At 41.0% G+C, this 277,979-nt stretch overlaps 8 protein-coding genes and 1 long non-coding RNA gene across 22 annotated transcripts; 3 read left to right on the top strand and 6 right to left on the bottom strand.

The window, feature by feature from the left end:
• Positions 1–34,401: 34,401 nt before the first annotated feature.
• Positions 34,402–132,521, bottom strand: GUCY2C (guanylate cyclase 2C). 7 transcript variants are annotated; one of them, XM_061417757.1, is made up of 28 exons: positions 132,432–132,513; positions 108,976–109,082; positions 95,340–95,452; positions 93,626–93,690; positions 90,309–90,521; positions 88,729–88,850; positions 85,783–85,879; positions 82,610–82,727; positions 80,483–80,618; positions 76,043–76,128; positions 74,601–74,712; positions 68,447–68,570; positions 67,305–67,410; positions 63,598–63,660; positions 62,923–62,994; positions 62,357–62,461; positions 59,628–59,714; positions 58,365–58,497; positions 55,305–55,442; positions 53,864–53,952; positions 49,768–49,859; positions 45,396–45,554; positions 43,499–43,691; positions 41,425–41,599; positions 39,037–39,135; positions 38,187–38,281; positions 36,588–36,664; positions 34,402–35,066 (listed from the first exon to the last, which is right to left on the bottom strand). In XM_061417757.1, the coding sequence occupies exons 4-28, from the start codon at positions 93,676–93,678 to the stop codon at positions 34,892–34,894; spliced, it is 2,919 nt and encodes a 972-aa protein (XP_061273741.1). In that variant the 5' UTR covers positions 93,679–93,690; positions 95,340–95,452; positions 108,976–109,082; positions 132,432–132,513; the 3' UTR covers positions 34,402–34,891. The 7 variants fall into 7 exon arrangements, with proteins under 7 accessions (XP_061273741.1, XP_061273740.1, XP_061273742.1 ...); XM_061417756.1 differs by lacking the exon at positions 132,432–132,513 and adding an exon at positions 121,883–122,691; XM_061417758.1 differs by lacking the exon at positions 108,976–109,082 and having other exon boundaries at positions 132,432–132,521.
• A 539-nt stretch (positions 132,522–133,060) lies between these two features.
• Positions 133,061–133,738, bottom strand: LOC133248068 (histone H4). The gene has a single exon (XM_061417773.1). The coding sequence runs from the start codon at positions 133,461–133,463 to the stop codon at positions 133,152–133,154; it is 312 nt and encodes a 103-aa protein (XP_061273757.1). The 5' UTR covers positions 133,464–133,738; the 3' UTR covers positions 133,061–133,151.
• Positions 133,739–135,330: 1,592 nt separating this feature from the next.
• Positions 135,331–136,055, top strand: LOC133248067 (histone H2A.J). The gene has a single exon (XM_061417772.1). It carries the CDS (start codon positions 135,489–135,491, stop codon positions 135,876–135,878), a length of 390 nt encoding a protein of 129 aa, XP_061273756.1. The 5' UTR covers positions 135,331–135,488; the 3' UTR covers positions 135,879–136,055.
• A 9,698-nt stretch (positions 136,056–145,753) lies between these two features.
• LOC133248069 (uncharacterized) lies at positions 145,754–154,273 on the top strand. Its single transcript, XR_009736607.1, has 2 exons — positions 145,754–152,969; positions 153,362–154,273. It is a non-coding gene; the product is annotated as an uncharacterized LOC133248069 (long non-coding RNA).
• WBP11 (WW domain binding protein 11) lies at positions 154,081–169,263 on the bottom strand. 4 transcript variants are annotated; one of them, XM_061417761.1, is made up of 13 exons: positions 169,117–169,263; positions 168,360–168,506; positions 167,064–167,178; positions 166,520–166,551; positions 165,761–165,854; positions 162,431–162,627; positions 161,405–161,538; positions 160,993–161,192; positions 160,203–160,394; positions 158,047–158,151; positions 157,355–157,642; positions 156,244–156,426; positions 154,081–155,099 (listed from the first exon to the last, which is right to left on the bottom strand). In XM_061417761.1, exons 3-13 carry the CDS (start codon positions 167,125–167,127, stop codon positions 154,666–154,668), a joined length of 1,923 nt encoding a protein of 640 aa, XP_061273745.1. In that variant the 5' UTR covers positions 167,128–167,178; positions 168,360–168,506; positions 169,117–169,263; the 3' UTR covers positions 154,081–154,665. The 4 variants fall into 4 exon arrangements, with proteins under 4 accessions (XP_061273745.1, XP_061273747.1, XP_061273746.1 ...); XM_061417763.1 differs by having other exon boundaries at positions 169,111–169,257; XM_061417762.1 differs by lacking the exon at positions 168,360–168,506 and having other exon boundaries at positions 169,111–169,263.
• A 19-nt stretch (positions 169,264–169,282) lies between these two features.
• C5H12orf60 (chromosome 5 C12orf60 homolog) lies at positions 169,283–186,839 on the top strand. Of its 3 annotated transcripts, XM_061417768.1 has the most exons (3): positions 169,374–170,343; positions 174,581–174,656; positions 185,912–186,839. In XM_061417768.1, exon 3 carries the CDS (start codon positions 185,936–185,938, stop codon positions 186,650–186,652), a length of 717 nt encoding a protein of 238 aa, XP_061273752.1. In that variant the 5' UTR covers positions 169,374–170,343; positions 174,581–174,656; positions 185,912–185,935; the 3' UTR covers positions 186,653–186,839. The 3 variants fall into 3 exon arrangements, with proteins under 3 accessions (XP_061273753.1, XP_061273752.1, XP_061273751.1); XM_061417769.1 differs by lacking the exons at positions 169,374–170,343; positions 174,581–174,656 and adding an exon at positions 169,283–169,368; XM_061417767.1 differs by lacking the exon at positions 174,581–174,656.
• SMCO3 (single-pass membrane protein with coiled-coil domains 3) lies at positions 172,063–190,393 on the bottom strand. Of its 2 annotated transcripts, none has more exons than XM_061417771.1 (2): positions 190,307–190,393; positions 172,063–173,397 (listed from the first exon to the last, which is right to left on the bottom strand). In XM_061417771.1, the coding sequence occupies exon 2, from the start codon at positions 173,380–173,382 to the stop codon at positions 172,705–172,707; it is 678 nt and encodes a 225-aa protein (XP_061273755.1). In that variant the 5' UTR covers positions 173,383–173,397; positions 190,307–190,393; the 3' UTR covers positions 172,063–172,704. The 2 variants fall into 2 exon arrangements, with proteins under 2 accessions (XP_061273755.1, XP_061273754.1); XM_061417770.1 differs by lacking the exon at positions 190,307–190,393 and adding an exon at positions 181,182–184,435.
• On the bottom strand, positions 186,793–204,132 carry ART4 (ADP-ribosyltransferase 4 (inactive) (Dombrock blood group)). Of its 2 annotated transcripts, none has more exons than XM_061417764.1 (3): positions 203,614–204,132; positions 198,974–199,682; positions 186,793–190,536 (listed from the first exon to the last, which is right to left on the bottom strand). In XM_061417764.1, the coding sequence occupies exons 1-3, from the start codon at positions 203,782–203,784 to the stop codon at positions 190,445–190,447; spliced, it is 972 nt and encodes a 323-aa protein (XP_061273748.1). In that variant the 5' UTR covers positions 203,785–204,132; the 3' UTR covers positions 186,793–190,444. The 2 variants fall into 2 exon arrangements, with proteins under 2 accessions (XP_061273748.1, XP_061273749.1); XM_061417765.1 differs by lacking the exon at positions 186,793–190,536 and adding an exon at positions 191,762–192,665.
• A 39,830-nt stretch (positions 204,133–243,962) lies between these two features.
• On the bottom strand, positions 243,963–247,519 carry MGP (matrix Gla protein). The gene is made up of 4 exons (XM_061417752.1): positions 247,383–247,519; positions 245,873–245,905; positions 244,938–245,013; positions 243,963–244,341 (listed from the first exon to the last, which is right to left on the bottom strand). Exons 1-4 carry the CDS (start codon positions 247,441–247,443, stop codon positions 244,200–244,202), a joined length of 312 nt encoding a protein of 103 aa, XP_061273736.1. The 5' UTR covers positions 247,444–247,519; the 3' UTR covers positions 243,963–244,199.
• Between the last annotated feature and the right edge of the window lie 30,460 nt (positions 247,520–277,979).

Genomic DNA, 277,979 nt, shown 5'->3' with positions numbered 1-277,979 from the left:
CTTCCAATTCAAGGGTCAGGGATTCAATCCCTGGTCAGGGAACTAAGATCCCACATGCAGTGGGGTAACTAAATCCATGTGTCACAACTAGAGAGCTCAGTGCAGCCCCCAAAATAAATAAAACAAAAACAATCTATCATGTAAGGTTCAACTCTAGGTCCAAATCAGATATTTTCAATAAGCATTTTGGAATACCTGGTAAAAAAATAGGTTTATGCTAGATGCTATAAGAGCTCCAATTAGAAAGTTTGTAGCTACTGTTCTGGTTAAGAACTGGTTAAATGGCCTGTCTGGTCAAGGCTACGGTTTTTCCAGTAGTCATGTATGGATGTGAGAGTTGGAGTATAAAGAAAGCTGAGCCCTGAAGAATTGATGCTTTTGAACTGTGGTGTTGGAGAAGACTCTTGAGAGTCCCTTGGACTGCAAGGAGATCCAACCAGTTCATCCTAAAGGAGATCAGTCCTGAGTGTTCATTGGAAGGACTGATGTTTAAGCTGAAACTCCAATATTTTGGCCTCCTGATGCAAAAAACTGACTCATCTGAAAAGACCCTGATGCTGGGAAAGATTGAAGGCAGGAGAAGAAGGGGATGACAGAGGATGAGATGGTTGGATGGCATCACTGAGTCAATGGACATGAGTTTGGGTGAACTCTGGGAGTTGTTGATGCACAAGGAGGCCTGGCGTGCTGCAGTCCATGGGGTCACAAAGAGTCAGACACAACTGAGCTGAACTGAACTGAACTGAAATGCCCCAAGCTCTGAAGAAGAGACTCTACTAAGCCTCTCCAAATAAACAATCAGCTTGGTAAAAGCAATGAGCTTGCTCTTTGATCTCCAAGACTGCTCCCTGGCTCTTCCTCTCAGACACATTGCTTCACTAGCTCCGTATGTATATATTCTGATGCTCTTAAGAGCATGATTCTCTCCCTTTTAAGACATTATATTTTCTATTAAACAACTCTTGTTGACACTAGGGTCTGAAGGTCTAGGGAATGACTTATTTTTACTTTCCTTCTTACCTTTCTTATTCTGGTCAGTGACACATAATGTAACCCATATGGGTATGTTGTTTCTAGAACCAAATCAGATGGTTTTAAATCTTCACTTTGCCACTAACTAGGCAAGTAACTTCATAGCTCCATATCTTTATTTTCTCACCTTTATAGTGGGAATAATAATGCTAGTACCTGCCTCACATGTGTATCATAAGTATCAGAGTGAATAGACTTAAGGTGATTTAACAATACCCATGTGATAGAAGGGGCTTCCCTGGTGTCTCATATAGTAAAGAATCTGCCTGCAATGCAGGAGACTCAGGTTCGATCCCTGGGTCAGGTGATAGAAGATTTCACAAGTGCTCTCTTGATCCAGTTTCTAACTCAGGGCTAAAAACTCTCCATTCATGTGAAAGAATTAGAAGTCTTCAGAGTCAAGTTTCTAGTCTACCTGAATAAACCAACCTGATTCTATATATAACAGTCTTCATTATAGGCTACAGTCCACGGGGTCGCAAAGAGTTGGACACGACTGACTGACTTCACTTTCTTTCATTACAGCTAATGTGATTTTATTTTTAAAAACTTTATTATATTTATCAGTTTGCACTTACTGGAAGTCTACTCAGTTGAATTAATGAAAATTTTGACTTATTCTTAAGAAACATTTCTATATTTTATTATAAACTATAACACGACTTGTACTATTATCAGTTCAGTTCAGGCGCTTAGTCGTGTCCAACTCTTTGTGACCCCATGGACTGCAGCACGCCAGGCCTCCCTGTCCACCACCAGCTCCCAGACTTTACCCAAACTCATGTCCATTGACTCAGTGACGCCATCCAATCATTTCATCCTCTGTCATCCCCTTCTCCTCCTGCCCTCAATCTTTCTCAGCATCAGGGTTTTTTCAAATGAGTCAGCTCTTCACATCAGGTGGCCAAAATATGGAGTTTCAGCTCCAAAATCAGTCCTTCCAACGGACACTCAGGACTGATCTCCTTTAGGATAGACTGGCTGGATCTCCTTGCAGTCAACCCTGGTAAAAAAAGTTTACAATTAGCATAGGTTTGGAAACCTTCTAACAGATACTATATCATTCTGCACATTATTTGAGTGATAAATCCTTAAGGCTTGATTCTGTTTATGCTCCTAATGTTCAGTAAAGTAAAACTGTCTCTAAAATTTAAAAAAAACAAAAAACAAAAAACCATTCACACCTTTTAGAGGCAGTTTTCTAAACCCACACTTCAACTTCTTTCCTTATCAGGTTCTGACACCTCTGGGTTACAGTATTCAGTACCCACTGCCAGAGACCTCAGATATTTAACACCCAGGAATGGCCTCTTCTTCTTCCAGCCCTCAGAAGTATTCAAATTTCCAATCCCTGAGAAGGCACAAAACCTAGCTAACCTCACCCCGTTTGCTATGAAACTACCATTACAGCTCCAGCTTGCTGACCATGCCTCCAGGCAAAAGCTACTGTGCGGTCTTGCGTGGCATCCTTCCCTAGTTTGGAGCTGTAAAAAAAAATTCAGCCTTTCATCCAAGTGTCACTGGCTATGTCCGGCTATCCAAAGAACCTATAATCACGCCTAATATCATGTAATTATGAAATAACCTGGATCATGTTAAGAATTCTGTAACTTTTACCTTTTAAAAAAAGGGCTTTCTACTCCCAATTTATGTAAAGTTTTACGCATGAAAATATTGCAAGACTATTCCTTTTGAGAATTCATGGGGGCTTCCGTGGTGGTCCAGAGGCTAAGACTCCCTGCTCACAGTACATGGGCTGGGGTTCAGTCCCTGGTTGGGGAGCTAGATTCCACACGCCCCAGATAAGAGTTTCCATGCCACAGCTAAAGATTCCAAATGCTGCAACTAGGACAGTACGCACAATTATAAAAGAAAAGAAAAAAAAGAGTTAAAATTATTTAACCTTTCGATTGGAGCTAATCTCAATAAAAAAATCTTTACAGTTTTAGTTTGACTTTATTGTATTCTAATATTGTATTCCAAAATATACTGAAGAAACCAAAATGTCACCCTAAAATATGCCTTTTTTGACATAAAAATTATTTTGAGCTGAAGGCAAGGGACACTGGTTCAATCTCCAGCCTGGAAAGAGGCCAAATGCAGCGGGGGCACTGAGCCCATATGCCACAACTAATGAGCCCGTGCTCTGCAGCCCACAACCACAACTACTGAGCCCATGCACTACAACGACTGAAGCCTTCTCTCTAGAGCCTGGGATCCACAACAAGAGGAGCCACTGCAATGAGAAGCTAATGCACTAAACCAGAGAGGAGTCGCCACTCACCGCAGCTAGAGAAAGTCCATGCACAGCAACAAAGACCCAGCACGGCCCGGGGGAAAAAAGAATAAGCAGTAAATGGATGTATTGAGAGACTAGGGATAGTCTTTCTCAATAGAAGAGAGACAGCAGAGTAGAGAGATCCCAGGTTCACCTTGTCCCATAACCACATCAAAATTATGAGTACATTTGAAGAAAGTGGGGAAAACCACTAGACCATTCAGGTATGACCTAAATCAAATCCCTTATGATTATACAGTGGAAGTGAGAAATAGATTTAAGGGCCTAGATCTGATAGACAGAGTACCTGATGAACTATGGATGGAGGTTCATGACATTGTACAGGAGAAAGGGATCAGACCATCCCCATGGAAAAGAAATGCAAAAAAGCAAAATGGCTGTCTGGGAAGGCCTTACAAATAGCTGTGAAAAGAAGAGAAGTGAAAAGCAAAGGAGAAAAGGAAAGATACAAGCATCTGAATGCAGAGTTTCAAAGAATAGCAAGAAGAGATAAGAAAGCCTTCTTCAGTGATCAATGCAAAGAAATAGAGGAAAACAATAGAATGGGAAAGATTTTCTCTTCAAGAAAATTAGAGATACCAAGGGAACATTTCATGCAAAGATGGGCTCGATAAAGGACAGAAATGGTATGGACCTAACGGAAGCAGAAAATATTAAGAAGAGGTGGCAAGAATACACAGAAGAACTGTACAAAAAAGATCTTCATGACCCAGAGAATCACAGTGGTGTGATCACTCACCTAGAGCCAGACACCCTGGAATGTGAAGTCAAGTGGGCCTTAGGAAGCATCACTATGAAAGGTAGTGGAGGTGATGGAATTCCAGTTGAGCTATTTCAAATCCTGAAAGATGATGCTGTGAAAGTGCTGCACTCAATATGCCAGCAAATTTGGAAAACTCAGCAGTGGCCACAGGACTGGAAAAGGTCAATTTTCATTCCAATATCAAAGAAAGTCAATGCCAAAGAATGTTCAAACTACAGCACAATTGCACTCATCTCAGATGTTAGTAAAGTAATGCTCAAAATTCTCCAAGCCAGGCTTCAGCAATACGTGAACCGTGAACTTCCAGATGTTCAAGCTGGTTTTAGAAAAGGCAGAGGAACCAGAGATCAAATTGCCAACATCTGCTGGATCATGGAAAAAGCAAGAGAGTTTCAGAAAAACATCTATTTCTGCTTTATTGAATATGCCAAAGCCTTTGACTGTGTGCATCACAATAAACTGTGGAAAATTCTGAAAGAGATGGGAATACCAGACCACCTGACCTGCTTCCTGAGAAACCTGTATGCAGGTCAGGAAGCAACAGTTAGAACTGGACATGGAACAACAGACTGGTTCCAAATAGGAAAAGGAGTATGTCAAGGCTGTATATTGTCACCCTGTTTATTTAACTTATATGCATAGTACATCATGAGAAACACTGGGCTTGGAAGAAGCACAAGCTGGAATCAAGATTCCCGGGAGAAACATCAATAACCTCAGATATGCAGATGACGCCACCTTTACGGCAGAAAGTGAAGAGGAACTAAAAAGCCTCTTGATGAAAGTGAAAGAGGAGAGTGAAAAAGTTGGCTTAAAGCTCAACATTCAGAAAACGAAGATCATGGCATCCAGTCCCATCACTTCATGGCAAATAGATGGGGAAACAGTGGAAACAGTGGCTGACTTTATATTTTTTGGCTCCAAAATCACTGCAGATGGTGATTGCAGCCATGAAATTAAGAGACGCTTACTCCTTGGAAGGAAAGTTATGACCAACCTAGATGGCATATTAAAAAGCAGAGATATTACTTTGCCAACAAAGGTCTGTCTAGTCAAGGCTGTGGTTTTTCCAGTGGTCATGTATGCATGTGAGAGTTGGACTGTGAAGAAGGCTTGGCGCCGAAAATTGATGCTTTTGAACTGCGGTGTGAAGAAGACTCTTGAGAGTCCCTTGGACTGCAGGGAGATCCAACCAGTCCATCCTAAAGGAGATCAGTCCTGGGATTTCTTTGGAAGGACTGATGCTGAAGCTGAAACTCCAATACTTTGGCCACCTCATGAGAAGAGCTGACTCATTGGAAAAGACTCTGATGCTGGGAGAGATTGGGGGCAAGAGGAGAAGGGGACGACAGAAGATGAGACGGCTGGATGGCATCACTGACTCGATGGACGTGAGTCTGAGTGAACTCCAGGAGTTGGTGATGGACAGGGAGGCCCGGCGTGCTGCAGTTCATGGAGTCGCAAAGAGTCGGACATGACTGAGCGACTGAACTAAACTTAACTGAACTGAACCAATGCAGGGAAGACAGGTTCAATCCTTGGTTCAAGAAGACCCCCCTTGGATGCAGGACAACTAAGCCTGTGCACCACAACTCTTGAGCCTGTGCTCAGAGCCCGGGATCCACAACTACTGAGCCACGTGCCTAGAGCTTGTGCTCTGCAGCAGGAGAAGCCACTGCAACGAGAAGCCCGTCCATTGCAACTAGAGAGTAGCCCTGCTAGCCGCAACTAGAGAAAAACCTGTGCGGCAATGAAGATACAGAGAAGCCAAAAAAAAAAAAAAAAAACTAAAACAAAGACTGTAATAAGAGACAGACAGCATTGCTGAGGTATCACTGACACACAATAAACTGCACAGACCTAAAGCGTAGAATTTAAAGTGTAAACATGTTTTGACCTATGTCAGTTCCACTCGCACTCTGAGACAGGTGAGACTGAAATCAGCCCTCAGGCAGCCTCCTGAAAAGTATGAGTGTCATCTGTGTGTTTAGGTCTTCTCTTTCTCTCCTCAGGGATAAGCCAGGAGCTGAGTCTTCCTGATTGGGCTGTGCTGAGTCAGGGTTAGGGAATCTGTTGGTGGAGGACATGCTAATTCAGACTTCTGCCTTATTCTCAGCAGCCTCTAGGCTTTGAGAGTACACTGGCTCTCATCAGCGCTCCGAGACAAGCAAGACAGAAGGCTGTCCCTTGGGAAGCCCCCATCTCTTTCTCTCTCTCTCTCCCTCCCCAGGGAGAAGCTAGGATAGGAGGATTTCCATTTGCTCACCCTACACGAAGCCAGGAGGATGATTGATGCCAAATGCCTGCCGGCTTGTACAAGCTGTTGTCTTTGTTCTCTGTGTCTCTAGATCTGGCATCCCCTGCTGTCCAGGCTCAGATTCAGATAAGACAAAAAAAAGGTGCCTTGGGCAGTCTCCAGAACAACCAACATGCTGGTTGTAACATCCATTCCTTTCCTTCCGTCCCCAAGGAGAAGCTGGGAGCTGAGAGTGTCCTCCCAATTCATAAAAAAGAAATAGGAGGGATAAACCAAAACCTCTATCCCAGGGGATAGTCTGGGATGGAGTGTAAAAAATGTAGGAATTGGAGCAAGGTAGAAGGGAAGGGTGGAGAAGGCGATGGCACACCACTCCAGTACTCTTGCCTGGAAAATCCCATGGATGGAGGAGCCTGGAGGGCTGCAGTCCATGGGGTCGCTAAGAGTCGGACACGACTGAGCGACTTCACTTTCACTTTTCACTTTCATGCATTGGAGAAGGAAATGGCAACCCGCTCCAGTGTTCTTTCCTGGAGAATCCCAGGGACAGGGGAGCTTGGTGGGCTGCCGTTTATGGGGTTGCATAGAGTCGGACACGACTGAAGTGACTTAGCAGCAGCAGAAGCAGAAGGGAAGGGACGGCTTTCCTGGTGGTTCAACTGGTAAAGGATCTGCCTGCAATGCAGGAGACCCGGGTTTGATTCCTGGGTAGGGAATATCCCCTGGAAAGGAAATGGCAACCCACTCCAGGATTCTTGCCTGGAAAATCCCATGGACAGAGAGGCTGGTGGGTTACAGTTCATGGGGTCCCAAAGAGTTGGACACGACTGAGTGACTAACCCACACACCAGAAGGGAAGGGAGGCTAGGTGTGACATTTCTCTGGGTATAACATTCTATGCCCTGAACTTTAGAACCATATTAAGGTTTCATCTACTTAGAAAATATATATAATTTACAAACCAGGATTAGGGATGCAGGACAGACTAAAACCGGAATAACAACTAGCAATATAAGCAGTATAACCTACATGTGGATTTGGAATCAGTTTCTTTATTTGAAAATTTAAAATAACAACAGTTTCCTTGAAGCACTGTCTTGAGAATTAAATGAGCTAATGGGTTCATTGATTCAAGGACATGAGTTTGAGCAAACTTCAGGAGGTAGAGAAGGACAGGGAAGCCTGGCATGCTGCTGTCCATGGAGTCGAAAAGAGCTGAATATCACTGAGGAACTGAATAACAACAGTAACAACAAAATGCATATAAAGCTATTTATCATGCTACCTGCCCAGTAAATGTTACCTATTATTATTTTTGTTATTGTAATTATGTTGTCAGAAGGCTAGGTTTTGCAACTAAATATCAAAGTATATATATTCAATATGGAAATAAGTATAAAGTAATACAGCTGTCTTTGACCTTCAAGTTTGGCTAGTGCTTCAGTTATTCACTTACCCATTCATAAAGAAACATATGTATCAGGAACTTTGTTAGACCTTGCTGCTGCTGCTGCTGCTAAGTGGCTTCAGTCGTGTCCGACTCTGCGCAACCCCATAGACAGCAGCCCACCAGGGTCCTCTGTCCCTGGGATTCTCCAGGCAAGAACACTGGAGTGGGTTGCCATTTCCTTCTCCAATGCATGAAAGTGAAAAGTGAAAGGGAAGTCACTCAGTCGTGCCTGACTCTTAGCGACCCCATGGACTGGAGCCTACCAGGCTCCTCCGTCCATGGGATTTTCCAGGCAAGAGTACTGGAGTGGGGTGCCATTGCCTTCTCTGACCTTAGAGATTACAAAGAAGAATAAGGCAAAATCTCTGTTTTCAATGGTCTCACAGTCTTAGGGAAGTTAAGGGATAACCACGTAACTATAATACACTGTGGTAAGTGTAGTGACTGATAAACACAGGGTACTTTGGGAAGTTCCAAGAAGGAAGTATCTAGCTTGGGATGAAGTGAGTCAAAGAAATCTTCCTAGTTGAGGCGAACTTGAGCTAATTCTTAAAATGAATAGCTGGGAGCAGAAGAAAGAGAGGAGGCAGACAGGGGAAAGGTTTTGAAGCTCCTCTGTCTACACAATTCAACTCAAAAGCAAGAGAATTACATGCTTTAATTAATTAAAAAAAAAAAAGGTAGGGCTTCCCTGGTGGCTCAGTGGTAAAGAATGCATCTGCCAATGCAGGAGACACAAGTTCGATTCCTGGCCTGGGAAGACCTCACATGCCACGGAGGAATGAAGTCTATGCACCACAACTATTGAGCCTGTGTGCCTGAGAGCCTGTGCTCTGCACCAAGAGAAGCCCTTGCACAGCAACTAGAGTAGCCCCCACTCTCTGCAACTAGAGAAAAGCCTGAGCGGCAGCGATATCCAGTACAACCAAAAATAAAGAAATAATTAAATTTTTTTAAAATTTAAAATGGACTGTCAGCTACAGCCCATGGGGTCTCAAAGAGTAGGACATGACTGAGTAACTAACAATCTCTTACGGACTGGTTCAATTTAAAAACAGGAGATGAAAATAAAAGTGACAATGCATTCACGTAGAATAAAAATAGGAAAGTCATGCAAACTGAAACACTCGTGTTGTCATGACTGGTACATGTGCTCCATATAGGCAGGCTGAACAGTTGTCTTGAGAGCCTGAAGTCAGAGCAAAAGGAATTAGCTAGAACAGGCAGCTGCTTGGTTGAGAATGTGGGCCTGATTTCCTGTTCTTAATCTATATGATTCACTGGATTTAAAAGTCCTCAGGACTATGGTTATGTGAAAGATGAGCTTGGGAAACAGGGCCAGGTCTCAGACTGATAAGCATCAAATGAGAATGTCTTTTGGAACTGGCACAAATAGTACCTGCTGAGCAAGCATCATGAGCTGAGGTCATGTTAAGACTTCAGGGGAAAGAAATTAGCATGGGAACATACACCTGCCAAATTATTAGCGTAACACTGGCTGTGAAATTGGGGTGTCTCTGAACCTTTGAGAGTTAGATAAACCATATTAACACAAACTCAGAGTATTATGCAAATTGGGCTTCCCAGCTGGTGCATTGGTAAAGAATCCACCTGTCAATGCAGGAGACACAAGAGACATGGGTTCCATCGCTGGGTTGAGAAGATCCCCTAGAGGAAGAAAGGGCAACCCTCTCCATTATTCTTGCCTGGAAAATTCCATGGACAGAGGGGACTGGCAGGCTACAGTCCATGGAATAAAAAAGAGTTGGATACAACTGAGCACTAATGCATGCATGTATTAGGCATATCATCCACTTAAATAAAATAATTGCGTGTACATGCATAGATGCATAAGTATGGATGTGTATATAAAATATTATGAGTGGTTTTCCTACATAAAGAAACCTAGGTGGAAGCATGGGGTATTCTTTATTTTCTTTTCACTTTATCTGTAATTTCAATTTTTTTTAGAATAAAAATGCACTACTTATACAATAAGTATGTTGTATAAGAAAGCTTGAAAAATTAGCATCAGAGAAAAAAGACTGTCTTCTACATTCACTGGAACGACTAAGAGTGGTGCAGCCTGGATGGTGTTAGATGTGAACAGGTTAAGATCGTAGGGAACACTGAGGAGAGTGGCACATAGCGAGGGCCGTGGTGCTGCACAAAAAGGAATTTCTTTTCGGTTTGGACTAAAAAACAGGGAAGGACTATTTTTGGTAGGAGTGTTTTAAATGCCCCTCCCACTGGCACAACTGGCACAAAAATATTTATCTTGCATAAAGAATGCACACATTATTTTTTGAGCACACTCATGTCATTTATGTTCTAGGCTATAAAGCAAGTATCCACAACCTAAAAAAAGTTAATAGTGTATACATCACAATTAAATGAAAACAGAATCAATTAGATAAAGGTAACAAAATACTCCCCCAAACATTTAAAAATTTTAAAAATACACATTTAAGTAATTCAGGGATGACAGAATAAATCATGAGGGAACTTTGACAACACTTAGAACTCATAATACTGAAAATGCTGCTTCTTACCACCTGTGGGATGGGACCTTTTATTATGTGTGTTTCCCTTAGGGAAGCTGTGGGGTGGCGCTTCCAGTGTGCCCTTCAGTCCAGTTCAGTTCAGTCACCCAGTCATGTCCTATTCTTTGCGACTCCATGGACTGCAGCACTCCAGGCTTCCCTGTCCATCACCAACTCCCGGAGTTTACTCAAACTCATGTCCATCGAGTCACTGATGCCATCCAACCATCTCATCCTCTGTCATCCCTGTCTCTTCCTGCCTTCAATCTTTCCCAGCATCAGGGTCTTTTCTAATGAGTCAGTTCTTCACATCAGATGGCCAAAGTATTGGGGCTTCAGCTTCAGCACCAATCCTTCCAATGAATATCCAGGACTGATGTCCTTTAGCATTGACTGGTTGGATCTCCGTGCAGTCCAAGGGACTCTCAAGAGTCTTCTCCAACACCACAGTTCAAAAGTATCAATTCTTTGGCACTCAGCTTTCTTCATGGGGCTTCCCTAACAGCTCAGTTGGTAAAGAATCCGCCTGCAATGCAGGAGACCCCAGTTTGATTCCTGGGTCAGGAAGACCCTCTGGAGACTGGAGGCTACCCACTCCAATATTCTTGGGCTTCCCTTGTCACACAGCTGGTAAAGAATCTGCCTGCAATGCAGGAGACCTGGGTTCGATCCCTGGGTTAGGAAGATCCCCTGGAGAAGGGAAAGGCTACCCACTCCAGTATTCTGACCTGGAGAATTCCATGGACTGTATAGTCTATAGGGTCACAAAGGGTCAGACACGACTGAGGACTTTCACTTTCACTTTCTTTATAGTCCAACTCTCACATGCGTACAAGACTACTGGGAAAACTATAGCTTTGTTGGCAAAGTAATGTCTCTGCTTTTTAATATGCTGTCTGTGTTGGTCATAACTTTTCTTCCAAGGAGCAAGTGTCTTTTAATTCCATGGCTCCAATCACCATCTGCAGTGATTTTGGACCCCAAGAAAATAAAATCTGTCACTGTTATTATTGTTTACCCATCTATTTGCAATGAAGTGATGGGACCAGATGCCATGATCTTAGTTTTCTGAATGTTGAGTTTTAAGCCAACTTTTTCACTCTCCTCTTTCACTTTCATCAAGAGGCTCTTTAGTTCTTCACTTTCTGCCATTAGGGTGGTGTCATCTGCATATCTGAGGTTATTGATGTTTTCCCAGCAATCTTGATTCCAGCTTGTGCTTCATCTAGTCCAGCATTTTGCATGATGTACTCTGCATATAAGTTAAATAAGCAGGGTGACAATATACAGCTTTGACAAACTCCTTTTCCTATTTGGAACCAGTCTGTTGTTCCATGTCCAGTTCTAACTGTTGCTTCCTGACCTGAATACAAATTTCTCATGAGGCAGGTCAGGTGGTCTTGTATTCCCATCTGTTTCAGAATTTTCCACAGTTTGTTGTGATCCACATAGTCAAAGGCTTTGCAATAGTCAATAAAGCAGAAATAGATGTTTTTTCTGGAATTCTCTTGCTTTCCCAGTGATCCAGAGGATGTTGGCAATTTGATCTCTGGTTCCTCTGCCTTTTCTAAAACCAGCTTGAACATCTGGAAGTTCACGGTTCATGTACTGTTGAAGCCTGGCTTGGAGAATTTTGAGCATTACGTTACTAGTGTGTGAGATGAGTGCAATTGTGTGGTAGTTTGAACATTCTTTGGCATTGACTTTCTTTGGGATTAGAATGAAAACTGACCTTTTCCAGTCCTGTGGCCACTGCTGAGTTTTCCAAATTTGCTGGCATATTGAGTTCAGCACTTTCACAGCATCATCTTTCAGGATTTGAAATAGCTCAACTGGAATTCCATCACCTCCACTAGCTTTGTTCATAGTGATGCTTCCTAAGGCCCACTTGACTTCACATTCCAGGATGTCTGGCTTTAGGTCAGTGATCAAACTATTGTGGTTATCTGGATCATGAAGATCTTTTTTGTATAGTTCTTCTGTGTATTCTTGCCACCTCTTCTTAATATCTTCTGCTTGCCCATATTTGTATGAAGATCTCTAGTCTTTCCCATTCTATTGTTTTCCTCTATTTCTTTGCACTGATCACTGAGGAAGGCTTTCTTATCTCTCCTTGCTATTCTTTGGAACTCTGCATTCAAATGGGTATATCTTTCCTTTTCTCCTTTGCCTTTAGCTTCTCTTCTTTTGTTAGCTATTTGTAAGGCCTCCTCAAACAACCATTTTGCCTTTTTCCATTTCTTTTTCTTGGGAATGGTCTTGATCACTGTTTCCTGTACAAGTCACAAACCTCTGTCCATAGTTTCTCAGGCACTCTGTCTATCAGATCTAATCCCTTGAATCTATTTGTCATTTTCACTGATTTAGGTCATACCTGAATGGTCTGGTGGTTTTCCCTACTTTCTTCAATTTAAGTCTGAATTTGGCAAGCATTCAAATTAGGGCACATCAATTTCATTTTCTACAGTATTTACATTTAGTATGAAGTGGAACCTAGTATCTACTGCTTTGCCAAGTTAAAAAATGAATTTTAGAGACTTCCCTGGTCCAGTGGTTAAGATTCCTGTCTTCCACTGCAGGGGCATGGGTTTCATTGCTGGTGGGGGAACTCAGATCCCACAAGCTGTGTGGCATGGCCAAAAAACAAAAATAATTTTAATTTAAGGGCCAATTTACAGATGTTAGTTTGATTTCAGTTAGAAGTTGTATGACAATTAGGTAACTGTTGAAGTTTTTCATGAGGAGTCAGGATGGGGGTGAGTATTCCCTTAGGACTCATTTCTAAAGGAGTATAGAAGCCTAGCTGGAGTGAGTGAGCACGACTGTATCTCAGACATCTTTCAGAATTTTTCAACAGGATTCCTTGAGAAAATCTAGCCCTAAATGGCCAAAGACATCCTTTGTATGTAACGAGTTAATCTCTTTTATGCATGTAGACTAGAGTTAGTTATGTACATCTTTGGGGGAATTAAGAAAATAGTCAAATAATTTTCTGCATCCTGTGATTTAGATGAGGAAGCCAGGCTGTAAAAGGCTGTACAGTGTCACGGTCTTTGTAGATTGGGACCTGGGGATTGGAGTCGATGAGAAGAGGGATGCAGGGGACCCAAGTCTCGAGTGAAACAAGGGTGCTTTATTTGCAGAAACACATGTTTATATATCTTCATACAAGGCAGCTTTAGGCAGTAAAAAAATTGAACAAAAACAAAGCCAAGCAAATAACAATCTTCAAAGGGCCAGAAAGCATTCAATACCCTGCATAAGAAGGGCATAACTGAAAAGGTCACTGAAGGGGGTCACTGAAAGGAATCCAAACAGGTGAGATCTCATGATCTCAGTCCTGACAGCTGCGTGCAGCTCTGCTCGTTCCTGTTTGCCAGGAACTGATAAGGAATAGAGAGTCCTTGAGAAACAGCACACAAAAGAAGAACATATTTGATCCCTTACAGTTGAATGTCCCCTGACAGTGTGGCAGTGGAATAAATCCTGCACTGGACCTTCTGGGCCCTCATACCTGGGGTCAGCCCAGGGGATCCTCATCCTGGTGGAAAGGCAGGCGACCAGGTAGTCAAGGGGAGTTAGGAGGAACGTTTACACCCTGGGCTGATGGAACTCATGCTGGACAGATGTATCTTTGAGCTCATGCTTGAGATATTTCCCTTGTCCTTAAAGCCATCCTGTGTTCTCCTTTAAAATCCTCTCCTTGGCTTTGGAGCCAAGTGAAAATAATCCAGTTGCCTTGGATAAAAAAAGAGGACTCTACAGGACATAGGAAAGAATGATCACTGAACTAAGATCGAAACTGTAGCAAGAAAATAGAAGCTTAGACACAACTCTCAGGGTATGTGTCATTTTAAACATAAGAATCATTAGGAAATTTCTGATCGTGTCACAAACATCAGTTCTAACAACCACCAGCATCACAATCACCTGAGATCCTTATAAAAAACGCAGAGTCCTATGTACACACTGCTATATTTAAAATGGATAATCAAGAACAACCTACTATATAGCATAGGAAACTCTGCTCAGTGTTATGTGGCAGCCTGGATGGAAGGGGAGTTTGAGGGAGAATGGATACATGTGTATGTATGACAAATCCCTTCACTGTTCACAGGAAACTATCACAGCACTGTTTATTGTCTATACCCCAATACAAAATAAAAAGTTTAAAAATACATATATATATTTCAAAAACTTTATAAAATACAGAGTCCTGGTCTCTATGACATCAGAATTTCTACAGCAGGGCTTGGGAATCTGATTAAATATGAAGACTCACTGACTTAAGAAGATTTGTTGGGCACATAGCATTTACTCAATGTGGCTCAGACGGCAAAGAATCTACCCGCAATGTGGGAGACCAGGGTTTGACCCTTGGGTTGGGAAGATCCCCTGGAGAAGGGAATGGTTACCCACTCCAGTACTCTTACCTGGAGAATTCCATGGACAGAGGAGCCTGGCGGGCTACAGTCCATGGGGTCACAAAGAGTGGGACACAACTGACCAACTAACAGTTTCACTTCTACTCCATGTAAGATCTTAATTAGGAAGATCCAAAATGGTTTCCTTTTATATACAGAAGACCTCTGTTATTTGTGGGTTTTGTAGTCACAGTTTAAATGATCAAAGAGAGGTCCTAAGTATGCATGACATGTAGCCGTTAGGAGTTTCCATGAGGCACAAAGCCTACATCAAATGAAATGAGGTCAGCAGATGACCCCAAAGACACAGCCTCATAGCATGAATTTGTGATTCTCTTCACCAGCCTGCATTCTGCAGGAGAAATTATTTGCTAAAATTGAAATTATATTAATAACATTCATAGGTTATATAATATGTTATATTATATAACCTTAGGTTATGTAATATATAATATAACCTAAGGTTGATCATCACTTATTTAACAATGTCTCTCATATAATTTAATATGCCAAATAAGCCTAATTAGTGTAACATCTCTCATTTTATAAGGAGAAAGAATTAATCTTTTGAAATGTTCTCACTTGGGTTTTTCTATGTTTGCAGCCAGGACAAACAATACATATTTCTAGCAGAATTAAACAACTTCATGGACCCAGAGGTATCTTCAAAGAGAGCGAAAAAGTTACTACCTTCTCAAGATCAGAGTCATTCCCAAAGATAGCCAAAAGAAGGAACCAACAGCCTGCCTGTCCCAAGGAAGCAGAAAGTCAAGCCAAGCTATTACTTTAAAGGTAACTGTTTAATAGTCTTTTCAGTGTAGAAAGGCAATTCAGACAGAGGATTGTTAGAATAAGTACTCAAAGGAGCATAGAGGGGAGCAGTAGGAATTATATCAGTCCTAAGATCTTTTGTTTTAGGTACCTTTTATGTCCTTAGTGTTTTCATTCTGGCCTTTTACAATGAATCTTCTAATGAGCTTTTTTGGAATTTTGAAACATTTTGGAGGCTTCTTCCTACCAATTAAAATATGTACCCCTTGTGTTTTAATACACTTCTTAAATAATATTATGCAACTGGAACATTCCTCATAATGGTCACTACTAAGTTCCCTGAGTGCTGGTAGCAGTTTGGCAGGACACTTACCAAATAAGTTCAACCCACATTTCTGTCCAGCCACATCTGGCCACAGATTCATGCAATCCAGACTTCTGTCTGGCAATATTTTGAGGCCCTCTAACCTGATCAGTCCTAAAGGAAATCAACCCCGAATATTCATTGGAAGGACTGATGCTGAAGCTCCAATACTTTGACCACCTGATGTGTAGAGATGACTCATTGGAAAAGACCCTGATGCTGGGGAAGATTGAATACAGGACAAAAAGGGGGCGACAGAGGATGAGATGGTTGGATGGCATCACCAACTAAATGGAGATGCATTTGAGCAAACTCCAGGAGATAGTGAAGGACAGGGAAGCCTGGAGTGCTGCATCCCACAGGGTCCCAAAGAGTTGGACAAACTTAGCGACTGAATCTACTACTGCAGGAAGGAATCCCTCAGAAGAAATGGAGTAGCCATCATGGTCAACAAAAGAGTCCGAAATGCAGTACTTGGATGCAATCTCAAAAACGACAGAATGATCTCTGTTCGTTTCCAAGGCAAACCATTCAATATCACAGTAATCCAAGTCTATGCCCCAACCAGTAACGCTGAAGAAGCTGAAGTTGAACGGTTCTATGAAGACCTACAAGACCTTTTAGAACTAACACCCAAAAAAGATGTCCTTTTCATTATAGGGGACTGGAATGCAAAAGTAGGAAGTCAAGAAACACCTGGAGTAACAGGCAAATTTGGCCTTGGAATACGGAATGAAGCAGGGCAAAGACTAATGGAGTTTTGCCAAGAAAATGCACTGGTCATAGCAAACACCCTTTTCCAACAACACAAGAGAAGGCTCTACACGTGGACATCACCAGATGGTCAACACCAAAATCAGATTGATTATATTCTTTGCACCCAAAGATGGAGAAGCTCTATACAGTCAACAAAAGCAAGACTGGGAGCTGACTGTGGCTCAGATCATGAACTCCTGATTACCAAATTCAGACTTAAATTGAAGAAAGTAGGGAAAACCACTAGACCATTCATGTATGACCTAAATCAAATCCCTTATGATTTTACAGTGGAAGTGAGAAATAGATTTAAGGGACTAGATCTGATAGAGTGCCTGATGAACTATGGGATGAGGTTCATGACATTGTACAGGAAACAGGGATCAAGACCATCCCCATGGAAAAGAAATGCAAAAAAGCAAAATGGCTGTCTGGGAAGGCCTTACAAATAGCTGTGAAAAGAAGAGAAGCAAAAAGCAAAGGAGAAAAGGAAAGATATAAGCATCTGAATGCAGAGTTCCAAAGAATAGCAAGGAGAGATAAGAAAGCCTTCCTCAACGATCAATGCAAAGAAATAGAGGAAAACAATAGAATGGGAAAGACTAGAGATCTCTTCAAGAAAATTAGAGATACCAAGGGAACATTTCATGCAAAGATGGGCTCGATAAAGGACAGAAATGGTATGGACCTAACAGAAGCAAAAGATATCAAGAAGAGGTGGCAAGAATACACAGAAGAACTGTACAAAAAAGATCTTCATGACCCAGATAATCACAATGGTGTGATCACTCACCTAGAGCCAGACATCCTGGAATGTGAAGTCAAGTGGGCCTTAGAGAGCATCACTATGAACAAAGCTAGTGGAAGTGATGGAATTCCAGTTGAGCTATTTTAAATCCTAAAAGATGATGCTGTGAAAGTGCTGCACTCAATATGCCAGCAAATTTGGAAAACTCAGCAGTGGCCACAGGACTGGAAAAGGTCAGTTTTCATTCCAATCCCAAAGAAAGGCAATACCAAAGAATGCTCAAACTACCACACAATTGCACTCATCTCACATGCTAGTAAAGTAATGCTTAAAATTCTCCAAGCCAGGCTTCAGCAATACATGAACCGTGAACTTCCTGATGGGCAAGCTGGTTTTAGAAAAGGCAGAGGAACCAGAGATCAAATTGCCAACATCTGCTGGATCATGGAAAAAGCAAGAGAGTTCCAGAAAAACATCTATTTCTGCTTTATTGACTATGCCAAAGCCTTTGACTGTGTGGATCACAATAAACTGTGGGGAATCCTGAAAGAGATGGGAATACCAGACCACCTGACCTACCTCTTGAGAAATCTGTATGCAGGTCAGGAAGCAACAGTTAGAACTGGACATGGAACAACAGACTGGTTCCAAATTGGAAATACATCAAGGCTATATATTGTCACCCTGCTTATTTAACTTATATGCAGAGTATCATTGAAATGCTGGATTGGAAGAAGCACAAGCTGGAATCAAGATTGCCGGGAGAAATATCAATAACCTCAGATATGCAGATGACACCACCCTTATGGCAGAAAGTGAAGAGGAACTAAAAAGCCTCTTGAAGAAAGTGAAAGTGGAGAGTAAAAAAGTTGGCTTAAAGCTCAACATTCAGAAAACGAAGATCATGGCATCCGGTCCCACCACTTCATGGGAAATAGATGGGGAAACAGTGGAAACAGTGTCAGACTTTATTTTTTTGGGCTCCAAAATCACTGCAGATGGTGACTGCAGCCGTGAAATTAAAAGACGTTTACTCCTTGGAAGGAATGTTATGACCAACCTAGATAGCATATTAAAAAGCAGAGACATTACTTTGGCAACAAAAGTCCATCTAGTCAAGGCTATGGTTTTTCCTGTGGTCATGTATGGATGTGAGAGTTGGACTGTGAAGAAGGCTGACTGCAGAAAAATTGATGCTTTTGAACTGTGGTGTTGGAGAAGACTCTTGAGAGTCCCTTGGACTGCGGGGAGATCCAACCAGTCCATTCTGAAGGAGATCAGCCCTGGGATTTCTTTGGAGGGAATAATGCTGAAGCTGAAACTCCAGTACTTTGGCCACCTCATGTGAAGAGTTGACTCATTGGAAAAGACTCTGATGCTGGGAGGGATTGGGGGCAGGAGGAGAAGGGGACGACAGAGGATGAGATGGCTGGATGGAATCACTGACTCGATGGACGTGAGTCTCAGTGAACTCCAAGAGTTGGTGATGGACAGGGAGGCCTTGTGTGCTGCAATCCATGGGGTCGCAAAGAGTTGGACATGACTGAGCGACTGAACTGACTGAACTGAACTGAGCGACTGAATAACAATGAACCTGATGGTTACCAAGGCAAGTTCTCAAGACACAAAATTTAGATTGCCTTTAGTAAGATTTTGACCACATTTGGTAGATAATTACAGCTTCTAGGACCATAGCTTTTAAGCAGGTGTGCTGGAAGGTGGCATGCTTAACTCTTTGGATTTTTAAGGATTCCATTGTTATTATTATTTTAGAGAAGGTTTTGGGTTTCTCAGGGCCAAAATAATTCCTAAAAGGAATATACTGTTGGATTGGGAACTGTGTGGTGTTTTGCAGGGTACCTCACTGCACTGATAGCTCAGTTGGTAAAGAATCCGCCTGCAATGCAGGAAACCCTGGTTCAATTCCTGGGTTGGGAAGATCCACTGCAGAAAGGATAGGCTACCGTCTCCAGTATTCTTGGGCTTCCCTTGTGGCTCAGCTGGTAAAGAATATGCCTGCAATGTGGAAGACCTAGGTTTGATCCCTGGGTTGGGAAGATCCCCTGGAAAAGGGAAAGGCTACCCACTCTAGTATTCTGGCCTGGAGAATTCCATGGATTGTATAGTCCATGGGGACATGACTGAGCAACTTTGACTTTCACTGCACAGAAGTCTTCTTGAGGTTGTCAGGTAACCGAGTGCTGATCTATCCCCTTTTGTGACCAAACTGTCCTAACACCAGACTCTTGGGTTACATGGTGAATATTCTAACAGCTTTTAAATGCGCTTCCCACACCCACCAATTTTGTGACTTTTCTCTTCTGAGATTCCTAATACCAATAGCCTTTACATAAAATCTATCCACTCAAGGCCTCACACTTGAACCCAGTCCAGTTTAAATCAGACCTAGTCTGAATCCAGACCAAGCCTGGTTTTTAAAAGTCTGACCCAGTCCGACTCTGGTCAATAACCACCCATAGTTCGATGTGGAATCTGGGGATCTGGGGACAAAACCAAGGGCTGGGGTTTCCAATCAAATAAGTAACTATGGAAATCTAAATAGATCAGCAGCTCAGTGCAAAGAGGGCAGAGCTGAGAACCAAGAAGGGACTTACCCATGGGCCTCAGAAATAGTGAGAAAGACAGTGAACTCAGGCAGCTCACAGGGCACCACACCTGTGTCTCTTACTGTCTTCCAAGTTGTCGAAAGTCTTCAGTCCTGATGCTGCCATCACACTGTTAAATAACAAAAATTCAACTGAGTAAATTTAAGGATCAAATCTGCTTTCTTAAACAATTAATGAATTGAGCAGTATCCATCCTTGAAAATAGAAGGGACCTCTTCTAAGGCATAAAAAAGAAAAGACCTTTAAATAGGCAGAAAGAAGGCAGAAAAGGGAAATTATTAGCAAATAATGCATTATTTCAGGCAAGATTATCCTCCGAAAGGGAATGAAAGAGCCTACAGGGCAGATTATCTCAGTGCTGACCAGGTAATTCCGGGTTGACTGGTTGAAGATTCCTCAGGGGTTGGGGCTATAATTAGGATATATACTTAGTTTCACGTTGGTGTACATGGGCTTAGAACAAGTGACTCCACTTTGGGTCTGTTGTTTCTTTTAAAAAAGCAGAGACATCACTATGATGACAAAGGTCAATTTAGTCAAAACTATGGTTTTTCCAGTAGTCATGTACAGATGTGAGAGCTGGATCATGAAGAAGGCTGAGAGCCGAAGAATTAATGTGTTTGAATTGTGGTGCTGGAGAAGACTCTTGAGAGTCCCTTTGAACAGCAAGGAGAGCAAACCAGTCAATCCTAAAGGAAATCAACCCTGAGTGTTCATTGGAAGGACTGATGCTGAAGCTCTAACACTTTGGCCCCTGATGCAAAGAGCTGACTCATAGGAAAAGGCCTTGATACTGGGAAAGATCTCTAGTCTTTCCCATTTTATTCAAATGGGTATATCTTTCCTTTTCTCCTTTGCTTTTCATATTTCTTTTTTTCACAGCTATTTGTAAGGTTTTCTCAGATAGCCATTTGCTTTTTTGCGTTTCTTTTTCTTGGGGATGGTATTGATCCCTGTCTGCTGTACAATGTCATGAACCTCCATCCATAGTTCATCAGGCACTGTGTCGATCAGATCTATCCCTTAAATCTATTTATCACTTCCACTGTATAATCATAAGGGATTTGATTTAGGTCATACCTGAATGGTCTAGTGGTTTTCCCCACTTTCTTCAATTTAAGTCTGAATTTGGCAATAAGGAGTTCATGATCTGAGCCACAGTCAGCTCCTGGTCTTGTTTTTGCTGACTGTATACAGCTTCTCCATCTTTGGCTGCAAAGTCTGATTTCGCTGTTAGCAATCTGGTGATGTCCATGTGTAGAGTCTTCTCTTGTGTTGTTGGAAGAGGGTGTTGGCTAAGAAGACCAGTGTGTTCTCTTGGCAAAACTCTATTAGCCTGTGCCCTGCTTCATTCTGTACTCCAAGGCCAAATTTACCTGTTGATCCAGGTATCTCTTGACTTCCTACTTTTGCATTCCAGTTCCTTATGATGAAAAGGACATCCTTTCTGGGTGTTAGTTCTAGAAGGTCTTGTAAGTCTTCATAGAACCATTCAACTTCAGCTTCTTCAGCATTACTGGTTGGGGCATAGACTTGGATTACTGTGATATTGAATGATTTGCCTTGGAAATGAACAGAGACCATTCTGTCATTTTTGAATAGGAAGGAGAGATAAGAAAGCCTTCCTCAGTGATCAATGCAAAGAAATAGAGGAAAGCAGTAGAATGGGAAAGATTAGAGATCTCTTCAAGAAAATTAGATATACCAAGGGAACATTTGATGCAAAGATGGGATCAATAAAGGACAGAAGTTGTATGGACCTAACAGAAGCAGAATACATTAAGAAGAAGTGGCAAGAATACACAGGAGAACTGTACAAAAGAGATCTTCACGACCCAGATAATCACGATGGTGTGATCACTCACCTAGAGCCACCCTGGAATGTGAAGTCAAGTGGGCCTTAGGAAGCATCACTATGAACAAAGCTAGTGGAGGTGATGGAATTCCAGTTGAGCTATTTCAAATCCTTAAAGATGATGCTGTGAAAGTGCTGCACTCAATATGCCACCAAATTTGGAAAACCCAGCAGTGGCCACAGGACTGGAAAAAGTCACTTATCATTACACTCCCAAAGAAAGGCAATGTGAAAGAATGCTCAAACTACCACACAATTGCACGCATCTCACATGCTAGTAAAGTAATGCTCAAAATTCTCCAAGCCAGTCTTCACCAATATGTGAACCGTGAACTTCCAGATATTCAAACTGGTTTTAGGGAAGGCAGAGGAACCAGAGATCAAATTGCCAACATCCTCTGGATCATTGGGAAAGCAAGAGAATTCCAGACAAAACATCTGTTTCTGCTTTATTGACTATGCCAAAGCCTTTGACTGTGTGGATCACAATAAACTGTGGAAAATTCTGAAATAGATGGGAATACCAGACCACCTGACCTGCCTTTTGAGAAACCTGTATGCAGGTCAGGAAGCAACAGTTAGAACTGGACATGGAACAACAGACTGGTTCCAAATAGGAAAAGGAGTACGTCAAGGCTATATATTGTCACCCTGCTTATTTAACTTATATGCAGAGTACATCATGAGAAACACTGGGCTGGAAGAAGCACAAGCTGGAATCAAGATTGCCGGGAGAAATATCAACAACCTCAGATATGCAGATGACACCACCCTTATGGCAGAAAATGAAGAAGAACTAAAGAGCCTTCTGATGAAAGTCAAAGAGGAGAGTGAGAAAGTTGGCTTAAAGCTCAATATTCAGAAAAGTAAGATCATGGCATCTGGTCCCTTCACTTCATGGGAAATAGATGGGGAAACAGTAGAAACAGTGGCTGACTTTATTATTTTGGGCTCCAAAGCCACTGCAGATGGTGATTAAAGCCATGAAATTAAAAGACACTTACTCCTTGGAAGGAAAGTTATGACCAACCTAGACAACATATTAAAAAGCAGAGACATTACTTTGCCAACAAAGGTCTGTCTAGTCAAGGTTATGGTTTTTCCAGTGGTCATGTATGGATGTGAGAGTTGGACTATAAAGAAAGCTGAGTGCTGAAGAATTGATGCTTTTGAACTATGGCATTGGAGAAGACTCCTGAGAGTCCCTTGGACTGCAAGGAGATGGAATCAGTCCATCCTACAGGAGATTAGTCCTGGGTGTTCATTGGAAGGACTGATGTTGAAGCTAAAACTCCAATACTCTGGCCACCTGATGCGAAGATCTGACTCATTTGAAAAGACCCTGATGCTGGGAAAGATTGAGGGCAGGAGGAGAAGGGGACAACAGAGGATGAGATGGTTGGATGGCATCACTGACTCAATGGACATGAGTTTGGGTAAACTCTGGGAGTTGGTGAGGGACAGGGAAGCCTCGCATGCTACAGTCCCTGGTGTCACAAAGAATCAGATATGACTGAACCACAACAATAAGAACAAAACATAAGTGTTTTCTCAAGTTCTGTGAATTGCCCTAGCAAATTATTGATCCTGAGGAGAGGGCCATGGGAACCTCTGGATTGTAGCCATTTGGTCAGATGTACTGGTGGCCCTCTGGGACTTAAGACTCCATCTGTAGAGAAGGCAGTCTTGTGAGAGTGAACCCTTAACCTGTGGAAAGTGAAAGTGAAGTTGCTCGGTCATGTTTGACCCATTTCAACCCCTATCAGGCTCCTCCATCCATGGAGTTTTCCCGGCAAGGGTACTGGAGTGGGTTGCCATTTCCTGATAAACTCCTTACTTTTAAACTAGCTGGAGCCGACTTTCTTGTCTGTAGCTGAGAAAGGGCCTTCTTACTGGGGAAGACAAAGGTCTGTCTAGTCAAAGCTATGGTGTTTCCAGTAGTCATGTATGGATGTGAGAGTTGGACTATAAAGAAAGCTGAGCGCCGAAGAATTGATGCTTTTGAACTGTGGTGTGGAGAAGACTCTTGAGAGTCCCTTGAACTGCCAGGAGATTAAACCAGTCAATCGTAAAGGAAATCAGTTCTGAATATTCATTGGAAGGACTGATGCTGAAGTTGAAGCTCCAATACTTTGGCCACCTGATGCAAAGAACTGACTCAGTGGAAAAGACCCTGATGTTGGGAAAGATTGAAGGCAGGAGGAGAAGGGGACAGCAGAGGATGAGATCATTGGATGGCATCACTGATTCAATGGACATGAATTTGAGCAAGCTCTGGGAGTTGGTGGTGGACAGGGAAGCCTGGCATACTGCAGTCCATGGGGTTGCAAAGAGTCAGACACGACTGAGCAACTGAACTGAACTAGGGAAGAAGTGTACAAGCAACAAGGCAGAATCAAGACAGGAAACTGTGCTTTTGGAGGAGACGGAGGACCTCACAGAGGGGACTAGGTGGTGGAATGTGGGACTTCTTGTTCCCATGGTAACACTGAGTCCTGTCCCCAACTTGCTGCTTAGGATACATGTTCTTTTCCAAGTGGAACTTGTAAGTTTCCAAGAGCAGCCTTTGTTTTTATCAGTCACCATAGACCTCATGGAGCGGAGCCAAGAGTCAGGATAAAACATGGGTCCTGTACAATCTATTCTATGTGTGTGCTCAGTTGCTTCAGTTGTGTCCAACTCTTTGCAAACCTATGGACTGTAGCTTTCGAGTCCACTCTATTCATGGGATTCTCCAGGCAAGAATACTGAAGTGGGTTGCCATGTCCTTCTCCAGGGGATCTTCTTGACCCAGGGAATGAACCTGCATCTCCTACATTGTCAAGCAGATTCTTTACCCAGTGAGATACTACACTGTATCAACAGACTGTCCACATCTCTTGCTTTATTTAAACAAATGCATCAGTACACAGAATGGTTAAAGTTTAAAGTACTATAAAGATCATCTCCAACTCTCTTTGGGTCACATTAAAACTGAGGTCCAGAGAGGTTAAGAAGATAACTAATATGATTATAGGGTCTTCCCTGGTGGCTCAGATGGTAGAGCGTCTGCCTGCAATATGGGAGGCCCGGGTTCAATCCCTGGGTTGGGAAGATCCCCTGGAGAAGGAAATGGCAACCCACTCCAGTACTCTTGCCTGGAAAATGGATAGAGGAGGACAGAGGAGCCTTGTAGGCTACAGTCCACGAGGTCACAAGGAGTCGAACATGACTGAGCGACTTCACATCACTTCAATATGATTATGGTTCTCTGCTCTTTACAAAGCTTTGTGTCTATAAAAACTTTGGTTCTTGCAGAAGCCCTGTGAGGTTAAGTGACTGGTCCAAAGGCTCTTGAATTAGCCTGTAGCAAAGCTGAGACTGAAATCTGCACTTCAGGGGCTCTGCAGGCCAGTCCTGGCTTGCAATGGCAGCTGAACTGTTGCCACATCTAAACATAGGCTTCTGTGTTTTATAAAAGTATCATTCTGAGATCACATTAAAATGAAACAAAAAAAAATCTTCAATCGCAGAGTGAAAAATACTGCTTTTTGTAATTTTTGTTTCTCCACAGAAAGGATGACTAAGTAATCCAGGATCTCCTTAGAAGTTGCAGAAGGTTCTGGTGCAATTCCCACTCTTACAAAACATCTATTTTATCACAAACCACAAAATCTGATTATTTATTTCAAAAGAAATACAGAACTGGAAGTGATAACTCATGTTTTTTCTAACGAATGTGGACTCTGAGTCATGATCTGTCCAAATATTAGGACACAAACCAAGAGTGTGGCACTGGTTTCTCTGCTGGGAGCTCTATTTCCCTGCGGTCAGATTAAACAATTTGGTGGAATAATCTACACGATGTTAAATTGCAATTAAAGGTGCTAGATAAGATGTGTTTTAACTGGGGTTGCTTTGTGCAATATATGTGTAAACATATGCACAAAGTTTTACATTCTATAAAAATACAGAAAAAAAGATAATGCCATTTTTAGCAAACATGAAAACAGTGTGCTGTTGCTGCAAATACAAAGTGTCCATGAGAATTCTAGGCTGGAAAGTCTTCTATTTCTATAATGGTTAACTTATAATCACTTAATAGAACAAGGTCATTTTCAGAACACATCATCTAACATCTGGTCTACCATCTGCTGGCTGAATAAAAATTCACATGACTCAGGCACACAAGGAGCAATTTCCTACATCATTTCAGTTTTTATTCTTCTCTCAGTTACAAAAACAAAGGCTATATGATCATTTAAAAGACGCTCTTGGAAAGACACTTGAACTTCATTTTGTGCAAAAGCAGGTTCCTGAAAAAAATTGCATGAATTATTTTTTCCCTGTTTTATTGAACCTCATTTCCTTCACATGGGAAATGTCCAAATTTTAAATAAGTTTTATTCTGAATCTTTTAAAAACATAGGAGTTCAAATTTTTATGGAGTACTGTTATTTTTGCATTATTTTAAATTTATTCTTTGTTGAAATAGTTGGTATATAACATTATATGTCACAGGTGTATTATATAGGGATTTATCATTTTTAAAGGTTATACTCCAATTATAGTTATTATAAAATATTAGTTATATCCCCCAAATATATAACTAATAGTTCACATCTCAATCCTTTGCCCCTATGTTGCCCCACGCTGTTATTTATTTTTTTAAATAATCTAATTGAAGAAAGTGGGAGAAACCACTAGACCATTCAGGTATGACCTAAATCAAATCCCTTATGATTACACAGTGGAAGTGAGAAATACATTTAAGGGACTAGATCTGATATACGAGTGCCTGATGAAATACGGACAGAGGTTTGTGATACTGAACAGGAGACAGGGAGTAGGACCATCCCCAAGAAAAAGAAATGCAAAAAGCAAAATGGCTGTCTGAGGAGGCCTTACAAATAGCTAAGAAAAGAAGAGAAGTGAAAAGCAAAGGAGAAAAGGAAACATATACCCATTTGAATGCAGAGTTCTAAAGAATAGCAAGGAGAGATAAGAAAGCCTTCCTCAGTGATCAATGTAAAGAAATACAAGAAAACAGTAGAATGGGAAAGACTAGAGATCTCTTCAAGAAAATTAGAGATACCAAGGGAACATTTCATGCAAAGATGGGCACAATAAAGGACAGAATGGTATGGACCTAACAGAAGCAGAAGATATTAACAAGAGGTGACAAGAATATACAGAAGAACTGTACAAAAAGATCTTCATGACCCAGATAATCACGACAGTGTGATCATTCACCTGGAGCCAGACATCCTGGAATGTGAAGTCAAGTAGGTCTTAGGAACCATCACTATGAACAAAGCCTAGCAGAGGTGATGGAATTCCAGTTGAGCTATTTCAAATCCTGAAAGATGATGCTGTGAAAGTGCTGCACTTAATATGTCAGCAAATTTGGAAAACTCAGCAGTGACCACAGGACTGGAAAAGGTCAGTTTCCATTCCAATTCCAATGCTAAAGAATGCTCAAACTACAGCACAACTGCACTCATCTCACATGCTAGAAAAGTAATGCTCAAAATTCTCCAAGCCAGGCTTCACCAATACGTGAATCATGAACTTCCAGATATTCAAGCTGGTTTTAAAAAAGGCAGAGGAACCAGAGATCAAATTGCCAACAGCCTCTGGATCATCAGGAAAGCAAGAGAGTTCCAGAAAAAAACATCTATTTCTGCTCTATTGACTATGCCAAAGCCTTTGACTGTGTGGATCACAATAAACTGTGGAAAATTCTTCAAAAGATGGGAATACCAGACCACCTGACCTGCCTCTTGAGAAACCTGTATGCAGGTCAGGAAGCAACAGTTAGAACTGGACATGGAACAACAGACTGGTTCCAAATAGGAAAAGGAGTAGTCAAGGCTGTATATTGTCACCCTGCTTATTTAACTTATATGCAGAGTACATCATGAGAAATGCTGGGCTGGAGGAAGCACAAGCTGGAATCAAGATTGCCGGGAGAAATATCAATAACCTCAGATATGCAGATGACACCACCCTTATGGCAGAAAGTGAAGAAGAACTAAAGAGCCTCTTGATGAAAGTCAAAGAGGAGAGTAAAAAAGTTGGCTTAGCTCAACATTCAGAAAACAAAGATCATAGCATCTGGTCCCATCACTTCATGGGAAATAGATGGGGAAACAGTGGAAACAGTGGCTGACTTTATTTTGGGGGCTCCAAAATCACTGCAGATGGTGATTAAAGCCATGAAATTAAAAGATGCTTACTTCTTGGAAGAAAAGTTATGACCAACCTAGACAGTATATTAAAAAGAGGAGACATTACTTTGCCAACAAAGTTCTGCCCAGTCAAGGCTATGGTTTTTCCAGTAGTCATGTACGGATGTGAGAGTTGGACTATAAAGAAAGCTGAGCACCGAAGAATTGATGCTTTTGAACTGTGGTGTTGGAGAAGACTCTTGAGAGTCCCTTGGACTGCAAGGAGATGGAATCAGTCCATCCTAAAGGAGATCAGTCCTGGGTGTTCATTGGAAGGACTGATGTTGAAGCTGAGGCTCCAATATTTTGGCCACCTGATGCGAAGAGCTGCTCATTTGAAAAGACCTTGATGTTAGAAAAGATTGAAGGCAGGAGGAGAAGGGGACAACAGAGGATGAGATTGTTAGATGGCATCACTGACTCAATGGACACGGGTTTGGTTAAACTCCAGGAGTTGGTGATGGACAGGGAGGCCTGGCATGCTGGGGTCGCAAAGAGCTGGACATGACTGAGCAACTGAACTCAACTGAATGGATCTTGCCTGAAAAATTATTAGTCTGGTGTTCCCATAGTCATTTTCTTTTTCCTTCATTTTTCTACATTTCTCAGATTATTCTATAAGGAAGTGTTGTCTCACCTCCAATATTTATTCATATATTTAATTATACCTCCTTTTTATGGAATCATGGGTAATTTTATTATTTATCAGTAATTACCTTCCAGCTGAAACCATTGGGAGTTCTTTCAAGTTGGCTTCTGTGTCATTTTGATATGTTCCATATTTTTTTTTTTTTTTTGCTTATTTTTGAGTACTTACTTCATTACTTTCTGTGAACACAAGATGCTCCAGGTTTCTTTTGTATTTTCCCTTCCCTAGTCTTAAAGTCAATCACTTCTGCAGAGTCCTCAGTCTTTTTGACAATGGTATTTAGAAGCCATGATCTGGACACTAGTTCTGTTCATTGCTATTTGGCTGTCATGACTTCTAATTACTACTAGTGGGTTAGTATATAGACACATGTACATTTATGTCTTTCTATCTATCCTGTTTCAAAGTCCACTTTGATATGAGTATCTGTCCCCAACTTTCTTTTCATTTCCATTTGTATGGAATATATTTTTTTAATCCTTTCAATTTCAGTCTGTATGTATCTTTAGCTGTGAAATGAGTCTCCTATAGGCAGCATACAGATGGGTCCATTTTTTAAAATCCAATTAACCACCTTATGTCTTTTGATTAGAGCATACAGTCTGTTAACATTTAAAATAATTTTTGATAGGAATGCACTTATAGCCATTTTGCTACTTGTTTTCTCATTGTTTTTGCAGTTCTCTGTTTTCCTCTTCTTTTAGTTTCTTCCTTTGTGGTTTGTTGATTCTCTTTAGTGTTGTGCTTGTGTTCACATGTCTATGACAGGTTTTTAATTTGTGGTTCCTGTGGTGTTCATATACATTGAACTATATCTACTAGTTGTAAAATGGTAGGCATTGAAGTTCAAACACATTTTAACAGAGGTACATTTTTAACTCCCTCTCCCCATGTTATGTGTTTTTGGTATCATATTTCACATTTTCATGCTTGTGTGCTCGGTCGCTAAGTCATGTCCTACTCCGTGACCCCATGGACTGCAGTGCTCCAGGGCTTCCCTGTCTATGGAATTTTCCTGGCAAGAATACTGGAGTGTGTTGCCATTTCCTCCTCTAGGATTTTACATTTTCATGTTTATCCCTTATTTCTTGTAGTTATAGTTGATTAAAAATTTTTTTAACCTTCATACTCGCTTATTTAAGTGGTTGATCCCCAGACTCTATTATATACTTGCCTTTACCAGTGGATTTTTCCTTTCCCATAATTTCTTATTTCTTATTGTAGCCTTTTCCTTTTTCACTTAAAGAGGACCCTTTAATGCTTCTTGTGAGGTTGGTTTAGTACTAATGAACTCTTTCAGTTTTTGCTTTTCAGAGAAATTCCTTATCTCTCCTTCAATTCTGAATGACAACCTCAAGTTGTACATTTTCTCTTTTAAAACTTTAAATACGTCATGCCACTCCCTTCTGGCCTGCAAAGTCTCTGCAGAAAAACCAGTTGTTAGCCTTATGGGGCTACCTTACACGTGACTCTTGGTTTTTCTCTTGCTGCCTTTAAAATTCTCTTTAACTTTTGTCATTTTAATTAAGAGATGTCTCTGTATGGGTCTCTTTGGGCTCATTTTGCTTGATGACTCTGTGTTTCCAGTACCTGGAAATCTATGTCCTTCCTCAGGTTGAGAGAGAGTTTTCAGCCACAACTTTATTAAGTACACTTTCTATCTCTTGCTCACTCGTCTCTCCTTCTGGGGCCCCAATATTGCTAATGTTGGTAAGATTGATGTTGTCCTAGAAGTACTGAGGCTGTTCTTATCTATCCTCTTTTTAAATTTGTTTTTCTTTTTGTATTCTGAGTGGATGATTTCCATTATTCAATCTTCTAGGTCACTTATGTGTTCTTCTGTATCAACTAATCTGCTGTTAATTCCTTCCGGTGTATTTTTCATTTTAGCTATTGTATTCTTCAGTAATGACTGGTTCCTTTTTATATTTTCCAGTTTCTTGTCAAAAATTTCACGCTATTCGTCTATTCTTTCCCCAGGTTTCAGTTAGCATTCTTACTACAGATGCTTTGAACTCTTTATCTGGTAACTTATTTATCTCTGCTTCATTTGGGTTTCTTTTTGTTGTTGTTCTTGTTCTTTCATTTTAAACAAATTCCTCTGTCTTCTCAATTTAACTTTCTCTGCCCCATGTAATTAGGTGAAACAGTTACCTGTTATGGTCTTGAAGGCCAGTCTTTGTGTAAAGCATCCTGAGCAGTCTGCGGTGCCCAGTGGTTCTGCTGGGAGAGCTGGATCTGAAGTGAGCATGTCTTCCCCTTGGTGTGCTGGCAGCCTCCACCTCGGTGGGAGGTGAGGCCAGAGCTGGAGTCGCTTAAGCCAGAGCCAGGGACAAACTGGAGCTTCTCCTATGATCAATGGCTGTTATCACTCTGACAGAGGTGGAGATGGGGCCCAAGAGGCTGTAGCAGGAGCCCTGAGGGAGTTGAGTTTCTCCCTGATATGTGATTGTCGTGATGGTGGTTTCTACCTTGGTGTGCATCATAGCCAGGGCCTGAGGCCCTGCTTGGTGCTTCACTTTTGTGCTGGTTTCACCTTTTCCCTGGTACACGTGACTTGGTTAGAGGCTGGATCAGGGTCCGAGGGGCTATTGCCACACTACTCAGCTGGTTTTGCTCTCATTAGTTATGGTGGTCTCCACCACGGAGCTAATTCCACTCCTCCCAAGTGTGGGCAGGGAGGCGCATGCTGACAATGGCTGCCTCAGTCTCCCTCAGAGGCAGAGGCAGGGACCAAGCTGGCTTCATTCCCCTAAGTGTGTGCATGTTCATGGGCAATGGTAGCCTCCACCCTAGTGCGGGTTAGCTCTAAGACCCTCTCTTCCCACTCTGTCTGCTCCTTCTGAGCTTGGAGCTCCCCCAGGTCCCATCCTACCTTTTCCCAGCAGTCCTCTTCTCCAACTGCTTTGGGCTACTCTTCCTTGGTTTAGTCTGATCCCATTTGTTTTTCTTTCAGAACTGACTCATAATTTCTATTTCACTAAGGATATTCTTTCCTGTTTCCCAATTCTTTATATAAAACTTTTCTGTCATTTTGGGGGCATGAAGTGGGAGTGGGCGATTAAAACTTGCACCAAATGTGGCATTATAATCTAGTCTGATTATAATCAGACCAGTATTGATCATTGGAGCTGGATCTCAGTGTATTATTCTCCACATCTAAATTCTCCTTTAGGAGACTGGCTACATAAATTATCTTGGGAAAGTATTAAACTCGCCTCTAATTATCTTCTGGATCTAACTACCAAATTCCAAGAAATATGGAAAATACAACAAATTAAATAAAACCGTGTGTAATCAATCAGCTAAATTCATTAAGGAATTATGTAGGAAAAATGACTCAATTTCAACAAATCAATGTCATAGGAAAAAAGTGTGTACGGGTGAAGCAGTATAGGTTAAGAGACAAGAGGGACATTTCAAGCACATGCAAACATGGGCCTTTTTGGATCCAGCTTTGAACAGACTAATTAAAAAATTTTTTTGAAACAATCAGGGAAATCATTTAATAAATATAAAGCTATTATTAGTTAATATTAAGGAATTATCATTCATTTCATTGGATATGATAAGGGTATTTTAGTTATGTTTTTAAAAATTCATTAAATAAAAAAAAATGCTTATCTGCTAGAACAGGGGTAAGCAAAAAAAAAACGTGTGCTTAGTCACTCAGTCATGTCTGATTCTTTGCAACCCCATGGACTGTAGCCTGCCGGGCTCCTCTGTCCACAGTGATTCTCCAGGCAGGAATACTGGAGTAGGTTACCATACCCTCCTCCAGGGGATCTTCCCAACCAAGGGATCGATACCAGGTCTCCTGCATTGCAGGCGGATTCTTTACTGTCTGAGTCACCAGTAAGGAAGCAAACGATAGCCACAAATAAAAACAAACTTTGATTGGAACACATTCTACCCACTGCCATTGTCTATGGATGCGTTCCTGATATGACAGCAGAGATGAGTAGCTGCGATGGAGACGGGGCAGCTTGCACAACATAAACTATTTACTATCTGGTCCTTTACAGAAACTGGCTAGTAGGGGAGAGGAATAAACAAGTAGTTTGAGATAAACTGATGTATACTACTATATATAAAATAGATAAATGACAAGGATCTATGGCACAGGGAACCATATTCAATATCTTGTAGCAACCTACAATGGCAAAGATCTGAAAAAGAATACATATATATATGATACCTAATCACTTTGCTGTACACCTGAAACTAACACAACATTGTAAATCAACTATACTTCAACTGAAAACATCATGATAGCAACTCCTTGAGGTGGATATTATGAAGGCTGCTTTATTAATGAAACATTAGGGGCTTGGACACATTAATTAATTTATAGCTAGGAAAGAGCAAAGAATTTGCCTGGTACTGTCCTTAGTCACTGTCATCACTGATATGACATATCCACACTGTTAAGTGGACAAGCCAAGGCCACACATCTGTTTAAAGGTCAAGAAATATTTCACGAGCATGTAGAGTCTATAAAAGAGCACGAACACTGGCGCCTTCAGCTGAGCAGCTTTTCATCAATCTCTTCCCTAGTGGCTCAGCTGGTAAAGAATCCACCTGGAATGTAGGAGACCTGGGTTTGATCCCTGGGTTAGGAAGATCCCCTGGAGAAGGGAACAGCTACTCACTCTGGTATTCTGGCTTGGAGAATTCCTTGGACTGTATAGTCCATGGGGTCGCAAAGAGTCTGACATGACTGAGTGGCTTTCACTTCATTTCATGAGCCTAAAAGACTGATTTTCTGGTCGGGCTTAGAGTTGCTAAGTTTGCCTGTTTGTCAAGGTAGATGTTTGGTCTTCACACCCATTTATCACTTTACATTTCTCTCTCCTGTAAAATTCAAGGCTTGGTAGAGACCATACCTATGCCATGTACACTAAGCCCAGCTCCTGGAATAAGAAGAGCAGCTCAAATATGTTTCCTGAATGAATGACCAACAACATCCACATCACAACCTCATCCCTGAGTGTCAAGTCTCCTTGTGCTGGACGCAGAGGCACAAACAGATCATAAAGCTCCAGGCACCAAGAAAGACTCTTGCTGCACATTAAGTGCTCAGCCTGTACACCAGAAGATCATTTATTATTGTTTGAGAGTATGCTTTTCTAGGTGACGGAGAAGATGTAACCTACTTCTTAACCTCTAGAGTGGTTTTCGTGGCAGAGGCCTGGGGAGGCATACTCTGGTTGGAGCAATTGTTTTAGTTGTGAAGGTCAATGCCGGGGTGTGACATGCCTGTTCTTGTCTGTGCTGATATTAGTCTACTCAACCTGGCTCTGTCCTTTTCCAGAGATTTCAAGCGAATGAATCATGCTTGGCTGCCATTAAAAGGGGAACGAGATAACTGCTGGATGTGAGGGGGGATATTTTCAGAGTCTGGAGTAAGGTGTCTTTACAGATAGACAGGATGTGAATTTAGCACCTGAAGAGCCCCTATGGTAGAGAACTAGACACAAAATCCCCCCATGCACACAGGTGATGCTGAATGTCAAGGTTTGGACCTCTGAGCAATAATGCTAGCTTTGCCCTTCTTCAGTGCAGGGGTATTAAGTCAGTTTTTCAACCAGCACAAGGCAATGGCTGGTGCATTCCAGGAAAATGGGTGCAAGAGAGAGAAACACATCCACAGATCCAGGAAATGTTTAACTTTTATTCCTGCCTCATATACAGCATATTGTCTGCCAAAATTAGGAGTTAAATATAATTTAATGGAGATAAAATACTGAAAATATCATTGGGACAATTAAAAAAAATGTTATCATGAATACAGAAAGAAAAAGAGCCAGTAAACAAAGCTGAAACAGGTGAAATAAGAACAAAATCTCTCCAGCTCTGAGATAGTGCATATTCATTTCTCTTCTTTCCCAGGTTGAAGTTCCCTGGAGCAGCTATTGAGATCAGGCCGCAGAGTAGAAGGTAATTATTGCACTGAGAGTGTACGTGATTCACGGAAGCAAGCCTATGTCCCAGACAGGGAAGCCGAGGCTATTGGAGACTGCATCTAAGTCTTCTTCTGCTTTACTGAGGTCTCAGAAAAGCGGAAGCTTCAGGACACTTGTGGTCATTGCCCCAGGTGTGGCCGGACTTAGTCTTGCCTGAGTCCTTAGCTCTTACCGAGGTTTAAAAATGGGTGCTCTCATTGTCTGTGGTGTTCAGCTGCAAATACTCCAGGGTGCCCTTCTTGTAGCTGGCCACCCGGGTTGGTTTTCGGTTCCTTATCCCCAAGGCCTGTCTTTTCTGTAAAGAGCTGGCGATCATGTCAGCGAACTCAGCTTGCAAGCGCTGTTGATTCTCCCTGGAGAGACAGAGTATGGAGGGAAAAGGGAACTTCTCAGCCATTCAAATAGACTAGCCCTCAGCTCCAGAACTGCCTGTTTCGTTCACTGATATCTTGTTGAATGCCTACTCTGTGCTGCACGCAGGAAGTCCAGAGAACACAGAACGACCCTTGGCTTCCACCGATGAGCCTAAAGAACGGTCACCCTTGCTCTGTGTAGTTGTAGGGAAAGCAGAATGTATTTCAAGCAGGAAATTATATTTCGATTTCCAAGTGAGACACCACAATGCGGAATTCAGAGGTGAGGTTAGGTTTACACATACCACTGGAGCGAGAGGAACAGAAGCCAAGAGGGTGCTAAGCCCTAATGTGTGTGCTACGTAGCTTCAGTCGTGTCCGACTCTTTGCGACCCCATGGACAGTAGCCTGCCAGACTCCTCTGTCCATGGGGTTCTCCAGGCAACAATACTGGAGTGGATAGCCATTTCCTACTCCAGGGGATCTTCCTGACCAGGGATCGAACCCGCATCTCTTATGTCTCCTGCACTGGCAGGCAGTGCCACCTGGGAAGGCCACTGAAGTGTCAGTCGCTCTACTAACACTTGGAGAGTTGTGTTCTACTCTTTGCAACCCCATGGACTGTAGCCTGCCAGGGTCCTCTGTCCCTGGAATTCTCCAGGCAAGAATACTGGAGTGGATTGCCATTCCCTTCTCCAGGGTCGCTTTCTGACCCAGGGATCAAACCTGGGTCTCCTGCATTGCAGGCAGATTCTTTACCATCTGAGTCACCAGTCTCCACAAAACTCTGAAACGTGGTCCCACACTTTCCTAGGAATGTGAGTCTTGTCTGGGGAGGGCTCTGAATGAGTGGAGGGTTTTAAGAGATTAGAATGGACCTGGGGTGCTCTTAGTAAGGGGCCAGGTCCCCCCATGCCATACGGATGGTCTGCATTGTTTTGGCATCTCTATGGTGTTGCCATCTGTCTGGGTCCCGCATCCAGGTGTCTGCACAACAGGGTTTCTCTACCACAGCAAAACCCATTCCAATGGCCACATGACTCACTGCAGTGGCCCAAATGCAACTGGAAGACCATTTGAGTCACCTTTAGGGAAACTGAAACCGGTTAATTAGACCTGCAGCCTGTTTTACTCATCTCAGGGAGAACACACTCCGTGTGGAGATCCCAAACCACGGTCCTGGTGCTGGGAGTTCCTGTTTCATCAGGTGACTCAGCAGAGAGCTGAGAGCAGGGGTGGAAATGCACTGGTCTCTTGTCCCTAAGGTGCTCTACTCTTGACCACATGTGCAGGGGGTGAGCCCTAAACTTTCCTCTGGTCTCCTGAGCGAGCCTGAAACACTCCAGCAGCCAGAGAAGGGGGTTTCCAAGCCTTTCAATGTGTGTTGTCTCTCACCTTGGATTCAATGCCTCATTGTCACTGGCAAAGCCCTCCCCAACAGTTAAACCGCCTGCACACAGTATAAGATACAAAGCCAAGACCTCCACTTCCCGGCTCCTCCCCGCCCAGCCAGCAGCTTACGCGGTTGGAGGGGTCGGCAGGTTGTACTCCTGGTCCTTCACCCCGGTCAGCCAGTAGGTGGTCTCAGTTCCTCTCCCCTAGAGAGACAAGAAAGGTGTGGACCGTGGAGGCCAACAAGGCAGTCGGCTCTAACCCACCGTTCTGACAAGTATCAGCTTCCAAGAGACGTTTCCCCTCTGAGTTTGTCATCAGAGCCTATATTTCAATACAGCACCTGTTCCTGGTATCATCTGTGTTATCTCCAGACCAATCTCTATTTCTAAGCATCTTCAAAAAAGTATCTCATCCACCAGACTTTTTTTTTTTCAAACTAGAATTTTCTTTTATTCCCCAGAAGACATTTCCAAATATCACCTTAGCAACAGCATAAAAACTCTAAATGAAGAAGGAAGAAAATTCATTTATGATCCTGCTACTCCAATGAATCCAACTGGTTTCACAGCTGGAAATGTCACATTTTATTCTGGCCGTTTTTGCCACGAAACTTTTGCCACAGTTTCCCCACCTGAAGTGTGTAAATTACAAACACACGTGCCTCATAATAAACACTCACTAACTGACATTTGCTGGGTACATCTGCAGGCTGTAAAATAAATGGCAGCAACAGGAAATTCAGTTTTTGGCTGTAGGTTGTGTTTGAAAAGCAGACTGGATAGTTATATTTTTAAAAACCACTCATTCAAAAAAAATTAGTGATTTGGGGCTGTGTTTGGACTGAAATATTTGAACTTCCCAAGTGGCGCCAATGGTAAAGAACCTGCTTGCCAATGGAGGATATGCAAGAGGCTTGAGTTCAATCCCAGGGTTCAATCCCCGGAAGTAGGAAATGGCAACCCACTCCAGTATTCTTGACTAGAAAACCCCACGGACAGAGGAACCCTGCGGGTTACAGTCATGGGGTTGCAGAGCCAGACACCACTGAGCCCATACGCCTAACCACTTGCACTGTAATAATCCACACACCACTTCTGTTTTGGGGGGAACACTGCAGAGAATGTGTTCACAGAGAATTAAAATAGCCAGCGTGTTGTTCGGACACAACTACCTATAGGAGGCTCTTTCAAGTTGCCGTCAGTGTAAGGGCCAGTGCTGCTATGGCTGGTGGGGGCAGATGGTCTTAGCCGATCACTGGCTTCAGATCTGTTGTGAGTTTGGTCACCTTCAACAGACAGCCTTCGGGCCACCTGGTGGCTCCGAAAGGCGGTTGCTCTAAATGTGTGGGATGGCAAGGCGTGTCTATAACAGGGACTCCCACTCTTCTCTATGCATCACAGTCACTTGATTTAAATACAGATCTCTGATCTATACCCAGAGACAGTTGGACTCAGCAGGTCTGGTGGGGCGTCTATGCTTAACTGCTAAGTCATGTCCAACTCTTTGCAATCCTGTGAACTGTAGCCCGCCAGAGTCCTCTGTCCATGGGATTTTGCAGGCAAGAATACTGGAGTGGGTTGCCATGCCCTCCTCCAGGGGATCTTCCCAACCCAGGAATCGAACCCACGTCTCTTATGTCCCATGCATTGGCAGGCAGGTTCTTTACCACTAGCGCCACCCGGTGGCGCTATTAGGTGGCACTATTAATCTCGATGGGTTCCTTACCTTTAAGTAGGTTTCTCCTCTTACTTCATAGAGAAACTGGCACTCCGTCCTCTTCAGGATGGCTATGGTGGAGCCGCTGACATGGATTCTCAAGGCTGGAAATGCAAAATAGATCAATGAAAACCGTGTCCGTTTTGAATGCTATCATAGGGCCCCGTTTGTTTCCCCTTGAGCCAGAATATTTATTATGGGTGCTCTTGACAGCTTAGATATTGTCATTAAAAAAAAAAAAAAAAAAAAAAAACTTTAGAATAGCATCGGTGAGATGAGAACTATTACCAGACACAGGGAGAGGGTCTGGTACTGGTTTTCAGGGTCCTGAGTAAGGAGGCTCTCTAGATTAAGCCCTGGAGCTTCTCATTCCAGCTCAGAGAGGGGAGCCCCGGGGCCTGGGTTTGGATTTTACTTTGTGGTGCTGAGCTAAAAAGCTGAAATTTGGTTTGGGGTCTCCATGTAAATGGCAACCCACTCCAGTATTCTTGCCTGGAGAATTCCATGGACCAAGGAGCCTGGTGGGCTATAGTCCGTGGGGTTGCAAAGAGTTGGAATAAGCAGCTAACACTTTCTCTTTTACATGGATCTAAGAGTATTCCAGGTAGAGCATGCCTGAATGCACTGCAAACGAACCCAGACTAATAAGAACAGTCAAACTGAGCCATAAAGGAAGAAAAAAATTATGATCAGTAAATGGCAATATGTAGCAAGGACTGGACTGACCCAGGCTCACAGTCAGTCAATGTGAAGAGTCATGCTTCACCTCACTGGCAGTATTATGCATTTTTATCCTACAGTTCCCCTTGGTTGGGAGACAGAATCTTTGTCCTCTACGAAAAGTCCTCTCCTTTCTTACGGAGGCCAGTGGATTCCATCCGAGAGGCTGTGTTGACTGTATCTCCGAACAGGCAATAACGAGGCATCTTGATCCCCACGACTCCAGCAGCGCAGGGACCTGTGAGGGACAGAAAGCAAGAAGGTGGAGGCCACGGAAGTCATAGAGTGGTGTTAAGGTGGGTGAGCCTCTTCTCAAGATCACAACGCTCAATGCCTCATTAGATGGGAGAAGTGGTTTAAGGGGTAAAATGTGAGCTGTGACCTTGGCTCTAACTGAATGTATTTGTTAGGGGATAGCATCATTATCCAAATCACACTTTCAGGAAGTGTTTTGCTCTAGCATAGAAAAGCACATTTTCGAGAAACAAGAAGACATTTTGAGATCAGCATGCAAAGGTGAAAAATGTTCCTTAATACATTACACAGAAGGCTCTCAAGAAGAATGGAGACCATCTCACCACCACCTTGCTGTGCCAGCCACACAGCCCAGAGCTCGGAACCATTGGTGGGCACAGTGCACTTGAAGGCTCAATGGCCCATCTGTTTTATTTTTGGGCTTCCTTGGTAGCTCAGCTGGTAAAGAATCCGCCTGCAATGCAGGAGACCCCCAGTTCGATTTCTGGGTCGAGAAGAACCCCTGAAGAAGGGATAGGCTACCCTCTCCACTATTCTTGGGCTTCGCTGGTGGCTCAGATAGCAAAGAATCTGCCTGCAATGTGGGAGACCTGGGTTTGACCCTGGGTTGGGATGATCCCCTGGAGAAGGGTATGGCAACCCCTCTAGTACTCTTTGCCCGGAGAATCCCCATGGACAGAGGACTCTGGCAAACTGCAGTCCATGAGGTTGCAAAGAGTCCCACATGACTGAGTGACTAAGCATGGCACAGCGCAGCATTTTAGGGATTTGTGGCCTGATGATGGAAGACCCAGATGACAAGGACTTGGAATCTTATTCCCTGTGCTTTTCACGTACCACGTGAATACAGCAGGAAAGGGGAGCCTACAACACAAGGATACCCCAAAAGGCAGAACAAAAGCCAAGGCCAGATGATGCACAGGGGCATATTAGATCGGGAAGAAGGGCTGCTCAAGCAAGTATTTGTGTGGAAAGACTGAATGCAAGGAGTTAAAATTTGTAGAAGTTAAAGATTAACTCAGAAACTGCAAAACCAGGTTTTGTGTAGAGGCAACTACTGATTTTCTGGTTTGTTTATCAGGTTTTGATCTATATGAGTTTCTTTATAGATTTGTCCTTTGAACACTGTGTTTACAGACACTGAAAAAATAGAACATTAAGTTGTACATTGCTTATGTACACTCGAAAAAAAAAATACTGAGTAATGAATCTTCCCTGTTAGACTCAATGCAAAAATACAAAACAGAAACAAACAGAAGCAGCAGCAGCTACTTGATTAGATCTCTGAGGAAGCTAAAATATGACACAGATAAACTTATCTACAAAACATATTCACAGACATAGAGAAAAGACTTGTGGTTACCAGGGGGTAAGGGAGGGAGGGATTGGGAGTTTGAGATTAGCAGATGCAAGCTATTTTATATATATGTATAACCAAATCACTCTGCTGTACACCAGAAACTAACACAATATTGTAAATCAGCTACACTCCAATTTTTTAAAAAAAGTCTCTAAAACTTCTCAATCACATCAGAAAGATAATAAAATCCATTTAAAATACTGTAATATTTTACTGAAAAAAAATTTACAGAAGTCAGAGATGGGGAGAGGGAGGGAATGGGGAAGAGATAAATAGTAAACATGCTGCGCTGTGCTTAGTCGCTCATTTGCGTCCAACTTTGGAGAAGGAAATGGCAACCTGCTCCAGTGTTCTTGCCTGGAGAATCCCAGGGATGGCAGAGCCTGATGAGCTGCCGTCTATGAGGTCGCACAGAGTCGGACACGGCTGAAGTGACTTAGCAGCAGCAGCAGCTTTGCTACCACATAGAATGTAGCCTGCCAGGCTCCTCTGTCCATGGGGATTCTCCAGGCAAGCATACTGGAGTGGGTTGCCATGCCCTCCTCCAGGGGATCTTCCCAACTCAGGGATGGAAGGCAAGTCTCCTGCATTGTAGGCGGATTCTTTACCATCTGAGCCACCAGGGAATAGGGTGACTTAAATAGGAGGTCTGGAGCTTGTTATTTCAGATTGTGGTTGGTGTTTATCATTCCATGAGTGCTGTCGTGACTGTTGTTTCCTAGAACTCTCCAGACACTTATTATAGGTCTAATTATGTCAGGATGTGTAACTGGACCTCGTATTTGGCAGGCGGATTCAAGAGTAAGCCTCATGTGAAAACTGATCTCGTCTGAGGATCCTTCAACCTTTCTAATTTAGTTGGTGTGCAGAGGGACACACGGTTCCCGACTGCTACAGTGCTCAGCTGCGTACCAGAGTGAATTCCAATCCGAATCCATATTGGGAGGCCAGGAAGATGCTCCAGCTCAAAGGTCCCCACGAAGCTGAGGAGGTCCAAGGCCATCTTGGCAATGTCTATTGCATGCCGGTTGCCGTTTCTCTTAGGCAAACCGCTGGCCACCATGTAGGCATCACCAATGGTTTCCACCTGTGGAAGTAGTTTCTCATCAGTGAATCTGTCCCTTCTAAAGGCACCAGAAACTAAACAGAAGCAGTTCATTGCACATCAAATTCAGAAATGTTCGAGAACTCATATGCGCATTGCCCTGCACACTTATGCTGGGACTAGTTCAAGACCAGTACTATGCTAATTTCTTCAGGGTTTTTATAGCTTAGTTAGGATGTGGTGTGTGCATGCTCAGCCATGTACAATTCTCTGTGACCCTATGGACTGTAGCCTGCCAGGCTGTGTGGTTGAAATTTTCCATGAAATTTCCAAGCAAGAATACGGGAGCAGATTGTCATTTCCTTCTCTAGAGGATCTTCCCGACCCAGGGATCAAACCCGCATCACCTGCGTCTCCTGCATGGGCAGGCAGATTCTTTACCACTTCGCCACCTAGAAAGCCATAGCCTAGTTAAAAAGTTGATAAAACAACTATAAAGGATTTTAACTGAGTGAAGTACTTTATAATAATGTAAGTCATGCAGATATGGTGACAATTCTATAGTGTTGAAACAATCTGAATGGCTTTATGGAATTTTAGGAAACCATCTCTAATTACCAGAAAAGTCATGTTTAGCACTTTACTTTTCAAAAACCATTTGATAAAAAAATAATTGTAGGTTCCTCTAAGACATAAAGGGGCTTCCCTGGTGGCTCAGGTGGTAAAAAATCTGCCTGCAAGGCAGAAGACCTGGGTTTGACCCCTGGGTTGGGAAGATCTCCTGGAGAAGGGCATGGAAAGCCACTCCAGTATTCTTGCCTGGAGAGTCCCATGGACAGAGGAGGCTGGTGGATTACAGTCCTGCTGCTGCTGCTGCTAAGTCACTTCAGTCATGTCCGACTCTGTGCAATCCCATAGACAGCAGCCCACCAGGGTCCCCCGTCCCTGGGATTCTCCAGGCAAGAACACTGGAGTGGGTTGCCATTTCCTTCTCCAATGCAGGAAAGTGAAAAGTGAAAGTGAAGTCGCTCAGTCGTGTCCGACTCTGTGCAACCCCATAGACGGCAGCCCACGAAGCTCCTCCATCCATGGGATTTTTCAGGCAAGAGTACTGGAGTGGGGTGCCATTGCCTTCTTCAGGGCTATAGTCCACAGGGTTGCAAAGAGTGGGATATGAGTGAGCGATTTTCGTTTTCACTTCACTAAAGACATAATACACATTCTTGTACCGGATGCTTCTGAACACTTTTCCTGTAATAGGAAGTAGACTTATATTAACATTATTCTTTGATATTCTCCCTTTTAATTTCATTTTCATAATCATATGCATGGTTCAAATGTGTTGGTTAGTTAATTTCTTCTTTCTCAATATCTCTAAAATGCATAATCACTTTCTATTCGACCGGAACTCTTGTTAGTAAGACTTTCTGATCTACACAGGATGAGAATTTCAACTTCTGACCACTCTTACTCTCCCACTTCACTTGTCGCTCAACCACTAATTTACTAACTCTTAAATGACAAAGGAAAAGACCTGAGTAAAGTCAGCTCTCTGAATCTATAGGTTTCACACTGTGGATTCAATGAACCATGATTCAAAAATATTTAAACAAAACTGTCGAAAAGTTCCAAAAAGTAAAACTTGAATTTGCCACAACTCCAGCAACTATTTTACTTAGCCTTTACATTGTATTAGGTATTATAAGTAATCTAGAAATGATTTAAGAGTACATGGGTATGTAGGTTCTATACAAATACTGTATTATTTTACACCAGGGACTTGAGCACCTGGGGATTTGGGGATCCATGACAATCCTGGAAGCATCCTGAGGCAGAGGTGGTAGGGGCAGCGAAGGAGAACTGTAGTAACAGAAACAGCCAATTCTGGCTCTGCTGACCTGGGGCCAAACCATCATTCAGCCAGTTAGGTGGAGCGGTTACCTTGTACACGTCGTGGTGGTCCAGAATGTGGTCAAAGTTCTTGTAGATGTCATTGAGCATGTCCACCACTTCCATGGGGGTACTGTACTTACAGATGGTAGTGAACCCGACAATGTCACTGAAGTAGACAGTGACTTCCTCATAGAGCTCAGGCTCCACGAAGCCTTTCTCCTTCAGAGACTTGACCACCAGCCTGGATGAGGAAGGAAAAAACAGGGCCTTCAATTTCAGTAAATTCCTTCTTCCTCTACGGAAATCTTTGAGACAGTACTAACTGTTCACCAGGAATTCTAGAACTGAGGATTTCCAGTGAGTGGTGTGGCGAGGAACCAAAGACAGCTTGCAAATACCAAGTCTAGGAACATAGCACACACACAGAGCACATGTATGTGGCCTCAGATGAATAGGAGGTTCAGTATTAATTTAATACCTGATTATAACTCTAATAAAGGTGAGTGTTCAGTTGTTCAGTCATGTCTGACTCTACGCGACCCCATGGACTGCAGCCTGCCAGGCTCCTCTGTCCATGGAGTTTTCCAGGCAAGAATACTGGAGTGGGTTGCCATTTCCTCCTCTAGGGGATCTTCCCCACCCAGGGATTGAATCCGGTCTCCCACATTGCAGGTGGATTCTTTACCATCTGAGCCACCAGGGAAGCCTTCCTCCACTAAAGATGGCTCTTATTTTATTTTTAATTAATTTTTACGGGAGCATAGTTGCTTTATTAATAAATATAATATGTTAGCTTCTACTGTATAGCAAAGTGAATAAGCTGTACATATATGTATATCCCCTCCACTTTGGACTTCCTTCCAGTTTAGGTCACCACAGAGCAGTAAATAGAGTTCCCTGTGCTATTCAGTGGATTCTCAGTAGTTACCTATTTTATGTGTGTGTGTACATGTTAGTCGTTAAGTTGTGTCCAACTCTTCTGTGACACAGTGGACTGCAGCCCAACAAGCTCCTCTGTCCATGGGATTTCACAAGGAGGAATACTGGAGTCAGTAGCAATTCCCTTCCCTAGGGGATCTTCCCAGTGCAGGGACCAAACCTGGGTCTCCTGCATTGCAGGCAGATTCTTTACCGTCTGAATCACCAGGGAAGCCCCAGCATCTATTTTATACATCATTGTATCAACAGTGCGAATCTGCCAATCCCAATCTCCCTATTTCTCCCACCCACCCCTTTCCCACTCGCTGTCCATACATTTGTTTTCTATATCTTTGTCTCTCTTTCTGCTTTGCAAATAAGCTCATCTATATCATTTCTTGTAATAGGGCCTCTACTATGAGGCTGAAAGAAGATGGCAAAGAAATTAATGCTTTAATTTTCATTTTTATATGAAGGAGAGACAGTGACTGGCCTAAGGTCTCAGACTCAGTAACAGTGGCCAACAGGTATTGGAACATAGGTGACTCTAACTCTGCCATCCATGCTCCTTCCATGGCGCTGGAAAACAATCTCTGTCTTTTAGCAATTTAGACAGTGCAAACCAGGACAAAGCTTAGGAAGAACGTGCATCTTTAAACACAATGATCTGATGAAGAAAATGCAAAAGGGAACAATCCTATACAAATGTAGAGAAGGGACTTCCCTGGCAGTCCAGTAACTAAGACTCTGCACTCCCAATGCAGGGGACCCAGGTTCGATCCCTGCTCTGGGATGTCTGGATGAACTAGATGTCACATGCCCTAACTAAAATTTCACATGCTGCAAATAAAGATCCCCTGTGCCGCAACTAAGATCCAGCACAGCCAAATAAATACATAAAAATAAATAAAGTAAGAAAAGTACAGAGAAAACCAATGCTAGACAAATATGCTTTGGCTTTCCGCCTTAAGGGCTGAGGCACAACCTGGAGTCCTGTATAGTCACATCCGTAGAAGGACTTCCTTACCTTGGGAGCAACATGAAATTAAGTTGGTCAGCCCTGTCCCTCTCTGCTTTGTACAGCTGTGTCCTTTCCTCCACCAGATGTTCCAGGTTCCGGGAATACAGCTGTAGACGTCGGATCAAGGTATCCATGTAACTTTCATTTTTTTGGTCATGGAAAAGGCTGTAGGTAGAAACAGATAAAGAGCTCTCCATATTATTAAGAAAACATAAATATTTATTAAAGCAATAGGCAGACATTATGAACAGGTAATTAAATAAAGAATAAAAATGGCCAACAAATATGGCAAAAAAATTTAATCTCAGGAAGGATCAAAGAAATAGAAAAGACATTAAAAACAAAGAAAAACAAATGTTAGCACAATGGCAATCAATGTAAGATGGAGGAAAAAATACATTATAGTCTTCCTGGTGGAAATACGGCAAAACGCGTGATAAATCTTAAGAATGCTTATGTGGACCAGCCTCTCAATTCTACTTAGAATTATTCAAAGGAAACTATCACAAATGTGCTGAAAGTGAACTATAAAGAAAGTAGCAGTTATTCCTCACAAACAATCATTTAAAAATTACCCTAAATGTGTAACAAAAAGTAATCAAATTATTATGAAATGATGGACTATCAAATACAAATTAAAATCGCAAAGTACACAGAAAGATACTTCCTTTACATTATTTAAGTGAAAAAAGCCAGTTTATGTAACAGCAAACATTACCATCTCATTTTTAATTTTTGAAAACTGGTCATTACCTGTTGAAAAATAGGTGATGTTTTTACTTTTTTGTTTGCTTACGAGACTGCAAAAGAGACACCGATGTATAGATCAGTCTTATGGACTCTGTGGGAGAGGGAGAGGGTGGGGAGATTTGGGAGAATAGCATTGAAACATGTATAATATCATGTATGAAACGAGTCGCCAGTCCAGGTTCGATGCACGGTACTGGATGCTTGGGGCTGGTGCACTGGGATGACCCAGAGGGAGGGTAGGGGAGGGAAGAGGGAGGAGGGTTCAGGATGGGGAACTCGGGTATACCTGTGGCGGATTCATTTCGATATTTGGCAAAACTAATACAATATTGTAAATTTTAAAAATAAAATAAAATAAAATAAAAAAAAAAAGAATCAACCTGCAATGCAGGACACCCAAGTTTGATTCCTGGGTCAGGAAGATCCCCTGGAGAAGGAAATGGCAACCCACTCTGGTATTCTTGCCTGGAGAATCCCATGGACAGAGGAGCCTGGAGGGCTACAGTCCATGGGGCTGCAGGAATTGGGCACAGCTGAGCGACTAAAGCACCACCACCACCACAGTATTATTAATTAATGTATAGATTTTGTTCAAATTTCAAAAAATTTTATGCTAGTATCCATTATTTGTTTTTATACCTTATTCAAGATTTCACATTGTATTTAGCTGCACTGAGCAGCTTCAGCAGCATGCAACAAATTCTGGTAAATTCTCTCTTGTTTTTATTCTAAGTATTCTCCAATTTTCCTTGTTATACCTTCTTAGAAACACCCATCATTTAAAAGTGGACATTTAATTTCCAAATACATGGGGTTTTTAAAATATCTTTGATTTTAATTTCTCATTTAAATGATTTCTTCTCTGCAATCACTGTGTTTTTTCATTTTTCTGACTTCATTGAGGCTTTCGATGGCTATGTCTCTCTTGGTAAATGCCACATTTGGACTTGAAAATATGTGGGTATCTTCAAGTATCTTTTGATATTGATTTCTAACATAATTTCACAATGATAAGAAAACATACTTTGTATGATTTCAATATTAGATCATGAAAGGAGAAGGCAATGGCACCCCACTCCAGTACCCTTGCCTAGAGAGTCCCATGGATGGAGGAGCCTGGTGGGCTACAGTTCACAGGGTCTCAAAGAGTCGGACACGACTGAGCGACTTCACTTTCACTTTTCACTTTCATGCATTGGAGAAGGAAATGGCAACTCACTCCAGTGTTCTTGCCTGGAGAATCCCAGGAACAGAGGAGCCTGGTGGGCTGCTGTCTATGGGGTCGCACAGAGTCAGACACGACTGAAGCGACTTATCAGCAGCAGCAGCAGACCATGAAATGTTTGCACCTTGTTTTATGTCCCTGGATATGTTCCAGAGACTCCTAGTTTATAGTCTATGGGAACCTGAAAAGAATTTGTATCCTACTGTTGTATGAAAATTGTATAAATCTTAATTGTATTGAATTGGTTCATGGTGCTTTTCAGGTCTACTATATCCTTCTACTTTTCTGTATGTTCATTCTATTAACTTTTGAGAGTTTGACATTGAAACTCCAACTAAAAATCTTAATTTATCTGCTTAAAAAATAATTGTACTATATAGTGGAACTATATGTAACTTTGTTCTGTATTTTCCAAGTCTCCTGTAAATGTGTTATCATACTTTCATAATTTAAAAAAATAAAAAAGAAAGAGAAAAAAATCATACATTTCTGAGTTCTATCACAGACCTGTTACAACTGGAAACTGCTAGCTTTGGGAAGAAGAGAAATTTTTAACAAGGTCCCCAGGAAATTCTCACCAGAAACCATAAAGAAATCTAGCTGGGTAGAAAGAATGAGGGAGCAGGTGGAAAGGATGAAGATGGATAATCTGATTTCATGATGAATTGATTCAATTAAAACAGTTTCCTCAACCTTGGCTGTGTATTTTAATCACCTGAGGAGCTTATTTAAACTCCTGATGACACCCTGCACCCAGATCAATTACATCAGACTCTCTCGGGTAGGACTTCAGCATCACTAGTTTGCAAAAATCCCCAGGTGATTTCAATGTGCAGCCAAGTAGAGAACCACCACATTAAAGGCTAAATACCAGGGGCCTAGTTTTATCTTCATGAGCTCACATTTCATCTGTCACACATACAGTTTCATCTGCTCTTAGTAATAGATCTGGGAAGGAATGAAAAAGGGCAAGATTGAAATCATTTATTATTTCCTGCTCTTTTCCCACATTGGCTGGTTTAGATCAAGCAATCAGTGGCCACACTTTCATTATCTTCACTCTACCCCAGAGGTCCCCAACATTTTTGGCACCAGGGACTGGTTTCATGGAAGATAACTTTTCCATGGACTGGGTGGGGGTGGGGGTGGGGGAGGGTATGGTTTCGAGATGATTCAACAACGGTACATTTACTGTGCACTATATTTCTATTTCGGAGAAGGCAATGGCACCTCTGTCCATGGGAAAATCCCATGGACCGAGGAGCCTGGTGGGCTGCAATCCATGGGGTCTCGAAGAGTTGGGCAGGACTGAGCAACTTCACTTTCACTTTTCATTTTCCTGCATTGGAGAAGGAAATGGCAACCCACTCCAGTGTTCTTGCCTGGAGAATCCCAGGGACGGGGGAGCCTGGTGGGCTGCCGTCTATGGGGTCACCCAGACTCGGACACGACTGAAGCAACTTAGCAACATATTTCTATTTTGTGGCAATCTCAGGATACTCTGCCCTGACTTTAGGGTTAGGGTTCACGCTTCTATGAGAATTGAATGCTGCTGCAGATTTGAAAGGAGGCAGAACTTGGGTGGTAACGTGAGCAAGGAGGAACGGCTGATGAAGCTTTGCTAGCTGCCCCCCAACCCTGCCTCACCTCCTGCTGTGTGGCCTGGTGTGGGGGGTTTGGGACCACTACTCCACCCCATCTTAGTCCTGGGCTTTATTTAGCCTCACTAAGTGTCTGAGTCCTCGACTTAACGAAACTACAGAAAGAGCTAGAAGGAACTGCAGGAATCATCTACAGAAAATTCATTCCAATTTTACGAGCAACAAAATTGGTAACTATAACTAGCTATTATTAGATCCTAGCCTAGAAACTGGATCTCCGAGAGCTATTTTTCTCAGTCTGCATTGTATCTACCTCCAAACATGGGAAATCTAAAATTCAATCTTACTGGGTAACTGTATGTTACTTTTCTCTTGATCCTGAATTATATTCTGATTTAGCCAAAGTTCATGATCTTACGATTTTTAAAACTCTAAGGAACTTGCTGATGTTAAGAATTATCCAGGGGTTTTAAGATCCTCAGGATTCTCCTAGACTTCTAAATCCTAATTACCTGCAGAAGAGTACAGGAACTATATTTTTTTTTAACAGATATGATCAGTCAGAATCTATTTTCTAATCAGGCTCGTTTTGCCCTTGAACACAGCACTTAGCTTTTCAAATTGATTATTTCTCGAAAAAATGGTCTGTTCATCTCCATATCATTTTAATTTTTTGGAGTCAGGTATTATAGTCTGTGATTTTTCATTAGAAAAGGCATTCTCATACTTAGCTACCACTGAATGTCAACTATTATTAGAAAAAACTGAAGTTAGTGGGGAAAAGTAAAAATGTCCGCCATACCCAAATATCTTGGCCAGCGTATTCTCAATTTTCTTGAAATCTGGCCTCTTTTCTGGATCTTCCTCCCAGCAGCTTTTGACAAGTAGATAGACCTGGAAGAAAGAAGAGAGCAAACTGAAGTACCTCAGCAAAAGACAAATGCCATATGGTGTCACTCATATGTGAAGTCTAAAATATGACACAATGAACCTATCTATGAAAGAGGAAGACTCACGGGCTTAGAGGACACAGCTGTGGTTGCCAAAGGAGCAGGGAGAGGGAAGGACTGGGAGTGTGGGGTTGGTAGATGCAAACTATTACCTTTAAAACAGATAAAAACAAGGTCTTATATAGATAGCAGAGGGAACTATAGCCAATCCCCTTGGGATAAACTATAATAGAAAAGAATATGAAAAAGAATGTATAAGTGAGTCACTTTGTTGTACAGCAGAGATTGGCACAAGATTGCAGATCAGCTGTACTTCAAATAAGTAAATAAGAGGTGGATTAGCTTAGAGGGTGGTATCCTATACTATTCTGTTCCGTGATGTAAGCAACTGAAGCAGGGAATATTTTTAAAACATCTCAACTCTAACGAGTATGAAATGGCCCAGTTCCCTGCGGTCATCATTGCCTACACTACTTGGCCACACCCTTTCTTTCCATACTAGGCTAAGGAAAAACGGCAATATTGATTTGGAGGAGGTGGGATGGGAGAGACAAAACGCCTTACAGACATTTGCGGGGTTTGTGCTGGGGACGGGGATAAATAGCTGGGCTTGGTGAGTAGGAGGCGACTCTAAAATGAGAGTGAAGCTCTATGACATTAGTTTTCAACTGTGCCTGACCGTGGGATTGTCTGGGGAGCATTCACAAAATTTCTTAGGACTTCAGGAGCTTCTGAATTAATTGGTTTGTGAAGGGACCTTTTAGGGTTCTCAGATATAGCAAAAAAAAAAAAAAAAAGTTTAACAGGACACCCAGCTAAACTTGAATTTCAGATTTAAAAAATTAATAATTTTCTTAGCACAAGTATGTCCCAGGTATGACATGGGCAGAGGACATTAATGTATGTACGTCTGTAAGTTTCCCAGCTGCAGTAAAGAGAAACGAGGAAGGCGGGTGGTGGGGGTGGGGAGGTGGGGATGGGAGGTGGGAGGATGGGAGGGATGGGAGGGTGTGTGTGGGAGGGATGGGAGGGTGTGTGTGGGAGGGATGGGAGGGTGTGTGTGGGAGGGATGGGAGGGTGTGTGTGGGAGGGATGGGAGGGTGTGTGTGGGGGGGATGGGTACAGAGGAAGAGGGAAAGGACAGGAAGCCCATGGAACCGTCATCTCATTTGATACCGCTTGTTTGCAGCTTTTGTGGAATCAAAAAGCATGCTGAAGACCATTTGCTTTAAGTTTGTTCTTCACTCTGAACACAAACAGGATCACAAATGGTACTAGATGCAGTCCCTGTCTGCATTCTTTTGCTTTACCGAAGAGTCCCCGGGGAAGGAGAGGACCACGGTATAGAACTGTAGTTGTCCGTATTCACCACTAGGTGGTACCCCTGCCTCGGAAAAAGATCCGCCGGCTGACTGTCTTAGAGGAAGGGACAAAAGCGCCGACAAGGGAGCTGATACAGCGAGCATGCGTGCCCAGTTGCTTCAGTCGTGTCCGACTCTGCAATCCCATAGACCGTAGCCCACCAGGCTCCTCGGTCAACAGCACATGCTCTTTAGGCCAAGTCTTGGAGTTTCAGACCTGTATTCTATTGGAACCAGCTACTAGAAGACGGAATCGAATTCCTCATTTCCAATTCCAGAACCATCCAGTCGCACGAGCCAATGGACAAGGAGGCAGCTTTGGTGAAAGCTGTTTTAAACATGAGGATATACTCAGACTAGAAAAGAGGGTTTGAGAGGAGAGATGCTGATGTGCGGAGAGGAATTCCAGGATCCAGAAAAGCAGCAGGAAGGGAAGGGATGAGGAGAAGGCAAGATAGGAGTGGGTGTAGCTCAGAACATCTTGGGGTACAACCTGCCTTTCATGTTGAAAAAACAGAAAGAAATAAAAAAGGCCCGTTCATGCTCAGTAGACTCTGACCATAAACCTCATCTAGCAGGTCACTTGCAAACTGAAACAAAATGTTTTTATCTTTATCCTGCAAGGAACAAAAGTTTTTAAAAATTTCTTTAACAACCATAAATATTTAACATTTACTTACCATATGCTGGATTATAAAAGCTCAGATAAAATTCTAAAGAAAAAATTAGAAAATTTTTCCCCCACAAGCCTTAAAGGCCTTTGTGAGGGATTATAAAACAAGCAAATACAGAACGTCTCCATTTTCTTTGGAGGAAGGATAGAAAGAGTGAATGTACATTTCTTTATTGTTTCTAGATATTGACATATTTATTTTATAATCAGGAGGTAGTTTTATAAGCCTAATAACTGTATCACACAGACATCTGCTCTTCTAGCTCCTAAATACTGAGAACGTGATGTGTGCTGGAGGAGCTCTTTTGTGAGTTGGGAGGATGACAGGCTGATAATGGCTCCCAAGGATGTGTCCCAACCCCTGGAACCAGTGAATGCTACCTTACTTGGAAAAAGTAAGTCTTTAATCACACCTGCAAAAACCTGTCTTTGCAGGTGTGATTAAGGATCTTGCAATGGGAAGATAATTCTGGATTATCCTTTTAAATAAAGTTTTTTTAAAAACCCAAGATTCCTTAGAAAACTGGAAATAGAACTGCCTTATGACCCAGCAATCCCACTGCTGGGCATACACACTGAGGAAACCAGAATTGAAAGAGACACGTGTACCCCAATGTTCATCACAGCACTGTTTATAATAGCCAGGACATGGAAGCAACCTAGATGTCCATCAGCAGATGAATGGATAATAAAGCTGTGGTACATATACACAATGGAGTATTATTCAACCATTAAAAAGAATACATTTGAATCAGTTCTAATGAGGTGGATGAAACTGGAGCCTATTATACAAAGTGAAGTAAGCCAGTAAGAAAAACACCAATACAGTATACTAACGCATATATATGTAATTTAGAAAGATGGTAATGATAACCCTGTATGTGTGACAGCAAAAGAGACACAGATGTATAGAACAGTCTTTTGGACGCTGGGAGAGGATGATTTGGGAGAATGGCATTGAAACATGTATAATATCATATAAGAAATGAATCACCAGTCCAGGTTCGATGCAGGATACAGGATGCTTGGGGCTGGCGCACTGGGATGACCCAGAGGGATGGTACGGGGAGGGAGGTGGGAGGGGGTTCAGGATGGGGAACACGTGTACACCCGTGGTGGATTCATGTTGATGTATGGCAAAACCAATACAATATTGAAAGTAATTAGCCTCCAATTAAAATAAATTTAAATTAAAAAAATAAAAATTCAATTTTATTTTATTTTTTTAAACCTTTTTGGCTACATGGTATGTGGTATCTTAGTTCCCTGAGAAGGGACTGAACCATGCCTCCTGCATTGGAAGTATGTAGTCTTAAACACTGAACCACCAGGGAAGTCCCTGGGCTGAAACTTCAGTACTTTGGCCACCTGATGTGAAGAGCCGGCTCATCGGAAAAGACTCTGATTCTGGGACAGATTGAGGACAAAAGGAGAAGAGCGTGGCAGAGGATGAGATGGTTAGATCGCATCACTGACTCAATGGCCATGAATGAGTTTCAGCAAACTTTGGGAGACAGTAGTGAAGGACAGGGAAGCCTGGAGTCCTGCAGTCCATGGGGTCACAAAGAACTGGACACGACTTAGCAACTAAATGAGAGCAACAGTCACATGTATCCTCATATAGGAGAGAAGTAGAAGGAGATTAGACAGAAATGGAGAATGTGGCCTGGAGGCAGAGATTAGAGTGTTGTGGCCACAAGCCAGGGCATGTCAAGAGCCACCAGAAGCTCCTGGAAGAAGTGAGGAATGGATTCTCCTGTAGAGCCTCTGGAGGAGGCATGGCCTCTGACAACTCATTTCAGACTTTTGGCCTGCAGAACTATAAGTGGATACATTTCCTTGGTGTTCATCCACTGAGTCTGTGCTCCTTTGCTGCTGCAACCCCAAAGAAACTCATGTGGGAGACATACTCACTTCCAGCTCTTTTTCCTCTGCTGTTTCCAGGAACAGATCGGGGCGGAAGGGTTTCACTCCATTGCAATTCTCCACTCTGAAAATCTTCTCTGATGGGACGAGAACCATTCGAATTACAAGAAAGAATGCAGTGTGAAGAAATTTAGGCAGCAGCCTTCAGACTGAATGGGTTCCCGGACCTGGATGGGGAGCTGGTGGGAGTGTGGCAGAGCCTAGGCTAGCACTCAACAAACAGATGTGAATGAATGGATGAGCCACCAGGGGAAGGGGGCTTAGGCCCTCTTACACCCAGAGAGTACTTCAATTAAAGCTACAGACCTTTTAAAACTTAACTCAAAGACCACTGTCTTAGGGAGGTTTCCTCTGACCGAGATGCTAGCCTGTCCTCCCTACACCCTTCAGCTATCTTCATCCTCCATACTGGTAAGAGCTGGTGCACAGTAAGTACTCAGTGAATCGAGAATTGGATAAATGGAATGAAACATTTCCCCCTAACAAGGACCTACTGTATAGCACAGAGAACTCTGCTCAACGTTATGTGGCAGCCTGGATGGGAGGGGAGTCTGGGAGAGAATGGATACATGTATGTGGATGGCTTAGTCACTTCGCTGTCCACCTAAAACTATCACAACATTGTTAATCGGCTATACTCCAATACAAAATACAAAGTTTAAAAAAAGAATAGTCAAGTTTAATATTCCATGGGGAGTCAGTATAATCTCCAAATCTAAATTTAATAATTAAAAAAAGAACAGTCAAGTTTAATATTCCATGGGGAGTCAGTATAATCTCCAAATCAGAATTTAATAATTAAAAAAAGAACAGTCAAGTTTAATATTCCATGGGGAGTCAGTATAATCTCCAAATCAACTTTCTAGAATTTGATAAACTATGCTACCCCCCAACACACACACACACATACATATACACATGAGATGGATAGCATCACGGACTCAATGGACATGAACTTGAGCAAACTCTGGGAGACAGTGGAGGATGGGGAGAGCTCGGCATGCTGCAGTCCACGGGGGTCACAGAGTTAGACACGATAGCGACTGAACAACAGCAACAAACCCCCCAACATACACACAAGAGGACATGTGACAAAACTACTATAGATACTCTCTTAGTAAGACCTCAAGGATGTATGCGGTCCTGTTAGTGATCTAGTTCAGGTGTTAAAGACGCATATCTCTTAACGGAATCAGAGGGAAAGCAGGAAATTTTAAGGCCCAGCTCTTTAACTCAGTATTGCTGAGTGGTGGCGGCTGGCAGTAGGGTGTTGTCCTGTGCTTTTCAGAGCCCTCTGACATTCATACCGTCACTGAATCCCTCCAACCACCCTGTGCAGTGTGGAGCGCGGGAGTGACACTGCTCTCGCTGACAAGGGGACTGAGACGTGGTCACAGAATTCCTGCTGGCTCCCAGAGAAGGTCCTCACCTTTCTGGTCCCGACAGCTGAGCGTGTAGAAGGTTTCTCTTCGCTGGATGATCTCCTGGGCGATGATGCCGTAGCTGTACACGTCTCCTTTCTGCGAAACGCTGGCTACTCGGAGATGCTCTGGGGCCGTCCACAAGTCTGTGTGTTCAGCATTGAGACTTTGACTTTAAGGGGTTGAGTAGCCCAGAGATCCCCGACGCGCTTTTAAGTCCCTCCACCACACTAATGCTGGTGATGGGGGCAGAATACACACTTGCCTTCCAAGCTGACTAGGTAATGCCAGGATCTGGGTGAGGAAACACAGAATGCCTTCCCTAAAACTGCCTGGGTCATAGTCCTGAAAACCCTCAAGGTCTACCTAGAACAGCGCCTAGGGTTCAGGGAGTGCTCAGTAAATATTTGTGGGGTGAATTCAGTAGAATGTAAGAGGCCGAGGATTCAATAGTTTATGGAACATGCAACATAAAACTATGAAAGCCTTTATAAATATTTTAAAATTATATATTTAATGTAATATAAAACATTGTGTGCATGCTCAGTCACTCAGTCATATCTGACTCTTTGTGACACCATGGACTGCTGCCCACCAGGCTCCTCTGTCCATGGGCTCTCCCAGGCAAGAATACTGGCGTGGGTTGCCATTTCCTTGTCCAGGGCATCTTCCTGATCCAGAAATCAAACCCAGGTCTCTTGCATTGCAGGCAGATTCTTTATCACTAAGCCACCTGGGAAGCCCATATAAAACACTGCTGCTGCTGCTGCTGCTGCTGCTAAGTCGCTTCAGTCGTGTCCGACTCTGTGTGACCCCATAGACGGCAGCCCACCAGGCTCCCCCGTCCCTGGGATTCTCCAGGCAAGAACACTGGAGTGGGTTGCCATTTCCTTCTCCAATGCATGAAAGTGAAAAAGTGAAAGTGAAGTCATTCAGTCGTGTCTGACTCTTAGCGACCCCATGGACTGCAGCCCACCAGGCTCCTCCATCCATGGGGTTTTCCAGTCAAGAGTACTGGAGTGGGGTGCCATTGCCTTCTCCATATAAAACACTACATATATATAAATATTTAATAAATATATACTTACAAATTTTATGTAATATAAAACATGTTTCTTTTAGTAAATATAAATGTATTTACTATATATATGTTTGGTGGTGGTGGTTTAGTCCCTAAGTCACGTTTGATCCTTTTGCAACGTAGTGGACTGTAGCCCACCAGGCTCCTCTGTCCATGGGATTCTCCAGCCAAGAATACTGGAGTGGGTAGCCATTCCCTTCTTCAGGGGATCGAACCCCTCCTGCATTGCAGGTGAATTCTTTACTGACTGAGCCACCAGGGGATCGCCATATATGTATAGTTACTAAAAGGAAATAATGGGCTTTCCAGGTAGCTCAGATGGTAACGAATCTGCCTGCAGTGCAGGAGACACGGGCTCAATCCCTGGGTAGGAAAGATCCCCTGGAGAAGTGAATGGCAACCCACAACAGTATTTTTACTAAAAGAAAATAAAGACAGCACACTTAAACAGAGAGACAGTCACTGATAGTTTCCAGATGTGATACAGTAGCAGCCACGAGGTCAGCTATTACACAGATGCGCTTTCTTTGGTTTCTGTGGTATTCTTTTTTAAAAAAAGCATCGGTTTACTCACATTTTGCTAGCATGCAAGCTATTACTAGTGCTTCGCATCAAGTTCATTTCAAGAGTGAAGCACTCCTGTGTCTGGCTCCTACAGCCACTTGGGTTTGGGACCCCCCATTACATATCTTATTTTTAATAATGGGGGCATACAATTAATTATTCTCCAACATCCCTTGGGACTTTTCCAGGATTACCTAGCTCCCTGTAGACTTTTTAAGATTTCTACCTTAAGCAGTTTCAATTAAATAAATCAACAGATTCGTGTGTTTAGGTATAGTGAGATGCTTATGATAAAGCACACTTTCCTCATTTGGCTTTCCATCCAAGTGTTCACTGCCTTTTCAGATTTATGTCTTGTGAATTGATGTGGCTTGTGATTCATTAAAAATGGATCCTAATGGTTGGGCTTGTAGGAGAGGGAAGTAAATTTACTTATGCTAAGATTTCAGGTAACCGACCCCACAGATAGGCTCATATAACTGGATGTTCAGGAGGGTAGGCTGGGATCTGCAAGTCATCTGATTTTGTGTCCTGGTGAATCATTTCACGAAGGGGCTTTGCTCACTCCACGATGAACCTGGGCACACAGCAGGTTCTCAGTAAGCACTAACTGGATTTAGTCCAATGTCTTAGCATCCCTGACATAGCTAAAGAAGTGGGTGCAGGATTGTAATTTTTTGTCTATTATGGAAAACTAAAAGGAGTGCAAAAATAGAATTAGAGGTAGAATTTAGTTTTTGAGGAATTTAGTGGTATTTTGAGGCATATATGAGTCCTAGCCCTCTAAGGCTGTTTAACCCTGAGCTCTAATAAAGGACGGCAAACGTTCAACATGAAAAGCCCTTGATACTTTACAAATAGTTTTTTTTGATCCCCATCACCACTCCTGAAAGGGATAAATAAGAATATATTTTACCGATAAGACTTTTTTCTAAGCATCATCATTTCTTATCATTACCACAGATAAATGAATGATGTCTAGAATTTGGAAAGGGGTCTTCAGTCTTATACTCTATTTTTTTGGGCAATTCTCTTAGCCTCTCTGAACTTTAGTTCTGTCTTCTATAAAAGAGGACAAAATTGAACAATAAGGGGATTTCTGATGTCTCCTATGGCTCTAACTTTCTGTATTTTTCCACACAGTCCTGCCTCCACAAGCCAATAACTCCTTCATGATTTCTCCGTTAAATCAAGGGACACACAGATGAAGGAAACCCACAGAGGAGATCTGTTCAACTTGACAAGCACACGCTGAACACGAGAACGGGGTAATGCTGGGAAATGAGCCAGCTACTGCCTCTTACGGAAGTGTTTTTTCTGGTCAGTATCACCATTTCCTGAACACTTTACATGGACTTTTGCAAAAATTAAAAAAGAAAAGTGTTTAAGTGGAAAACTAGTGAAAATTTCATTCATGACAGACCTTTTCTTGGAGGCAAAATGGAATTGCAGCCAAAATCGGTGATCTTCACCACCATTCTACTGTCCACCACGCAGTTGGTCGATTTCAGACGGCCGTGGACTTCTGTCTTACTGGAGTGCAGATATGACATTCCCTGTAGTTTTTCAGATGACAGGAAAACAAAGAGATATGACACTGCTCAGCTGCTCTGTCCTTTTCAGGAAAGAGATGGCTTGGTGAAATCATTTCGACATGTGGACAGAATCACTGTCGAGTTTTAAATTTAACTCCATTAACTTTATAAAATACTGTTAAAGCCCTAATATTTGCCTAAGTACTGCATACAGTTTTGAAGGTCTAGAGACTCTGGTTAAGTAGCTGCAGACAATATGAAGCAAAGATTGATCCTTTTTTTTTTTTAAAGTGTTTTTGCTTACCACTTATTCAGTCTGTGACCTTGGGTATGTCTCTGGTTCTCTGCTACCTCAATATGAATATGAAAATAATATGAATAATAAGGCTTTGCCTTCCTGAAGGGAGAGGTTAGGTTAGATTATTTCTTAAAATCTAATTGCTTTCAATCTATTTTGAAACAATTTTTCATTCAGTTTTGAAAGAGGAAGTTCTTTTTTGGCTGTTGTGTCTCCCCCTGGCGGCCAGAGGTGGTGGTACTGCAGACACTAGTGTTCAGCCTTGGTCCTGGGAGTGAACTGAGGCAAATAACATATAGTACTACGTTTTCTTCCCCAACTGATTCCGATGCTCTGTGTCTTTCAGATGATTTAAGACTGTATCAGATACCTCACTCCTGGGACTGGTTTTTCTTCATTGTTGAATGGGGCCCTAGTTACTGGTATCCACTTCCTTTTCATAGCATGTCTAGGAAATATACATGTCCAAATCTTTTATTACCTCATGCAAGACGAATGCCTGCCCTTATATTTTCTCTTACATTAAGGTGAAGATTCAGTTATCTTCCCTGAAACTTTATGTGATTTTTTTTTTTTTTTACTTCCAGCAAATCTATGAAAGTGTGTGCCTGCAACTCAGTGTAGAAAGAATTTAATAATAAAAATAATAAGTCAGTATATATATATTGAGTACTTGCTTGTCAGGCCTTATACAAAGCCCATGTGTTGTTTCGTAAAATCTTCCCAAAAACCCCATGACACAGGCACTCTTTCATTATCATTTTACAGATGAAGAAACCGACGCGATAGCTGGCTAGGTCTGTTTTCCAGATTTAACTTTCATAAATATCTTTCGTGTCTGTGGGTCTCTTACCTTAGCAATGTCATACAAGACAGAGATCTTAAACTCCCAGTCCATGAATGTACCATCAGGGTAAGAAATTGTGTCATTTAAAACTTCCTGAGCAGGAGAAAAAGAAAAGGAATATGAGTCGTCTAAAGGATACCACTGTGGAGAGATTCTTACAGGCCAATAATGATCTTCTTTTGTTTTTTATTTTTTAACATTTTGATCACACCCCAAGGCATGTGGGATCTTAGTTGCCCAACCAGGGACTGAACTCATGCCCGCTGTGGTAGAAGCGTGAAGTATTAACTAGTGGGCCACCAGGGAAGTTCCAATAATGATCTTCTAATCATGAATTCTTGGGCTCAGGAACAAGCTGGAACTCCATTCTCCTGGTTTTCTTGAACATATGTTTCTTTTCTCTCTAAGAAACACTGGGTGGTTCTTTATCACAAGGAGATGAGCACGAGATGCCCACAAATCCCAAATCCTGGTTCTTCACCAGATAGTGGTAAAGGAATGAGCAGGTACCTGACAGGAGAGTAGGCTGGTGAGCCTGATTCACAAGTGCCTGGGTTGCAGGCTCTGTATCATCAAAATTACACTAGTGTTTTCCAACAAGGAATTGCTATCAGAAAATCCCTTAGGTAGGATTTCATTTTTACTTAGAAGACCAATTGCATCAATTGGTTTAATAGCTCTAAGTGTTCCGTCCGTTTATTAAGTCCTCTGTCATTAAGACAGAGCTCTTGAATTTCTGTATTAACTATATGACCTAGAGTTTTGAACTCATAGTATTAACATGGTGATGGTTGTATCAAGATGCAGGGTATTTAAACTAAGCTAATTGTTCACAGTAAAACTGTAAGCAGGACCCTAACTGAAAACCTAACAACAGTTTCTCGTCTGGGGAAAAAGCCCAGTTTTAACTTAGGTACTGTACCAGCAATTTCCAAAAAAGGACCCAAAGTCATTGTTGTTTCAGATGAGGTTGCTGCAGCAGTGGGTAACCAGGCAGTTTAAGGGAGGGGAGTTATAAGCAGACAGACTCTTCCCTTAGCACCTGATATATGGTTTTTGTTTATTTGTTTATTATCTCTTCTCCTTATGAAAATGTCCTCTGTGATAATCTTCACTTACTGGTGTATCTAAATATTTTGTCACGTTGAAACCAAACGATTCAGATATGGTCTAGCCCTCATATAGAAAGTATTTCTAATTTTGAGAGACTTGAAATTATTATTATTAGGGATGTGTGTTTGTTTTATTGTATCAGCAGCAATTTAAATGAACATTTTCAGCACCAATTAAAATGATCTTATATAGCCTTTCTTCAAAGACCTTTTGATATGATGCATTAGAGTAATATTTTTTCCATTCATAGAACTAACCATATCTAACTGTATTATGCTTTTCATATATGACTTGGCTTAGAGTTACCTGTATTGCGTTTATAATTTTTCCATTTATATTGATAAATGACATTAGTCTTTAATCACATTTTAGTATCAACTTTATGCTAGCCTTGTTGAATGTTAAATGAATTTAGAAGATGTTCATGTTTTTCTTTAACGTTAGAACAGTGTTTATATAGACAATGAGAATTATTCTTGAAGTTTAGAAAAATTAAACTGAATCTGGTTTTCTTTGTAATGGAAAGTTAATGTCTTCTACCGTTATTGACGTCCTTAAGTTTTTACTTGAGTCAAGTTTTCATAATTATATTGTTTCTGAAAATTTTCCCTTTTTTAGACTTTATAATTTAATAGTCATGATATATTCTTTCATAATTGAAAGCATCTTTTCATAGCTTTATTTTTTATTTTCATTTTATTTTTAGGCTTACTTTAAAGATTTAATTAGAAGTATAAGAGGCTTGTACATTTTGTAGTTTTTAAAAAATAAACAACTCAAGAATGCACTTTAAAATTTTATCAGTTTTATAATAATTGAATTGTGGTTTCCTTTCCTTTAGGCCATAGTTATATTTAGATTAGTTTTTAAAAGAGAGAACAGCATTTAGGGCTATGATTTGTTTCCCTTGAGGATAAATTTGAGTTTATGCCATACATACATTTTTAAATCTACATTTTTTTCCTAATAACCATCCAGTTTTCTCTTAATACAAAAGCAAATATGCAAGTAAAGTAAAATGAATGGAGAGGCAATCACTTTTCCACATTTCCTCATTTGTTCTTTGTTTTTTCAAGTCTACACTCCTGAATATTTTTTAGCTAGTTAGCTCAGTTGGTAAAGAATCCGCCTGCAAAGCAGGAGACCCCAGTTCAATTCCTGGGTCAAGAAGATGCCCTGGAGAAGGGACAGGCTACCCACTCTAGTATTCTTGAGCTTCCCTGGTAGCTCAGCTGGTAAAAAATCCGCCTGCAATGTGAGAGTCCTGGGTTCGATCCCTAGGTTGGGAAGATCCCCTGGAGAAGGGAACAGCTACCGACTCCAGTATTCTGGCCTAGAGAATTCCATGGACAGAGGAGCCTGGCAGGCTACAGTCCACTGGGTCCCAAAGAGTTGGACACAACTGAGTGACTTTCATTTCACTTATAATGATATAATAGGGATAAATGGACAAAATCTGAGTGATCTAGTTTGATAAGCATATGGGCCCATACATTTTTCCTGATAACTCTCTGCTGTTATTATTTCACTGAGTGAGCATTTAAAATTTCTACTACACATTTTTTTTTTTTTTTGCACATGGTTGGCTGGCTAGGAAATTGGAAATGATTCTGGTTTCTTACCCTGAGGGATCCTCTCTCGCAGTACTCAGTCACCCCAAAGATCGTGGAATCAAGCTTCACTGTGCCGTAGAACTTGGTTAGGTTGTAATAGTCAATCTGAAGCAACTAAGACATAACACACTCATTTACAAAGCAGCTCAGCCAGAAAAGAGCACCTGGTTAAAAACTAATAATATACTAATAAAACATGCTGTGTCTCAGATCTCTGGGAAGATATACTACTGCTCTTGATACAATGAAGCATCGGTGCATCTCCTTCTGCACTTGGCATTAATCTGACTTCATGGCCTTTCTTTTGTCAGCAAGAGGACCTGGATACAAACCTTTGACTACTCTCCCATCACATCAGGACCACTTTCTAGGATATGCCAGCATGTTCTGTACCATCAAACATCTTTGACAAAATTTGGGGGGAGGATTTTCAACAAGAAGTATGGTCACTCATTCCTGGTCAGCAGGTTTCTCTGTCAGGACTCCCTAATAACACCTTGCTCCACCAGGGACCTCAATGCTTGGGGAAAACAGAGTAAAGTTATTTCTCACTTAAAGGTCTTAAGTAAGCATACCTTGTTCAATTCTATCTTCTGTTTCTCAGTGAAGTTGCCATCATTGTGCTTGAGATCCTTTAGAATCACTCGCTGCAAAGATCAATTGAATTAAGGAGATAGTGTAGGATGACCGCTGTATGCATGTTATAATCATCTGCTCACATGACTATCTTCCCACTCTACTGTAAGCTCTTGAAAGTGGTAACATTCTTTTACTGCTGCTTATATCCCTGGTGCCTAGTGCCTGGGATGTGGCAGGCTCACATAAGAATGTTTCTTTAAAATAATTAAGTGAAAAAAGGAGGAAGGAAGGCAGGAAAGAAGGGAGGGAAGGAGGAAGGAGGGGAGACACAAAACCCTGCTATGGGATTGTCACATCCCCACCGCAGTGATTCAAAATACAAAACAGGGTTGCCTGGACTGCTCTGAATCTATTCTTTTTCCTTTTCCTTCCTACACTCTCCCCCTCTTAAAAATTTTATTTTTTCTTCAGTATACCCAGGACTTGAGAATATTGTAAGCGGTGAAGCAGAGCCCTGCCCAGCCCTGTTAAAGGCTCTAACAGCACCCCTTGGGTCAGCTCCGGGACCCCGGCCATCACACCGCCGACATCAGAGCTGGGGCCACAACGAGTCAGAAGGCCCAGCACGTATCCCTGATTGGCTCTTCAGAAAAGCAGAGGAGACTAGTCACCTTTTTGTCATATTTGCACTGTCGCAGTCTCTGGATTGTGTCTCGCCTCTTGTCATCATCGATCTGGCACAAGAACAAGCTAATTATTCCAGAGGCTCCACGTCTTGGCTCCCCACCTGCCGGTCAAAGGCTGAGAGAGACTGCCTGTGTCTACTGCAGTTGGTTCACAGCATGCCAGGCAGGCTCAGAAAAACTGTTATAATTGTCCTGTGTCCCCTCTCATGCTCCCCTCCCCCCTCCAACGGTACCTTCCTTCCAAGTATCCACCAGCCGCACATTTAACTCGGTTTTCTCCCCCTTCTTCTCGTAGCCTATTTCAGCCAGAACTTCCTTTGCTTCCTTCCTGCCCAGCCTCCCAGACTATTGGGAACCATTGCCTGTAGCTATGGACAGATGCTCTCAGGGAATCATGTTTGGCATCTGAGTTGTGAACTCATGCCTCAAGGCCCAAGTAGCAGTGCAAGTGAGGACACCTTGCTGGGGCTTAAGGAGGCAGCCACATCAGCTCGGGGTTCAGCCTGGAGTTGCGAGATCAGCTGGTTTGTCAACAGAAGCCAGTCATTTATTTGGCAGTGCTGGGTCTTAGTTGCAGCATGGGGGATCTAGTTCTAGGCGTGGCCTGTGGGATCTAGTTCTCTGGCCAGGTATTGAACCTGGGCCCCCTGTATTGGGAGCTCAGAGTCTTAGCCCCCGGACCATCAGGGAAATCCCAGTAATTAATTTGAAAAGAAGTTAAATATTGACTGAAACACAACACACACACACTTGAGGCTCTTGGTCTGCTACTCGAAAGGCAAAAAAGATTATGAACCATTGCATCTTTCCATTCAATTCTTATAAAAACCTGTGATGTATTTTATTTGTTAAAAGTTACCTCATAGGGACATTTTGAAAATGTGAGTGAAATAAATAATATCCAATTCCATGCATGATGCCTGGCACAGCACAGATTAATAAACATCACTTGTCTCCCCTTCTCCTGTTTCTCATTTTATTTGTGAGGTACAAAGGGTTACATGGCACCATGTGTCACCCGAGAATGTATGGAACCTGAGTATGACTTCTCGTCCAGTGTTCTTTTTACCCTCTCAAGCCTTGATTGTGTCATTTAAACCATTTGAACCTCAGTCCCTTATTTGGGCAATCCTAACTTACAGGGATACTTCGGGATCAAATGAGACCAAGGTGGTGACACTTTCTTACAAGCAAAGGTGTTTTATCCTCAAATGAATCCTCTGCATCTTTATCATTATTTTCTGTCTGCTGCCTTCCCCTCGAACTTTGCTGACATCTCTCCCTCTGGCTGCTTGGTTTGCTGACCCTCTCCATTCTAGCTTGGGATACGTTCTTCATGATCTCGCCCCTGACTCTTGCTTCCTGACCCAGAGCTCGAACCATTGCCTGTCCAGTCACGTGGCATTTTCCCCTCTCCTGACTCTGGTCGATCCCTGTGGGTCTTCTTCCAGTCCTGTCTCATTCTCAGCACTGGTAAACCTCTTCTTACAGCTAATCCCTGGTCGCCTGCTCCCCAGCTGGTCTGTAACTCGGCATAATGATGACTCCCCATGCTCTGAATCACTTCTAACCTTCCTCCTCATGGCAACTTGTCCCAAAGACCTCCTCCTTAGCCAGGTGAGTGGCTAATGATGAATTAACTCATAAAAATTCTGTCATATCCAACAAGGGGTAGATGAGTTATACTCTTAGGAGTATATTTACATTTTAATAAAACACATAGCAACACAATGTTTTAGGCTTAACTCAAAAGAACAAAGTGTAGTACAGGGTTCTAAGGTGGTGGGGGAGGCTTGTGAGGGGTGGAGCCGTGGTGGGACCTGGGCAGAAGTGGGTGGGAGCCCAAACTGGAGTCACACCAGAGACGGGGACCGCTCACTCCTTCTAGAGGTCTCCTCCTCCCTTCCTAGGGTACTGCCATTAAGTCATTCAGGTCGATGAATTCTCTCTTTGAAAATCCAATAATCTTACAATCATTTACAATTACAGTCATAGGTTTTGATGAGAATCAAATGGAAAGATGCAATGTGAAATGTAAATGACTGTAAGATTATTGGATTTTCAAAGAGAGTATTCATTGATTTCTTCCTGACACGTGCCTGAAATAGATCTTTTCTTAATTTTAAAATTTTAAAAAATTAATTATTTTTTTGGTCACACTGCAAAGCATGGGGGAATCTTAGTTTCCTGACCGGGACCCAAACCTGTGCCCACTGCAGTGGAAGTGTGGAGTCCTAACCACTGGACTGCTGGGGAAGTTCCTGGTCTTTGTCAATAGCATTTTTATTTTTGTGGCTCAGGATGTAATAGGAGTGTTACTTTGGTGCATGGACCATTTCTGGAGGAAAGGGAGGCCTAGTCCTCACTCAGCCATGAAGGGATCTGACCCACTAGAGTGCCGTGTGCAGGATTTGGGGTGGGGTGCCCAGAGAGGTGGTGGAAAGGCTCCAAACACAAACCTGACTCATGTGGCAATTTTATTTTTGCTGATTCTAAGGAGGGAGGTGTCTCAAGTCACACTGTCCTGTTGGCTTGGCCCTATTCCAAGGGACCCCGCTCATTCCTTCATGGGGAGGTTCTGGGACTCCACCCCCTAGTTTGCTTTGGTATAAAACCACTGGGATTTCCCTGGTGGTCCAGTAGTTGAGAATCTGCCCTGCCAATGCAGGGAACACGGGTTTGATGCCTGGTCTGGGAGGATCTCACATGCCATGGAGCAACTAAGCCTGGGTGCCCTAACTACTGAGCCTGTGCCTGAGAGCCTGTGCTCTGTAACAAGAGAAGCCACCGCAATGAGAAGCCCGAGCACCGCAACTAGAGGGTAGCCCTCGCTCGCTGCAACTAGAAAAAGCCCGCGAGCAGCAATGAAGACCCAGGGTGGTCAAAAATAAACAAATTAAAATCCGAAAAAAACCCAGAAAAACCTCTGATGGTTAAGTGTTAGTGTCACACTTACAGAGGGTGGGTTCAGACTGTGCCCCATTCTTGAAATTCTAGCCCCGTTGCCTCAAAGAGCTCAGAAACAATGAAACAGGCCCAGGCATCAGGCACATGAGAAATGCTCAGAAGAGCTGGCGGGTTACATCTGCAGTAACCTGATTCCCTAGTGTGTGTGACCGGGCCGCGCTGCTCGACACTTTGTCCTTCATTTTCCTCATCAGCAAAGTTAGGGTGATAAAGTTCATCTCCTGAGGTCCTGGTGAGGAGGAGATAAGTCCACTCAGGTCCTGAATTAACCGCCGCCCATGGGAGGCAGTGTTGCTGGTGGCTGCTGAGCCTTCCTGGCTGAGCGCAAGTGTGGGCAAAGGATTCTTTCTTCAGCAGTGAGAAAGTGAGTCACATGTCCTGAGTGTGAGAGAGTAGTTCCCCAAGGTTTAGGGGAACTCAGATGCCCTACCCATTCCTACATCCCTTCCATGACAAATCCTCCCTGTCTGCACTCCTATTCTGGGTCACATGCAAAAAACGAGTAACACACCATACCACAGCCTCCACCAAAGTGTTCACTGGATCAAGTAGCACCATGAAGAATCAAGGGAAAGGCAGGAAGCTGAGGATTCTAACATCTAGGTCTTGGATTCTGAAACAAATGACCCTGCCTGGCACGTTCTGTACCATGGACCAAAGTCTCCTCAGATCCCTGGGGAGTTGCGCCAGCCCGCGCATTCTTGCCCAGGTCAGGGGCGCCTTACCTTTAGGCTAACGTGGTTGGTCTCGTTGGACTCCAGGGGAAAAATGTCTTCAGGAGGAATGTGGGACCACTTCTTCTGACGAAGCGCGTGTTCTCTCTTGTATTTTCTGTGAAAGGAACACAACCAACCCACAGGCTTTTATGATGCTCTTTTATTATGCCATTCCATTTCTGACCATTAGTTGACATCTACAGCTCTGATGGGGGGGCTTCCCTGATGGCCCAGCAGATAAAGAATCTGCCTGCAATGCAGGAAACATGGGAGACTCAGTTTGATTCCTGGGTTGGGAAGATCCCCTGGAGGAGAACATGCAACCCACTCCAGTATTCTTGCCTGGAAAATCCCACAGCCAGAGGAGCCTGGTGGACTACAGTCCACGGGGTTGCAAAAAGATTCAGTCAGGACTTAACAACACAGCTTCTTCAGCCTGAAAGTATGTAATACTTAACTAAATGCTTAACAACAACAACACTTAAATATTTAACTAAACAATGACAACAATACTTAACTAAATACTTAACTAAACAACAACAACAAAGCCTCTTCAGCCTGAAAGTATATAATAGAGCGACTTTGAAATTTCCCATAATGTATTAATAAAAGAGCAGAAATAGCCATTTCCACCTACAGAATGCCAATTCTATGGTCATTATACAGACTTTATTTCAATTCCCCACAACAGTTCAGATGAGGATACTGAAGCCAAGTAACATGTTTAAGTTGCCAATAACACAGTTAAGATTGCACAACTGGTTAATCTCAGAACTGAGATTTGAGTTCATGTGTCTCAGGAAGACTCCCAAGACTCCCTGGAGGAGGGCATGGCAACCCACTCCAGTATTCCTGCTTGGAGAAACCCATGGACAGAGAAGCCTGGTGGGCTACAGTCCATAGGGACGCAAGGAGTTGGACATGACTCAAGCAACTTAGCACAAACACATGCATGTCTCTGATGGCAAGCTCTAATTCATCCGCTCAGTAGTCGTCTGCCTTAGATAGACTTTTCGATGCAGAATGCCTTTATAATCTTAGCTCTGTCCAGAGACTTCCTGTGAATGTATACTATCAACAGGCATCAGATGCCCCACTCTCACCCACCCCTCCGCCTGAGAGATGAGCACCGCAGGTTAGCCGGCAGGTACCTGAGCACCAGGAGAGCAATGAGAAGCAGCAGGACCACCGTCCCCGCGAGCGTGAAGACGGCAATCATCAGCATTTGAGGGCCTGTGGCAGAAAAGACGGTGAAAACTACGCTAGGAAGGGTCCCTGAAAAGAGAACAAATGCATTTCACAAGATTCTAGTTGTATAAGACAATTTCAGCAAGTGGAAAGGGAGAGAACTTTTAAGATACCTGTTTCTTACAGAAAGACAAATGTCATATGATAACACTTGTATTTGTAATCTAAAAAAGCCAAAATGATACACGGACTTCCCTAGTGACCCACTGGTGAAGTGGAAGACTTCACCTTCCAATGTAGGGGATGTGGGTTTGATCCCTGGTCGGAGAGCTAAGATCCCATATGCCTCGTGGCCAAAACCCAAAACATAAAACTTAAGTAATATATTAAAAAATTCAATAAAGACTTTAAAAATGGTCCACATCAAAATGATCTTGAGAAAAAAAAATTTTTAAATGATACAAATGAACTTATTTACAAAATAGAAACAGACTCACAGACCCAGAAAGCAAACTTACAGTTACCAAAGGGGAAAGGTGGGAGGGAAGGATAAATGAGAATGAACATATACACAATACTATATATAAAACAGATAATCCACAAGGACCTACTGTATAACACAGAGAACTCAATGTTCTGTAATAACCTACATGGGTGAAGAATCTGAAGAAGAATGGATATATGTATATGTACAACTGAATCATTTTACTGCACACCTGAAACTAACACAATATTGTAAATCAACTATATGCCAGTATAAAATAAAAATTAAATTTAGGGGTGGGTTGGGATAGGGTGTGGGAAGGAGGTTCAAGATGGGTAGGACATATATCTACTTATGGCTGATTCACTTTGATGTGTGGCAGGAACCAATACAACACTGTAAAGCAATTATCCGCCAATTAAAAATGAAAAATTTTTTAAAAGTAGGAAAAGTAGGAAGTACTTCAAAAGTAGGAAGTCAAGACATACCTGGAGTAACAGGCAAATTTGGCCTTGGAGTACAAAACGAAGCAAGTCAAAGGCTAACAGAGTTTTGCCAAGAGAATGCACTGGTCATAGCAAACATCCTCTTCCAACAATACAAGAGAAGACTCTACACATGGACATCACCAGATGGTCAATACCAAAATCAGACTGATTATATTCTTTGCAGCCAAAGATGAAGAAGCTCTATACAGTCAGCAAAAACAAGACTGGGAGTGGACTGTGGCTCAGATCATGAACTCTTTATTGTCAAATTCAGACTTAAATTGAAGAAAGTAGGGAAAAACACTAGACCATTCAGCTATGCAAGCTGCGCAGTTAGTCACTCAGTCGTGTCTGACTCTTGCGACCCCATAGAAGGTAGCCTGCCAGGCTCCTCTGTCCATGGGATTCTCCAGGCAAGAATACTGAAGTGGGTTGCCATCTCCTTCTCCAGGGGATCTTCCCGACCCAAGGATCGAACCCAGGTCCCCTGCATTGCAGTCAGACTCTCCAACTGAGCTACCAGGGAAGCCCCCATTCTGGTATGACCTAAATCAAATCCCTTACAATTACACAATGGAAGTGACAAATAGATTCAAGGGATTAGGTCTGAAGGACAGACTGCCTGAAGAACTATGGATGGAGGTTTGTAACATTGTACAGGAGGCAGGGATCAAGACCATCCCCAAGAAAAATAAATGCAAAAAGGCAAAATGGTTGCCTCAGGAGGTCTTACAAATAGCTAAGAAAAGAAGAAAAGCTGAAGGCAAAGGAGAAAAGGAAAGATATACTCATTCGAATGCAGAGTTCCAAAGAATAGCAAGGAGAGATAAGAAAGCCTTCTTCAGTGATCAGTGTAAAGAAATAGAGGAAAACAATAGAATGGGAAAGACTAGAGATCGCTTCAAGAAAATTAGAGATACCAAGGGAACATTTCATGCAAAGATGGGCACAATTAAAGACAGAAATGGTATAGACCTAACAGAAGCAGAAGATTTTAAGAGCTGGCAAGACTACACAGAAGAACTATACAAAAAAGATCTTCATGACCCAGATAACCACGATGGTGTGATCACTCACCTAGAGCCAGACATCCTGGAATGCAAAGTCAAGTGGGCCTTAGGAAGCATCACCATGAACAAAGCTATGGAGGTGATGGAATTCCAGATGAGCTATTTCAAATCCTAAAAGATGATGCTGTGGAAGTGCTGCACTCAATATGCCAGCAAATTTGGAAAACTCAGCAGTGGTCACAGGACTGGAAAAAGTCAGTGTTCATTCCAATCCCAAAGAAAAGTAATGCCAAAGAATGCTCAAACTACCACACAATTGCACTCATCTAATATGCTAGCAAAGTGATGCTAAAAATTCTCCAAGCCAGGCTTCGATAGTACGTTAACTGTGAACTTCCAAGTGTTCAAGCTGGTTTTAGAAAAGGCAGAGGAATCGGAGATCAAATTGCCAACATCTGCTGGATCATCAAAAAAGCAAGAGAACTCCAGAAAAACATCTACTTCTGCTTTACTGACTATGCCAAAGCCTTTAACTGTGTGGATCACAACGAACTGTGGAAAATTCTGAAAGAGATGGGCATACCGGACCACCTGACCTGCCTCCTGAGAAATCTGTATGCAGGTCAAGAAGCAACAGTTAGAACTGGACATGGAACAACAGACTGGTTCCAAATTGGTAAAGGAGTATGTCAAGGCTGTATATTGTCACCCTGCTTATTTAACTTATATGAAGAGTACATATGTGAAATGCCAGGCTGAATTAAATACAAGCTGGAATCAAGATTGAATGGAGAAGTATCAATAACCTCAGATATGCAGATGACACCACTCTCATGCCAGAAAGCGAAGAAGAACTAAAGAGCCTCTTGATAAAAGTGAAAGAGGAGAGTGAAAAAGCTGGCTTAAAACTCAACATTCAGAAAACTAAGATCATGGCATCCAGTCCCATCACTTCCTGGCAAACAGATAGGGAAACAATGGAAACAGTGGCTGACTTGATTTTTGGGGGGCTCCAAAATCACTGCAGATGGTGATTGCACCCATGAAATTAAAAGATGCTTGCTCCTTGGAAGAAAAGCTATGACCAACCTAACAGCATATTAAAAAGCAGAGACATTACTTTGCAACAAAGGTCTGCCTAGTCAAAGCTACGGTTTTTCCAATAGTCATGCATGGATGTAAGAGTTGGACTATAAAGAAAGCCGGGCACTAAAGAATCGATGCTTTTGAACTGTGGTGTTGGAGACAACTCTTGAGAGTCCCTTGGACTGCAAGGAGATCCAACCAGTCCATCCTAAAGGAAATCAGTCCTGAATATTCATTGGAAGGACTGATGCTAAAGCTGAAACTCCAATAATTTGGCCACCTGATGCGAAGAACTCACTCACTTGAAAAGACCCTGATGCTGGGAAAGACTGACAACAGAGGGTGAGATGGTTGGATGGCATCACCGACTTGATGGACATGAGTTTGAGTAAGCTCTGGGAGTTGGTCGTGAACAGGGAATCCTGGCATGCTGCAGTCCATGGGGTCACAAAGAGTCGGACACGACTGAGTGACTGAACTGAACTGATGGAAAAATGAAAATAAATTTTAAAAATTAAATTTAGAAAAGATATCCTTCTTTTTTAATTTCTTCATTGGTAATAGAGATGCTGCATCTTTGTTCTGTGAAGAAAATTGTTTGGAATGTGCCTCCAAAGCGGCATTATTTCAGTTACCCTTATAGTTTATACATTTTTTTCTTATGGGAGGGCTTCACTGGTGGCTCAGATGGTAAAGAATCTGCCTGCAATGCAGGAGACCAGGGTTCGATCCCTGGGTTGGGAAGAACTACTGGAGATGGGAATGGCAACCCACTCTAGCATTCTTGCCTGGAGAATGCCATGGACAGAGGAGCCTGGTGGGCTATAGTCCATGGGGTCGCAAAGAGTTGGAAATGACTGAGCAACTGACACTTTCTTATGGGAATCATCGAATGTTAGAAGATAAAATAGTTTCCAGCACAGAATTTGGATGGGAAGACTATCTGATGTCTTTGAAACTGATATACCTAAGGAGGATTCATAAAGGAAGAAACTGACAACTGGTTTTCAATTCAGAGAACAAATCAGAGGAAAAGTAGGTCAGTGTGGAATGCACAGTAAATGACAGAGTTGCCTGCTGGTCCTTTCCAAGCTCAACCCCGTCATTGAGGGAAGTTAATGGGAAGTGTAAGGAATTTGATTTTTCAGTATGTAGGTGAAGCTGTATAGATGAAGGAGTTTGAGAGATTCACAGAAGAGTAAGTAAATTCAGGAAAATGTGGATTCAACCCAATGAAGCATTGAAGCAGAGTTCTGCATGGGCAGAGGACTAGAATGAGAAGGACAACAATAATAAAACTGTACAAGAAGGTCATTGTTCACACATGCCTCACAGGCTGCCTCTTGAATCCTCTAACTTCCTATTCTATTCAGAAGGCAGAGGGTTCAAGAAGAAGAAATAGGATGGACTCCAAGCAATAGACAGTGTATAAGAAGCTAGACGATAATAGCAATATGGTGAAGAAGACAGGTATTTTTCTTATAGCAAAAATATGAAAGATAGTCAAACTCTAAGGATAAATGTTCAAGGAAGGTGTAGTCTAAAAATAAAACTGTAAAATATTTCGAGAATTTGGCATTTAAAAAATCCATTTGTGTGCACGTGTGTCACAAAGGAGAGACATTGGAGCTACACAGAGAAATGTTATTCTGACACACTGTTGGGCCTTAGAAAAATAATAATAATGAAAATATTTAATGATTTTCAATTTAAAGAATCAACTTACAGGTAAATGACAGAAGGCTTCCTGTGGCTAGCAAATAAATATTATCAGCCCTGACAAATAAAAGAAAAATACAGGAGAATTTGGGAGGTGAGAAGGAGGTAGAAGGAAGGATAGAGACATGAACATCTTCATCTTACAACTTTGGGAAGCAAGAAGCTTTATACATGTTTGATAGAACTCCAAGCTTATGCATATTAATTAAAATTACAAATGTAAAATTATAAACACTAAATGTATTGACAAAAAGACAGAACTATATTGAGAAAAGCTTAGAGAAAAGTATGCCTAATGAAAATGAACTAAATTTTAATTTATCAATACAAGAAATAGGTAACATCTAAATCTCATAAATCAAGAAACACATGCATATAATTTAGAAATATGCAAAAAACTAAGCAGAACGGACAAGACCAGGGATGCACAGAGGCAGGACTAGGTACACTCACTTTCTGTTATGAATATTTCTACTCTCAGATTTTAAAATCATGTGCATGAATTTTTCTACAATAAAAACAAAACGAAAAAAGTCATTTTATTAGTAGTGTTTACACCTTTTTTTTTTTTTTGCATCTTTGAACATAAATATTTGTTCAAATTTAAACTTTTTTCCCTAAAAATTGATTAGTAATGTGGAATTACTTACTATTCATTGCGGAAAGCCTTGGCCAAGCCAGCCGAGGGCAGAGCGTCCTGAGACTGTCGCTCAGGAGACACTTGGCTGGCCTGTCTAGTGATAGTCAGGGTTATACACAGTTGTACTTCAAATTGCACGGATGAAGGTCTGGCCCTGTCAGGGCTTTCATGACATGATGGGACCTCACCTCAGGTAGGTAGGTAACCATCGTTATGACCCAAGCATGTGTGCTCTAAGGCAAAAGGGGAGAATTTAGAGGTCAAGCTCACTGACCACCCCTCAGCCTGATGACATCAAGTATTCCTTGCTTGAAACACACTGAATACATTCCTTGAGTTTCCTGTAGTAAAATGTAAATGGAATAAGACTATTGTCTCTGTGTTCATTCTGCCAATTGCCAAACCTAGTTTTCTATAGGAAAATTTATGTCAAAGGGTGGATAGAACACATATTAAGGATAGGTGTAGCTAAAATAGAATGGAATATTTTCAGTGTTTTATCAGAACTGTAATATCATTCACTGGGCAGAGAAGTAAAGTCCATATTTACAAATCTGGCACATCTTATTCAGACAATAAGTAAAACAAAACAAAACTAAACAAAACCACAAGCTAATTGCATAAACCATAGAATTTACTCTCCTCCAAAAAACAGCTTCAGGGAAAGGAAATTCACGAAGGATCTCTTACCCTGGCCTGGAATATCATTAGGAAGTTTGTGGTTCTTCCAGATGAACGTGGGGCTCTTATCCACAGGGCTAGTCTGGTTCACACGGGTGTCATAGGTCAAAAGAACCTTGTACTGTGTCGGGGCATGAAAGAGAAGAAGGGTGAACAGATAAAGACACTTTAGAATGACTTCTGATGAGATTCACCATCCTTCCCAGTGACATTTGAATTTTTTTAAATTAATTTTTATTGAAGCATAGTTGCTTCACAATGGCGTATTAGTTTCCACTGTACAACACAGTGAATCTGCCATATCTATTTCTCAGTGAAACAAGACAAATGATACACAGCTGGGAACTACTTAGGATCTACTTGGTTCTCATCATGAACACTATTAGGCCAAATAGTTTTCTGTTTTTAATGACCATACATTATGCTTGCCCAATAGACATTCTCTGGGTCTTTAGAGAATTCAAGTCTTTCATTTTACTAATGTGGAAACAGAGGCAAGAAAAATTAAATGGCTAGCTCTAAGTCACATGACAAGGGAGGCACCAGTGTTTTCCACAATATTAAACTGCTATTAAAAATGATGGCTTGAGAAAATACACCATAGTTAAAATTCATTATATTTATACATGTCAAGGGGCTGCTAGAGAATTCTACATTTCTTAAGTTCTATCAATTACATGATTTCTGAATCTCTTCTATCTCTATGCTGTAATGTGCTTTCTTATAAAAAGTCTCTTTTTGAAGCAATGTGACAATAGAAATATTAATATATCCTTAAATTACTGCTGCATATATTGAGTCAGTTTTGTAAGAGACATCTCCAAAATGATCATCCTTCTAAAATTCACCACCACCAAAACATGCTGGACCAAAGTTTTACATTCTCAAAACTACACTCTTAACTTGACAGCAGAATATAAACTAATATTACATAGTAATATAATAATATGTATTATAGTCACACACAATACTATACCAGGTGTATATATAGTGTGTGAATATAAAGCTTAACATTACACGGCTATTTTTATGTGCCTGAAGGATCAAACAATTAATGATTCTCATGAGATTGCAGAGGGAGAGAACAGGGAATGTTTCATTGAAATTTTTAGTTTTGGAAATGAATAAACAATTCTTAGAAAAAAAAAAAAACCACCACCAAAAAGAAAACCTGTAATTTTCTCATTGGTACCCCATCAATAGTCTGGTCTTCATATCAGTGTTTTCTGGGTGCGTATGTTTTATATAGTAAATAGAGTGGATATTCTGAATAAGAAGTTCTACGGGAGAAAATGTTTAAGGAATATGGCCCCAAGAGGGGCATAATTGTAAATCTGAAATTAACTTGTAGATTCTAAATATAACTTCTCCTAGTCCTTCTCTATGACTTGCCTTTCAGGATAACCCTCCTCACCCAGTCACCTAATCCCAAGTTCTTGATAAGAACATACTTTGCTGGTGTCCACAGAGGTGTACAGAAGGTACATGGTATTGTCAATATCCCCACAGGCATCCAGAGTCACAGGACCCACATGCCCTAAGGCAAAATCAGAAACAGTTAGAGACCATCACTGACGTCCTGACTGAAAGACCAGTTACATCCTGACACGGGGCATAAAGCGGATTCCGATTGTTCTATTTTACTGAAAAATTGTTGACCTTAATGATGTAATTAGAAGGCATTGGTTCTTGGCTCTGAGATCGCTGAAGGATATTTCTATGAGAGATGCTATTTAGAGAGAAGGAGAACTCCCTTTCACTGCATTTAGGATGATGACACTAAATGTAATTAGTCAGGAGATTTCTCCTGATGATTCGAGACAAGTTTTTGCTGAGAGTATTAACTAGTGGCACCGTGTTTAAGTCATTGCACAACCTAAAGTAGACTGCCAAAAGGTCAAAATCCGTTCACTATCACTTAGCTGAACATGCTGAGAAAATTAAGTTCTTGGAGCCTCAGTTTTCTCATCTATGAAATTTTAGCCACATAGCATGAGTCTAAGAAATGGTCGGTTAGGTTAAAAAAAAATTACCAAGTATCAACAATTTCACATGGTTCAAAATAAGAGCTAGTATTGTTTACTGTACCAGGCTCTGTGCTAAGTGCCTTATATGCACTGATCATTTTAATCCTCCTAAAACACCACGACACACAAATTGTTATTATCTCCATTTTACTGATGAGAAATCTGAGGTCAGGGATATTATTTAATTGCTCCAGGTTATAGGTACAGCTAGCAGGTGGCTAATTACTACTAATGATCACAGAGGTGCAAGTAAAAAGGTGGGGGCCGCTGTCTTTGCATCTTCTCACCCCCATCCATTGCTGATATGACTGTCCCCCACTGCCGACGTGACTTTCTAGGAATGTAAAGGGTTGGTGCCCTCTCTGTTTCTCTCTTTTCCCCCTGGAGAGCCAGGCCTTGAAGACTGCAACATTCAATCAACTTCATACACGGGGGAAACTAGAAAGTGACTACACATGCCGAGGGGAAGTCAGAGACTCAGAAAACCTGAGAAGACCTCAGGTTTCCATGTCAGGCTGATCCTCAGCAGAGATGGCCTACAACAATAAAAACAAAAAGCAAAACCAAGTAACAGGAAACCCTGAGAAGGAGAAAATTCACCATTCCCCAGATGATTTTCAGGATTACCACATTATTAGATTTGAATGTCCAGTTTTCAACCAAAATTATAAGTCATATGAAGAAACAGGAAAATATGATTTACTCAATAGAAAAAAATAAATAAACCAATGGAAGCTATCCCTGAGAAAGTGATGGTGGGTCTACTAGAAAAAAGGTTTTAAAACAACTACCTTAATGCTCAAATACCTAAAGGAAGACATGGGTAAAGTCAAGGCAGTGATGTATGAACAAAATGGAAATATTAGCAAAAAGATAGAAATCATAAAAAAAATAAATTCTGGAACTGAAAAGTATAGAGGCTAAAATGAAAAATTCAAAGGCATATTTGAGAAGGCAGAAGAATAATTAGTGAACTTGAAGATAAAAAAGAAAGTTAAAGTGTTAGTCACTCAATTGTGTCTGACTCTTTATGACCCCATGGACTATAGCCCAACAGGCTCCTCTGTCCATGGAATTCTCCAGGTTAAAATACTGGAATGGGTAGCCAGTCCTTTCTTTAGGGTTCTTCCCAACCCAGTGACTGAATCCGGGTCTCCCTTATTGTGCACAGCTTCTTTGCTGTCTGAGCCCCAGGGAAGCTGGAACTAGAAGAAAGGACAATGGAAATCACCAAATCTGAAGAAAAGAAATAAAAAAGATTGCAGAAAAGTGAACAGACCTTAAAGGACCTGTGGAATACCACTAAGCAGACCAACACATGCATTGTGGAAGCCCCAGAGGGAGAAGAGAAAGAGAGAGAAAATGGTAGAGAAATAATGGCTGAAAATGTCCCAAATCTGATGAAAGATATGAATATAAACATCCAAGAAGCTCAACAAATGCCAAGTAGAATGAATTTAAAGAAATCCATGCCAAGACACATCATAATCAAATCGTCCACAGCCAAAGACACAGAATTTTGAAAGCAGCAGGGAGAGAAGTAATTGATAACATATAAGGCAATGGCACCCCACTCTAGTACTCTTGCCTGAAAAATCCCATGGGTGGAGGAGTGTGGTAGGCTGCAGTCCACCGGGTTGCGAAGAGTTGGACACGACTGAGCAACTTTACTTTCACTTTTCACTTTCATGCATTGGAGAAGGAAATGGCAACCCACTCCAGTGTTCTTGCCTGGAGAATCCCAGGGACGGGGAGCTGGTGGGCTGCCGTCTATGGGGCTGCACAGAGTCGGACACAACTGAAGCGACTTAGCAGCAGCAGCAGCAGCAAGGGATATTCAGTAAGATTATAAAGCAGATTTCTCACTGTATATTCTGAAGGTTAGAAGGCAGTGGGCTGATATATTCAAAATGCTAAAAGAAAAAAATATCAACTAAGAATCTGTTATTCAACAAAGCTGTCCTTCAGAAGTGAAAGGAGAGTAAGATATTCTGAAATAAATAAAAGCTGAGAGATTTTTACCAACCAATCTTCCCTGCAAGAAATTCTCAAGGGAGTCTAGGAGGTTAAAATGAAAGAACACTAGATGGTACCTTGAAGCCATAGGAAGAAATAAACATTTCAGTAAAGGTAAATCAGCAAGCGATTACAAAAACTAGTATTATTATAAAAACAATGTGTTATTCCACTTTTTCTTTTCTATATTACTTAAGAAATGAATATGTTTAAAAAAATTAGTCTAAAACTTGTATTATTGTAACTTTGATTTGTAACTCTACCTTTTGTTTTTGACAATCTAGGAGACTAATACTTAAAAAATAATTAGTTTACTATTTGGACACAAGGTATAAGGATGTAGTTCTGCAACACCAATGTCTGAGAGGGATGGGAATGGAGCTATTAAAAGAGCAGAGTTTTTGTATTTATTGAGGTTAAGCCAGTATAAATTCAAATTAGAGGGTTATAATTTTAGGATCTAATCCCCATGGTAACCACAAAGAAAACAGCTAAAGAACACACATGAAAAAAATTTAAACATTTCAGTGTAAAGAAATAAATACAAAAGAAGACAGTAATGGATAAAATGGGGATGAAAAAGCTATGCAGTATATAAAAAATAAATAGCAAAATAACAGAATAAATCTCTTTATCATCAAGGAGATTCAACCAGTCCATCCTAAAGGAAATCAGTCCTGAATATTCATTGGAAGGACTGATGTTGAAGCTGAAACTCCAATACTTTGGCCACCTGATACAAAGAGCTGACTCATTTGAAAAGACCCTGATGCTGGGAAAGACTGAAGGTGGGAGGAGAAGGAGACAACAGAGGATGAGACGGTTGGATGGCATCACTGACTCAATGGACATGAGCTTGAGTAAATCCTGGTAGTTGGTGATGGACAGGGAGGCCTGGCGTGCTGCAGTCCATGGGGTCGCAAAGAGTCGGACACAACTGAGTGACTGAACTGATCAGTAATTATTTCAAATGTAAATCGATTAAATTCTCCAACCAAAGATAGAAATTGGAAAATTATGAAAAAGTGATCCAACTATTTGATGTCTATAAAGAGATTCACTTTTGATCCCAAGACACAAATAGTTTGAAAGCAAGAGGATGGAGAAGGATATGCCATGCAAGTATTAACCAAGAGAGCAGAGGTGGATATACTGACATCAGATAAAACTGATCAGACTTTTAATCAAAAAAGTTTATAAGAAACAAAGATTTTCACTGTATATATTAATAAAACACTCAATAGAGCAAAAATATATAAACAAGTACAAACATTTATGTACCTAATAACAGACCAACAAAATATATGAAGCAAAAATTGGCACAAAACTGTTCTACAATAGTGGTGCCAGTGGTCACGAATCTGCCTGTCAATGCAAGAGATGCAGGAGACCCAGGTTTGATCCCTGGGTCGGGAAGAGCCCTCAGAGTAGGCAATGGCAACCCACTCCAGTATTCTTGCCTAGAAAATTCCATGGACAGAGGAGCCTGGTGGGCTACAGTCCATGGGATAGCAAAGAGTTGGACACAACTGACCACACATGCACTGCTTTATACAATAATAGTTGGAGATTTTAACACTCCACTTTCTCCAATGAATAGGATAACAAGATAGAAAATATGTTAAAAAATATAGAGGACTTGAACATAACAAGAAACCAACTAGACATAATGACAAATATAGAACATTCTACCCAACAACTGAACTTTTGCACATTTGTTGGCTCCAGTTAAGTTAAAGGTATTTAACGGTTGACCCATCTATTGCCATACCCTCTCTTTACTGTCTACAGGGCGCATATTTGGAGAAACTGTAAGTAAAGTGTAGTTTGCTCTTAGGCAACTGGTACCTTCAAAAGTGATGTTCCTGAAAGCATGAGCAAATTTAGAGGTGGTAACATCTTCTCCATTTTCAAGAAATATCTTCAGCATATGTCCAAAAAGCAAGACTCCATCCAGGTAGGCAGCAGCAAAATCATTTTTTGCCTAAATTAGAAAGGAAAAATCTTAAAATGAGTTCCAAAAAAAAAAAACAAGATTCTGGTCTTGAACTCCACTCATGTGGAGTCATCCCAACATTGTTGGGGTCAAGCAGGATAACTGGAAAGGTAAAAGAATATTAATGGAACTGCAAGGATGGGATTAAAGGAAATTTTGGAAAAACTTTCCTTGGACCAGGGCTCTTTCTCATCCCCTTATCACAATTCTGTCTTCTCTTGGGATCAATAAACTGTGAACACTGCCTTTAGGGAAGGAACTAAAAGTGGCCGTGCTTCCTCCTTCCCATGATGGTAAAATATTTTATTTCAACCAGGAAGAACAACATACAGCATTTCTCATACACAATTATGAGAATTTTCAATTCTCATAAGGTTTTATATAGAAATAACGTTTTCATTTAAGAATAAAAGAGAACGGCAACAAAAACAACCCCACTGCCTTTGAGTAGCGTGATGCGATAGGAAGAGTTTTGATCGGCTGATACCACTGTATTTGCTTTGGAGAGAGTCCTGGTTGGGTGTGTCTGCCCTGGTGAACATAAGAAGGGGTCGGGACTCCTCTGCCTCTGTGGCAGTTGTGTGGTGGTCTTTACAGAATTGGGCTGGATTGAAAGCTCAGTGCCCCTGAGACCGAATGAGCTCAGACAGTTTGGCCCACCCACCTGTAAAGAATCAGACTTTTGCCTAAGTCTAGCAGCTGTGCAAGTGAAATCTGAACATGACACCCAGAAGTATATTTGTTAGAAAACATGAAAAGGGAAAAAGGAAAACATCTCTCATTGGCTTCAGTGTCTTTTGCTGAAATCATCTTTTCATGAAATGAAAAGCATCAGTTAAGACCCAGCCCCTGAAGGGGTACAGCCCCAAATTTTGTCAGGGTTGCAAAACAGAGGGCTTAGAATTGCCAGTCTAGGCAAAATGGTGATTTTCTCAAAGGTCCCCAACTTTCCTTGCTGCTCTTTGGGCCTCGTCATCCTAAAGTTGTTTGAGGGCTTCGGGACTGACCGCCCCTTACTCCCTCCCTTCTCCAAACCTGCTCTCAACCGTGTGTGAGGCCAGAAAACATCCAGTGACTTTAGCTGCGTTAAAGTGCAGTGACCATCAAAATCCAATGTGGTATTAGAGTCTGGGGTTTTGCATTTAATCAAGACATTAATCATTTAATGTCCAATTGGAGGCTCTTTTTCTGGGACAAATGCTAAACCAGATGGGATGCTGGAATAAAAGAAATAAACCAGGCCTCTCCTGTACAAATTCGGATGATAATCAACCTAATGACAATAAAGGACTGCGTCTTAACCCGGGAATATGTATCTTTAGAGGTAGAGCTCTGATACCAGGGCCAGGGACATGGGGAACTTCATCCATTATACATTGTCTAATATGTACCTCCCCTAAGTTAGCAGGGCTGCTTCTGATCATCCCGCAATGTCGCTTCTGTTTGGATGTTATAGCAGCCTGCAGTGTGGTGCTGGACTACAGCCTAGCACAGTGACATATAGAAAGAGTTTGATTTTTTGCAAATTTATTGATTTATTTTGGGCTGTGCTGGGTGGGTCTTCATTGCTGTGTGTGGGCTTTCTCTAGTTCTGACACGCGGGAGCGACTCTCTAGTGGCTGTGTGTGGGCTTTCCACTGTGGTGGCTTCTGAGCACGGGCTCTAGAATTGCTGGCTCAGCAGCTGTGGTGCACCTGCCTAGCTTCCCTCATGGCATATGGAGTCATCCTGGGGCAGGGACTGAACCCGTGTCTCCTGCACAGGTGGCCAGAGTCTTAACCACTGGACCACCAGGGAAGTCCTGGAGTTTTAATAGCAAGAATCCTGCTATTACACATAATTGGCTCAGTTAACATTTGCTGAGTAAACTGGAACCAGTGGAGGAACAATTTGCTCATTTTAGAATCTGGGTCCTAAATGGAAGAATGGTATCTTACCCCTGCCAGAAGAATAAGAGTATATATGTCTATGAAATTTACCAGTGATAGATTTTTGGAGGAGGAACTATTTGAGACGGAGTTTTCCGGAGGCAGGGTCAAAACAAGAACATTTTTCATGTAGTCAGGGGCTGTGACATTGTCCATGAAGTAGTGGTCACTGGAATAAAAAGCACAAGTTTCTCATGAAAATCAGATTGCTGCAAAAAATGGAAATGGAACTCCTACCGATTCATACATCAGCTTTGAGATAGTTTAAAACATTTTTTTTTCCCCTGCAAAACTTTCTACTTTCCCCAGATAAGTTTATTTTTTTATACACCTGCTGCCTTGAATAGCAGAACTTAGATGCTGTGGTTAACAAACATAAATGGAAATGGAAGATCATAATACAGATACTTGTTTTTTTTATAAAGTTTATATGAATTTTAATATTTTTAAAATAAATATTTTGATAGGTTATTCTGAAATTAAAATAAACATGAAGGATCTAGAATATACTAACAAACAGAGGTTCATTTGTTTCTTTAGCAATTCACTGCAGCTAATTCTTTAAAAAGAAAGAAGATTTTGGGGGAGCCCTGGATATGTAAGCTTGTTTTCAAGGTTTAATGACTCTTGGCTGATACCTGCATTTTCTCTGACACTGTATGCTTCTTAACATTAGCTAACTGGTCCTTGTATTCTCAATTCCTGGGCTTCCCAGTTGGCACTAGTAGTAAAGAAGCCACCTGCCAATGCAGGAGACATAACGCGCTCTTGCAATGTGGGAGACCTGGGTTTGATCCCTGGGTTGTGAAGATCCGCTGGAGAAGGGAAAGGCTACCCACTCCAGTATTCTGGCCTGGAGAATTCCATGGACTGTATAGTCCATGGGGTTGCAAAGAGTTGGACACAACTGAGCGACTTTCACTTTCACGTTTGCTGTTTGGGTTAGAAAGATCCCCTGGAGATCTGGCAACCCACTCCAGTATTCTTGCCTGGAGAATTTCATGAACAGAGGAGCCTGGCAGGCTACAGTCTATGGGGTCATAAAGAGCTGGACACAACTGAAGCAATGCAACAGTACACATCCTCAATTCCTAGACACATCTGGCACATTGAGGACCCTCGATGCTGTATCTATTTATTTTTAAGAAATTTATTTATTCGGCTGTGTTGGGTCTTAGTTGAAGCATGAGGGATCCTCATTGCGTCACATGGATCTCTTGCTGTGAAGCACTGGTTTAGCTGGTCTGAGGCATGTGGGATCTTAGTTCCCAGATCAGAGATCGAACTCGTCTCCCCTGTATTGCAAGGTGGATTCTTAACCACTGGACCACCAGGGAAGTACCTGCTAATCATTTTAATGTTTTAATCTGCAAATAATATAACATACTTGAACTGCTGTTAGCCAGGATGACCATCATTTAATATTCAAATGTAGGTGAATATATCTATGTGCTGAGGACTGTGTTGAAGAGTTTGTTTATATTACCACACCTCATCCTAAAGGACCCTTATAGATATTTTTATTCTCACTTGATAAATGAGAAGACTTAATCTCAAAATGCTAAGTAATACCCAAGAGGCAAACGAACTGAAAGTGTCAGAATTATAATTTGAAATCACAAGTTATGTCTAGTTTCAAATGAATCTCATATGATCTTCCCGAAACACAGCCAGGTGTCCTTAGGGAATAGTGATAAAAGGAGGCCAACACTTTGGCAGTAGATAAGGAGTTTCTAAAAATAAAGTTACACCAAACTGGTTCCACCGAGGCCTCCTTCCAGGAGGCAAAGCAGTCATTGAAAGAGGCTATCAATGTGGTTGCAGGAATAAAGTGTTGATAATTCTGCCCTCTTTTTTGTCTTCTGCAGCTAAAAGGCTCAGCTGACTATATTATCTTCAGAAACTAGATATGCCTGCAGTTCCCATGCTTCATCTTTCTCAACACTGAGACAAGTACATTCAAGGTGTCTGAAATGACTAATCAGATATGATACACTGCGGTAATAGCTTCTGCTCTGAATACAGACAGCAAATGATCAATGATCCAGACAGGTAAGTGAAGTCATATGATTCAGCCGATGGAGCAAGAGACACAAGATATACCAGCAACGCCTTTTTAAAGCTTAATCTGACTCAGATATTACCTTGGCACTTTTTTTTTTTTTAATGGGTTCTCCATAAAACTGTAACTACATTAGAAGATGAGTGGTAAAAAAGCAGGGATGTGATAAAAGATGCTTTCTGTTCTCCAGAATTTTCTCCCCTTAGTGCCAGTGAAGTGCAGGGGAAAATTACCACCCAGTGACTACACTGCAGAGGGCAAAGAATAATCGCGTCAGTCAAATTCACTTAATGGGAACTTCCCTCTTACCAAAGGTGGCTGAAGGAAAATAATCTAGGACCAAAGGCCACTAGCAATCAAAGGCACAGATACAGCCCATGTTCCCAGACATATGACTGGGATATTAGCTGATCTATTGCTGCCTGGGAAAAAGACCTCATGATCAGGCTGGAGACCAGGATCTTTGTTGAATGGGCATGTGGGTTTAATGTTTTGTTTTGTTTTGTTTTTTTAAATAAAACTTTTGTATTTATTTACTTATTTTTTAGTTTTTAAAATTTTATATTGGAGTACAGTTGATTAACAATGTTGCGTTAGCTTCAGGTGTACAGCAGTGATTCAGTTATACATACACATGTATCTGTGCTCAGTCGTGTTAGACTCTTTTGTGATCCCAAGACTGCAGCCCACCAGGCTCCTCTGGCCATGGAATTTTTTCAGACAAGAATACTGGAGTGGGCTGCCATTTCCTCCTCCAGGGGATCTTCCCGACCCAGGAATCGAAACAGTCTCTTGTGTCTCCTGCCTTGGCGGGTGGATTCTTTACCACTGCGCCACCTGGGAAGCCCATACGTGTATCTATTCTTCTTCAAATTCCTTTCCCATGTAGGTTGTCACATAATATTGAGCAGAGTTTCCTGTGCCACACGGTAGAAACCTTTCATATGGTCCTTAGACATGATAGCGATATCAAAGGTATACATCTCTGCTAAGGCTATAATGAATTAAATAAGAATGATAAAGAAGAAATTAAACATTGGTTAAAATATTATCTTTATACTGAATCCCATTTAAGGCTATGAAAAACACGAGAAAAGAGAATATCTTTTGGAAATCCTTATTTTCTTTCTGAAAGGAGAGTTCTTCCAAATATTATACCTACTTGAATAAATCCACTAGAATAATGACGATGTCTTCAGCCACTGCCCGGTTACCCCTGAGGTTTTGGATGGTTTCCGGTCTACCACACATAACAATCACTGCAGGAGACAGAGCAAGACAGAGAGAAAAATATACAATAATCTGTTCCCAAGCAAGAAGGGAACCATGTGATTGAATCTGAAGCCAGTAAGTCTATGCTACATTCATGTTTTAAGATTAACACCAATTCCTCAAATTTATTCCCCCCACCCCGCCACATTTTTTTTTTAATGGAGTCAGAGTAGAGCTGCATGGGATCTTAAAAAGGATCATCTAGTCCAGGCTTCCTTGGTGGTCCAGTGGTGAAGAATCTGTCTGCCAACTCAGGGGACACAGGTTTGATCCCTGCTCTGGGAAGATCCCACATGCTGCAAGGCAACTAAGCCAGAGGGCTACCACCCCTGAGCCAACGCCCCAGAGGCTGCGAGCCACAACTACTGAAGACTAAGTGTCTACAGCCTGCGCTCTGCAATGAAAGGAATCACCGCAATGAGAAGCCTGTGCCCTGCAACTAGGGAGTAGCTCCTGCTTGCCCCAACTAGAGAAAGCCCATGTACAGCAGTAAAGACACAAGACAGCCAAAAAATAAACAAATATTAATACATATAACTTTAAAAAAGAATCATCTAGTCCATTTCCTTAATTTTACTGATCTAAGGAAACTATAGCCAAGACGCCAACGAGATAAAAAAAAAAACTGGTAGACAACAGAAACAGCTCTGATAATCAAGTATTTCTGTCTGTTTAGTGCTTACTCCACTACATAAGGCTGGAGTAGTTACAAAAACTATTTCCATTAATAAATGAAATGCACTACCCACATGTAGGGCTTCCCTGGTGGCTCAGAGGTTAAAGCGTCTGCCTGCAATGTGGGAGACTTGGGTTCGATTCCTGGGTCGGGAAGATCCCCTGGAGAAGGAAATGGCAACCCACTCCAGTATTCTTGCCTGGAGAATCCCATGGATGGAGGAGCTTGGTGGGCTACAGTCCATGGCGTTGCAGAGTCGGACACGACTCTACACTTCACCTTCACTTTCACCCACATATGAAGTTGTTGGAAAATATATAAGTTAGTGTGAGCATTAATAAAATCTTCCTAAGCACCTTTCCTTGGGTTTTGCTTGCAGCTTCTTAACTCAGAACTCAGTGACAGAGTTCCAATCTGACTCTCTAAGCTCTCCAACGCATTGTAACCAGATTTCCAAAATGCATGGCTTGATGCTAAGATGAGTGAGTTGGGAGACACTTCATTAGATCTTTTCCTACACTGTGTTGTCCAGTTGAATTGAAAACATTTTAGGGACATGAATCATTTTATATTTCTTTTTTCCCATGTCTTGTTCAATGTTTTGCAAATGGTAGGTTCTTAATATGGCAAATGCTTGATAATGACAGCAAATGATATTTTGAGGGATACCAGGAAATCCTGCCAAGCAAGAACCTTTCCTGGTAGAAAATTTGACAGTTGATTCCTGATATATCCTTATTTGTAAAAAGAATCCTTAACACATAAGTATTCTGATATATTCTTATTTGTAAAAAGATTTCTGTGGAGGGTGAAACAAATCACTGAATTACTTGGTGAGAATGATTTTATACCATTCACTTTTCATACTTGGTCTATAAATGAGAGATCACTGAGCAAGTGAAATAAAGAGAGAATAAATCCAAGTGAAACAGTCTTGGCCTATCTTATAATTTTGCCTAAGGCTAGATATCAATAAATACGTCCTCTTGGTCACCGGGGAAACAGGATTCAGAATATTTGAGGATTCGTCACAGATTCAACAGTATATTAGATTGTGGCGAACTTTTTTTTTTTAATTTTATTTTTTAACTTTACAATATTGTATTGGTTTTGCCATATATCAACATGAATCTGCCACAGGTATACACGAAGCAGTTTATTGGGACTTCCCTGGTGGTCCAGGGGCTAAGACTCCACGCTCCCAACGCAGGGGCCCTGGGTTTGATCCCTGGTCAGGGAACTAGATCTCAAATGCCACAACTAAGATCTGCTGCTGCTGCTGCTGCTAAGTCGCTTGAATCATGTCCGACTCTGTGTGACCCCATAGACGGCAGCCCATCAGGCTCCCTTGACCCTGGGATTCTCCAGGCAAGAACACTGGAGTGGGTTGCCATTTCCTTCTCCAATGCATGAAAGTGAGAAGTGAAAGTGAAGTCGCTCAGTCGTGTTTGACTCTTAGCGACCCCATGGACTGCAGCCTACCAGGCTCCTCCATCCGTGGGCGTTTCCAGGCAAGAGTACTGGAGTGGGTTGCCATTGCCTTCTCCAACTAAGACCAGGCACAGCCAAATAAATAAATGTATTTTTAAAAAGCAGTTCACTGATAGTGTGGATTGTGATATCATTTTGGTTCATAAAAGCTGGCTTTTAGCCTTATCATTACCTTCAAGAAGCTGATATATTTTAAAATTTTATTTATTTATTTATGGCTGCACTGGGTCTTCCACATGGGCTTTCTCTGGTTGTGGTGCAAGGGCTTCTCATTCTGGCAGCTTCTTTTGTTGCATAGCCCAGGCTCTAAGAAGCGTGGGCTTCAGTAGCTGTGGTGCTTGGGCTTAGCTGCCCCACGGCATGTGGAATCTTCCTGGACCAGGGATCGAACCTGTGTCTCCTGTTTTAGCAGGCAGACCCCCAACTCCTGGACCACAAAGGCAGTCCCATGTTAATATACTACTTTTGCTAATTTCTCCAAGGATAAGGTTTGAATCTGCAAAAGGAACCATATAATGGAGTTGCAAGCAGCTACAGACCTTCCCAAACACACAAAATATACAGTATGATGACAGCTCTGGGGGTACATTTGTCCAAATCACTCATAGGGAGGCGATGGTTGTGAGGAAGTAGCCGGCAAAAAAACGATCTTGCTTCATGTCCTCTTACCATTGCTTTTCCTGTTCTGATCCATTAAGATGTCCTGAAACTCGGTATCTCCTCTCAACATCTCCTTGAAGCCTAGTTTCTGAGAAAAATAGGAAACTCCAGCCTCCAGAGCATTGAGGTACCTAGAACAGAAACAAAGAGAAACTCTAAGCAATCAGCTTAGTTTCTTCATGGCTTTCCATGTCGTTTGCTCACTGCTTACAGATGTCTCCAGGGGACTTGTTCATCTAAAATCCATTGCCTCTGTTAACACAATGGACAATACACATCACGATCCCAAGGGTTAGGATGAATGTTTTAGGAGGAGTATAGGGACAGTTTCAGGGGATCTTTGTGTATTCATACAAACAGGAGGTATTTCCCAGATCCCTTCTAAAGGCTTCTTGCTATTTGCTGAAGGAAGGCTACTCTGTTCTCATCCCATTATCACACAGAAATTGAAACTTTTGAATCTATAGTACAAAAATTCAGAGCTGATAGGAGTAATTTTTCCTCCTGTATGAAACTGACTTCTGTTCAGCCCGAAGTTTCTAAGATGATGCCTTAGCATTGATTCTTACAGTTCTCTAGATGTGTGTTCTCAGGGGTACCCTATTTTAGTCCTCCGAGTGCTTTGGTGGAGAGAGACTTCAGGTTCCTTCAAGTCATTCTTTCTGCCACCTTTGCTGGAGTTGTGTGAGCTCTGTAGTTTCATTTTAGCAACAGTGCCTGATACTCTGTTCTCTCCAACAGTCTGATTCCTCTGAAAAGCTGTGAGAGAAATGATTTCTAACCTGTTGTGTAGGACAGGCAGAATGCATATTCTCTATCATGTCTGATTTCCATGCTCCTTAAACAGAGATCATGGTACTTGTCCTCTTTTCTACAGAGAGTTTACTGTGGGGAATTGATAAAACTAACATGAAAGTACTTTCAAAACTGCAAAGAGTGTCACACATGCAATGTATGTCGATTATATTAATGACATCATGTTTCTTTCGGCCCCTTTGCCTTTACTTCATCAAAGCTGTATTTATTGCTACTTCACTTATGCCATTTGGAAAGAATTATGAAAATATTTAGTCAATGTATTTACCATTACATAGACACACTTTATGTCAATCACACTGAGGCAAGGAAAACAGATCATTGTTAACTAACAGACTCTATAAGAAAAGGCAACTTTTCAAAAATATGTTCAAAAAACATCTATTCAGAGTTCTCAAGACATATAATACACTCTATACAATTCCTTTTTATTATAATGAAACATTAGCTGTTGCTGTTGATTTATTTCTAAGTGAAGTTTCAATTTGACCTGAAGTTAAGGGGTACCTACTTCAGAGAACTGTGTTTAATAGATCTAGTTCAAACAGGAGTAACAAACAGCCTTATCTAAATATATTTATAGCTTAGGAATGAAATCAGTTAAACATAAACTATGTACCAGTTGCATGTAAGAAAGTGGGTTGGTTTCCATTCCCAACGCTGTTACTTCATGGAACGAGCATCTGATAATAACTAGGGGTCTGCTGAGAGTTTATGGTTTCTCTCCATGGTTTATGGCTAAATGTCAGAAGGATATTAATGGTCTTGCTTACCAGAAACAGTCCTCAGTCTCTGTACTATTCTTGAAAACATACGCAGTGTTCCAGGAAAAAGGTTTGAATTGAAATTTGACTTTCCAAAACTCAACCAAAAAGTACATCAGCTTCCGAGCTGGAGACATCATCCTGGTTAAGGTTTCTTTGTAGTCACATGACAATCCAAAACTCCCAGCTGAAATCATGGGATAGTTTAAATCTGTGTCAAGGCTGTGCCAAGAGGTGAGAAATAAACCAATATCAGGATTAACTTAAGTAGCACAAGTAAGATCCTTCTTTAAGCTGTTTCAGCATGTGGGTGGAAATGACAAAAATGAAATAGGGTCATTCAAGCAGGTATTCGACTTACAATAGGTCCCTCTCACACAAGTGAATTTAAAGAATATTTACTGAACATATGCTACATTCTAAGCATACTCTGGAAGTTGTCTTATATATGTGGCTTGGTTTCCAGGTGGTGCTAGTGGTCACCTCCCAATGCAGGAGACATGAGAGACGTAGGTTCCATCCCTGGTCCCTGGAGGAGGGCATGGCAACTCGCTCCAGAATTCTTGCCTGGAGAATCCCATGGATAGAGGAGACTGGTGGGCTACACTCCATAGGCTTGCAAAGAGTCAGATACGACTGAAGCGACTTAGCCTGCACACACGCACTGCCTTCTCTGGGCTTCCCTGGTGGCTCAGATGGTAAAGAATCTATCTGCAATGAGGGAGACTAGGTTCGATCCCTGGGTCAGAAGATCTCCTGGAGGGTGTGGTAACCCACTTCAGAATTCTTGCCTGGAGAATCCTATGGACAGAGGAGGCTGGTGGGCTACAGTTCATAGAAATGCAGAGTCAGACATGACTGAAGTGACAGCATGCACAGGCACTCACACATGTGGCTTGGTTACTTTGATTTATTCTAAGATGAGTTTCATCAGGTTGCCCTAACATCTAGGCTAGGACATATGGACTTTGGGGCATAGGACTAAGAAAAACAGAAAATGGGCCACCACAGCTACTATAAATGTTGTGAAGCCGAAAAGATGTCCCTGAAATTCCCTTCCATGCACTGCTTTATTTTCAGCTCTTATATCCACTTCAGTATTCCTGCCTGGAAAAATCCCATGCACAAAGGAGCCTGGTGGTCCACAGTCCTCAGGGCCCCAAAGAGTTGGACACAACTTAGCAACTGAGCGTGCAGGTGCTTCAGACTACCTTTGAGACAGGCATCACCAGAGGACTTTATGGTTTTCCTTCTCCTGTTCGGCACATGGATCTACTCGTGGTTCCTTAAACATCAAGTCAGTTCAGTTCAGTCACTCAGTCGTGTCCAATTCCTTGGGACCCCATGGACTGCAGCACACCAGGCCTCCCTGTCCATCACCAACTCCCGGAGTTTACCCAGACTCATCTCCATTGAGTTGGTGACGCCCTTCAACCATCTCATCCCCTGTCGTCCCCTTCTCCTCCTGCCCTCAATCTTTCCCAGCATCAGGGTCTTTTCAAATGAGTCAGCTCTTTGCAGCAGGTGGCCAAAGATTTGGAGTTTCAGGTTCAACATCAGTCCTTCCAGTGAACGTTCAGGACTGATCTCCTTTAGGATGGACTGGTTGGATTTCCTTGGAGTCCAAGGGACTCTCAAGAGTCTTCTTCAACACCACAGTTCAAAAGCATCAATTCTTCAGTGCTCAACTTTCTTTATAGTCCAACTCTCACATTCATACATGACTACTGGAAAAACCATAGCCTTAGGAGGCGAAGGGGACGACAGAGGATGAGATGCTGGATGGCATCACTGACTCGATGGATGTGAGTCTGAGTGAACTCCGGGAGTTGGTGATGGACAGGGAGGCCTGGCATGCTGCGATTCATGGGGTCGCAAAGAGTCGGACACGACTGAGCAACTGAACTGAACTGAACTGAACTGAACTGACTAGGTGGACCTTTATTGGCAAAGTAATGTCTCTGCTTTCTAATATGCTGTCTAGCTTGGTCATAGCTTTTCTTCCAAGGAGCAAGCGTCTTTTAATTTCATGGCTGCAGTCATGCCTTAAACATATCAAGCTTTATTTTCTATCAGGGTCTTTACAAATGCCAGAAATGCTGTGCCCCTACCTCTTTGCCTGGTTGATTCTTACTGATCCATCAGGTCCTAGATTAAATCTCTTTATCCATCGGGAGAACTTTCTTTGATACCTGACACCAGGTAATCATTTGACAGAGAATCTGTTTAATCTCTGTCTCCTCCACTAGACTGCAAGCACCATGAAGGTGAGGATCACACCTGGCTCATTCACCTCAGTATCTCTGGGCTGCCAAGTTTGTATGAAGATGTTTAATATGTATTTGAGAAAGGAAAACAACATCCCCTTCCATCTTTGGTGGTCTATTAAAGGTTTTCTTTGTGTAGACAAAGAGTGATCTTGATTCAGGGGGAGATGGAACAGAAAGAAAGGCATGTGGGAGGGATTTTTATTGGGGAAGGGTGATTTGGCAGAACGAAGTATTTTGTGGTGGTGAGAATTACACTGCATGAGACGAACAAGAGGGATGGGGGCGATTTTCCAGAAGCCAGAGAAGTACTTTCCCTCTAAAACATGCTGGAAGATTTTTTCTTCTAAGTTGATATGGGCACTGTGTAAAGTCCTTTAGTATGTTATTCATATAATCCTCAAATAGCACTATGAAATAAGAATCCTACCACTGTTCCTGTTCTTACAGACCTAAGGATGGAACAGCGCCCTGCCAAGGCCCTAGGGTGCTTTCCTTTGTGTTTGTGTCTGGGAATATTTCATTTATTCAATTTTCAAATTATCCAAGTTCATTATCTTCCCTGTATCTTGCCAGGAGTCTAACTTCATCTCTCATGCTAAGTCAGTTCAGTCATGCCTCTTTGCGACCCCATGGACTCTAGGCTCCTCTGCTCATGGGCTTCTCCAGGCAAGAACACTGGAGTGGGTTGCCATGCCCCTCTCCAGGAGATCTTCCCGACCCAGGGATCAAAACCAGGTCTCCTGCACTGCAGGCAGATTCTTTACAGACTGAGCCACCAGGGAAGCTACAACCTCATTTCTACGGTTTTGCTTCTCATACTCAGATGTTAGTAACTGAACTGGAACAGCTACTGTCATTCGCCCCACATTGAACAAAGGCAGTTACCTGGATGAGGGCATGACAGTTATTAGAGAGGCTGCAGAATACAAGGGCCCCAAACTGCTGACTGTATTATCTGAACTAGATTGCTGTTTGATAAATCACTTAAATATTGATGATTTCGTCCTGACTTCAAGTCACAGGGGCGTGAAAACAACAACAAACCAAGCTACTTACTACATTTGGAAGGTGGAATAGGTACACGAGGGCCCCATGAGGACACAGCCCATCTGTTTTTTACTCTGTAGGAGAAAAAAACAAACAAACAACTAATCCCTAAAAATAAAACATGAATCAGTGCACAGGAAAGAAGCGGGCAAGGGGGAGGCATCGAGAAGGCTGGAAAGTGGGCCTTTCTCTCTCATTCTAACATCTCCGGGATGTCTGAGCTGGGAGAGGCTGTGGAAGGAGGCAAGAGAATCCTGCTGAAGGTGTGCTGCCCAAACATGAACCTGGACTCTCTTATCAAGGGGAGGATGTCCAGTGGCTGAAGAGGCACCGGCAGACTGTAACATCAGCAGTGTCTGTAGGCCACATGGTGAACAGACTAGATTTGGAGGGGCTGTGGAGAGAGAGGGCAAGTTCCGGTTTTAGGGGAAGCGACAAGCAGGGCTGCAGAGAACAAACTGCAGTGTAACTGCTTTGAAGTCTACAGATATATTCCACCCTTTCTCAAGGGGCACCCGACTAGGAATATTCCATCGACGGTGTTGGAGAACCAGGTTACATCTTCCTCTGGAGAGGTAGAAAGAGGAGACACACCTTCGCAGAACTGCAAAGTGGAGTGTATTCAACTCCTCTTGCTCACTCCACATCCTCCACGATTTAAAATGGCGACTGTAATGAGCCACGCCTCCTGACATGAGTGTGGCCAATCAGGTTGATTCTATGTTATTGATTAGAGCTTCAGAACCATGCTCTGTGCCCACACTCTGCTTTATGAAGGGCTTTTTCTTAGGTTTCTGTCGTAGAGGGGCATCTCACAGCCTACTTGCCTCCAGAGAGCTTGGAACACTCTTCAGCTCCGTAAAGCTCTGGTTGGGGTTAGGGCTGGGGTTGGGAGGAGCAAGTAGGCAAGGATCTCTCTCTTCCTATTTCTAGATTTTGACATTACAATTACTACTTTAAAGTTAGGTTTCAGATTCTGCTCTTAAACAATCCATCTGTGACCATGTATACGGTGATGACTTGCAATAGGTTTCTGGTGTAGGCTTTTGGGGGCCTCCCCAGTCGCTCAGAAGTAAAGAATTCGCCTGCAAGGCAGGAGCCACATGTTCAATCCCTGGGTTGGGAAGATCCCCTAGAGGAGGACATGGCAACCCAGTCCAGTATTCTTGCCTGGAGAACTCCATGGACAGAGGGGCTTGGCAGGCTACAGCCCATGGGGCCCCAGAGAGTTGGCCATGACTGAGCACACATGTTGGAACATATTTTTGTAATAGGGCACCTCTGGTATTTCTTGAGGGGACACAAAGGCATATCAGTTAATACCAACACTGAAATTTTTTTTAGACTTTTGAAAACAAAATAATCCCCCTCCATACCACTGACTGTGTACAGACAACATAGCTAAGGTGCTCCCTACCTTTCCGGGTTCCTGGAGGGCCCTCTCACTTGGAAAATAGATGGGGAGAGAGTCAGAGCACCCCATCTCCAAATCACTCAGCTGGGTAGCTGGAGGCAACGAGGGAGATGCTGGTGGACAGATGGGATGCTGGCGGACAGGGGAGATGCCGGTGGACAGGGGAGATGCTGTTGGACAGCGGAGAAGCTGGCAGACAGGTGGGATGCTGACAGACAGCTGGGGTGCTGGCGGACAGGTCGGGGAGCCCAGCCACCATCCCCCCAAGGCAGGAGGGTGAAAGCTGACCCCGCAGAGGCAGGCACTCACTGAAATAGTCCTGAGGAGGTCGAGGCCTTCACAGGTACTGCTCCGGCAGTCACTGGACTTATAAATCACACCTTCAGAATAGATGAAGGTAGCATTCACGGTCACATTGAGGCCTGTTATCCAGAATGAGGGAAAAGAGAAGACTAGTGTTATTTCTCAGTAAGTTTATACTGGCTGTGAGATTTATCTTTTGCCAACTGATCTGGTAGTGGGGGGGAGGTGGAATTGTATATCCAGTTTTAAGCCTAGAAATATTTGAGTTCTGAGTTCTTATGTCACTCCCTGTCACTTCTTTCTTATTATTACTTTAATGACTTTAGCATATTGTTTTTATTTTTATTTTGGGGCCATGCTGTGTAGCATGTGGGATCTTAGTACCCTGACCAAGGACCGAACTTACATCCCCTGCAGTGGAAGTGTGGAGTCTTTAACCATGGGACCATCAGGGAGGCCTCCAATAAACACTTTTTAGACAATGGGATGGGGACTTCAAATTAAAGCTTAACTTATAAGCAGTTCCTCAGGTATCGTTTCAACCCTATCCTGCTTGCCATCTGCACACCATACCATGAGATCTCAGTGCTGGGAGGGTGAGGGGGATGTTATAGAATACAGGGTGATCTCAGATGCTTTCTCTCCTATAGAGAGCTTTGAGGATGGGATGGGACCAAAGTGAATCTGGATATGGGCTCTGGAGTCTAGGAAAGGGACCCCCTCAGCAGATGAGAGCATGTGGAGGGTATGGACCAGGGCGGGGGTATGGACCAGGTGGGGGACACATGGAGGGTATGGACCAGGTTGGGGGTATGGACCAGGCGGAGGATATGGACCAGGTGGGGGACATGGACACGTGGAAGGTATGGACCAGGTGAGGGGTATGGACCAGGTTGAGGCCATGGCACATACAACCTTGGAAAGTTGATTTCCTAAGACTGAAGGAATCTTATTTTCAAGTTTTTGACCAAGTCCTGTATATTCTTCCAAACCCACAAAGCTTTCCTAAGTACTTGGGGAAAATATTGCTCTCTTCCACTTGGACATCACCAACATTTGAAATCTTTCTATTGTTCAAGTTAGTCCTTAAGTATATTGTCTTAAATTTTTCCCGAGCATCAGTGCTTAATAAGCTTAGACCATGAATCCATCTTCCCTTCACAAGCTGCATTTCTTGGGTTTACTATGCATGACCATTCATCTGACAAAATGCATCATCAGATGCAGAAATCTGGGCCTCAGTTTACTCTTTCACTTCCCCCTCCTTCAGATCCTCCTCTTACTGAGTCCATGCAAAGGCCTCTCACCATTATTGACTCTATTTTACAAATGAGATGACTGAACTTAGAATCAACAACTTACTCAGTGTCATTCAACTAGTAAATGATGGAGCAGAAGTGCAAATTCGGGTAATATGAGTTCAGAGATCAACATCTGAACAACACACTCTGCTGTTTACTTTATGTGCAGGGTAACTTGTTCTGCTAACAGCAGCAAGAGCGCAGCAGCAACAACATCAACGTCCTTGACAAGAACAACAGTAAGAGTGGCCACAATAAACACAACAGCCATTCAGTGAGTGCACAGTACGGATCAGTCAGTGAATTAAGTGCTTTATGTGAATCTCTTCATTTAATTCACACCATACTCACCGGAGGAAACTATTTACTATGATTTTATAGGTGAAGGAATTGAAGCTCAGAAAATTTAAGTATAACTTGCTCAAGGTCACAGGTTGGATAAAAGGCTGGAACGTGAACCGGCCTCTGTCTGACTCCAAACCTCTACTTCTAACCACAATGTTCCACCACTTTATTTTAATGAGCAAGTTAGTTCATGGTGGGTAAAGCTCTTACAGTGGTGACATGCTACACTCTGTGGAATCAGACAGATACAGATTTGACTCCTACTTCAAACAGACAACTTGTATGACTTCAGCAAAATTATTAAGCCTCTGCTGTGAAACAGTGTCAGCAATGCTGATTGCACAGAGCTGTGGTGAGTAAAAAGATGATATATCTTACCTAGCACCTATGTGTGTGTGCTAAGTCGCTTCAGTCGTGTCTGACTCTTTGAGACCCCATGGACTAGCCCACCAGGCTCCTCTGTCCATGGAATTCTCCAGGCAAGAATACTGGAGTGCGTTGCCGTGCCTTCCTCCAGGGGATCCTCCTGACCCAGGGATCGAACCTGCATCTCTTACATCTCCTGCTTTGGCATACAGGTTCTTTACCACTAGAGCCACTTGGGAAGGCCCACCAAGCACCTGACAGGTACTTAAAAAACAAGAACACCGAGCTCAGGTAGATCAAGAGAAATAGGTCACAAAGAGAGAAAGCTCTGGAAAACGGACACCAATTTGGGTCCTCGGACTTCAAATCAAATGTTCTTTCTACTACACCACACTGCCCATAGAAGGGGGTTTTATTAAATGACCTCCTAGTTACGTTATGGCTCTAGATAAGATCCATCCACTTATATATGAATCTGGACTCAGACAGGGTTGAAGCAATGTATATTGTACAGAAGACAGTTATCACACATACATGATATATGACAACTACTGCTGCTATTGACACAGAATTTTAAATAAAGAAAATTGAGACATTCTCTCCTTAGAGGATGTATCCTCATCCATAAATAACCATTAAGTTGTATGAAACAGTCACTGACTCAGTAATTACACTTATGGCAATCTCTTCTCAAAGCACGGGAGGACGGTGAAACAATGTATGTGAAAATGTTTATTGTTGTGAGTGCTAAGTCGCTTCAGTTGTGTCCAACTGTGTGTGACCTTATGGACTGCAGCCCACCAGGCTCCTCGGTCTGTGGGATTCTCCAACTGGAGTGGGTTGCCATGCCCTCCTCCAGGGGATCTTCCCAAACCAGGGATGGAACCCACGTCTCTTACCTCTCCTGCATCGGCAGGCGGGTTGTTTACCACTGAGCCACCTGGGAAGTTATTGCAGTAGCTTTAAAATAATCATAAGAAACCAAAAAACAATGGAATATCCCACTGTAGGGAATTACCAGATGATCTGGAAAGGTATCTAAGAGATACAGGACATCCATTCATATGATATACGAAGATTAAGCAACTCCAGGAAAGCCACTTGTAGAATAATGTGAAATGAAGGTCAGAAAAGTGTTTCTGTGCTGTAGTGACTCCAACGATGTTCTTAACAACAAAAACTTGGAAGCACATGAAAAGAATCTGGAAATATCCAGGTGACTGGAAATTATCAGGGGTGATGACTTTCTCTTTATCATACATGTTTTACCTAATGTTATAATTTATTTTAAGAATTAAGAGATACACACAACTAGTATAGATAGGATGGATTAATAACATGGTCCTGCCGTATAGCACAAGGAACTATATTCAGTATCCTCTGACAAACCACAATGGAAAAGAATACGAGAAAGAATATATATATATGAACAACTGAATCATTCTGCTGTACACCAGAAATTAATACAACACTGTAAATCAACTATACTTCAATAAAACATAAAAAATAATTTTCCCATCCCCCTAAAACAGCAGTAAAATAAAGGACTGTTACACTGAATTTGGGGCTTCCCTGGTGGCTCAGATAATAAAGAATATGCCTACAATGCAGGAGACCCAGCTTCAGTCCCTGGGTGGGGAAGATCCCCTGGAGAAGGGCATGGAAACCCACTTAAGTATTCTTGCCTGGAGAATCCCCATGGACAGAGGAGCCCGGAAGGCTATCGTCCATGGGGTCACACCAGTCAGACAAACTGAAGGGATTTAGCATGCATACACTGACTTTGCAAATTTATTACATCGACTGCATCTTATAAGAATCACCACCAGAGATGCAGAGAGAGAATAGATGGATTAAAAATCTTCATCAAAGACTGAGCATCTGTAGGAATTTTACTTGATTCATCTTCTTGATAGACAACCCTGTGAAATCTCAAGTCCAGACCAAATTCTGTCTCTGAGATGATGCAGAAGGAAACACAAGGCCCGGACACTCAGTAGTAAATCCAGTTTTATTTGGAGGCATTTCACTGCTGCAAACACCTGGGTCGGACCCATTATTAGAGCAGAGTGTATCATGAGTGAACTCACTGAGGTAGGGCTCAAATCCTTCTTTCTGAAGATCTACTGCCTTGAAAGAGAGAAGGGCCCTTAGAGGAGGTTGGGTGATCAAGCAAAGAACGTGAGGTCTTCACTTAGCAGCCCTCTGGCTGCAGAGGAGGTAACAGGGAGGAGAATTCTATTACCGTATTCTTACCAGCTTCAAGCAGACGCTGGCTCACGATTTTCACTCCCTCCTTCACCACCTCTTCCAAGCTGTCCAGGGACTCTGGGAAGGCCGAGTTGTTCATCATCAGGACGCTGATCTCGTAGCTGCCATCCTGGCAGTTTCGACTCACGTGGGAGGTCCAGAACGGCAGCCCTGGCCGGAGGATCAGTGACCACAAAGCCAAGGCCAACAGTGGCGTCTTCATGACCTCCCTCACCTCAGCACCATGCTCCTTGGGCTCGCTGGCTTCACTCGGGACTCTCAAGGAGGCAGGAGCTCCAGCCCGACAGCCTGTCGCTGGGTCCCTCAGACTATTCTTCCCCACGATTCTCTCTGGTCACCCCACCGGTCACGTGGACCGTAGGAGACAGCCTGCCTGCCGGTAATTAGCAGCTACATTATAGTGGGAGATAAACCAAAGTTCACTCTGTGTGTTTGCTCACAGAAAGGTCAGAGTTATAAACGGGGAGATTACCTGTGCCTCACCCAATTAAAAAACATCAATCGGTGACACATCACTGAGAAAAGGGGAAAAGAGGAAGAGGGCGGTACTGTACACACCAAAAACGCTTTGGAAATGGAAAATAAAGGTCAAAGTGTTTAAGGCAAGCACAAATATGATGGGTTATTAGCTTTTAGGTTACAGCTGCGCACTGAAACCAAACTAGGACGATCTGTGTTTCAATCACCTAAGTCAGCAACTATTATTGAGACCTGACTCTCTGTGAGGCATTTTGGCAGGGCACTGGGTGTACAGCCATGAATGATATGGACACATTAATGTCTTCATGGAACCTGCATTCTGGTGGGGAAGACAAACATTAAATAAATCATTATGAATAACTAAACTCGATAATCAAAAACAGTGCAGAGTGCCATGGGAGCACATGACCAGGTGTTGTTGATGTTGTTCAGTCCCTAAGTCCTGTCTGACTTTTTCCATCCCCATGCCAGGCTTCCCTGTCCTTCATTATATCCTGGAGTATGCTCAAACTCATGTCCATTGAGTTGGTGATGCCATCCAACCATCTCATCTTCTGTCACACCCTTCTCCTTCTGACCTCAATCTTTCCCAGCATCAGAGTCTTTTCCAATGAGTCAGCTCTTCGAATCAGGTGGCCAAAGTACTGGAGCTTCAGCATCAGTCCTTCCAATCAATATTCGTGGTTGATTTCCTTTAGGATTGCCTGATTGATCTCCTTGCTGTCCAAAGGACTCTCAAGAATCTTCTCCAGCACTACAGTTTGAAAGCATCAATTCCTTGGTGCTCAGCCTTCTTTATGGTTCAACTCTCACAAGTAGTACAAGACTACTGGAAAAACCATAGCTTTGACTACACGGACCTTTGTTGGCAAAGTGATATCTCTGCTTTTTAATACACTGTCTAGGTTTGTCATAGCTTTCCTTCCAAGGAGCATCTTTTAATTTCATGGCTGCATGACAGATTAACCTAACCTATTCTGGAGAGTCAAGGATGCTTCCCTGAGGAGGTGTCCTTTGAGCTGAGCCTTGAAGGGTGAACAGGAGTTAGCTGTTCAGGAAGAGATGGAGAGAATGTGGGCAGGGGCAGAACTTGTGCAAAGACCCAGAAGCAAGATGTGGCATGGATGTTTGAGGAACTGAAAGAGATACAGTATGACTGGAGTGAAGAAAGCTAGTCCCGTGCAATAAAGAATGCCAGAGGAGTAGGCAAGGGTAAGCCAGGGAGTTTTCTGTAAACCATTAAGACTTTGGAACTTTAATCAACAAGGGAATGGATAAAAAAGAGGTGGTACATATACACAATGGAATGCTACTCAGCCATAAAAAGAAATGAAATTGTACCATTTGTAGAAACATGGATGAACCCAGAGTCCATCATACAGAGTGACGTTAAGTCAGAAAGAGAAAAACAAATATCATATATTAATGCATACATGTGGAATCTAGAAAAATGGTATGTACTCAGTTGTTTCAGCCGTGTCCAATTCTTTGTAACCCTATGGACTGTAGCCCGCCAGGCTCCTCTGTCCATGGGATTCTCCAGGCAAGAACACTGGAGTGGGTTGCCATTTCCTCCTCCAAGGGATCTTCCTGACCCAGAGCACAAACTCTAATCTCTTGCATTTCCTGCATTGGCAGGCAGGTTCTTTACCAATACCTCCACCTGGGAAGCTTGAGAAAAACAATACAGATGAACTTATTTGCAAAGCAGAAACAGACACCCAGACGTAGAAAACAAACATATGGATACCAAGGAGGGAAGACAGGTAGCAAAGCCAGTCTCAGACAGTGGGTTGTGGTGAAGGAAAATACAGTGTTTTATTACAGGTGCCATGCAAGAACAACAAGCAGCTAATGCTCAAAGACCAAAACTGCCCGATGGTCTTCAGGGAAAGGATTTTAAAGACAGTGTTGGGGTGAGGGTTGCAGGGTGTGTGATTAGCTCATGGACACTTTTCTGACGGGCAGAAGGTGAGGTGACATGGTGGCATTTCAGGAATCTCAATCATGCATTTTCCAGCTCCAACCAGGCTAGGATCTATATGTTTTGGGTCAGCAGTTTCCACCTAAGTCGGGGGGTGGTCTGGTTTCTCTAAAAAATAACTTAAGGACGTGTGTCAGACACTGTTACATGTTTTTCTAGAGAAGAACTAGGACTTTATGATCCCATGCTTCAGTTTTACTTATTGCTCAAGTTGTTATCACCTTCCTCTCTTGACTGACTCTTCTTAGCTCCCGCTTTTGCCCCTTCTTCAATGATTAGTTGCTTGAGTCTGTTTTCTAAACAGGCCAGGGAAACTAAGGTTTTTTTTTCTAAAGGTAGGAAAGGGGAACACAGAAGGGTCTGCAATGAGGAAGGTGCTGCAAGGCTCTGCTCAGAGTCATATATTCAAGTATATTTCTAGACTTGTGTCTGGAAGATGAGATTGTTTATGTATGATTGTTTAATAATTCTGAAGGAGGTGAGTCATCGGCTGAGAATGAAAGGCGAGCTGGGCTAGTCCCAGGCTTGAGAAGGGAGGGACTTGAAAAGTTATTATGATGAGTGACAGAAGGGACTGATAAGAGGTGTGTCCTAAGGTTGTCTGGCGGTGGTGAGTAGGGAGACGAGGAGCTGAGTGACCAAATCTATGGTGGTCCTACTCAGCCTAGATTTATGATTTTCTCCAGCCATGCTGAGCTGCTCTAGAACAGGCATAGCAAAGTGAATGGCGGGGCTTACTTGGGTCTGGAGTTTTTCCAGGTACGTGCAATGAAAGAACTGCTGCTGCTGCTGCTAAGTCGCTTCAGTCGTCTGACTCTGTGTGACCCCATAGACAGAAGTCCACCAGGCTCCCCCGTCCCTGGGATTCTCCAGGCAAGAACACTGCAGTGGGTTGCCATTTCCTTCTCCAATGCATGAAAGTGAAAAGTGAAAGGGAAGTCGCTCAGTCGTGTCCAACTCTTAGCGACCCCATGGACTGCAGCCCACCAGGCTCCTCCATCCATGGGATTTTCCAGGCAAGAGTACTGGAGTGGGGTGCCATTGCCTTCTCTGGCATGCCATGAGGCAAAGCCAAAAAAAAAAAAAAAAAACCAGAGAGAGAGGAGGGGCTTGAAGGGTACAGTAGTGAGGAGTGAGGCAGAAGAACAGGTGAAAAGGGGACAACTGAAACAAACATCTGGAAGGGTACAGTCTGCCATTAAAGGGCAGACTTTCTACATTAAAGGGTGGGTTTTCTGCATTACTGATTGAGCAGTTCAAGGTGGCTGAGAGCAGGGGAGGGAAAATGTCTCTAAACAGAGGAGCTCAAGGAACTCAGAGTCCAGTCTGTTAGACACTCACCTCCTGGGTATGAAAATCAGCCAGATTGATGGCAGGCCCTTACTGGAGAGGAATCCTCGAGGGAGAACAACCAGGACTTCAGTAACTGACAGTGGTTGACAAAAAGGGAGAGTGTGTGTTGTGGCTGATGATACGGGCCTCAGGGGAACAGAGGTAGGTTTTATTTTTAATTTTAAATTATGAAGTATATCATATATGTAAAGGCATATCTGCAATAAACGTACACCAATTCAAAGAACAATAAAATGAACACTCACTTATATACATTATAGCCTATAAAACATTACTAGAGTCTTTGTACCGCTCTGCACCCCATTCCTAACACATTACCCTACTTCTCTCAATCTAGCCTGGACATGTACAGAAGAGTTTATGAAGCGATAAAGGGTATTGGGGCACTTATTGATGATGGTGTAGCAATATGGGGATGACAAAATGCTAGGGAAGGTAGGACACCAGGGCTTCCCTGGTGGTCCAGTGGTTAAGAGTCCGCCTTGCAATGCAAAGGACACTGGTTCTATTCCTGGTCCTGGAAGATCCCGCATCTGAGCCCATGTGCCACAAGTACTGAAGCCGAGTGCTTAGAGTCCATGCTCTGTAACAAGAGAGGCCACCGCAGTGAGAAGCCCCCGCTTGCTGCAACTAGAGGAAGCCTGCATGCAGCAACCAAGACCCAGTGCAGCCAAAAATAACCAAATACATAAAAGTTAAGATGCATTATCAGGTGTCCACGTTTGAGGGGATGACTGATGTGGAATAAGGTGGGTTCAATCCTAGTGTCTCCTGGAGGGAGGACGGCAGATGCTCAGACTTCAGAGGAGTCAGCTTTGATTCAGAAGGAAGGCACTGGGGTTGTTTTATAAGGTGGGTGGAGCAGGTGGTAATGAGTGACTGACAGTGGTCAGGAGTAGGCACCCCTGGAGACTTTAAGTGGACCTCAGGAAGAATGGAACAGGAGGCTGCAGAGAGGGCCATCACAAGGCTGATTAACTTTTGCTACAGATAACAATTTTATGTGTTGCACATTGGGTGGCCAAGCATGGACTCAAACCTGGTTGTCTAACTGTTAATATGTTGCTATTCCCATTTCCTGGGGTAGGAGAAAAAGTAGACTGGTTTTTTCTATTTCATCCGCAAATTGCAAATATGAAAAAAAAGCCATGTCGAGGGATGGAGGAAGTAGTAACTGTCAGGTGCTTTTAATTCAGATGTGAAGACAAAAGGCAGATGCAGTTCTGGGAATCCTCTGATTAGAGCATGAAACCAGGAAAACATTTTCAAAAGTGAAGGAACAAGATAACATTCCTTCCTGGATCCTTTAAGGTAAAAATCGTACGTTTTCTCTACATTGCAAAACTACTAGCATGTAGATCATGATTAAAGGGAGGGAGGTTCTGCTGGGAAAGTTTCAAGGGTCAAAAGCAAATATTGAACACCGAGTTGGCAGATTTATGAGATGCACTTTACAGTAGAACACAAAAGCCCTAAAGATATGAGGAAAAAAAAAAGGGGGAAACTATTTCACGTGGGAAGGAGCAGCTGAGCAGGTCACCGGCATGTGCCACTCTTTGATTTCTGACAACACTTTGGGGCTCTTTTGTATGTTTCCCATTAAGAGCCCCTGCTCACTCTTGGAACCCTTAGCATCTCTACATTCAGTAGCAGTCCTAGGCTTCCTCTGTCCCTTATTTTAGTGGAGATGCAAAAGTGAGTTGTTCAAAAGGGATTTTACGAGCTAATGTAACTGAGGGAACCAAAACATGAAAGCTTTTTTAAAAATAAGCACAAAAGTAAACATTCTGATTTGAACTTGTTGAGGAAAACTGGCTACAGTAAAGTACTTCTCTTTTTTCCAGTGTTATTGAGAAATACTTCACATACATCACTATATAAGTTTAAGGCATACAGCATGATGGTTTGCTTTATGTATGTTGTGAAATGATTATAATAGGTTTAACTAATACCCATCTTGTCATATACAGACAATGAAAAGAGTAAAATAATGAAAACATTCTTCTCATGACGAGAACCCTTAGAATTTACTCTCTTAACAGCCTTCCTGTACATCATACAGCAGTGGTAGCTGTGGTCATCAAGTTGTACATGACAGCATTTCTGAACCTATGATTTAACAGACTCACCAGATTAGCTGAAATACACCCCAAATGCCTGCAGCCACTGGACATGTGTACTTCTGCTTCCTCCAATCAAGTCATTTGTTTACCAAGGGTCCGTTGTGTTTGTGCCCAAATTTGCCAAAGTGATAAAGACTCCACCTGCTAATGCAGGAGACATGGGTTCGATCCCTGGGTCAGGAAAATCTCCTGGAGGAGGAAATGGCAACCCACTCCAGTATTCTTGCCTGGGAAATCCCATGGACAGAGGAGCCTGGCAGGTTACAGTCCATGGGGTTGCAAAACAGTGGGATGTGACCTATCGACAACAACAACAAACCTGATAAAATAATTTAAAAACTGTTGAAAATTTTAAACAAAGACAAAGTACTAAGAAGATAGCTGTGGAAAGACTGCTATAAAACACTGTTATTTATAAAATAACAAAGAAACCTAACAAACACTTTGTCCTCGGAGAGCTTGTCAATTACCTTAAAACATGTAATACCAAAAGTAGTATTAAGATGCATTTTGCTTAAGAAATCTGATATCGCGGGGAGGGAAAAATTGGGAATTTGAGATTAACAGATACATACTATTATATATGAAATAAAACAACGAGGACCCACTGTATAGTACAGGGAACTACATTCAATATCTTACAATAACATAATGGAAAAGAATCTGAAAAAATATATATATATACACACACATATATATACACACACACATAACTGAATCACTTTTATGCAAAGCTACTATACTTTAATTAAAAAAAAAAGCAAGAAAGCTGATACAGAGGTTCAATCTAAGTACTAATGTTCAAAGAAAATTACCTGGCCTATATCAACCAGTGGGAGAATAAATAAACATGAATATGTTTTGAGATTTAAAAAAAAAACTTTTAAGGTATAAATAAACAATTTTAAATGATTTCTACTTTACTGTCTTTCCTGTGGAGGAAATACTTACTGGTCCTATTCACACAGGATAACATGATGCCAGATGGGTTCAGGTAACTAAAAGTCTACATGGTTTTGTTGAGGACTCAAGACTTAAGGTAGCTCAGATGGTAAAGGATCTGCCTGCCATGCCTGGTTTCGGAAGATCCCTTGGAGAAGTGAATGGCAATCCACTCCAGTATTCTTGCCTGGAGAATTCCATGGACAGAGGAGCCTGACAGTCCACAGGGTTGCAAAGAGTTGGACACGATAGAGAGACTAACTTTTTCACTTAAGTGTGTTTGGTTATGCAAACCTTCTGAGTTAGGCACAGAGAAACATAAACTGCTTGATATAATAAAATGAGGAAATGTGAAGTTCCCAGGGCTAACCCAGGAACAAGGGAATGAGGAGGAGATAAAAGGAAAGAAATGGGAGTTATGCATTGCGTTGGCCAAAAAGTTCATTTGGGTTTTAAGTAACACTGTACAGAAAAATCTGAACAAAACTTTTGGTCAACTCAATAGAAAGAACTGGCCAACGTGATGGGGACTGAAGACTCTTGAGAACAAGGATATATAAAATACATAAGAGGTGGCAGGTTGCTTGTCTTTTCCTTGAGGAAAAGATGCCTAACTCCATCCATACGATAGATTATTGAGCCCCCTAAACCATCTCAGCATTGGAGTTACACAAATGAACCCCAAATTCCCTAGAGGGAATTTAAAACTGGTAAAACTGGGTGAAAGTTCCTCAGTTATGTCTGACTCTTTGGGACCCATGGCCTGTAGCCTGCCAGGCTCCTCTGTCCATGGTATTTTCCAGGCAAGAATACTGGAGTGATTTGCCATGCCCTCCTCCAGGGGATCTTCCCAACCCAGGGATCGAACTCAGGTATCCCACATTGTAGGCAGATTCTTTACCATCTGAGCCACCAGGCAAGCCCACTGGGTAACTCTTCCCAAACCTTCAGTCAAGTCTGTGGCAGATACCACTTGCCTAACCTCTGGGAATTATGGACAAGTGCTCACATCTGTGTCTAGATGGATGGGGCAAGAACAGGAACAGGATGGCTAGGTGATTCTCAGAAGTAGCAGTCTCAAGTCAGAGATGACCATGGTAGTTTAAATTTTCAGGGCTTGATGAAATACTGGGGAGTGTTTTTGGACTTTCTACAAGGATGAGATGAGAGTCAAAGTCATCTTATGTAGATTTCTAGGTCGGGTAACCCAACTGACACTCAAATCACTACTGTACACTAGGGCTGAATAGCTAAATTCAGCACCAGTGCCTGGGCGCTTCAGGCTGATAAATTTGTTTTTTCCTGGTTCCCGTTCCAAAAGAAACTCTATTTAATCCTTGAACAGTGTTTTCCTCGGGGCTTCCCAGGTGGTGCTAGTGGTAAAGAGCCCACCTGCCAATGTAGGTAGACGTAAGAGACACTAGTTCCATCCCTGGGTCGGGAAGATCTCCTGGAGGAGAGCATGGCAACCTACTCTAGTATTCTTGTCTGGAGAATCCCATGGACAGAGGAGCCTGGAGGGCTACAGTCTACAGGGTCACAAACAGTCAGACACGACTGAGCAACTTAGCACACACAGTCTTCTTCTCCCTCCTTCCCCAGCCCATTTTGTACAGTCTTCTTATATGCTCAGGAAAGGCTGGAGTAGATAATTGTTATATATATGCAGGGGCAGCTGGAATTCTGTTCAGTTTCCCAGCGACTCTTGCATTACCTCCTGGGTCCAGGTGGCTATGTTTACATACTAAGGGAAATATGCGTTGGAGACAGCAGTAATGCATTTCAACTGTCATAAAGATCCCCGTGCTCTGGAAATAAATTTGTTTATTTTCTCTTACCTCCAACACACGGAAGGAAACAGACCCTAGGCTGCCAAAGAGTGGATATGGGGTTGACAAGTCAATTCTGAAAAAGGAACTCTGTATTCTCCTGTAGAGAAGTCAGAGGTTACTCTTCCCCACCCCTACCCACCCCCTACTCCCTCCCTTCAAGGGCAGCTGAAGAATTACTTCCTCATAATTATATGGGTTAAAATAATAGCTTGGGAAAGAAGGAAAAAAAAAAAACTGATCAGTTCCTTGAAGTGTAAACTTCTTACAAATAGAGTAATTGCCAGTTTTGTTTACTGATGCTTCTCTAGGTAGTAGGAAATGTCGGGCAAGCATTTAAACAACAGAATTGTGTATCTAGAGGTAAAGAAGAGCTTCTTTGAGTCTCAGGAGGCAGTTTGATATTCTTAAACAAAAAATCCAAACCCAAAAAACTTGAAGCTGGATTTGAATCATGTCTCAGACCTTTGTTAAGCATATGAACTTGGGCAGACTACTTACATTTGCTTATCTTCAGTTTTCTTTATTATAAGATAAATTTTATTTCTATTCTAGCCAAGAAGCCTGAGCTGTGACCCTTGGTGGCGTCTGGACGTGGATAGGTGTGCCAAGTGATGGATGGGATTTGTCCAGACAATATTCACTCACCTGGAGTTCAACAGTCACACTATAGGTGATTCGTTCTCAGGGAAACAGCCAAACAACAGTTGCCAGATTATTCAAGACCATCTTCAATCCAGTCCGTACATGCAGACCTTAGTTCAGAAGAGAAAAAGACCTGGAATACAAAACTAAAACCACCTGATACACAGCTCAGTAGAATACTCAGTCACAGATATAACTGCTCAGGGGCTCTCTAACAGGCTCCCTCACACAAAGCAGAGGAATGTTGTTCTTCACTTGATCAAAAATTGGCAGCCTGGTTCTGGAGCTTTGCGAATCCTCGAGGAATGCCTGGGGCTATGGGAGCTGTTGCTGCACCCACTGGGGGACTTCAGTGAATGAGCAGACTGTAGCCACCAGGGGGCAGAATCCGCTGCAGACCCTCATGTCCATAGGACAAATAGACTTACTGGACAAAATTCAGGACATGCCTGGCAAGTTCCAGAAATACTCACAAGAGCTCCAACAAATGAAAATTAAGTTTCTACTAACTATTCTGTTAAGTTTCTAGTAACTACTGTTATTATGAACTTTGCAGATTCTTGTATGGGGAAGTTTGATTTAATTAAAGCAGAAAATGATGTTATAAAGTTCCTGGCACCTAGTTGGCTTCCCTGGTGGCTTAGCTGATCAAGAATCGGCCTGCAATGCAGGAGACCCCAGTTCAATTCCTGGGTTGGGAAGGTTCCCTGGAGAAGGGATAGGCTACCCACTCCAGTATTCTTGGGCCTCCCTGGTAACTCAGAGGGTAACTTAGTTAGTGATTGTTATTCCTGGATGCCATTCTCTAAACGGCAGGATCAACGGCTTCTTCCTTTGTGCTATTTTTGTGCATAGTAGGAATATCTTCTCTAATTTTAACTGAAATTAATTGAAATGAAAAAGCTAAGAATATGACAACTTCACTTTATTAGAAAAGAGCGGTAGTGGAAAGAAATTTAAGTTGTATTCAAGAAATAACTGTGTAACTAGATGTGATTAGAACATTATCCCAAAAACAAATATTTGGAATCTACCACAGGAACAGAAACTTATGTTTATTTAGATAAACTTTTTTATTATTTGAAATATATTTACACTGCATTAGCAGGATATATTTGAGAGAAAGAACAGAAATTCTGAAATGTAGAATGGCAGATATTCCTTTTCACGTTATGTATCAGATTAGGAAAAGCAAATCTGTCGAATGTTTAAAACTTGGCAAAATTATTTGAAGAAGGAGCAAATGCCTGGTGAAATAGGATTAGATGGAAAGGGATAAGAAGATCAAGGGGAGAAAACTTATTAATCCTTCAAGATTGAAGAAACTGGTTGCCTAAAGACATATCATATCAAATGTATCAGACATGGCTACATTTAATACATTCTGTTTAAAAAAAAGGTCTGTAAAAAATTGAAAGGAGTCTTACAGTTTTGCTACTGGATTTGAGCAAACTCTGGGAGATAGTGGAGGACAGAGGAGCCTGGCATGTGCTGTAGTCCATGGGGTCACAAAAGGTCAGACACAAATCAACTAAACGACAACAAGTTGGAATAATATACCAGTTTTTTGTTTTTTGTGTTTTTTTTTTTGGAGCCAAGACTTCTTTCTTTTAGGTCTCAAACACCTTTATAGACTTTTGAGATCTAGACAGTGATAGACTGTCCCTAACAAGTAAGGATGTAAAAACAGACTGTGAGAAAGAAACCAAACCCATTTACAGCTGGCACTCATAACATCCCTGTGAAATAGAAGGAGAGTATTTAAATTAAGGTGTGTGTCAGAGAAATGGAGGCCAAGAGCCAACAAGACAGAGTACAAAACTGTAAATTTGTCAGGGAAGAAAATATAGTCATATGAGGATGTGACTGTAGGGACGAGTAAGAATTTCTGGCATAAATTTCAAGAGCAAGCTCCATGAGCAGTCTGAAACACAAACCTGAAATCAGCAGGAACGATAATGATGCCGGTTTGGATTTTGCTATTGAACCCAACTCGGGTCCACCCCCACCCACATATGGCCACTGACTGGGTTGTGATGAAGGAAAGTGCAGTTTTTATTACAGGCACCAGACAAAAAGTCTGGGACAGCTAAGGCTCTAAAAACCCAGATTCCCAATGGGTTTCAGGGAGGCAGTCTTAAAGACCAAGGGAGGCAGGGGAGTCCCAAGGTATGTGACCCACTCCTGCAGTTCTCTGATTGGTTGGTGATGAGGTGACAGTGCAGTGCACAGGGGTTAATACCATCAAGGCTCAGGCTCCACTATGTCTGACAGCTCATGGTCATCAAATAGTTCATTTCTTCCATTTGGTGGGGATTTTAGCTTCTGTAAAACAACTCAGGAAATGTGCATCAGATACTGTTAGCTAGGTACTTCCCAGAGGAGCTAGAGCAGAGGACCTGGGGATGGGGTCCATCCCTGGATGGCTCCATATGGTCCTGCTATATTACAACTTTATCATGAAAAAATGGAGGAAGTTGGATCAAGAAATTCCTGGTATCAAATATCTTGTGTATGGTTGCTAAGTATGCTTAGTCACTCAGTCGTGTCCAACCTTTGTGACCCCCACAGACTGTAGCCTGCCAGGCTCCTCTGTCCACAGGGTTCTCCAGGCAAGAATACTGGAGTGGGTTGCCATTTCCTCCTGCAGTTTATGCTTGCTACTCAGCGTATACAGTGCTACTGATGGAGAATTTCTGCATGATTACAGAAGAACTAGAGGCTTAAAAAACAACAACAATAAAAAACAGGCTATGTGTTTCCTCCTGAAAGAAGGATGGTTAAGACAGATGGTTAGGAATAACAAAACATTTTCACAGCTTGGTTTTAAGTGAATAAAGTAGGACAAAGTAGACAAAAATTGAGATAAATTTCAAATTCCCTCCTTCAAGTAGAGGACTTCTAGAAAAGGCATCTTCAGATGAAGAGAAAACAATCCCTAAATCAGGACACGCAAAAAGCATGGAATAATAGACTGGTTCAAAACTGGGAAAGGAGTTGGACAAGGTTGTATATTTTCACCCTGCTTATTACTTAGCTCACATGCAGAGTACATCATGAGAAATGCTGGACTGGATGATTCACAAGCTGGAATCAAGATTGCCAGGAGATGCTGCAGAAAAGTCGGCACGACTCTCCTCTTGGTCCTGAGGACTGAGGTCCTGAGGTTCCAAATGGTCCAAGGGACTCTACATATTGCCAGCCCATGTTTGGCCTTGACAGTTCATGCACAGTTCCAGCTAAATTCCTCTTACCAGTGTCAAGGTTTGCTTGTTCCAGAGATTAAGCCCTGAGCCTTTGGAGTAGAAGCACTGACTCCAAGACCCTAGACTACCAGAGAACTAACCTTAGGGAGTATCAAATAGTGAGAACTCACAAAAAGGAAACCACTTGAATACAAGACCAGGCATCGCCCAACCACCAGTAGCACCCTGTGTAGGACACTTCATCTAAAAAACAAACAAAACAAAAATACAAACCAAATCATCAGCAGACAGGATTACCACCTCACTCAGCCTTGCCCGTCAGAGGAAAAACAAACAAACAAAAAACTCAGCACAAATCTCACTCTATAGGAAACTTATACAAATCACTGGACTAAACTTAGGAAAGCAGAAAGGAAGAAAGGAAGGTAGATTTCAACCTTGAAGCCTGGGGAAAGGAGACCTCAAACACAGTAAGTTAAAAAAATTTTTTTAAGGCAGAGAAATACTGTACAAATGAAGGAACAAACTAGAAACAAAGAAGTCAAAATAAATGAACAGGAAATACTCAAACTACATGAAAAAAAAAATCAGAATAATGATAGTAAAGATGATTAAAAATATTGAAAACAAAATGGAAAAAAATGCAAGAATAAATTAAAGACTTAGAAGAATTAAAGAACAAACATAAAAACAACACAGTTACTGAAATTAAAAATACTCTAGAAGGAATCAATAGCAGAATATCTGAAACAGAGGAACGAATCGGTGAGCTGGAAGATACAATGGTGGAAATAACTTCTGAAGAGCAGAAAAAAGTAAAAAGAATGAAAAGAACTGAGGATAGTCTCAGAGACCTCTGGGACAATATCAAATGCACCAACATTCGAATTATAGGGATCCCAGAAGAGGAAGAGAAAAAGAAAGGGTATGAAAAAATTTTTGAAGAGCTTATAGCTGAAAATTTCCCCAACATGGAAAAGGAAATAGTCAATCAAGTCCAAGAGGTGCAAAGAGTCCCATACAGGATAAACCCAAGGAGAAACACGCCAAGAAACATAATATTCAAACTAACAAAGACTAAACACAAAGAGAGAATATTAAAAGCAGCAAGGCAAAAGCAACAAGTAACATACAAGTGAAACCCCATATGCTTAACAGCTGATCTTTCAGCAGAAACTCTGCAGGCCAGAGGGGAATGGAAGGATATATTTAAAGTACTGAAAGGGAAAAATCTATAACCAAGATCACTGTACCTCGTAAGGATCTCATTCAAAATTGATGGAGAAATAAAAAGCATTTCAGACAAGCAAAAGTTAAGTGAATTCAATACCACCAAACCAGCTTTATAATAAATGGTAAAGGGACTTATATAGTCAAGAAATACAAGAGAAGAAAAAAGATCTACAAAATCAACCCCAAACAATTAAGAAAATGGCAATAAGAACATGTGTATCAATAATTACTTTAAATGTACATGGATTAAATGTTCCACCCAAAAGACACAGACTGACTGAATGGATAAAAAAACAAAAAGTACCATATATATGCTGTCTACAAGAAATCCACTTCAGACCTAAAGACACATATGGACTGAAAGTGAAAGGATAGAAAAGTATATTCCATGCAAATGGGAAGCAAAAGAAAGCTGGAGTAGCAATCCTCATATCAGACAAAACAGACCTTAAAATAAAGAATATTACAAGAGATAAGGAAGGACACTACATAATGATCAAGGGATCAGTCCAAGAGGAAGACATTACAATTGTAAATATCTATGTACCCAACATAGGAACACTTCAGTTCATAAGACAAAATGCTAACAGACATAAAAGGAGAAATTGACAGTAACACAATAATAGTAGGGGCCTTTAACAACCCACTCACACCAATGGAAAGATCATCAAAACAGAAAATTAATAAGAAAACACAAGTCCTAAATGATACACCAGATGAGACAGATCTCATTGATATCTTCAGGACATTCCATCCAAATGCAGAAGAATATACCTTCTTCTCAAGTGCACATGGAACATTCTCCAGGATAGATCACATCTTGGGTCACAAATCAAACCTCAGTAAATTTAACAAAATTGAAATCATATCAAGCATCTTCTCTGACCACAATACTATAAGACTAGATATCAATTACAAGAAAAAAACTGCAAAAAACACAAACACATGGAGATTAAACAATACATTTCTAAATAACCAACAGGTTATTGAAGAAATCAAAAGGGAAATCAAAAAATTTCTAGAAACAAATGACAATGAAAACATGACAACTCAAAACCTATGCAATGCAGCAAAAACAGTTTTAAGAGGTAAGTTTATAGCAATACAATCCTGCCTCAAGAAACAAGAAAAGCATTGAATAGACAACCTAACTTTACACCCGAAACAGCTGGAAAAAGAGAACAAAAAAACCCCCAAAATTAGTGAAGGAAAGAAATCATAAAGATCACAGCAGAGATAAGTGAAAAAGAAATGAAAGAAATGATAGTAAAGATTAATAAAACTAAAAGCTGATTCTTTGAGAATATAAACAAAATCAACAAGCCTTTAGCCAGACTCACCAAGGAAAATAAGAGAAAAGAATCAAATCAACAAAATTAGAAATGAAAAAGAAGAGGTTATAACAGACAATGCAGAAATACAAAGGATTATAAGATACTATTATGAAGAACTATATGGCAATAAAATAGATTACCTGGAAGAAATGAACAGATTCTTAGAAAAGTTTAATCTTCCAAGACTGAATCAGGAAAAAATAGAAATTATGAACAACCCCATTACAAGCACTGAAATTGAAGCTGCAATCAAAAAACTCCCAAAAAACAAAAGCCCAGGACCAGATGGCTTCACAGAATTCTATCAAACATTTAGAGAGGAGCTAATGTCTATTCTTCAGCAAAATGTGAACCGTGAAATTCCAGATGTTCAAGCTGGTTTTAGAAAAGTCAGAGGAACCAGAGATCAAATTGCCAACATCTGCTGGATCATCGAAAAAGCAAGAGAATTCCAGAAAAACATCTATTTCTGCCTTACTGACTATGCCAAAGCCTTTGACTGTGTGGATCACAATAAACGGTGGAAAATTCTGAAAGAGAAGGGAATACCAGACCACTGGACCTGCCTCTTGAGAAATCTGTATGAAGGTCAGGAAGCAACAGTTAGAACTGGACATGAAACAACAGATTGGTTCCAAATTGGGAAAGGAGTTCGTCAAGGCTGTATATTGTCACTCTGCTTAGTTAACTTATATGGAGAGTACATCATGAGAAATGCTGGGCTGGATGAAGCACAAGCTGGAATCAAGATTACTGGGAGAACTAACAATAACTTGAGACATGCAGATGACACCACCCTTATGGCAGAAAGTGAAGAAGAATTAAAGAGCCTCTTGATGAAAGTGAAAGAGGAGATGAGAAAGTTGGCTTAAAGCTCAACATTCAGAAAACTAAGATCATGGCATCCTCTCCCATCACTTCAAGGCAAATAGATGGGGAAACAGTGGAAGACTTTATTTTTGGGGGCTCCAAAATCACTGCAGATGGTGACTGCAGCCATGAAATTAAAAGATGCTTACTCCTTGGAAAGAAAGTTATAACCAACCTAGATAGCATATTCAAAAGCAGAGACATTACTTTGCCAACAAAGGCTATGGTTTTTCCAGTAGTCATGTATGGATGTGAGAGTTGGACTACAAAGAAACCTGAGCACCGAAGACTTGATGCTTTTGAACTGTGGTGTTGGAGAAGACTTTTGAGAGTCCCTTGGACTGCAAGGAGATCCAACCAGTCCATCCTAAAGGAGATCACATCTGAGTGTTCATTGGAATGACTGATGTTGAAGCTGGAACTCCAATACTTTGGCCACCTGATGCAAAGAGCTGACTCATTTGAAAAGACCCTGATGCTGGGAAAGATTTAAGGCAGGAGGAGAAGGGGACAACAGAGGATGAGATGGCTGGATGACATCACTGAGTCAATGGACATGAGTTTGGGTAAACTCTGGGAGCTGGCGATGGACAGGGAGGCCTGGCATGCTGCAATCCATGGGGTTGCAAAGAGTCGGACACGACTGAGAGACTGAACTGAACTGGATATCTATCCTTCTAAAACTCTTTCAAAAAACTTCCCAGGAAGGAACACTTCCAAACTGATTCCATGAGGCCACCATCACCTCATGGAAAAGAAAAAGAAAACACAAAAAAAGAAAACTACACGACAATATCACTGATGAATATAGATGCAAAACTCCTCAACATTCTTCGGCATTGTCCTTTGGGAATGGAATGAAAACTGACCTTTTCCAGTCTTGTGGCCACTGCTGAATTTTCCAAATTTGCTGACATATTGAGTGCAGCACTTTGACAGCATCATCTTTTAGGATTTGAAAAAGTTCAGCTGGAATTCCATCACCTCCACTAGCTTTGTAGTGATGTTTCCTAAGGCCCACTTGACTTCACACTCCAAAATGTCTAGCTTTAGGTGAGTGACCAACCACATCATCATGGTTTTCTGGGTCATTAAGACCTTTTTTTTGTATAGTTCTTCTTTGTTTTCTTGCCACCTCTTTCTTAATCTCTTCTGCTTCTGTTATACACACTTAGTCGCTCAGCCATGTCTGACTCTTTGCAACCTCATGGACTGTAGCCTGCCATACTCTTCTATCTGGATCTTCCTTTGTGGCTCAGCTGGTAAAGAATCTGCCTGCATTGAGGTTGACCTAGGTTCAATCCCTGGGTTGGGAAGATCCCCTGGAGAAGGGAAAGGCTACCCACTCCAGTATTCTGGCCTGGAGAATTCCATGGACTGTATAGTCCAGGGGATTGCAAAGAGTCGGACACGATTGAGTGACTTTCAGTTTTCCACTTTCTTTACCATCTGAGCCACAAGGGATGCCCCTGCTTCTGTTAGGTCCTTACCATTTTTGTCCTTTATCATGTCCATCTTTGCATGAAATGTTCCCTTAATGTCTCCAATTTTCTTGAAGACATCTGTGGTCTTTCCCATTCCTCTATTCTTTGCGTTGTTCAAGTAAGAAGGCTTTCTTATCTCTCCTTGCTATTCTCTGGAACTTTGCATTTAGTCAGGTATATTTTTCCCTTTCTCCCTTACCTTTTGCTTCTCTTTTCTCATCTATTTGTAAAGGCAAATATCATGCTAGTATTCTGAAAATAGTTTAACTCTGCTGACCCTTTAAAGTGTCTTGAGGACCTTCACCTGAGGAGTCTACAGACTATGCTTTGAGAACTACTACTTTACATGGTAGTTATCTTATCACGTTGTAGGTCTCCTCACCTATCCTTCTCTGCCTTGCTAAACTGCACTCACTTAAGGACGGTTGCATCACCTGTTCCCCGGCTGGGAACGCTCTACCACTGGTATCTTTATTACCAGTTTTCAACTCAATGGCACCTCCTAGAGACACCTGTTGTGCTTAACCAGTTTAAAGAACACCTCTCTCCCCTAGTCACTCTCTATTATGTTACTTCACATTACTTTCTTTATGAGAGTTATCATCATTTGATACTATCTTGTTTGTTAATTAATATGCCTCTCTTATTAGAATTTAAGTGTGGTAATTCGAAGAACTGAGTTGTCTTATTTCTGTACCTCCAGCTCCCAGAAGACTGCAGTCAAAATTCAATAAATATTTTAAAAGACCTTGAGGAATTAAAAGAAAAAGTAGATACTGCAGCAATTTGAAAAGCACAAAGCCTTATAAGGCAGTTTATTATAGTTTTCAGTATTAATATTCCAAGGACTACTATCTCATGACATTTCTTCATTGTTCTCTCCACAACAGTATAGAACTTGCATTGTTCTGTTTTCCATTTCCCATTATTACACTTGGATGGAATGTAAAATACTTTAGGGCATAGACAAAGAAGCTAGAAAGGCACATAAAATATCCTTCTACTTAAAAAAAAGTAATTTTTTTCCATAGTATTTTTAGAGTATAGTGTATGTAAAGGTTAACATTTATGAGCAGGATCAATCTGGGATATTTGACATCTTTAGTGTTTTGAGTTTTCTTATTCAGGAACATGGTCTGTCCCTTTACTCACATCTTTATTGATGCATCTAAATGAAGTTTTACTATTTTTCTATATAAGTATACTGTATATTATTTATTAGAATTATTCGTAACTATGTATTAACACTTTTGTTGTTCTTGTAAGTCAATTGTAAGTTGTATTTTTAAAATCTTACTGTTTATGTATAGAAATTTAAAACTTTTTGTATTGATCTTGTATCTGGCAATCTTGCTAAGCTTTTATTGCACGCTAATAATTTGTACGGAGAAGGCAATGGCACCCCACTCCAGTACTCTTGCCTGGAAAATCCCATGGACAGAGGAGCCTCGTAGGCTGCAGTCCATGGGGTCACTAGGAGTCAGACACAACTAGGCAACTTCACTTTCACTTTTCACTTTCATGCATTGGAGAAGGAAATGGCAACCCACTCCAGTGTTCTTGCCTGGAGGATCCCAGGGATGGGGGAGCCGGTGGGCTGCCGTCTATGGGGTCGCACAGAGTCGGACATGACTGAAGTGACTTAGCAGCAGCAGCAGCAGCAGCAGCAATAATTTGTAAATCAGTTTTTTTGTATATAAAAGCACATCATTTACTAAGTGACATTTTTTTTCTCTTTTTATTATATCGCTCCAAATAGAAACCAGGAGACTACGCATCTTAATTTGCCTAGGTGGGTTGGTAAGATTGCTTTTATATCCTTATTTTCCCCTTTTCTAACGTACTGCTTTCACCTAACAGTATATATCTTGCTGTATTTCCTATTTTAAAGATAATGACATCTAACATTTCACCAAGAACTTCACTGTAGGAATTCAGTTTCTATTTTTTCAGATTATTTTATGTTAATGACATTTCCTTCAATTTGTAGGTTCCAAGTTTCTAAACATAAACAATGTTTTAGTTGTATTGTTTTCTCTACCTATTGATATGATCAAATGTTTTTTCTACTTTTATTTTTTCATGAGGAAATGATATCAGTATATTTATCATACTGAACTACTGCTGGAATAGTTGCATCCTGAAATAAACTCCACTTGGTCATGATATATACTTATTTTCTTATTTATACATTGCTAGATTTGGTTTGCTATTATTTTATTTGGACTTTTACATCTATGTCTTGAGTGATATTTATCCATAATGTATATTTATAACATGAGAAAGTACTGCCTATGTCAGGCTTTGGGGTCAAGGTTGTAACAATCTCATAATATATGTTGGGGAGCATTGTTTCTTTTTTCTATTCTTTGGAAGAGTCTGTATAAGATTAGAATAATCTGCTGAATATTCAGGGAGGGTGAGATGTTTTAGGACAACAAGAAAAAGTGAAAATCACAAAGGAAAAGCTAGGTTTTTTTTCTCCTACATTAGAATTATGAACTTCTATTCATCAAGTGCACTATAAAAAATGAAAATACTAGAGAAAATTGTAGTATGAACAACACCAAAGGGTTAATATACACATATTACCGTAAGACACCTACAAGTCAGTAAGAAACAATCAAATGTAAAAATGATGTACGTAATTTCATTCTAATCACTGTCCCCTGTATCCTGTTCTTCCGACCTTATGTAGGTAACAGTTTTTATTAATTTCATTTTAAATCATTCCAGCTTTTTAAAAGCATAGAGGAATATATATTCTTTAACTTTCTTTCTTGTCTACTGACATCATTTAAAGGCAAAAGTTCCTAGAACTATGCTCACATCTGTACAGAGATTTTCATTCTTATTTTTCAAATAACTGCACAATATTTCATCATGCAGCTGTTTTTTATTGTTTATTTAGGCAGTCTTATTTTATTGAACATGAATTTTTCCCAATCCTTGGGTACAAAGATTGCTCCAATGGGTAATCTGTGCATGATTTATACTTGGGATTTAATGTGGCATGATTTTGAAATTAACCTCCAACTAGAACCATAGCCCTCCATTGGTTTTTCCGGGCAACAATCTCTTTGGTTGGTGACTACAACAAATTTTACTGAAAATCCCAAACCCACCATACACCAGGAATTAGTGTGGGTCTGAATATATATGGCTTAACCAGATACAAGGGCTTTTTGATAAGACATAAAGAGACTGAAGTTTCTGTACTGGGTTGTGTCTCTCCCACTGGAGATAATAAGTGAAAGTTGCTCAGTTGTGTCCAACTCTTTGTGACCCCATGGAGTACACAGTCCATGGAATTCTCCAGGCCAGAATACTGGAGTGGATAGCCGCTCCCTTCTCCAGGGGATCTTTCCAACCCAGGGATTGAATCCAGGTCTCCCGTATTGCAGATGAATTCTTTACTAGCTGGGCCACAAAGATACTGAAATATTAATATGCACTGGTAGACATAATTAAATGACCAAGAAGAAATTACAATTCCTTGTAAACAGTTTACAGACAACAATAAAAGGGAGATGTTAATGCTTCAGGCTAATTACAATATTAATCTCACTCAAATTATAAATTGCTGTTTCTCAAAATGGATCTTAAAAAAAATTTTAAAAAGTAATATAAGTGAATGATATCAAATCAAATAGAAAAAATCTTATAATGTCCTTACAGATATGTCAGCCCCACTTCACATAGGAAATTTTAAGCCTGACTCCTGGTTTTTTAAGTTTGAATATTATTGCTTCTATCAATTGCCTCTATGGTTCCTGCATATCTTTCACTTCAACAGTGTAAAAGTTTTATTGCCAGATTGCTAACATTTACTTTCTACTCTGCAAAGATAAAGCAAAAATAGCCTGCCTTGTTACTAGCATAAGAATCTAGATTTTCTCTTCATTTCTCATGAAATTATCTACCTTATGAATATAATTTTAATTAGCTACATTCTTATAAAGGCTTTCCTGGTGACTCAGAGGTAAAGAATCTGCTCGATCCTCTGAGTCAGAAAGATCCCCTGGAGAAGGAATGGCAACCCATTCCAGTATTTTCGCCTGGGAAATCCCATGGACAGTGGAGCCTAGCAGGCTACAGTCCACGGGGTCACAAAAGACCTGGACACAACACAGCAACTATACAACACCACCACATTCCTATCAGACTAGACACTGTTACAGAGTCCAAGATCCATGAAAAGGTAAATTCTATGGTTGATAAAACTAAATGGGGTTGTCAATATCTAGCTTACACCTACAGCTGGTATTACATATTTATTTCATAATTCCAGAAAAAGATACATTATTTAATAGCAGGGTATCAACTGCATGATGATTTTGACTGAATTGATTAGTTATTTAAATCAAATTACCAGTACATTTTTTTAAATGCCCATGTTAACTTAATTGTTTCACTGCAAAGAGTAGGCTCCATTTTAGCAAATTAAAAGACCAATTTGATAAATATATTAAATGTTCATCTGAGAATAACAGAAATATTTCTACATGTCTCAGTTCAGTTCAGTCACTCAGTTGTGTCTGACTCCTTGTGACCCCATGGACTGCAGCATACCAGGCCTCCCTGTCCATTACCAACTCCTGGAGTTTACTCAAAACTCATGTGCATCTACATGTCTAGATGATACAAATATCAAGAAACTGTCTACAGTTAATTATACAACTAAAAGTGGAGATAGGAATGATCACACTGGGGCATAAAGAAATATAAAAGCTTAATGAGTTATTTAGCAGTTGTTTTTAAAGCTAAAAGTTTCATTCCTCACCTGGTATTTGTCTTGCCACCCCGAGCAGGTAAGTACCCAGTCAAAACCACAGCTCCATCTATCTGTGCGTGACAACAGTCTTCTTGGTTGGTTGTAACATAACAACATCCACAGTCCATGGGTAACCGAGATCCATGATTCACAAGGGGTCATTACCTTTGTGGGGTTGAATACAAAAGTCTTTATCAAAGTCCTTCACTAAAGACCACTGGTACCTCAGTGAGGACATATCAGAAGATCATGGATATTGGATCATGTGGATTTTTTCTTCTGAACAGTACCTGACTTGAAACACCAAATTAAATGATACTCAACGTGAGCTAGGCAAAAGCAAAGTGCAGAATGGGAAGCTGATTTTTGTATGGGCAGTAGTAGAGAAAGTTTTCTCATTTCTTGAAGCATTTATATATAAACTACATCTCACATCTTCTGGTCTAGCTAAAACGTACCATTTTACTATTAAGAATTCAACCACCAATTGTCTGCTGATTCTCTACAAATGGCTTCAGGCAAAAGAGTCAATCCATAATGATTCACATTTATGTTCCAAGTTTTAAATTAATTCTGTTGTCAGGATAGGGCCTGGAATGAATGACAATTTTAATGGTTATTCTCACTGCTTCTAACTCTGTCCTATTTATAGCTATAGCATAAGTAAAGGAGAAAAAGATGATGTTTTGTGTAATCTTTATTTTTGTCATCTTCCTCACATATATTTTTTCTGATCATTACCACACAATCAAAGATTATTTAAATTTAGTGAAAGGAACAAAATTATTATGTTAAAAAGGAAGTTACTTCACTGAGTATTTTTTTTAATCCTAAAACAATTTTGGACCTCTAGGAATAAGAAATGGAAGAGACAAAAAAAGTCAATTACCAGATGAGAGGTTTGGATCTTGCTAGGAAAAGAAGTGAGACCTTTCATGCAAGTAAGACAAAAATGAGTTAATTATTTTTTAAAACTTTCCATAATTTTAAATTAAAATTATTATATAAACACACCATTTATGGATTAAAAAGCAAAAACGACTTTTGTGAATGTTTTACTCCTTTCCTAATAACACTGCTCTCCCAAAATAATGACTGGCAGTTTAATTCTTTCAGACCTTTTCATATTTATATGTATTTTTCTATTGTCCTCATTTCCCTTTTCTACCTTTAATTTCTTTTCATCTAATTATGCCAAGAAACTTTTCTTCCCAGAAGGAACAGTATCATATCTAAAGCCCTGATAGCATATTTACATGGCAAGCAGATGTATTAGATGGATGCTACCTTTGCATAAAACAAAAAATATTCAAGTTACCTAGCCATAGTAGTGTCATATATACATAACTGACATATACATATAGGTTTCTCTGGTGGCTCAGATAGTAAAAAATTTGCCTGCAATGCAGGAGACATGGGTTCTATCCTTGGATCGGCAAGATTCCCTGGAGAAGGGAATGGAAACCCACTCCAGTATTCTTGTCTGGAAAATTCCATGGACGGAGGAAACTGGTGGACTGTAGTTCATGGGGTCACAAAGAGTCAGACATGACTGAGCGACTAATATATAAGCACAATAAATGAAGAAGGTATTTTAGATCATTTTGAAGTGTACTAGTAAATTACTGGCTTGCCAAAATAATGAATCTATGTTAAAAACAAGTTCATAATTAAAAAAAGGAAGATAACAATGATAATGACTCAAAAAAATGTTTCAAGGAAAGCCAAATAGTTAACAATAAGCAAAATATACTTTTGCTTTTTAAGACATAGTTTAAGCAAAACATCATTATCAATTATATTAGATTTTATAATAACATACTGATTTATAGGTTTCTGTTAAGTAATTTATAAAGTCTGCTTTCACAGTGTCTTTAATATGAACTGTAAGCATGAACAGTAAGCATCTGCTATACTTTGACATTTAAGTAACATAAAAATCAAAATGTCTTAAACTAATACAAGAAGTCTGTAAGACAGTTTTCCCTTCACTCAAATTTGAGAAAGGGCTTCCTCAGTGGTTCACTGGTAAAGAACCTGCCTGCAATGCAGGAGACGATCCCTGGGTGGAGAAGATCCCCTAGTGGAGAACACCGTAGCCCACTCCAGTATTTTTGCCTGGAGAATCCCATGGACAGAGGATCCTGGTGGGCTACAGTTCATGGGGTTGCAAAGAGTCGGGCATGACTGAGCAACTAACACAAAGAACAGGCTGGTATAGTTTTTAACAAAAATAAAGAGACAAGTGGATGATCAGAAACAAGAAGGAAAAGCTTGAATGAAGATCAAGAAATATCTCAAGTCAACGACCTAACTTTAAAGCTCAAGAACCTAGAAAAAGGAACTAGATTGCTGGTGTATTAAGAATTGCAGGTGACAAAACAGTACATCAGATGAGGCAAAATAATAATAAATAAATGGAATTCAAGTTCATTGATACCCAAAGGCCAAAAAAATAAAATTAAACCAAAAGAGTTACTCAGAGGGATAAAAGGTAACAACCTATAAAGAAGGTATGGCAGTCATGAAGTTTAAATACCAAATCAGAAAAAAGAATTCTGTAAAATAAATACTATTCAAAATATGAGGATAAATTGAAAGAAACAGAAACATAGGTGACAACAAGATACTATCAGGAGCAATATGTATTGAGTAGATAAAAATAGCCATAGAGTCTATTTTGAAAATATAATAATTAGCAATATTGAATAAATAGATATAAACTGAGTTGTCATATTTTAAAACACATGTTATGCCTCCTTGTCCAAGATCCAGAAGACATTGTCAAAACTGGTCATATATGAAATTTCAATAATTTCCAAAAGGAAGAAATTACAGAGCTCACAAATTTCTAGCCCAAATTAATAACTAGAAATTAATACTGATAACTAAAACAAGAAAACATTACAACTATGGGTAAAATTTTAACCTCTTTAATAATTAGGTTAGGATGAGATGATATAAAAGTAAAACTTTATTATTATGACAAATAATAAAATATACTATAACATTTCAAAAGTTTGATATTTGTCCAAAGCTGTAACAGAAATAAATCCAAAGTCATAACTTACACGTTTATTTTAAAAATTAAAAATCTAAAATGCACTGGGAATAACAGGTTTTGGAGAAGTGGTAAAAAATGATATTAAGGAAATTACAAAACATAATATAAGTAAAAGTTGTTTAAAGTTTTTAAAAAGATAAATTATTTTTGAAGATAACAATAAACAGATTTCTGAAAAATATCAGAAAAAAGATAACACAAAGTCAATGTGTTGACTTTAACATGAATGTGTTGACTTTAAAATGAAGTGGTCTCCTTGCTTATTACTCCATCATCTTGGGAAGATGTGAACGTGAAGTCGCTCAGTCGTGTCCGACTCTTTGCAATCCCATGGACTGTAGCCTACCAGGCTCCTCTGTCCATGGGATTTTCCAGGCAATAGTACTGGAGTGGGTTGCCATTTCCTTCTCCAAGGGATCTTCCCAACCCAGGGATCGAACCCAGGTCTCCCGCATCGTAGACAGACACTTTACCATCTGAGCCACGGAAGACACATGTACCTTAATGTCCACTTCAGAGCTATTTACAATAGCTAGGACATGGAAGAAACCTAGATGGCCATTGGCAAATGAATGGATAAGGAAGTTGTGGTACACATACACAATGGAATATTCAGTTCAGTTCAGTTGCTCAGTCGTGTCTGACTCTTTGAGACTCCATGAATTGCAGCACGCCAGGCCTCCCTGTCCATCACCAACTCCCGGAGTTCACTCAAACTCAAGTCCATCGAGTCGGTGATGCTATCCAGCCATCTCATCCTCTGTCGTCCCCTTCTCCTCCTGCCTCCAATCTCTCCCAGCATCAGAGTCTTTTCCAATGAGTCAACTCTTTGCATGAGGTGGCCAAAGTACTGGAGTTTCAGCTTTAGCATCATTCCTTCCAAAGAACACCCAGGACTGATCTCCTTTAGGATGGACTGGCTGGATCTCCTTGCAGTCCAAAGGACTCTCAAGAGTCTTCTCCAACACCACAGTTCAAAAGTATCAATTCTTCGGCACTCAGCTTTCTTCACAGTCCAACTCTCACATCCATACATGACTACTGGAAAAACCATAGCCTTGACTAGATGGACCTTTGTTGGCAAAGTAATGTCTCTGCTTTTGCATATGCTATCTAGGTTGGTCATAACTTTCCTTCCAAGGAGTAAGTGTCTTTTAATTTCATGGCTGCAGTCACCATCTGCAGTGATTTTGGAGCCCCAAAAAATAAAGTCTGTCACTGTTTCCCCATCTATTTCCCATGAAGTGATGGGACCGGATGCCATGATCTTAAGTTTTCTGAATGTTGAGCTTTAAGCCAACTTTTTCACTCTCCTCTTTCACTTTCATCAAGAGGCTTTTTAGTTCCTCTTCACTTTCTGCCATAAGGATGGTGTCATCTGCGTATCTGAGGTTATTGATACTTCTCCCGGCAATCTTGATTCCAACTTGTGCTTCTTCTAACCCAGCATTTCTTATGATGTACTCTGCATATAAGTTAAATAAGCAGGGTGACAATATACAGCCTTGACATACTCCTTTTCCTATTTGGAACCAGTCTGTTGTTCAATGTCCAGTTCTAACTGTTGCTTCCTGACCTGCATATAGGTTTCTCAAGAGGCAGGTCAGGTGGTCTGGTATTCCCATCTCTTTCAGAATTTTCCACAGCTTACTGTGATGTACACAGTCAAAGGCTTTGGCATAGTCAATAAAGGAGAAATAGATGTTTTTCTGGAACTCTCTTGCTTTTTTGATGATCCAGCGGATGTTGGCAATTTGATCTCCGGTTCCTCTGCCTTTTCTAAAACCGGCTTGAACATCTGGAAGTTCACGTTTCACGTATTGTTGAAGCCTGCTGCTAAGTCGCTTCAGTCATGTCTGACTCTGTGCGACCCCATAGATGGCAGCCCACCAGGCTCCCCCGTCCCTGGGATTCTCCAGGCAAGAACACGAGTGGGTTGCCATTTCCTTCTCCAATGCATGAAAGTGAAAAGTGAAAGTGAAGTTGCTTAGTCGTATCCTACTCTTCGAAACCCCATGGACTGCAGCCTACCAGGCTCCTCCGTCCGTGGGATTTTCCAGGCAAGAGTGCTGGAGTGGGGTGCCATTGCCTTCTCTGTTGTTGAAGCCTACTCAGCTACAAAAATGAAAACAGTTGAGTCAGTTCTAATGAGGTGGATGGTCCTAGAGCTTATTATACAGAATGAAGTAAGTCAGAAAGAGAAAGACAAATATCATATATTAATGCATATATATGGAATCTATAAAGATGGTACTGACAACCTTACGTACAGGGCAGCAAAGGAGACACAGATGTAAAGAATAGACTTTTGGTCTCAGTGGGAGCAAAGTATTCTTACCTTGAGAACCTCATGAACAGTATGAAAAGGCAAAAAGGTATGACACTGAAAGATGAACTCCCCAGGTTGGTACGTGCCCAATGTTACTGGAGAAGAGTGGAGAAATAACTCCAGAAAGACTGAAGAGATGGAGCCAAAGCAAAAACAACGCCCAGCTGTAAATGTGACGGGTGATGGAAGTAGTCTGATGCTGCAAAGAGCAATACTGCATAGGAACCTGGAATGTTAGGTCCACAAATCAAGGCAAATTGGGAGGTCAAATAGGAAATGGCAAGAGTGAACGTTGACATTTTAGGAATCGGTGAACTAAAATGGACTGGAATGGGTGAATTTAACTCAGATGACCATTATATCTACTACTGTGGGCAGGAATCCCTTAGAAGAAATGGAGTGGCCATCATGGTCAACAAGAGTCCAAAATGCAGTACTTGGATGCAATCTCAAAAACGACAGGATGATCTCTGTTCATTTTCAAGGCAAACCATTCGATATCACAGTAATCCAGGTCTATGCCACAACCAGTAATGCTGAAGAAGCTAAAATTGAACACCTCTATGAAGACCTACAAGACCTTCTAGAACTAACACCAAAAAAGATGTCCTCTTCATTGTAGGAAACTGGAATCCAAAAGTAGGAAGTCAAGAAACACCTGGAGTAACAGGCAAATTTGGCCTTGGAGTACAAAACAAAGATCAAAGACTAATAGAGTTTTGCTAAGAGAATGCACTGGTCATAGCAAACACCCTCTTCCAACAACACAAGAGAAGACTCTACACATGGACATCACCAGATGGCCAACACCAAATCAGATTGATTATATTCCTTGCAGCCAAAGATGGAGAAGCTGTATACTGTCAGCAAAAAAACAAGACCAGGAGCTGACTGTGGCTCGGATCACGAACTCCTTATTGCCAAATTCAGACTTAAATTGATGAAAGTAGGGAAAACCACTAGATCATTCAAGTATGACCTAAATCAAATACCTTACAATTATACAGTGGAAGTGACAAATAGATTGAAGGGATTATATCTGATAAAGTGCCTGAAGAACTATGGATGGAGGTTCATGACATTGTATAGGAAGCAGTGATCAAGACCATCCCCAAGGAAAACAAATGGAAAAAGGGAAAATGGTTACCTGCGGAGGCTTTACAAATAGCTGAGAAAAGAAGAGAAGCTAAAGGCAAAGGAGAAAAGGAAGGATATACCCATTTGAATGCAGAGTTCAGAGAATAGCAAGGATCAATAAGAAAGCCCTCCTCAGTGATCAGTGCAAAGAAATAGAGGAAAATAATAGACTGGGAAAGACTAGAGATCTCAAGAAAACTGACATACCAAGGGAACATTTCATGCAAAGATGGGCATAATTAAGGACAGAAAGGTATAGACCTAAAAGCAGCAGAAGATGTTAAGAATACGTGGCAAGAATACACAAGAGAACTATATAAAAAAGATCTTCCCGACCCAGATAATCATGATGGTATGATCACTCACCTAGAGCCAGACATCCGGAATGTGAAGTCAAGTGGGCCTTACAAAGCATCACTACGTACAAAGCTAGTGGAGATGATAGAATTCCAGTTGAGCTATTCCAAATCCTGAAAGATGATGCTGTGAAAGCGCTGCACTCAATATGCCAGCAAATTTGGAAAACTCAGCAGTGACCACAGGACCGGAAAAGGTCAGTTTTCATTCCAATCCCAGAGAAAGGCAATGCCAAAGAATGCTCAAACTACCGCATAACTGCACTCCTTTCACACGCTAGTAAAGTAATGCTCAAAATTCTCCAAGCCAGGCTTCAGCAATACTGAACCGTGAACTTCGAGATGTTCATGCCGGTTTTAGAAAAGGCAGAGGAACCAGAGATCAAATTGCCAACATCCGCTGGATCATTGAAAAAGCAAAAGAGTTCCAGAAAAACATCTATTTCTGCTTTATTGACTATGCCAAAGCCTTTGACTGCGTGGATCACAACAAACTGTGGAAAATTCTGAAAGAGATGGGAATACAAGACCACCTGACACACCTCATGAGAAATCTGTATGCAGGTCAGGAAGCAACCGTTGGAACTGGACATGGAACAACAGACTGGTTCCAAATAGAGAAAGGAGTACGACAAGGCTGTATATTATCACCCTGTTTAACTTATATGAAGAGTATATCCTGGGAAATGCTGGGCTGGAGGAAGCACAAGCTGGAATCAAGATTGCCAGGAGAAACATCAATAACCTCAGATATGCAAATGACACCATCCTTATGGCAGAAAGTGAAGAACTAAAGAGCCTCTTGATGAAAATGAAAGAGGAGAGTGAAAAAGTTGGCTTAAAGCTCAACATTCAAAAAACTAAGATCATGGTATCCGGTCCCATCACTTCATGGCAAATAGATAGAGAAACAGTGGAAACAGTGGCAGACTTTATTTTTGGGGGCTCCAAAATCACTGCAGATGGTGACTGCAGCCATGAAATTAAAAGACGCTTACTCCTTGAAGGAAAGTTATGACCAACCTAGATAGCATATTAAAAAGCAGAGACATTACTTTGCCAAAAAAGGTCTGTCTAGTCAAGGCTATGGTTTTTCCAGCAGTCATGTATGGATGTGAGTTGGATTATAAAGAAAGCTGAGTGCCGAAGAATTGATGCTTTTGAACTGTGGTGTTGGAGAAGACTCTTGAGAGTCCCTTGGACTGCAAGGAGATCCAACCAGTCCATCCTAAAGGAAATCAGTCCTGAATATTCATTGGAAGGACTGATGTTGAAACTGAAACTCCAGTACTTTGGCCACCTGATGTGAAGAACTGACTCATTTGAAAAGACCTTGATGCTGGGAAAGACTGAAGGCCGGAGGAGAAGGGGACAACAGAGGATGAGATGGTTGGATGGCATCACTGCCTGACATGAATTTCAGTAAGTTCCGGGAGTTGGTGATGGACAGGGAGGCCTGGCATGCTGTAGTCCATGGGGTTGCAAAGAGTCAGACACAACTGAGCAACTGAACTCAACTGATGGCTTATTTATCTCTGAATCTTCAAGTTAACAGTTCTTGGGATAAAAGAGGCATTAAATGTTCAAACTAGAAGAGATCTAGTTTGCTACAGGATCTAATTTCAACAGGACTTCATTCCATATTCCAAGAAAAGCATTTTGGAAGCAGTTTAAATTCTTTATTTAACAAACATGTATAGTAATGCATTCTACATTTTCTGAAGTTAACTCCCGAAAATCTCAGTTCTAATTTCAGATAACTTGTGTTCTCAAATTATGTGACCCCCTTTTGGTTTGGAAAATCATTTCTTCAGGACTGGATACTACCATGGGACTCAAACAGAAACAAAGACTTCTCATGTTCAAATAATTTGGTATTATTTTATAAAATACATAAAACATAAAGAAAAATATGCTGTGCTTACAAGGGAAAATTTAGTTCTACTCAGTTCAGTTCAGTCATTCAGTCTTGTCCGACTCTTTGCCACCCCATGAATCGCAGCATGCCAGGCCTCCCTGTCCATCACTAACTCCCGGAGTTCACTCAGACTCACGTCCATCGAGTCGGTGATGCCATCCAGCCATCTCATCCTCTGTCGTCCCCTTCTCTTCCTGCCCCCAATCCCTCCCAGCATCAGGGTCTTTTCCAATGAGTTAACTCTTCGCATGAGGTGGCCAAAGTACTGGAGTTTCAGCTTCAGCATCATTCCTTCCAAAGAACACCCAGCCCTTTAGAATGGACTGGCTGGATCTCTTTGCAGTCCAAAGGACTCTCAAGAGTCTTCTTCAACACCACAGTTCAAAAGTTCTACTAGACAGGTTCAAAAAATATTGATGCTACCATCAAAAATATAAACAAAAAATAATCCCAAGTAACTTAAATACTTAAGGAATAGATATTTTAAATTACCATACGAATACTTATTTTCATGCTCCACTGCAGTCCCACCTTCATTCTCAATAATCTGATTCACACTAAATTGGGGGTTTAATAGGTACATTAACTATCTATTCAAATTCACACATTCACTCCCTCAACAAATATAAATGTACTCAAGTGTGCCATACCCTGATGCTTCTTTTTAGGTAACTTAAGGGTTTTCTTCACTTGAACTAAAGAAAGTTGAGCTTCTGGAACTGTCTCACTGCCTAGAAATTTAATACATAACCAGCACCACAGATACGTTTGAGTATGGAGAAGAAAGTACCAAGAAGTGAAATGTCAGCAAATGGGAGATGGGGGCTCCCTGGAAGCGGCAGTGGCACATAAGGGTTAAGAACAGTGCTGGGTTCAAATCCTGATTCCAGTACTTTCCCCCTGTATCCGTTACCTCGTCTATAAAATGGTAATTAATAATAAATAATTCATAGATTTGCTGGAGAATCGAATGCAAAAATGGAATACAATGTGTTCCAAAGTGGCTGATATTCATTAAACGGTATGAGCCAGTCTCTGCTGCGGGAACAAGGGAAATGTTTTCCTGGCTAGAGTTCATCTCGGATATATACGGCTTAAAATGAAATGTACATACATCACTGTCAAGGCTGGGAAACTACCCCACAGCCAATCCAGACAACCAGTCCATGAAGCTAAGTGATTTCACGATGTCCAGACAAGCCAGAGCTAGGAGAGATTAGTCAGGGTTCATGGGATCACACTGCATTTTGGTGTTCTAAGCCCCTTCCCAATTTCCATCACACAGACAAGCTGGTGAGGAAGGACACAGCCAGAAGTCGAGCACGGCCCTTAAAGGACTTCGGCTCCAGCCTCGCCCTTGCCGGCAGCACGCAGGTGGAGCCCCCTGTCTTCAGTCCCGCCTTTGACACCAGGAAAAGCCCGCAAACCGGGCCTCCTTACTCGGTCTCCTGGGCAGGACAAATGGGTAGGACTTCATGACTATACAGCTCTCTCACTACATCATTTTCACCGAACTCTTTAGACTACAACCCGCCGCCCCACTCCTTCCCGCAGCCCCGGGCCGGGCGGTTCTGAACAGGACCGTCACTTAGAAAGCCAGGGTTTATCTCCTAGGGGCGACCGGGTCACAAGACCCTCTCTCTCCCGGGCAACAGTACTGCCTGCGCCCTGGCAGCGCTGCCGGTTAACTCCTGGATTCCCACGCCCCGGGGCTTGAGCACCGCGGCTGGGCAGTCGGGGGTTGGGATGCTCACCTGCTCGGCGCGACCACCTTTGTGCAGCCGACCCACGAGTAGCGCAGGTGCCGACGGTTTAGGCCTTGCCTTGCACTCGCCCACACGCGGCCGCCCTACATTCCGCGTCGGAGTTGGATTAATTCTCACTCAAACATTCCGTCAATATATAAAATATTAACGCTTGGCAAGACCCCTGCGCGCAACTCTAGGCCTGCACCTCGCGCTTTCCTATTGGACACTACAATAGGTCTCAGAGGTGGGGCCGGCCCCTTCGGCGAGAACCACTCCCTCTGATACCTCCCGTCCAATCGGAGGCAGGGACCCGCACTTGCCTTATTTGCATACAAGTTACTCTACATAAGCTCAGATCCCGAGGCATTCGCTCCGAAAACACCTATTTCTAAGTTGACGATACCTGTTTCCCAAACGGAGTCCAAACTCAGCACTTCAGCGTCTGAAACAAAGGGGAAGATCACTTACTGCCCTGCGATGCATTTCCCAAGCTACGTCCCTAGCGCGGGCCCCGGGCTCCCCACTTCGAGCTTTGCTGCTCACACCTCCCCCAGCCTCAAGCCTAACCCCGAATCATCCGTCCGAACAACTGCAATTGTAAAGCTTCCTCTGAAGCACCTATTAGCACATTCACCATGAAACTTAAGCGTGATCAACCCTTTTTTTGAGGTTTTGGTGGCCCTAAAAAGGGCCTTTTGGAATCTGATGATAAGCCGCAGGCAGAGCTCAGCCACCGAAGCCGTAGAGAGTGCGGCCCTGGCGTTTCAGAGCGTACACCACATCCATGGCCGTGACCGTCTTGCGCTTGGCGTGCTCCGTGTACGTCACTGCATCGCGGATCACGTTTTCCAAGAACACTTTGAGCACTCCACGGGTCTCCTCGTAGATGAGCCCTGAGATGCGCTTGACACCACCACGGCGGGCAAGACGGCGAATTGCGGGCTTTGTAATGCCCTGGATGTTGTCCCGTAAGACCTTCCGGTGACGCTTGGCACCTCCCTTACCTAGCCCTTTCCCTCCTTTGCCCCTGCCAGACATTTTCAACAACAAAAAGACGACAATCGTATTAAGCAAGCTCGTAACAGTTCGGGAAGCTAAGAACCTGAGCTAATATATCCTTGTAGCGGACCTGGTTGAAAACCTCAAGATAGTGGGCGGAGCTAAGTCCCCAAAAGGTTTTTTTTTTTTTTTAATCCCCTCCCTACAAAAATTTTCGGTTGCTTATTTGGGAAAACTTCTTGTTATTTTTGCCATGAAATTGAGGAAAGACTAGACAGAAATTATATTGCCGTTTCTCCATACTTAAAAAACGGTAGGCCAGATCCAGTGAGCGCTGAGTTTCCCTTGTCTCTTTCCTCCACCTTGTCCGCCCCCGCCTCTCTCTAGCGCGGGAATTCTAATTTTATAGTTTTCCAACGAAATGCACACTTTTATAATACTATTCTTAGACTAATTTGAAACTGAGTAGGAAGTGGGAATGCTTTACTACTTTTAAATTTCAAAGCAGTTGCTTTACACCTGTGGGTCTTTTTAAGTCACCAGTTGGGGTAGAGGAAATCTTTCAATCGTTCTTTTTCTCTTTTGTGGCCCCGCGAAGAAAAAATTAAATTTTCAAAAAGAGTCTAACCTTACCCCTTACTCCCCGCCCCCACCCCCGACTTTTCTCTTGCAGCTTCTTCTGCACAATTTGTAGATTTTACTGCTTCCTCCGTCCCCCACCCCCAGCCCAAGCACGGGGTTTTGCTTCTCAAACGACAATTTCTGTGATTCGTTAAAATAATGTAACATTCTTATTTCATTAAAACTCTAAGTTCTTGTGAAATTCCAGTATTCTTGCCTAGAGAATCCCAGGGATGGGGGAGCCTGGTGGGCTGTCGTCTATGGGGTCGCACAGGGTCGGACACGACTGAAGCGACTTGGCAGCAGCAGCATGATCATGGCTTTAAATCAGACGGTTCTCATTTAAGAAATTCCTTGAGAAAAACGGAACTTTGAGTAGTGTCACCACTCTAGGAGACAGGACTGTTTCCCCAAAAGGTTCATACTACGAAAAAAGGCAGCAGTAACACCATGAGGAATGAATATTTTGGTAAATTGTGCTTCCTGTACCTAGTCCTGACGAATAAGCCTTTCCAGTAAGAAAGCTTTATGGCAAATATTTGCTTATTATGTATCTATCCTCATCCATCTCTATAGCACAAAAAAGATACTGTTATTTTTGTTGTTAAAGCAGAATTAAAAGAACCCTCAGAACACTGGATGACTGGAGCTGGGGTGGGGAGTGCTAAATAGTCACATTGTACCGCATGCTTTTAATGCTTGATTCCAAAGAAAGTTTGGAAGAATCAGGATTCTTGTAATGGCAAAATAGGTGTGTGTGTGTGTGTGTGTGTGTGTGTGTGTGTGTGTGTTTTGTTTGTTTTTTAGTATTTACTAAAAAATCAAGGTTAGAATATTTTCAAGTTAGAGATCTCTTGCTTACAAGGATTTTTTTTTTTTTAGTGTCAATAATAAAGGTAATGTGTCAAAAATTTCAGGCATACTCAACCAGAACTGCTAGAGGCATTTCTTGCTTGAGTGCTTAGTATTTGTTGACTAAGTTAACTAAGGAGAAGGGGTAACTCTCTTTCCTGATTTTTCTGTTTCTTACCTCGGTTCCTTAATTCTTAAGACATTCTTTTCCTGAGAGCGAAAGAGGACGTTGAAATCTCAGAATCTGCCAAATTCAACCGAACTCAATATATTCAACAGAACCCCAACCGCGGAGCAAGCGCACCTAGATATTCATATGAGCGGTTATGTAAATGAGGACTTAGCAGTTTGCTCTTTTGATTGGAGAGAATTGGAGAAGGCCGTCCTTCTGCCAGCGTGCTAATTGGGAGCAGAGCCTGCCTGTCATTGGTCACTGGAGCCAAGGATGTTGCGGAGCCCAATGGGAAGGCGCTGCCTAGTGTCAGCAAAGTGTTGGTAGAGGCAGTTCCGGTGTGGTACGTTGCGTTCTTGTACTAGGAACCGGATCGCTGGGTTTTTCCTTCTCGCTGGAGTTGTAAGCGAGAGACAAACATGTCTGGTCGCGGAAAGCAGGGCGGCAAAGTGCGGGCAAAGGCCAAGTCCAGGTCCTCCCGCGCGGGCCTGCAGTTCCCAGTGGGCCGAGTGCACAGACTGCTGCGCAAGGGTAACTACGCGGAGCGAGTGGGCGCCGGGGCGCCGGTGTACCTGGCGGCGGTGTTGGAATACCTGACGGCGGAGATCCTGGAGTTGGCTGGCAACGCCGCGCGGGACAACAAGAAGACCAGGATAATCCCTCGCCACCTGCAGCTCGCCATCCGCAACGACGAAGAACTAAACAAGCTTCTGGGGAAAGTGACCATCGCTCAGGGCGGCGTCCTGCCCAACATCCAGGCCGTGCTGCTGCCCAAGAAGACGGAGAGTCAGAAGACGAAGAGCAAATGACCCTGATGCTGCCACAGGGGATCCGGCTTCCCCAGCAAGGGCTGTCTCCAGAGCCGCCCCGCCCGCAGTGTTTTTGAATATGCTTGATGTTATGGAGGGCCGGAGCCATCTAGTGGGGAGGTGGGCGGCGAGGAGACCAACTGGGTCGCGGGCCCAATAAAGTCGGTGAAAATCGTCTGGTCGAGAGAGCTGTGTAGTCGCGGGGCCCTGCCGGGAGACCCAGGGGCGACCGGGAGACCTTTGGAAGAGGTACTGGTGGGTCGGCTTGAGCCACTTTCTGGGCAGGTTTGTTCCGCAATCACCCTCGAGGCGCTACGGGCGGATAAAGGGAGACCAGAAGGGACCCACTGGCGTGAAGGTGGGCAGAGTCGGGGGCTCTCCCTGCTCGCCCGGAAGCAGAGGCGACGCAGAGTAGGTGCGGATGAGGCTGGGCGAGTTGTTTTTACATCCGCCTTCTAGGGCCTGTGCTCCCCTGCCCTGTTAGGGCAGTTCCGGAACCAGTTCTAGGAAAGAGATAGTGATGACGTTGTGGTCTTGGGCAGGAGGTTGTCTGTCCGGCCACACTTTTCAGAAGGGAGAATAACTTTACATCTTGGAAGGGTAGCTTTGACGACACAGTGTCAATTTAACAGATTTTTCTTGGCCTGACAGCTGTTGTGTTTTCTTGTTTGGGGTGTCAGATATTTTTGTGTGCACGCTTATGTTCACATTTCTTTAAAATGAAAGAACCATCCAGTAATATGTGTAGCACAGAAGCCTGAGTCATGAAGTTGGAAATTTGTTGCGCTGACACTCATGTTGTGTAATAGTGCAGGGCCTTTAATCATGAGTTACCTATACCCGAGTAGCTTTTAAAATGACTTTCTCAAGTTTCTAGCTTCATAGTGGTCTTATCTCCACAATATCATAGCCCTTTGGAAAGGTAATTGATTTGATTTTGCTTTATAACAACAAATCCCCCTCTTAAGGTCCCCTACGTTCTACCACTGGGCCTGAGGTAATGACTGCATTCCAACAACACCTATTGTGTTTGTGTTGCTTAATGGCACAGTAAGGCTTTCATAAATATGTGAGATGTGAGAAAAGGCAAGGACAGATGGTATGGAGAGAAACATTTCTGCTCAGGAGTTTACATTTAAAAGTTACACAGTAACAACCTTGGTCTGTCCTAGATTGACCCTTCCATTTCCCCCTTTTCTACAAGCTTCCTCCTGTCCTACAAAAAAGATCCTCGTTTATTTAGATTTCACATATTTGCATTCACCTTTTCCTTAAGTCAGAGTTGATGTCATTCTAGGGAAAAGAAAAGGATATGCCTTCCACCATCAATGGCAGTAGTTGGCCTGTTTTCTCGGCATGGACTTTTCTTTTTTCCCCAGTATTTACTGAGAACCTCTTGTATGCTATGCACAGTACTGTGTAATGGGCTGCTGTGGCCAGCACAGCAAGTAGGGATCGAAAGTGGTCAACCGCACAGTTTGGGAAAAAGAAACTAGAGACAGAATTAAAGTTTTAAAGATGGGACTGGGGGACTCAAGACCTCTTGGGTCAACAGCCCTGTTCCTCAGAGCCACATCACTTTTATTTAGTGTCTTGGCAAGCAGAAAGTATCTGTTGTGCTACGATGAAGTCAGCCTCCTGTGTCCCCAGTCACGTCTCCCATTTTATTGATTACTTTAAACTATCTTTGTTATTTTCTTCTACAAAGGCTGTCACCTAGCTGGAGGTCATAGACCCGTATATGCCTTGGGAAAACATCTTAGTGTGTGCACAAGCAGCGTTCTGAACTTGCGCTGGCCCAGTGTTCCAAGGTCCACACTATGTTTTTCCTTAGCTTAGCAGGGCATGACAACCCCAACTGATCAACCCAATGTACTTTTATTTAGGTTGTGCTGCATTGCTATACTTTGCTTTTATTCTTTTCCCATGGTGATTTTCTCATGGCTTAGCCAGAGCAATAGGTGGCTATTAACCCCTGCAGCAGGTGATGAGGATACCCTGGCCTATGAGACCAACTAGATTTCCACTCCTGAAACTCACTTTTTTTTTCTGGGTAACTGAAGACCGGAAAATAAACAAATAAGTGACCATCAAAGAAAGGATTCCCTTTCAGCTTCTGCTACTACTAGCGTCTCTCTATTGCTTGTGGAATGGATGTCAGGATTACTTCTCCCATGTGATCAAGTTTGAAGTATATACAAAGGTCAGGCCTCAAGTACCCCTTTTAGGAGGCAGATTATTGCCCCCTATGTCCTAAAGAGAATAGACCCCAAGGGTACGTACCTTGGGCAGTTTCCAAGACGTCCGACTGTTAATTCCACTTCCCGCCTATTCAGAAGTCTTCCTTGTGTAAAATAGTCACAATAGTTATTTTGATAACCGAGATTGTTCCTTTATTCCATGCCAGCTATTGTTCAGTTCAGTCACTCAGTTGTGTCCGACTCTTTGCGACCTCCATGAACCGCAGCATGCCAGGCCTGTCCTGGCACCCACTCCCGGAGTCTACCCAAACCCATGTCCATTGAGTCGATGATGCCATCCAACCATCTCATCCTCTGTCATCCCGTTCTCCTCCTGCCCCTAATATTTCCCAGCATCAGGGTCTTTTCCAATGAATCAGCTCTTCGCATCAGGTGGCCAAAGTATTGGAGTTTCAGCTTCAACATCAGTCCGTCCAATGAACACCCAGGACTGATCTCCTTTAGGATGGATTAGTTGGATCTCCTTGCAGTCCAAGGGACTCTCAAGAGTCTTCAACACCAGAGTTCAAAAGCATCAATTCTACGCTCAGCTTTCTTTATAATCCAACTCTCACATCCATACACAACCACTGGAAAAACCATAGCCTTGACTAGACGGACCTTTGTTGGCAAAGTAATGTCTCTGTTTTTTAATATGCTGTCTAGGTTGGTCATAAAAGTTTCCTTCCAAGAAGTAAGCGTCTTTTAATTTCATGGCTGCAATCACCATCTGTAGTGATTTTGGAGCCCAGAAGAATAAAGTCAGCCACTGTTTCCACTGTTTCTATTTTCCATGAAGTGATAGGACCAGATGCCATGATGTTAGTTTCCTGAATGTTGAGCTTTAAGCCAACGTTTTCCACTCTCCTCTTTCACTTTCATCAAGAGGCTCTTTAGTGCTTCTTCACTTTCTGCCATAAGGATGGTGTCATCTGCATATCTGAGGTTATTGATATTTCTCCCAGCAATCTTGATTCCAGCTTGTGCTTCTTCCAGCCCAGCGTTTCTCATGATGTACTCTGCATATAAGTTAAATAAGCAGGGTGACAGTATACAGCCTTGACGAACTCCTTTACCTATTTGGAACCAGTCTGTTGTTCAATGTCCAGTTCTAACTGTTGCTTCCTGAACTGTATACAAGTTTCTCAAGAGGCAGTTCAAGTGATCTGGTATTCCCATCTTTTTCAGAATTTTCCAGTTTATTGTGATCCACACAGTCAAAGGCTTACGAATAGTCAATAAAACAGAAATAGATGTTTTTCTGGAACTCTCTTGCTTTTTCGATGCCAGCTATTGTATGCTCAGTAAATAGAATTACCAGTTTCTACGGGGATATGGGCTTACTTTTATAGGTTAAAGTAGAGGTAACTAATGAATATTTTGTTGTTTTTAATGCCCAGTTGTTAGGAATAGTTCTCGTTATTACTGCCTTGTGGCATGGTGAGCAGTGGAGAAGAAAAAAGTGTATCAGTTGCTGGTTTTGACATTTACGTCTTAATTTCCAAAATAATTTGAAGCATCTCAAAGATTAAAACCAAACGGTAAGGAAATAAGGGTATGACATTTATAAAAAAAAAAACAAACACCTTTTCTCTCTAAAGTTTCACAGGAGTCTAACCCTGTTACCTGAAGATAAAAACAGGCAAGATTCACGGATGTCAGTACACTGATGACCCCAATCTCACCCTATCTCAACCACCACTGTCCCAGAGATTCATAGGCTCCCCTCAAATACTTGCCCTGCTACAAGATTCAGTCAGTCCATTTTAACCTCACCATTTCCGTTTTTGAGAGCTTTTTAAACCTGAATACTTTATTAGCAGTTAAAAATGCATTTGTTGTTTTTGTTCAGTTGCCCAGTCATGTCTGGCTCTTTAGGACCCATGGACTGAAGTGTGCCAGGCCTCCCTGTCCCTCACCATCTCCTGGAGCTTGCCCAGGTTCATGTCCATTTCATTAGTGATGCCATCCACCCATCTCATCCTCTGAGGAGGATACCCCTTGCCAAATCAATTCAGCTTGTGAATCTTCTATGCACAAACAGTTCTTGCCAATATATGATTATTAACTTAAAAGGTCCATGTTTTTTTCAAGCATGAGACCCAATAGAAAAAGATTCAGGATAGAAACTGGTGAGACCTGAATTCTGGTCTTCAGTAGATTTCTAATCCATAGCTGTGTGTGTAGACACACACGTGCTTTCCCATGGAGATAAGCCATACAGTGTGGCATGTTGTGACTTGGCCAGGATTTGTTCCTTCTTTGCTTTTCCTGCAGGGCCAGTCTTGTCTTTGTGTCTCTGAGAACTGGTCTGCTTAGTTTTATCTGCCTGGAATCAAAAGGTTTAGTCTGGCCCCATAATTGGTGATGACTATATGCAAACTCTTCACAAATTTATTTCCAATGGTTGAAAGGTCATATACCACAACATTTAAGAACTTACTCTCTTGGAATGAGACTTGGGTTCAAATCCACTCATCTCCTCAGTAGCTGAATGATTTTGGAAATGCTATTCAATTTCTTTAAAGGTCAGTTTCATCTGTTAACTGGGCATAATAGTAGAGTTACATCAGTAAGTTTGGAGGAAGATTAGAGATAATGTGAATGAAGACACTGAGTTTCCCATATAGAAATGCACTCAACGAATAGTAACTAACAGTATGTGAAACTGGATTTAGAGCAAGTGGCAGTCGTGATGGGACCTACTGAAGTTAGTAAACATCTGGAATTCTAGTAATTCTGTGATTTTTCAGATCAGATCAGATCAGTCGCTCAGCCGTGTCCAACTTTGCGACCCTATGAATCGCAGCACGCCAGGTCTCCCTGTCCATCACCAACTCCTGGAGTTCACTCAGACTCATGTCCATCGAGTCAGTGATGCCATCCAGCCATCTCATCCTCTGTCGTCCCCTTCTCCTCCTGCCCCCAATCCCTCCCAACATCAGAGTCTTTTCCAATGAGTCAACTCTTCACATGAGGTGGCCAAAGTACTGGAGTTTCAGCTTGAGCATCATTCCTTCCAAAGAAATCCCAGGGCTGATCTCCTTCAGAATGGACTGGTTGGATCTCCTTGCAGTCCAAGGGACTCTCAAGAGTCTTCTCCAACACCACAGTTCAAAAGCATCAATTCTTCAGCGCTCAGCCTTCTTCACAGTCCAACTCTCACATCCATACATGACCACAGGAAAAACCATAGCCTTGACTAGACGGACCTTTGTTGGCAAAGTAATGTCTGCTTTTGAATATGCTGTCTAGGTTGGTCATAACTTTCCTTCCAAGGAGTAAGTGTCTTTTAGTTTCATGGCTGCAGTCACCATCTGCAGTGATTTTGGAGCCCCCAAAAATAAAGTCTGCCACTGTTTCCACTGTTTCCCCATCTATTTCCCATGAAGTGATGGGACCAGATGCCATGATCTTCGTTTTCTGAATATTGAGCTTTAAGCCCACTTTTTCACTCTCCACTTTCACTTTCATCAAGAGGTTTTTTAGTTCCTCTTCACTTTCTGCCGTAAGGGTGGTGTCATCTGCATATCTGAGGTTATTGATATTTCTCCCGGCAATCTCGATTCCCGCTTGTGTTTCTTCCAGTCCAGCGTTTCTCATGATGTACTCTGCATAGAAGTTAAATAAGCAGGGTGACAATATACAGCCTGGACGAACTCCTTTTCCTATTTGGAACCAGTCTGTTGTTCCATGTCCAGTTCTAACTGTTGCTTCCTGACCTGCATACAGATTTCTCAAGAGGCAGATCAGGTGGTCTGGTATTCCCATCTCTTGAAGAATTTTCCACAGTTTATTGTGATCCACACAGTCAAAGGCTTTGGCATAGTCATCTCACCATAAAAACTAACTTAGTTCAGTTCAGTCGCTCAGTCGTGTCCAACTCTTTGCAACCCCATGAATTGCAGCACACCAGGCCTCCTTATCCATCACCAACTCCCGGGGAGTTCACCCAAACTCATGTCCATCGAGTCGGTGATGCCATCCAGCCATCTCATCCTCTGTCATCCGCTTCTCCTCCTGCCCCCAATCCCTCCCAGCATCAGAGTGTTTTCCAATGAGTCAACTCTTTGCATGAGGTAGCCAAAGTATTGGAGTTTCAGCTTTAGCATCAGTCCTTCCAAAGAACATCCAGGGCTGATCTCTTTTAGAATGAACTGGTTGGATCTCCTTGCAGTCCAAGGGACTCTCAAGAGTCTTCTCCAACACCACAGTTCAAAAGCATCAATTCTTTGGCGCTCAGCTTTCTTTACAGTCCAACTCTCACATCCATACACGACCACTGGAAAAACCATAGCCTTGACTAGATGGACCTTTGTTGGCAAAGTAATGTCTCTGCTTTTGAATATGCTATCGAGGTTGATCATAACTTTCCTTCCAAGGAGTAAGCATCTTTTAATTTCATGGCTGCAATCACCATCTGCAGTGATTTTGGAGCCCCCCAGAATAAAGTCTGACACAGTTTCTATTGTTTCCCCATCTATTTCCCATGAAGTGATGGGACCAGATGCCATGATCTTAGTTTTCTGAATATTGAGCTTTAAGCCAACTTTTTCAGCTAGCTTAGTGGCTGTTTACTAATTATAGAACATCTACAACTCAGTCTAGAACAGAAAAGAGTCATAAATAGCAAAATTAACTTTGTGAACCTGAATTTGTATCTCCTGCTCCAAAGACAACCTAGTTTGGAATTAATAGGTTAAGTCTACCCACTCAGATTAAAAACGGAACCCATTTGTTCAACAGTTTATTGAGTGTAGATTACATGTTATACCCATGATTGATAATCCACTGTCAAGAAAAATGATGACAATGTAATCAGAAAGATGATCTAGCAGACCACATGTTAAGAAAAGGAGATGCTCAGGGTGTTACAGGTAGGGAGGGTGGTGCCTGAGATGGGTCCAGTGCAAGAGTGTGTCTGACGTGACAGGGTGTGCTAGGAAGACAGCATGCATGGAAGTACAGGAGTCAACAGAGTACCTGTGGCCAGATGTAAGCATAACCAGAGGAAAAGTTCTGGCCTGGAGATAAGAATATGGGAATCATAATTAACAATGATCTGCTTGGGTAAAATCATCCAGAGGGAATATAGATCTAGAGAGTATATGTAGCGAGATGTATCAGTGAATCTCTAGGAAACAGCAGACAGGGCAAGTGAGGATGGGTGAGGTCTAATCCATTGTCAAGGAAGAGGAGCCATTCAGAGATGAGAGGACGTGGCCTGGAGAAAGCATCAAGGGACAGAGATTTTTCACAATTTGGATCTATCACTGTGCTCCCTGACTCTACCTAAGTTGCCTTTACTTTTACATATAACTGGGATATGTTCTATAAAAGTTACTACATTTTCCTACCCAGGAGCTTCCCTGGTGACTCAGCAATAAAGAATCCACCTGCCAATGCAAGAGATGTGGGTTTGATTCCTGGGTCAGGGAGATCCCCTGGAGGAGGAAATGGCAACCTGCTCCCCTCTTCTTGTCTGGGAAATTCCATGAACAGAGGAGCCTTGGCCAAGGGCTACAATCCATGAGGTCACAAAAGAGTCGGACATGACTTAGAGACTAAACAAGAATTACCCAGTGAATGCTGGCCAGTTGGCTTACTTTACCAGTGGCCCTGGAATGGCAATGTACTTTTCCCCTTTGCATTTTCACACTGCACATACAGAAATTAAAGGTATATATCTGTGGTGACAAAAAACCATTTTTTAAAAAAAAGCCCAGAAGAATATTGGCAAAGAAGCATTACAAAATACATCTTTTGTTATCATCCCATTTATTTAAATAGCTTTTTACATATTTTAACTTTAATCAGTGTTTTGTTTTCATCTTAAAGAACTTATAGTAACAGTGGCAACTTATTTTTTTATTGATGTAGTTGATTTACAGTATTATGTTAGAGCAACTTATTAATTCATAAAGCCAGTGTAGGTATTTTAGAATGATTAAAGCGTGAGAAATTTGACCCTGACAAACTTAATTCGTTGATGTTTAAATGTTTAGTTTGCCATGAGAGGGAAATGGAGAGTAAGAGAAAAAAAACAAAACTTAAAAAAGGAAACCAGCTGGCTTCAGGAAGATATGAAATTATCACTGTAAGGCTGTATTTTGCTTTCTCTACAAGGAGAGAAAAAAGAGTTTATAGGTGTTGAAAAACACATTTTAATATATGTGTGCATGTTGGTCGCTCAGTAGTGTCCAATTCTTTGCAACCCCATGGACTGTAGCCTGCCAGTCTCCTCTGTCCATGGAGATTTTCCAGCAAGAATGCTGGAGTAGGTTAGGAAGTTAGGGGATCTTCGTAACCCAGGGATCAAATCCTGGTCTCCTGCATTGCAGGCAGATTCTTTACCATCTGAACCACCAGGGAAGCCCCATTTTAACATGTGTGTGTGTGTGTATATATATATATATGTATATATATTTTATGTGTGTGTATATATATATATATATATATATATACAGGGAAAATTCTTAAAGAGATGGGAATACGAGACCACCTTACCTATCTTCTGAAAAACCTGTATGCAGGATAAGAAGCAATAGTAGTAAATGGGGTCTTTGATAATTTTATCAAGCCATGCAATTAAAAAGTCAGCACTACTTAGCTCCAAATTATGGAAACAAAGGAGGGATAAGCCCTACATTAAACAAAATTATCTTTCTTTTAGGCAAACCAGACAAGCAATTTGCTTATGAAGGTTTATTTGCTTTCTGTCTTAAAGTATTAATGCGTCTCAAATGAGCTATCTTCATGTCAAAAGTCCAAGTGGTCACTGCTGCTCTAAAATATTCCTGATGAAATTGAGTCTATTAGAGAGGTCAGTGTACAAATTATTCTTACTAATGAGAAGACACAAAAGAAGCAGGTGTATGGCCTGGAGGAGGTGCGGTTTTGGATTGTGACAACGGACAAGGAGGAATAGAATGGTTTGTAAATATGTGTAACTTCTGATCCCCAGAACCTGACCAATGGCCAGTCATTACCAGTTGTGGGTCCAGGCAGACAAAACTAAATGGAACAGTTCTCAGACACACAAAAACAAGAATGAAGAAGTCTTCATCCGATTTAGAAATGCTGACCCGAAGCAAAATTGGTCCGAAGGTCATGATCTGAGGAGAACTTCTGAACTCAGCCAGCCCTCAGAGGTTCAGCTCCAAAACAGACTTATTAAGCCTCTAACCCTATGGACTGTGCCTCTTACACACAACACTGATTATTAAGCAAGCTAACAATAATGAAAACAGGAAATAGAAGACTAAAAACAATTTTACTAAAGAACACTAATCAGTCAAATTCTAAGAGCTCTTATTCCCCGGTAAATAAAACAGACTCAACACTGCAGTGTTTCAGCAAACTATAGGAACTCACTTGCACATGAACTTATCAGCCCTGGCATCTCCTACAGAGGGAATCACAAGGTGTCCCAGATGTTCACAATATTGCTGAATTGAGGGTCCTGGTCCAAGTATGAGCCCTTTAGCTGAGTCTGTATTTTTGTCTACCCTCCAGCCAAAGCCCACCAAGAACAAACCTGTATTTTAACAAGTTGGGTTTATTGCTCTTTGTAGCAGGGAGCACACATACTGGGAAGGTGTGAGGTGTTTCGTTAAAATATTGGAAAGAGTTATAGGGCTGGGACTTTGCCCAGGATTCCATACAGTCAGGAACAGAGGAGATAAGTCTTAGATTTGGTGTCTTAAAACAGCTAATCAGGTACAAGGAAGGAAATGAGGCTAAAGGTGTAATAGGTGAAGATGCTAATGCATATGGGCCTGCCAGGAGTCTCTGGTCATTTTGGGGGTTTGGACAATGCTCATGTTTTTGTGATTTGGACAATGCTCATGTTTGTGTGTGTGTGTGTATGTATTCAGCTATGATACAGAGGGACTTCCCTGATGGCTCAGATGGTAAAGAATCCACCTGCAATGCAAGTGACCCGGGTTTGATCCCTGGGTGAGAAAGATCCCCTAGAGAAGGGAATGGCAACCCACTCCAGTATTCTTGCCTGGAGAATCCCATGAACACAGGAGCCTGGAGGGCTACAGTTTGTGGGGTCGCAGAGTCAGACACGACTGAATAACTAACACAAACATGATACAGAGAGAGGGCTTCCCTGATGGGCTTAGCAGTGAAGAGTCTGCCTGCAGAAGACGTAGGAAACTTGGGTTCTATCCCTGAGTCAGGAGGATCCCCTGGAGGAGGAGCTGGCAGCCCACTCCAGTATTCTTGCCTGGAGAACCTCATGGACAGAGGAGCCTGGCGGGCCACAGTCCAAGGAGTCGCAGAGTCAGACACAACTGAGCAACAAAGCAACAGTGTGAATCAGAGAACTCTTGTTTGTCATTTCAGTTTTTCATGGCAGAATGGCCATGTGTGGTGTTGGTGTGGTGTAAAATGGTTCTGTTCCACAGAATACCATGGTGCAGCTATGTCAGGCCAACTCCTAGCAACACCAAGATCTAGCCGATGGTCCAGGCCAGTTTTGAGCTGTGATGGGCTGCTTGCCCCTCTCTCAAAGCTGAAGAGGAAAAAAAACTGTGACCCAGAGAAGAGGGCTTGCCGACCAGTGGAAGTAGACAGAGACATCCAGGGTAGATGTTGGCAGTGTCCAAGCACCACTCAAAAGAGGGAACTACTGACTGTGTGTGTTTAAGTCCCATGTTTAAGTACTTTAAACTTTAAAAGTCCCGCTTTATGTACTTCAGATCCTCTGACACCATCCCCCTGTTTGTCAAGGAACTTTTTTCTTGAATTTATCTTTTTGTGTGTTCATATAGGGGATACAAGGTCCTGCTGTTTTTCACACGGTGATCCATGTACTTCTAACAATAAATTGTTTTCAATTTAAATTACATTTATATATACTTTATATACATAAAATTGTGCATAATTTTTCTGTATTGGGTTGGCCAAAAAATTCGTTCGGATTTTTCCATCAGATGGTACGAAAAACCTGAACAAACTTTCTTTGGCCAACCCAACGTTTAAATAAACATATAAAGTAAATACCATAACCGCTCACTTTTCTCCCCTCTTCCAATATCCTTCTTCCCATTTTCCAGCCCAAATAGAAACCAGTAAGTTATTTTCATTTGAACTCATGCCAGCAAAAAAAAAAAAAAAAAAAACAGCATTCACACCAGTAGAAATATAGGCATTTATTTATAAGCTTGCCAAGTCTTGGTTTTCTCATGTATAAAAGTGGAGTAAAACTCTCTCTTCCTTATCATAAGGCTTTTAGTGTCTAGTATGGTAAGAGCTCAATAAGTTATTGCTATTGTTGTGTTAGCTTAGATTTTTCTCCTTCAATTTTTCCCTTCCCTTTTGTATTTATGGTGTATAACCCCCACCTGCCTCCTGAGCATCGTACTTCACCTGCCTACTTAAGATCACCACAGGTTATCTCCCTGGGGTTTCGTCCCCAGCTCTTCCACCCTAGACCAATTCCCTTCATTCCACACCGCCCTCCCCAGCCCACTGCTGAGGTTTGAGTTTCTGCTCCCTTAGTTGTGTAACCCCGAACAAGTTATCAAATCATTCTTTACCTCAGTGGGCACATCTGTAAAATGACAGTAGCTGCCTCACGGGGCTGTTGTAAGGATTAAATAAATGAATACAAGTAAAGCAGTTTCGAGCTTCCCAGGTGGCACTAGTGGTAAAGAGCCCACCTGCCAACGCAGGAGACAAGAGAGCCAGGTTTTATTTCTGGGCCAGGAAAATGCCCTGGAGGAAGGCATGAAACTCACTCCAGTATTCTTGCCTGGAAAATCTCATGGACAGAGGAGTCCGGCAGGCTACAGCCCATGGGGTCACAACGCATTGGATACGATTGAGCAACTAAGCACAGCAAACACTATTCTGAGAGTTTTATAACATTAGCACATTTGTTATCTGTATTCAATGACTTCTCTCTCTTGTATATTATTATTCAATACATCCTATATTTATTCAGATGCTAAGTCAGCCAGGATCCTGCCAGGAAACAGATGGCATGCCCAAATGTGGTGATTTGAGGACAATGTAATAAAAGGACTGCTTACAGTGATATAAGCAGCATGCAAGGAAAGCACATGGAAGGAATGGTGACAGCTGGGCTCCGCTCTCACCCCGTGGCTGATGGAGTGAAGGGAATGGCCGACAGACCTGGCAGGAGTAGGTAGGAGTAGGTAGTGTGAGGGGCCTGAGTGACAGGGAGAGTCAGGAAAAGTTAACCCATGGCAGCCATGCGGGGAGGGGTCAGGGGATTATCAATTCCATGACCTCATATTCCTCCCTCCCTCCCATACCCTGTTTATCCCCCAGCCTAAAAGGATGCCAAAAGCTAAGAAAACCCGTTGAGGCAGTCTCTACAGTTCAGCCTCCTGGGGACATAGAACACGGTGGAATTATGTAGACAGGGAATCTGGAGTGGCAGACCCTTATTTGTTCAAGTATAACGTGAGCCAGCACCCTCTGCCATGGGCAATGTCACCCGAGTTTTCAGGAGACAAAGGTTACCCGAAAGTTTAAACAAAACCCTTGATACACAGTGTTCTAGTAAGAGCAAACAGGATAGATTGAATTCCCGTGTTCCTGAAGTTTCCAGCATAAGTAGCCCTTAAATGAAGTCCATAACATTTATAGATGGCAGCCTGTTCTTCTGTTTTCATAGATATGCCAGTTGCCAGCCCTGCAGCAGTCCTTCCTGTCTCTTCCACCAGCACCGGGTTGGAGTACAGGGAACTCACACCCACCCTACTTTGCTTCAGCAAAGAACTAGTTCATGCTTAATCTCACCGCAAAGAAACCTGGAAAATGCAGAAGAGCACAGGAATTTTTTTAGTGCGTACCACTGTCTCTGTCAGAGTTTCTGAGTATTTATATTTTTTGCTTATTTCTCAGTTTTTAGCTTTGTTCTGTTTAACAACCCCCTAACAGAGTCGGCCAGTCAACTGCAGTTCTCTTGAGATTTTTTGAGAACAAAAATGACACACACACACACAGATTCTATCATTAGCTAATACCTGTAAGCTAATATGATTGCCAAGGGGTAAAGAGGGGGAGGGATAAATTTGGAGACTGGAATTGATGTATACACACTACTATATACATATAACAGATAAGTAATAAGGACCTGCTGTATAGCACAGGGAACTCTACTCAATACTCGGTAATGACCTATATGAGAAAAGAATCTAAAAAAGAATGGATATATGTATACCCATAACTGAAGCACTTTGCTGTACACCTGAAACTAACACAACATTGTAAATCAACTATACTCCAATAAATTTCTTTTAAAAAAGAACAAAAGTGACACACATAAATCTTATCATCAGCTAATACACCTACACTAGTGGCTAACTACCTGATAGAAAGAGCTGGAGCAATATTATATATATTTTCACGAAAGGAAGTTTGTGCTGACAATTTTATAACTAGGTTGTGATAGTGGAAGTAAAAAGATGGAGTTTTCTTTATGCTCTCCGTGCCAGTTTTAAATGTATTGCCTCTGAGCCCCAAATTCCAATGTCAGTGTGGGCTCAGTAATAATAGTTGGCGTTCTTCTGGGCCAGTCTTCCTAACAGAAGCGCGATGCTAGGCTCTGTTGGAAGAGGGCACCGAGGGCCTTTGCAGGCGGGAAGGGTGACTCTCACTGGCTCAGGCTGCTGTGTGGTGCTGGTGGGTAAGCACTGAGGGGGAGAGGATATCCAATGGCCTCTGCTCCAGCCATGCGCCCAGAATGCACACTGTCTCCACAACCTGCAGCCCTGACTCGCCCTGGGGACCACCTTTCAAGACCCTGCCAACAGGAAAACTGAGCATGCTTGACGTCCAGCTGTCAGAGGTCCCCTGACTCCCTCGCAAGTCAACTTGCTCACGTTTCTCTCCTGGGTCCCTTTGTACGTGGCCGTGGAGTACAACTGGTCACCTGCCTGTACTACAGGTTTCACACTGCAAAGGCAGGTTCGTGGCAGCAACTCTGTAGCTCCTGGAGCCCCAAATTTCTATGGAAATTTTGCTGATCCCTGTTCTGCTTTATTGGTGGAAACAAAAATAAGAAGTAATAAACATAAAGCATCTTTTTAAACAACTTCTGTTGCTCTATTTGGTTTTTCTCTCCATAAAAGTGATATTTTCATGTCATACTTTACTTTCATATGTTACCCCTCAAGTTTTTTAAATGAACATGTATTTTATGGGTAAACTCAGTACAAATAAGGATTTAAAAGGACCTCCTTTGTGATCTGGGTTACTCTGCAAGAAGAGTGGTCCTAGAAACAGATGTTGGATTTGTTCTCTATACCTATATTTTAATTCCCTCCTCACATAAGGAAGTCAATAGATACTATTTGAAGGTATGGGTTTGCTTTATAGTAAGTTCTTAAATATGGCAACCTTTATCAACTCACTGTAAAAAGCCAGGCCTTTGTGAAAATAATAAGCCCTTTTCATTTGTCGGTGGTATATTTCATGAAACCAGGCAAGATTTCAGAAATAAACTAAAGTTCTTTTTTTCCCCTCAACCTGCCGTAACTTTGGCTGTCACCTTCCTTGTTCCTTTACCTCACTCCCCAGTTTATTGGGGCACGGTTGCCGGGTGCAGTGATAATGAATAGTGTAGTTAACTCTTCTTTTTTGGACTGTAATTTTTCCTGAGATTCAGTGAATATAAACACTATACCATTCTATTTTTCCTTGCAAAATATTGTTACAAAAGATCCTTAAATCATTTTTTGCATCTCACAGTATTTTTTTTTTTAATTAAAAACATTTTTTTTGGTCCGTTGAGATCTTAGGTTCCCCAACCAGGGATCAAACCAGCATCCTCAGCAGTGAACGTTTGGATCCTAACTACTGGAACTCCAGGGAATTCCCTCACAGCATTTTTATAGCGTTAAATCTCCTACATAACAGTTACTTATCTCCTGCACATGTGGTATGATTCTGTGGATTCATTATGGTAACAATAGAAAACACCTTATTTTTAGGCTTCAGATGGTTAACAAGGGAAAATACTCTGTATAAGATAACAGGTCAAAGAAAAACATATATTTGGGGATCCATGGTTTTTTCTTTGAAAACTTTTAAGAAAAATGTTTTCTCTATTTGGTTGTAGCACCATGAAGGTAATCAGTTGATATTTAGTATTTTTAAACATTCAGAGAAACATTTTCAATAGCTTCTCTATAAAAAAGTAACATAAAAATCTTAAAGTTCTGATGAATATGTCTTTACCAGCACACAGCACACAGCACACAGCCCTCAGATTATTTTTTTCCAGATTGTTTACTAATGCAGGTTAAAAAAATAATTTTAAAAAAAAAAAATTTTTTTTTAAAAATTGGCACTGGTAAATACCATATGGTATTTACTGTTTCATACTGTAGGCGTGACTCAGAAGCAGTATAGACATTTGTTTATCTCCTGAAGTTTCTTGAAGGCCCATGATAGTAGAGACATTATCTGATTTTCTTACTACTTCTTTCCCAGCAAGTGCCTAGCTCCCAGCAGGTTCTCAGTAACAATATGGAACAAAGAGTTTGTACTCCTACGTGCCTCCCCAGACTCTTAGGTACCTCAAACTATCAATTATCTCAATTATCTCATTCGCCAACCTCTCTCTCTACTGGTTATTCATCCTTAGTAAAATGAACAGGTTGATTAAGGAAAACCCCTCTGCTCACCCAGGCCTGGCCACTTGTCCTGTCCTGACTTTTCCTTCACAGCCAAGTATAAGCCTGTGCATGGTGTATTTTGTTAAGTCACTTGTCATGTCCAACTCTTTGTGACCCTATGGACTGAAGCCCGCCAGGCTCCTCTGTCCATGGGATTCTCCAGGCAAGAATACTGGATCAAACCTGTCTCCTGCAGCTCATGAACTGCAGGCAGATTATTTATCGCTGAGCCACCCGGGAAGCCAACTACAAGCCTTCTTAGAGATAAAAGACCTGGAGTAGGTAGTTACTTTGGTTTCACAGAAGTCCCAATTCCCATCTTCGCCAAAAGTCCTTATTATCCAGGAACATAAAGATTCCCCACCTCACCCAGGACCTGGGAATGAAGTTATCCATAGCTCTGCTCAGGAACAGCTTTGAGCTCCACAAGTCCTGCCATCGGGTCTCTCCTCCAAACTGGTTCTGGCTGAGGAATACTGCCAGGTGACAGACCTGCTCATTTTAAGTTCAGGACAAAACAGAAACGTGCAGTTATCCATGGAGTGGTGACTGGGTATCTTCTGTGTCTGAAGAATTGCTTGAATGCAGCAAAAAATAGTTTAATAAAAGTCTCCCTGCTAAATAGGGAGATATTTTAATAAAGAGCACAAACTAGAATATACAAAATGAGAATTCAAAGAGAAACTTAGATGTCAACTCAGGCTTTATGCTGATTCCATGCCATGTGGTGATCCTTAATTCACACCTTACAGTACCTTAAAGGAACTTCAAAATGGTGTTAAGGAGCAATTAATGTGTAATAAAGTGACACTTTATGATAAAGAATCAATATTTATCCATATACCTGACTGAAAACTTGTATCAGACTTATGTTTCATAGCAGTGATTTAACTAGAGCAAACATTTTTAAAAAACCAGCAAAGTTGAGTCTTGCTCAGTTATGTCTGAGTGACCCCATGGACTGTAGCCCACCAGGCTCCTCTGTCCATGGCATTCTCCAGGCAAGAATACTGGAATGGGTAGCCATTCCCTTCTCCAGGGGATCTTCATGACCCAGGGATCAAACCTGGGTCTCCATGATGTCAGTGACAAAAACCTACCCAGAATTGACCGATTTCTCCTTTCCTGCAGATGCAGCTAACATATGAAACGTGCCAGATTTCACCAACTGAAAGAATTTTCAGAAGGTAAAACTAGCAAATTAGAAAATGACTTTTAAGATAAACCATATAGCTTCCTTAATGTGAAACAGAAATCTCACCCAGAAAAAATAGGAACTTCAAGCCAGGACAATAAAAATGTTGCAAACCAAATACCATTATTTACACTTAAAATATTGATCTGAAGATGTAACTGTGTTCTACCTTTGTACCTATACAAAGATTCACCTGTGGACCCACAATGATTATACTAAAAAATAATAATCCCAAAGTGCTTCTGTAGACTGCTCTGGCAGGATCTGCTTTAATTTGAAATAACAACTTCTCAGTCACATACAGAAAAGATCTCAGGACAAATATTTTAAATCTATCAAAGAACTCAGTTGTAAAAAGTCTTATTATTCTTCTACCTTTTTTAGGATACAACCAATTTTTGATGAGATACACATGAAAGACATTTACGATACTATGCAAAGAATCAGGTATGCCTCGCCTAAACACAATGCGTACATTGTCTCACATGTGTATATATATGGTGTGTGTCTCCTTGTGTATAAGACACACTTCGGGTCTCTGGACATGAGTCCTTTAACACCAATACCTTCACCAGTAAAATGGGGAAAATATCCGTGGAAGTCATTCCCCAGTATTACTGGATAGATATTAGCACTTTGTAAAGAAAATACCAATGCAAATTAAAAGCATTAAGCATTCTTATTCATTTTCTGTGCTTTTAATAACAAAAGCTCACAGAAGTGACAAATTCAAAGACAGCAATAGCAGTAGCCTTTTCTAGCTATCTAATAGCTTAGAAATGATTTGAGAACTTTTTGCTATTCAAAAGATATCCATCCATTCACAGAGCTCTGGAAAAGTAAGTAATCTTTGAGAATAAGACTCCTCTTCTTAGCAATAAAACCTCTCAACTTCCTAAGCCAATATATAATAATCCTAAAGGAAAATAATTATCTCTTCTTTATCCTTTAAAGTTAAAGCTTAGTTCTAACCATTTTCAATAAAATTCTCTTTCCATATTCCATACCAGAAATGGCAGTTCCTTAAAACCCAAGTTTTAAACACTTGCTTTTCTGTCCATAAAAGTTATTATGTTTATACATTGTCAGTAAGACAGAAGATATCCTGGTGTAGAACATTTATTTATTTATTCCATGGAACACTCAAAGTTTAGATCAGTGGGAATTTTAATCAAAGAATTGTACATTTTCTTCCCACATATATCGCTTTGTATTAGGAAATGACATTGTGATCCATTTCACTACAATATTACAAAATATTTACAAGAAAATATTAAAAATAACTCAAACATGAAAGGCAAGATGGGGGTGAAATAAACTGGTTTTTCAAGAAATCTCTACTCCAGTGCCCACAGCACACAATAAGAGAGCCAAAACAAATAACAAGGTTCCCCTTGATCACAAGTTTCAAAGAATTGGAGTGGGGGAAGAAATCTGATGAAAATGATGGTATGAAAGGGGATGGATGTTATTAGCAGCACTGATTCAATAACCAATTTATTTTGCATGAAATACCCTCTCTTTTATATGCAGTAAATTCTGAACAAGGCTAAACTTTAAGATATTCCTTGAAATGAAATTAAAAATACCCTGACAGTGAAAGCAACTCTTCCACCTAAGCTGAGTAAGAGCCTCTTTCTCCATGAACCACTGATGTGAATAGAAGCCTGATCTAGCATCCAAAGCTGTCACAGCAGCCCTTCCATCTCTTTCATGAAAGCCTCATAGACATCGTCCTTAGTCTGCACCGACACAGGAACAGATGGGCCAGATTTGGGTGCTGTTTTGGCAAGAGGCACAGCAGAATCATCCTCCGACTTCCTCTGCGGAGCAGCAGCAGCCCCTTTATTCTCCCGACGCACCCGCAGTGCGGTCGGCACAAATCGTGTGATCTCTGCCTTGGGATTAGTGATCTGTGGCTTGGCACTGATGGTTGCCGTGGCTTTCTTCTCGATGGTGGCTGCGCTTGTGTCATCCGCCTTGGGTCTCTGGATCAAGTTGGGGGGAGCACTTAGAACACCAGGGTTGGGTAAGGGAGCTGGTGGGAAGAGCCCTGGTGGGGCAGGTCCAAGAGGAGGCACCAGAGGTGGGCGCATCATGCCAGGACGGGGTGGAGGGATACCTAGACAAAGGAGAACACAATAATAAAATTTAACTACTATTAAGGACTTTACAAACACAGGCTGACAATTTCTTGAAATGGACAATTTGTAGAAAATAAATCATACTGCCTGCTATCTGAAACTCAGGAATATATTTTGATAGTAAAGACTATTTTTTTGTAAAATAGTATTCACCTTCCATCTGTATCCCAATTCTTATGTTTTCCTCCTCTCTTAATAATGTACTACTTTAAACTATAAAGTAAAAGTAACAATACCAACTGTTTTCAAATATGATCTTAAGATGGCTGAATCTGTAATTTGACAACCTAAGATTCTATTCCATCTGTACAGTGCAGATGCTATCAAACCAAGGTTGGGATTTGATTCCCATGCGTTATTTACTGATTTACACAATACTCCTCCCCCTTAAAATGTAGCTGAATGGGCAGGAAATACAATTTTAATGCTGGAATGAGAAAATCCGACTAATCATAAAATGTCACCATTACTGGAAAAGAATTCATGTCTTACTAATGGTTTGGACATACCATTATTATTCACCAGGAAGTGCAGGTTAATTTTCTCCAAGTACCCCCTTTCAGACTGAGAATAAAGTACCAAATTTCCTCAACCTAGGACACTATTGCTTATACACACTTGTAATTATTCCATATACCACTGAGAGAGAAAAAAATGTCCAAGAACAAGCTGAGGAGCTTAAAAGGAGACCTTTACATTAAATTAAGACAATCAATGTAGTAAACCAGAAATATACCTGCCACATATAAGATCAAAGGAAATTTGCCTATCTAACTTTGACACTGGGTAGAGAGAATGGAAGAAAAAAAACTTCCCCTTGTGACTGTAAACTTGATACCCATGCAGATGTATAGAATGACTTTACAACTCTAAGTGTAGTCCTAAAAAACTCTGAAATGAACAATTTAATCCAAAGTGTTCTCCGGCAAGGAAAAGTCCCCTCTGTGACAGCATCCAATTCAAATACCACTGGGAAGAACTCAACTTCTACCTAGGCCAAAAGCAGTTTAAAAACACCATTTTAAGATACCGCTTGATTTCAGGATACTGAAATGTGAAAATGTCTTAGGACAAATGAAATACATAGTAGACAGATTTTTGTCACAGAAAGCAAAGCTTCACCTGGAGGTGCCGGGGGAGGTAGCCGTGGTGGGGGTCCCCGAGGAGGAGGGCCAGGAGGCAGACCTGGGGGTGGGCCAGGAGGAGGGCCAGGGGGTCGACCGGGTGGTGGGCCTGGAGGTAAAAGGCGGGGCAGAGGCCCTCGGAGTCCTGGCATTCCAGGTGGTCTCAGGAACGGAGGAGCTCCTGAAACGAGAAAAGTGCGTAGTTAACATCAAACAAACATATCTGAAGTAGTAATTGTGGCGTAAGATAACTGAGATGTGATTTCACTTTAACTTAACTTAACATCAGATAACTTCAAAATTTACTATGGTCCATTTCTCTTTATTTCCCAGTCCTAACACAAAACATTTTAAACCACAGCTCTGCTGGGCTAGAGATACACAAAGATGACATGTCTTAAATGGCTCCAACATAAGCTGAAAATACAGTATGAAAAGCATGGTGCTTTAAGGATCCTCTGAAACTCATTAAGATATACAAAGACCACTGAGAATGTCATAGGATATGTAATTTTGCTTTGCACTAGTCAGAGAATGAACTCAACTGAAGACTTAACTGGCAGATTATCGGACTAAAAGTCATAATTGGCCAGTAAGTTTTTTATATGTTGTTTCAAACTGTAAATTAACTTATTATACTTTTAAGCTGAAGACCTCATTAATACTGATGACTTCAGTCTCTAACTATACAGATTACACTAACATCCAATAACTCCCAACCAAAGAAGGATATGCAGTAGCATCTACTGTGCCCTAGTCATGTTCACAACCAACTAAGAACTGGGTCAACTCAGCATACTAAAGAGTAATTCTAAACAAACCCTCAGTTACATATTCCAGTTTCTGCTTGCTAAACTGCTAATATCAGAACTGATAAACTCTGAAAAAGAAGAGCTCTGAAGAAAGAGACAGCTGTCACAAGTTCTATGACTTACAAACAGTGTTGTTATGAATGAGCAAGTTGTGTATATCCTTGGAGAATCTTGATTTCTTAGAAAATTACACTAGCAGGAAACCAGAAATCATTACTACTAATGATGTCTACTTTCTGGACTAACTTCACTGTAAGCACATTTAGGCTTATTTATTTATAGGATGTAAGTACTTGCCTGGAGGTGGTCCAGGAGGAAGGCCTGTCGGTGGTCCAGGTGGCCGTAAAGGTGGAGCAGGTGGCGGTCCAAGCGGAGGTGGTCCTGGCATGGGGGGTGCTTGTATCTGAGATGGAGGAACAGACTGTGGAGGGGCTTGCTGCTGGGAAGCTGCAGACGTGCCATCAGAGAGAGATTCCTCCTTATGCTGTTTCTGTGATTGCTTTTCTGCTTCAGAATCATCCGAATCTTCATCATCTTCCTCTGAAAATTCCTCCACTTCTCGTCCCTCCTCAGGGATTTCCTGACCTGAAAGAAATTTGAAACCAGACAAATGGAGCAGATTCATATTTTACAGCCTGTGAAAGAGCGATGCCTACAACACATAATCAATAAATGCTTTCTTAAAACTAACAACCAGTCTCCTTCAACAGAATATTCAGATATGCCAAGAATATAGTAGCATTCTTCTCATTCATGTTAAGGCAGCAGAGTGCAAAGAGTCCAAGTTTTGAACAAGACAGACCTGGACTTAAATGCCAGTCCAACTACTTACTGGCTGGCTAACTTTAGGCAGCTTACCTCAGTGTCGCCAAATCTTGACTTTTGAAAAACAAGAATTTAATACTTGATTGCTGAGATATTGAATAGAAAAATGTGTGTAAAGCAACTGGCAGGAGGAAATACCAATCACTGTTCTTTCCATGACTCACCTGCCATTCGAAGCATCATGGCTTGGAGAGGAGTCAGCTCCTTCATGTTCTTCTTCTTCTTCTTCCTAGATTTTCCAGGCATATCTGCAAACCGTACACTCAGACCTAAAGGATCAGAGAAGGGAAAGGATCAACAAAATTCAGTATTTGTTTACTATAAACAAATACACTAAACACTAGCTATAACTGCTTCCCACTACTTGGCAAAAAGACAAGAGCTATATTAAAGATAGTAAATCAAATGCCCACTGGTGGTAAATACATGCTACAGTGATTTTAAAGTTGAAAGTGAAAGTATTAAGTCACTCAGTTGTGTCCAACTCTTTGAGACCCCATGGACTGTAGCCCACCAGGCTCCTCCGTCCATGGAATTCTCCAGACAAGAATACTGGAGTGGGTTGCCATTTCCTTCTCCAGGGGATCTTCCCAACCCTGGGACTGAACCCAGGTCTCCTGCATTGCAGGATTCTTTACCGACTGAGCCACTACTACTAAAAACTTTATGCCAATAAAACTGAACATGCAGATTAAAGTAATTGATAATTTTCTAGAAAAATGTTATTTACAACTGGCCAAAGGGGTGACAAGATCAGAACATAGAAATTAAAATGGTAGTCAAAGATCAAGTTCCTCAAAGGCACCTGGCCCAATAACTTTACAAGGAAATTCAGCCAAATGTTAAGTTACAGGAATTTCCTATAAAAGGGCACAGGAAAAGATGGAGTGCTATCCAGAACTTGAAGCTAGCATAACCCACATACCAAAACAAACCTGCTGGCCAACATAAAACATAAGCAAATTGAATTTGACAGTGTTTTAAAAGAAAATAACTTCATTAACATGTAGGGTTGGTCCCAGAAATGCAAAAATGATTTAACATTAGAAAAGCCATGAATGTAATTCATTACAATAAACAGCTTAAAGAAAGAAAAATCATTTACAATATCCCAAGAGATGATTAAAAAGTATTTATAATAAAACCTCTTAGCAAACTTAGACAAGAAGGGAACTCCTTAACCTGACAAAGGCTCTCTACCAGACACCTAAAGATGCTAAATGGTGTAGTATTAGGAACGTTCTTATTCTTAGATGGTAAACATTTACAGCAGGATAGAAGTTCTACGTAGGCAGGCTTTAGTTTTGTTTACTCCGCATTCTTAGTGTCTAGAAAAATACTTTGTACATAGTAAAAACTCAATTATTAGCTGAATGTCAAGTCATAGTTAGGATAACCATTTCCAACACATGTGCATCAGGGAATATATTAATATTCGTATTCATTATCATTCAATATATAAAGAAACCAGTTGGTCCAAAAAGAGGAAATTGAGGCAAATGACCACAGTCTAGAGAAAAAGGGAACTGGTGTGGCTCTAGCGACTTTCTGCTTTTCAGTACCACTTCTTACCTAAGTGTCTACCATTTTTCACTACCAGTTCTATCTACCTCTTTAAACTAGCTTTCTGGTTTGCAACCATGATTTAAGGAATATCTGGAGAAAATTTTATCCTTATCAATACTGCAATATCAGTAATATATATAAATACTGTTTTGAAGACTGCAAATCAATTACAAAAGAAGCTCCAAGGCTACTGGAATATGACAGATGGTACATTTTATAAAATTTCCTTAATGAATGACATAGCAAAGTACATGTAGCTCAGTCTGAACTTATAATAAACAGATAACATACATTTTAAGTATGACGTTTCCATTAAATCATGACTCCACTCACAGGTGTATCTTTAACTATGGTTCTTGTTCACTTAGGATTGCATGAACATAGAATAATATAAAGGACTCAAACATAGATATGTAAACAGACTCATTAGAAAACAATCAGGTGAATATGGTTTTCTTCCTACACATAATCACGTTAGGCCATCTTTTTGCTTTTTCCCCAAAAGTGGCCTTTACCATGTAGACTTTTTTTTAAATCACATACACAGCTCAGCTTTTTTTTCCTCTCACAAATATCCACCAGGTACTTACTGTGTGTCAACAACGTTGAGACTTTGGAGCTACAAAGATGAATAGAGCACTGATCCTCCTTTCAAGGCACTCACAATTACTTTCATGGATCCACTAATATATCAAGACCTTTAGCTTGTGTGCTTTTTATTGCTTAATCCCATGAAACTTTCCTCTTCACATACCTGACTTTTTTTCTTCATTGTTTTCTCTCTCAGTGTCATCACGGTGCACAAATTCATCCCCTTCACTTTCTCCATCTGATCTGTCACTGTCGCTGTCATCAGTACTGTCATCATGCTTATCCTGGTCCATGTCTTCAGGATAGCCATCATCTTCACTGGTGCTAGAAACATCATCGTCATGACCCCGCTGAGCTGGAAAGGGAGGAGGGAGCCAGGATCAAGTTACATAGCTGGATCCTATACGGCACCCCCAAATACAGAAAGCCAGGCTATTTGACTCAGAATAACCTGATTAAATTTTTTTCTGTATGAACTTAGCTATTCATATAGTCTAACAATATTTCCACTTGACAATAGTTTTAAATTTTCCTTTTTTATAATGTAAGATTTTTTTAAAGCTTCAAAATTGGAAACAAATTCCACTCAGAAAGCTCTATAAAGACATGCACATACACAATCAATTTAACTGTACATGAGGATGTTCTAGTCGAATGAAAATAAAGCTAAATGGGAAACAAGTATACAAGTTACCCAATTTTTAAGGTACTGATGTAAGAGTGGTATCTTCAAGGAAAGTCTAATTTAAAATACAACAGACATCTCTGTATTTCCTTATGCATGCTGTTTTCCTGAGTAGATCTATGATTTATTTATCCATCTGTTGGTATGTACAGGGTAGCCTCATTTATTTCCCAAGTTCTGAGGGTGGTGAACAAGATGCTATACAGCTAAATTAAAAGTGACAGTGGAAAGGTTCTAAGAGCAAAAGGAATAGTCAGTCACTCCTTACCAAGTTCAGGACTATATAACATGTCTTCATCTCGCCTACGAGTCGGAAGATCTAGGGCAAAGCCCACTTTGCGGCCATACATTTGTAAGACTTGAGGAGGAGGTGGGCCTGGGGGAGGACCTGGAGGTTTCCTGCCAGGGGGCAAACGTGGAACGCCATGTCCAAGAAGAGGAAGTATAGAAACTGCCCGAGTTGGAGGTCTGTAAAGAAAATTTACAGCGATCACGTTACCAGTAATGAGATATACACTTCCTCTTCTAAACAGTTTTTAAAGGAGCTCTCAGGTCCTATCTAACCAAAGGAGAACTGCTTATATCCCCACTGTCCTTTACTTTCCACTGCAATAATCTGGCACGGACAGTCAAAAGGTGCTTTTACTATACACTATTTGGTTCTGTTACCACTTCCTTACCCATAGGCTGAGGTCTTCTTAAGGATGGAGGGTGGCTGGGCCCCAGGAAGTGGAATGTCCTGGATCAAGATGTTGGAAGGAGCATGCGGCATATCTGGCAGAGGAATACTCTCCACTTCCACATGCTGGGCATTCTGAAAGAGAGAATCTTCCAGTCGGTAAGAGTAATCCCCCAACTCAACACCACAAACTCTACATCAGCTGTTTCATTACCTGGATTTGCTTTCCACCTAACATTAAGTATCTTAAGAAACAAAGATAGAAAGCCAAGTCAACATTTTTAAGATTGTCAGTAAGTTGAAACTTCAGGATAGTATGTATTCAGTGGTAGTACTTGGACTCTAAAATTAGCCTGCTGCTGTTGAATTTCTGTCACAAACAAGCTGTATGACAAAGTAAGTAACCTTAGCTTCCTTATCTGTAAAATGGGACCCATGCTACCTACTTTACCAAATTAAATCATTTTTTAAAAACATTTTTATCTTGAGGCAAAATTTACAATGAAATGTATAAATTCAGTGAATTTTGACAAATGCATATAATCTCATACTCCTTCCCAATCAATCCTTAACACTATCCCAAGGCTGCTGCTGATACAAAATTTTCCTCCATAAATTAGCTTTGCCTGGTATAGAATTTCAAATAAACGGAATCACAATCATGAAGAAAGGATAGTATGTTTTTGAGATTTAGCCATTAAAATTTTTACCTCATGTTTTTTGGATTATTAGCTGATCATTCCTTTTTATTACTGAGTAGCATTTAATTTTATGAAAATGTAACAGTTTATCTGTTATCTTATTAATGGGTAGCTGGGCTGTTTCCACTCCAGCTATTGCTGTAGTGGCAGGTAGATCAAGTTCTCTTGTATAAACACATAGGTTTAGATTTGCTGGCCAATGGGATAGATATATGTTTAGTCTGACAAGAGGAGGAGGTTCAACATCATCAAGTCTCCCATTATCAACTTTAAGAGTAAGTCTAACTATAAAATTTTAGTTTAGCTCTCAAAAGAAACGTGATTACCTTGACAGCATCAAAATACTGGCTAAGTTGAGCCCTCTTCTGTTCATATTCTACCTCTAACTTTCTCAATTCTTTGTAAATATCTGGATTCTCTTTCTCATAGAGTCGTAGAATACGTTCAAATGTTTCACGTAGCTTTTTACGCTTGTCTTTCAGCACTTTCTCATTTAACTGTGGCTGCTGCACTGGGTTAAACTCTGAGAGGAAAAAAAGCAGATTATGGCATTAAACACAAAAAAGTAACTTCAACAGATAACATCATTTATTAAAAATACACTTATATGTTAAAATTTTTCAAAAAGAGATTTAGACGCCAGATATATTCTTGTCAAAAAAGAACAGAACAGTTTATTGAAATTTAATCCCTTTAAAATGGCTATTAATTTTACTTCCTTTCCTAAGAAGTGTCACCTAATTGACTTTATTATCACTGTAATAAAAATCAATTTTCATTCCTTTATGCTAACAACCTGATACAGCTGTTAGTATATCAACAACTATAGGCCTGGGCTTACACACTACACTGGGTCTGTATTTAATTCTGAGATCCTGCGCACTTAAACTCTCTGATCTTCAGCTTCTTCATCTGGAAAATGGGGACATCAACTACTTCACAATCAAGCAAACATAAACTGGTATCTGGCTCACCACTCAACTATTACATGAGTTAGTGTTCCTTGTTGAGCTACTTAAACCTTTCTCTTCTGGTGTGTTCAACATGGAGCTTACTTTCACGTCTCCAAGAGGGACCAAAAGGGACTGGATTAGCACAGGACTCCCAGGTCTGCCTGGTCAACCATACCTGCCTCCCTCCATCTCCCTTGCCAGTGACTGACTCAGAGATCAACTGGCACATAAGCCATATTGGGACCAGATCCTTTTCTGAGACTTTAAATACGGGAGAGAAGCTCTCACAAGTAGAAATAAAATAAACCTACAGCTGTTTATGGCTTCATCTCTCAACCATCACTAATTCCACCACATATTCCACCTTCTATCTAAGAAATTCACTAGGTCAGACAGATGGACAGTCTTGCTCAAAATATTTGGGTTTTTGAGGCCCACTTCCCTCCAGGATTTCCCAATTATGGGAGTCAAGGAACACTTTTTTCTGTTTAAATTAGTTTATATTGAATTTTATAAATTATAATAGAGTTCTGATGACTAGTGTTCCTTCCTCCTTTTTCTTAAAGATTCACAAGCTTACTTATTGTCTTTCTTAAATCTTATTAACACTTTGATGATATATTCAAAATCAGAAGTGTGGTCTCAAACCACACTATTCCTAGTGTGATTCATGAAAGTGCTGTGTTTAACTTTAAATCCCAGCTGTGCCCCTTCCGAACAGTGTAACCTTGAGAAAGGTAATGTCTCTGTGCCTAAGCTTCCTCACCTGTAAAGGAGGGACAATACACCCACTCAAAAGAGCTGTCGGGAAAGTGAAGATTAAATGAAAATGTGGAAAAAAAAAAAAAAAAAGAACCAACCCTGGCATGTAACAAGATAAGAGCTAAATAAACCTAAGTTATTAATACACAATTTGGGGTCATTTAATAGGTAAATATCCTGACATGCCAGGGAAAGCAACTGTCCCTACCAGTATTTAGACTAGAGGCAACAAGTGGAATCAGTTATAACTGAACTGGGAGAGATGTGAGATGATGCAGTCTGACCCAGAACTCTTGCCCAGGCTGGCTTCAGTATCTGCCACATTATTTGAGAAAGCTTTTAATACCACAACCCCACATAACTGGATTTTTTTGGAACCCCAGTTAATTCATCACTCAGAAGTTTCACTGCAGCTCTTTCACTCGCTATCTGTTTTTTGGGGCAAATCACAAAACCTGTATGGAAACCTTTGTAAACAAAACTTGTAAAGATTCTTTCAACATGCAATTAAAAAAAAAATGCAGGGACAGAAGGCAGAATTGGCAAAAATTTGACAGCTGAAAACTATGGAGTTAATTAGACTATTTTTGGATGTTTGAAAACTACTAAAAAAAAGGAAAATTAAAAACCCCACTTGTTCTCAAGTTAACAGAATGGGTTGAATATGGAATCCATTTTGTGACTCGTCCTCTGTATTATTTATAACTACCTAGTCACTTTCCTGCATTGGAGAAGGAAATGGCAACCCACTCTAGTGCTCTTGCCTGGAGAATCCCAGGGACGGGGGAGCCTGATGGGCTGCCGTGTACGGGGTCACACAGAGTCGGACACGACTGAAACGACTTAGCAGCAGCAGCAAAGTCACTCTACGCCATTCTGGACTCCTACTTTTAATTAATTGTAATCTGTTAAAAATACTTTCGAAAACTTTTTTCCTTTCATACCTGTAAGTATAAAGTATATAAATAAGGAAATAAGGGTTAAATAAATATGTTATACAATCTTTGGGACTTGGTAAAACTGCATTCTGTTTTGAAGAGGTTTTTTAAACTAAAGGAACTTCTCTGTGAGTTAGAATAGAACTTCCAGTGGCAGCATCACAGATGATTCTCAAGCAACTCAGATACAAGAAAAGACAACATGCAGCTATTTCATATGGATTCCAGTAATGACAAAGCAGTGATACTGAAGATGCACGTGATGAGACTAGATAAAATTATCCTATATAAGGAATGATACTAAAGCTGAAATGGATTGAGGGCAGGAGGAAAAGGGGACGACAGAGGATGAGATGGCTGGATGGCATCATCAACTCGATGGACCCGAGTTTGGGTGAACTCCGGGAGATGGTTCACTCAGGGACGCCTGGCGTGCTGATTCATGGGGTCGCAGAGTCGGACACGACTGAGTGACTGAACTGAACTAAACGCAACAAAGGAAGAAATTCTAATAGGATATTTTTTTAAATGTGATTTTAAGTATTTTATTTCTTCTATATCCTTACTAAGTAGTCATTTATCTTTGGATCATCTATTGGAAAAGAGGGGCAACAGACACATTCATGGTGGCCCAATATTGAGATTTACATGGTAGCTGCCAACATTGAAACCCAAAACAAAAAAGCCCAAGGTGATTTCAAAAAGCAGACTTAGTCTTCTCTTAAAAAAATGAACTGGCCAAACTGGGCTTTTGTTATCTTATAAAGAACAATTAGCTAAAGCTAAATAATGGCTTCCCTCTTATTCTAGATGAGATTTCAAGTTGGTAACAGCCCTTCACTCCATTTTGTTTTTCTAACACTAAAACTAAATCCAAGCATCATGTGCTATCATGCTTTTTTCTGTAATTCTTGTATCTGTTCTGCTTCACTCATTAACTGCCTATCCCTATGTATCAGACTATTATCTCTGCTATAAAATCCATCCCTTTACAAAATCTTACCCATTTCATCCAATTTTTCCATGTCCCGGATAATTTGTTTGGGATCCTTCATCTTTAAAACTGCAGCTCGTACCATCATGCGCTGTTTTTTGTTCTTCAAAAAAAAAGAAAAAAGAGCACAATTTGCAGAAGCTGAATACCCCTGAGTTTTCATGTCAATGTGTCTCAAAAATCCATTTAAACTGAAGTTGAACTTCTTCGTTTCTGATCACTTGTTTCAACCACCAGAAACAGGAGTAATATCATTTTTTTATTCCCCCAGATATTTCCAATTTAGACAAAAAGATATGTTTTGCAAAATTTAATGCCAGCAATAGAAACAAGAATGAACAGCTGAAAACTACTGAAAAGCTAGGTTCTCTCAGTGTGTTAAGGCATGATACTAAAATATAAATCCTTTTTTATTCTGGGGACACCTTTCCACAAATTTAACAAATCATCATCAGGAAAATTTAGTGTCACATTTACTTCCATTCACTAATTTAGTAGCTTCCAACAAAGCAGTTAAATGGCAAGAGAAGCATTTTTTAAAAGTATTTAAGTCACTGGGAATGGTAATCAAATAAAAAATGTTACAATAACTCATCATGAGCCTATCTACAAACTTAGTTCAGTCTCCCAGTACTGTGGCTTAGTAAATCTTATGAAAAGCATAAATCTTTTTCTGGCAAATAATTGGAAATGTTTCTAAATCCACTCATCTCAAATAAGAGGTGTCAAATTACACTTATGTCTAACAGGATGCTTCTGGAATCATACCTTCTTTAATTCTCTTTTCCGAGCTTCTTTTCCTTAAGAGAGGGAGAGAATATAAAACTTACAGCCTTGAACATTAGCATTTTCTCCAATTTAATACAGGTAATTTTTTACTGTCAGAGGTTGCTCTGTGTGCTGTAGGATATTTAACACTATTCCTTGCCTCCACTAGATACCAATAGTAACCTTCTAATTATGGTAACCAAAACTGCCTCAAAACATTTTTAAGTTCCTTAAAAAAATAGCTATGAATCTGAAAAAAATGCCATTAAGTACTAAAAAAGCACGTACAAAGCAATTTGTTAAAAATGTCACATACAAAAAAGAAGGCTTTAAGCTAATTCTATTTTGCAAGTCAATCAAATTAGAAATATGGATACTATCTTTTGTTACATGTTTAAAGTTTTAATCATGTGCCCACTAGAACACTAGATAACTTTAATTACAAATACTACAGATCTTGCAATTAAGAAAATAATAAAATAGACTCCCTGAAGCAATTTTTACCACCCCTCTTCTTCATCATTCCACCTTAATGGACACTTACTGGCTTGGTCTGTAGGGTTCATAAATTTTCCACTTTTGGTGGATGACGTGGATCTCCGCCCCATGTTGACAAGTTGTTTGATTTACTTGCTTCTTTAAAAAATAAAACCTAAAACCTGCGAAGACAAAAAGGCTTATTTTTCCTTAATTTACAAAATTTCTTCCTTTTTATAAAATTTTCTTCCTGACCATCTCTGAAAAGAAACTTCTTTTATTAAGGCCTTGTTCTTTCCTAGTTTTAACTTAATGCCCAGGAAAAACAGCTTCAACTTCTCCAACCACAAAAAATTAGATTCCTATTATTTATAAAGGTAATGAGTATGAAGATTACTACAAGATTACTACTATCATTAACTCATCAATTAACTTTCTTTTATGGATCACAGCACTGACCCATCAATTGGAAAAAATCATTGGAAAAAATCAATCATCAAAGAATGTTTCAGCAATACGACACACACTATGTACATGAGAGGGTCACTTGTTATTTTCTTATATTCTCCCTTTATTTATATGCAGGGTGAAAAAGGAGTAAAAGGGAAATGGGGGTAATGATCTGGGCTCAAGGACAAATAGCTCACCCTTGTCTTTCTCCATGGTTTCTTGGCATGTATTCTCATCACCTCTAAGACAGTAAAAACTCCAATTTAAGCCTATTTATTAATTTAGATTTAGTTCCAATTCAGATATAATTCTTGACTCTTAAGCAGAAACTTAAAAACATAAAACCACAAATAGTCAAAATATTATATGAGCTTGTATAAACATCAAGATACAAATTTTTCTTACTAATGTCTACTTGACTCCCGACTCATATTTTTTAAGGTAACTGAAAGGGGTAATTGTATATGAGGGAAAATATTTTGTAAGTCAAAACTTTAATTGACCTAAGAAATTATTATGGGTTCCCCAGGAGGCGCAGTGGTAAAGAAAGAGCCTGCCAGTGCAGGAGATGCAAGAGACTTGGGTTGATCCGTGGGTAAGGCAGATCCCCAGAAGAGGAAATGGCAACCCACTCCAGTACTATTGCCTGAAAAATCACCAGGACAGAGGAGCCTGGTGGGCTACAGTCCATTGGGTCGCCAAGAGTTGGACAAGACTGAGCACACACGCAGGAAGACACTATCATAATCACCTCTTCTAGTTACTCCCAATGGATGACAACTTTCTGATAAACTTTGCTGTTTCCAATAAGAAAGAGTAATACATATCCTTCCCTTTGAAAGCAGACACTTTTAAAGGGAGGGAAAGGGAAGATCATGAGGTAGATTTTTTTAAGCAGACCATAGAATTATACCTTCCCTTCACGAAGGTTTTGTCAGGCAAGTTTATTAGTTAATGCGTCTTCCAGAAAGTATCCAATTGCCTTGATTTCTGCTAAACGCTTCAAAGCTGTTCCAGTCGCAACTAATTTACCCTGTCAAGGGTTTGCTTCTCAGAAAAACTGGAATTGGGGAAGAAAGGAAGCGGAAACAAGCAAAATTAGCACAAATACAAGCACTCACATCTTTGATGGCCTGTATCTTTTTTGCTTCCCTCTCTCAATTACCCTCAGGCTCATTTTTTTTTTTTAAACTCTCTTCTCCCACAAATGAAACCTAGTTACAGAGGACACTGGAGCCTTAGTCTGCACTACTTGTCTTGTCTAAAACCTGAGGAGATGGGTAAATCGGGTCACGAATCGCTCAGGGTAACTCTCAACAGTCAAAGAGGCTCCCAAGGGACGGAGCCCATGTCCACCAAAGAAGCCAACAGCATTTGCAACTGCCGAAACCATAGCGACGGTTGACCCCCCGACTCGAGGTAGCAGCAAGCCTAAGGCAACCAACCGGTCAGCGTCAGGAGGCGGCGCTGACCGACCCAGGCGAAGACAGCCGCTTAACCGCTGGACGCAGCGCCGCCCCAAGAGACCCCCTAGTCAGCGATCGGGGAGACCCCAACGGCGGAGAAGAAGAGTGGGACTGATGAGCCTGGCGTTCCCGAGGCAACCGCGCGGGCCCCGGGAAGGGACGGGAAAGGTGAAGTAACGGAGTGGAACGATCCCGCACACTCACGCTTCTGCTGGGCTCCTGGGGCTGTGAGAAGCGGGGAGGGGACGATTCTCGGCCCGTTTGACTTCGTAAGGGCCTTCACCTCGGCCTTTCGGTCAACCACCCAACCACCGCCATCTTGAAACCTCGCGCCCCTCCGCCACCCCTACGTCACTTCCGAGCCGAAGATCTCCGCGTTTCTTCGCCCTGGAACCATAGAGAGTAACAGAGAGCTGCAGGACCAGAGTCTCTTCCGCCCAATACAGTACCGAATTGGTTGGTTATCGGCTAAGAGCCCGCCTCCACCACTCAGAACAATGGCTTCATGCTGATTGACACTTGTCTAGCCCAATAAGAGTGTGAAAATGAAGCGGGTGGGCTATATATTTGGCTGAGGCGCCTTCTGTTCTACTTCTCCGGCCGCAGGCGTTCTGATTTAACATCGGAGAGTGTCTTTTATTACAGGCCGATTCCAGATAGGGGACTATTTAGCGGTATTTGTGTCACCTGGAATTGTGTTTCTGCAGGTTTTTCCTCGTTTATGACGTAAGCGGATGAGATCTTTCGGGAATTTCTGTTTGAAAAGGAATCCCGAAATAAGGCTTGCTGCCGTGCTTCATCGGAGAAGGCAATGGCACCCGACTCCAGTACTCTTGCCTGGAAAATCCCTTGGGCGGAGGAGCCTGGTAGGCTGCAGTCCATGGGATCGCTAAGAGTCGGACACGACTGAACGACTTACCTTTCACTTTTCACTTTCATGCATTGGAGAAGGAAATGGCATCCCACTCCAGTGTTCTTGCCTGGAGAATCCCAGGGACGGGGGAGCCTGGTGGGCTGCCGTCTGTGGGGTCGCAGAGTCGGACACGACTCAAGTGACTTAGCAGCAGCAGCAGCCGTGCTTCATACATTTAGCTAGCTTGGTTTGCCCCTGGAAGTTAAGTTGATATTTTCCCACAGAACATTTTTAGACCTGAGGAAATCAGTGTAAATGTTAGAGTCCCAGATTGCTAATCTACAGGATTCATTTTTTGAAGAGGAAATGTGAGGACACACGTATAGTCAATTTTAAATTTACGAGAGGTGAAGTTGGTTTATATTGTATCTTTTACCTACCAGTCTTTTCACTCACAAAATATCCTTTATGACGTCACCGTACAAAGGGGTTTGTTCCCTTAGGTCTAATCTTCGTCCTTTCCTTCTCTTTTGTCTGCTCTTTATCTAAGACTCCTCCCATATCTTTTCCCCTCGAAGGTGAGTTTAAACTTTCAAAAATAGTATCTCTTACAGGAAAGTATGTTAGATATGGGCTTCCCTCATAGCTCAGTTGGTAAAGAATCTGCCTGCAATGCAGGAGACCCCGGTTGGATTCCTGGGTGGGAAAGATCCTCTGGAGAAGGAAATGCAACCCACTCCAGTATTCTTGCCTGGAGAATCCCATGGACAGAGGAGTAGCTTGGCAGGCTACAGTCCATGGAGTCGCAAGAGTCGGATACAAATTAGCAACTAGAGAGAGAGATGTTAGATATAGGTCAGTTCTTACTATCAGTTATAAATATTCCAAGATCTTGACGGAGATACATACTAATTTTTTAGAGAATATTTAAATGTGCGCTTAACCTGTAAGATTGGTCCCTTACCTGAAGCTTTGTTTTACAAGATTATTGATTTGGTTTTTGGCTGAATTCTGAGTCTCACAAGAGCAGTACGTTTTTAAGTTTTGGAATCATAATGCAGAATAAAAATTTTGAAGGTGAACTAAATTGTGATGTTTTGCAACTAATTTATAGAAGCAGTGTCAGAGGGAAAGAAAATGAAGACTAATTTTGAAAAGCTACAGTGTTTCCTCTAAATTTTTGAGATACGTTGTGCTTTTAAAATGTCAAGACGTTTCTTTTAATTGGATGCAAGAATCAGCTGTAACGAACATTCTTGCAGGAATTACTTTTAAAATAATTTTGTATGTACAACCCATAAGTCTCAATGGGGAGTTACTGGTCGTTGAAGGATTTAGAAAATAAACACTTGCTTCAGAAATTCAGCTGAACCGCTAGGCCTCTATAGCCTTGGGATTTTTCTGAAATTAGATAATTAATGTAATGGATCACCTGAGGTTTTTTGTATAGCAGGGAAAGCTTCCTCCTTTTTGCTAGTATTGAAAATGAAATTTAGTTTTTCTTAAAACTCATAAAGCAATAAATTACAACTTTCCTTTAAACAACAAATTCTTAAAAGAGTAGTGTCTCTCCTACATGGCATCCAGTCCCACCACTTCATGGGAAATAGATGGGGAAACAGTGGAAACAGTGTCAGACTTTATTTTTCTGGGCTCCAAAATCACTGCAAATGGTGGCTGCAGCCATGAAATTAAAAGACGCTTACTCCTTGGAAGGAAAGTTATGACCAACCTAGATAGCATATTCAAAAGCAGAGACATTACTTTGCCAACAAAGGTTCGTCTAGTCAAGGTTATGGTTTTTCCTGTGGTCATGTATGGATGTGAGAGTTGGACTGTGAAGAAGGCTGAGCGCCGAAGAATTGATGCTTTTCAACTGTGGTGTTGGAGAAGACTCTTGAGAGTCCCTTGGACTGCAAGGAGATCCAACCAGTCCATTCTGAAGGAGATCAGCCCTGGGATTTCTTTGGAAGGAACGATGCTAAAGCTGAAACTCCAATACTTTGGCTACCTCATGTGAAGAGTTAACTCATTGGAAAAGACTCTGATGCTGGGAGGGATTGGGGGCAGGAGGAGAAGGGGACAACAGAGGATGAGATGGCTGGATGGCATCACTGACTTGATGGATGTGAGTCTGGGTGAACTCCGGGAGTTGGTGACGGACAGGGAGGCCTGGCGTGCTGCGATTCATGGGGTCGCAGAGTCGGACACGACTGAGCGACTGATCTGATCTCCAAAATGTTCCAAAGTGTTTAGACATTCACTTGAGGAAAATTCAATCATCACACCACAGTTGGTCAGGATTGATTGCAATTACAGCAACAGTTTTTATTTTTTATATTTTAACTTTTATCTCTTAACAGTCAATCTGAATTACAGAGTAGTAATTAGTAGAAGTTTCCAGAACAGTTGCCTCCTTTGAAGTAAATTGTTACAAACCAGATTTCAGTCTCTTCCAGTTTAGGGCAAATTGCATTTAAACTGATGGTCACAATTACCGTAGTCTTTCTGTTCCATTCGAAGGCTCAGCTTTTATGTGGGTGCAGAAGCTACTATGTCCCTTAGAACTAAATGATGTCTGAAGCTAGTGATAGTCTCTTCATTCAATGCAAATTTTGAAGATTTTTACTGGGAATTGGAAAAGGTCACCCCTACATGCTGCTCTGCAGTAGCATTCACCCTAATGTTGATCTGTAGAGCACAGTGAGAGGACATCCCCGGATGCAGTCTTTCACTCAGGTCTAGCACCAACTGATCCAGACATTCATTGTTGATAGAAAACTCTAGAGTCATCTAGTTGTAGCATTTCTGAGTCCTTGGAGTTGTTTACTATATTTCTATCTTGTTGGAAGCTTATGGAGAATGAACCTAATCAGAGAAGCAAAACACCATTATGGAGAGAGAAGCAGAAAAATATTCCGGTGGCAAATAAAGTAATTTTATTTCACTTGATGTTTCACTGTGTTGGTGACCTCAGTAATGGCATGATGATATTTTTCTGAAGCCGACTTGAATTCCACCAGGTGCTTCTCGTAACTTTTGATGGCTGCTTGAAGCTGTGTTTTCTCCACTGCTCCCAGGATGGCCCGGATGATCATATCTATCCCAAGGCCAAGAACAGCGACTCCTATGCTACCAAGGAGAGACGCACCAATCTGAGCTAGCACAGTGACCAACTTGTTAATTATGCCAGTTGTGACATTTGAGCCCACAAGTTTAACAGCCACTGCACTGGCGGCAGAAGTGGCTTCTCCTAGGATGACTGAAATAACCTTCTGTACTATCGCAATTTTCTCGGTTTCTCTTTCCTTAATATCCTGAAGTTTTCTATAAAGAGTTGGCTCTAGTTTATCTTTTAGTGCTTCATCCACCTTTTGCAATTCTTTTTGGATGTTCATCATGGCTTGGATGATGATATCACAGTTTTCTTTGATGGTCCCGTCTCTTTTCATTTCAATGGAAGGTAACGTACACCCTAAGTGCGTGTTTAAAACCCCAATCAGCTTATTGGTGGCATGGAAGCTGTCAGATAAGCAGTCAAGGAGCTCCTGGTGAAGACGGTTTACTTCTTGTCGCCTTTTTGGGTTTTCTGGATAGAGGAAGTCACTTTGAGCCATATTTCAATATGGTCTCTGAAAAATACAATAGGAAGTCTTTACTAAAAATCTTGAAAAATATCTGCTGGTTGCATAGATTTGACCAGGAACTCTTTTACTATGTGGATAAAAAAGTAGTATGCTACCTAAGGAATTTCTCAGAAAACTCAGCATGTTCTTCAAAACCATTTTTTGAAATGTGAAGTCACTGTATGAAAATATGGGTAACGTAGTGCAACCCATGGATGCATTAATTATGGCATTAGATCTTGTGATGGGGAGATTCCTAGATAGTACAGATTTGTGTTGGTCTAACATCTGATTACGGAGAAGACAATGGCACCCCACTCCAGTGTTCTTGCCTGGAGAATCCCAGGGACGGGGGAGCCTAGTGGGCTGCCATCTATGGGGGTCACACAGAGTCAGACACAACTGAAGCCACTTAGCAGCAGCAGCAGCAACATCTGATTATTAATAGATGTGATTATCCAAGTAATATTTAATAATGTATTTGAAATGGTTAGCTCTTGATTACCAGTGCTTCTTAATTTCTTCAACCTATAGTCACCACTTTGAATAGACCTACCAAATTGATTTTCTAATATTTGAAATTAGTAGGGTTAGAAGAATATTAAGATCTCTGAGTTTGCAGGGCAATAGCTAATTTTATTTATGCACTAATCTTATTATTTGAGTGGTTATTCTATTCACATGGTTTAAAAAGTATATAGCATATATAGTATATGTAGTTTAAAGTATAACATATGCTCTGTTATTTTAAAATATTAAAAAAGAAATCAAAACACTTTATATCTTTACAGGCAAATATTTGCACTCCAAAACCTAAGCATCCAGAGGCAACACATATAACAATAGAATGTTTACAAAAAGATCCTCATGATAAAAGTATGTTTGCAAGATTGCTTAAAGTCTCACTTGCAGAGGCAGTCATGCTGGTGGAAGGGACAGGGCAGTTATGAATATCTCTCTGGTTCTCTATTGGCAAAGCTTTTAAGTTAAATTCTTTAGAATTGTCTTCACTGCACTTGGCCATTATTCAGATAAGCTAGAGTTGGCCTCAGAAAGAAGATAATACCATACCAGAAAGGTATTAAGGAATAAGTAGCAAGAATCCACCATAGGGGGGAAAAAAAGAGTACACCATAGAATGAATAAGCCTGATGTTTATATCCTGCTTGTGTTTGTACTTTTGGCTCAGAGAAAGGAGGAACAAGTGACACTCTTCTGAGTGAACGTGGGAGAAAGTTTGGACCCAGTGAGAACAATGTTCCTCGGTATGCGCACTTTGAGTAGTCTTTCTACGTACCTGACATTGATTTTTTTGTTTGAACTCGGGAGAGAAGAATAAGAAAATGGAGTCCTTTTTACCTGTGTAGGATCTGGCATATTCTCATTGAGAAAACAACATCCTGATTAATTGGGGCCCTATCTTTCTGTGACCATGGTTTTGGATATTTATAGTGTATTTCCAGTGCTCTTGCCTGGAAAGTCCCATGGACAGAGGAGCCTGGAGGGCTGCAGTCCATGGAGTCGCTACGAGTCGGACACAACTGAGCGACTTCACTTTCACTTTTTAGTTTCATGCACTGGAGGAGGAAATGGCAACCCGCTCCAGTGTTCTTGCCTGGAGAATCCCAGGGACAGGGGAGCCTGGTGGGCTGCCATCTATGGGGTTGCACAGAGTTGGACAACGACTGAAGTGACTTAGCAGCAGCAGCATGGTATTTCTAAGCCTGGATATTGGGAACCTTGGAAGCATGGGATAAAGGAATGAAGATATTTTCTCTCAGGAAAGTAAACATGAATATAACCTATCCTCCATGTTAGAAAGATACAATATGGAAACGGAAACGGGAAATTTTTGAAAAACAGATTAGGAACATTATTATTTTTGCTCTTAGTTTTAGAAAAATGCACTAGTACCCCAGATGGAGTAAATTGTATCATGGCCAGAAATTAATTTTTATCTTTGATTTAGATATAGTACACACACACACACACCAGACACAAATGTCCACAAATCAGTAAATAGAAAACATCTCAATTCTGTTTAAAGAAATTGTTGAGTGAGTGAAGTGAGTGAAAGTCATTCAGTCGTGTCCGACTCTTTGCCACCCCATGGCCTATACAGTCCATGAAGTTCTCCAAGCCAGAATACTGGAGTGGGTAGCCGTTCCTTCTCCAGGAGACTGTCCCAACCCAGGGATTGAACCCAAGTCTTCCACATTGCAGGCAGATTCTTTACCAGCTGAACCACAAGAGCTATTAAATATTCCCCAAACTCACTATTGGATTGCAAACTGTAGTTTGCTAACCACAAACTATTACTTTGATTTTGCTTTTTTTCTCCTAGAAATTTTACATTAAACCTTTTTGTTGTTGTTCCTGGTATTCAGATCTTATCATAAAGTGAAAACTCTAGTTTCTGGCTTTGAGCTCTAAAGATCACAGACTATATCCCCATTCAGAAATTTAGGTGAGAAGAGTCTTTCATACCCTGAACAAGTGAAAAATTTCTCTAAAAACTATCATGTGCCATTATTTGAAGGCATAACTTTTAGAAAAGGTGTGTGGTTCTTTTTACCTGAAGATAAATACTTGGAGAGATAACTTTCCCCCTTGATAAGAGGTTAAATGCTTCCAAGTAGTCAGTTGCTTTTCAATTAATTCATTGTTTTAACACAGCTTGACAAATTAATCATAAAGTACATTTGAAAGACTAGACTTTTCCTTTCCTAGACATTGAAGCACCTTAAAAACACAGTATGAACCAGTGTTGTACCAGGTGCAAGAGTAGATGGAATTATGGAGCAAAATAGTCCCCAAAGAAGACCCTGATATATGTTTGATTTAATATATATGTAGACACTCAAATCAGTAATAATTGAAATTAGTATTCCATAAATGATTCTGGAGTATTAAAAATTTTTAATGTTATCAGTGTAAAATTTTAAATGTTATCAGTATAGTATATGTAAAAAAAAAAACAAGTGATACAATAGCTAGAAGGAAATAGATAATTTTTAAATGTCTGTATGGAGGGCTTCATAGGCTTAAAACCAGTGAGAATAAGTCACACAAACTTTAACAATGATTACCATGTAAAAAGAACTAAAACTGGTTAAAATGGAGGAAAAATGAAAAAATATTGATTTCTGAAGTTTAGTTGTTAATAAGGGAAGCAGTAATAATCTCATAGCTAAACACACTTTGAACAGACAGTAAAATAAGAAATAGTAATAACTCATTGATGAAAGGTTCAGTCTTACCATAAATCAGACACAGTGTTTTTTCATCTACAAAAGTAATATTCTCTTTCCTTTACATACTAAAAACCCTTGGGAATTCATTTTTATACTCTTTTTCCTGGGTTCCAGATATCCATAATTTTGTGCCAATAACAAGTCTGAGTAAGAAACACCATGATGTGCTCAGGATTATTTTTTACATCTAATGAAGACAGACTTTTATTGTCTTGAGTCAGGCTTACCTTCCTTTTTTCACTTGGGGAAGGGGACTTGACAGTTTCTTTCTGCAGAGAGATCTTCAGCAGGCATGCCACTATACTTGCCCCAGTACTGAATACAGTTTAAAACTATTTCTATCCCAACAGTGAGATAAACACTAGAGAACTAGGTGGAGGAGAGGTGGCGTTTGAAGGTGAAACCAAGGATTATGTTTTGGACAGGTGAAACTTGAAGAGCCCAATGAAGGAAGTAATTTAATAATGCAGTAGCAATTTATCTAATGGATAGTAGTACTTTACTATTATAAGGTAGCATGCTAGGCTCTGTAGAGCCTACAGAAATGAAGTAGATATGGTCCCTGCTTTTATAGAATCCTAATGTAGGCAGGAAGTTAAAGACATTTAAGACTGCAATGTCAAGTTGAAGGCAGTATGTCATACCAAATTATAGATAGAGGTGGTGCATGCCTTCTGCAAACTCATTTAAAAGAACTCACACTTTGAAGTAAGATACATCATATGGTGTCACTTATAAATGGGAATCTAACAAAATGGTTTATGTGACCTTATTTACAAAACAGAGACAGAGTCACAGATGCAGAAGATAATCTTATAGTTACCTGGGGTAAAGGGAGGGGAGGGATAAACTGGGAGATTGGGATTGACATAGATATACTACTATATTTAAAATAGATAAGTAATAAGCATATGCTGTATCTCACAGGGAACTCTACCCCATATTATGTAATGACCTATGTGGGAAAAGAATCTAAAAAAGAGTGGAGATATTTATATAACCAATTCACTTTTCTGTACAGCAGAAACTAACACAACATTGTAAAGAAAGAAAAGAAGAAAGTGAAGTCACTTAGTCGTGTCTGACTCTTCGCGGCCCCATGGACTGTAGCCTACCAGGCTCCTCAGTGGGTGGAATTTTCCAGGCAAGAGTACTGGAGTGGGTTGCCATTTCCTTTTCCAACATTGTGGATCAGCTTTATTCCAATAAAAGTTGAAAAAACAAAAAAAACCCTCACGCTTTAATAATATTGACCTTGGGGCCATGTGGAGACATCCAATTATCTAGGGAAATGATTTGTACCCTTTCAAACTGATGCTCTTAGATACATGCTTGATATTTAAAGGACAGGTTATACACCATTTGGAGAAGGAAATGGCAACCCACTCCAGTACTCTTGCCTGGAAAATCCCATGGATGGAGAAGCCTGGTAGACTACAGTCCATGGAATTGCAAAGAGTCGGATACGACTGAGCGACTTCTCTTTTTATACACCATTTGGAAAATCTTAGTTGGCAATGGGAAGCATTTGCACTACTGCCCATGACAATTTAGCTCTGACACTTGAATTGCTCCCTTCCCTCAGCAAAACGAAAAAGATCTGCCATCAGATGGAGTCACCTTTCTTAAAGATCACAGTTGTTACTCAGGCATGCCTCAAGTGATATCTTACCAACAATATGTAGTACTGTGCCCGAGAGGAATTCTGGGCCATATACTTTCCTCTATCTTATTGCATTTCAGGTTTGACCTTTTAAATACTGACTTTAAAATTCAATCTTTTAAAATAATTTTAAAGTCATTTAAAAAATGATTTTTAAAGTTCAGCATCAGCAGGCAACTAAGTGGTGTATTTAATCCAGCTCCGATCAGCAGCATCTTCTGTATGGCAGATGTCGACTTTACACTATTTTTTATCACATGATAGTGCTTCTTATTAGCAATGGGCAGTTACCATTCACTTCTGTACAGCCTACTTTGAGCTGCTATTTGAGCATTTTTTTGTAGTGGTTCATGAAATAGAAAGAGCCCTGTGCAGCCTGATGGGGAATTGCTAACCAGTAGGTGGAGTGCTTGGCTTCTGGCACGTTAATTTCACCCCAGCCTTTACTAAAGTAGCTGTGCTTTCTCTGCTGCTGTATTTGGGCTGTGGGTGGGTAAAATTTTGTGTGATAAGAGAGTTGTGTTGCTAAAACAGTTTGGAAATCACATGTGTTTTGGCTTATTTTATTTAAAAAAAGGAAGTAGACAAATCTTGAAGCTACAGCTCGTATTAGGGACTTGGAATGAAAACAAAGACTAGCTTCAGATGGATTCTTATTGAACATAACTCATCAATTTTGTTGAAATTACAAGTAAACATTCATAATTAAAGAACATGTAAGAAATGGTAGAAATATACTGATGATTTTATCTAAAAGTTAATTTTGTGATACTGCACTTCCCTGGTGGCTTAGATGGTAAAGAATCTGTCTGCAATGCAGGAGACCTGGGTTCGATCCCTGGATCAGGAAGATCCCACGGAGAAGGGAATGGCTACTGATGATTGTATCTAAAAGTTAATTTAGTGATGTGACAGTTGTTTTAGTTTTTCAGGAAAGGAACCACCTTAAAAATAAAAGTATATTGATTATCAAATATGTAGATAAATAATTCTCAGGATACTTTTGTGAATTACGTAGTGCATTGACTATCCAGTGCTATAGGAATTTAAACAGAAATTTTAGGACCGAGATTATTAGAGGAAGATTCATGGAGAAAGTGACAGGTGATTGTGCTTTGATAGGTGGTAAAATTATAACACGAAGAAATTAAAAGATTTGATAAAACTTTTAAAAAGTTTATAGCAATAATATATAAACACTTTAATATCCATAAGGAAAAACATCTATAAACCTACCATCTTGTTTTTTTGAATTATTCCTTTCCAAAATTTATTTAAAGGCATAAGTGCTTTTACAAAGTTGTGATAATAGTATAAATAAAATTTCATCTTATATTAATTTAAATACTTCCCCCTATTTCTAGTTTTATAATTATTGTATTGGTTATATAAAATATACATATTTATATTTTATAAAATATTTCATATATATTTACCATAATTTACTAAATCCTTAATTGTTTCACTATCTTAATATAAGTATTTTAATACACATGATCCTTTTTCTCTCAATTATCTGGATTATTTCCTCAGGGTAAATTTCCAGAGGAAGTTTGAATCATATAAACATATAATTTATATAATTAATAGGAATAAAAATTTATATTACTTTTGATATGTACTGCAAGTGCCTTGCAAAAACTTTTCCACCTACATCAAAAGTTAATTTTTACAGCAGGACACTGGGTATGTTTCAGTCAAAGACAATTCTGTTAAATATTACTGATTTGAGAAGCATAAGGTCAAATTTCAGAGAGTTCTTGCTTTTGTGGAAATGTATCCTGAAAAAGTTAGTGATGAAATGACACTGAAATTTGCTTACAAATGATCTAGAAGGGAGATTGGAGTAGGTTCATAGAGGTAATAAGATCAACCTTATACTGATAATTTTTGAAGCTGGATTATGGGTATACAGGAATTTATCATTGTCTTCACTTTTGTGTATGTTTGGACTTTTCCCATAATAACAATTAAAAATAGGAAGAAAGAAAGAAAGCAAAGACCCTTTCTCAGCTTCTGATGTCTGGTCATTAGCACTCTCTAAGCTTCTGCCTTTCTCCATGCTGTCTCTGTTCCTCACTATCCATATTGGGTCTAGCTGTACTGCAAGGTTCACTTATCTGGGAGTGTGGGTTTAGGGTATGGGTGAAATCAGAAGCTTTTCAGGAGAAAATAACAGCTACTAACTAGTTCTGAGCCTCCTTTAAATCAAAACCATGGCCTTTAATTTAAAAAAAGTTGATCATGCTGTGATGATACTCTGATGTAAAAATTGTTTAAAATAATATTTCTGGCCAGAAAGCAGAATATTGAGGTCGTTCACCAGCATTTATCAGATGCTCACTTGGGAACCTCTGCCATTTGCCTTGAGTAAACAAAGTTCCTTACCCTCAAGAAGATATCAGTCTATTTGGAGACACATAGCAAATGCCCAGTGGTATTTAAATGTAATAGAACTTATGAAGGAACATAAGCACTAGACATTAACTAGAATTAGATCACACATTCATTCTTCTAAAGGTACTGAATCATAAATGAATGTTAAAGACATAAAAGATGTTACAACCCATATAAACAGTACACTTTCACACACAGGTGTCCTTTCATCCTTATTCTTTTCTAAAATTGATGTCTTTACCTACTTTATCTTCCCTGCTGGCTTAATTATATAAGCTGTTAATTTTCTTCTTTCTTGGTATTTTCAGAGACATAAATGATCACCAGGAACATGTCATGGGATCCACTTAAAGTTGTTTTGTTGCTTTATTATATTTATAGCTAGGATTCAAGTCCAGGATATTACTGTAGATACCTTTTAATGTGGAGAAGCAGAGTATTATATCAATACTAACAGAAATACCCATATTGCTTACCTTGCTGTGTTTCTGAGGCCAGTGGTCCCAGCAGTTGTTTAGGAGTAGTTGTTGTGCTTTTTCATCTGGTTTCATCTGGATGTTTCTAATGGAATGTGATGACTTACAGGCTTTGTTAGTCTCTGCTGGGTCCCTCTGCCTGTCTGGTTTATTGACTGTTTCTACATGGTTTAGTTCTCAGAATTCTTTTACCTTCTTTATTAGTATAAAATTGGTATGTGTTAAGTAATATTGGACTGCAAGGAGATCCAACCAGTCCATCCTAAAGGAAATCAGTTCTGAATATTCACTGGAAAGACTGATGCTGAAGCTGAAACTCCAGTGCTTTGGCCACCTGATGCAAAGAACTGACTCATTGTAAAAGACCCTGATGCTGGGAAAGATTGAAGGCAGGGGGAGAAGGGGACGACAGAAGGTTAGATGGTTGGATGGCATCACCGATTCAATGGACATGGGTTTGGATGGACTCTGGGAGTTGGTAATGGACAGGGAGGCCAGGCGTGCTGCAGTCCATGGGGTCACAAAGAGTCGGACATGACTTAATGACTGAACTGAACTGAATATAATTTGAAAGACTAATACAAAGATAAAACATTAAATTTTTTATTCTTTAATGGACTTTTAATTTGAAAAATGCTGTCCAACTGAGCTAATTTGATTCAGTAGAGAAGATGTCTCTTTGATTGAAACTCTCAGAATTTTGAGGTCCCATCATGTCAGCTATTTATTTACTTTATTAAATTTATTTTGGCTTCTGTTGCCTTTTGTACCTCCTGTTGCTGATTGCTCTAAGTTCTCAAGACATATGGATAGAGATATTTTCAGCCAAATGTGTTTTGTGTGTGTGTGTGTGTTTGTGCTCTTCTTTCCTGGCTGGAAGTTCTACTCTTTGTTACTATCTTCTGTGTTATCTCGGTTAATCATCTTGACTCCTTTCCCTTAAAGCTTAGATCAGAGTCTCCCATGCTTCTTCCTCTAGATTCTGTCCTAATCTCTATTGATTCCTCTACAGTAGAGATACATCAGAAACAGGAAAATCACTCAACCTCAATAATTTAGTGGAAACACCATGGGCTTTAGAGTTGGACAGTCCCTATTTTGTGTATAGGGGCTTCCCTGGTGGCTCAGATGGTAAAGAATCTGCAGTGCGGGAGACCTGGGTTCAGTTCCTGGGTTGGGAAGATCCCCTGGAGAAGGGAATGACAACCTACTTCACTATTCTTGCCTGGAGAATCCCATGGACAGAGAAATCTGGCAGGTTATAGTCCATGGGTTGCCAGAATCGGACATGACTTAGCGACTAAATCACTAAGACAATAGGGTATAGAGGTTGAATGTCTAGTCTGAAGGGGACACCTTAGTTCTAGGAAATTTGTCCACCCAGAAAAAGGACTTACTACTACCAGTTCATTTCATTTTTTCAATAATCAATAGAAATCTAGATTTCTATGTTTCAATTTAAAATTTGCAACTGATAACGAATTGTGGTAAGTCAAAGCATATCTGGTTAGATTTTTCCTGTGAATTGTCAGTTTGTGACTCTTTGACAAAAATATTGAGATCAAATATGAAACCATTAAAATTGTCTAGATGAGAGTTCACCGGAATAGTAGTTACGAGAATGGAAGGGAGGGGGTGGATTGAAATAAGTTCAAAGAGAGTTAAGAAGTTTTAGGGACTGATTCAGTACGATGAAGAGAAAAGGAAAATAGATTTTGAGCCTCAACAATGAGGCAAGGATTAAGAGGAGAATGTTTTTGGAGTAGATGAGTGCAGTTTGGGATAATTATACGACATATACTGGTATAGTTACTATATGATGACCAGTAGGTAATTGGAAATTTAGATCTGGAGATCAGGAGAATGTCCAAGGCTATGCTGGGAGATTTAGGAGTCATCTGCACATGGATGATATTTATAATTAATGGGGACAGGTGAGATCTTTTTTAAAGAAATAATTTAGCCTTTATTTATTAATATTTAGGCTTCACTGGGTCTTTGTTGCTGTGCACAGGCTTTCTCTAGTTGCAGCGAGTAGGGGCTACTTTCTAGTTGCAGTACACAGACTTCTCACTGCAGTGGCTTCTCTTGTGGCTCCCGGGCTCGAGAGCACAGGCTCAGTAGTTTTGGCACTTGGACTTAGCTGCTCCATGGCATGCTCCATAGCATCCCCAGATCAGGGATTGAACTTGTGTCCCCTACACTGGCAGGCAGATTCTTTACCACTGGACCATGAGGGAAATCCCCAGGTGAGGTCTTGAAGCGAAAAAGTACAGAATATGAGGGAGGCCAAAGACAGCCTTGCTGAGCTTAGGAGACTGGAAAGAACTTGCTGGTATAAGGAAGAAAAGCCTTTAAAATGAGCAAATTCTTGGAGAGGATGTAGAAGGACCAGGTTTGTACAGCATTGTGGAGGCCTCTGAAGGAGAAAAACTTGAAGTAGGAAGAGGTATTCAGCAATTTTAAATAAGGCAGAGAATTCAAGATGTTTGTGTGTGTTAGTCACTTAGTCACGTCAACTCTTTGCGACCCCGTGGGCTACAGCCTGCCAGGCTCCTCTGGCCATGGAATTTCCCAGGCAAGAATACTGGAGTGGTTGCCAGTTCCTTCTCCAGGGTATCTTCCTGACCCAGGGATTGAACTCAGGTCTCTTGCAGGCAGATTCTTTACCATCTGAGCTGTAAATAGGCCAAGAAAATTTATGGTTAGAAGTTATTGGTGCCCTGTAAGAAAATAATGAGGGATATAAACAAATTATTGTTGTTGTTCAGTCACTAAGTCATGTCTGACTCTTTGTGACCCCAGGGAGTGTAACCTGCCAGGTAACTCTCCATGGAATTCCCCAGCAAGAGTACTGGGAAATGCTGGAGTGCGTTGCTTTTTCCTCCAACAGAGAATCTTCCCAGACCAGGGATGGAACCCACATCTCCTACATTGGCAGGTGGATTTTTTTTTTTTTTTAACCACTGAGCCACCAGGGAAGGCTAGAAATAAATGACAATAATGTGAAGAATTTCTCTCTTGGGAAATTTGAGAATTAAAGGAAGGAACGAGATGGGATCATTACTTAAAGGGAAATTCAGTTCAGTTCAGTTCAGTCGCTCAGTCGTGTCCGACTCTTTGTGACCCCATGATTTTGGGGTCAAACATTTTTCTTTTTTAAACTGAGTAGGGGGAATTCCTTGGTTGTCCAGTGATTAGGTCTTCATGATTCCACTGCAGGGGGTACAGGTTTGATCCCTGCTGCTGCTGCTGCTGCTGCTAAGTCGCTTCAGTCGTGTCCGACTCTGTGCAACCCTTGGTTGGGAACTAAGATCCTGCATGCCATGCAGCATGATCAAAATAGAAAATAAAATATAAACAAGTAGGGCAGTTTTTGGCTGCACTGTGTAGCTTGTGGGATCTCAGTTCTGTGACCAGGGATTGAACCCAGGCCACAGTGGTAGTGAAAGCCTGGAATCTTAACCAACTGAATAGGAAAATGAGTATATTCATAGTCAAAGGAGAAGGACAAATGAAGAGGGAGAGATGGAGGATACAAGATGTATTAGTCAACTTGGGCTGCCATAACAAAATACCATAGCCTTGCAGCTTAATCAACAGGAATTATTTTCTCATAGCTCTGGAGGCTGAGAAATCTCAAATCGAAGTATGGGTCTGTTCAGTTTTTGGTGAGGGCTCTCTTCCTGATTTGCAGTCAGTCACATTCTTGCTGCAGTGTGACAAGGTGGAGAGAGTGAGGGAGGGTGCTCTCTGATGTCTCTCTTACAAGGATACTAATCCTGCCATATCAGGGCCTTATAACTTCATTTAACCTTAATTACCTCCTAATAGGCCCTGTTTCCAAATACAATCATACTGGAAATTAGAGTGTCAACCTACTGGATTTCAGAAGGACATATTCATAGCATAGTTCAGTTCATAGCACAAAAGAAAGAGAGGGGGTGGTCGATAGAGCATAATTCTAGAGAAAATATCAAAAGAGGACTGTGAACATTGGTTATAGATATTAAAATTCCTCTCTATTGCAGAAGAGGACAATTTGTGATGAAAGGACATTTTTAGACAAGATAGACATTTTGGGAGTTTGGATTAGATAGCCTTGATCCTCTTTGGAATACTGCCATCTCTACCTCCCCTGTCTGCTGCTGTCTACCTTTCAGAGTTGTTTAATAGTTACTTGAGATATTCTGTTCAGGATTTTTAGCTATAATTAATAGGAAAGACTGGATGGAGTGTGAGTGAGTATTGGTTGTTCAGTTGTATCTGACTCTTTGCAACCCCATGGACTGTAGCCCACCAGGCTCCTCTGTCCATGGGATTCTCCAGGCAAGAATATTAGAGTGGGTTGCCATGCCCTTCTCCAGTGGATCGAGAGTACTTGCTCTGTTTTAACTGGAACTAGAGTCCCTCTATGTAATCTTTAATGCTTTATCCAATCTTTCCCACTAGACTGGATGATTACTGAGGGTAATGCCTGAGTATCCATAGGTCAGCATATCCAATACGGGATCTAGCATGCAATATTTAATATGTGATTTAAAGTTTATGAAAATCCCTATTCTACTCTGCTTTAATTATTTTTGTTGCTATTTTTATTAAAGTACAAGATCGTTTATGCTTGTATAGCCTTCCAACCTTTGACAGGAGTTATCCTCATGTTTAAATTATACTTTCAGTCTCCTTATGGTTGACACATGCATTTATTTGGATTCCTCCTTGTTTTACAGTGCTGAAACCTTTCTGCTGGAGAAATGTCTTCAGAATCAGAAAAGGATAAAGAGAGGTTCATTCAAGCTGCCAAAACATTCTTCTTTCACATGCAAGATCTTGCTTCCTTCACAAATGCACTCACCAAATTGTTCAACAGCAGTATGAGCACTCAGATCCTCTTGATGACTGTGAAAGAAGATGGTAATGTGAAGGATGTCTTTGAACAAATGCTCAAAATTTTTAAGGAGATGCAGTCTGTGGTGGTGGCCAAACAGGACCCAATGCAAAGTGAACCTCTAAGTTCCAAGATTGCAACAGCTATGTTCTCTATGGTTGAGAAGAGTAACAATATAAGGGAGTTGCAACAGTCAACCAAAGAAATGTTCAAAAATGTCCAGTCACCTATCATTGCCTCTGTGCTGAATAGTGGTAACATTCTTGAGAGTTTGGAATCTTCTCTTTTACTCTTGATGAAATATCCCATCATGAATCTCCAATTAAGTGACTTCTACAGGAAAGAACAATCAGATGCCACCACATCTGAGAAAAGTCCAGGTCCATCCAAAGCCACTACAATAGATGCCTTGAAAAAGTTGCAGGATGTACTCAACATTGAGAATGCTAAGTATACTATTAAGTCAGCTGCAGATCAAATGGAACAAATTGTCAAAACTATGGGACCAATCTTAGAGGTCCTCCAAAAAGCCATAAAAGCTATGGAAACCAAGTTTTCTGTGTTTAAGAAACCCAGGAACTAGTATGAGTGCAACAGAAGTGTTCGTGCTGGTCAGAAAACCAATTCAAACCATGCAAGTTTTCATAGTACTCCCTAAGACCCTCAGTGCCAAATATGTGGTCTACTGGGACACGAATTCAAAGAGTCACCTGGCAAACCATGTACCTCAAGTTTTGCTTTATTCAAATAAAAATAAATAACCAAAGCAATCCTGCTTATAATGGTGGTTCCAGAAAAGAATATATTGTGCAAAAAAATCAAGTATGATATTACATTTGAGGATATTTCTAAACATTGTATTTCATCTTAAAGCATAATTGAAATAACCTTCAATTAATTTCTACTCTTAGTAATTCTATTTCTGGTTTCTACAGTGCAAAGTCTAGGTAAATATATATGTTATAACTAAATAATATTGTTCAGACCCTAGGAAACAACTTCTCTATTTTTGTCATCCATATACCAATTTCTGTACACTTCAGTGGCTTGTCTATCATTGTGAAAGTGAAAGTGAAGTCGCTCAGTCGTGTCCAACTCTGCGACCTCATGGACTGTAGCCTACCATGCTCCTCCATCCATGGGATTTTCCAGGCAAGAGTATTGGAGTGGGTTGCCGTTTCCTTCTCCAGAGCATCTTCCCGACCCAGGGATTGAACCTGCGTCTCCCGCATTGTAGGCAGACGCTTTACCATCTGAGCCACCCGGGAAATCCCCTATCATAAGCCATCACTAAATACCTTTGATATGATTTATCCAGAAGTAAAAAAGAATACTGAATGAGGAGTAATAGAATTTTCTTGCCTATGTGAATAAGACCAAAGCAGATGAGTCAGTCTTTGTTTCCTACTAAAGTCTTATGATGAGGAGATAGTAGAGGTTGAAAAATGAAAGTAACATTTTATACGGACATACAGACACACACAGACACACAGACTAACACATACACACAAAGACCTACAACTTGTTACTTGACCAAAACAGAAATAAGGTTTCTGAGATGTGCTTGATTGAATTGGGGGAAAAAAGACAGATCCATTTGCCTGCCATAAAGTCTTGGGTTCTCATGAACTGCAAATGAGTGTATGCTCTCAAGATTGCCATATTTCCCTTTATATCTAATAGGAACTTTGTGAAGGACAAGAAAGGCAATTAAGGGCACTAATATATTTTTTTCTTTTTAAGAAGTATGGAATTAGCTATTTATTTTAAAAGCAATTAACTCTAGTTCTCTTTTGGAATTTTACTTTCTGAGAATACCAGATCTTTCCTCATTTAAATATTTTCTTGTTTAAAAATCTTAAATCCCATTTTCTCTTTCAAAAATATAAATGCTTGCTTTTCATCTATATCTCAGAGGAACTAAGCAGCCTGGACTTTCAAAATTCATGGGTATGGAGCTAGGTTTCATCTTCACCCCATTTAGCTCAATTAGTAGGGTCTTTAGAGACCTAGAGATTCCCCATCAACCCACTTATCTTGTCTACTCTCCGAAAGAAGAGTCGGAGAACATTCTTAGCTGGGAAGTTTGATTTGCAGTTTTTTAAAACCTAATTGTTTGCACATAATGGGGATTCAATATATCTTTGATATTTGCTGGGTAATTAGATGTTTTACTTTATCTTCACACACATATACTTGCATTCTTAGCATATGTGCTTAAATTTGCAATGAAGGCTTAAAATCCAATTTGCCACAAAGTCTTCTGTAAATTAACATATGAGTTTAAATTCTAACTTTTGTAATAGTTTAGAAGAAATGTGTGTGCAACACCCCATTACAGGCAGTGAGTACGATTCCACTGCCATCTTTCATTAACTTTCCCTTTTATTTCTCGGGTTTCTGTGTTTTCTCCCATCTGAGACTGAGACAGGCTGGGACCTGAGATCCTTTGCTACAGTCCTGCAGTACTTGGACCTGGACACACCTCTCTTCGAGCAACAAAATGCAAAGAAACTGTATGGGACTACAAATAACTGTGTGCATGTGTAGGTGGTATAAATTCTGGACCCAAAAGATACAGAGAGACCAAAAACCCAACTGCCGCATCTGAAGAGCCCTGAGCAAAAACGGTACTGCACAAGCCCCCTGCACACACCACCACCTACGGAGTGGACAAAACACCTAAGCCACCCCTCTGGCCTGACGGGTGGACACACCCCTACCCTCACCCCACACAAGAAACAGGCTTGCCCTTCCCCTCCCTCAGGGAGCAAGCAATCAAGGGAGCCTGTTGTTTGCTCCCAGGTTCCTTCTGCTGCTTCCCCGGGTGGTTCAGAGGTTAAAGCATCTGCCTGCAATGCGGGAGACCCAGGCCCAGGTTCGATCCCTCGGTGAGGAAGATCCCCAGGAGAAGGAAATGGCAACCCACTCCCTGGCCTGGAGAATCCCATGGACTGAGGAGCCTGGTGGGCTACAGTCCAACGGGTCGCAAAGAGTCGGACACAACTGAGCAACTTCACTTTCTTTCACTTTCCTCCTGCTGCAGCCTGGGTCCCAATAAAGTGAAAGTGAGGGCCTGTCCGACTCTTTGTGACCCCATGGACTGTAGCCCACCAGGCTCCTCTGTCCTTGGAATTTTCTAGGCAAGAGTACTGGAGTGGATTGCCATTTCCTTCTTCAAGGGATCTTCGTGACCCAGGGATCAAATCCGGGTTTCCTGCATTGCTGCTGCTGCTGCTGTTGCTAAATTGCTTCAGTCGTGTCCTACTCTGTGCGACCCCATAGACTGCAGCCCACCAGGCTCCCCCGTCAGACGCTTTACTGTCTGAGCCACCAGGGAAGCCCAGTAAAGCCTTGCCTGAATTTCTTGTCTGGTCTCTAGACAATTTCTGTTGATTGGGGATGGCCAAGAACCCTGGTTGATAACAAGACTACACTAGTTTGGTCTTGAATGCTGATAAAATTCTCTAAAAAATAATAAAATTGCTTGAGAGTGGGGGAAAAAAATCTTTAAAGAAAATTCACACATTTAATGTGTCCTTGGGGCTCATCAAATTCTTTAATGAAGAATTTGTCCTTTGCTAACTCAGGTATCTCTGATGTTTTCCTAATATTTGGGCTTTCCTGGTGGCTCAAACAGTAAAGAATCTGCCTGCAATGCAGGAGACCCAGATTCAGTCCCTGGGTTGGCAAGATCCCCTGGAGAAGAGAATGGCAACCCACTCTAGTATTTTTACCTGGAGAATTCCGTGGACAGAGGAGCTCAAGTATTTCTGATGTTATCCTAATATTTAGTATTGCTAAATAAAAAATTAGGGAAAGTCTTTGTATTTATCATAAAATTCCTTCAACTGAGACAGAAAGTTTAACTCAAATTATTAAGGCAGAAATATAATTTATCGATTTATGTGATGAAAAACTCAGGGTATCCAGTTTCAGACAGTTGGATCTAGGTGCACATAGACTGTCATCAGGATTCACTTTCTTTTCATTCTGCCACTCCTCTTTCATTGTGTTAGCTTGGAAGGTAGACTCTCTATTTTCGTTTGCAAGAGAGCTGCTAGGGGCTCTAGGTTCATATTCTGCTTTCACTAATCTCCGCTAAAATAAAAAAGGCCACTACCCCATTCCCAGCCCAAATTCCAATAAAGTACACTAATTGTATCTCACAGGCTCCAAATGAGTCATCTTCTATCCAACATGACTCCTTGTATCCATGGAGAAGAAATATACTTACAGGCCTACTCATAGGCAGTGGACTGAGCCAGTTCTATATCAGTTGATAGCTCGGCAGATTGATTCTCTATGGGTATTCAGGGTGCTTTTATGGGAATAAAGCAAAACAGGACAGGAGAGGCAAAACCGCAAGCTTCCTTTATGCTCCACTTTTGGAAAAGATGATGACACTGGTCAAAAAGGAGAGAGAAGCAACAACCAGAGGAGTAGGGATGCACTTTCTGCTGGAAGCTGTGAAAACAGAAAAAGAATTCGCGATGTTTTAGGTAACAGAGTTTTTGTTTTGTTTTGTTTTTCCTAAAAAATCTACTTCATTTCTCCTTTGGTTCACGTCTTAAACTTAGAAAATTTGTAACAAAAAAATTTGAAACTACTGTTTTTTAAAGGTGTGTAGTCTTTTTTAATAAGATGACTTTTATTTTTTTTTCTGGCCACATCATGTGGCATGTAGGATCTTAGCTCCCTGATGAAGGATCAGACTTGCATCCCCTGCACTGGAAGAGCAGTGTCGTAACCACTGGACCGCCAGGGAAGGACTGAAGCTAGCTACTTTTAAAAAATGTATTCTCTCTTAGATTTTTTAAATGACAACACAAGTCACTTATTTTGTAGACCATAAATTAGGTCCCAAGAGGATAAAAGGTGTACCTCAGGGTTGATGATAAAAGTTGATGGTAGAGATCTCCCGATTTTATGTCTTTATTATCATCGTCAGCAGAATTATCACCATTGCCATTATCCTTATCTTCATCACCATTATGAAAGCTAACATTGTTTAAAGACTTATTCTGTTCTGGAATCTTTTTAAGCACTTGCTGTAAATTAACTCATTTAATCCACACAACAAAACTATGAGGTATTTATCCTCATTATCTTCATTTTTTATTTGATAAAGCTGTGACAGAGATGTGAAGAAACTTGTCAAATGTCATGCATCTAGTATGCAGTGGAGGCAGCCATCAAATTTAGGCAGTCAGGTTTGAGCTATATATATTTAAAAACTTTTATTTATGTAGTTATTTATGGCTGTGCTGGGTCTTCATTGCTGCATCTGGGCTTTCTCTGATTGCAGCAAGCAGGAGCTATTCCTCACTGTGGTGGGCAAGATTCTGATTGCAGGGTCTTCTCTTGTGGAGCACTGGCTCTAGAGCACAGGTACTGCAGTAGTTGTGCATGGGCTTAGTTGCTTGGCTGCCTGTGGGGTCTTCCCGGACCAGGGGTCAAGCTGGTATCCTTTGCACCACAAGGCAGACTCTCAACTCTGTATTTTTAACCACTGTATGGTCTCTACATATATTGTATGTCCAGTCATTTTTTTTTTTTAATTACAAGGTGAGCAAAAAGTATTCATAGAATCCTGCTTGAGGTGTGTGTGTGTGTGTGTGTGTGGGTGTGTGTGTGTGTACTGCCTACATGGACACACACTTCACGGGAAAGGTTAGCAGACAGTAAGGTGTGGCTGATGAAAGTGATATTTATTATACTAATTGGGAATACAATGGGATGAAAATATTGGATGAGACGGAGGATGGAAACCTTTAAAATATGCTCTAAAGAAAGAATGGAATCTCCTGTTCAACCAGTCTTTACTGATTATTAGTGTAGAAAAGATATTGAGATAGAAAGCCATTCAACTCTGTGATTGCCTCAGTATTTGACCATATTGTTTGATAGGATGACCAGACAATGGAGAAATATTTTTCCACCACTTTCATATAACATATAAGATCCCTAGAGTTTCTAGGGATTTCTATTTGGAATTCTACATTACTTACAGTAAATTTCAAAACCCTAATTTTCTTAGACAAACAAATTAAGAATTCAAGCATATTTCTAAGCTTTTGTCAAAGTTTATGTTAAAATTGTACTATCTGAATTCTCAAAGGGACTAGGAGCCATTAATAGCACTTTAGCAGGTCATTAGAATGATTCTTATGTGTCTTCTGTTTTGTTTTCTCTTCACTGAGACTAGAGATCACAGGGACCTCTAACCCCACCCTTTCTCACCTTTCTCATTTTTTCATGGACTAAGATTCTACTGAAGAGTTTTCAGAAAATATTGATCCACAAGAAAACAATATAACAGTGAAAGATCATGATTTGGTGCTGATTAGCTTTGGTAATCAAAGAGCCTCTTGATGAGGGTGAAGGGGGAGAGTGAAAGAGCCGGCTTAAGACTAAATATTTAAAAAAAACCTAAGATCATAGCATCTGGTCCCATTAATGTATGGCAAATAGAAGAGGAAAAAGTGGAAGTAGTGACAGATTTCTTCTTCTTGAGCTCCAAAATCACTGTGGATGGTGACTGCAGCCATGAAATCAGGAGATGGTTGCTTCTTGGCAGGAAAGCGATGAAAAACCTGGACAGTGTGTTGAAAAGCAGAGACATTATTCTGCTGAAAAAGGTCTGTATAGTCAAGGCTATCTATGGTCTTCCCAGTGGTCATGTACTGTTGTGAGAGCTGGACCATAAAGAAGGCAGAATGCCAAAGAATTTATGCTTTTGAACTGTGGTGCTGGAGAAGACTACTGAAAGTCCCTTGGAGAGCAAGGAGATCAAACCAGTTAATCTTCAGGGAGATGAACCCTGAATATTCACTGGAAGGACTAATGCTGACCCTGAAGCTCTAGTATTTTGGTCATCTGATGAGAGCAGATGACTGACAACTCATTGGAAAAGTCCCTGATGCTGGAAAAGATCAAGGGCAGAAGGAGAAGAGGGCGTCAGAGGATGAGATGGCTGGATGGCATCATCAGTGCAATGAACATGAACTTGGGCAAACTCTGGTAGATAGTGAGGGACAGGGAGGCCTGGCATGCTACTGTCCACGGGGTTGCAGAGTCAGACATGACTAGGCGACTGAAAAACAACAACAAAGCTTTGGTATTGAAGCTTTACCCTTAGATGCTTGACTTTGATCATTTTTGTTACTTTCATTGGGACTCAGTTTTCTCATCTGTAAAATGAGTTTTTTACATCCCTGGGTCAGGAAGATCCCCTGGAGGAAGGCATGGCAACTCTCTCCAGTATTCTTGCCTGGAGAATTCCAAGGACAGAGGAGCCTGGTGAGCTGCAGTCTATAGGGTTGCAAAGAGTCAGACACGACTGAGGTGACGTAGCACCCTGGCACAGAGCCATTAACAAATGCCCAGCTTTCACTGGCTCGATCATCTGTTCTTCCCATCATGCTTTGTGGTCCATCTCCCAGATTCATTCCATTACTTATTCTTCCATCCATTCATTTCAGATGGACACCGTACTTCAAGAAAAGCATGATGTCACAAATTGGGTAAACTACTTTGGGATAATTGAAGCCCAGAGTAAAAGAAAATAGGAAGCAGTAAGTTAATAAAATAAAGATGAAAGTCACTTAGTTGTATGACTCCAGGCCAGAATACTGGAGTGGGTAGCCTTTTCCTTCTCCAGGGGATCTCCCCAACCCAGGGATCAAACTCAGGTCTGCCACATTGCAGCATATTCTTTACCTGCTGATCCACAAGGGAAGCCCAAGAATACTGGAGTGGGTAGCTTATCCCTCTCCAGCAGATCTTCCTGACCCAGGAATCAAACCTGGGTCTCCTGCATTGCAGGCGAATTCTTTACCAACTGAGCTAACAGGGAAGCCATGGTAATGGTAATAGTAACTAATGGTTCTAAGAGCTTTTGCATGCACTCATTCATTTTCTCTTTACCAGAATCTTATAAGGTAAGTTTTATTTATTTATTTTTAATTATTCCTATCTTACATGTGAAGGAAATGAGGCACAGAGAGAATAAGCCATTTGCCTGTATTCTCACTGCTAGTAACTGGCAAGATTAACATGTAAACCCACGCTGACTGCAAACAATTGACTATATTTTTTCTAGAAGCATACTTAAGAATTTTAATTATGTGAAAGATTTTAACAAACCACACTTCTTTGTGAATCCAATAATACAGAACAGAGCATGTATTTGTGTGTCTACAGATTTTTGGCACCGATTATTTTGCTGAAAGAAGCAACATTTAAGGACAAATACCTAACATAATGTATTTTGAGTCTTCTAATGTGCATGAAGACATCTGTTTCTATGGTAACAAGTGTAGGTCACATGAGGGGTGGGAGAAGAATTAGAGGGAAAAGCTGTTCATTTATACTGTCTTTTAACAATTTTTCTTTTGCAAATTTACTTCCTTCAGTGTAGTATGCTACCAATTTGACCTCATGACTCTCTGAAGGCAACAGATTCTTGGGAACTCTTTGAACCTGAGAACTTCAGTTACAAGTTAATGGAAGCAATTTTGAAATACCTTGAAGGACTGAGGAAGCTCTACTCTTTAATCTACTGTCTCATCGTTGGGAGAAACGCAGTGTCCCAGGCTGACCCATTTTAAAAGCCTTCATGTTGTTTTTTGCATATTGCATCTGGCAGATTAAGAGGGAACTGGGAAAGAAACGTAAGTCACTGGCTCAAATGGGACATTTTAGGATATGAAATAATGGGACTTCTCTGGTGGTCCAGTGGTTAAGACTCTGAGCTTCCAGTGCAGGGGATCTGGGTTTGGTCCCTCGGTGGGGAACTAGGATCCCACATGCCACAGGGCACAGCCAAAAGAATAAATAAATACAAATAATATATAGACTAGTTTATGACTTCTGCTGGTGAAAAAATTGGAAGAATAGAAAACAATCTCCTGCAAGGATTCCAGTTTCATGAGGAATTAGATATTGTGAATTCCCCAGGCTGAGGTTAGTGATTATCCAGGTGATTGGCCAGTAGTGATCTGGACAACAGCCATCTAGAAAAACAGGGCTTGAGAGTCCACTGACCTTCCTCCCTCTTCCCAGTGAAGGACTCCCAGATAAGAAAAACACGCCTTCTCCCTCCTCCCACTGTTCATGTTTGCATCAATCTAATACTGCTCCAGGATGTTGGGATAAGCAGAGTGTCACTTATCAGTTAATAGAAATGACTTCAGAAATTTGAGTACTTCCCTAGTGGCTCAGATGGTAAAGAATCTGCCTGCAATGCAGAAGATCTGGGTTTGATCACCGAGTTGGGAAGATCCCTTGGAAAAGGGAATGGCTAGGCTGAATGCCCGAGAATTGATGCTTTCACATTGTGGTGCTGGAGAAGACTGTTTAGAGTCCCTTGGGCAGCAAAGAGATCAAACCAGTCAATCCTAAAGGAAATCAACCCTGAATATTCACTGAAGTTCCAATACTTTGGCCACCTGATGTAAAAGGCCAACTCATTGGAAAGATATAAGGCAGGAGGAGAAGGGGGTGACAGAGGATGAGATGGTTTGATGACATCACCAACCCAATGGACATGAGTTTGAGCAAACTCCTGGAGATAGTGAAGGACAGGGAAGCCTGGCATGATGCTATCCTTAGGGTTTCAAAGAGTCAGACACTGCTTAGGGACTGAACAGAGAACAACAAGAAATTCTGGGCTTCCCAGGTGGTGCTAGTGGTAAAGAAGCACCTGCCAATGCAGGAGACACAAGGGACACAGGTTCGAGCCTGAAGTTGGGAAGGTCCCCTGGAGAAGGAAAGGCAACTCACTCCAGTATTCTTGCCTGAAGAATTTCATGGACGGAGAAGCCTGGCGGGCTATAGCCCATGAAGAGTCAGACATGACTGTGTGACTGAGCACACAGCACAGGAAAGATTTCAGAAAGCGCTTTTCCACTAAGGAATAAAAACCTCAAGAAACAAGAACAAAATAAAAAACACTGCAGTGAATAGCTGAAAATATTCTGGAGTCTTGCAAAAAAATTTTTTTTTATGTATAACCTATAGAGATAGGTGAATAGTAGCAAAACTGCACTTAGTCCCTCAGTCGTGTTTGACTCTTTGTGACCCCATGGACTGTAGCCCACCAGGTTCCTCTCTCTGGGATTCTCCAGGCAAAAATACTGGAGTGAGTTGCCATGCCCTCCTCCAGGGGTTCTCCCCAACCCAGGGATTGAACCCAGGTCTCCTGCATTGCAGGCTGATTCTTTACCAGTGGAGCTACTAGGGAAGCCCAGTAGCAAAGCTACCTATCTCAAATGATGAGAACGAAACCACAGTATTCCAGGCAGATGCAATTCTGGAGAATCCTGGAACCTGGCTATGGATATTCTTATCAAAGTATCTTATGATATATTCTTATCAAAAATAGTGAGCTTTTGATATTTTATTTTATTTTAAAATATCACTATTTTATTCACATTCTACCCTAGTTTTTCATTCTTCTCTATAAACATTAATCTCTTGGGTCTGTGGAGCAGAAACACATGCCATTCATTATTGGTATCTTCCCTGCTGGCAAGGAGAGAAGGGTGTGGATGAGAGTCCTGGTAGAGCACCTCTCCCTTGGTCTGTGTTTACAAATAGGCCAGAGTGAGCAGGATCTTGACCTCAGCGGGGATGCCAGTTTGAAGACGGTTGCAATGCTGCAGCCTTAATATGTTGAGAAATGCTGATGGGCTGAATTATTCACAGTAGCCATGATGATGGAGTAGAGGAAGAGTAGGGGATATTTCAAAGTTAGACACTGTAGCTGAGTTACAGTTGACTTTGTAAACGAACAAACATGTGGATAAGGATGGTCTTCCTCTTTCTTAATCAAACAGGGGACAGCCTTTGCTATAGAATTTTCACTGTGTTTGCTCCATCAAATGACTGTGGCTGGCAACATACAAGGATAAAATGGAATCAGTCACATGTGTTTCTATAAAAGAGCTTAACACATGTTTATATTGTGGTAACTAATTACTCTTACTTCAGTTCATTTTTCATGGTATCATCAGTTGTTCTGTTATTTAGTTGCCAAGTTGTGTCTGACTCCTTGCGATCCCATGACTGCAGCACACCAGGCCTCCCTGTCCCTCCCCATCTCCCGGAGTTTGCCCAAGTTCATGTCCATTGAGTCGGTGATGCCATCCAACCATCTCATCCTCTATCTCCCTCTCCTCCTTCTGCCTTCAATCTTTCCCAGCATCAGGGCTCTTGCTAAAATACTGATCTGATTGATACTCCACTTCTTACAGACTCTAATGATTTCTCACTGCTTATGGCATGAAGTTTGAAAATCCTTGGCATGAAATACAAGAATTTTTACAAACTGGCCCTGTCAGATCTCTCCAGCCCAAATCCATTTCCTACTCTCTCTGTACTCCTGGCTTCTTCCTACATCTTACACTCTGGTTGTCCAAAATCTTGAAATTTACCTGAAGATACCAGATTGTTTGAAATCTCTGAAATTTAGTATGTTTTTTCTGCTTGAAATGACTTTTTGTCTTGTCCTTACTAAAAGCCAATATACATATTTTTGGCCTTTCCCCCACAAGCCCACTCGAAAAATAAATTTTATAAAAGAATAGTGATGCAGAAAACAAATTTATGGTTACCAGGGGGGAAATTGGGGGAGAGATAAATTGGAAGATTTGGATTGACTAGCATATTCAAAAGCAGAGACATTACTTTGCCAACAAAGGTTCGTCTACTCAAGTCTATGGTTTTTCCTGTGGTCCTGTATGGATGTGAGAGTTGGACTGTGGAGAAGGCTGAGTGCCGAAGAATTGATACTTTTGAACTGTAGTGTTGGAGAAGACTCTTGAGAGTCCCTTGGACTGCAAGGAGATCCAACCAGTCCATTCTGAAGGAGATCAGCCCTGGGATTTCTTTGGAAGGAATGATGCTAAAGCTGAAACTCCAATACTTTGGCCACCTCATGTGAAGAGTTGACTCATTGGAAAAGACTCTGATGTTGGGAGGGATTGGGGGCAAGAGGAGAAGGGGACGACAGAGGATGAGATGGCTGGATGGCATCACTGACTCGATGGACGTGAGTGTGAGTGAACTCTTGGACTTGGTGATGGACAGGGAGGCCTGGTGCGCTGCAATTCATGGGGTCGCAAAGAGTCGGACACGACTGAGCGACTGATCTGATCTGATATACAGTGTGTGTGTGAGTCGAATCAGGCGTGTCCAACTCTTTTCGACCCTACAGACTGTAGCCCGCCAGGCTCTTCTGTCCACAGGGATTCTCCAGGCAAAAATACTGGAGTGGGTTGCCGTGCCCTCCTCCAGGGGATCTTTCCAATCCAGGGATTGAACCCAGGTCTCTCATATTGCAGGCGGATTCTTAACTAACTGAGCTACTAGGGAAGCCCCCACATACACATTACTATATATAAAACGGTAACTGATAAGGACCTATTGTTCAGCACAGGGAACTCTACTTAGTACTCTGTAATAACCTTTATGGGAAAAGAATCTGAAAAAGAGTAGATATATGTGTATGTATAACCGATTCACTTTACTGTTCACCTGAAACTAACACAACATAATAAATCAACTAGACTCCAATAAAACTTTTTTAAAAAAGAAAAAAAATTAAAATTACTTTTTTGACAAGATTAAAAAAAATAGTGGGCTGTGATCCTAGTAATGTATGTGGTTTAGTTGCTCAGTCATGTTCAACTCTTTGTAACCCGATGGATTGTAGCCCGCCAGGCTCCTCTGTCCATGGGGATTTTCCGGGCAAGAATACTGGAATGGGTTGCCATGCCCCTCTCCAGGGGATCTTCCCAATCTGGGTCTCCTGCATTGCAGGTGTTCTCTTTACCAACTAAGCCACTAGGGAAATCCCGATCCTGGTTACAGTGAATTGAAATTGGATCAATAACAATACCTTTTAGCAGCTGACAGTTGTACGTGCTTTGGGTCCCATTTGACAGCAATTGCAACCAATTTCCTCTTGGATGGTAGCTCACATTGACAACTTTAAACAGCTCATAGGGAGGGACCAAGACCTCCTTCTTGAGAGAGAAGTCTTGTACTGGTGCCCCCAGGCAGGTCAACATGGTAAATAGAGTTTGGTTCCCAAACCTCTGTGCCTGTTCTCTTGCTGGGGAGGTGGAGAGGAATTGGCCAAAGCGAACGATCGCACCCACGGGGGCTCGCAAGTAAACGCCCTTCAACTCATGCTGCACCTTGTAACACAGAGAGTCTTTCCTCGAGACAATCTCTTTCCTCAGCAGCTGGATTGCTGAGGTCAGGAAGTAGTGTAGATATTTGAAACGGAATGAATGTTTATACTGCTGCGGAGACCCAGCAGCACTGGCCATGGCTCTGGAGAAGTCTAAGTGAACTCTGTCGTCCGATAAATAAACCGAGACAGCCAGAGCATGTGTAATAGTCATGTTCCCGGGGAGAGGTTTCTCTTGGTTCAACCAGTTTAAGTGTGTTTGGTGCCAGACCTTGCGGTAATGCTTACTGGATTCTAGTTCTTCCATGAAATAATCCCCTTGAAGCAGCATCTCCATGACTTGTTGGCTGCAGCCTCGGTACTGATCATCAAAGGAATTTGGTGTCAAGTCAAAGTCGATTTTAACTGCAATCTATAAGGAAAGAATTTCACATGCTAGCAAGGTAATTCTCAAAATCTTTCAGGCTAGGTTTCAACAATACATGAACCAAGAACTTCCAGATGTACAAACTGAATTTGGCAAAGGCAGAGGAATCAGAGATCAAATTGCCAACATCTGCTGGATCATAGAAAAGCAGGAGAATTCCAGAAAAACATCTGCTGCACTGACTATGCTAAAGCCTTTGTCTGTGTGGATCACAACAAACTGGAAAATTCTTAAAGAGATGGGAATACCAGACCACCTTACCTGCCTCCTGAGAAACCTGTATGCAGGTTAAGAAGCAACAGTTAAAACTGGACAAGATTGAGTGACTGAACAACAATAAGGAAAGAAGAATCTTGATTATAACTTTTCAAATCAGATGGTGAGTGTTGTTGACCTGAAATAAATAGACTGCCAGGTATTTTGCCAGCAAAGATAGGTTTATTCAGGGTCAGCAAAGAGCTGCAATTCAGGGTTTGTAACCATGGTGCAACATGTACAGGTTCTCACAGGGCAAGGGAAGTAAAACACTTTCCTAGAGAAGAAACGGAAGATGGGAGGATATAGTAAACAGAGTTCATGGCTTTTCATTGGCCCAGTCCTTACCAAGAAAGGGGCTTCCCTGATGCTCACTTGCTAAAGAATCCACCTGCGATGCAGGAGACCCTGGTTTGATTCCTGGGTTGGGAAGATCCCCTAGAGAAAGGATAGGCTACCCACTCCAGTATTCTTGGGCTTCCCTTGTGGCTCAGTTGGTAAAGAATCCGCCTGCAATGCGGAGACCTGGGTTCGATCCCTGGGTTGGGAAGATCCCCTGAAGAAGGGAAAGTCTACCTACTCCAGTATTTTGGCCTGGAGAATTCCATGGAGAAGTCCACGGGATCACAAGAGTCTGACACGAATGAATGACTTTCACACTCACTTTGCCAGGAAAGAAGAGATGCTTCTCTTCTTCCTGTTGGGCTCTACTATCCCGGGAGCAGGGCTTCCTCAAAAGAATCCATCTGCAATGCAGGAGACAATGGAGATGCCGCTTTGATCCTGGGGAAGATACCCTGGAAAAGGAAATGGCAACCCACTCCAGTATTCTTGCCTGGGAAATCCCGTAGATGGAGGTGCCTGGTGGGCCACAGTCCAAAGGGTCGCAAAGAATTGGACAGGACTAAGTGACTAAGCGCATAAACACACCCACAAACACACACACATCCTGGGAGTAAGAGCTCCCCCTTCTGGTCTTCTGACTCTATTTAACTGATGTTTCTGGTTTTTTGGTTTTTTTTTAAATTTTGCAGTGTGGTAGCTGATTTGCTTTATTTGCTATACTCTTTAAGACCAAGTCGTCTCCTCAAAATCAGTATCTGCTGAAATAAGTTTCACTCATAGTCATTACACTGCTCCAGCTTTTCCTGTGTCTGTGACCCATGTTAGATATTGAATTTAGTTTGACAAATATTACTAAAACACCAACATCCTCATCCCCCACAGAGAAAGTGCCTCTTCTGTATCACTGCAAAGTCTTTTTGCACAGTGAGTATTTTGAAGAAAAAATAAATAATCTTAAAGTTTAATTATACTTTCTGTTTCTTCTACCCCTTCACATTCTCACACTGATGTTACAGGGAATATTTCTTTACACTTAAAGAACACTTAAAGGCTGTATTAGAAGTCTTTGGGACTTCCCTGGTGGTCCAGTGGTTAAGACTCTGCATCTTCACTGCAGGAAGCACAGTTTGGATCCCTGGTCATGGAACAAAGATCCCTCATGCCATTCACTGCAGCCAAAACAAAAGCAAAACCAAACCAAACCAAAACGACAAACAATGACTTCAGTGATGAGTGATGTTGAGTTCTGTACGGGGGCTAGGACAACCCTCTCCTCTGCCCAGGACTTGAAATATGAAGGCTAACATACAATTTTTGCTATTGAATGAGAACCTGTTGGAACATCCATCTTTAGGTCTGATGGCTGGTGGGCTTGCTAAGGGTAAACCCCAGAATGAGTTGACTTGCCCCCTTAGGTGCAGGCAGTATTGGACTGCAGCCTGTCCAGGTGGGATTCTTGTCGTGGAGGAACACATAACTCATGCCTTTTGCCATGGGGCTACCTCCCAGAAGGAAGAGGAGCAGAGTCAAATGCAGTATACCCAGTTATTCTTCCTGACACTACCAGTCAAGTAAATCTGCCCACTTCCAGGGGAGCAGAGTGAGGAAAGAGCTGGACAGAGGTCAGTAAGGTTCCTTGGAAAGTCCCTCCTCTTATTAATAGAAACCAGGAGTGGGAAAAAGGCATTCTCTTATAGGGAGCCAAAGGAATATTACTTATTGATATCTAGTGCATATTAAGTTTGCCATAATAAAGTTAGTGACTTCAAAATACCTGGGCTTCCCTGATGGCTCAGATAGTGAAGAGTCTGCCTGCAACTCGGGAGACCCAGGTTCAATCCCTGGATCAGGAAGATCCTGAGGAAAAGGAAACGGCAGCCCACTCCAGTATTCTTGCCTGGAAAATTTCATGGGCAAAGGAGGTTTGTGGGCTATAGTCCCTGAGGTCACAGAGACTCAGACATGACTGAGCGACTACTAACACTTTTTCACGTTCAAAATAAATGAATAAATAAATAGGAGTTAGAGATTTGAAGACAAGTCATCAAGTATCATCCACCCATAACTGAAAGCCATATTTTTCAGTTATCTGAATTCCAAAATGTTTCCTTCTTGGCAAAGAAATGATGCTTTATTAATAAACAGTACTTAATAAGGAACATATTAAGAGATAAAATTTCATCCAGTGAGTGTCAACAGTGCAGCAGCTGCAACTAAAAAACATACCATTGGGTATTTTTGCTATATTATTTATGGCAAGAAGTCAACTAGTTTGTGTAAACTGGAACAAAATTTTAAGACTGCTTAAATGATTTTAACCAATGACTCTTCACAGCAGGTTTACAAATAGTTCTACAGAATATATCTAAGCCAAAAACAAAAGAAAAATACCTCTGTCAAACCTCATACACTCCAAAGCTTTAATCTATTACTAGATATCAAATGGGTATTCTGTTTTCTCTTAACATGAGGTCATATAGAACTTTATAGTGCTTCTTTTGAGTTGATCTATATGAGATGGCTAGTGTCAGATAGTGAAAGTGAAAGTATCAGTCGTTCAGTTGTGTCTGACGCTTTGCAACCCCATGGACTGTAGCTCACCAGGCTCCTCTGTCCATGGCATTCTCCAAGCAAGAATACTGGAGTATGTAGCCATTCCCTTCTCCAGGGGGTCTTCCCAACCTAGGGATCAAACCCAGGTCTCTGGCATTGCTGGTGGGATTCTTTACTGTCTGAGCCACCAGGGAAGCCAATGCCAGAAAGACTTAGTTTATTTTGCATTATTTGTCCTATAGATGCAGTCTTTTATGCAAATTTTATGGACAGTAAAAATTAATGAGACTTCCCTGGTGGTTCAGTGCTTAAGACTCCACATTTTCACTGCAGGGGGCACAGGTTCAAACCCTGGTCAAGGAACTAAGATCTTGCATGCCACCTGGCACAGCCAAAAAAAAAAAAAACACCAAAAAACCCAAAACAAAAAATAATGCTACGTCTCTAGCTTGCATGTGTGTATGCTAAGTTGCTTTACATGTCCAACTTTTTGTGAACCTATGGACTGTAGCCCACCAGGCTTCTCTGTCCATGGGATTTTCCAGCAAGAATACTGGAGTGGGTTGCCATTCCCTTCTCCAGGGGATCTTCCCGACCCAGGGATCGAACCTGGGTCTCCTGCATTGCAGGCAGATTCTTTACGGTCTGAGCTACTAGGAAGCCCCTATCCCAAGGAATTAAAGGTCATTTAAAGGCTATCACCAGGAGGATGCTCCAACAGAGCCCTGATCATAAAGAGATCACCTCCTCCACTATAACTCACCGTGGGTCTCTGCAGACCAGAGCACAGCAGCAGGAGAAGAAGCTGCCCCCTCAGGAGCCAGATTCTCACCGCAGAGGCTGCAGTATTTGCCAGAAGAATCCTTCTGCAATGATTGGTCAGGGGACAGCATTTGTTTGTGTGCAGAGCGTTTCTTTGCCCTCGCAGCTCCATCCTAAAATCAGCTTTCAGGATGCTCCTTTGAGGTTTTTCTCCTGGAGTAAGTCTCAACAAGAACTCTCCTCTCCCACGTGTATCTCGAGACTTCTGTTGACCACCACCAACTAGCAGTTTTTCCGAGGGAAGAATTCAACTCACTCGTAAAGCTGGAACCACTGCTGAACAGCCAGATTTGCGAACCAAATAAGGGATTCTAAAGTGAACTCAAGTTAGTTCCCAATTTAAAAAAAAGATCCTGGTCTTGTTTGTATGTGGGGAAATTCCAAAGGCTTATTAAGGGTCAGGCTCACCAGCTCAACCTTTAACTTCCTTAGCAAAGCAGGACAAGGCATGCCCTGTATGATGTTTAGGGTCAAACAGTATTATCTTGAGCTGCAGCCTCCCACTGTGAGTGATATGATTGGCCGGTGCAGGTCCCTGGAAACACGCCCCCACAAGGTGGGGTTCATCTGGCACTGCTGATAGACCCCACCCAGAAGGGGCTGCCACAAAGCAGAACAGTAGGGATACTGTCAAAACAAAGCCTCTCTTTGACTCACAAACTTAAGAGAACAAACTTACAGTTGCCAGGAGTGGGGGATGTAGGGGAAGTTAGGGGGTTTGGGATGGACATGTCCACACAGCTACATTTAAAATGGATAACCAACAAGAGCCTACTGTATAGCATAGGGAACTCTGCTCAATGTTAATGGCAGCCTGGATGGGAGGGGAATTTGGGGGAGAATGGATACATGTATGTGTATGATTGAGTCCCTTTGCTATTCACCTGAAACTGTCACAACATTGTTAAGTGGCTATACTCCAATACAAAATAAAAAGTTTAAAAAAACACAGTATCTGCAAAGTGCAAAAAAAAAGAAAAAAAGAGGCTTCTCTTTGCTGCTTTTCCACTGCGCACTTGAAATCGGCCACTCTAGAAATTATACCGGTTGGGGTCGTAGATCGTCTGTGTTTTTCTCTTCTAAAGGCGTCAGATCCTCAATCCACGCTATTTCAGTGTGTAGCGAAGCCAAATGACTACTCTTAGAAAAGGAGCTGACAGTATTCAATGACATGATCAAGAAGAGGTTGCAGGGTGCTAAGTTCATTCAGCACAAGTGTCCTATGAAACTCTCTTTTAGTCACTTCCTTTTCTAGTCTGAACACCCTTCCTCTGTTCTCAGTCCTTGGGATAATTGTTTTTCTTGTGAATCTTCCCCAAACGTACACGTTCTGATTCATATTTAACTGTGAAGGGAAATGAAATCTTGTTCTTGGAAATTCTGATTTTTTTCAAAAACTTAAAAATATTTTTAAGTTGAAACTTCTGATAATATCACAGCAGTTATGCCTCATCACCAAAGTTCAGAGTATCTAGAAAAGTATGTCTGGTTGGTTTATTTCTCTCTCAGTTCTTGTCTCAACACATCAGAAGTTTGGAACAACAAACTAAACAGTTTAAAACAACAGACAAGTTATAGCTCAGTTACAGCCCAAGCAGACAAATCTTTTATTAAACAGACATTCCCAAGACGTAGGAAAAGGTTAACCCCAAAGGCGCCATGGTAATAATCCCTCTTGGCTTCCCCCTTTTTATGCTTCTTGTCTTCTCCCTTTGGTTGTGACCTGTGCAAAATATGGCTTGTACCCACCACCAGTTAAGAAAGGGGATGCAAATGGGCATATGCTCAAGGCTGATTGACAACTGCAAGTTCTATAATAACAGGCTCCTATATGTTTTCCCATAGTTCAGTCTGTTAGAATCAGATGTACTTATATGTAGAATATTTATGAACACTTAATGGGCTTCTAGCTCCACTTTTCACTTTCATGCATTGGAGAAGGAAATGGCAACCCACTCCAGTATTCTTGCCTGGAGAATCCCAGGGACCGGGGAGCCTGGTGGGCTGCTGTCTATGGGGTCACACAGAGTCAGACATGACTGAATCGACTTAGCAGCAGCAGCAGCTCCCTAAGATTACCTGAGGAAACAGCTGAACAGCAAGGTCACCTGTGCCAGAGCTGGAGAAGTCCATGCAGTTAGTTTGTATCCACTGTGTGCCTAGGGAGCATATGCAGAAACTGGAAAATTCTCTGTGGTTATTTTTGTAGCATATCTGTGAGCTCTCCTGGCTGTGTCTGGGATGGCATTTAGAGATCCACTTGCATCCTGACTGAGCAACTTCACTTTCACTTTTCACTTTCACGCGTTGGAGAAGGAAATGGCAACCCACTCCAGTGTTCTTGCCTGGAGAATCCCAGGGACAGGGGAGCCTGGTGGGCTGCCGTCTATGGGGTCACACAGAGTCGGACACGACTGAAGCGACTTAGCACAGCATAGCATTGCATCCTTTTCAGCTAGGCCACCCCTTGTTGCTCATGCCTAAATTCCTACCCAACAAGTATAAAGGAGGAAACAAAATTACCCATAAGCCATCATCTGAAAAAAGGTATTATTTTGATTTAGATTTTAGTTTTACGCACACACACACATTCTAGGACTGAAATAATGTGTGCAATTTTGCCTGCTGATTTTTTCCCTTAATTTTTTTCTTCTACATCTTAGGTTATTTTTTTTAATTGAAGTATAATTGATTTACCCCTTAATGTTTTAATCTCAGCATGCCCTCATATAACTTAATACCTATTGAAAGCATGATTTTTTTTTTCACAGCTATATAATATTCTACTATCTGTGCTACCATGCAATGAAATATGGGGTGGATCCATGGACCATACTGTCACAAAAGCAGATTGGTGAATAAGACATGGACTCTTGAGAAAGACATGTCAGTTCAATTCCTGGCTCGCCTATTCAACCTTTGACATCATGCAATGTACTTAACTTCTTTGTTCCTCAGTTTCCTCAGTTGTTAAGTGGAGAAAGGGATAGTACTTACAGGGACTTCGCTGGGTGTCTGGTAGTTCTGACTCTCGATTCCCCTGTAGGAGGTGCAGGTTCGATCCCTGGCCAGGGAAGTAAAATCCCTCATGTCATGAAGTGCAGCCAAAAAACAAACAAAAACAAGTAATAATAGTACTTACCTCTCTGAATGCTTTGATACGTTCGTAACCCTTTAACAGCAGTTGACACTGAGAAATTGTTCAATAACATTATCATTTGTACCCAACACATCTTTATTTGTACCAAAATTTGTTGGATAAATGTATTAAACTTAGCCCGTTTTCAACTTTGAATTATTATAAACAATGACTTGTGAAAATGTTTTGGACACAAATCTTTGTGTGCTTTTTGTCTTGCAATTTTTGAGACACAATTTAGAGATGTGCATAGTTTTGGACTTCATTGGAAACATGAGTAGTGCATGAAAATATCCCTTTAAGATTTTAATTCTTAAGATTCTTATTATAAACTGTTAACTTGAGATACTGAAGTTTCATGAAGAGAACTAAAATTAGAGTCTTAAAACGTGGGTTATGGGTCTGGTTCTGTAGCTTGGTAGCTGAGTTAACTTTAAAAAACCCTGTAAACTGTGCTGAGCTTCAGTTTCCTTAACCTTACAGTTGTTCAGTCGCTCAGTCATGTCTGACTCTTCGAGACCCCGTGGACTGCTGCACGCCAGGCTTCCCTGTCCATCACCAACTCCCAGAGTTTGCTCAAACTCATGTCCATTGAGTCGATGATGCTATCCAACCATCTCATCCTCTGTCTCCCCCTTCTTCTCCTGTCTTCAATCTTTCCCAGCATCAGGGTCTTTTCCAATGAGTCAGCTCTTCTCTTCAGGTGGCCAAAGTATTGGAACTTCAGCATCAGTCCTTCCAATGAATATTCAAGGTTAATTCCCTTTAGGATTGACTGGTTTGATCTCTTTGCTGTCTAAGGGACTCTCAAGAGTCTTCTCCAGCACCACAGTTCGAAAGCATCAGTTATCTGGTATTCAGCCTTCTTTATGGTCCAACTCTCACATCCGTACATGACTACTAAAAACCCATAACTTTGACTAGGTGAAAATTTGTCAGTAAAGTGATGTGTTTGCTTTTTAATATGTTGTTTAGGTTTGTCATACCTTTTCTTCTAAGGAGAAAGTGTGTTTTAATTTCAAGCTGCAGTCACCAAGCTTGGTGATTACCAAGTGGATGAAAACAAATAATATGATAATAATTACCATTCTGGAGAGTGAACCGTGCTCCAGTAACTTTTAGTTTGTTATCTCAACCCACAGTAAGACTATTAGGGAGAGATATTTTAGCCTCCACTTTCTCGGTGCATTTGATGAAACTCTGAGGGTAAATACCTTGTCAGTGATCCCATGGCCCACTACCTCCAAGAATTCTAACAGACTGTGTCATTTTTTTTGGTGATGCCGTGCAGCTTGTGGGATTTTAGTTCCCTGACCAGGGATTGAACCCAGACCACGGCAGTGAAAGCGCAGCGTCCTAACCACAGGACGGCCTGGGAGCTCCCCCGTGTCATTTTACTATTGCCTATAAAGGTTTTGCCGATTTTCCTAATGGGACTGTCACTTCCCAGATAAGACCACTAGGCGGCAGCAGAAACCTTTGTAACCTATTCAGTTTAGTCGTTCAGTCATGTCTGACTCTGCAACCCCGTGGACTACAGCACGTCAGGCGTCCCTGTCCGTCACCAATTCCCGGAGCTTGCTCAAACTTAATGTCCATCGAGTTGGTGGTGCCATCCCACCAACTCATGCTCTATTGTCCCCTTCTCTTCCAGTCTTCAATCTTTCCCAGCATCAGGGTCTTTTCCAGTGAGTCAGTTCTTCACATCAGGTGGCCAAAGTGTTGTAGCTTCAGCATCAGTCCTTCCAACAAATATTCAGGACTGATTTTCCTTTAGGATTGACTAGTTTGATCTCTTTGCAGTCCAAGGATTAAAGTGTAACCTTTTAATATAACTGAAATTTAAAGCTGAGGGAGAGGAAGAAGGGGGCGGGGGAGGAAGGAGAAACTGGAGACAGAAACAGAAAGAGACTGAGACAGGCGAAAGGAAAGAGAGAAGGAAGCAAGAGAACATCTGGGGTAAGACCGCAGATCTGGAGTGTGTGTGTGTATGTGTGTGTGTGTGAAAAGAAAGTATTTGTTTGCCTGCACACAGTCATGGTTGTGGCCTACAGGATCTAGTTCCTTGACCAGGGATTGAACCCTGGCCCCCCTGCATTGGGAGTTTGGAGTCTTAACCACTAAACTGTAAGGGGTGGATGTTCCGAGTGTGTGTACATTTTATTAAAATAAAAAGTTTTCTGATGCTATTTAGAATCATTGAAAAAAGTAATCTTTTGCTCGAGAATTATTTTATTAAATTTCCCATGAGATAATTTAATTTGAGTTAATTAGAGCTTGAGTTTCACTAGTTACCTTTCTTTATTTTTTTAATAACACTCAATTCTTCAAAATACAATCTGCTGTCTTGATGGCTAAAGGGATATGGGTTTTGAAGTTGCACAGAACTATGTTGCTGTTTTGTCTTCATGATTTCTTAGCTTTTGTGAATTGAGATAATTAATGTTAGTTCTCCATTTCAGTTTCTTTATATACCAAAGCAGAGATGACAACTCCATTCCTGCAGGGTCGTGTTGGCAATGAAACTGATACACTCCTGTAAAATATCATGACACGAATCCATGAACTACACTGTCTCAGGAGCAGATTGAGAAGTAGAACACGGGCTCTGGAGAAAGACAGTGCTTGTGCTTAGTTGCTAAGTCGTAGTTCGCGTCTGACTCTTTTGAGACCCCGTGGACTGTATCCCTCCAGGCTCCTCTGTCCATGGGATTTTCCAGCAAGAATACTGGAGTGGGTTGCCATTTCCTACTCCAGGGGATCTTCCCGACCCATGGATTGAACCCACGTCTCTTGAGTCTCCTGAATTGGTAGATGGATTCTTTACCACTGAGCCACCAGAGAAATCCCTTGAGAAATACACCTTAGCTCAATTCCGTGTTCTATCACTTCCTTAACCTTTGACCCGGACAAGTATTTTATGTCTGTGCTGTGCAGTTTCTTTATTTTTCTGATGCCCCTGACACTCAGCAGGTGCTCAGAGCATGTTGCCTACTCAGATATTTGAAGACCAGCAACTCACAGGGGGTTCAACACAGTGAAAGTTAATTTCTATTAAATATTTAATAAACAGCGGCATAAGAAAATATTTTGCTAATTTTCTAGAACATTTAGACTAGTTTTCTAAAACTACTTTCGAAGCATGGGTTAAAGTCGTCTCTAGAGGGACTTTGAGGGGTGAAGGAGGGAGTGTATCTTTTGCCACTGGCCCCAAGGTTGGAAAATGGCTCTTGGCATTTCCTGTTTGAGTCTTGCTAAACTCCTTTGGACCTGTGTTAATTTCATGCAGGTTCTACCGGAAATCCTTAAGATCCAAAGGAAAGTGGTTTGTTAGCTATCCCCAAAGTAGATAGTCAGGATGGCTTTAACATTTTAACTTGCCTGTTCTCTTTTACTGTCAAATCCTTATAAAAGTGAACAAAACTCCTTCAATTATTTCATATTTTTTAATAACTTTTATCCAGATAAAATTTTTTATTTTTTTATTTTTTTATATCTTATAGATATGTAAGAGGTTGTGAGCATGCCTGCATGCTCAGTTGCTTCAGTCATGTCTGACTCTTTGTAACCCTATGAACTGTAGCCCTCCAGGCTTCTCTGTCTATCAGATTTTTCAGGCAAAAATACTGGAGTGGGTTGCCATGCTCTCCTCCAGGGAATCATCCTGACCCAATGATTGAACCCACATCTCCACATTGCAGGCAGATTCTTTACCACTGAGACACTGGGGGAAGTCCTCCAAATTTTTTATTTTTTAATTAATTAATTATTTTTGGCTGCGCTGGATCGTTGATGTTTACCTCGGGCTTTGTCTAGTTGCAGCAAGCGGGGGCTCCTCTTTGATGAGGTGTGAGGGCTTTCCAGTGGTCATGTATGGATGTGAGAGTTGGACTGTGAAGAAGGCTGAGTGCTGAAGAATTGATGCTTTTGAACTGTGGTGTTGGAGAAGACTCTTGAGAGTCCCTTGGACTGCAAGGAGATCCAACCAGTCCATTCTGAAGGAGATCAGCCCTGGGATTTCTTTGGAGGGAATGATGCTAAAGCTGAAACTCCAGTACTTTGGCCACCTCATGCAAAGAGTTGACTCATTGGAAAAGACTGTGATGCTGGGAGGGATTGGGGGCAGGAGGAGAAGGGGACGACACAGGATGAGATGGCTGGATGGCATCACTGACTCGATGGACATGAGTCTGGGTGAACTCCAGGAGTTGGTGATGGACAGGGAGGCCTGGCGTGCTGCGATTCGTGGGGTTGCAAAGAGTCAGACACGACTGAGCGACTGAACTGAACTGAACTGAACTGAGGGCTTCTGATTGTGATGGCTTCTCTTGCTGTGGCTCCCATGCCCTAGAGTGAAGGCTTCAGTAGTTGTGACACACGGGCTTAGTTGCTCCTCCACATGTGGAATCTTCCCAGACCAGGAATTAAACCCGTGTTCCCTGCATTGGCAGATGGATTCTTATCCACTGCACCACCAGGGAAGTCCTAGATAAAATTTTAAACATACAGAAACATGATAAGTTTCTGCTGTTGTTTAGTTGCTAAGTCATGTCCAATTCTTTTGAGACCCCATGGACCGTGGCCCACCAGGCTCCTCTGTCCATGGGTTTTCCCAGGCAAGAATACTGAACTGGGTTGCCATGCTCACCTCCAGGGGATCTTCCCAAACCAGGGATCGAACCCTCGTCTTCTGCATTGGCAGGAGGATTCTTTACCACTAAGCCACCAGAGAAGCCCTAAGTTTCTGTATAAGGAACATATGCATGTTCAAGGAAATCCCAGGCCCTATTATATCTGAGCAGGACACTGTGGGGGAGAGGGGGAACTTCCTGGGACAGACCCCTCCCCCATATTTTCTGCTATAGCTCCTCTCTGAAGTACCCAGGTAACAGTAACTCATGCATGCTTCTGCTAAGTCGCTTCAGTCGTGTCTGACTCTGTGCGACTCCATAGATGGCAGCCCACCAAGCTCTCCTGTCCTTGGGATTCTCCAGGCAAGAACACTGGAGTGGGTTGCCATTTCCTTCTCCAATGCATGAAAGTGAAAGTGAAAGGGAAGTCACTCAGTCATGTCCGACTCTTAGCGACGCCGTGGACTGCAGCCTACCAGGCTCCTCCGTCCATGGGATTTTCCAAGCAAGAGTACTGGAGTGGGTTGCCATTGCCTTGCCATTGCCAACTCATGCATATTTTCTGAGTTTTTTTCAGATGCTAAAGTGAAGTGAAAGTCACTTTATAGTATCCATGGGACCCCATGGGCTATACATTTGTGATTCCACGGACTATACAGCCCGTGGAATTCTCCAAGCCAGAATACTGGAGTGGGTGGACATTCCCTTCTCCAGGGAATCTTCCCAACCCAGGGATCAAACCCAGGTCTCCCACATTGCAGGCAGATTATTTACCAGCTGAGACACAAGAGAAGCCCAAGAATACTGAAGGGGGTAGCCTATCCCTTCTTCAGTGGATCTTCCTGACCTAGGAATCGAACTGGGGTCTCCAGCATTGCAGGCGGATTCTTTACCAACTGAGCTATCAGTGAAGCCCTCAGATGCTAAAAACCACCATCACATGGAACAAATTAAGAACATGACCCCAGACCTACAGGCGCCTAAGGATTGATAATGTTAACTGCCCTGTTACCTCACCATCAACCAATCAGAAAACTGTACATGGGCCCATCACATACCCCGGGGTGCCTTCCTTATCTGGGCTTCAAAAAGGCTTTGCTGGAGCCCTTTAGGGAGTTCGGAGTTTGTGGGGCATAAACCATTCTCTCCTCGCATGGCCCACAATAACCCTCTCTCTGTTCCAAACTCCAGCGTTTTGGTTTGTCTGGTCTCACTGTGCATCTGTCACTTGAACTGTGTTCACACGATCCACATTCATCTATTGCTTATATTTTGCCCCACGTGCTCTCTCTCTCTCTTTTTCCTAAACCATTTGAGAGTAAATTGCAAACATCATGCCCTTTGAGGCATATTAAAAATTTTTAAGGGTTTGAGCAAAAATCAGTTCATATTGAGCAGTTGCCACACTGAAATGGTTAGGAATGCTCTACTGATAAGAGCTGGGGAGAGACTTACACAGAGAAAAGGAGGAAGAAAAGCAAGGAAATCGATTGGCTGTAGTTTAAGCATTTGTCTTATTTGGAAAAGCTTCATTGGCTGTTTGTGATGGCTGCCCTTGGATTTCAAAGTCTCCACCTTGAGGCCAGTGCACACTTAGGTTTTGGTTTGCTTGTGTAGGCTGCAAAAGTATTACCATCACCTCAGTCTCATGGCCTCCTTGCTTAGTTAATTTAACACCTGTAGGGACAGAAATATTCTCCCTTCTGCCCTTCTAGGGTCTTTGGCTGGTGTGAAAATTAGATTAATGTAAGAAAAAGTAACAGGAGAAAAACAAATTTTGTATGTATGGGATTACCATAAAAAATGTGAACACTCCCCTCTGCCCCAATGTGAAACCCAAAGGCAGTCAGGTAATTGAGAGTTGTATGGCATTCTGATAAAGGAATGTATGGCCCTGAGGCTTCAAAGGGGAGGAGGGCAGATCACAGGAAGATGAGAAGAGCAGATATGTGCCCTGCCATGTAGGTGAGTCTTTCAGCTAAGAAGTTATCTCTGCTGATAGCTCTCTTTCTAGCAGCCCCCGATTTAAATTCCTTTAGGCAGTGAAGAGAGGTAAAAAGTTTCCTTGAGTCTGTTGGGTCTTGATTGCCTTCAGTTCAAAATAATCCACATGGGACTTCCCTGGTGAATTTGTGGATAAGAATCTGCCTGCCCCTGCAGGGCACAGGGGTTTGATCCCTGGTCCAGGAAGATTCCACATGCCACAAAACAACTAAGCCCAGGAGCGGCAACTACTGAGCCCACGTGCTTCAGCTACTGAAGCCCTCAAGCCTAGAGCCTGTGCTCTGCAACAAGAGAAGCCACCGCAATGAAAAGCCCACATATTGCAACATAAAGTGGCCCCTGCTTACTACAACTAGAGAAAACCCATGCAGCAATAAAGACCCACTGCAGCCAAAAATAAATAAATAAATAAATTTATGAGAAAAAAAACCCCACATGACATAGTGGGAGACCCATTTTGCTCCCCTTCACACCCTTTACCCTTAAATACCTCTCAATGTATTTCCTAAAGATAAAGACAGTCTCATACACAACCATAGTATAATTACCAATATCAAGAAATTTAACATTTGTAGAAGACTATTGTGTAATCCATACTCCATATGCAAGTTTCATCAACTGTTCCTGTAATGTTCTTTGTAGGTATTTTCCAGGATCACAGTGTGCATTGACTTGTCAAGTCTTTTTGGTTTCTATAAAACTGGAATGCTTCCTCAGTTTTTATTTTGCTTTTTGATGTTGACTTTTTTGAAAAGGTCAGTTGTTTTGTAGAATGTCTCCCTCAATTGAGGCTTGTCTGTTATTTCCTGATGATTAGATTCAGGTTCTGTGGTTTTGGCAGGGAAATCACAGAAGTGATGTACTGTTCTCAGGAGGCACTAGCATCCATTGTTTCAGTACATTTTATTATAACAATTGTTGTTAGATCCACTGCTTCATTATGAAGGAAGTTATCTAACCTTTCTCATTTCCACTGCCCCTTTTTCATAGTGAAACCATTTAGGTGTCATTTCTGGGACTCTGAAGAGCTCCAGTACCATAGTCCTTTATATCTCAATGCAGAAAGGAGTTCAGTGAGATGACAAGTGATAGGAAGTGATTTATTAGAATAGGATGCTTGTAAAGTTCACAAGAGGGCAAGCAGGCAAGCATCATGTTGCCCTGAATACTCAAGGGCTCACAGTTTTATAATCAAAGGAAGAGAGGCGAGGGGAAGAAGATCCTCTTTGTCTTTCTTTTCTTTGTCTTTCTTGAGTAGACATCATACTTTCATCACTAACTCCTCCCCCAGGTAGGGCAGGGAAGTTTTCTTGTCCCTATATAGTCAGGCCAGGACTGCCATAGCACTTTGGAAAAATTATTCCAGGTCTCAGTACAACGAAGATCTTTTATTTTGAGAAGTCACCTTTCCCTAAATGATTGTGTGTGTGTGTGTGTGTGTGTGTGTGTGTGCACAGAACATACCCTGGGAGTCATAAACTTGATGACATTGCTGGGCAGATTTTAGGCCTTATTTGCTATGATCATTTTATTGTTTGGGGGGCATTGTGCAAAGAACATGTCTTAAAGGCCAAAGAGCATGTTTTGGGGGTCATTAACTCACTGAGCTCATTGGGCAGAATATAGTTTTCAATCACCATCGTTTTATTGTTTGTGGGCATGTCTTGCTTCTGTTGCATAGTTTTGTTGTGAAGCAAGTTAGCTTGATCGTATTGTTAAACAAGCCAATCTAGCTTTGATGCTAAGGGACTTGCTCTGCTTTATGAGTCAAGCAAGCTCACACTGTTTCAGAATTTTCCCATTACTTTCTTGGGTGATCATTAACCTTACTGTGGTCTTCTGAAGCCCGCTGAAGTTCCCTCTCTATCTATAATTTCCTAATCAGGTTTCTAAGCTATTTGATTATCCTGCTGCTGCTGCTAAGTCACTTCAGTCGTGTCCGACTTTGTGTGACCCCATAGACAGCAGCCCACCAGGCTCCCCCGTCCCTCCGATTCTCCAGGCAAGAACACTGGAGTGGGTTGCTGTTTCCTTCTCCAATGTATGAAAGTGAAAAGTGAAAGGAAAGTCACTCAGTTGTGTCCAACTCTTCATGACCCCATGGACTGCAGCCTACCAGGCTCCTCCATCCATGGGATTTTCCAGGTGAGAGTACTGGAGTGGGGTGCCATCGCCTTCTCCGATTTGCTTATCCTACTTTGTCCCTATTAATAGGATCTTAGTGTTGGGAAAGAGTGTTGTAATCCTCTTCCATCCAGTGTGAATCTCCTTCTCAACATTTTGACAGAGGAACTTCTGCCATGTGTGTTACTGTGATGTTGTGGTTTTCAGTATATATTCAGTCTTTTCCATGGTTCCTCGCACACTGCCCCTAAAACCTTTGTAATTTCCTAAGTGATAAGAGCTATGGAGCATCTTTTGCTTCAGGTTCTTGAAATAGCTCCAGAGGCATAAAAGTGAAATGGATATCTTTTTTTTTTTTTCTAATTGAGGTATAGTTGATGTACAATATTATATACATTTCAGGGGTACAACATAGTGATTCATAATTTTAAAGGTTATATTCCATTTATATTATAAAATATTGGCTATATCCCCTATATTCCCCATTTTACAATAGTCAATATATACTTGTAGTGTATTCATTTTACACAAAGCAGTTTGTATCTCTTAATCCCTTACCTCTATCTTGCCCGTTTCCTCTCCCCACTGGTAATCACTAGTTTGCTCTCTTAATTTGTGAGTCTGTTTCTTTTTTGCTATATTCACTAGTTTTTTTAAAAAGTGATTAATTAATAATTAAATGTAAAGCAGGAGGAGAAGGCACAGGGACCTGGGGCTGGACAGTTAGAACAGGATTCCCTGTGGCCCAGAAGAGGGTCTGAGGCAAGGCTTACAGGCAAGGCAGAGGTCCCAGGACTATAGCTGGGTCTGTCCACAACTCTGGGCACACAACGGGCAGCAGAAGATCCAGCATAACTCTGGGAGCATCTCAACACTTGGGTGGAACAGAGTCATTGAAAACACCAGGAAGGGAGTAACCATCCACACAGGTAGTTGTTTATGGCACATTTAATTGAGCTTTCTGTGTGGTTCTGGGGACTCAGTAGTGACCAACCAGATATGATCCTGGCTGCCAAGGAACCTAGATTTATGCAGTTTTGAAGGTTGGCTCGTAGGTAACAGGGGTTTAGCAGTTAACGGGGGACCCATGAGGTTGCAAAGAATCAGACTAACTGAATCATAATCACAATATTAATTTTTCTATAAAATTCATATCTCTGTCCTTCAGCTAACAGAACTGTTGCTCTCCCTCAGCTCTGGGACATATTACAAACCTTACATTAACTAACAATGAAAGGCACAAACATGCATCACATTTATTTAATTATTAGTTTTTTGTTTGATCAGAGGGGAAATGTTTGTCTACCTTACCCCAGTATAATAACATATAAAATAATGCATAAAAAGTTTCTATTCCCAATTTACTACTCCTAATATTGTTTTAAATAATTTCTGATCTCTGGGGCCAAATCCTGCCACCACCCCCCACCCCCCGCCAAATCCGCCTCTTTTCTTTTCTAGTATTTGAAGATGATGTTCTGTTCTTCCAAGTTTCCCTTTGCAGACTTAATATTCTGACTCAACTCTTCCTCAGACTATCATCCTGGCCATCTTCCTCTTTTTAAATTCCAGTAAGTCAGTGACTCTTGTGAAATATCGCAACAGGACACCACACATGTATCTCATCAATGGGACTAAAGGCTTCTTTTGTTCTGAATGCTTTCTTTCACTGATGTAACCTAAGGTGAAGCAGGTTTTCTGGGTATCTATGTCATTCTTTTGACTTGCTGAATTTTCATCTATTAAAAGTCATGAAGTCATTTGGGCATAAACTTCTATTATTAAGTCAGATATCACCAATCCTAAAGCACCTGTAAATTTTTTAAAAAGATTTTTTGATGTAGATCATTTTTTAAAGTCTTTATTAAATCTGTTATAATGTTGCTTCTGTTTTATGTTTTGGTTTTTTGATCCTGAGGCATGTGGGATCTTAGCTCCCCGACTAGGGATTGAACCACACCCCCTGCATTGGAAGGCAAGGTCTTCACCATTGGACCATCAGGGAAATCCTAGTGAAGTGAGTGCAAGTCGTTCAGCTGTGTCCGACTCTTTGTGACCCCATGGACTATACAGTCCATGGAATTCTCCAAGCAGAGTGGGTAGCCTTTCCCTTCTCCAGGGAATCTTCCCAACCCAGGGATTGAATCCAGGTCTCCCTCACTGCAGGTGGATTCTTTACCAGCTGAGCCACAAGGGAAGCCCAGGGAAGTCCTAATGCACCTGTAAATTTGAAGTAGATTTAGCAGGTTCACTTTTAGGATCTTACATGTATACATCCTTAACTCCTTTATTTTAACCTTAGCTCTTTCATTTTAACCTGACTTCACAAATCCTGATTTTGATACAAACTGTTATAGCAATAACTCCTGGTTAGTTTTATACAAAAATTAGAATACCATTCTTCTTATATCTTCACCAAAACAGTAATTAAAATATGAAAAATAGCACAGAGTTAAGTAGACATTCCTGGGTATGATAATAGGAATTTCCTTTTAGGTTGAAAATGATACATGCTGACGTTCTCTTTAATGATGCATCAGCTAGTTTCTCAACCAGACATGAACGCACCTAATTCTTCCCATGTCTTAACCAGGGATTGCAACTCGTCAGTTGAATTAAAAAGATATATTTCATTTAAATAATTTAAAAATATTTAAATACTCTTAGGTGGGTCATACATTCTTCATTTAGCCATAATTCATACCCGTCACTCTTAGACTAGTTTAATCATAGATATTATCTATCTATCTAGATCTTCAGACATTTGCAGTCCTATCTGAATTATTCCACTTGCAGTAAAGAAACCTTAGGCTTCCCAACTGGTGCTAGTGGTAAAGAATCCATCTGCCAATGCAGGAGACATAAGAGATATGGGTTTGATCCCTGGGTTGGGAAGATCCCCTGGAGAAAGGGATGGCCACCCACCCCAGTATTCTTGCCTGGAAAATCCCATGGACAGAGGAAACTGGCAGGCTACATTTCATAGGGTCGCAAAGATTTGGACACCATGGAGTGACCGAGCATGCTCTCAAAGAAACCTAAAGAGATGTCACCACATGCTAAACATGAGAAAAACCCAAGAAATCTTCAAAATCCTAAATTTTCTGTAATCCATGAAATACCCAAGGTCACAAGACAGCCAGGTCAACTGAGTTTCAAACTGTGAGAGCTCCTCTGAGGAGAGAGGGGGGCCCACAAGTTGCTTCATCTTTGTTAAAGTAGAGCAGAAAGAGGCAGCTGCCATGAAAGTGTGTAAAAAATAAACAGCCAACATTTAAATAAATCTTTAAGGTTAAGAGTGGGCTGGCAAGACAGTTGAAGAATTTTCTGGGGCTCCAGACTCAAGGGGAAGAGGCACTGACTCAAGCTCTTTTCTAAGCCTCTACTGGGTGTTCATGAAAAAGACTGGGGACAGGACAAGAAAAATTTCTCCCCTTGGCAATGAAAACAGGTACAAAGTTTCTCTCTCTTTTTAAAAATTTTGCCTTGTTTTTAATTGGAGGATAATTACTTTACAATATTGTGTTGATTTCTGCCATCCATCAACATGAATCAGCCATAGGTACGCATATGTCCCCTCCCTCTTGAACCTCTTTCCCACCTCCTTCCCCATTCCCCTCCTCTAGGTTGTCACAAGGCACCAGGTTTGGGTTCCATGTGTCATAGAGCTAATTCCTACTGGCTATGTATTTTACATATGATAATATATATGTTTCAGGCTTCCCTGGTGATGGCTAGTGGTCAAGAAACTGCCTGCAGTGCAGAGCCACAGGAGATGCAGTTTCCATCCCTGGGTCCGGAAGAGCCCCTGCAGAAAGGCATAGCAACCCACTCCAGTATTCTTGCCTGGAGAATCCCATGGACAGAGGAGCCTGGTGGGCTACAGTCCATAGGGCTGCAGAGTTGAACACAACTGAAACAACTTAGTACATATGCATCAGATCAGATCAGATCAGTCGCTCAGTCGTGTCCGACTCTTTGTGACCCCATGAATCGCAGCACATCAGGCCTCCCTGTCCATCACCAACTCCTGGAGTTCACTGAGACTCATGTCCATCGAGTCAGTGATGCCATCCAGCCATCTCATCCTCTGTCGTCCCCTTCTCCTCTTGCCCCCAATCCCTCCCAGCATCAGAGTCTTTTCCAATGAGTCAGCTCTTCACATGAGGTGGCCAAAGTACTGGAGTTTCAGCTTTAGCATCATTCCTTCCAAAGAAATCCCAGGGCTGATCTCCTTCAGAATGGACTGATTGGATCTCCTTGCAGTCCAAGGGACTATCAAGAGTCTTCTCCAACACCACAGTTCAAAAGCATCAATTTTTTGGCGCTCAGCTTTCTTCACAGTCCAACTCTTACATCCATACATGACCACAGGAAAAACCATAGCCTTGACTTGACGAACCTTTGTTGGCAAAGTAATGTCTCTGCTTTTGAATATGCTATCTAGGTTGGTCATAACTTTTATTCCAAGGAGTAAGCATCTTTTAATTTCATGGCTGCAGTCACCATCTGTAGTGATTTTGGAGCCCAGAAAAATAAAGTCTGACACTGTTTCCACTGTTTCCCCATCCATTTCCCATGAAGTGATGGGACCGGATGCCATGATCGTTTTCTGAATGTTGAGCTTTAAGCCAACTTTTTCACTCTCTACTTTCACTTTCATCAAGAGGCTTTTTAGTTCCTCTTCACTTTCTGTCATAAGGGTGGTGTCATCTGCATATCTGAGGTTATTGATATTTCTTCCGGCAGTCTTGATTCCAGCTTGTGTTTCTTCCAGTCCAGCGTTTCTCATGATGTACTCTGCATGTAAGTTAAATAAGCAGGGTGACAATATACAGCCTGGACGAACTCCTTTTCCTATTTGGAACCAGTCTGTTGTTCCATGTCCAGTTCTAACTGTTGCTTCCTGACCTGCATACAAATTTCTCAAGAGGCAGATCAGGTGGTCTGGTATTCCCATCTCTTTCAGAATTTTCCACAGTTTATTGTGATCCACACAGTCAAAGGCTTTGGCATAGTCAATAAAGCAGAAATAGATGTTTTTCTGGAACTCTCTTGCTTTTTCCATGGTCCAGCAGATGTTGGCAATTTGATCTCTGGTTCCTCTGCCTTTTCTAAAACCACCTTGAACATCAGGAAGTTCACGATTCACATATGCTGAAGCCTGGCTTGGAGAATTTTGAGCATTACTTTACTAGTGTGTGAGATGAGTGCAATTGTGTGGTAGTTTGAGCATTCTTTGGCATTGCCTTTCTTTGGGATTGGAATGAAAACTGACCTTTTCCAGTCCTGTGGCCACTGCTGAGTTTTCCAAATTGGCTGACATAGTAAGTTTATTTAAATGTATATGCTTTGGAGGAAAAGGACAGTGTTTTAAGAGTTTGCTGTCTTTGTCTTCTTTTCTCAATAATTGACTTTTATGCAATATGTTGTTATTATTGCTCTTAAAGGCTTTTTTTTTTTTTCTACTTGGAAATGTGATTCTGCTGATTTGCCACCTACTGATAAGTTGTGTGCTTTGTGTTTTTAATACTTGGATGACTCTGTGCTGATTCTTCTTTGTTCTGAACAATTTTGTTTTGTCCTCTTTAGTGCTATTTTTAGTTTGGTCCACCCACTAGTTTTTATTAATACTAATAAGTCATCTGTAGGTCTATCATTCTTAGAAAATCATATTATCACCCTGATTTAAGATGCAGTTCAGATCAAACAAATACTTCAGAAGCATTTTCAGAGTGTAAGCTTCATGAGGGCAGAAATCATATCTTTTTTTCACTGCTCTGTCATTTATGCTTGTGATAGTGCCTGTCACTGGATAGGCCCTCAATGAATTACATTTTTAAAAAACTTTAACATATTTTTAATTCTGAAAATGAATTTTTCACAGTAATACAATTAGTTCCCCAAAATGAACTCATTTATCTGGCTTTTCTACAAAGGACAATTAAAACATTTAAGGCAAGATTCACTTATTCATCTCCATTTTAAGATGAAAAGAAAATAGCAGACCTCAGATATTGGTTAAAGTTAACAAAATATGGAAAAGCTCCTTTTTCTTATTTCTTTTTTGGTGGTTTCCTGTATAAGAGCTTTGTATTACTATGGATATTTTATAGTAAGACACTTTTGTTTCTAACTTTATATATTGAAAGCAACTTTTTGTATGTGTAAATGAATCAACTTATGCTTGCCAAATAGGCTAAGCATTTTCTAATATATTCTCACTTAATCCTCCTGATGATTTGGTGAGTAGTATTATAGTCCCTTTGCTTTTTTACAGATGAACACATGGAGACTCAGATAGGTAGTATAACTTGCCCAGCATAGCTTAGCTAGAGCAAAGCAAACAAGATTCAAACCAGGTCTTCTGACTCTCAGCCAACGAGTGCACTAAACTGCACTATATAAGAAAGCTGAAGGTGGCTTTTTAAAATGATAAAACATCACCAATGATTAGTGAATACTTTCTATAAGCCAAATATTATGCCAAGTACTCTATATGCTTAATCTCATTCCCCCAGTTGCCCTTTTTGGTAATAACATTATTAGTCCAAGTTTACTGAGGATTTGAGGTTTGAAGTAACTAAAGGAACTTTCAGCCTTATTCCTAATTTCTGTTATATCTTGTTCTCCAGATCCTTTGTTGGGGTGAGGGCAGTGGAGAGACGTTTTGTCCTCACTCCCTTGACTTGAATTTATGACCTTTTGCACTCTAAATCTTATTTTCCTGAAGTGGTGATACAAGCCTGTTTTTTTCCTAACTAGCAGATTTTTCTGTTTGATTTGTGTCCGTATGAAAAATGGTGCATGGTGGCACTTCTCTGAACTTCATAGGGTTTGTCAAGTTCCCAAACCCTGCTGGGCAGAATTTGGAATTCTCTGACCTAGTCTTGATGAATTCTGGACATGGTTTTAACACCTCTTGGCCAGCCCTGTAATTTTGATGTTTAAGTTCATTTTCTCCTTCAAGTCTTGCATGATCAAAGGACACAGTATTTAAGAGACAGGCAGATGTGGGCTTAACCCTGATTCTGCTTTTATTTTTATGTGGGCAATTTTTTAAAGTATTTATTGAATTTGTTACAATACTGCTGCTGTTTTGGGTTTTTGGCCACAAAGCATATGTTATATTAGCTCCCTGACCAGGGATCGAATCAGCACCCTTTGCATTGGAAGGCTCAGTCTTAACTACTGAACCACCAGAGAAGTCCCCCTGATTCTACTTTTTCTGATCTGATGGCACTGAGCAAATTACTTTCCCTCTCTGAGTCTTAGCTTACACTTTTGTAAAATTAAGTTAATACTATCTACCTGAATGGCACTCTTAGGACTGAATGAGCAAAGTTTGTAAAGTGTTTTAGGACAATGTCTATTATATAGGGAGTGCACAGTGAATGGCAATTATTATTCTAGCTTATATTGTTATGATAACTATTGTTTACAGAGAGATTGTCTAAACCCAAATTGATATCTGTGTTGTTCTTAGCACTACGGGTTAATTGTCAGGTCAAACCAGTCAAAATTGTCCATCTACACAGTAGTTTTCTGAAGAATGGACCTTCTTTTCATATACCCATGTTTCCAGTTGTATTTAATCAACTGACTGCTTAGCAAAGACCTTGGGGAGATAGCCTTTGGGTTCTTTTAAATTAAAAAAAAAAATTATTTATTTGACTGCTCTAGGTCTTAGCTGTGGCATGTGGGATCTTTGATCTTTCTTGTGGCATATGGAATTGAACCCAGGCCCCCTGCACTGGGAGTGTGGAATCGTAGCCCCTGGGCCACCAGGGAAGCCCCATAAATTTTAAATTACATAATTTCTCTAAATTGCAACAGTTCATTTTATTATTGTTCACTTTTCCTTTTTTTTTTTTTTTTAGCAGCCATGAATGTTTTCAGTATTATTATTATTTTCTTACAGGGAAAAGTATATGTGCAATTTGCAAATAGATGCTTCATCATGTCAATAAATATTTACTATATTTAATTGTAAAACTGCCAATTGATAGACATCATATCATTGTCCCCACATAGGGAATACTAAGAACATTTTAACTGAGGTGTAACATAGGTTTTCTGTACCTGGTGTACAGATTCATTTTTTTTTATTAATTAATAAATAGTTAATAGTTTTTTTAAAACTAATTAATAGTTTTTTAAAACTAATTAATAGTTTTTTTCTTTCCCTTAATTTTAAAAATATGCTTTTAGATGTTGTTTCAGGAGGGAAGATCTTTGGGTAAAACCTTAATTGCTGTCAAGGAAAACATAATTTTCCGGCCAACTTAATATAACCACACAGTTCAACATTCATGTAAGGTGTATACAAAAGCAGAATTGTACTGTAATGTTGAGAAGGAGTGTTTTGGTTAAGCTGGTGCCTCTGGATTTTGACTGTAGTTACGTAAACATTGACATTTTGTGACTAATGGCTGGGAAAACAGCTACTCACACCAAAAGTTCAGGGTTGAAGTATTCACTCACTGGCCTAGCAGGACAGCTTACTATAATTCTCTCAGTGATTTGAATTGTGGGGCAGAGGATTTCGGCAACTAAGTACATGATCTTCTCCACCAGCTCACTTCTACCTGATCTTCCCTAAATTACAGCCAGGATTTCAGACTATAACTAGGGATACATCTCAGAAGACAACTGTGGATGGAAAAAATGATACATGGACTTTCATGTGTCAAGGTACACAAGACCACAGATTATTTCCCAAAGGGAGATTTTTGACTAGGGTGTGGTTAAAGGGGTTGACATAGGGTCACACTTTACCAAGATGTAAAGGGTGGGGGAGTAAGGAAGTGCAAACAAAAGGGAAATAAGAGGCACTAAAGAAAGCACCCCACTCCAGTACTCTTGCCTGGAAAATCCCATGGATGGTGGAGCCTGGTAGGCTGCAGTCCATGGGGTCGTTAAGAGTTGGGCACGACTGAGCGACTTCCCTTTCACTTTTCACTTTCATTTATTGGAGATGGAAATAGCAACCCACTCCAGTACTCTTGCCTGGAGAATCCCAGGGTTGGGGGAGCCTGGTGGGCTTCCATCTATGGAGTCGCATAGAGTCGGACACGATTGAAACGACTTAGCAAAGAAAACAAAACTATTTTAGGATTTTACTTCTCTCGTTTTAAAAAAAATTTCTTGGTTGTGCAACACGTGGGATCTTAGTTCCCTGACCAGGGATCAAACCCATGCCCTTTGCTTTGGAAGTGCAGAGTCTTAACCACTGGACCACGAGGAAAGTCCCTGGGAGTTTACCTTGAGTGGCCCTTTGTGTGCTGGAGAGTCTTTTGTTCTCAGATTTAGAAGTATGGAAATGATTAGAATCAGTATATTTTCATAATTTTGTGTATGGCATAAAGAAAACTCCCATTTTAAAGAGTAGAGCTAGAAATTTTTTTAAAAAAGAAGTAATTTAAATCTCCTAAAAAGTAGCTGACTATATTTTTACAAGTTCTATATAGAGAAGTATGCAACAGTGTACATAAAAATATCTAACCTGGGTCAAGAATTCTTTTTATGCATGCTTTCCCACTCATACACTAAATTTTCAGTCAGAGGTTTAAATTTTTCATTATCCAATGTGATCCTAATAATAGGACATAAAGTAGGTAGAATAGACATTGGTTTTTCTGGGTGTGGGTCAAACAGAAAGGGTCAAGCTAGCTAGTAGCTTGGGTCAAGCTACCTAGTTAAGTTACACATGACTAGTATAGGTGAGGACTAGGCATAAGAACCACATCTACTATGTATAAGCCCAGATTCATTTCTACTAAATGGCATGAACCATAGCAAAATATAATGTGCAATACATGCTTTTATTAGTTTAATTACCTTTAAGATTATGAGACATGAGATGCTTAGAGAATAATAGAAATTCTTTCCTTCCTTGTCAAACTCTGTCAAACTGTCACCTGCGTTTGATCACATTTAATTCACAGCCCAGGGTAAGGTTATAATGAGACCTAAAGAATTAAATCAGTCATCTGAAAAATAAAACGCAAGCTCCTCACAGTTATGTTTATCTGTGCATATTAATAAAGTCAAGAGGTCAATGCCAAATTAAGATACAGTGCCAGTTACTTAATTTTATTTCTCTGATTATTTACCAATCTAACAGCTCAATTATAATCATCTTATCTGCCTAACTTATCTGCCTGCTCATTCTGTCTGTCCTGGAGTTTCTTACTTAAAAATCATGAAATATTAAGGTTTGAAACTTCCTCTGGCCTACGTAACAATCCACTCCCCAAATCTCCTTTTGTTTGTCCCTGTCAAGCACTGTTAATGAGGAATGAAGAGTCTATGTGCTCAGTTATGTCCAACTTTTTCCTGTCCATGAGATTTCTCAGGCAAGAATACTGGAGTGGGTTTCCATTTCCTCCTCCAGGGGATCTTCCCAGCCCAGGAATCGAACCTGTGTCTCTTGTATCTCCTGCACTGACAGGTGGATTCTTTACCACTGAGTCACCTGGGAAGCCCCATATTTAAATATCTCCCATGATGAGAAGCTCACACTTATAGCCCTTTCCAAATTTGAACTTGCTCCTTAGATTTGCATTTTTTGAAAAAAAATTTTCTAAAAACACTGGTCATATAGCTTAAAGTTTCTTTTTCTTCATGTTTATTCTCCTCTAGACACAGTGTTCCTAATTTCCAGAGCTTATCTCTGGGTTGTAAAATAGAACCATATAAAAGCCAGGATAAAGACAATCATTGGGAATGGTTGTTTTTTTTTTTTTTTTTGATAGCTCAACTTGGTCTCAGTTTTGAGACTATTCTTTTTTTTTTTTTTTTTTAATTTTTACTGGCGTATAGTTGCCTTACAATGTTGTATTAGGGTCTCCTGCACAGCAAAATGAATCAGCTATATGTATATGCATATCCCCTCATTTTTGGATTTCCTTCCTTTTTAGGTCGCTACAGAGCCTTGAGTAGAGTTCCCTGTGCTTTACAGCAAGTTCTTATTAGTTATCTATTTTATACCAGTATCCATAGTGTATATATGTCAATCCCAAGTTCCTAATTCATCCCACCCACTCCTCTGTCCTCTTAGTATTTATACGTTTATTCTCTCTGTGTCTCTATTTCTGCTTTGTAAATAAGATCATAAGATCGTCCATACCAATTTAAGGGGAATATGTATCTGAGTTTTCTAAAGGGGTGTGATGGGCTACTTGAGATTATGATGTGAGGAGAGGTCAAACAAAGGAGGGGATCTTCTAATTTAGGCAGTCTTTGGTTCTAATGACTAGGATAGAAGAAGGCACGAAGAGGGATACTGAAAATAAATCCCAGCTAAGCTTAAAGAGGTACAGAGAGGTACAAAATTTCTTGGAAACCTAGAGGCTTATAAATATGGACACTGGAAAAACTGTACTGTATGTAAGGGCTAATCCTAGAGCTTGAGTATTTAAATACCTAGTTATCCATTAAGATCTTATTTAGCCTCTGCAAGTAATACCTGCTTGTCTTTAATATGAAAGTGATAAATCATGTGATTGTTTAAAATTCTAAGGTATGTGTACACCATTTGGGCACAAACCTGAATGGTGACTTTGAAGGTTTCTAATGGCAGCATTTAGAACCCCAGTTCAGCTTGTGGAAAACCGTGGATATATTTTGGTTTGGCTCCAAGCCTTCTTTTCATCCTCTAGGTTACTGAGTGCAAAGGAAAAAAAAAAATGAACACTGTATATATTTTTGAGGCACAGGTTTATTTTCCCCTCTTGCAAAACTGACATTGAATTATTTGATTTTTGTCCAAGGGATTTAGCTTGTTCTATGACAGGAGACTGATTATCCTGAAAAATGCCTTTTACACTGACTTTAAACATGTGACTCTGTGATTCTCAAGGAAGTCTTATCAGAAACCGAGAGATGACTTCAAAGGAGATTTTCCTTCTCGACACTTTTTCTAGTGTTAGGGCTGGGCCTTCTCTCTCTTTTTAAAATTATGTTAATTTATTTATTAGGCTGTGCTGGGTCTTAGTTGAGGCGTATAGGATCTAGTTCCTAGATCTTAGACCAGGGATTGAACCCGGGCTTTGTACATTGAGAGCTTGGAGTCTTAGCCATTGGACCACCAGGGAAGTCCCTGGGCCTTCTCTTCTCTGTGCTGTTGCAAATTTGGTCAGTTTACACATATTGCCTAACCCTAGTTTTGCTTTTGCAAAGACCCCCAAAGCTTCTTACCAGTAGCAGATAAGGGGATATCTAGATATTGAAAACTGAAGTTCAGTGCTGGTTTTGCTTTATGCTACAGGAGACTTTGTAAGTAAGTGTATGTGTTAGTTGCTCAGTCATGTCTGACTCTTTGCGACCCGATGGACTGTAGCCCGCCAGGCTCCTTTGTCTGTAGAATTCTCCAGGCAAGAATACTGGAGTGGGTAGCCATTCCCTTCTCCAATGGATCTTCCCAACTCGAGGATTGAACCCCGGTCTCCTGCATTGCAGGCAGACTCTTTACTGTCTGAGCCATCAACTTTAACCTACCAGATTTTTAGTTTTCATACCTCTTGATTATGAATTATAATTCCTGCTTTGTCTGCAACTCATAGACACTGTTAGTAGCAGTGGAAATGATGTATGTATGTGAAAGCATTTAAAATAAATGCATTTATAAAAATGGAAAATTAGTATCATACAACCAAGACTCCTAGGGCAGAAGTAAGGGCAGAGCTTGTATGGAGAAGATCTTGAATTTGGCTTGCACTGAGATTGCTTCTCCTTTTTCTTTCATTACATGTACACTCACACTCACACACAGATGTGCATGTGTGCAAATACAATCTTGATTCTAGGTCTGCATTCATAGCTCACATTCTAGATGTGAGCCCTAGTATGCTTCTCCTTCAAATCAATCCTGACTTCCTTATAGATACTGGGGAAATGCAGGGGATCCAGAAACTAGTAGTTCCCAGGAGTCCAAAAAATTTTCAGCTTCCCCTTTATGTAGAGAATCCCTCAGAGACCCAGTTGGGCTGGGCCTTGTTTTCCTTTACTCTTAGTTTACAGCGTAAGAAATTGCCTTGCTGTTCAGCTGGCAAAACAGAGCTTTTACTTGTCAATACACTAGGTTGTTACTCAATCGTATGATTTAAGAGGTGCTCTGGGAGTCATACCCCAAAGCACCTTGTTCAGGAGCTTGTATTTCTGCCTTTAAGAACACTGTTTGAGACTAATTTTTGTCTCTGTGTCAACATAGTCCTCTCCAAATCCTATTTTTAAAATGCAGACATCTCTTTGGAGGGACAAAGGTTAACTTGTTTTGGCCAGTAGTGAGGAGGGAGTAGATAGAAAAAGAAAAGCTGGAAAGGAAAAGTGTGGATGCTTGAGACAATATTTTCCTTCTTTGTCACAATTCTGTCTCAGGTGACCTGATCTCAGGTCATCCTATGCAAAACACATGTTAGTAAACACTAAACAGGGACTTAAAGCTCTGGGGTGGAGGAGTGAGGAAGGCCTGGCTTGGAAAATCTTCTAAATTACACTTCATTCAGAAGACTTCATTTGACTCATTGTAAACTGTTAACAGACTTTGTTTTCTGTTCTCTTGGCTCAGGTAACTGTGTTTACACTGGATTGTATATCAGCTAATTATGTGGCACCTGATGACTCAGTTAGGCATTTTGAATGACAAGAGAACAAAACAGACAGGGTCAAATGACCGAACACAGAGAGCCTGTGTAATGAGCTTATTGGCTCCCTAAATCTTCGCTGGGATCTCTAAAATCACAAGTTAGCTTAATGGGAATACGTATGCTACAATGAGGGCTTCCCAGATAGCACAGTTGTAAGGAATCTGCCTGCCAATGCAGGAGACAGGAGTTTGATCCTTGGGTCAGGAAGATCCCTTGGTGGAGGAAATGTCAACCCACTCCAGTATTCTTGCCTGGGAAATCCCATGGATGGAGGAACTTGGTGGGCTACAAGTCCATGGGGGTCACAGAGTCATACACAACTGAGTGACTGAGCACACACCCACACACATGCCACAATGAGGGATACAATTAACTTTGAAGTGAATTTTAATGCCTAGCACTGTTTTCTCATGTTACCTTCCCAGACCTTTCCTCACCCTAACTCCTTTGGTTCTTTCCTCCTAATGAATCTGTTGCTAATCCCCATTGATCAACACATTTTATTCAAAAGCCTGGAGGAAGACATACTCATCAAATGTTCAGATCTCCAAGAAAAAGCTAAAAAAAAACAAATAACAAAAGTATCTCCATTATTGAATGAACAAGATGATATTTTATTTTTATTTTTTAAAATATTATTTCTATGTTTATTTGGCTGTGCTGGGTCTTAGTTGTAGTACTCAGGATCTTCTTTGAGATATGCAGGATCTGTAGTTGCAGTGTGTGGAGTCTAGTTCCCTAACCAAGCATTGAACTCAGGCCCCCTGCAATGAGAGCATGGAGTTTTAGCCACTGGACCACCAGGGAAGTCCCAAGATAACGTTTTAAAAGGGATAAAATATACTTTGCATTTAGATTATGAAATGTGCTGGGAGAGACAGGATGAGGGAAAGTGTGACTTGCTAGGAATTTATGTTAAAAAAAAAAACACAAAAAACCTGAAGGGCTTCACTAGTGACTCAGTGGTAAAGAATACACCTGCCAGTGCAGGAGACACAGGTTTGATCCCTGATCCAGGAAGATCCCACATACTTTGGAGCAACTAAGCCTGTGTGCCACAACTATTGAACCTGTGCTCTAGAGCCCATGTGCCGCAACACGAGAAGCCATCGCAATGAGAAGGCTGCACACCACAACTAGAGAGTTGCGCCTGCTCACAGCAACTAGAGAAAAGCCCAAGCAGCAGTGAAAACCCAGCACAGCCAAAAATAAATAAAGGTTAAAAATAATACCTGAAGGTTTTAACAGGCCATGAGAAGCAGGCTTGAGAGAAGCAACGGCAGGCTTAGACACCCCAGAGATGAACAAGGTCTGGGTTATGAGCAGTCATAATTAGTTGCACCCTGAGACCATCAGACAATTTGCTGTGCTTCCCATTGGGTCTTATAGAGCTGATACCCATAAACTAGAATCTATTTGGGAAAAGAGGCATTGATGGAGGAGGTGGTGACATAGCAAATTAGTGAAGTAGAAGGTCCTGGACCCTACTTCTTCCTACAAAAACACCAATTCAGAGACAAATTATCTTTGTGAGAAACCCAGAATTTCTGAATTTTTCTACTCAGAAGGCTCCTACACTCTGAGCAAGCACAAAACTAGGCTCACTGAAATTTATATGAAGGCTTGGGACACTCTCATACCAGGGTCCCTGTCCCCAGCCCAGCCATAAAATTTAGAAGAAACTTTTGAGCTCCCAGCTCCTCCCAGGAGAGGGAAGTCATTGTCCTGTACATTCAGCACCCCAGGTTTTCTAAGAGCAATTACCCAGAAGACTGGCTTCTTCTGCCTGGTTAGACTTGGAACTCTGACAGGTCTCTCACGGTCTAGCCACATAAGGGAGATAAAAATGGCAGCCTGAGCTGGTAGAGCTGATGGAGCTGGTAGAGATGGTGGAGCACTAGAACCTCCTCTCTGCTCAACATGGAGTGAATAGGATGAAAAAAATCTGGGCTCTCAGCTATACCCTGAGGAGGGAAAAAGTTGATCCATGTGTCTAGTATTCCAACTTTTCTAGCGCTTCCCAAGGAACTAGCTTGCATCAGTCTTGTCAGTCTTGGAGGACTAATGGGTTTGGCATAATCTAGTTGTCTAGGGGAGAATGGAGATGGTGGTTTGGGCACATAGATGCCATAGATCCTCTCCCTGGCTTAGCACAGAATAAACAGATGAAAAATTTCTCAACTCTCAGCTTCCCCTAGGGGAGGACAAGAATGGATACTTGCACCCAGATGCCCAACTTCTCTGGGACTACCCAGGGAACTGGCATGTATCAGCTCTCCCACCCAAGGCACATGTTGTCTGTATAGGGACACTTCCACATAAGAAGTCCCCTTCAAGATCTCAATAGGTAACTGTTTCACCTAAATTCATAGAAGTAGAGAAAGTTAAGAACAATGGAAAGGCAGAAGAATTTCTCTCAATTGAAAGTGCAAGAGAAAACACTTGAAATGGAAATAAACGGTTTACCAGATAAAGCATTTAAAGCATTGGTAATAGGAATGTTAATTAACTTAAAAAAGAATTGATGAAAACAGTGGACATCTTAACAAGGAACTAGAAAATATAAAAAAGATCCAATCAGAAACAAAGAGTTCAATATGCGAAATAAAAAAACACGAGGAAAAAAATGAATAGCAGTGCTACAGAAGAATGCGTAGTGATCTGGAAGAGAGAATAGAAATCACCCAATCGAAACAGCAGAGAGAAAAATCAGCTTAAAAAGTGGAAACATTTTAAGAAGTCTCTGAGATAACATTAAACATTCACAATATAGGGACACCAGAAGGAAGAGAGAGAGAGGATCAAAAATCTATTTGAGGGCGTTGTGGCTGAAAACTTTCCAAACCTGAGAAAGGAAACAGAAATTCAAATATAGGAAGCACAAAGGGGCCCAAACATGATGAACCCAAACAGACCCACACTAACACATATCGTAATTAAAATGTCAAAACTTAAATATAAAGAGAGAATTATAAAGGCAAACAGAGGAAAAGAAAGAGTCATATAAAACAGAATCCTCATAAGGCTATCAGCTGATTTTTCCGCAGAAACTTTGAGACCAAAAAAGAGTGGCATGATCTATTCAAAATGCTGAAGGGAAAAAACAACACCTAGGATAATCTACGCAGCAAGGGAATGCTTATACTCTGTTGCACGTGTGCAGTCACTTCAGTCGTGTCGGAGTCTTTGTGACCCTATGGACAGTAGCCCACCAGCAGGCTCCTCTGTCCTTGGGATTCTCCAGGCAAGAATACTGGAGTGGGTTACCATTTCCTACTCCAGGGGATTCTTCCCAGCCCAGGGATCGAACCCCAGTCTCTTACATCTTCTGTATTGACAGACAGGTTCTTTACCACTGCTGCTGCTAAGTCACTTTAGTCGTGTCTGACTCTGTGCGACCCCATAGACGGCAGCCCACCAGGCTCCCTTGTCCCTGGGATTCTCCAGGCAAGAACACTGGAGTGGTTTGCCATTTCCTTCTCCAATGCATGAAAGTGAAAAGTGAAAGTGAAGTCAGTCGTGTCCGACACTCAGCGACCCCATGGACTGCAGCCCACCAGGCTTCTCTATCCATGAGATTTTCAAGACAAGAGTACTGGAGTGGGGTACCATTGCTTTTTTACCACTAGCGCCACCTTGATGGAAATGTAAATTGGTGGAGCCACTATGGAAAATAGTAAGGAGATTCCTTTAAAAACTAAAAATAGAAATACCATATGATCCAACAGTTCCACTCCTGGGTATATATCCAAAGAAAGCAAAAATATTAACTCAAAAAGGTACATGCACCCCAGTGCTCACAGCAACATTATTTACAATAGCCAAGACACTGAAGCAAACCATGTGTCCATCAACAGATGAATGGAAAGAAGATACACACACACACACGCTGAAATACTATTCAACCTTAAAAAGAATGAAATTCTGCCATTTGCAAAAACATGGATGGATATAGAGAAAATTATGGTTAGTGAAATAAGTCAGACAGAGAATGACAGTGTGTGATGTCACTTATATGTGGAGTCTAAAACAAATGTATATAGCCAAACAGAAACAGAAAACAAGATGGTGGTTACCAATGGGAAGACAGAAGAGAGGGCAAGACAGGGATATGGGATTAAGAGATTTGAACTACCATGCATAAAATAGGTAGGCAACGAAGATATATTGTATAACAGACATATAGCCATTATTTTGTAATCATTTTAATAGAGTACAATTTGCAAAAACATTGAGTTACTATGTTGTATACATGGGTGAGTGAGCACTTAGTCACTCTGTTGTGTCTGACTCTTTGCAACCTCTACTGTAGCACATAAGGCTCCTCTGTCCTTGAGATTTCCTGGCAAGAATACTGTAAGTGGGCTGCCATTTCCTTTTTCAGGGGAACTTCCTGACCCAGGAATCGACCCCACATCTTCAGTGTGTACTGCATTGCAGGAGATGTTTTACTGCTGAGCCATGAGGGAAGCCCTTTTACACCTGAAACTAATATAATATTGTAAATGAACTATGCTTCAAAAATCACATAATCATATCAATAGATGTAGAAAAGTATTTTGCAAAATCCAACACCTTTCCATGATAAAAACTTTGAACAAATAAGGAATAGAAGGAATATACCTCAACATAATAAAGGCCATATATGACATTCCCAAAACTAATTTTAAGTTCAATGGTGAAAAGCTGAAATCTTTTCCTCCAACATCAGAAACAAGACAAGAATGCTCAGTCCCACCACTTCTATTCAATATATTACTGGACATCCTAAGCAGAGCAATTAGGTTGAACAAAGAAATAAAAGGAAGGTAATTCCACTTACAATAGCACTAAAAAGAATGAAATACTTAAGAATAAACTTAAAGTAAAAGACTTGTACACTGAAAACTACAAAACACTAATGAAAGAAATTAAGAAGACACAAATGGAAAGTTATCCTATGTTCATGGTGAAAAATTAGTATTATTCAAAAGTCCATAGTAGCCAAAGCAATCTATAGGTTCAAAGCAATACTTATCAAATTATAAGTGGCATTTTGTACAGAAACAGAAAAAACTACTCTAAAATTTATGAGGAACCACAAATGACCATGAATAGCTAAATTAACCCCATGAAGTAAAACAAAATTGGAATCATCACATGTCTTGATTTCAAAATATACTGCATAGTTACAGAAAACAAAATAGTATGGTAATGGTAAAAAGATGGATATGTAGATCAGTGGAACAGACTAGAGAGCCCAGAAATACACCTGTAAATATGTGGTCAAGCAATATTTAATAAGGGTGCCAAAGATGCACAATGGAAAAAAGAATCGTCTCTGCAACAAATGGTGTTTGGGGAACTAGATATCCATATAGAAAAGAATGAAATTGGACTCATATGCTATACTATACACAAAAATCAATTCAAAATGGGTTAAAGACTTAAATGACTTAAAATCATAAAACTCTCAGGAGAAAACTCTTTATGATATTGGTCTTGGCAATGATTTCATGGATAAGACACTGAAACATAGGTATGTGAAACAAAAAATAGACAATTATGACCACACCAAGCTAAAAAGTTTCTGTACAATAAAAGAAAAATCAACACAGTGAAAGGTTACCTAGTGAATGGGAGAAAATATTCATAAATCATGTGTCTGATGAGAGGTCAGTTTTCACAATATATAAGGAATACATAGAACTCAGTAGCAAATAAATAAATAACCTGATATTTTTTTTAAAAAATGGGCAACGGTCTTAAATAGATATTTCTCCAAAGAAGACATACATATGACCAACAGATAAATGAAAAGATACTGACACTAATCATCCAGGAAATGCAAATTAAAAGCACACAGAGCTATCACCTCACATCTGCTAGGATGGTAATGATCAGAAAGATAAGAGATAAGTGTTGGTGAGGTTGAGGAGAAACTGAAATTCTACTGCTGGTAGAATGCAAAATAGTGCAGCCATTATAAAAAACAACATGCCAGATCCTTAAAAAATTAAGTATAGAACTATCATATGATCTAGCAATCCCACCTCTAGATCCAAAAGAATGAAATCAGAATATTGAAGAGATAACTGTATTCCCATGTTCATTGAGGTGCTATTCACTATAGCCAGGATGAAAAAATAAGCAAGATATCCACTGACAGGTGAATGGATGAAGAAAATGTGCACAATGGAATATTATTTAACCTTAAAAAAGAAGGAAATTCTACAGTGCTCAGCAACAGGGATGAATCTTTCAACATTATGCTTAGTGAAATAAGCCAGTCCCAGAAAGAAAAATACTGCATTATTCCACTTATATGTGGTATCTGAGATAATCAAATTTGTAGAGTTGAAGAGTTGTTGGTGATTGTCAGAGGTCTGGTGGTGAGATGAAGAGTTACAATCAAGCGGCATAAAGTTGCAGTTACACAAGATAAATCAGCTCTAGAGATCTGCTGTACAACACTGTACATATAGTCAACAATGCTATTGTATTGAACACTTAAACAGTTAAGATGGTAGATACAGTATTTAATTGCTTACCATGATAAAATAACATAATATGGAAGAAATTATATAGCTTTGCTGTCTTAGAATCATGGCAAATGGAACATGTAACATTGGGTCATTTTTTTGCATTGACGTGAAAAGAAAACTTTGCTTGGTAAATGAAATAGACCCTTATTCCTAAGCTCCTGGTCGTGATGCCCTTCTCAAGCCATAGCTGACATTCAAGATTAGCATGTTTATGAAAAAAATGCATTTGTTTTACCCATAAGTGAAGCATTGTTTCTGTTTGCTAAAAAGTTTTTAAAAAGAAGAAAGGAAAAAAAAAAAAAAGATTCAGGAGAGTGTGAAAGTGTCTGAGCAAGGTATCAAATGTAGAAGTTTCAAAAAAAGAGAGAAATGAAGCAGTGGACTATATTCCTTCTGTTTTATTCTAGAGAGAAGCATTAATGCCAATAAGTTTAAAGTGATTCAGAAAAATTTCTATCCTAACATTTAGTTATCCAAAAGTGAGCTAATGCATCACATGACCTAGAGAATTTCATAACACTAGAGTTTTAAGTGCAAACTGTACTTACTCTTACTGTATGGCATATTGAATGGCATAGAGCAGGTACATGGTAACTATTTAAATGTTAAATTCATACTAGCCACACTATTGAGGGAAAGAGTGAGAGGTTGGGCCTAACTAATTCTAAAATTGGTTGTGCAGGATGTTGATCAATGCCCTTTGAAAAGAATGGTCTGTTGTCAAATTATCTTGTGAAGCCCTGTGTTTAACGGACTCAGGTTCCTTTATTGATGGACCACAGAGAAGGCTTCATACATTAAAAGCTCTCTCTCTCCATGTATGTACACATATGTTTCAGAAATGGGATATATAAAAACAGTAGAACATATTTGAACATAAAACAACTTTTGGCAGGATTTTGATGGCAACATTGTTCCTTAGAACAGATGCTTGGGAAACTGGTCTAAATTTGCTCTATTTTTTAATTCGAATTCCCAATTCCACTTTTTTTTCAAAGAGATGGGTGCTGTTTGTTAATATGTTTCAACTAAACTTCTAGTTTTAGCCACCTTTTCCTGTGGCTATAAAATACTGTGGCTATTTTATAGAATTGTGCTTGTCAGTTTAGTGAAAAATTTATCTCCCCTTTCTCAGTTCTAAATATCTTCTTTGGTGTAGTCTCAACTTTGAGGACTAACTCACTGATATGACTGAGCACTTTTGATTTTCTTTGAGTACTTATATAATACAGAATTATTATCCTTTAGAAACATTTCCAAGACTCTTTGTAAGAAGGAAAGTTCTCTCAGGATGTTTAAACACATGCATCCAAATGTATGCAGTTAATTTTCCTACTTTATTACAGGTTTGTTGTCAGAAGGAGTGGTCAAGTGGTCATTATCCTTAGACGAAATGGGTAGGGACAAATTTTGTATATTGCTTTATCCAAAGGAAAGGAATCAGAGTGTTTCTAGGCAAACACCATAAAAATCTCCTGTATTAAACAGAGAAAAGGGCGCATTTCTTGAACAGTATTTTCAAAGCTTAACCTCATGTTTTAACAACCCCAGATGACTTATGTTTCTGGCTTTCATGTTTGTTGGTTAGCTTTCAATGCCTGAATTCACGGAAATGAGAGATGGAAAAAACCCCCAACAGGTCACCCAGTTTATTTCTCTAAAGAAATTAACAGATGAATCTCAATGTAGTCTCACAATGTGATGGGTGGTGGGGAGCTACATTTTACATTCAGAAAAATTGGGGTCAATTTCAATCCTAGGATGAATTTAGATCCCATCAAAAGCTTTCCATGTCCTACCTCTGCTTTATATATGTGTGTGTGTGTGTGTACATGTATTCATAAACTGACCAACTGAGCCATGACACATTCTGATTCTTTAACACTGAAGCAGCAGGAGAAGGGGAGATAAGAAAGAAGTGAGACTACCCTGGTGGTGCAATGGATAAGAATCCACCTGCCAATGCAGGACACACAGGTTCTTTTTTCTTTTAACGGTGATGGTTATTTAGTTGCTAAGTCATGTCTGACTCTTTGCGACCCCCTGGACTGTAGTCCACCAGGATCCTCTGTCCATGGGATTTCCCAGGCAAGAATACTGGAGTGGGTTGCCATTTCCATCTCCAAGGGATTTTCCTGACTTCATGTATTTTTTGTTTTTGGCTGTGCTGGGTCTTCGTTGCTGCACAGGCTTTTCTCTAGTTGCAGAGAGGGGGCTACTATCAGGCTGTGATGCTCAGGCTTTTCATCGCGGCGGCTGCTCTTGTTGTGGAGCAGGGGCTCTCGTAGTTGTGGCTCCTGGGATCTGGAGCACAGGCTCAATAGTTAGGGCTGTGGCGCAGGTGCTTAATTGCTCCATGGCCTGTGAGATCTTCCTGAGTCAGGGATGGAACCCATGTCTCCTGAGGTGGCAGGTGGATTCTTTGCCACTGAACCACCAGGGAAACCCCAGGGACACAAGTTTGATCCCTGGTCTGGGAAGAGTCCACATGGCACAACTACTGAGCCCACAGGCTGCAGCTACCGAAGCTCGCCCACTCCAAGGCCTGCTCTAGGACTAGCCGGAGCTTAAGTAGGACTCTTCCAACATCCATGGTGGAATTGTTCTCTCCATATGAACCAGGATCTCCAGGCTCACAGATATTAGAATTTTAAGGATAGAAAACAAATTCCTCATGTGGATTAAAAAATATAATGGAGCCACTTTTGCTTTTAGACCTCAGTTCTCAGATCCATGTATTCTTCCTATTGAAGACCCACCAGTATAAAATGCTTGTTGGTTTACGGTGTTTAACACTTTCCCAATACAGGTTTCCCATTCTTTTAGAAAAAGCAGAGTAGACTAATATATTCATTCTGAATTAATTTCAATTGTCAGGGATTTTTACTGGGGGAGGGGGCATGGAAGATGGTGATGGTCAGAGAGATAACAATGTCTGGGTTTCAGAGAAGGACCATCTAGGATGAAATTGGACCCTTCTTCACAAATGAAAACTCAGAGGCAATCTAGGCAATGTTTCAGAATTTCAAATCAAAATGAACTTGAGGTAAAATTTACTCTCATTTGAACTTCCTTGGTGCCCCCAGTGATAAAGAATCCACCTGCCAATGCAGGGGACATGGTTTAACCCCTGGTCTAGGGAGATCCCACATGCTACAGGGTAAGTAAGCCTGTGGGCCACAACTACTGAGCCTGAGCAAGACTGTGAACCACAGCAAAGAGTAGCCCCTGCTCTCCACAAGTAGAGAAAGACCGTGTGCTACATCCAATGACAACCCAGCGCTGCCAAAAATAAGTAATAAATAAATTAACAACAACAACAACAACAAAGAATTTATTCTCATTAGAGTTCTGTAAGGGCTTCCCTGGTGGCTCAGACAGTAAAGAATCTGTAATATTGTTACCGAAATCACAAGCCTGTGTGTTCAAAGGCACAGTGAGGCCCCATCAATACTAAACATTAGAGTTTGGAACAGAGAGGTTTATTTCAGATTCATACAAGGAGATGGTTGGCTCATGCCCTAAGAACCCCAAAGTTACTGAAAGCTTTCAGCAAGTCCCTTTAAAGGCAAAGGTGAGGGATGGGCATGGTTAGTTGTTGCAGACTTCTCGGTGTCAGGTCCTTTTTTCTTGAGGTCTGGTCATGGTCAAGTGACGATGTTCCTGTAAATCTCTACCAGATGAATGTTATTCTCTGTCCTGACCAGAAAGTGCAAAGCCCCAAGGCACAACTCTCACACTCCAAGGTCCCAGTCCTGGTTAAGAGGCAGATCTTAGCTGGCAGCTCCTTCAGGGCCAGGTTCCCACATCCTGCCCAGCTGTCATCTTTGAGGGAGCCAGGCATCCAACCGCCCCTCAGTCTCCTCAAGCTGCACAAATGGGGAGACCAGGTCTCAAAAACTGCGACCCAGACAGACGGCCACTGCTAGAAGGTCACAGAGACAGGGATGGGGGAGAGGTTCACCACTCCTCAAGGCTAGTGGAGGGCCTTAGTCAGGGCTCTGGAGCCCCCAGGATGTAGTCCCCAGTCTGTTCCCCAGGCCCCCCGGCTCACCCACTGGCCCAAGGCTGGGTGAGCTGGAAGGCCTCCAGGAGAAGGCCTGAATTTGCCTCTTAACTTACTTTCCACCTGATGACCACCACACCACTGACCCTTGACTGAGTCGTTTCCCCAGTTGTTCCTCATTGACCGTTACCAGTGGGCAGGCCCCACTGCAATACTGACCAAAACCTGAGCAGGACAGCTAATGGCCACTCATTACAGTTGGTTGCTTGTGGGAGGGTCCCACTGAGGCACCTGAACAATGGCTGAGCAAGACCTGTTGCCTAGTGACAGGGAGCAGAGTAATGAGGCACAGCAATGGCTACCTCCTAAAGGCTGAGCTCATCCTGATCTGTTACAATGTGACAAAAAACTAAGCCAGAAGCAGTAAGATGGAGAAGTTGAAGGAAAGTCTACTAATGATGGATAATCATGGTGCTCAAAAATTCAGAGTAGAACAACAACATCACTTGCAGATTTCTATTATTGTAAAGGTAGATGTATGAATGAAAATTAAAAGATGCTTACTCTTTGGAAGAAAAGTTATGACCAACCTAGACAGCATATTAAAAAGCAGAGACATTACTTTGCCAACAAAGGTCTGTCTAGTCAAGGCTATGATTTTTCTAGTAGCCATGTATGGATGTGAGAGTTGGACTATAAAGAAAGCTGAGCGCCGAAGAATTTATGCTTTTGAACTGTGGTGTTGGAGAAGACTCCTGAGAGTCCCTTGGACTGCAAGGAGATCCAACCAGTCCATCCTAAAGGAAATCACTCCTGAATATTCATTGGAAGGACTGATGTTGAAAGTGAAACTCCAGTACTTTGGCCACCTGATGCGAAGAGCTGACTCATTTGAAAAGACCCTGATGCTGGGAAAGATTGAAGGCGGGAGGAGAAGGGGACAACAGAAGATGAGATGGTTGGATGGCATCACCGACTCAATGGACATGAGTTTGAGTAAACTCTGGGAGTTGGTGATGGACAGGGAGGCCTGGTGTGCTGCAGTCTGTGGGGTCACAGAGTTGGACACAACTGAGCGACTGAACTGAACTGATGAATGAAAATAGTGTTGAACATACTGCTACTATGTAAGTATTTACGTTTAACTCCATTCTATTGTGGATATTTTATTATGATACAAAAATGTGGCTATAAGAATCCCAAGCCTAGTTGAGCATGAAAGCTAAGATCATACGTTTTCCTTAAATCCTGTCTTGATCTTCTGAAACTGCATGTTTTGTCAGCATAGGTAGAAGAGAGGGAGAATGGTGTGGGTACAAGCTGGCCAGTGCTACCAATGGTCTTTTGTTATAACTGCCTTCAAGATATAAATGAGACTCTCCAAAGACGAATTGTCTTGTCATTTCTTAAGATCCAGAGTATGGTGCTTTATAGTAATAGCAATAGTACAATAAAAAATAACAGAAGAAATGCTTACCACTTATTAGGACTTACTCTATGCTAGGCAGTATTTCAGGCATTTTACATATATTCGTTTATTTAATATTTACAACTCTAAGGTGGGAACTAGAATCATCTTATTTGACATAAGGAAACTGAAGTACAGCAAGATGAATTAAAGGAGAATTTCACATTTCCAAGTGGTGGAAGTGGAAGACCCAGTTCCGTAGTTTTTATAATTCTCAAATGCTATGCTAAAATGCTAAATTGCTTTTATGGGATGGGAGCAGAATATCTTGTCTGTGTTTAAACACTTTTTGGTTCCCAGGATTTACTACTCCCATGAAAGGACTTACCAAGATCATGAAAGGGAAATAGTAAAACCTGTGAGCTATCACTTTATCTGTCTTAGCTCTGGAATATACCAAAATATACCAGAATATACCAAAAAAGAAATGGAACTGAGAACATAGATAGAATTCTGACTGAGGTGGAAATTACATTAAAAATAGCTTTATCAGATGGGGAAGTGTGACCAATTGGAGATTGATACAAATATATAGACCATTTGTTTATAACCCTTTAAAAACTGACTTAAGGGCTTAGATTTTTATGAGGTCAATACAAGCGAATTTCTTAAGAGGATAGAATTACCTGTCCTTGGAATAGTCATTTAGTCTCTTAGCTCTCAAATTACTCAGTTAAAAGGAAGGAGTTGAATTAGGTTATTGCTGAGCTCCTTGCCAGCTCAAAAACTATTAATTTAATGTTGTATAATACATAAGAGGTCTGGCAGTTAAGGACCTTGGGTCCCCACTTTATTATCTGAATGATGGTTATAGATCTGGTTCCTGGAACTTTAAGACTTGGAAGTTAGTGTGTGCATGCTAAGTCACTTCAGTTGTGTCTGACTCTTTGTGACCCAGTGGACTGTAGCCCACCAGGCTCCTCTATCCACGGGATTCTCCAGGCAAGAACAATGGAGTGGGCTGCCATTTCCTTCTCCAGGAGATCTTCCCAACCCAGGGATTGAACCCTCGTCTCTTACATTGGCCGGTGGATTCTTTACCACTGAGTCATCAGGGAAGCAAATAGTCACCATAACTGTATCCAATATGTGAAAAAAAGTTGAGACGTGGAGAATATTAAAACACCTATACCAAACTTCTAGAAATGAAAACTATAATGACTGAGATGAAAAATACATTCAATAGGATTAACAGTAAATTATACATTGCGGAAGATAAAGTTGGTAAGCTTATAGATACATTAAAAGAAACCATAAAAATGAAACAGTAAAGAAAAAACAACTTATAAAAATGAAAATAACTTGTTGGAGCTATGGAAAAACTGCCAGTGATTAATGTGCATGTCACTGCAATCTCCAAAGGAGGAGTGAAGGAGTGAAAATATTTGAAGAAATAATGGCTGAAAATTTTCTAAATTCAATGCATTTCAAGAATTCAATAAACCCCAGAACAAGAAAAACAGACCAGACCACACCAACATGCATTTACTATAGTATCTTCAGAAAGTTACCCCTTTGAGTTTCAATTTTACCATCTAATATTACTTATTTTCTGTTTTGTTCTAAGATCTAATGAATTAGAGCTTGCAAAAAAGGTTAGAAAATTGTAAAACACCCATCACTATATTAATATGATGATAGTTGAAATTATACAACACATTATTGTGATGAATCAGTTTCAGAATTGGCTGATCACCCCCCATGACTGTCAGTCTGTTTTTTCTGCTTTCATTGAATTACCCTTTACAGCCAGAACATAGCAACAAGGTTATAGAGAGAAAAGAAATTGCAGTTACAGTGCCTACCCTCCAAGAATTTACCATAATGTTAGGCAAATATACATACAAAGAAATTTAATCAAAACATGAATTGAACAATATCATTGTACTTGAATCTTTATATACATGCATCCTCAACATGAAATATAGCTGATTTACAATGTTGTGCCAATCACTGCTCTACAGCAAAGTGACTTTACATAAATCTTGAGGGGCTGGATGCTGGCTTGAGTGGTGTGATGGGAACTGGGTGGATTTAACCATTATAGATTTCATAAAGTGCTTGAATCTTAAGCTGGGTTTTGAAGGCTTAGAAAGATACTGCACTAAAGCTATGAAGGCAGTGGGCCTTTCGGAAGGAATGGATGTAGAGATGGACATGAACTAGTTCTCAGGGCAGAGAAGAACAAGGTCTGAATGGGGATTGAGAAATCCTGGATTTTGTCCCTAATTACCAAGCAGGAGACTCTGCAGCCTCCTCATTGGCAAATGAGATTGAAGGGAGCTCTAGTATTTCGCATGGCTCCAAAATCCAGGTTCAAATCCTCTAAAAATGTTGAGTTGTTTTGGAAGCACACATATTTTTTTGGTTCCAGTAAGAGTCAAAACCATAGCCTCTTAGGATATGATAATATTCAGATAAGGGCAATGAGCCAGGGTACAGAATCTAGAATCCACACAGAAGGAATTTAGGAGCCATTTAAATTTTGGGAGCAGGAAAATCATATGGTCGATCATCTATGATATTTGAAAATCCTGGAAAACACATAATAAGAAGCAGCCATTCACTGATCCCAAGGTAGAGAGAATCTAGACAAACTACAGCCGGGCAAGTGTCTTCTAAGGTTAGTTTTCCTGTGCACTGAATCAGCATTAGAACAGGGTTAACAGAATCTCCTGTTCTGGGCTAGGTGGGCCTTGATTGAAATATCTCAGTATTCTCCCAGAAGAAATCAGACTCAAAATGTAAGTATCCAACCAGAAGTTTATTATGGAAGAATCACACATCTTAACTCCCCCTTGACCTTCACTTCGCTTCATTTTCATTACTTTTCAACCTGTGGGCAGGAAAGAGGGATGCAGCCAGACAAGAACGTTTAAGGAACAATTAAGCGATTCGTATGTTTCTATATAGTTCAGTAATGCTACTGCAAGGGAATACAAAACCAGGCATCAGGCTCTGGAAAGAGACTTTTGTCCAGTCTCATTTGGCCCCTCGGCGCTGCCGGAAATAACGGTCGTAGGCAGCATTGTATCCGTACATCATGGCATAGCGTTCGCAAAGTTTGAAGTCATCACAAGCTTCCCGGTTGAGCTCGTATTGAGGCTTGTTGAGTTCTCGGATTCTAGAAAGTGAGAAAAAAAAAAAAGCCAAAACTGAGAGGCGTAAAGGAAGTGGAGAAGTAAGAAAAAAAGAATGCGAAAATACCGTAGAGAGATCCCATAGTGTTAGTGGATCGGGTGTGTCTCTTTGTGACCCCATGCACTGTAGCCAGCCAGGTTCCTCTGTCCATGGAATTTTCCAGGCAAGAATACTGGAGTGGGTAGCCATTCCCTTCTCCAGGGGATCTTCCTGACTCAGGAATCGAACCCAGGTCTCCTTCACTGCAGGTGGATTCTTTACAGTCTGAGCCACCAGGGATTCCCCCAAGATGAAGAGATATTTACAGAACAAGGAGGAAAGGTGAAAGAGGGGGAATTTTCTTTTTCAATAAAAACAGAAATTTTCTGTCTTTCCTCCTTTACCTCCTCCCTCCCTTTCCTTTCTGGGCCTTTCACAAAATAGTCTTCTAGAAATTCACTTGGTTTTCTACATTGTTTTTAAATTCTTTGATTTTGGAATATGCTTAGAAATAATACATATTATCGAAAAAAAAAATCCATTTCTCCCTCCATTCAGATCTGGGAATAATGATCTACCCCATCACGTGTCATCACCTACCTCTCTTGGGCTTTCGCTCTCCATCTCTGCTGTGGTGATATAAAGCTGTTAGCGTTTCTCCTGTTAATGAAGGGATCTTAAAACAGAAAATAGGTGGAGTTTTAGGCAATCGGTCATTGATAATATTTCTGTGAGTATTCTCTGACACAAATATATTTGAAAACTCACTCATTCATTTGTGTATTTCATGTAACTATGAAAATTAGTTTCATAGTTTCATAACTATGAAGAGTAAAGGGGGAGATAAAGCAAATTTCATAAACTGCCTGATCCAAAGAAATTAATAACCTACATGTGGGTTACTAGAGACTTGGCACACAGGCTACTATAGACCTTGCTTGTTTATTTTGCTTTGGGTCATCATTTTGCCTTTCTCGATTTTGGTATTTCCACTCGAGTGTATTTTTCATTCCTATAAGGAGAAATCCTCTTTGTCCTGAGGCCTTAAAACATAATTTTAGATTTTCAGTAAATGAACAGTTTAAACATCATAAAACCATAAACACATTAAAGATAAGCATGGTGTTTATTTCTCTACTCAGTCTTTATAAGTATTTATATTTATATTCAATAGTGTCCAGCAGAATGCTGATGTGTGTGGTCTCCCAGCTGACTTGGCCGCCAAGCCTGTACTTTGTCATTTGTCACTAGTCCTCATTTTCCATCTGTGTGGTTGTTGTGGTGCCAACTTGAAATTTCCAAATGAGATTTTATGGTTCGTAAGTATGTCGAAAGCATACTTGCCATCTTACAAATTTAAAAATTGCTCATCTGGTGATTTTTTTTATAGTCATTGACTTTTAAAATTTACTTTACTTTTCCAAAAGATATCCTCTTTTTCCTCTCTGTTATGGGTATTATCATTTTGTCTTTTTAAGAATTAGGAGATTCTTCAATACCTGAGATTCCAATAAGGAATTCAAATATTTACTTACTGATTTCATAGGATTCCAGGCTTTCATGAGATTCTGGAATAAAAAAAAAAAGATTCATTTTATTGTTACTTTTTACAGACCACAGGAGTTTAAATATAGGGAAGGAAGGGAAGGGAAGAGTCAAAAAGATGGGAGGAGTATATTTGGCAGTGTGGTTATTACAAATTTCAGGCATTTAGGATTTATGAGCTGTTTCTCTAGCTCTGTTCTTGCTGGGATACGTCTACTCTTTAGTTTTTCTGGTGTTAAAGGAGCCAGGGGCCCTGGTTTAAGCTAAAATTTTCTAAGAGCTATGAAGTCTTTAGGCTGGTAAAGTAAGACAATTTAAGTGCTGCATGTAAGTCTCCAGGGAGCCTTCCTTGATTTAATTTGGGACCTGAAATCAAGGAAGGGACATAACACTGAGGAGACAGGCAAGACTCTCCAGGCAGGCTGGGCAGATGGCTTGGCCCGGCTTCTCCACGACAGGTTCCTAAGAGGTTCTGAAAGCCTCTTAAGAACCTGTGTTAAACTGACAGCCACAGAAACCACTGGCTTCAGCTGACATCTCACATTGGGCACGATGCCAGGTCAGAGAAAGAACTGAGACGATGCCGAAGGAAAAGATTTCTTCTTTCTCCCATTCTCCTAGGCAAAGCAGGTAAATTTGGCAATAAGAAACTCATAGTTATAAGCATATGAGTGTGCTTGAAAAGTTAAAAAGAAGGTGAAAAACCAAATACTCTGATACAGAAAACTGGCGAATAATTTCAAGACTAAGGAGTAAACTACAGATAGCTGTTAATATAATTGAGGCTCAAGGAAACCTAGAATATCCACATAATTGAACCATAAGACTGAATGACCTAAATCATGTTGCCTGAGATTTCTTTTCATTAGCTTTGAACAGACACACATATATTTAACAACACAGAGAACCAGGCAAAATTGGTCTTTTAACAATAGAAACTAAGAAAGTGATTTTTCTCTGAGATTCTTTAAATGTAAAACTTTTTTTTTTAATTCATTCACTAAAAATGTTAACTTCATGAGATTGTTCTTCTCCTAAACAAGGCCATACATATCACTTCGAGTGAAAACTGGTTTTCTTAAAGGTAAGTGATTCAACCAGTACCCTTAACCAATTGTAACCAAAGTCAAAATAAACATCCTTATTTGTTTAAATGAGAGCTTAGGGGCTGGAGAGTTGATATCTTTTTTTTTTTTCCCCTGAAATAGCAAAGTTTCCAGGTATAGAGCAACTTACCATAGAAAGAACTTGTCTGTTAAGTTACATACAAAAGTCTGGATATTGAAGAGGTAAAAAATATGATGAAAAAAAAAAAAAAAGACTTGATGGAGCAGATCAGTGCTCAAAGGACTTGGGAAATGTCAAATTCATGGTCCTCTAAGATTATAAGAGCAAAAAGGAAAGAAGAGAAGGAGGGAGAGGAAAAAATCCATGAAAACTGAAGTCAGAGGCAGAAAAGAAAAAAACAAAAACAGAGAGAGAGCAGGAGAAAGTTCTCACCATAACACAGAGCTGCCACGGCCAAGGCAGCCAGGATGGAGAGAAGGAGCAGGCTCTTCATGGTGTCTCCGGGTCACTCGCACCGTCTCCTGGAGCAGCAGTGGGGAGAGACAACTACAGGCTGTTGGTGAAAGGCTGTGGGGTTTTTATAAGAATCAGAGCAGCTGAAAGGGGTGGAACCAGTGGGAGGGGGCCGGAGAAGGTGGAGACTGGTTGGCATTCAATGAGCACTGGGACTTTTCCCAAATACTCATTCCTTCCAGATATTATCTACTCCGGGTGGGCAGTTTTCCCTCACTCCTGGACCTGACTTGTATGGCAGGATACTGCCCTGGTACACAAGTTGTGGCTGCCCTATGTTTGGGTCAGACCTGGGCTCAGGTCCACAGAGAAGGGAGTTGCCACAAACACGTGTTTGCCTTTCTAATTCCTTCTCTGGTCTGCCCTCCCTGGCCTTGACTTTGGGTCTTTCAGGTTTGGTCCATACACAAAGCCATAGTGTTCTCTTCACTCCCCTGATGGATGGATGAGAGGTTCTGGGGGAGAAAGGACTTCACTTTCTGTGCTGGTTCTAATTTAGAATTATTTTCCTAGTAGGGCTGAACTGTTAATCCTAACCACTTGGGTGTTCGCCTGGTGATATACCCCTTTCGCAGTTTTTCCAAGTGCTCAGCAGGACGGGGATGGCCAAGGACCCCCTGGCTTCTGTTTCCTCCATTGGCTCAGTAGCAACTTGCCCATCCAGTTTTGTGACTTGAGTGCAGACCTGCACACTGATGTCCTATTAGGCTGGCTATCACTCATCTAAAGTGCAGCAAGGATACCCACCTCACATTGTCTGAAGGCATTGTCTTGATAATGAAATAATTCAATACGCTTTTAGTGAGTGGCAGATGAGATGCAAGGTACCTGCTAGGTGATGTGGGGACCTAGAGACAAACAAGACAGTCCCTAAGGAGGTAAGAACCTTCTTATTATTCACTTTGCTCTTGAGCTGTCCTGTATCCTCCAAGACAGATTTTCACAAACACACACCTTCACAAACACACACCTCCATAAACACACACCTCCATCAGAATCAGAAGCTCTATATCTCTATTTCTTATTGCAATCCTTCGATTGCAATTTGGTGTCTCTGGTTGTCTTGTAGACAAAGATCTTTTATTTTTTTATCCTCTTGGACAATCAGAAAACCTTTTCTATCAGATGTGTCCCTGTTGCCTGGGTACCCAAGAGTCTTCTCAACAGAAAAATAGACTTGTGTCACAGAACAGCAGATGTGGAAGAGCTAAAGTTGCAGAACCTCTAACTTGGGCTGGAAGAGCAAAAGGGGCTGCAATGGGGTGAGTGGGTATACTTTTCAATGAAGATTAATTTCTAGGAGCAATGATGAACAGCTAGACAGAGCCTTTTACCTCACTGTTTTTGCCTTATTGGGGTGGACTTCCCTGGTAGCTCAGACGGTAAAGAATCTGCCTACAATGCAGGAATCCTGGGTTTGATCCCTGGGTCAGGAAGACCCCCTGGAGAAGGGAATGGCTACCTACTCCAGGGCCTGGAGAATCCCAAGGACAGAGGAGCCTGGTGGGCTACTGTCCATGGGGTCGCAAAAGTCAGACATGACTGAGGGACTAACACTTTCACTTTTACAGATTCTCTCTTCTCCAGCTACAAACATGCTTTATGATGTACACTAGCTCCATCTTTTTCCAGTTGATTCTAACAATCCCCTCTACTCCCAAATGCAGAGAGCAGTTATGCTCTGTCGGCTTTCTGATCTCATAATTATTTATTTTTCCATTCTCTAAATCCAAACTTGAAAATCTTATATTTTTCTTTCCAATTTAAAGTGAAGTGAAGTCGCTCAGTCATGTCCAACTCTTTGTGACCCTGTGGACTGTAGCCCACCAGGCTCTTCCGTCCATGGGATTCTCCAGGCAAGAACACTAGAGTGGGTTGTCATTTCCTTCTCCAGGGGATCTTCCCGACCCAGGGATCGTACCCAGATCTCCCGAATTGCAGGCAGACACTTTAACCTCTGAGCCACCAGGGAAGCCCAATTTAAGCTTCACCTTTTTTTCACAAGTCATTTTAAACACAGCCTCCACTGGGTTTCCTAAACGTTTATGCATCTCTTTTTATTGTCCTTTTTTTTTTTTTTTAAATAAAGGATTTATTATTTTCTTCTCAGGAAAAACAGGAAGTTAGGGAAAAACATTACATTTTACAGCCCATATTAGTTTGCAGTTGATCCTAACTCTTCCTGGCACAACTGTCAACATCTTTAGCTGTTTTAACCAGAACCAAGGTGTTCATTCTCAATAGAACATACACAGATGACGCTGAAAGACTGCAAGTTTTCCTCTGGGAGTAGCATCAGACTTGTTTTGGGTTTTGTAAGGCTAACACTTCCTTTTGGAAACTGTCCCTCATAAGTCTCTCATCTTTCCTTTCACTGTTTCCATCTCTGCCTGAGTTCTCCTATGCTCAATTCCATTTATGTAGGATTCGTAAATGATTAGCATTCATGCGTGTGTGAGAATTCAGAGCCCTTCTATTTCTTTCCTCCCGTATCACTTGGTCTTTTCTAGTGCCAACTGGCTATCTAAATTGTCTCAAAGACAATTCTGTATGTGTCAACTCCAGTCATGTATCCTTATAAAGAGGATTTGGACTAACTTGATGGAGCTTTTGTATGGGAAAAGGCCAAGATTGACTTATGAGAGAGAGAAAAAAATAGGGGTAGAAAAAAGTGGAGGGGGAGAAACGAGGAAGAGCTTTGTAGGCTTCGTTTGCTGGATGGGGGAGTTTAAGGAAGAGATTGAATTATAGAGAGAAAAGCTTTGAGACAGCTGTAGGATGTGAGACATATTGAAAATAAGACATGAAAACAGACAAATCAGAATGGCTTTGGTTATGAATAGTATTGTTTAAGGTTGTAAAGGATTGAGAACTGGCAAAAAATATTAAAATTGTATTTAATTAATGTTGGCTGCTAGTTTGCATTTTTAAAATTTGGATGTCTTGTAAAGACCAGACCACATGAAGTTTTAACTTACATTTGGATTTTTGAAATCCAAATGAAAAACATTTATATAGTTATTTCCCCCTAATTACTCAAGAGAAATATTTTTCAGTGAAGAGAATATTTGAGGACACTCCCAGAAGTGAAAACCAAGCTCTGAGAAAGGCAGTGATAGGATTACCAGTTTTTATTTAGATTGTATGGGAATTTTCTCATGTGAGATTGGCAGTGTGGTATAATCCAGGCAACAGAAATACAAGATCTCCTATTCTACCTGTCTCAGGAGGAGAAGACAAGGAAGGCCACACCTTTCAGAACCAGAAGTAGCCTCAAGGTTTTAGTCATCCATCCATCAATCCATCTCACAAATTTATTGAGCATTTATTTCGGAGAAGGCAATGGCACCCCACTCCAGTACTGTTGCCTGGAAAATCCCATGGACGGAGGAGCCTGGTAGGCTGCAGTCCATGCGGTCACTAAGAGTCGGGCACGACTGAGCGACTTCCCTTTCACTTTTCACTTTCATGCATTGGAGAAAGAAATGGCAACCCACTCCAGTATTCTTGCCTGGAGAATCCCAGGGACAGAGGACCCTAGTGGGCTGCCATCTATGGGGTCGCACAGAGTCGGACATGACTGAAGTGACTTAGCAGCAGCAGTAGCAGCAACTCTAAGCTGGAAATACAGGGACAAAAAATGGAGATATAATCTCTGCTGTCATGAATAAAGTGTGTTTTTAGATCACAAATTTAATCAGTGGCTCTTCTTATATGGACATTTGTTTAGATAGCCGATTGGCACTAGAGAAGACCAAGTGATATGCTTTCTCATTGGACTGACTTTTTTATGGACACTCAGGAGTGCCTTTGTTTGCAGAGCCTCGTGAAAAACACTGAGGACAAGCTCAGAATTCAAGGAGAGAATTTGACTCGGGGAAGGTTGGCAGAGCTGCCAGGAATTACTAGGGAAGAAGTTCCTCAGAAAAACTTGTGCTGGGACATATGCCAAAAGAGTTATTGCTTTTCTGCAGCATTTCTGTGACTAAAATAATGGTACAGTATTAAGGACTGATGCTAAAGCTTCAATACTTTGGTCACCTAATGCAAAGAGCTGACTCATTGGAAAAGACCCTGATGTTGGGGAAGATTGAAGGCAAAAGGAGAAGGGGGTGGCAGAGAATGAATTGGTTGGACAGTATCACATACTCAATGGACATGAATTTGAGCAAACTCTGGGAGATAGTGAAGGACAGGGAACCCTGGTGTGTGCAATCCACAGGGTCACAGAGAGTCGGACACAACTTAGCATCTGAACAACAACAAATAAAGTGAATGTATTTCTTCACCAATCCTACATCTTCCTCTTTCTCTTCTTTCTTACCCTTTCTCTGGGGTAGAGACTGCTACCTTTATTTCAGACTGCTAGGCATTTTGTCTTTTTTAGGAATTTTCCTGGCTCCCATCCAGTTTTTTTTTTTTTTCTGTCCCATGAAATTCAGCTTTATTTACACAATGTTGGTTTTATGAGTTCATATTATTATTTTACTGGCAGCACTAAAACCTCACTCTTGCCAGTAAAGGGGAAAAGGCAAAGAAGAGAAGAGGAGGAAGCAACAGCCCTGAAAATAAAAACAGGAATCACTTTCTAGGACGCCAAAAGGCAATGAATTGAAAAACATCTAACCAATTTTATGAGACAATGCCGACCTCTTTGTTCTATTCCTTTAAGGGAAGCTCCTTGAATGGATTCTTCATCTCATATTCATGAATCCACATAGCTTTCTGTGAATCAAATTCCTCAGTCTTTTTCTTAATTTGTCTTGTAGCTGAACTAAGTGGAAAATCAATCTTTGTCAAAATCAAGTATGGGAGGAGCATCTTGGAAACTTATGCACAAAATTCTGGGGAAATGTGAAGAAAGCTGGATAAACTGAACTCCTGGCTAGGAATGGCTGTAATTTTTCTCTTCTTACTATATAGATGATTTCCTATACCCTTTTCTTTTCTATTAAAAGCTTCATTTAAAAAAATGTAATAGCAGATATAAAAAATACAACTATCAAAGTAATATATCATACATCAAGTCTCTGCTATATACTAAGCACTGTGATAATCACTTTTGAGTCATTGTGTTTTTTACTTTTCGTAATAATCCTACATACCAAACATAATTATTTACATATTGTATATGAGAAAATTAAGCTCAAAGAAGTTGCATATTTAAACCAAGGCCATATAGCAATTAAGTGGCAAAGATGAGATTCAAACACAGGGTTGTTTGACTTAAAAGAGTATGATTTTAACCACTGATACAATCACACATTATTTCCTAATGTTCTGATTTCTACTTAAATAATTCTGTGATTGTATCTGCAGGGAACATTGAATTCCCAGTTTCAGAGCTAAAGATAAAATCAAACAAGGATATACATATTTAATATAATAATTTATTCAATGTCCTCTAAATTTTGACAATAGAAATCACGATTTTCATAATGCCATTTCATCTTAGATAGTTTAATGACATAAAATCAGAGAAAAGGGATGCATTTGGTATTGGAACCCAAGTCCCTCATTTCTCTATCCAGCACTCTGCATGCAAAATTGCCTGTCCAAACAAGCTCCAACTCAGAAAGTTGCTTGCCCAAACCTTTCAGCTTGCTTCAGAAATCACCAAGTCATCTGGTTTGGTATAAGAATATAGGCTCCACGGTGTCTACAAAGCCAATTTCTACAGTTACTTATACCAAACCAGATGACAGTCAGCAAACATGAGTGTTCATAGTTTGGGATGAGACTTGGTGATTCCTGAAGCAAGCTGAAAGGTTTCGGGAAGCAACCTATTTGGCATAAGAATACAGGCTCCACGGTGTCTACAAAGCCAATTTCTACAGTTACTTAGACCCCAAGAAAAGCTGGAAATCCAGACTCAATTTACAAAATGCTCCTTCAACTCAAAGCAAAACAGAGAACAGGTTCTGTGTCTCGAATCTTGGCTAGACATGAAGTTGGGGAAGGCTGGCTGCTTACTCATCAGACTCTGACTGCTTCCTGTGGGAAAGGTGTGAAGTTGAAGTCTGGGGAACTTTTCTCATGGCACCACGACCTTAGCTGGAAGGGAAGGGGCCCCATTAGATCTGTTCTCCTCCCATCCCACCCTTTGCCACACCCTGTGTTCTCCTTTCATTATTCCAGCTCACCAACATAAAAATAGTTCTTCCTATATTCAGGAAATTTACAATGGTAAGAAATAGAGTCAAGTAACTTGCAGGAACTGAAGAAGGTATTGGTGACTGGCAGAAACAGGAGGTTTGGAGATGGGGCTGGTAAAACGTGATATGAGAAGGGTGAAATGGTGTCTCTATGGGTAAGACGAAAGCAGTGCTCGGTTGTGTTCAACTCTTGGAGACACCATGGACTACCGCCCACAAAGCTCCTCTGCCCATGGAGTTTTCCAGGCAAGAATACTGGAGTGGGTTGCCATTTTCTTCTTCCAGGGGATCTTCCAGAACTAGGGATTGAACCTGCATCTGTGAGGTTGGCAGGTGGATTTCTTTATCACTGCACCACCTGGGAAGCCCAAGGTGAATGCAGAGCAGGACTGTTTTAAACATTTGTAAAAATCTAAAGGGAAGGGAAAGGATGATACCTTCGTTCACCAAATCACAACACACAAGAACTTGAGAGTACAGTTTTAAATTACAAAAAGTAGTTTCAGGGAAGATAAAACAATAGCTTTAAACAATAGTGAATGATTCAAGAGAAATTTAAGTAAGCATAATAATGGTATCATTATTAATAAGAGGTTAAAAATAGTTAACCACTTTTAAAGTTGACCTGAAGAAATGATAATATGTTCTTTGAACTCCCAGCTGGATGGACCTTGAGTATAATCCAAAAGTACATCATTTAAGTGGAAATTTAACTAATTCTTAAGGTGATTTTAGCTTTAGGTAGTAAATCAAGTAGGCTTCCCTGGTGGATCAGTAGTAGAGAATCCATCTGCCAATGCAGGAGACCTCGAGTTCAATCCCTGGAAGGAGTGACGATCCCTTGGTTTTACTCCACCTTGGTATTCCTTCTGTATCTTTGCTACTTCCTCAGAGAAACAATCTTCATATAGGCTAGACTGGGTTCTGAAGAAAGGTCCTGTAATAGGTAAATAATCCTACTGGTTGAGGGATGTTATTTTTGGAAATGACCTAAGTGTCCACCCACAGATGACTGGATAAAGAGAAAGTGGTACCTAGACAATGGAAAGTTATTGTGTGACATTTGACAAGTCATTTAAGTTCCTGAGCCTCATATTTCTCAGTGACATAGTTAGGGGATATAAAACTTGACTGATGGGACTGTTGATTGGATTAAATAAAACAACACATGCAGAGTTTTCTCCACTAATGATTGGATGTAATGCCATCAAGTACACAAACACCCACACCCACACACACACAATGTTATTTCAAAAAAGATTGGCTTAACTCCATTGGTTTAGTGTTAAACCATATTTTTGGTTTGGTTTGGACATATATTTTGATTTTCCCCCAATAGTCAAGGAATAGATCAAAACAGAGGAGAGAAGGCGAAAAGTGGGAGCAATTGAATCAGCAAGGTTTCATCCAGTGGGAACCAAATTGGAAGCTGGAAGGGCTCAGTTTAGTTCCAACACTGCTGCAAAATGCCTGTGTGACTTTTGAACAAAACATTTAATTCTCTTTCTAAACATGAGTTGTAATAGACTGCTATAATTGTGTGCTTCTAAATTATTTAATCCTTGGAATAGGTAAACAAGATAGAGAAATAATTTTATAATCCAGGGTTTGAAGGAACACTGTGTTCTTAGTGCTGTTTTGCAAGTGTTTCTTCCAGGGCTGATGGGTATTTGGGTGTCCACTCTGGGCTTGAAAACCACTAGCAAGATGCTTTGCAAAAACTTCATCCAAATCACTGCTTCTCAGTCAGCCCTCTCATTTCCCAGTGTTGTCAGATAATTTCATTCATTCAAGCTAGACTTTGATGTGCTTTGAAATCCTTGGGACACACACACACACACACACACACACAAAAGGCAATCTTTTTAGCCAGGGTTTGGTCACTAGAAAAAAGTCTCATGGCAGAGATCTAAAACTCTGCAATTCCTCTCCTTTGTCTCATCATCTAGTCACTGCAAACCCTGGAAATCGGATGAGATTCAGAAAAAGTTGAAAGAGGACAGGAAGGAAAAATCTCCAGGTTAACAGTAGAGAGAGCATAATGCAGAGCATGTATTTGCTAATCAAGCTAAAAAGTGAACAGGCTGTGAATAAGAGATTGTTTTCACATCTGACTGCTCCCTGATAGAACTATGATGGAAAATACTGTTGTGAAGTGTGGGTTGGTATGACCTGTGGAAATTTAATTTGGCCTGCTTGTTGCTGTTCTCTTAAACAGCCTATAGCCAGTGTTTGTCTGAATCTTGGAGTCATCATCCTCGACTGTGATTATTCCAATTTATCATTCTCCATGCTTCCTGTCTTTCTTGTAATCCTAGATTATTTCATTTCTTTCCACTCTGAAATTTTAAAATACATTTTTATTCTGTTGAGGAAAATGAAAGGATTTTTTCACTTGAATGCTTTCTTTGGCTTTTGGTAGGAGATAAATGAGTTGGAGTAAGGATGGGATCAAAAGGAAGAGGAGAGAAACTGCAGGGAACAAGATGTAATGTAAATTTTGGTTTTGTTTTGCTTTGAGAGAGCAACAGAAGGGCAGGTGAAATAGATATGGGCTGTGGTGTAGGATGTGTAAGGAGGAGAGTCCAGCGTGACCTCTTGTTTGTCTTGCTCTCCCATCAAACTGTGAGGTTTTTGAGGTTGGCCACTGGAAATATGTGTGTGTGTGTGTGTATATATATATATATATTTCTTTCTTTTTGTTTGTTTGTGCTTTGCAGCATGCAGGATCTTAGTTCCCATACCAGGGTTCGAACCTGTGCCCTCTGCAATGGAAGCATGCAGTCTTAACCTCTGGACCACCCGGGAATTTCCTAGCCAGTTGGATATTGTTCATCTTTCAAACCTCCAACAACTGTCTGGTGTTTGAATTGAACCAATATCCTTCTTATCTAGGTCTGGTGACCTAGTAGATAGTGGAAGAGAGCATGTGTTTGGAGTTAGCAAGATTGAATTTGAATTCTGTTCTCTCACTGAGTAATCTGCTGTTTGTTTAATTCTCATTTTCTTTATCTAAAGAATGGGGATGCTGATGAAGAATAGCTTATAGAGTTGGGTGTGCAGCTGTGTCCTTAGTTGCTCAGTCGTGTCTGATTCTTCTGTGATCCCGTGGATTGTAGCCCACCAGGCTCCTCTGTCCATGGAATTCTCCAGGCAAGAATACTGGAGTGGGTTGCCATTTCCTTCTCCATGGGATCTTCCCAACCTGGGGATCGAACTCATATCTCCTGCCTCTCCTGCATTTGCAGGCAAATTCTTTACCACTGAGCCACCTGGGAAGCCCCTAATAGACTTGTAATGATGACTAAGGCACAATGCTGACGTATAGTAAATGTTCCATGAAAGTAGCTCTTATTTTTACTCTTGCTGTGTGGCCCTGGATAAGTCATTTCCTCATGGTAGCATGTGAGGGATGATAATCATTACATAAATTGCAAAGATTTAATCAGATAATCCTTGTAGAATACCCAGTGTCTGCAATACAGTAGCTGCTCATTAAATACTGGTTTCCGTCCTTATATTCCCAGTTGTCTGTTCCACTCTTTTCCTTCGCTTTTTCACCTGCATGTGACCAGTCCTTCAGCCAAACTGAGTAACTTAGTCAAAGATGGTGCAGTGTTTGCCATCACATCTTTTGCTCATTGCATCATCTTTTTTTCTGCATTCCTGCCTCTGTCTATAGCAACCCTGGGCATATTTTAAGGCCTAATCTCAAATACCACTTGCTTCGTGATGTATTACATAAGTAAGCTTCCCAACTGGGTTATTTCTCCTTCCTTCAAACACTCCCTTAGCATTCTGTTTTCTTTCTTTTTGAAACAGAGAAAGGCCATGCAAGGAAATGTGTGGTTCATGCCTTACAAAACCCTAAACTCTTATTTTATTTCTTTACCAGTGCATACCTTCTTCCTTTTTCAAATTATAGGTCTTCTGTTCTCTGTATGTGTCATAAACCCGCTCCCCAAATATTGATAGTACAGTCAGCAGTCTCCTACTTATCCACCAATCCAGACACATTTATCCACCAGACTCTAACTGATTATCTAGGAAACCTTCATCTCTAGAAAGACTGGCTTCTTTCTTGTGGAAAGAAGAAAAAAAATTATTTTGTTGAATTCACATATTGAGTTAACTGCCTTTGGTGTGTCCTCATAGTAACCCTAGGACTCCCTTTCATAAATCACACCTGATTTCATTGCAAAATATTGGAACTGTTTACATGAGTGAATCCTACACTGAATTTTAAGCTCCTCAAAGGGAAATCAGAACTTGTATTCTATTCGTCTTTGTAGCCCTAGTCCCATATACATTGCCTTATCTGCTAACCGTGTGCGGTGTTTGAAAATCATAAGAACTAGGTGAAGATACCCTTAACAATCCACTCTAGCAGTCTCATAACACACACAGAATATTCCTGTCCATTTGTTGAAGCACAAATTTAATTCCTTGTGAAAACAGAAAATTGCTGTACTTTGAAAAACTGAATATGTATGCTCAAAAAAGGGGAAAATACTATTTCTCTCATATTTTTTCTACATTTGGCTCATATGGCTACCCAACTATTAAATTAGCTAATTATCCGCTTTATGAAATGGAAATATTCCTGAAAAACTTCCAGATGATAACATTGTAAAATTAAGTTATGGTTTAAATACATGAAAAAAGTATCCCCTCTCTTTAAAGAAAATCACTTGAATAGCAAGAATGCTTCTGGAAGAGCAAAACAAGAAATGCTCCCTTTATCATGTGTGGGATGTAAATTTTTCCCTTATGTACTTTTCTTTACATCTAGACTTTTACATATTGATGAAACCTGTACATATCAGTTGAGGTCATGTAAAGAAACTGACTCCATGTATAGCAGCCAACATTGCAGATAATAGATAAAAGAATTTCAATGGACCAAAAATAAGAACATATGAAAGATGGCCATATCATGTTTTTCATTAAGTTGATTAATTTTTATTTATTAAATAATATTATTTCACTTCTTTCTTTTCTCTTCATTTTTCTGGTTCACCCAAGCAAGCCTTTCATCTATACCAACTATCTTAAAAAAAAAAAAGCACAGTTTTTTTCAAAAGGAAAAATATGAATGTCTTATCTATAATATAAACAAAGTTAATTCTTGAAAAAGAGACTGCAAGGCTATTCAAAAAGCTTCTTGCGGCTCGCTCTCTACATGCAATTTTTTTTTTTTTTTTTTGCATTCACTGAACATTTGCTGAATAGCTGAAGGGAAGAAAATTTTGTTCCATTTTCCTTTTCCCAGAAGTTGTGCTGTATTTCTTGGAATGAATTTCAGTCCTTTCTTTCCATCTTCAGATAACGATGACATATGAACTTTCTCACAAGGTCAGCAGCCAGAGCTAGAGGATTTGTGGGGATATATGTTTTGAAGCCAAAAAATCTTGGGAATGAGAAAGAACTTGAATACAGATATTGGCTGTTCTCTATACTGTGGACTCTCCAGAAAAGATGGGCTTAAATATTTAGTATTTTGGTGCTGGAAATGAATCAAATGGACAATGGTGCAAAAGTAAAAATGTGGAGGTCAATTTTGACCTTGGCTAGTGTGGCAACTTGAACTTGGATTTCTCAGCTGAACATTTGGTCTTCATATTATGCTTTGTACCTAAACTCACCCCTTCAAGAGCCAGGCACAGTTCCTCTGGTTGGCTGAGGTTTTTCCTGTGTGTTCTCAGAGATAAATAAAACAACCAACTCACTGCTCCTCTTGCCAATGTGTCTTTCCATTGCACAAAAAGAAAACAACCATATGGGCTGCCATGAATAGAATTGGCAAGGCTGGCTTGTAGGGATAACTTCCATACGGTGTAAGATTAGAATTAATCATTCAAACAAAGACAGTTAAAGACCCTTCAGGCATTTTAAGTGTTCTGAAAGAAAAAAAAAAAGATCAAGAAAGGAAAAGATACTGAAACATTTCAGAGTCTCTCTAAATAAATTTATACAGGCCCTGGCATATAGCATATTATTTAAACTATCTAGGACTTAAATAATACTTTAAGGAAAAAATGTTCACTATTGGCATACACCAAAATTGATTAAAAAATAGAATAAATACATACAAAAGAGGCAATTCTTAGTACTCTTCAAAGAGGATCAGTAAATAAAAGGTATGCAAACAACCAAGCAAATCGACAATAAAAATTCACACATGCTTATGAACACAAGAGTCTAAAATATTATCTTGATAAAGAGAATATAATTTATCCTTATAAAGTTCTTATGGAGAAGGTGACACTCGGAGTTGTCAATTGACTTGCCCAAAAAGATATCATAGGCTTGGATGCCTTGGATTTCACCTGACTTCAAACAGTTCTCTGTCTGCATGTTTGTATATGAGTGTATGTATCATTTGTATTGGATTGGATATCATTTTTATATTAGATTATAGGTATCTAATGAGTGAAGATCATGTATTCTAATATTCATAATATCTGTGTTCTAATGTAATACATAAATCATTGCCTGGTAAATGATAAACACTTAAAAATTATTTGCTGAATAAAATTTATAAAAACAAGTCAACATATTACTGACAAGGCACTTTCTAAGCACAATAATGATAATACATTCATTTGCTAATTTTCTACAATCACTTTTAAACTACTTACTGTATTTTCAGTTCAGTTCAGTCGCTCAGTCGTGTCTGACTATTTGCTACCCCATGAATTGCGGCACGCCAGGCCTCCCTGTCTATCACTCAAACTCATGTCCATCGAGTCAGTGATGCCATCCAGCCATCTCATCGTCTGTCGTCCCCTTCTCCTCCTGCCCCCAATCCCTCCCAGCATCAGAGTCTTTTCCAATGAGTCAACTCTTCGCATGAGGTGGCCAAAGTACTGGAGTTTCAGCTTCAGCATCATTCCTTCCAAAGAACACCCAGGACTGATCTCCTTTAGAATGGACTTGTTGGATCTCCAAGGGACTCTCAAGAGTCTTCTCCAACACCACAGTTCAAAAGCATCCGTTCTTCAGTGCTCAACTTTCTTCACAGTCCAACTCTCACATCCATACACGACCACTGGAAAAGCCATAGCTTTGACTAGACAGACCTTTGTGGGCAAAGTAATGTCTCTGCTTTTGAATATGCTATCTAGGTTGGTCATAACTTTCCTTCCAAGAAATAAGCATCTTTTAATTTCATGGCTGCAATCACCATCTGCAGTGATTTTGGAGCCCAGAAAAACAAAGTCTGACACTGTTTCCACTGTTTCCCCATGTATTTGCCATGAAGTGATGGGACCAGATGCCATGATCTTAGTTTTCTGAATGTTGAGCTTTAAGCCAACTTTTTCACTCTCTACTTTCACTTTCATCAAGAGGCTCTTTAGTTCCTCTTCACTTTGTGCCATAAGGGTGATGTCATCTGCATATCTGAGGTTATTGATATTTCTTCCGGCAATCTTGATTCCAGCTTGCGCTTCCTCCAGCCCAGCGTTTCTCATGATGTACTCTGCATATAAGTTAAATAAGCAGAGTGACAATATACAGGCTTGACATACTCCTTTAGAGATTTGGAACCAGTCTGTTGTTCCATGTTCAGTTCTAACTGTTGCTTCTTGACCTGCATATAGGTTTCTCAAGAGGCACTGTATTCTAGATACTGTATTAATTAGAATTCATATCAGTCTCAAGAATTTTATAGTATATAGATGGCTAGGAGGATATATAAATAAATAATTGTAAGTACCATGATAAATCTTTCATCAGTTATATAAAAAAACATAGTACTGTAGTCTAGTCTTAATAAGTGGTAATTCTAGTTAATGTAAATGGGCCAAACTCACCAATTAACATACAGACTATGGCTTCCTGGTGGCTCAGATAGTAAAGAACCTGCCTGCAGGTGCAGGAGATGTGGGTTCAACTCCTGGGCCAGGAAGATCCCCTGGAGAAAGGAAGGGCAACCCACTCTGGTATTCTTGCCTGGAGAATCCTATGGATAGAGGAGCCTGGTAGGCTATGGTCAATAGAGTTGCAAAGAGTTGGACTTGACTGAAGTGACTTAGCATGCATGCATGAGTTAAATGTATAAAGGAGGTAATAAGAACAGGAAGAGAAAGAGTCTTACAGGCTCAAGGAATGATAACTATGTAAATTGTAAAGTGGTGCAAAAATCCTTAACAAAATTCTAGCAATCAGAATCCAACAACATATTAAAAGATCATACATCATGACCAGGTGGGCTTTATCCCAGGGATACAAGGATTCTTCAATATCTGCAAATCAATCAATGTAATACACCACATTAACAAATTGAAAAATAAAAGCCATATGATTATCTCAATAGATGCAGAGAAAGCCTTTGACAAAATTCAACATCCATTTATGATAAAAACCCTCCAGAAAGCAGGAATAGAAGGAACATACCTCAACATAATAAAAGCTATATATGACAAACCCACAGCAAACATTATCCTCAGTGGTGAAAAATTGAAAGCATTTCCCCGAAAGTCAGGAACAAGACAAGGGTGCCCACTTTCACCACTACTATTCAACATAATTTTGGAAGTTTTGGCCACAGCAATCAGAGCAGAAAAAGAAATAAAAGGAATCCAAATTGGAAAAGAAGAAGTAAAACTTTCACTGTTTGCAGATGACATGATCCTCTACATAGAAAACCCTAAAGACTCCACCAGAAAATTACTAGAGCTAATCAATGAATATAGTAAAGTTGCAGGATATAAAATCAACACACAGAAATCCCTGCATTCCTATACACTAATAATGAGAAAATAAAGAAATTAAGGAAAAAATTCCATTCACCATTGCAACAAAAATAATAAAATACTTAGGAATATATCTACCTAAAGAAACAAAAGACTTATATATAGAAAACTATAAAACACTGATGAAAGAAATCAAAGAGGACACGAGTAGATGGAGAAATACACCATGTTCACGGATCAGAAGAATCAATACAGTGAAAATGAGTATACTACCTAAAGCAATCCATAGATTCAATGCAATCCCTATCAAGCTACCAACGGTATTTTTCACAGAGCTAGAACAAATAATTTCACAATTTGTATGGAAATACAAAAAACCTCGAATAGCCAAAGCAATCTTGAGAAAGAAGAATGGAACTGGTGGAATCACCCTGCCTGACTGCAGGCTCTACTACAAAGCCATAGTCATCAAGACAGTATGGTACTGGCACAAAGACAGAAATATAGATCAGTGGAACAAAATAGAAATCCCAGAAATAAATCCACGCACCTATGGACACCTTATTTTTGGCAAAGGAGGCAAGAATATACAATGGAGAAAAGACAATCTCTTTAACAAGTGGTGCTGGGAAAACTGGTCAACCACTTGTAAAAGAATGAAACTAGAGCACTTTCTAACACCATACACAAAAATAAACTCAAAATGGATTAAAGATCTAAACATTAACACCATACACAAAAATAAACTCAAAATGGATTAAAGATCTAAACATAAGACCAGAAACTATAAAACTCCTAGAGGAGAATATAGGCAAAACACTCTCCGACATAAATCACAGCAGGATCCTCTATGACCCACCTCCCAGAATATTGGAAATAAAAGCAAAAATAAACAAATGGGACCTAATTAAAATTAAAAAGCTTCTGCACAACAGAGGAAACTATAAGCAAGGTGAAAAGACAGCCTTCAGAATGGGAGAAAATAATAGCAAATGAAGCAACTGACAAAGAATTGATCTGAAAAATATACAAGCAACTCCTGCAGCTCAATTCCAGAAAAATAAACGATCCAATCAAAAAATGGGCCAAAGAACTAAACAGACATTTCTCCAAAGAAGACATACAGAGGGCTAACAAACACATGAAAAGATGCTCAACATCACTCATTATCAGAGAAATGCAAATCAAAACCACAATGAGGTACCATTTCACACCAGTTGGAATGGCTGTGATACAAAAGTCTACAAGCAATAAATGCTGGAGAGGGTGTGGAGAAAAGGGAACCCTCTTACACTGTTGGTGGGAAGGCAAACTAGTTCAGCCACTATGGAGAACAGTGTGGAGATTCCTTTAAAAACTGGAAATAGAACTGCCATACGACCCAGCAATCCCACTGCTGGGCATACACATCGAGGAAGCCAGAATTGAAAGAGACACACGTACCCCAATGTTCATCGCAGCACTGTTTATAATAGCCAGGACATGGAAGCAACCTAGATGTCCATTGGCAGACGAATGGATAAAGAAAGCTGTGGTACATATACACAATGGAGTATTACTCAGCCATTAAAAAGAATACATTTGAATCAGTTCTAATGAGGTGTATGAAACTGGAGCCAATTATACAGAGTGAAGTAAGCCAGAAAGAAAAACACCAATACAGTATACTAATGCATATATATGGAATTTAGAAAGATAGTAACGATAACCCTGTATGCGAGACAGCAGAAGAGACTCAGTTGTATACAACAGTCTTATGGACTCTGTGGGAAAGGGCAAGGGTGGGATGATTTGGGAGAATGGCATTGAAACATGTATAATATCATATGTGAAACGAATCGCCAGTCCAGGTTTGATGCATGATACAGGATGCTCAGGGCTGATGCACTGGGATGACCCAGAGGGATGGTATGGGGAGGGAGGTGGGAGGGGAGTTCAGGATGGTGAACACGTATACACCCGTGGCAGATTCATGTTGATGTACCGCAAAACCAATACAATATTGTAAGGTAATTAGCCTCCAATTAAAATAAATAAATTTATATTTAAAAAGTTGTAAAGTGGAATTAGGCATTGTGTTTTTTAAAAGCACAAGATCTTAAGTGTACTAACCATACACATACATACATACATACTATACACACACACACACATATGTACAAGGTAGCTATGTGAGGTGATAAATGAGTTAACCTGACTATAGTAATTGTTTCACACATTGCTATACCTCAAAAAATCACACTGTACAACCTAAATAGATACAATTTTTGTCAATTTTACCTCAATAAAACCAAAACACAGAAGATAAGTCTGGGGAATTAGGCAGGACCATGTGAAAATGCCAAAGGTCAAACTTTTGAACATCTTTTTTAAAAAAAAACTTAAAAAACTTATTTCTTTATTTGGCTGCACTGGGTCTTAGTTGCAACATGCATGTCTTTAGTTGCAGCATGTGAGATCTAGTTCTCTGACCAGGGAATGAACCCAGGTTCCCTTCATTGGGAACATAGACTCTTCGCCACTGAACCACCAGGGAAGTCCCATAACTTCTTTGAACCTTAAAGGTATTTGAAAACCATTGAAAAACTTTAAGAAAGAAAAGAGTGATATAATTAAATTGTGTTTTTAAAAATGAGTCTGGCTGCAGTGAAGATAATAGATTAGAAAGAGGTAAGAGTTTATGCATGGAGATCAGTTTAGGAGGTCAGTGTAGTAGCTCATGTACAGAGTGATGGGAGCTTAAACCAAGAAAATGTTGAAATGGAACAAAGGAAGAGGGATATGAAAGTTATTTAGAAGGTAACATTGAACAAATCAATGTAGAGATAAAGGTGTGTTGTCAAAGATGGAGGCCCTTGTTTTTGGTATGCACAAATTGGTGCTAATTGAGATTAGTTCATAGCTTGTGGGAGAAATGAAAATGGATATATATAGTGAGTTGAAATGCTTTCATGATATCTAGTTAGAAATATAGCGTAGGTGGTTGGGGTTCAGTGTCTCATCTGAAGTGGAAATACAACTTTGAGTGTCATCAGCTCATGCAAATAAAGTGGCTACATTTATTTTTTAAAATAAATGGAAATACACCTTTTCCTAAATGGTTTCCCATCTGTCTTCCTCCACAGAATAGATGGCTTTGTATTCAGGGATGAGGAAGGGGATGAATGAGTCCTTAGGAGTAAGTGACTGTCATTTCCTTTTGCTTACTATTTTTCAACTCTTTCACCAATAACTATAATAAACCAAATTATAATAGTAGTAATAATAAAATCAAACAATATATTGCACAATCTCAACAAAATTAAGCTATATATAGTGAATTTAAACCACTTAAGTCCACTGGAATGATTTGTTCAGAGTAGGCGATCAATACATATTTGCTGCTTGACCAAGTCACACGAAAAGTATTACTAAATCACTTTATAATGATGGCTTATAATTGAGTTTGTTGTAAGAACCATAACGATGGCCATAAATACTTTTATGTATTTGAGAAGACAAGAGAAAGCCCTTCCAAACATGGAGAAGCTGACATTGGCTACCGTAGTTCAGCGACCTGGCTTAACCTCAGACCCAAAGTTTCAGGCTGTCACTTAGCCTTTGGTGGGCTGTGGGCCTTCACACCTAATATAATTTGGCAAACACAAAGTGTTTTATAAGACAGGTGATGTGGAAAATACTCGGTAATTTTGCCAGTGTTTTTAACCACTCACCGTCCCAAATGCTGCCTAAGTCAAATTAATTTACAAAGGTCTTGTATTTTCCATGTCCTTTTCCATTCCCTCTCTAGGGACCAAGGACTTGGCATGAACCCTAGCTCTAGTAGCCCCATGGGATCAGGCTGAATAGTTAGTTGTCTGGAAAGACCATAAAAAGACACAATTTAAGAGGCAAGTTCAAGGAAAGTAAGTCAAGGGTAAAGCCAGAGGGACAATATATTATACACTGGTGCCTAGGGTAGAGTTTGGGGCAATAGACAGGAAATGTGGTAAGAAATCAAGAGATCAGTGATAGGTGTCCTACCCAAATGCTAGGATACAAGAATATGGAAGAAGATCTGAATGTAGTTGTGAAGACCTTTGCAAATTAATAAATAATTAATAAAATAAAAAATAAAACAAAGGTGTCAGGAGTTTCTTTTATTGGAGTTGGGCAATGGGGGCATTTAAAAGTTCAGGATCGTCTCAGACACCTGAGTTCTTTTGCAGTACAATCCTCCTTTCTTTTGGAATGTTTCCCTTTCCCTTTGCTAACTTAAATCCTTTCTGTTTTCTGCACACCAATTCAAGTCCTATATCTTGTGTAAATGTTGATATAATATTTAATAGGCCTGAGACTAGTGTGGGAAAATCCATTTCCTAATGAAAATGCCAAGTCACTATAGCATGTTTGTTTTAGGAAGTAAATTTTGCCATCTTTGGTGTGTCTTAAAGTATTGTGTCCTCTTTTCTCCAGAACTTTCAGCAAATTTTTCTCTTTTCTTTTTTTACCATTAAAATTTTATTTATTTATATATTTATTTCTTTATTTTTGACTGTGCTGGGTCTTTGTTGCTATGTGCAGGCTTTCTCTCATTGAGGTGAATGGAGGCTACTCTCTAGGTGTGGTATGTGGGCTTCTCCTTGGGGTGGCTTCTCTGTTGCAAAGCAGAGAACTCAAGTGGCGTGGGCTCAATAGTTGTGATGCACTGGCTTAATTGCCCTGTGGCACGTGGGATCTTCCCTGGGCAAACAATCAAACTTGTGTTCCCTGCATTGGCAGGTGAATTCTTACCACTGGATCACCAGGGAAACCCCTCTCTTCTTTTGCTTTGGAAAAGTTGTCTATTTTCAGGGAATAATTACTGAGGATGTCTTAGCACATTAAATTTAATGTGTCATATACTTCATGAGGGTTTCCTAGGTGGCGCTCAGTTCAGTTCAGTCACTCAGTCATGTCCGACTCTTTGCAACCCCATGAACCACAGCACACCAGGCCTCCCTGTCCATCACCCACTCCTGGAGTCTACCCAAACTCATGTCGATTGAGTCGGTGATGCCATCCAACCAGCTCATCCTCTGTTGTCCCCTTCTCCTCCTGCCTTCAATCTTTCCCAGCATCAGGGTCTTTTCAAATGAGTCAGCTCTTCGCATCAGGTGGCCAAAGTATTGGACTTTCAGCTTCAACATCAGTCCTTCCAATGAACATTCAGGACTTATATCCTTTAGGATGGACTGGTTGGATCTCCTTGCAGTCCAAGGGACTCTCAACAGTCTTCTCCAACAAAAGCATCAATTCTTTAGTGCTCACCTTTCTTTATAGTCCAACTGCCACATCCATGCATGACTACTGGAAAAACCATAGCCTTGACTAGATGGGCCTTTGTTGGCAAAGTAATGTCTCTGCTTTTTAATATGCTGTCTAGGTTGGTCATAACTTTCCTTCCAAGGAGTAAGTGTCTTTTAATTTCATGGCTGCAGTCACCATCTGCAGTGATTTTGAAGTCCAAAAAAAATAAAGTCAGCCACTGTTTCCACTGTTTCTACATCTATTTGCCATGAAGTGATGGGACTGGATGCCATTATCTTTGTTTTCTGAATGTTGAGCTTTAGCCCAACTTTTTCACTCTCTTTCACTTTCATCAAGAGGCTCTTTAGTTCTTCTTCACTTTCTGCCATAAGCGTGGTGTCATCTGCATATCTGAGGTTATTGATATTTCTTCCAGCAATCTTGATTCCAGCTTGTGCTTTCTCCAGCCCAGCATTTCTTTTATGTACTCTGCATATAAGTTAAATAAGCAGGGTGACAATATACAGCCTTGACGTACTCCTTTTCCTATTTGGAACCAGTCTGTTGTTCCAGACTGGTTCCTGACTGTTGCTTCCTGACCTGCATACAGGTTTCTCAAGAGGCATGTCAGGTGGTCTGGTATTCCCATCTCTTTCAGAATTTTCCACAGTTTATTGTGATCCACAGAGTCAAAGGCTTTGGCATAGTCAATAAAGCAGAAATAGATGTTTTTCTGGAACTCTCTTGCTTTTTCGATGATCCACCGGATGTTGGCAATTTGACCTCTGGTTCCTCTGCCTTTTCTAAAACCAGCTTGAACATCTGGAAGTTCACAGTTCATGTATTGCTGAAGCCTGGCTTGGAGAATTTTGAGCATTACTTTACTAGCATGTGAGACGCTAGTGGTAAAGAAATTGCTGCCAATGTAGGAAATATGGTTTTGATTCCTGGGTTGGGAAGATCCCCTGGAGGAGGGTGTGGCAACCCACCCCAGTATACTTGCCTGGAGAATTCCATGGACAGAAGAGCTGGCGGGCTACAGTTTATGGGGTCACATGGAGTCTGACATGAGTGAAGCAACTTAGCCCACAGCACATAATACTTCTTGCAGGTTATGAATCATGTTTTACTTATATTGCTTTATATACTTTTGAATAATAAGGATATCTATCATTCATGAAGTCCCACATATATTCCAGATATTTCACCTTTATTATTTTTATTTTCATAAAAACTGTCCCAGATATGGATATTATTCCCATTTTGGGTTTAGCAAGGTTGTGCTTAGTCACTCAATCATGTCCAACTCTTTGCTACCCTATGGACTGTATGTAGCCCATCAGACTACTCTGTCCTTGGAATTCTCCAGGAAAGAGCACTGGAGTGGGTTGCCATACCCTCCCCCAGGGGATCTTCCCAACCCAGGGATCGAATCCAGGTCTCCTGCATTGCAGGTGGATTCTTTACCACCTGAGCCACCAGTGAAGCCCTTAGAAAGTTTAACTTGCTCAAAGATTGAACCAGTAGATGCTGGGGTTGAGATCAGAACTCAGGTTTGATCTCTCTTCTCTACACTAGGCTGTCCTGGAACATTTGTTGACTTGATTGATTTGAATTGATTTAAATTGTTGATAATTTATGTTCCTCATCTCCTAGAGTTTCTGTGATATCTCCAGAGCCAGTCTAAACAGGAGCTGATGAGAGAGAGAGAAGGAGAAAAAGAGAGAGATCCGCATTTTGTGCCTTCTGTTTCAAGTGAGAAAAGCTTCCATTTCTTCTCTTTTGGTTTTTGTCTTTCTTCTTTTATGTCTTTTCTACTTTTTGTACTTTTACTTGCTCATAAACACACTCATTTATTTTAAGAAAATTAATTTTCTTGCATATCGATCCTTCTTACCACCTCCCTGATACAATTTTCCATCAGTAAATGGCTGGTCTAATCTAAAAATTTTGCAAAAGCTCTTTAGATAATGAGTTAAATTTTAAAAAGTTAATTTATTTAACAGGGGTTGCTAATTTCTATGGCCTTCCAAAGGGGAGGGAAATATACATACAGTTTCTTAGAGGAGAAAACCAATAGATTCCAGCAAAGATATTCTTGGAGGCAGCGAAGCTAATTTTCTAAACCAAATAGATAAACTCTGTAGAGTCTCTTGATTTGTTCAGATCTGGTCCTGAGGTTTGCGGCTCTACTTACTCTGCTCCAGCCTTGTGTTCAAGAGCCTTCTATAGGCTCAGATAGCTCTGAGTCTTTTGATGGTCATGGTCATGGGCTCATACATTATCAGAGCATCATAGATGTGATGGTGGAAAGAAACTATTTAAAACAGGTTTGGAGATGTTTCCCAGAGATCAAAGCTATGTATTGTGCTCTCAGTGTGTGCTATATGCTTTGTAAAGATAGATATATATATCATGATATATAATATATCATTTAAATATATAATATATAATAAATTAATAATGGGAATAAGAGGAATGAGACCCAAGGAAAGTTCCAGAGAGACCCATTTGAGTGGGGCCCTTGATGATTGATGAGGGGCTGCCAACAAGGAAAGGTGGGGGTGGGCATTTCTAGGTAAAATGAACAGTTAATACCTTAGTACAAACCAGGCAAAGGAAAAACAAAGAAAGCTTGTGAAGTGTGTGACAACTGCCCATTTTTAAATATTTCTCAAGTAGGATAACAGATACGTGCTCTGTGCTAAGTTGTCTACTTGTGCTATTTCACTTAATCTTCACCTAGGAAGTTAGTATCAAAGAACTGATGCTTTTGAACTGTGATGTTGGAGAAGACTCTTGAGAGTCCCTTGGACTTCAAGGAGATCCAGCCAGTCCATCCTAAAGGAAGTCAGTCCTGAATATTCATTAGAAGGACTGATGCTGAAGCTGATGCTCCAATGCTTTGGCCACCTGATGCGAAGAACTGACTCATTAGAAAAGACCCTGATGCTGGGAATGATTGAAGGCGGGAGGAGAAGGGGATGACAGAGGATGAGATGGTTGGATGGCATCACTGACTCAATGGACATGAGTTTGAGTAATCTCCAGGAGTTGGTGATAGACAGGGAAGCCTGGTATGCCGCAGTTCATGGGGTTGCAAAGAATCGAACATGACTGAACGACTGAGCTGAATTGAACTGAACTGAGGAAATTAGTTCTGTTATGATTCCCATTTTACATGGTAGAAATTGAGGCACAGAGAAACCAGTAATGTTTTGAGAGTCCGTACTTTTATTACACTATTGGTAAGTAGTAGAATCAGACTGTCTGCCCCCAGAGTCTGTGTGCTAAATGCTATGTTATATTTCCTTCCACATGTTTTTTGAACTAGAAATAAATAGTAGTGTTAGTTCCTTCTGTGGGGCACTTGTGTCTTTCACTAATTGTAAACCCCTATGTATTTTTAATTAATTTTTATTGTAGTATAGTTGCTTCCCTAGTGACTCAGTGGTTAAGAATCCTCCAGCGATGTGGGAAGATCTTCCCTAGGCTGGGAAGATCCCCTGGAGAAGGGCATGGCAGCCCACTCCAATATTCTTGCCTGGGGAATCCCCATGGACAGAGGAACCTGGTGGGCTACAGTCCATGGGGTCACAAAGAGTTGGACATGACTGAGTGACTAGGTACATAGTTGTTTTACAATGTTGTATTAGTTTCTGCTGCACAGCAAAGTGAATCAGTTACATGCATATTTCCTCCTTTTTAGATTTCCTTCCCATTCAGGTCACCATAGAGCACTGAATAGAAGTCCCTGTGCTGAACAGTAGGTTCTCATTAGTTGTCTGCTTTATACATAGTGTCAATAGTGTGTATATATATCAATACCAATCTCCTAAGTTATCTCACTCCTGCTTCCCTTGGTAACCTTAAATTTGTTTTCTACATCTGTGACTCTATTTCTGCTTTGCAAATAAGTTCATCTGTATCATTTTTCTAGATTTCACATATAAGTGATATTTTAAGATATTTGTCTTTTTCTTTCTGACTTACTTCATTCTGTATGACAATCTCTAGGCTCACCACCTATGTCATTGTAAATGGCACTATTTTGTTCCTTTTTTATCACTGAGTAATATTCCATTGTATAATATACTGCATCTTTTTTTATCCATTCTTCTGTTGATGGACATCCATGTCCTGGCTGTTGTAAATAGGGCTGCAATAGCCTATAAATCCTTAAATTTTAATAGCCCTTCATAACATCTCCTGAGGAGAGAGGGGAAAAAAAGCAGACCTAAAAGGAAAAGAAAACCCTTAAAAGTAGAAGGGAGAGGGCCAAAAATAAACTCAATCCTGGGTTTAGTTATAGGTCTGAATATCATGTTGAGACAGGAAGTGATAAAGACCACCATCCTTGGTTAACACTAGAAGGGCAGTGAGAGCCCCCAAAACATGGAAGGCAAGATTCAGACAAAAATGTGTCTCATTCACTGGGATGAATGTGCCAACTTTCATCAAAGGAAGATAAAGGCTCCTGCTAGGGTTTAGGTAATTCACGTTACTGCCAGTTGCCTTTAGGAATTTCTTGTATTCTGGGCTCTATTTTTCACTGAGGTGCTTTACACAGATCTGAGGGAATAAGCACATGTTGGAGCCCTGAATTCTGAAGGCTTTGGGGGAGCAGATTTGTGAGAAAAGAGTGGGAAGGAAGCAAGGAGGAGGATGTTTATTTTTAATAAAGAGACCCTGCCCTCCCTTCCTGAACTCAAATCTGTCTAGACTTGTTTTTTCCATTTTGCACAATGTTCACAACAACAGAATAAATGTATTAAAGTCAAACAAGCTGGGGGCTGAGTTTTGGCATGGAGAGTCGGACAGGAATAGAATCAGCTGCTTTTGAGTTGAGTCGAATAATTGATTTACAAACCAGTGGTAGATTAAGGCTGTGCTGGCCTGAACTGAACCAAAGTTATTTTCATTCTGAGGAGACAATAAGGAAGCGATGTGTCTGGCCTGGCGCCCAGGACAGGAACTATCAGTCCGTTCTGCACTCTTTGTCCTTCAGTTTTCGAAAACTGACAATGTTAGTTCAAGGAGTCTTTGCAGTCACGTTTCGAATCACCTATTTTGTGTGGTGGGAACTAGGTTGCAGAGAAGTAAGATGTCTCCCTTGTTAGTGCTGGATCAAACCTTGTCTCAAACAGTACCTACAAAGGGGCAGGGGGTGGTGGGGGGGTGTGGCTTCTCTGGTGGCTCAGACAGTAAAGAATCCACCTGCAATGCAGGAGACCTGGGTTTGATCCCTGGGTTGGGATGATACCCTGGAGGTGGGCATGGCAACCCACTCCAGTATTCTTTCCGGGAGAATCTCCATGGACAGAGGAGCCTGGTGGGCTATAGTCCATGGGGTCTCAAAAAGTCGGACATGACTAAGCACAGCATAGCACCTACAAAGGGGGAGTTTCAGTTTTGGCTCTTCTGGGTTGAGAAATTAATGCAGAAACAATTTGGCTTAAAATACAGCTGATCATACATTCTGAGTTAACTCTTTATGAATTGATAGACTCCATGTTTGAGGATTCTGCTGTTTTGTCCCTTCTCCTTCTTAGCCATTCAAGACTGCCTTTTATAGTACATCTGGACAAGGGTGTGTGTGTGTGTGTGTGAGTCCAGGCCAAAGTCAATGTGTATTTTTACATCTCAGAATGTTTTACATTCCTCAACTCATTTAATCTTGACTATATAAATGTGAGGAGTTAAGAAAGTTATGACAACCCTATTTTATATGCTGGGAAAATGAGACCTACAATATTCCCAAGATGACATGCTGAATTTAATGGGCAAGTCCAGATTCAAACCCAATGTCCCCTCTCTTCATGATGAAGAGGGACTTCATCATGTCCCCCTTCTACTGTTCCCTCCTATTAATGTGAATTAGAGAAGTTGTCTACCAAAGGAAGACTGGAAGGTATGTGTGCTCCTAGGTTTAGTTTCACAAGAGATACTTCTGTTTCTTCAATATGTTGGGCTAATTTTGAAAAGCGTTTGGATTCTTAAGAGTTACTTCTTTTTTGGACTCTATTATTTTAAATTTTAATTCTCCATGTCTAGTCTAAAGAGACAGATCCTTTCATATACCTCTTTGTGGACTATCCACACCCAACACTTCTAGTGGCCAATCATATTATTATGACAAATTATTAGCGGTAAGATGTCTTAATCAAACAAAACCTGTGACAGTCTCTTAAAAAGTGTTTGTTTATTTGTTCATTTGGCTGCATTGGGTCTTAGTTGCAGCATGCGAAATCTTCATTGTGTTATGCAGGATCTTTCGTTGTGTCTCACAGAGTCTCTAGTTGTGGCACGTGGGCTCAGTAGATGCACTACATGGGCTTAGTTGCTCCAGGGCAAAGATCCCTGATGAGGGACTGAGCCCATGTACTCTGCATTGCAAGGTGGAGTTTTAACCACTAGACTACTGGGGAAGTCCCCATGACCATCTTTTAAGTGCTGAACAGAGGAGTAACTCTGATGGAAGGGACAGTTGCCAGGAGAGGTGATTTTTTCCTTAAGAGATTTCCTACTCCCTTGACTTTTCTTCCTTTTCATACAACTGTGACCACTTTGCTCAGATTCTAAGGGGTCAATCCCTCATAGGAAAAAATTAAAATCTTTTATCTCGATGGATTATTGAGTATCTGTTTTTTTAAGGATAAACTGAAACATGGTCAAGAATTTGTAGAGGTGCGTGAGAAATCACCGTTGGCTTCCCAAATGAAAAAGCCTTTGCTGTGGTTTGGATTCTATTCTGTTTTTGGTGACTAAGAGTTGTATCTATTATGTGGTTTGTTCCAAATACATCCCTTTTAAGATCCCGCTTGATGGTTATCACAGTCTTTCTCATTCATCCCTTCCTTATATCGCAATAAAGTCCTTTTAAAATTTATTCTTAAAATTTCTATCTCTTCTTGGAAGTTGAGAACATTGTGGTTAAAACCAGATATTTTGAAAACTATGCGAAAAATGTGTTTTGTGACTTTTCAGACATGGCTTGTGCTAATAAGATGCTAAAATGTAATTAAAATCATGCAATTAGAAAATGGTGACTTTCTCCCTGAAGAAGTCCTGATGAACTTGAATATGCTGTAATTTAGCAAATTGGAAAATGAGACGGTGGAAGGAGAAAGAGAGGGTCATAAGTTGATGGCAATTCTAAAACTGTCACCTTTGGTAAATTGCCATTTTAACACTTGGTCTAGCTTCCATAATTATACCCAGGCTTAACCTCACTGACTACCATTCTTTTCCAAACACTGGTTGGCCCCAGCCTTGCAATAGTTCTCTGACCCGTTAGCCTGTTGCCTTACAAATCAACATCCCATCATTGGCTGCTACCATTCTTGCATTGCACCATCGTGTAAATATCTTACCACAAAACCACCTGCCTGCCCACAAACACCTCACATTTCCACTTGTTGACTGACTTAGCCTCTTCCCCTCTCCAGCCCTGGCATATTATTAGTGGTGTGAAGGGAAACGAGCAGGTGGAGTGAGCAGAATGAGTCAATGCAAGTAATTATTTCCCATTTTCATTCAGTGGCACGTCTGCCCAAGTGCAGTGGAGTGCCCATTGAGACCAGTAAGAGTCTCATGGTCACGGTGATAAAAGTGGATGGTGTGGGACAGGGCCAGGACTTTCAATATACTGTTCAACATGTACCTGCTTCCTTCCGGATACTTCTTTCCCTGAATATGACCCTTTGTGCTCAGCGCTCAGATTATAACTCAACTTGTCTCAACCTCTCCCCCACGTAGTCACCTGGAGCAATATCCTAGGATAGGTAAAGATGGAGGAAGAAGTGGAGACAGAGACCATGCATTAGTGGGAAAGTAATAAAGGATGGAACTCAGGGTTGGCAATTATTAGCAAGAAAGTGAACATACAAAAAGGAATGAGGAACAGGAAGTGGAGACAGGAAGGTAAGGCACTGTTGATATTGTTAAATATCTTTTCCCACGTAAAGGGAAAAGATATTTAACAAGCAATGTGCATGCGTGCGTGCTCAGTCATGTCCAACTCTTTGAGACTCCATGGATTATAGCCCACCAGGCTCCTATGTTCATGGGATTTTCCAAGCAAGAATATTGGAGTGGGTTGCCATTTTCTCCTCCAGGGGATCTTCCTGACCCAGGGATCTCACTCTTGTCTCCAGGGGCTCCTGCTTTGGCAGGCAGATTCTTTACCACTGAGCCACCTGGGAAACATGATTTGCATCAAATGATCAGCGTCCGGGTATAAAGGCGCCTTCTCCATTCTCCAATTTGGTATGACCCTGCAAAGACATTTCAGCACTTAATAGCCCCATGGGATAATCTGAGACGTTATGTGACAATATCACATACCAGCTTTTCCTTCTGCCCAGTCCAATCTTCTTCATTTCCTCATAGGTCCTAAGAACACTGCCCACCACCCTCTGCCCCGCTGCAATAAACTTCCTGTAAGGAAATTCAGTCTCAGAGTCTTCTTTCTGGGAAATAGGACCTGAAACACTACATATTTGTTAATTTTTAAATTCTTACTTCACTACAGCTGGAATTACATCAAATCTCATCTATTTTTTTCTTCCTCGAGCCTAGGCTAAAACCATGTTACCATATTAAGAATAGTGGGTCTAATGTAGACATCGAATCCTGCTATTAAGACCGAGTGCAACTGTTTGGACAATGACACATTAAAGTCTGGATTCCACACAACTTTTCAAAACCCATACATGCAGCTTAACCTCCTCATCCTTCACTCTCCCTAACCTTCTGCTCTAGTGTAACTCAGAGATTTTGCTGTGAAACTCACAGAAACAATGACCTCTGGTTGTGAAATAGAAAAGAAAGAATGACACCCTGACCTACATTAGATATGATTTGAATGCAGGTGAATCTCACACCTGTTTACAGAGGTATGATTTTAAAATTCATTTGTTTCTTTGATTTCTCAAGTATATTTTCTCCAAAGGTTTGGAATGTAAAAGAGGTTTTAAATGTTCTTCTTTTTCTGTTCTTATGTCTCTGGATGTAAAAGTGCTATAATTAGGGGCATGCGTCAGATACCATCCCACTTCCTGTTTATTTTCCTTGCTTAGGAAACCAGATCCTTTCAGGAAGGTGAAATACATGGCGAATGTTGTTAGTCGCTCAGTTGTGTCTAGTGTCTGACTCTTTGTGAGCCCGTGGGCTGTAGCCCTCCAGGCTCCTCTGTCCGTGGGATTTTCCAGGCATGAATACTAGAATGGGTTGCCATTTCCTTCTCCAAGGATCTTCCTGACCCAGGGATGGAACCCAGGTCTCTTGCATTGCAGGCAGATTCCTTACCATCTGAACCACATAGGGCTGGTTCCAAACTCGACTGTGAAATAAAATTTGTCTGTGGTGAGCCTCTTCCCTTTTGTGGGGTACCCCTGTCACTTTGCCTTTTCTCTTCCCCTGACTCTGGGGTCTCCCCAGCCCACCGCCAGCCTCTTACCCATCTCTCCCCATAGCTCTCCCTTCCTTTTTATCCAGCTTTCCCTGCTCTACTTTTCTCTATCCATGACCCAGAATCAGTCTGATGGACTCTGTGCTGCCTGTTGTCACTACAGCTGAAACTTCCCCGTTCTGTCGTTCATCAGTCAAGGCCAACTTTCTCTCTTAGGAGGCATTTCTGCCTGACTTACTTGTAGTTGATTAGTATTTAAATAAAGGAGTGGACATATGAATAAGCGAAGTGCTCTCTCATAATGGGCCGCTTAGCACCCATCTTATCCCCACACACCCAAGGTATATGTGTATTCATAAGGGCCTGATAAAGACAGTATGCCTTCCTTTGTAGTCTGACCAAACCAGGTGAGTTGACAGAGAAACCTCATGACAGGTGAGTGGTAGAAGATTGTAGATAAACAATGAATGTTTCTGATGACTTGACATCTGGGAATTTGCTGCCCCTGGAGAGACTGCTCCTCCCAGAGCTAGCCAATCCTAGCGATAATAAACAATTCACCTGATGGAGTTTCTTTCATACGCAAACCAACAAATCCATACTTTATACCCCAACCACTTCCTTTACTGAGCTCTCACAAGACTCTCATCACGTTCTGGGACACAGTCCATTTGCTCTAATAGCACCAGGGCCAGGTTCAAGGCAACTAAGGACAGTTTCTATAGCCCAGAGTCTCTGAAATTATTTATATCAGTCCATCCAGCGTACCCTGCCTTGACTGTTCCTTCCCACAAAAACCACAATGAAGGCCCTTGCCCACATTTCCCCCTTGGTCCTTCTGTCTCTTGACCAACCCTGGTGCTTCCCCATGTGGTTCTTTGTGACAGAGCTGTTCCTTCCTCTTGGGAACTGTGAGTAACAAGCTCTCTTTTCAGTGACGATCATCTCCTGATCTGTTGGCTTCACCATATCTGGGTAATAA

Source organism: Bos javanicus, chromosome 5, assembly GCF_032452875.1.
Source record: "Bos javanicus breed banteng chromosome 5, ARS-OSU_banteng_1.0, whole genome shotgun sequence".
Classification (NCBI taxonomy): Eukaryota; Metazoa; Chordata; class Mammalia; order Artiodactyla; family Bovidae; genus Bos; species Bos javanicus.
This window is presented reverse-complemented; position numbering and strand designations above follow the sequence as displayed.

Excerpts from the sequence above, each read along its gene's own strand:
- LOC133248068 (XM_061417773.1), bottom strand. The coding sequence starts at position 133,463 with ATGTCTGGCAGGGGCAAAGGAGGGAAAGGGCTAGGTAAGGGAGGTGCC.
- MGP (XM_061417752.1), bottom strand. The coding sequence starts at position 247,443 with ATGAAGAGCCTGCTCCTTCTCTCCATCCTGGCTGCCTTGGCCGTGGCA. Across the intron at positions 245,014-245,872 it reads CCTGGAATCCTATGAAATCA|ATCCCTTCATTAACAGGAGA; the intron begins GTAAGTAAATAT and ends TTCTGTTTTAAG. Across the intron at positions 244,342-244,937 it reads AGAGCGAAAGCCCAAGAGAG|AATCCGAGAACTCAACAAGC; the intron begins GTAGGTGATGAC and ends CTCACTTTCTAG.
- LOC133248067 (XM_061417772.1), top strand. The coding sequence starts at position 135,489 with ATGTCTGGTCGCGGAAAGCAGGGCGGCAAAGTGCGGGCAAAGGCCAAG.
- C5H12orf60 (XM_061417769.1), top strand. The coding sequence starts at position 185,936 with ATGTCTTCAGAATCAGAAAAGGATAAAGAGAGGTTCATTCAAGCTGCC.
- GUCY2C (XM_061417753.1), bottom strand. The coding sequence starts at position 99,818 with ATGAAGACGCCACTGTTGGCCTTGGCTTTGTGGTCACTGATCCTCCGG. Across the intron at positions 93,691-95,339 it reads ACCTCCTCAGGACTATTTCA|AGTAAAAAACAGATGGGCTG; the intron begins GTGAGTGCCTGC and ends TTTCTCCTACAG. Across the intron at positions 68,571-74,600 it reads TAATGATATTCCAGGCCAGG|GGACCCTTCCTAGCGTAGTT; the intron begins GTAAGAGATCCT and ends TTCTCTTTTCAG.
- ART4 (XM_061417764.1), bottom strand. The coding sequence starts at position 203,784 with ATGGAGCTGCGAGGGCAAAGAAACGCTCTGCACACAAACAAATGCTGT. Across the intron at positions 199,683-203,613 it reads CTGGTCTGCAGAGACCCACG|ATTGCAGTTAAAATCGACTT; the intron begins GTGAGTTATAGT and ends CTTTCCTTATAG. Across the intron at positions 190,537-198,973 it reads CAACTGTCAGCTGCTAAAAG|CTTCCAGCAGAAAGTGCATC; the intron begins GTATTGTTATTG and ends CTGTTTTCACAG.
- SMCO3 (XM_061417771.1), bottom strand. The coding sequence starts at position 173,382 with ATGGCTCAAAGTGACTTCCTCTATCCAGAAAACCCAAAAAGGCGACAA.
- WBP11 (XM_061417762.1), bottom strand. The coding sequence starts at position 167,127 with ATGGGGCGGAGATCCACGTCATCCACCAAAAGTGGAAAATTTATGAAC. Across the intron at positions 161,193-161,404 it reads AAGAAGACCTCAGCCTATGG|ACCTCCAACTCGGGCAGTTT; the intron begins GTAAGGAAGTGG and ends TTTTCTTTACAG. Across the intron at positions 158,152-160,202 it reads CAATGAAGAAAAAAAGTCAG|GTCTGAGTGTACGGTTTGCA; the intron begins GTATGTGAAGAG and ends CTGATCCTTTAG.